The sequence below is a fragment of the Choloepus didactylus genome, chromosome 7 (genome assembly GCF_015220235.1).
Source record: "Choloepus didactylus isolate mChoDid1 chromosome 7, mChoDid1.pri, whole genome shotgun sequence".
Taxonomy (NCBI): domain Eukaryota; kingdom Metazoa; phylum Chordata; class Mammalia; order Pilosa; family Megalonychidae; genus Choloepus; species Choloepus didactylus.
The window spans coordinates 115,858,092-116,089,730 of NC_051313.1; the positions used below are offsets into that span (position 1 = coordinate 115,858,092).

Here is a 231,639-nt window from a genome sequence, read left to right on the forward strand (position 1 = left end):
CTCGGAAGGAACAAGTTTTTCTCTCTGAAGGAGATTCCCTAATTTCCCATTGTCTGGGAAACAAATGACCTGTGGTATAAGAAAAACAAGACAACAAAAGATTACATTATAAAATTAGAAATTTTTAAAAGCCAACACAAAAGAAAAATCACTTCCCCATGTTTGCTCACGTTTTGACCTCAGTACTGCCCAAACATGCAAACTTCTTCATTACTGTGTAAATAGTATTCAGTGTCCCTCACTAAAACCTCATGTTCTCTAAAATGTAGTGCCAAATATAGGCAGGGGGCAGGCGATAGCCATAGAGATGTTACCCTTTGATTCAGTAATTCGACTCCTAGGAATTTATCAACACAAGCAAAAAGCTGTGATCTAAGAAAGGGACCCTAAATGTCTACTAACTAAGGTTGGTTTAGCAATAATGGCACACCAGCGCTGTGGAGTTTGTAGCTTTTATAAACTTTAATAATGAACATTGCAAAAACATAAGAAAATGTTAATACTCTACATACACTAATATTTTGCTACTCAAAGTGAGATTCCTGTTCCAGCAGCCCATCACCCCAGAACGGATTGGAACTACAGCATCTGAGAGCCCCACCCCACCACCGAATCAGAATCAGCAGTTTAACAATATCCCTAAGTGATTCACATGCTCATTAAAGTTTGAGAAGCACGCTCTAATAAGGGTTCAGGTGGGGTGGGAGACGATGCTAATTTTTAATAATTTAAAAATACATATCCATGTGGTCAAGAATTGGGAGATATATTGCCAAAATAAAAATAGTTTAAATGGAGATAGTCCTTCCTACCCGACAAAGCCGCTGGCTTGATGTAGGTCCTCAAACACAGTGATTATCATCACTACTAATGTGGGGTTTTCTTTTTTTAAAAGATATATTCCTTAATGTTTTATTAAATCACATTTTGGAAACTTAAAAAACAATAAAGAAATTAATATCTTGTACATCCTTTTGAAGCAGACATTAATACTGGTTAGCTTACTGTGTTCTTTTTGCCTCAGCTATCAGGAAGCATAAAGCTAAATTTAATACTCAATACAGTAATTCTATTAGCCTAGCTCTCTGGAATATTTGTTTTCCTCTCTGTGGCTTTTTTCTATTTTATTAGGTTTTCTAGTATGTTTCTTACAAATCACTTAAAATTATTTCTGAAAGTAAGGATCCAAATGACAATTAATGACTTTTGAAAAGTCTGTTTTTTTGTTTGCAAGGCTCCACAAGGAGATGGATTTATGAAACTAGCCACCTGCCTTTTTTAAGTTATTTCTTTTAAAGATCCTTGTTCTTTTTCCACTTCTCAGACACAAGTAAATCTAAAGGCTCCCTGGTTGCCCCCGCCCCTCAGTAAAGGTCTCAGATGTCAAAGAGCCCCCCTGCCTCACACCCCCACCTCATGCCCCGCTCCTGGGATTGTTCTTCTCTCTTCTCTTCTGTAGGGGATATGCACTGCAGCCCCAACAGCCCAGCCCATGAGTCATTCCACCTTTGGATTCAATAAAGCAGCATGCAGACCACCCTCCAATAGAATTACCCACCAATACTTCAGCTGCTTCAGACTTCCTCTGTAATGGAAAAAGAGAGAACAGTATGTATTTACAACCAGGCCTTGTTTTTAAGATAATTTCCTGTACGCTGCTCCCCCCAAACCAGATCAGATTCCTCTTATTCCCTCTTACAAAAGCATGTACTTTTTTGTTCATAATGTTTATCAGCTTGTGATTCTATATTGCATGATTCTGAGATCATACCATTAACTACAATTTGGACTTCTTCATTCACCACTGTACTCCCGGTGCCTAAAGGTGTCTGGCCCATGGCTGGAGCACAGTAGCTGCTATTGATTGGGTAGAGGAATGATGTGAAAAGATGAAGGGCAAAGAGAGCTGATACTTTATTGATGACCTATAATGTGCAGACATTTTGTTAGTACACTACATTCATTATCTAATCCTCAGCACAATCCTTTTTTAATTGAGATATTTACATAATATAAAATTCACTCTTCTAAAGTGTACAAGTCACTGGTTTTCTTAGTATAGTCACTAGGTTGTGAAACCAACACCACTAATTCTAGAACATTTTCATCACCCCAAAAGGAAATCCTATATCTATTAGCAGTCACTCTCAGTTTTTCTCTCTTTCCCAGCCCCAGGCAACCACTAATCTGCTCTCCACCTCTGTGGATTTGCCTATTCTGAACATTTCATATAAATGAAACATATATGGCCTTTTTTGTCTGGCCTCTTAAGCACAATGTTTTCAAGGTTCATCCATTTGTAGCATGTATCAGTATTCATTCCTTTTTATGGCTGAATAATATAACATTGTACATATATCACATTTTGCTTAACTACTTGTCAGTTGGTAGACATTTGTGTTGTTTCCACCCTTTAGCTATTATAAATAATGCTTCTATGAACGTTTTCATACAAGATTTTGTGTAAACATATGTTTTCAGTTCTCTTGTATATATACCTAGAAGTGGATTTCTGGGTCATATAGTTATTTTATGTTTAAACATTTGAGGAAAGGCTGTTTTCCAAGGCAACTGCTCCATTTTATATTCTCTCCAATAGTGGGTATAGGTTCCAATTTCTTCACATCCATGCCAACTTTTGTTATTGTCTGTCTTTTTTTTTTTCTAGTCATCACAGTGGGTATAAAGTGGTATCTCATTTGGGATTTTGATTTGCATTTCCCTGATGGCTAACCATGTTGAAAATCTTCATATATTTATTGGCCATTTGTATATCCTCTTTGGAGAACTGAGTATTCAAAATCTTTACCCATTTTTTATTTGGGATATTAGTCTTTTTATCATTGAGTTGTAAGAGTTCTTGACAGGTTACTAGACCCTTATCCGATATATGATTTGCAAGTATTTTCTCCCATTCTGTGGTTGTCTTTTCACTTCATAGATGGTGTCTTCCAAAGCACAAAAAATACATAAATTAAACTTTGATGAACTTCCATGGTTGCTTATGCTCTAGGTGTCATAGCTAAGAAACCATTGCTTAACCCAGGGTCACAAAGACTTACATCTATGTTTTCTTCTAAGAGTTTTATATAGTTTTAGATCTTATATTGAGGTCTTTGATTCATTTTGAGTTAATTTTTGTATGAGGTGTGTGTGGTAGTTTGGAGCTGTTATGTACCCCAGAAAGGGCCATGTTGTTTTAATCCATTCTTGTTCATGCAGACCTATCGTAGGTGAGAGCTTTGATTAGATTATTTCAGTTAAGATGTGACCCACCTCATTCAAAGTGGGTCCTAATCCTCTTACTGGAATCTTTATAAGAGGATAAAACACATACAGAAGCTAAGAGATGAAACTGAGAGAAGCTCACAGAAAAAGCCTCAGAGAAGCTGAGAGACAAGGATGCATCCACAGAAGCTGAGAGAGGAAGCTACTGCCACCAGAAGCTGGAAGCAATGAAACTTGGAAGAGAAGGACAAGCAGATGATGCCATGTGCCTTGCTATCTGACAGATGAGCCTAAACTTGACAGTAACTGGTTTTCAGAGAAGGTATTGTCCTGTTGATGCCTTAATTGGGACATTTTTCACAGTTTTAGAGCTGTACATTTGTAAGCTAATAAATCCCCATTGTTAAAAGCTAGTCCATTTCTGGCATATTGCATTTCATCAGCTTTAACAAATCGAAACAGTGTGAGGTAAAAATCAAACTTCATTCTTTTGCACATGGCTATCTGGTTATTCTAGCACCATTTATTGTAAAGACTGTTCTTTCCCCATTGAATGGTCTTGGCACCATTGTTGGAAATCAACTGACCATAAATGCCTGGGTTTATTTGTAGACTCTCAATTCTATCCCATTAATCTATACTTCTGTCCTTATGACAGTATCATACAGTCTTGATTACTGTCATTTTGTTGTAAGTTTTGAAATCAGGAAGTGTGAGTGCTCTTTGTTCTTTTTTAAGAATGTTTTGGTTATTCTGGGTCCTTTGTATTTCCATTTGAGTTTTAGGATCAGCTTTTCAATTTCTGCAATAAAAGCCAGCTGAGACTTTGATGGGGATTGTGTTGAATCTGTAGATCAATTTGGAGAGTAATGCCATCATAACTATATTAAGTCTTCCAATCCATGAACACAGGATGTGATGCTTAGTTTTATGTGTCAGCTTGGCTAGGCTTTTGTGGTGGTTTGGAGCTTTATAACCCAGAAAAACCTATTCTTAAATTTAATCCATCCCTGTGGGTGTGAACCCATTGTAAGTAGGAAGGTTACTTCAGTTAAAGTGTGGCCCAACTCAGTCAGGATGAGTCTTAATTCTATTACTGGAGTCTTTTATAAGCAGAATAAAAGACAGGAGAGAAAGCCACAGGAAGCAAGAAGCTGAAGGTCAACGGAACATGGAAGAGAGAGGTGAGGTCAGGAGAAGCCACTACATGCATTGCTATGTGACAGAGGAGCCAAGGACCAAGGATCACCAGCAGCCAGCCCCAGAACACCAGTCTTTGGGAAGAAAGCATCACCTTGATGATGCCTTAATTTGGATTTCTCCTAACCTCTAAATCATGAGCTAATGAATTCCCATTGCTTAAGTCAACCCATTGCATGGTATTTGCTTTAACAGCCCAGGAAACTAAATCAGCTATAGAACCTAGTTATTTAATCAAACACTAATCTAGGTTTTGCTGTAAAGGTATTTTATATATGTGGTTAACATCTACAATCAACTAACTTTAAGTAAAGGAAATTACCCTTAATAATGTAGGTGGGCCTCATCCAATCAGTTTAAGGCCTTAAAAGCAAAATCTTAGGTTTCCTGGAGAAGAAATTCTGCCTCAAGATTACAGCATTAACTCCTGCCTGAGTTTCCAGTCAGCCACAATTGTGTGAGCCAATTCCTTAAAGTAAATCAAATATGTATATATGTATATATGCATATCTAGATATATATCTGTATCTTAGTTCTGGTTCTCTGGAGAATCCTGACTGATACATGGGATGTCTTTTCATTTATTTGGTTGTTCTTTAATTTCTTTCAACGATGTTTTGTAGTTTTCAATGTATAAGTCTTGCACTTCTTTTGTTAAACTTATTCCTAGGAATTTTATTCTTTTTTATGCTAGTAAATAGAAATACAATTTCTTCATTGTAGTATATAGAATATACTACATTGCTAGTATATAGAAATATAATTGATTTTTGTGTAATGATCTTGTATCCTGCAACCTTGCTGAACTCATTTATTAACTAAGTTTTTTAATGGAGTATTTAGGATTTTCCATCTACAAGGTCATGTCATCTGCAAACAGAGATAGTTTTACTTCTTTTACAAACTGAACTTCTTTTATTTCTTTTTCTTGCCTAATTGCCCTGACTTCCCTGACTATAGCCCTCAGTACAATGTTCAATAGAAGTGACAGAAATGAACATTCTTATCTTGTTCCTGTGCACAATTTTTTGAAGTAGGTATTTTTCACAAATGAGGAAAATATCTGCCTCCCACCCCTATGGAAATGAGGCTCAGATGAAAAAATTCAGGCTAAGAGAAGTTAAGAAATCTGTCCAAGGTCACACAGCCAGTTAATGATGGAGCTAAAATTTAAATCCTGCTCTCACTCCAAAGCCCATACTGATTCCCCCTGCCTCCTCTCCCCCTAAGGAGTGGATCAGCAATGGCTACTTGTGCAAGGCTTCCTGTCTGCTTTCATTGTCTCATTCCCACACAATAATGGGAGGTGGGCAGAGTGTGAATTGGTGCTCCCCTTTTACAGGAAAGAACACTGGGGCCTAAAGAAGTGAAGTCACTTGAGAGATCTGGGACTAAAACTCAGCTATCTTGACCCCAATCTTGTGCTTTGACAGAAGGAATAGAGTCCCTCATTGATTAGCTAGCTATTTACAAAACGGTTATAAGGGTGTTTCTGAAAAGGGAATAAATGAAAGGTATAAAACAGACCCTGTACAAAAGTAGAGGAACTAGACTGGAGAGAAAAAAGAAAAGACTGAAGACAAGGTGCATGGGATACAAAAGGGAAGGAAAAAGGAAGGAGAGAAAAGTGAATTTACATTTTGATTAGTAAAGAAAATGTCAAAGGAACAAGACCATCTCTTTATAAGAGCACTTTTAAGAGGATTTATGTGGATAAAGTTTCTTTTTAGCTAAAAGAATCCCTTCTGAAAAAGAAAAAATGCAAATGAATAATATAAAAATACTTTGTGAATGTCTCCATATAGATTTGAGGATGACCCTGCCTTAAGGGTGAGAGCTAAACTAAACACTTTCAGCAACTCCTGCTGAGCCCTCCAGGGAAAAACCTGGTTGGCAGATAGGATTTGGATGAGAGGGAAGTGAAACAGGATGTGCAGACTGATAATAGGAAAGCTGTCCTAACCCAAGAGAGCTCAGGTTCCAACCATCTGCACTCCAGAAGCTGTAACTTCTATTGCACCTGCACTGTTATTCTCAGCATATCCTAAGTGTTAACCTGCCTTTCTTCTCTTTCCCCCACAACTCATCTTCTCTTTGCTCCCTTGTTCCTCTCTCCACCTAGCAAACTCCCATGCTTACTTCAAAGCCCAGCCACAGTACCTCCTTCTAGGGTAGACCTAGAAGAGGAACTCCCACCTCCATCTGGCAGCTCCCAGTCAAGAGTCACTGTTGGGGGTTGGGGGCAGGTTACCATTTCCATCAGCCTTGTAGTCATCAGGAAGGAGCTTGTCCTGTCGATAGCCCAACACGAAGGCCAAGAAGGAGAGAATGAGGGCATCACCGATGCTGAGGATAGCCAGCATAAAGGCCCAGCGAATGGTGCAGTGGCCCAGTGTGTATTTCCCGGTCTGTTCCCCGCACATGCGCCGCACCTCGCTGGAGTCCCAACCATCTGGGTAGACCAGGCAGCCAATCATCAGGCCTGTGGCTGAGGGGGCAAGATGGGGTACAGATGGTGTCAGTCTGGGTGTGCCCATCCTACTATTTGCCCTCACACTGCTTTCATCTTTACTATTCCTTCTCCTGTGTTAATAGCTCTGAGAGGCACAAGGGGCAGTTCCTATCATCCTTTTTATAGAGTACAGGTAAGAAAACAGAGGCTCCAAGGGCCCAAGTGACTTGTCCCTGGGACCCAGCAGTCAGGGCAGAGGCATAAAGCTGAGCTGCTCTGCCCAGGGAAGGTTCTGCCACCATCGTACCAGGTGATCCTACTAGACGCTCAGCTGATCTTACCTCAAACCTGACATGCCTTCAAAGCCTTCCAAAATCTGGTCAAACAACTCTTCACTCCTAAGATGTACATTTGTCACATTTCGACACTTCTGAAATTGGACTGTCTCACACCCAGGGTAATAAGGGTAATAAGAAAGTGTAATAGAGCATTGGGTCATAGTGTGATTAGCACTGTTTTTCCTTTTATAGTACAAAAAATAACGGTGTGTCCTACAACTCAGGTATCTCAGATTTGCTGAACACAGGAGGCTTTCTAGCCCCATCTTGTGCTGCTTCCTTCATGAACCTTCCACTCAAAGCAAACAGGTCTCCTTCTCACGCTTACCCAGTACGGCACAGAGCAGTTGCCCACACTTTCCCAAATTTAAGAATCTCGTGGAATATTTGTTTAAAATGCTGATTACCAGGCATCTCCCATAGGAATTTAATTGCAGAAGGTCTGGGTTAGGGTTCAGGAATCTGTGTTTTTAGCAAGCATTCTTCCCAGTGATTCTCTCGATAGGAAAGACTGGGAAGCACTAGACCAGATTCCAAGTCCACTTGCCTGGATTCCAAGTCCAGCGCTCCATTAACTAGCTGTGTGACTCAGAGCAAGCTACTTAGAACGGTGCCTAGCACATACTTGAAGCTTCATAAGTGTTAGTTGCTATCATCCCATCCCATGCCTTCACTGACTTGGTCTTTACAACTAAAAATTCAGTTTCTGCATCCTCTACCTCTTCTCCCATCAAACAACCCTCCAACCAAACCATCTCTTAGCTTCACTAGGTTGAAGCCAGACAGGTAACATAATCCTGGGATGTGACAGGGGTGACCCAAAGCACAATCACCATGCAGGCAGGGAGTGCCTCCCCTTAACTGTGTCACTTTCTCTCCCCTGGTCCTCCTTCCACAGGCCGAGGGCCTCTTCAGTCCCAAGACTGTGCCCTACCCAGAGAAGAGCTTCACAGGACCCAATTATCTGCCCTGGGCTTGACTTGTTTTTGCAAGGAAGGTCAGTAGATCAAACAAATGCACAAAAAAAGTATAAAGATCAGGGTCCCATCTCACCACCTAAATGTATCAACCGTCTTGATTTTTATAGAGAAACTCATTTACATAGTTATTTTATTATAGATCATAAAATACTTCATGTATCACTTTTCTCTTTTGATCTTGTCAAAAGTTCTGAGAAGTAGGCCAGATATTAATATACCCATTTTACAGATTAGAACACTGAGGGCTTAGAGAAACTGAGTAACTTTCCCAGTCATCCAACTTGGGAAAGGCAAGACCTCATTTACTGACTCCAAAGTCCAATATCCCTACCCCCAGACTGTGACATCTCTCCAAAGGGCTGAATGTATTTAGTGGTGACATTTCAGTCTTAGAGACAAACTGAGAAGTGTTTCAGGAATTACTTAGGGTGAGGGAAAGGGACCCCTCCCAGAGCTCTTTGGTAAAACCTCTGTAGCCAGACTCTTCCCCACTTGGTGCGATACCAGCCCTCCAGTGCCTGGCATGGCCCTAGCTTAAAGGGGGCACCCCACAAAATCTCACCACATAGGTGAACGTGGAGTAGGCCCTACTTAAGTGTTTATTTAAAAAAGGAAAAGACTTCGTTTCCCTAATACTAAGCAGATCTTATATTACAGCTTTCTTTACTTTCACCTGTTTCCTGTAGGTATCTTTTATGAGTAGTGAATATCTATTATAACCCACCAAGAAATAGATGAAAACAGAATTTAGCAGTAATATTAAGTTTATCATAAAAGTAAATATTTATCTTATATGTATATCCATCCATAAGTTCATGGGGATTCATAGATTTAATGTTTACTGTGTTGACTATTTGTGAACAAGAACATCCATGGAAATGAGCCATTTTTAATATTTTGATGATTTGTAGCTTTCCCAACACACATGTTGAAATTCTGTTTGCTGGAAGACAGTGTATGGAAGCAGATCTCTTAGATAATGAATGAGCATTCACAAATCAATCTGGATTTTAATTTTCTGCTTGTCCTCATCTTACGACATTTAATAAAGGTGAGTTTTTGCAATTATGGGGGGAAAAAAAAGTAGGTGAGTGGAGAGTGGGGTCTGAAACGAAATGGCCAGTGTGAAATTCTTAGTGGTAGAGATGATCACAGGATTGTTAAGACCAGGATGTCTAATACTCTGCTTTATTAGTTAAATAATTAATTAATGTTTGTATTTGTTAGTTAAGCTATGCTGTAACCCTCCTCTGAGACTTCCAAACCCTCAGTAAAATTCTCTACACACTTGTATTGGTGATGTTTGGGAGAAAGCAAGGAAAAGAGCTATGTTATATGGTCAGGATGTCAGAGGACAGAAAAAAATATATAAGTGAGTGGAGAGGAAGCTGCCCTCTGGACTTTCCCTGCCCCACTGTCCCTCCCTTTGGCCTCTTTCCCCTTCCTCGGGATCTCCCTACCAGAACTCCAGAAAAGAGCCCAGGGCCTTGGACTTGGAAATAGGTTGTTACTGGAAGTGCCACAGCCTCTTGTGAGTGCCCCACCTTCCCATCCCCCCCGTGAGTGCTCCACCCTCACATCACCCCCCCCATGAGTGCTCCACCCTTCTATCCCCCACCATGAGTGCCCCACCCTCCCATCCCTCCCATCACCCCCATGAGTGCTGCTCCCTTCCTTCCCCCCTTCCCCCCTGTGAGTGCTCCCTCCACCCTTCCATCCATGGCCCCAGGATACAGCAGGGTCTACCCTACAGTGGAGTGGGGGTCTCAGGTCTCTAAGTAAAAGCTAGTGTAGTGTTCTCAGGCAAGTTTACCTATCCTTTCTGACTTCCATTCTCTCATCTGTAAAGTAGAGATAGTAATGCCTTTCTCATAGTAGGGTTATAAGGATATGTGTGATCATGTATAGAAAATGCTTACTGTGGGGTGTCTGGCACATGGTCAGTAGTCAGTTAATTTTAGTTGTTATTATTGGCTTTGAAGTACTGAAGTCAAATGGAAGTGACCTTGCTGGATGTGGTGGTTCACAAATACTCTAGGTACCTAGTAGGACTGCACTTCCCTGCCCTCCTACCATCTCTTGAAGTTAAGTAAGGCCATGAGACTCCCTTTGGCCAGTAAAATGGGAGCAGAAATGTGTGCCCTTCCAGGCCAGAGCATTCCACTCCCGGTGTGAGACTTTTGGAGCTCTCTTCCCTTCCACAATGTCAACGGCCCAACGGTGGCTGCTCCATCAGCCTAGGTCCCAGACAAAAACAGAGCAGAGCCCCCAAGTGACCCTCAAGAGGCGTGAGAAAAAATAAGCAATTATTTTAAGCCAGTCAGATCTGGGAGTTGTTTATTACTGCAGCGTCACCTCACCCTCACCCATTCTGACTGATAAAGTTGATTTTCATGTTTTTCACACTTACTGAGCACTATCCCGTGCCAGGCAATGTACAAGGTGTTTTCCATGTGTTATATCATTCCATCCTCACAAGAACCCTGTGAAAGGGGGTATGTTGCCACATTCTATGGATGAGGTTACCAAAGCTCAGATAAGACAAGCAACTTTCCCTACCTATGTTCCTGGGGATTAGGACTACATTCAGCCTACACCTGGCATCCAGAAGCTCAGTATTAAGTTGAGCCTCACACTGCCCCATTCATCAGACCTCTTTCCCTTTTCCCCTCCTTTACTTGCTCCCAAGCTTCTTGGCAATGTTAATCTAATCTTCAAATAGATGCATCTCCCAGATGCTGCCTATGAGGCACTCCTCCTCCTCCTCCTCCCTTCCCCAGCACTATAGAATGGAACATGACACCACCTGTGCCCTCCCCCAATATAAATGTTTCATGGAGTGGCACCCGGCCATCCATGCTATCAGTGACTCCAGCTCTGTGACCCAGATGGAGCCTGACTCAGATGGCCTGTTGGCCTCTCCCCCACCTAAGCCTTTCTGGGGTGCATGCTCAGCAATGCACCTGGCGGTAGGGAGGTCAGAGAACAGGGGAACAGGGAACACAGGCAGAATATGATTCTTGGCTGAGTCCTCTACCCACTCCCATAACCCCAATCCCTTGCCCTACCTCCTCCTCCATCCAAGTGCCTACCTCCACAGGCCCTCAGCCCACATTCCCATAACTCTCACTTCAGTAGTTTCCTGACTGTTCTGCTCACCTCCAGTCTTCTCCCTCATCCCTAACTGTCCTCCATTCAACTCCTTTCTAAAGCACAACCTAATCCAGATCTTCAGCTGCCTAGAAAGAAAAATTCAAATCCCTCAACCTGACTTACAAAGACTGTAGGACCTGTCTCTTTAGGACCTCACCCTCCCTACCCACTCAAAGCCTGCCCCAGCCTACCCAAAGAAAAGCAACTGAGAAATGCATTCATATGAATAGCCTGAGCCCCACATAGCCATACTGAATCAGAATCTCTAGGGGTATTTCTTTTTAAGGCTCAGCCAGGCTTAAGAGCCACTGGGTTAGTGATGTCCTATGTCACCCCTCCCAAGAGTAGTCACAGTTTAGAAGCATAACTCAGGAATGAGACAATCCTTAACCCAAAGCAGGGTCTCATTGATGGTGGAAACTCAGGAACTATGAAGCCTAGTTGGCAAATACATTTTTGGAGTGTGTGTAATGGGGGAAGACAGAGACAGTGTAGAGAATGAGGGAGAGATGGTTGTGTCTCCAGTATCCCATAACCCTTACATGGAGGAGAAGCTGGTAAGCATTCCAGGGTCCATTCTACTCTTCTTTGGCATGAAACTACTAAATCTTCCTCCCCTTTACAACCCTCTACCTTTCTCCCCACTGCCCATTCCAAGACTTGCCTCACTCCTGCCCCAACATCTTCTTCATCATAAAGAAAGTATGCAGAGGAGAGAAAGAAAGGGGGAGGGGGACAATTCTGAAGGCACATGAGTGACATAGGTGCAAGATTTGGAATCAAACACTCTGTCCCTCACTACCTGTGGCTCAAAAACAAGTTACTACCCACTTTTAGCCTCAGGAGCCTTATCAGTAAAATAGGAGAAATGCTAACTTTACTGGGTTGTGATAAGTCTCCTCCAGATGATATATGTGAAAGTATTTTGTAAATTGTTATACCCAAATGTGTGGCTCAATAAAAATGTCTCTGGAACACATCCAGTTTCTTGGGACCTGCTGCCTTAATTCTCCTTGATTCTCAGTTGCCAGCTGATTGTCTATAGCCTTGGCCAAGCCCATCCTCTCTCTCAGCCTCAGTTTCCTAATCTATGGTGGGGGTGGGGCAGCAGAACCTATAGCTTTTTGGGGTAACCTGCAGTTCTGACAGGGTCTCTAGTCTGTGTTTGCTTGTCTGGGATTCTGATTCCTGTTTCATTCCCTCTGCAAAAGATAATGCCACTTCTCATTCTAACCTTGATGCTAACATGATTTCACTTTTGTCTCCTGTTCCAGCACTGCTCCTGGACACCTCCTCAGCATGGACAGGTTGTATGCAGTCCTTAGGGTGAGGGAGAGACCAGGAGAGCAAGGGCTTCGGGACAAGGTCTTAGGCCACCTCTTCCTGGTCTCCAGAGGAAAGCAGGACCAGCTGGTCCAAGGACCAAGAAGCTGGCCTGTGCCAAGAGCAGGAAAGGTTTTACCTGTGGGCCTATCACACATAGTTTTAAAAGACTTAGGCAGCCCCAACCCCATCACAAAATATCGCTCCTATTTTGTGGAATCCTATAATCAGGGAACAAAGACAAAGCGGACTTTAATTGCAAGTTTCCAAAGGAGAGGTCACCCTCAGCATAACAGTAACACTCTGAAGTCAATGACTGACCTAGGAACATTGCCTGAAAGCAGTTTGGGGTGGGGGTGGGGGGAAGTGAGGGAAGAGATCTTCGAACCCTTAAAAGAGAGAGAACAAAAGCCCAGAAGTGGGAGGTGGGAACATCTAGACTAGCCTTGACTGGCTTCATTATTTTGCCTAGGGTTGGGTCCTATTCTCACGTGGCATACAATGGCAACAGCTTCCTTCCTTCCCCCTCCCAGAGCAGCAACAACCTCTGGTGGTGGTCTGGGAGTCAGGACTCCTGATTCCTTCTACCAACTAGCTGTGTGTTCCTGGGCAAGTCACTTCCGCTCTGTAAGATGAGGGGGGTTAACATTTTGATTTCTAAGGTCCTTATGGCTCAGCCATTCTAAGATTCTCTGCTTCTCAGAAGCTTCCTGAGTATGGGACCAAGAGCCTTCATAGAGGGTGGGATGACACAGCCTCAGCTGTGGCCTTATAATGGGTCCTTGCCTGCCCTCCCACCCATCTCTGCTCACCTGCAGCCAGCTGCATCCAAGCACAGATCTTGTAGACAGTAGCCGTGTTGCAGACAAAGAACAGGCTGAAGCAGATGATAGAACCAATGATGAGAAACATACCCAAGGCCACAAAGAACATGGCAGTCTTGAAGGCTCTGGAGGGAATAGAGGAGAAGTCCAGGGGGCCGCCCTTGCAGATGAGCTCGGAGGACAGAACGTTGCCCACGCAGTAGGAGAAAAGGCCGAAGTAGCCTGCCTGCGGTGTGTTGACACTGTCACCTATCCAGTAGGGCTGGATGAAGAGGGCCATGACCAGCACAGAGAAGCAGATGGTGAGTGTGCCCCACATCACACCCACGGCCCGTGAGTTCCGCACATAGTTGGTATGGTAGATCTTGGCTGCCTCCTGGGCAGGCAGTAACTTCACCATGGTGAGGCCAGGGGGTCCTGGGCTGGGGGCCTGTGGGCTGAAAGTCGGTTTTGCAGATGGAGGCCCAGAAGTGTGCTGCTCCTCAGCTGGGTTTGGGGAAGAGGATGAGATCAGGGCCTAAGGTGAGTGTCCCTCCAAGGAAGGGAGAAGTGACTTGGTAGGACAGGGAGGACAACCGTGGCCGCTTCAGGGGAAGCTTGTCCAGGTGCTCGTGTCCGCTCTATCTCGGCCTTTCTCTGGTTTCCTGTCTCCTCTCAGGCTTGCCAGAGTCTCTGGCCTGCTTTCCAGCTTACAGCTCCAGGGAGCTCCGCCCCCTTCGCCCGGGCCCGGCCCCTCCTTCCTCCCTCCTCGGAGAGCGCTCTTTCAGCACCGCGGCTAGCGCTCCGGGACTCCGAAGGGAGGGGGCGGGGCAGAGCAGCCGCTGTGTGGGGGAAGGGGCCGACGCGGCTCCGGGAGTCTCGTGAAGCCGGCTGACCCACCCACTGCACACCCCCCGCCACAAGAAACCAAGACCCTTCTTCATCCTCCTGAGCGGAGATGACAAGAATTGGGAGGATGTGGCTGCAGCTGTCACTTTAGTCCCTCTCAGTTCCAACCGCAAAACCGCTTCGCGGTGTGCCAGTTCCCATCCCATTGCAGCACTCCCTGGCTCCATCCTTCCTGGGACCAGCAAAATCTTTACTGATTCTGTCTTCTAGTCCCTGTTTTTTCGCCCCTATTATTCAGTTACAATGAGCCTACTATATGTTAAGCCCTATGTTGGAGGATATATTCCCTAAGAAAGAACCACAGAGATAAAAAGGAGAAGAACCCCACCCTCAAGGACAGATGTTTATTTATATATACAGTTGCAAAGTAGACTGAAAAGTGAGAAGAGAAACAGTTACAAAATGGAATAAAGAACGTTCCTTGTGAGCCTTCTGAGACCTTAACATCTGCTTTTTGCTCAATACAGGGTCTTTCTCCCCTTGCTTATGTTTTTGTTGCATATCTCTTTTTTCCCCTCTTTTTAAAATACATTTTCCCTTGATTTTATAGGTAAATACATGTTTAGTGTAGAGAACTAGGAAAATTCAAGAAAGTGTAGCTAAAAGAATAAAAATCATCATAACCCCACATCATGAGTAAAGGAGAGACAGGATCGTCTTCACATCTAATTTGGCTTCAGACAGACGTGGATTTGAGTCTTCCACTTATTAACTAAGTGACCATCCATGATAACCTTCCTGAGCCTCAGCTTTTCATAATAGGACTAATAATAGCACCTATTGTGTGAGGATTGGCAGAATGACATATGGAAAATGTTTAGCCCAATGCCTCCCATATAAAAGTGCTCAAAAATGTTAATTATTACTCCTACTGCTACTACTATTATTATTGCTATTACTACTATTATTATTATTGTTTACATTTTGGTATATTTCCCTCCTTTTGTGCATAATGCTTTACATAGTTGGACAATTATGTATATATAATTTTGCATCCAATTTTTTTCACTTAGCATTACACCATTAATATTTCCTCATATTACATTTTTTTCAAAAACATGATTTTAATGTTTGAGTAATGGTGCAGAGTATGTATAGTCCATACTTATTTAATCATTCCCCTATTTGGAAGCATTTTGGCAGTTCCCAGTTTTTCTCTATTAAAAATAATCCTGCCTTAAAAAAAAAAAGCCAAATCTGCCTTCAATATATTCATACCTTGTTTCCTCTATCTCTTGAATCTCTTCTTTGGTTTTCTGGCCAGGCTTCCCCCACCAGACTGGAAGTTCATCAAGAGCAAAGCCTGTGTCTCTACCATCGGACTGGGAGTTTTCTTAGAGCAGGTGCTGTATCTTTCCCCCATTCACAAAAGGCCCCAGACTGAGGCCAAGCTCTTATGGGCTGGTGGGCACCCCTTGGTTGGCCTGCCCAGCACACATTTCCCTGCCTCTGAGAGCAGCTTCCCCTGCTTCCTGAGGTTCTGGAAGAACAGCCAGTCCCAGGATACGCAGACCCCATCCAGCCAGGGCTGGACCGGTGACCCAAGTTAGGCCATCTGAGTTTCTCCCTGAGGAATCTGAATCTTGGGTGGATTGACATGAGGATAAAACAATTGCTTAGTTGGGCCATGGGAGAACCCTCAAGAGACCATGCATGAGCTCCTGCTACTGAGCCTGCTCTGCCTAAGACAGGTCACCCTCTTTCTCCTTCAGCTCTGTGGACCCAACCAGTATCCTTCCATTATATTCCATTTCTTTTGCTTTCAATTGCCAGAGTAGGTTATGGTTGTTGGCACAAACTGATCCAAGTATTGGCACCAGAAAGGGGATTTCAGGCCCAGTTTTCAAGAAAAGGGCTCTGAGACTCCCGTTTATGTTCAGGACTGGGAAAACAACAGCCCATGGTACACAGAAAAGAAACAGCTAATCAGGTTATCAGCTGTGAACACCAGGAACAATGCCTCTGAGAGTCAAGTTCTGGGGAACTGAGTGGATCTGGCCATAGGTAGACTTAAAGGGAATGAAGAACTCAGGAACACAGAGTAGGGTGATTGCTTATAATGGCATTAAATAATGTCAAGCAAGGCAAGCTAAAATGTCTAGATTATTGATTCAAGGAATAAAATGAATCGTAAGACCTTTTTGTGATATGGCTCTAAGAATCTTTTAAGGATTGTTGCCATAGAACCTAGAGTCAGTAAAATAAGATTCAGGATGTATGCAAGTGCTGAACTGCAAGGCCACAACCTCATCCCATGTTCCTGCATGGTTAAACCAGATCATCTCACAAGCTAGTTGAATCCTCACCTTGGCCCCATGACCCTTGAAGTAAAGGCTGATATCCTTAGAGGAATTAAGCTGAAGCCCCTGGTACTCCCACCCACTCCCCAAATAATAAATCAAAAGCAGTGTTTTTTACATAGGAGAGCTTTAGAAATTAATGTCACTATTAGTGACTTGAAAAATGTGGGGGGGGGGGGTCCTATCTCTAGTGGATTTTTGTCACATTGGTTTTGGTTTTGGCTGACCAGTACCCTAACCCATATTGAGGGGTACTACCTTGCTATGTGAGTCCTGGGTGGAGGCAGTGCCTGTTCTCTCACTCTGGAACTCCTTTCCCTGCCTGCTTCTGATGGCATGCTGGCACCTAAATGGAAGTGGATTGCTGTGGCATTACATCCCCAAACAGATGGCCCTGAAGACAGCAGGGAATTAAAATCCATATGGAGAGCAGAACTTTGAGGGCATTGACTATTTACTTACCCATCCTGTATGAAGAAAGGGTCTAAGAACACCATTGTGGGAGTAGCTAACAGGTCAGTCAGATGATGGGCAACTTGAGTGAAGTAAATTTGGAGGATTGATTAGGAGGTTGGGAAAAGGGGGATGTGGGTGGATCCTTGGGACAGGGGCATAGGACTCAGAATAATTGAGTCCTATGGGAATATTCTCCAGGGGGCCACTACTACAGAGGAGGCTTTTAACATCAGTTGGACAAGATGACTCAGTCTATGGATGCTAGCCAGCCTCCTTCCTCATCACCCTCACCTACACCCCATGCAGGCTCAATAGGCTCAGAGCAAGATGTCCATGGTAGAATGGTTGGAGATTATGCATGGCTCAACAATCTGAACTTCTTCCACCAAGCTGTCACAACCACAGCCACTACTAACTACCAACAATACCAACAAACCTTGATACACGCACACACCTGGTATGATGTCCATAACTCTCTAAACTCAATAAGAAAACAAATGACTCAACTAAAAATTGGGCAAAATATTTGAACAAACACTACACCAAAGAATATATATGGATGGCAAATAAGCACATGAAAAAATTTTCAACATAATAAGTCAGTAGGGAAATGAAAATTAAACCAAAATGAGATAGCACTACACACCTATTAGAAGGATAAATTTTTTATAAACTGACAATGCCAAGTGCTGGCAAGGATGTTGAACAACTGGAACTCTCATACATCACTAGTGGGAATGTATACTGGTTCAGCCAATTTGGAAAGCAGCTTTTTAAGACTGGCATAGGACCCAGCCATCACATGCCTAGGTATTTGCACCAGATAAATGAAAATTTACATCCATGAAAAACCTTTACACCAACGTGTGTAGCAGCTTTATTCATAATTGCCCAAAACTTTCTACAAATAAGCTAAATGTCCTTCAACTGGTTAATAGATAAACACACTGCAGTACATCCATACAATGAAATACTATTCTGTAACAGGAAGAAGCAAAATACTGATACCTGCACCAATGTGGATAAATCACAAATGCATTATGCTTGGTAAAAGAAGCCAGACCAAAAAAAAGCACACACTGTGTGATTTCATCTAGATGACAGTATGGAAACAGCAAAACTATAGGGAAGGAAAACAGGTTCCTAGAATCTGGTGGTGGAGTTGATTACAAAGGGGCAGTATGTGGGAAATTTTTTGAGTGGTGGAAGTATCCTGTATCTTAAATGTGGAATTTGTCAAAACTCATAGAACTATGCACTAAAAAAAAAAGTGAATTGTGCTGTGTGTCAATTATGCTATAATTTTAAAAAGAGGGATTACTTATATTGGTAAGGTGCCTAGTCCTGATGCTCAAGGGGAGATTGGATGCTGATACACAGAGGTGGCAGGAAGGAGTATCTATGGAACTCAGGAGATGCCTGGGGTGCCTCCTGTTACTGCCATGTCCAGTATAAAAAAATAATGGAAGGAAGAAAAAAAATTTATAGAAGACTGCAGCAACCCAACTCAGAGGCAGGACCACTGAGGGTCCAGATATCTCAGAAATAGAAGGTCTGAGAAATAGAAGATATCACATAAAGAACTCTGATTAGAGAAATGCTGGCTGAGGGCAAAGGGAACATGGGATGGGGGAAACAGGATGAAAATCATAAATACCACCTACAGCCAGGCGGCAGCTGCAGAAATGGGGACTCGAGTACCTACCTATACCTATATTTTCTTCCATACTTGTCTTGTATATGTATGTGTGCATGTGTGTGTATGTGTGTGTGTGTGTATTATTAACTTCTCTTTTCATTCTTTGATGGTGGCTAACTTTACGAATTAGCCCCTAAGCTGCAGAATGTTGAGATGGGATCTTGACCAAACTAGAGGAGAGGTGACTCATACAGAGATCCCGGACTTAGAGCTGGGCTGTGACTGGTGAAATGTTGGGCCATCTCCCTAGCGGAGGGGAAAGTGTGGTTTTGGTCTTGCAGGGGAATTTGTTAGACGGTTATATTGACGAGGAGTGGGGGTTATAAATATGGAGGAAGAGTTCATGTAAATGTTGACCAGCCAAAGGGGTGGACTGTGCTAAGAACACAGAGCACATAGTTCAACAACCATAATTAGGGCAGGACCAGAGGATGAGGAGGACAAGGAACGTCATCACAGCAACCATTGAGGGCCCAAAGATAAAGACCAGTGTGAAGATCCCTCCCCTACTGCCTTGAAGCCATATAAGCTTTACTGCACCTTAAATCCTATCTTAGCCAGAAGAATAGGGAGGTGGGAGGAACCCTAGAAGCTGAGCAACTAAAAAGAGATTGGCAACCTGAAAGACACTATATAAATCTTACCTCCTACCCCTCACCCTCACCTCTGACTTCCCAACAAGATGGAGACTGGATAGCCAGAAAAAAAAATTTTAATGACAATTATTGCAGACCCCAATTTGTAATTTGAACCTGCTTCTTGAGGAAGGAAGGTTATTTGTGGGCTAAGCATCCAAGAAAAGGGTATTTATTGTTTTTGTTTGCCCAGAATCTTTTCCCCCTCCTTTGGTAGCAAAACCCCACTCTGTATATTTGGAGAACCTCCCCTCCCCCCATTACATGAGGCTCAGGCAGAGTTGTTTACCTGCCTTTCCAGTCCAGGTCATGGGCATGGGCTGGAGAAGACACAAGCTATGTCAACCTAAGTCTCTCCATGGGGAATTTTAATCTTGAGCAGATTCTCTCTCTGCTCTGACCCCAGAGTTGTCTACACATCAGATCCTGATCCAGGACTATGGGCCCTTTCCCAGAATTGAGACATCTGTGGTTGTGGCTTAAGCAAAGATGAGGGGCTATAGGAATACAGGGGAGTTTCAGGTCCCATTGAGGCAGGAATGCAGCCAGTAATCGTGGGGGAAGAGGTGGAACCAGAACCTGGGAATCCATCAGGAATTCAGGGAGTACTTTCAGTACTCATTGAGTGGCTGATCCATTCTTCTTCCCCTCTGCAGACCAGTTTCTCTATTTCTTCATTAGCACATGATAACACTGCCTTCCAGAGCTTCCCCAGTTCCATGGTTCAGATCAGTCCAAAGGCTGGCTATTGGACACAAGACCATATCCCAGGAGACAGGAGTTGGGTGACAGCTCTGGTAAGACATCCATCCTTATCCAGTCAGTTGTGGTGGGGAGCAAATGTAGGCTCATTTACTAAAACAACTGCCAGAGGCTCACCCTTGTGCATCTGGGGCAGATCCTGGAAAAGTAAGACTGGGAGATACCAAGAAGAGTCCTCCACAATTCTAGATCTACAGCCCTTGTGTCCCAGCCCCACTCAGTGGGAGACATGACCCCACCCCCAACCCCCACCATCTCAGGTGGTAAGATTTGATCAGGGAGAATTCTGCTCTTTGTTTTTATAAACCGGGTACAGTGTGATGGTTTGAAGTTGTACCCCAGAAAAGATCATGTTCTTAAAGCTAATCCATTCCTGTGAGTGTAGACCTATTGTGGTTGGGACATTTGATTAGGTTATTTCAGTTGAGGCATGCCCCAGGTGGGTCTTAATCCTCTTACTGGAGTCTTTATAAGAAATGAAATTCAGACACAGAGAAGCTGTGAGAGAAATGCTAGAGAAACCAAAAAAGAAGCAGCCAGAAAAGCAGAGAGAGGACAGAGAAGCTGAAAGAGAAAGACACAGCTGAGAAAGAAAGCCACAGACAGAGAAGTCAGAAGCTGAAAGAAATGAAACTTCAGAGAGAAGGGAGAGACCAGTAGACCTGCCATGTGCCTGGCCACATGACAGGGGAGCTGAGGATCAGTGGTAGCCAGTCTTCAGGGAGAAAGCATCGTCTTAATGATGCCTTGAATTGAACGTTTTCATGGACTCAGAACTGTAAGCTTGTGAGTTAATAAATCCCCATTGTAAAAGCTAACCCATTTCTGGTATATTGCATTTAGCAAACTAAAACATACCAGTGAAGTACACACATCTTAAGTGTGTGTACATTATATACATACAGTGTATATACATACAGTGTATACATACAGTGAAGTACACACATCTTAAGTGCTGGCTAGATGGTTTTTCACATTTGTGTTGCCACCCACCCCAGATCAAGATTTAGAACTATTCCAACACTCCGGAAGTCTCCCTCACACCCCCACCCAGTCAAAACCCCTCCCAGGGGTAACCACTCTCCAGACTTTTATCACCATAAGGTAGTTTTGCCTGTTCTTGGATTTCATATAAATGGAACACACAGTCAGTATTCTTTTGTCTATAGCTTTTCTCACTCAACATTACATCTGTGAGACTGATCCATTTAATTGCATATAGTAATCAGAACTTAGTTCTTTTTTGAGGGGATACAAAATAATAATAATCATAAAACCTTTAGATTAGGAGAGGGAGATGGTTAAAACATGAGATTTTGGTGCAAAAAGTGCTTAATTTGTTGCCTACAGTTTGGAAGCATATACATGGTCAAAGTTCACTTTCATTTATAATGGAAAAACTCCAGTCTTTCTCCTCTAGGAAGTTGGCTGTGACCAGCTGGAAATAGAACTGATGCATTTTCACAGCTCCCTTCACAGATAGAAATAGCTCCTCCTGCTCTGTCCCCAGACCCCAGCCCCAGCCTCCCAGTCTTAACTTGTGAAAAGGGAATGGTAATTACTCTCCCTGCCTCACCTCATGGGAGCATTGGGGCAGTTGGAGGGGAGGGGGAAGAGGGGATCAGAATCAGCTCCTGGGGAAAAATGGTTTTAAATACTGAGTTCCATAAGACTAAGAGATGATGGTATTCCTTTACCAATGATATTTCCGTGTCTCAGGAACTAGATGGACTTCTCTCCTTTTGAGGATCTCCTGGCCGGTTCCTCTAGCTGCTCCCCTATATTCTACCCCCAGGTGTGAAGGGTGAGAGGAAGGGAGGGCTGTTAATGGGCTGGCACTAGTTCATGCCAGGCACTTCCATGGGAACTCCACAGACACTTACTCAATCCTGACCTTATAAAACAGGAGCCATCACCCCTCTTGGGTAGACAAGGAAACTGAGGCTCATGGAGATTACAAAATTTAGCCAGGCTATGGAACTAGTAAGTAGCAGTGCTGAGTTTTGAAGCCAACTCTGTCTGGACCAAAGCTGTGCTCCAGGCAACTTAATGTGGGGCCTCCCCAGTGGGCTGTGAAGTGGGTCCCCTCCCCGTAATCTGTAACCTGTGGGTCCCCCTCCCCCTTCAGTCTGTAAGGTAAAAACGTTGAGTAAGCAGCATTGAGCCACAAGGAGGAGGGAATGAAACTGTACCGTTTAAAGGAAGTGAAACTGCAGTTGTACGCGTCAGCCAAGCATAACCCTTTAACAATCAATACTGCACCAGTTCCAAGTGAAACTTTTTGTAACTCTTTAACAATGAATAATTGCACCAGTTCCAAGTGAAACTTTTTGTAAAATTTTTCTTAGCTAAACCTTGCTAAATTGTCTTTTGTAACCAATAGCTAACTGCCAACTCTGCTTCTGTTAAAATAGCTTGCTTGCGTTTCCAGGATATGGTTTCTGTCTATATAAGGCACCAGCACACACAGGCTGGGGCTGTTCACTGAATTCCCTGCACAGAGTAATGGTGAGCAGTCGCCGGCCGGCTGATAAAGGCTTTTTAAATTCTGATTGGCTGTCTCGAACTTTAACTCGCGGGCACCGTAACAGTCTGGAGTGGAGGCCTGGGGCACAGGGGCAGGGTATCTCTGGATGCAATTGTTACTGGAACTGGGTTTCCAGGTTCTTGGCCATGCCACAAGAAAGAATTGAAGGGCACAGTTCAGCAGAGTAAGCAGGCAAAAAATTTATTGAGAACACACGTGAGAGTGTTGCCAGAGCTCTTTTGTCACAGGATTCCCTGCTCTAGGCTTGATGTCTTGATGTGAGAAGGAATTCAAGGATGAGACAAGTAGGTATAAGGAAGTGAGAAGTTTTTTGAAGAGAAAAAAGTATGTGCTCAAATGTGTAAGTGCGGGTATGCTCAAGGGAGAGTCCTGCACCAGGCTGTTTGGCATAAGGGTTTTTATTAGATTAAACAAAGGGATGTGAGGTTAAAGACATTTGGCACATTGTGATTGGTTTGTACACATTTAAATTAGGGATTGTCAGTTGGCCTTTGAAGCCTCACCCCAAACTGGGTGAGGTTTGGGGATTGGAATTTTCCACTCCCTCCCCCTCTCCTCCATCTCTTGCTCTCCTAATAGTCTTTATGTTAAGCAACTCACTGCTTTTTGAGAATTATGGTTCATGACTTGTAGTTAAGTAATGTATTCTGTTTTGTTCAACTGCTTTTGGTTTCGGGAGAAATTTATTGTTATCTTTAGATGCCTCCACCTTGCACGGGCCCTGAAGGCACCTCAAGGTCTGCAAGATGTTTTCCTAAGTCTAACCTACCTCACAAGGACAGGTCTTCAGAGAAATCTGCGCTGTTCCCACACCTGAGCAAACTCAGGGCAGCTGCACCCTTCCCACCTCCAGCCGCTGCTCTCCAGAGCTCCCCATTCTCAGCTAGGACTATTGACTGCTCACACCCACATGTGGCCTTCACTAAATGGGTGAGTCTTTAATGTGACATTGCAGACACTAAGTAAGCAGGAAAGAAAATGGGGGTGGGAAGGGATCATTTGAGTAGGACCTTTTAAGTTCCCTGAAATCATTCCTGATGGCTGCCCCTCATTTGGGGAAGGGACACTTTTTGTGAGAACATACCCCTCCCTGGCCCAGGGTTGCAGAGTGGTCAGCTCCAGGGATCTGAGCCCTCCCTAGAATCCCACCAGGAGGCCTGGAAGGAAGGTTGAGGAATGGGGAGGGTGGGATGACTCCTCACCTGAGTTTGACATTGCCAGATACCTGGGTTTGAGTGGGGCCAAAGGCAGGAACTGAACAAGGGTGAGGCAAGAGACATGCCTAGGGCATGCAATGTGAGGAGGTGCTCCCTAGTCCCAGGCCAGCCCAGGAGCTCAGAGCACCCACGAGGATTAACAACAACAATAGCAGTTACCATTTACTTGCCACCTATATGTGCCAGGCCTTGTACTAAGCATTATTTACTGATAGATGAGAAACTAAACACAGAATAATTTAATAATTTGCCCAGCTAATAACTTGTACAGCTAGAAATGCTCCAGAGTCCACACTCTTAACCATGGTGCAATATTGTCAACCCTCCCCCCACCATATTACAAGAGGCCACCAGGTGTCTCTGTTCAGCTACCTTATCAGGAGCCCACACCTCCCCCTCTACCACGGTAGATTGTCTACAGCTGTGCCTCTGCTCACACAGGCCCTGCAGGACAAGGAAGGTGGTCACATGTGGACAGGGTCCCTTTTATAGCCCCATCACCCCAGCTGGCCCTGACTTCTCCATCTGACCTGCTGGCTGCTCCCCTGCACCCCCAGCTGTGCCAACTCATCATGGAGAAGTTCCTTGTCCTTCTGCTCATTGCCCTCGCGGTGGCCTACGCAGTTCCTGACCCTAGGGGAATCATAATCAACCTGGTAAGATCGTCTTCAGGGGAGGAGCCCTTTGAACCCCCAGGCGGGGATTTTTGAAGCATGGACCTTGACCTCTGATGTCCCCACCTGGGGTTGGCCCGGGGGCTGCCTCGTTCCCTGTCCTGCACCTCCTCCCTGGGCCCCTAAGACAGATCAACTCCTAGTGGAGTATGCTCAGGGCAGTGGTTCCATCTGGCTGTGAGGGAGCTTTATAAAAATCCAAAGTCCTGGGCTCCCACCCTGGAGAGCCTGACTCAGTAGGCTGAAAACTTCCCCGATGATTCTGACTTCAGAACAAGGGTGGGAGGTGGGGGAAGAAATGACTTAAATTTCACCTCTCCTAAGGGAATCAGACAGAACAATTCACTGCACACTCCTGGAAACACTATGAGCCACACACAGTTCTAAAAACCTGAAGAATATTTACTCATTAAATCCTCATAATGTGAGGTAGCTACTGTTATTGTCAACCCCTTTTTGAGATGGAGAGCTAACAGAGCACTCAAGCAACGTGCTCCAGGTCACACAGCTGGAAAGTGGTTGAGCTGGGAAAGTCCTTTGGGTCTCCAATTCAAAGATTCTTTGCTTGGGGCCATGCATGGGCTTGGAGGGCCCAAGATTGCCCTGAAATTATATGTAAACATCCAGGGGGAGGCAGGGTGTTTTCCTGGAAGATAGTCCTCAGTTTTCCCAGGCTCTTCAAAGGAGCAGGGGACCCAGAGAGGTTGGAGACCCTGTTCTTGGGCGGTGCGTGCACATTCCAGATGGGGATGCTGAGGTTCATGGTGGGACCGAGACTTGCCTGGAGTCACCTAATAGTGTAGCCAGTGCTAGAACCTGGGTGTCCTGATCTTTTGCTTCCCAGGCACAGCATTGTCTGCTTCTCACATGGATTGGGGGTGGGTAGAAAAGCCACCAGACCCAGGGGTTGGATTTCTTCACACAAGCCCCAGCCCACCCCCCCAGGGAGGCACTGTCAGTGGCAATGAGTGGCAGGGTGGGCTCTGGGTGGAGAGGGGACCAAGGGAAGGGGGTCGTGGGCTGACTGGCTGTCCCCCGCAGGAAGATGGTGAGCTTTGCCTGAACAGTGCACAGTGCAAGAGCCAGTGCTGCCACCGGTCAAGTGGGCTGAGCCTGGCCCGCTGCATGCCCAAGGCCAGTGAGAACAATGAGTGTTCTGCCAAGGTGGGTGCCAGGGGTGGGGCTGGGGGGGAGGGAGGGATAGCTCAGAGGAGGAGGGCCCCTGGGGCTTGGGGGTGGGGATCAGGGAGGATAGTCAGTCTGGGCATTGAATGTAGAGGGGTTTAGGAAAGAGACGGAAGTCGAGAGGCCTCGAAGCCCTTTTCCATCCCATCATCGCCCTTGACTCTCACAACTGACCATGAAACGGCGAGGGCAGGATTTGCTAGCCCCATTTTATGGATGGGTAAATAGAAGCTCTTCAGAGAAAACAAATTAGCAGAAACAGTAGAACCAGTGAGCCAGAGTCACAGAACCTAGGTCTCCCAGGTCCACAATGCCCCCTGGGGAGGGGTCAGGAGCACCATCTGAAAAGACAGTAAGACTAGCCTGCTGGTTCTCGGGCTCAGGCAGGGGGCAAGTGATGCCCAACGTAGCTGTCCACAGCCTGTGACTCCCTTGCTCCGTGTCTCTGCAGACGCTCTATGGCGTTTACTACAAGTGTCCTTGTGAGCGGGGTCTGACCTGTGATGTGGACAAGACTATCGTGGGCTCCATCACCAACACCAACTTTGGTATCTGCTATGATGTTGGACGCTCCAAGGAGTGAGACCACCCACCCACCACTTTACCCAGCCCAGCACACCCTGGGACACTCAGCCCAGGGCAACCTCTCTCCTCCCTCACCACCTCTCCCTGGTTGGTCACCCCCCTTGACCAGCACCTCTGTCTTCTGATTGGGTTCTTGGCAATTAAAGCCCCTCTTGCAAACCTTCCCCAGGCTCCTGTATGTTCTTGCTGGGTTAGTGTCTTCCTTGATGTTATATCAAGTCTCTGACCCACCAAGGCAGGCATCAGACATGCTAGAGGAAGAAGAGATGGGTCTGGGTCAGGGAGGAGGTGCTGGTCACTCTGGAGACTGGAGACAAGGTTGTGAAGCAGGTCCAGCTAGGCCGGGAAACCCTCCATTTCTGGAAGCAGTCAGACCTCCCTCGGATGTTCTCCTTGCACATCAAGTTCTTGACAGACAGACACACTTATACATCTCTGGTGGGGAGTTATAATGGCCCATATACTTTGCCCTGCATCAAAACTTACCAGTCTTCTGTCCTGAGCTCTTACCTCTTCACTGGGCCCAACTCTCAGCTATGACAGCAAGCTGACACACCCATTTGTTAAGAGGTTAATAATTGTTGTGGGTTTATATTGTGGTGGCAAATTCTCAATGATCCTAGGAGGGAGAATTTATTGTCCCCATTTTATAGATTAAAAAACTGAGGTTCAAAGAGGTGAAATAATTTGTCCATGTCACATAATTAGAAAAAAGTTGGCATGAAGCCCATCTATATCCCACCCCCTACTCTTTCTATGATATCCTGTTCTTTCCTACTTGTTCACACTAAGACAAATGGGTGGAAACTGCAGGGAATTTAATTTAGGCTTAAAATTAAGCCTGGAGTCATCAAATATGGATTGTCTTTTCAATACTGTGATCCCCATCACTGAGATGTACAAGCAGAGGCTCACTAACCCCTTGATGGAGATATTGGAGATGAGATTCCCACAAAAAAATGGGAGAGAGTAGATTAAATGAAATTTAGATGCCCTCCCAGCCCAAGGATTCTGTTGTTCTTTGATCAGTGAATCCTTAGAATAACCATAGGTTTATGAGTTTAGAACTGCATTCAACTAAAAATAACAGAAAACCCAAGTAATTATGGTTTAAACAGATGGGAGCACATATTTCTCATGAACCAAGAAGGCTAGAGATAGGAAGTCCTGGCATCTGCTTGGGGGCTGGCAGATCTGCAGTTCTGTGGACCTTCTGGTTGCCAACTGTCTGCAGCAACTCCTGACATCACATCTTCTCACATCTTTCTAAAGCAGGAAGCAGGGGGTGGAGGAAGGGAAGGATGGGGTGAAAGAGGCCAAGCATTTCTCCATGCATACCTTCTTCGTATCTTTCCCCAAAGCAAACTTCTCTTCATATCTCAATAGCTAGAACTGGGTCACCTGAGGGAGGGTGGAAAAGCAAGTACTTGGGAAAGGGGATGGGATTGCCATGACCGGCTTAGACTAGTTGTGATCCCTCTCCTGGGATTCAGTTAGCAAGGAAGGGAGGCAATGGTTATTGGGAGGCCAGTAACAGTGACACACATGTGTCAGTGCTCAACAAGAGGGACTTTCAATGCCTTAGCCCTGTCGGAGTCTCAGGCCCTGAGGGAGTAGGAGAGACATACTCCCTGGTGCCCAGATCCAGCCTTGGGGGAGATCTGCATTCATTCACTTTGTCATGTATCTACTGAGTGGCCAAGTGACCAGCACTGTGTTACAGGCTGTGGGGGGGGGGGGGCACAAGGAAAGATCCCTGATATCCAGGGTTGAGTAGGGAGTTGGGCTCTGCAGAGTCAAATGGCCGAGACCTCATTCCTCCTGTTCCCCTGTATTAAATACCTTTCCACTTGAAATACCTGGAGTGGTTCTTGTTTTACTACACTGAACCTGACTAATACAGTCTGCCTGGAGTTCCATTTTTATTGTTGTTGTTGTTTGAAAATGCCCTCCTCTTACCAGGCCTTAAGCTCAGAGAAGGCAACTTTTTCTAATTTACTCAAAGGTGACCTTTAGGCTGTAGCTTTAGCCACTGGTACCTTCTACCATAGTATCCTAATCCCAGGAGTGCACCATCTTGCTCTAACTTCTTTCTAGGTTATCTATAATATCTATAGATATTTAGCTATAGAGGCAGAGGTATTTGCAGCTTTGAGTCCATAAAAAATTCCTAATGCTGGACCCTATAGACCTGTGCTATCTAATGTGGCAGCTACTAGCCAGCTATATGTGACTATTGAGTACATGAAATGTGGCTCATCTGAATTGAGATAAGCATAAAACACAAACTCAATTCTTAAGACTTATTACCAAAAAAGGTAAAATACCTTAGAAGTAATTTTTGCATGTTGAAATAATATTTTGAAATATTATCAAAATCGATTCTACCTGTTTGTTTTTACTTTTTTTAATATGGCTATTAGAAAATTTTAAATTATATTTTATATATATGTAATCTCAAATTTTACTTTTAGTGGACAGGGTTGCTGTAGACTCCCGATTTTCATTGCTTTTCAGTGTCAGAGTCCTGTCTCCTTCCAGCAGAGCAGAAGCACAGTCAAAACGTAGCTCAAAATACCTTTTCCTACAAATTTCTCTAAATTCTGGCAGCAGTTGTCTCTCCCAGTGACCACTTTTCCCACAGGGGCAGCTGAATCTCTGGCCAGTTTAATCATATCAACAACATATCTTTTTTTCGCTTGCCTTTCTAACGTCTTAGGACATTGGTATCCATGAAGGCTGGGTTGTTTCCTTCCTAGGTGCTTCGTGGACTTTCTCCAAATGTGGGAGCTCATGAACACTTTGGGAGTCTGGGTGTCTGTCTGGTGCACCTGGTCAAGGACAGAGTATTCTCCCAGGGGATGGCTCCCACCCTGGGACCATAAGCCCGAAATTCTGGAGGACATGCTTGGCACAGGTCTGGGGGCCTAGTTGACCAGAGGTATGGCTGAGTATGGAAGCTTAGGTCCCAAATCTGAAATAGTGATCTCCAAAACGTAACCCGACTATACCAGGGCTGCCTTGAGGCCTGCCTCTGCTGAAGAGGCACCACAAGCGAACAGGCAAAGCAGCACCTTGTCTCGAAAAGCCTCACAACACACAGTAAAACTTCCTAAAATGGAGAGTCGGGCAAGATGGCGGCATAGAGAGGAGTGGAAGCTAAGTAGTCCCCCTGGAACAACTACAAAAAACCAGACACAACTAGTAAATAATCCAGAATAACTGCGGGGGGACAAACGAGACCATCCATTCATCATACACCAACCTGAATTGGGAGGAATGCCCAAGAACACGGCATAAAATCTGTAAGTAAAACCTGCGGAACCAGGTCGGGAGACCCCCTCCCCCATAGCCCGAGCTGCGGAGCCGCGTGGTGCCAGAGAGAAGCTCTCTCCCAGCAAGCGAATACAGCTCAGCTGAGCTCCAACCGGGGTTTTAAGTAGCGAGTGTGAACTGCTCACTACAGGTACACAGCCCCAAAAAACAGACAGAGGCTTTGGGTGACGACTGACCTGGGAGAGCAGGAGGGTCGCCTTGGACCGGGTCTGAAGGGGACTATCTGTTTCTTTTTTGGCTCAGTGGAGAAAGCCCCAGTCATTTTCAGTTTCCAGGGCTGTGAAGCAGAGAAGGGTGGAGACAGCACAAGCAGAGAGTGAGACCATTGAAATGCTAATGACCTCCACCTGGGGGGTCTGTCTTCTTTAGGAGGAAAGGGGTGGGGCCCTTTCCATTCAGAACCAGACCCCAGAGCCTGGGGGAACACGGCCATACCTCCTCACACCAGTCAAGAATTATAGGCTAACAGGCGTCACCTGCTGGGCAGAAAAGCACAGTGACCCGAGGCATCAAAGGGTGAAGCAATTTTCTAAGACACACCCTCAGGGAAACCAGATACTGAATATTTCTTCCCTCTGGGACCTGAGCCTGTTCTGGTCTGGGAAAACCTGATGTGGATAACCAAGGAAACCATGCCTAGACAACAGAAAATTACAACCTACACTAAGAAAAACAAAGTTATGGCCCAGTCAAAGGAACAAACGTACACTTCAACTGAGATACAGGAATTTAAACAACTAATGCTAAATCAATTCAAAAAGTTTAGAGAAGATATTGCAAAAGAGATAGAGGCTGTAAAGGAAGAACTGGACATGTATACAGCAGAAATCAAAAGTTCAAAAAACCTACTAGTAGAATCTATGGAAATGAAAGGCACAACACAAGAGATGAAAGACACAATGGAAACATACAACAGCAGATCTCAAGAGGCAGAAGAAAACACTCAGGAACTGGAGAACAAAACACCTGAAAGCCTACACGCAAAGGAGCAGATGGAGAAAAGAATGAAAAAATATGAGCAACGTCTCCGGAAACTCAAGGATGAAACAAAGTACAATAATGTACGTATCATTGGTGTCCCAGAAGGAGAAGAGAAGGGAAAGGGGGCAGAAGCAATAACAGAGGAAATAATTAATGAAAATTTCCCATCTCTTATGAAAGACATAAAATCACAGATCCAAGAAGCGCAGTGTACTCCAAACAGAAGAGATATGAAGAGGCCTACGCCAAGACACTTAATAATCAGATTATCAAATGTCAAAGACAAAGAGAGAATCCTGAAAGCAGCAAGAGAAAAGCAATCCATTACATACAAAGGAAGCTTAATAAGACTATGTGCGGATCTCTCAGCAGAAACCATGGAGGCAGGAAGGAAGTGGTGTGATGTATTTAAGATACTGAAAGAGAAAAACCACCAACCAAGAATCCTGTATCCAGCAAAGCTGTCCTTCAAATAGGAGGGAGAGCTCAAAATATTTTCTGACAAACAGACAATGAGAGACTTTGTGAACAAGACACCTGCCCTACAGGAAATACTAAAGGGAGCACTACAGGGTGATAGAAGACAGGAGTGTGTGGTTTGGAACACAATTTTGGGAGATGGTAGCACAACAATGTAAGTACACTGAACAAAGGTAACTATGAATACGGTTGAGAGAGAAAGATGGGGAGCATGTGAGACACCACAAGAAAGGAAGAAAGATAAAAACTGGGACTGTGTAACTTGGTGAAATCTAGAGTATTCAACAATTGTGATAAAATGTACAAATATGTTCTTTTATGAGGGAGAACAAGCAAATGTCAACCTTGCAAGGTGTTAAAAATGGGGAGGCATTGGGGGAGGGATGCAATCAGCATAAACTAGAGACTGTAACTAATAGAATCATTGTATTATGCTTCCTTTAATGTAACAAAGGTGATATACCAAGGTGAATGCAGATAAGAGGGGGGGATAGGGGAGGCATGTTAGACACTTGACATTGGTGGTATTGTCTGATTCTTTATTCTACTTTGATTTAAGGTTATTTTTCCTTTTGCTGTTTCCTAGCTGTCATTTTTTTTGTTTCCTCTTTCTTTTGCCTCTCTACCTTCTTTGACTCTCCCTCCTGCCTTGTGGAAGAAATGTAGATGCTCTTGCTTAGTATGAGCAGAATGTTCAATTAGGATGAACTTAAATGTTTGGAAATGAACAGGGGTGTTGGTGGCAAGATGTGAGACTAACTAACAGCGCCGAATGGTGTGTGAATGAGGTGGAAAGGGGAAGCTCAGAGTCATATATGTCACCAGAAGGAAAGTTGGAGGTCAAAAGACGGGAATGTATAAAACTGAATCCTATGGTGGGCAATGTCCATGATCAACTATACAAATACTAGAAATCACTTCATGAACCAGAACAAATGTATGACAATACAATTAGAAGTTAATAATAGAGGGGCATATAGGGAAGAACTATATCCCTATTACAAACTATATACTACAGTTAGTAGTATTTCAACATTTTTTCATAAACAGTAACAAACGTACTATATCAATACTAGGAGTCAACAATTGAGGGGGGTTGGTTAGGGATAGGGGAGGTTTAGAGTTTCCTTTTCTTTTTTTCTTTTTTCATCTTTCACTTTATTTCTTGTCTGGAGTAATGAAAAGTTTCTAAAAATTGAACAAAAATTAAGTGTGATGGATGCACAGCTGTATGAGGGTACCCAGGGGCAAGTGATTATACACTTTGGATCTTTGGATAATTGTATGGCATCTGAACAATCTCAATAAAAATGGAAAAAAAAAAAAAAAAAAAAAACTTCCTAAAATGCCTCTCAGCCCAGTGGCTCCCGTCCCCACACTGCACACTCTGTGCTCCAACCTCCTTTCCTCACTCTACCTAAACCCTCTATCACCTTGGCTCTCCTTTCTTTCTCAACCCTTTTTTTTCCTGCCTCAGAAGATTCAGATGCTTCATTTTCCAGCTGTGTGATCCTGGGCTATTTGCTCAATTCCTCACAGTTTCCTCACCTGCAAAAGAGGGGTGAGTGCTGAGCCCACATGGCTTGTTGTAATGATGAGATGAAATGTGCAAGGCTTCTAGAACTGCCCCTGGCATGGAGTAAGTGCTCCATAAACCCTGGCAATTCTTTACACTCATGTACGTGTTGTACACTTTCACATTTCTGAAATTTAAGGTCAGGGGAATGGAGAGATCAGACACAAGCTGGGCTTTGGGAGGGTGGATCATGAAGTGCACGGAAGCCCACAAGGGGTTTGGATGGAGGGGAGCCCACGTCTCCTCTGGGGAGCTTTCACTCATGCCCCAACTGGGGAAAGACCTCAAGCCCAAGAGAGCCCCTTCCTGCCTCCTCCCTCATCATTGCACCCCACCCTCCGCCCCCTCCAGCCCTGCCCAGCTTGGCCCCAGCTCTGAGCATCAAGGTGTTGAGAGACTGGATACACAAATGGACAATGACCAGGAAACCGACCCACCATCAGCAGTAATCAGAACAGAAAACCCTGGCTCTTTACCTGCAACAGTTGGTTCAGGAGCTGGCCACTCTCTATGGTAAACACAATCCCTGGAACAAATGACCCCAAATAGCCAGGACTTGATTGGTCACTGACAGCTTCCCTAATTTTTGCCCTAGCTTCCAACTAACTTAGGACCAACCAGAGAAAGCCAAATATCCTCCCCTAACCAATCACAGAGGACACCCCACTTTTTGCTAACAGCCTCCAGCTTCCCTATGCCAACAGCTTCCCATTAGGGCACACCCGAAGTCTTTCCAGCTTTTCCACTATAAAGCTTTCCCACTCCCCTGCCTGCCTTTGAGTCTCTGCCAACGGCAAGTGATGGTGCCTGACTCCCTTGATATAGCAAGTTCTGAATAAACAGGCTTTGTTCGCACTTCGGTATTCTTCCTTTATTCCCCGAGCATCACACATTGAAAGCTCTTTATTTCAATGGTGGTGCACTGGCCTGCCCACCCCCATCAAGTAGGCTCTGTGTGGGACAGCAGCAGGAACACGGAGTTCTGGGGGAGGTGGGTGGAGGGATGGAGGAGGAGGAGCCAAGGAAGAAGGAGCATTAGAAGAAAATTTTCTTAGCTGGCTTCTTTTCAATTTTCTTACACGGGCCACGAATGATTCTAAATATTTTCTGGTTCTTAGGAAATACACAAGTCAGGTTGGGCTGATAGGGGCCCTCCTTATACAGGCCAAGGAATGCCTGGGGAAGGATGGACTTGATCTTGACCTTGGGGACTGCCGGCCCCTCCATACTTAGAGGCGACCCTCACCCCCATCCCAGCCTGGCTCCAGGCCCGTCTTTGTGCACACAACAGAGGAGCCTGGGACAAAGGACCCCCACTCCCAGTTACTCAGAGCCCGGGCCTCTCAGGAATTCCTGCTACTACCTCCTCCAGGCTGACCCCATGATTGTTCGGTACCCGGTCAGCCCCACCCCTGGGATCACTTTGCCTGTCATTAACGTATCTGTCTGCCCTAAGTACATGAATGTGAACATGGGGCCCCCATTTCTTTTTAAATCCTTTCCTGGGCAATTCAAACCTCCCTTTCAGGCATACCCAGCTCAGATGCTGCCTCAGCACCCCTCAGGCCACAAAGAACCACAAAGAACTCCCGGGATTAGGAGGGGTGGTCTGAAGCCAGATCAGACCTACTAGCTGGTGCCCATTTAAGTGCTACTCGGGCCTGCATATTCCAGGGTCACCCACCTCTCAGATCTCATGTCCCCTCCCCTCCATACACACACCCTGCAGACACACTGGCCACTTCTGGGGCCCTGAATCCACCAAGCTCTTCTGGCCCGGGAGAATTTGCACCTGCTGGTCCCTCCCCCATAACTACTTGCCCTCAGATCTCTGCTTGGCTGCCATGCTCTCCCTGCCTCAGGCTGAATCCTTCCCAGACACCCATCACCTTCTGTTCTGTCTACAACTGTTATACTCTGAAATTATCTTTATCTTTTTTTTTTCTTAGATTGTCTCTCTCCCCTTGCTAGAACCTCAGCTCCAGGAGGACAGAGGATGTTTTGCTATTTTGCTCCTGGCTGGATTTCTTAGCCCCTGAGACTAAACTCCTTACACATAATAGGTGCTCAATGCATAATTGCTGAATAATGAGGATATTGTAATCCTCTATTCCTTGTCTCTCTCTGATCTCATCTCCTATTATTTCCCCTCTCCCTTACTCTTTGCTAATCCTTGAATATGCCCTCAGGGTTCTACCTCTAGACCTCTGCCCTGGCTGTTCCCTCCACTGGAATGTTCTCCCCATAGACAGATCCCCAGGCCTTGCTCACTCACCCCCTTTAGACCTGGCTTAAATCTCACTTTGGCAGCCAAGTCCTCCCAAGCACACTTTGTAACCTCTCCTTGCACCACGACTCCCTCAGCTCCTTATTTTCTTTTTCTCCAGATGCCTCTTGTCTGGGATCTATGTTTACTTCTTTGCCTGTGTACTGTCTGTCACCTACATGAAAATGTCGGCTTCACAAGGGTAAGGATTTCAGCCTGTCTTGCTCACAGCCCTGCCCCCAGCACCTAGAAAAATAATGTCCATATAGCAGGTGCTCAGTAGTATTTATCGAATGAATCACTGTTTGTCTCTATTACCAGATGTGGGCTTGAGGTGGGAGGTGCTGTGTCATACTCACCTCTGTGGCCACAGCACCAGGCACTGACTGCCTTTGGGTAGGGCCCAAGATGAGGGTGAGTTTTCTTTTTCCTCCCAGACATCCTCCACCCAACATTCCCTGCTGCCCCTGATTTCCGGCTCTCTCCCACACCAGCCTGTGTCCACTGCCCAGACAGTCCTTGGGATGGGGCAGGGGAGGTGACTGCACCCTCCAGGTTTCTGTTTATTTCCTGAGGAGGCAAACCCCGGATGAGGATGAAGGAAAGAAGGAGGGAGGGCCCAGTAGCAGCAGCAGCCCCACCCCATCATGGCCCAGAGGTGTCTTCTCTAAGGTCCGACTAAATATCTGGGACCTGTCATGGGATGAGGCTGGGGGGGGCAGTAAGTGATGAGGTGCCAATGCCCAGTCCCAAGGTGTCCAGGCTCCCAGCCCAAAGGGACAGAGGCACAAGCAATGGGGGTAAAAAGAAGTCTTCCAAGAACTGCTGCTGCATTCCGGACCATTTGCTTTGCCCATTTGCTGCTGGCAGAATAGCCTAGGCCCATGCACTTGGGTCCTGGCACTAGAAAGATCTGGGATTCAAATCCCGGCTCTGCTGCCTAGTGGCTGGGGAATCTTGGGCAGACTTCTGTGAAATGGGGTAATAGTATACCACACGGATGATGCAATGCTTAAATTAAATGACCCTTAATTATTTGAGTTTTGCATAGAATAAGCACCCAATTCGTATTTTTAGAATTAGAGTGTCTCAGAGTTAGAGGGATTTCAAAGATTCTCTTATCCAATTGTATATTACTGCTAATAAACAGCATTATGAGGTCTAGAGAAATTGTAAAACTTCCCCAAAGTCATAAAGATATTAAATAATAGAAGACCACACTCTGGCTTTCATCTGTCTACTCCTTTCTCCCCAGAGGCCTTCAGTTAGTAACTCCTTTTCTGGAGGAGAAAATCACTGTACCTGAATACATTTCTGTAGGCCTATTTGGCAAGCACAAGAACCGTGGGCCCAGAACACACAAGCTCTGAGTGGATTGTGGTTGCAGATAATCAGAACAAAAGCAAATGAGTCCTGGGAGCAGGAGTGGGTGGTAATCTGAAGGGCAGAACAAGAGACATTTTCATATCATCAGTCAAGACAGAACAGGTAATGCTGAGGTAACAAACTACCCAGAAATTGTAGAAGCGTAACACAACAGAAATGGATTTCCTCCCCATGCAGTCTGATGTGAGATGGGAATCTCTCCAGGGCAGCCATCCTCCATGCGGGGACTTAGTGACCCAGGCACCTCCCGTCCCCTGGTTCCCTCACCTCTCCACCCAGCCACGGCAAGGAGAGAGAAGTGGAGAACTTACATGTTTTGTGGTTGCCCCACAGAGGGTGAAATCAAAGCCCTACCCAAAAGTGATTTGAATATTGAGACTGATGAGGATATGAAAAGGTCTGTTACCTGTGTAATGGAACTTCCCATGGGGAGCAGAGGAGGCACAAGCAGGTCTAGGTGGCAAGAGAAAAAGGGGACTGGTGGCTTTGGCTTTTACTGTGATGGGGGGGCAGGGTAGGGTTCCTTCTGCAGGATGGGCTTTGCATGGCTTGAACTTCCCACTAGCATCAGGGGAGGGAACATGTGGATTTTCTTAGGGCTTATCTAGATGTGGGGCAAAAGGGGAGTGGTGGGGCTTGAAAGCTGTCATGGGTCAAACCAAAAATGGAGTCTTCCTCTTTATTATACAATCTGCCTTGGCCCAAAAGTTAAACACATCACTTCCACCTACAGCCACTAGCCAGAAATATTCCCACAGCCCAACCTATCTGCAGGAAAGCAGTCCTGGTTTTCAAGGAAGATGAAAACAAAACCAACTTGGTGAATTCATAGCATTGTCTCTGCCATATATTGGGAAAAAGTAAGAAAACTAAAGCAGTAGGGACCTTGCCTTAGAAATAAAACTTGTGAGAGGAGGGCTGAGAGCCCATGTTTGGGCAAAAGGCCATTAGAAGTAGAGCTAGGGCCCATAGGAATGACTGGGAAAAAATTTGGCTAAATTAAGGTGGCCAGAAGCTTCTGCCCTCTCAATATCCAGATTATTTCACATCGCTAAAATCTCCAAGTGAAAGCATTATGTGAATGTCCAGATGCAGAAAAGCAATGCCTCTGAATCTGCATATTAACTCTCATAAATAAAAAAAAACAACAAGGATTTAGTACATCAAGATACAAAGATACAGGAGAAAGAGCAAGTCCTGCTTTCCACGTGAGGCAAAGGATCTCTGATACTCCAATAATGTGAACTTGGGCAGGTCATATAGCTCCCTGAGCCTCAGTTTCCTCATCCACAAAATGGAACTGAGGGAAATGAGGCACTCAATGTACCAGGTCCCTTTCCCTCTACCGGCACGCGCATTTTTCCATTTACACCTCCCCACACACATTCTCACAAACACTCAATGACCTCCACTCTGTTCCCCTCCTAAAACATTCAGGTGCTCTCATTCAATCCCCCCCCCCCCCCACACACACCGGTCCACGAGAACCCCAACTCACACTCTCTGGGCACATTCCTCAACCCTGTCCCTCCACAGGGCTCACCCAGCCCAAGACTTGGCCCCTTCCTGGAACTGGCCTCCCCTCACCCACAGGCAGCCCCCCTGCTCCATCCCTTCCTGTATATCCAGCCCTGAGGCTGCCATGCCTCCAGACAGGGCCAAACCCCATGGGAAGCTCTTTCGTGCCTGCACGCTCCCCTTTCTTCCTTTCTCCCTTTCTCCCTTTCTCCCACCTCTAGGCTATGACAATCCCCACCAGGGCCCCTCTCCCAAGAAGTGCACACAGAGGCCAGAGCCAGGCAGTGACTTTAATGTTTCAGTTGCTGGGTTCAGAGCAGGGTGGGGTCACTGGTGCTGAGGGAGGGGCAGTAACCAGACTGGGTCCTCCTCTAAATTATATGGCACTGGCGGGAACACGACCGGTTCTTGGATGTGCAACCCAAGCCCCTTTGGCAAGGGCAGATGACGTTGGTGGCTCCCTTGGTCTGTGGGGAGGGAGTATGGGAGTCAGAAGTCACCAGGGGGCAGGGAGGAAGAGCCTTAAACTACTTAGGGAGCAGGGGCAAGAGCATAAGTGGCAGAGTGAGCCAGTGCTGGGGTCTGATCCCAGCTCTATAGCTTGTAACTGCATGACTGCTGACAAGCTGTTAGCCTCTGTGGCTCAATTTCCTCATCTGTCAAATGGGGATAGCACTAGTACCACCTCATGGGGTTATTATGAGGATTAAATGAGATAAAGTAAATCAAGTGCCCATAACAAAAAGACCCTCTGGCCACTTCAGCTGCAGGGTCAGGCCACAGTAGGAGTCGGGCTGTTTCCTTAAGGCACTGGCAGTTCTCCAGACAGGGATGTGGGGACTGGGCCCATCAGGCCAGATGAGAGAGATGAGAAGGAACATGATGTACTGTGTATTCTGCTCCCTGCATTTCCACCAGCTAATAACAATCACACTTGATTGAGCACCACTCATTGCCAGGAACATGTGCTCTTCCCAACAACGTGGTGTAACAGGTATTGTACCCCCATTTTACGGGTGAGGACACAAAGGCTCAGAGAAGTGAAAATGACCTGTCTGAGGTCACACAGACCAGGGATGGCAAAATCAGGATTTAAACTCAGCTCCAAATCCAAAGCTATTGTCCTGCCACCACAGTACCATGCTCCTCTCAAGAAATTAAGTCATTGTGACAGGGAAGTGAGGATTAGTAGAGGGAAGGAGGTCTTTTCCCACCTACCCTGCTTCTTAGGGTAGAGATATTTATTCATTCAACAAGCATTTGTCAAGCATCCACTGTGTGAGGGCACCAGGCTGGGGCAGGGGGCTCAAAGATGAATGTGATGCAGTCCCTGCCCTTGAAGAGCTCCCACCAGTGGGCCAAATCTGGGAGATAAATGCTCTGCTGAAGGCATTGGCCAAGGGTGTGGGAGCTCTGAGGAGGGAAGGCCTAACTGCCTTGGGGAAGGCTTCTCAGAGGAGGTGGCTGGAGCTGAGTCTTGCAGTTTGTATAGGAGTTTGCCAGGCAGAGAAGGCGGAAAAGCCACCATGGGTAGAAAGAACAGCATGTGCAAAAGGAGGGTAGACCTCCTTTTACTTCCCCCCCTCTACTTTCTGGAAGAGGCTTCCCCACCGCAGAGCCTCACCTGCAGCAAGCACGCCATGGCAACCTTGGCCTTGGGGGCACAGAAGGTGTTACCAGTGTCCAAGTCTACGAGGCAGCAGTCACTGCGGCACTCAGAGTGGTGGGAGCACTCGGCCCCATTGATCTGTGGGGACAGGCAGGATCTCCACCAGGCTGGGGACAACACCCGGGCTCTCTGCTCTCTGGCTGGAGAAGGGAGGGGAAGATTCCTGGCATTGCCAAAGCTCCCCCTGCCCAGGGGGGTCCAGGAGAAGAAGTCATGTCATAGTCACCCTTGCTTCCCATCCCCTCTGCAGCCAAGCTCCCTCCCCCGGACCCAACAAGGCTAAGGGGAGCAGGGGAGAGGAAGATGTGGGGGGTGGTTAGCACTTTCCCCTCTGCTTATCCTTTCTTGGAGAACCCCTCACCTCCGTGGGACGTAAAGATGCCTGTGTTTGGAGGGGTGCAAGTACTCCCAGATCACGCTTTAGTAGAGGGATGGGCAGAAAGAGGAAAGGAGGAAGGAAAGGAAGTGTGTGTGTGTGTGTGTGTGTGTGTGTGTGTGTCTGAGGGGGAGGGGTGTGGGAGAGGGGGAAACCAGAGCAGGTAGGGAGGGTTTGTCTGGGGGGCCTGAGAAAGCCTGGCGGTGGAGCTGGGTGGGTGCAGAGTGCGGCAGGGCCGAGGGTGCTGGTCACAAGGCCATTCTCTCCCCGCCCGAGGCCGCCTGGTAACTGTAAGGCAGGGCTTTGAGGTGTGTTTGGAGCCCCCCCCCCGCCCCCCACGCCTCCGGCCTGTGAACAAATCCCCAGTTAGGGGTGATTCTCTCCCCCATCCCATTCCTCCTCCAAACCCAACCGGCGTCCGGTGGCTAGCCCGCTTCTGCGCGGCCCGGGCGACCCCCTCTAACCCTCTATTTACAGCGTCATCCCGGAAACGCTCGTCGCTCACCTTCACCTTGGCGCGACACTGCGGGGCCGAGCCCCAGCCGGGGAGCAGGGCCCCCGCGAGGAGGACGAGAGCCGCGGCCATGCGCCGGGGCGGCGGCGGGCAGGCGGGTCTCCGGGGGGCGCCGCGGCCCGGCCCCTCCCCTGCCACGTGACCCGCCGCCCCCGGCCCGTCCCCCGCGCCAGGTGGAGGGCGAGGGAGGTGGCGCGCCCGGCCTGCAGCGTGCTGGCTCTGGAGGGAATCCCAAAACCAGGCCGAATCCCTTCCTGGCCCCCCGCGGCGGCTCCCGGAGCATCGGAAGGGACCGCGCGCGGAAAGGCGGCTCAGGTGAGACTCGGGTTCGAGCCCTGGACGTGCAGGATGGCCGGTTCCAGGTACCCTCAGCGCCGCCGTATGTATTACTTCTGAGTGAGCATTTTAAAGTGTAAAATAAAACTGTTTGGTTTAATTACACAAAACATGCGCTGCGACGAAAACAGCTTCCTTCTCGATATCCTAGCTTTCTGCCCTTGCTTTTTAGAGGTACAGCTCCCCCCCTCCCTCGTTAGTTTTTGGGCACTTCAGCCCTGTCCTCTGGCGCCTCTCAAACCCTCTTCAAGCCCCAGTCTCTTCATCTCCAAGAATCTGGAGGTGAGATAAGAGGGTCTCCGAGACCTACACTTCTTTTACTCCTAACGATTCTGTTAATTGTATAAGGATCTGTCTGAGAACTGTATGAACGTTAAGGAGCAGAGGAGCGGGTATGAGAGGGAAACCCCAAAGTGGGGGAAGGCTAAGGGAGCGCCGCGTGCGCCCAGCGGGGAACCTGCGGGAAGGGCGGCGCCTCAGCGTCCTAGTGTCCCAAGAGGCGGAAGGGAGCCTGACACTCCCCAGCACAGCTCCTCGTTCCTGCTGCTTTCTGGTGGCCTGGGGTTGTGGTTCCCAGGACATTGTTCTCAGCAAAACGAAAAAGTAAGGGCAATGCTTTTTTGTTGTTGTTCAACGTAAGTGTATTTAATTTCAAGGGCAAGTCTTTATTCTGAAATTATGTCTTTCCTACCTTTTTTTGGTGTTGAAAGGTGTTTTTTGAAACAATGGCAATAACACAATCATAGTTTTGGTTTTCTATGCTCTTACTTGGTCAATATATTAAATATGTAATGTACAAATATTTTATACACACACACATATTCTGCTAACCTCCTCCACCCCCACCCCCACCCCCTCCCCCAATTTTTGGAACTTTTATCACTGTAAAATCCAAAATAAAATTCTGGGAATACTGACCTAGTGGAAATCATCCACTACTCAATATATTCTGATGGAATTCTCAAAGTAATCGGGGAATGATGAACAAGTAGGTTCCCTAAAGAGTTCGAGATGCTGAGATAGATCAGCAAAGGCTTCCTAGAGAAGAGGGCGCCGCGGTGGGAAGTGTTTGGAAGTGCAGAGGAAGTGAGGAGGCACAGGGTCCTCCACAGGCGGCTCAGGACAGCCTGGACACCAGCCGGCTGGCCCCGGGGCAGGGGGTGGTGGTGGGGGAGGTGGTTGGGGTGTCCGGGGGTGGGGGGAGGCTAAGCCTTGAAGGGGGCTAGGCTTTGGGCAAGCAGGGACTCAAGGTCTTCCAAGCAGGAGGTTCAGAGTGAACAAGGGCTTGGAGGTGAGAGTGAGAAAAGAACATGGAAAGAACAATGAGGAAGGGATGTCATCTAGTGGAGAGATGCAGAGTGGAGACTCAGGGCAGTTAATATTCCAGGGGGGTAACCCCAGTTGAGGTGGCCCCTCGGTGGAAAGCTGGGCTAGTGGTGGCAGTACCTAGGGTCAGAAAAGGGGGTCCCCAGCCTGGGAAGCAGAGGTACAGGGTGAGGGCAGGGTTGCCCTGTTCTCTCTGTAAGGACTGTAGGGGTCTCCTGAAAGTGGGAGACACCCAATATGCTCTGAGGGAGGACAACCCATGCCAATCTCAGGCCACCCCCTTCTGCCCTCCCTACCCCAAACCAGGGGCAGGACTCAGAAGACACAGTTCTCATCTTATTTCCTCCCAGAAGAGGTTGGCCCTGGTAAGGGGGTGTGGGCTCAGCTGGGGAAGAAGACTGACCCAGAGGGAGGGAAAGCAGCTAGCACAGCCTCTTCCAGACATAGCCAGCCCTGAGACCCTGGGGCTTCCACCTGGCGGGCAGTCATTCCTGGCGGCCAGGTATGCTACCCCCTCTTGCCCTCCACCCATGGGAGTGGGTGGGACTTCTTAAGGTAGGTTAGCCTATGATAACAAGGGCCTTCCCCAGAGGGCCAGGGAAGGCTTCCTACAACCTCTGTGTTCTGGTGAAACATTCATGCAGGAGAGAGGTGCCCACAGGGCTCTGTGCAGCTTGTGGCACAGCAGAGGGGGATCCCGTGTCCTGGCACCCAGCCCACGGCCCACGCTGCCTAAGTGTAGGCTGCATGTGGACATTCACTGACTCTGTCAACCTGGAGTCTCTTCCTTCTCCCATCAGTGAGCCACTCAGCCATATTAGTACCCACTCGCTTTGGTAATGAGGCCCCTGTGCCCAACTCACGGAGCCGGGAGGTAATCTGGACCCCTTCAGCTGCAAATGAGAGGAACCCAAGCCAAACTAACTTACTATTTTTTTTGATTTACATTATTAAATTTAAAATTTTTTTTAATTTTTTTCCTTTTTTATTGTGGTAAAACATACATAACTTAAAATTACCATTTTTAACCATTTTTGAGTGTTCAGTTCAGTGGTATTAAGTACATTCACAATGCTCTATAACCATCACCACTATTTCCAGAACTTACTATCTGTGATGGTTAGGTTCATGTGACAACTTGGCCAGGTGATGGGGCCCGGGTGTCTGGTCAAGCAAGCACTGGCCTAACCATTACTGCAAGGACATTTGTGGCTGGTTAATAAACCAGAAGGCTGGTTTATTAAATCATCAGTCAATTGGCTGCAGCTGTGACTGATTACATCAACGGAGGGCATGTCTTTCACAATGAGAGAATTCAATCAGCTGTATTTAATCCAATCAGTTGAAGACTTTTAAGCAAGATGGATAGAGGACCTTCGCTTCTTCTTCCGCTTACTAGCAAAGCATTTCCTGAGGAGTTCATTGAGTTGCCAGTTCGCTGCCTGAGGAGTTCATTGAACACCTTCATTGGAGTTGCCAGTTTGCTGCCTGCCCTGCGGAATTTGGACTCGTGCATACCCATGGTTACGTGAGACACTTTTATAAAAATCTTATATTTATAGATATCTCTTGCTGATTCTGTTTCCCTAGAGAACCCTAATACACCATCCCAAACAGAAACTCTCTACCCATTCCCCCTTTCCCACCAGCCCCTTGTAAGCTCTGATCTACTTTATGTCTCTGTGGTAGTTTCCCAGCTGCTAAAACAAATACCATACAATGGGTTGGTTTAAACAATGGGAATTTATTGGCTCCTCGTTGTGAGGCTGGGAGAAGCAAGGTGAAGCTTTCTCCCTGTGGCATTCTGGGGCTGGTTGCCAGCGATCCCTGGTCCCTGGCTTTTCTGTCACATGGCGATGCACATGGTGCTGTCTTCTCCTTTCTCCTCTGGGTTCCATTGTCTTCCACCTTCTTCCTGTGGCTCCTTTTCTCTTGTTCCTCTTCAAGGAAACCTCCACATTCCAGGACCCTCAGTTGGCCACAGTTAAAACTGGGCAGGGGTCACAGGCATTAGAGGTCCCGCCCAGCATGTGGCATTGGGTACTTCCCACCTGTAAGTGGAAGGAGAGACCTGACCCAGACCTGGACCCTTGGAACAGCCCCTTGTTGTATTAGTTATCTATTGTTGCATAACAAATCACCCCAAAGCATAAGTTTCTGTGTCAGAAATCCAATCACAGCCTAGCTGGGTCATCTTCAGGGCCTCTGCCAAGGCTGCACCCAAGGTGTCAGTTGGGCCATGTTCATTCAAAGGCTCTGCTGAGAGTAGATTGGCTTCCAAGCACACACAAGTAGTTGTCAGCACATTTTGGCTCCTGACTGGCTGCTGGCCTGAGTCCTTGCCATGTGGGCCTCTCTGTAGGACAGCTCACAGCAGAGCAGCTTTATCAGCCTGAGCAAGCAAAAGGGCAAGAGAAAATACAAGCCAGATGGAAGTCATGGTCTCTTGCAACCTCATCTCAGAAGTGGCATTTCTTCACTTTGCCATAATCTATTAGTTAGAAGCAAGTCACTAGGTCCAGCTCACACTTGAGGGGAGTGAATAACTCTAGGGCATGTATACTGGGGGTGGGGATCTTTGGGGTCATGGTAAGAGGCTGCCTACCACACTTGCCACCTATTATTGTGGGAGATGTATAAAGGTTGCTGGCAAAAGGATTCTTATCCCATAAAAGTTAAATCAATCTCTCTCCTCTCCTTTTCTCTTTCTGTCTCTTCAGTCATAAGAGCAACTGTGAAGTTCTAAATACTTTGGGCTTAGAGAGCAGTTGGTGGTAACATTTGGGTTTAGAGAGAAGAGGCCTTGCATTAAGGTTGAAGACCAAGCAAGAGACTCCAGCCCAGTTTGCTTGAGATCCCCTGTTAGGGTCCTGCTGGAAGCCAAACAGTGGGGCTTTTTGTCTGTCTCTCATTTATCTCAGGGGTTCAGGCCAAATATCTGGCCAAATACCATCCACTGGCTCCTTTGCCCCCATCATACTCCTGTCATGGGAAACTGATTGGTTTCCATTTTAGTAAAGACCAAGTAGTTTCCCACCCTAGAAAGCCCCTCTCTTTTCCTTCCCTCCCCTCTGGAGACCCAATTCAAGCCCTTCCTCTTCTGTGACGCCTTCTCAGAATCAATCGAAAAGATAGGAAGAAATTTTCCTTGGAAATATAATTGCCTGAAGATAAAAGAAGTTTGCAGGAAACACACCAACTAGCTGGAAGGGAGACTGAGGGAAGTGATGGGGTGGCAACTATAGGTTATGAACTTTGTCTTATCCTTGGCAGTAGGTGTACAATTAGTCCTTGTCGATTGATGCCCCTATGTTGATTTTTAAATTTTCACACATTCTTTGACTCTCCTTCCTTCAAAAGGTGGAGACTAATCCCCCTTCCCTTGAATGTGGGCTGGGCTTAGTGACTCAATTCTAACCAACCGAATGTGGTGGAAGTGAAGATGTGTGAATTCTGAAGTTAGGTGAGAAACGGCATTGCAGCTTCTGCCCTCCCTGTCACATCTGCTGGTTGCCAACTCTCCTTTTAATACCATCATGTTCCTACCCTGAACAGGCTTTTCCTTCAAAGCTCTTAGAAGTGGTCAGATATAACTCACTGCAAAAAGAACAAGGTTTATAGGATACAAGGTTTAACTTGCCAAATAAGAAGTTCAGAAGTGCCGAAGTGCTGCAGGAAGTGCCAGAGGCTGGTATAGTTGAAGAAAGCTCTAGGCTGCAGTGGGACATGGTTGAGCTTTGATGGCACTATAGGACACAGTCAATGAAAAGGGCTTTCTAAGCAGGGGCAAGGTTACATCAAAAGCTTGGAAGCAATACCACACATGCTATGATTAGAATAATAGTGACTAACTTACTCCAGTTTGGCTGGAGCAGAGATTTGGCATAATAGACTAATGGCAGGTAAGATGGCCAGATTGTGAAGGGCCTTTAAATGCAAAACTAATTCATTTGGCTCTGTCATGTGAAACAGGGATCCAGTCATCATATTTTCAAGGATAACCAACCTAATTTCCCTGTAAGTACATCTGTACTTGTCAGATCATGTGAGTTAGTTTTGGGGCTAAGAAAAAGTTCACTAGGGCAATGGGGAACCTCTCGCTTTTGAAGACAGTACAACGCAGGAGTTTAATATTAGCCTGGTATATGTAAGGTTGGAAAGGATGGAGAACAGAAGTAGGAAAATTCTTGATATGGGGGTAAGGTAACAGCAGAGAAGATCTGGGTTTACATGAGATTTTCTGAACTGCTGGTTGCATGGGGTGGGGAGGATAATTTGAAGGTGATGCCTAATTCCTTTCTGTGACATGAGCAGACACACAAGGAGCTGACTGAGGGGTAGGCAGGATGATGGTGGTTTTTGACACAGTCAGCTGGGGTGGCCTCAGGGTGTCTAAGAAACAGGAAGGAACAGCCTCAAGCCTGAGCTTAGGTGAGAGACAAGAACTGTTGATTCAGATCTGGTCATGACTGTCCGCCCAGAGGTGACATGTCAAACTTTAGGAGATGGTGACATGGATGGCCTCTCTGTAGGAAATGACTCTGAATCAGCCCGTCCTCATCAACTCCCCATCACCACCACCAACAGTGATGATGGCCTGGGTCAGGGGTTCAGTGGGGACAGGTTTCCTTAAGTGGTTCAGTCCTAAACTGGCCTCTAAAAGCACTGAGATACTTCCCAGCTGCCACAGGTTCAGGATTAGGATCCATGGTCTACCCTTATGAGGCTTGGTCTAAAGGGGAGATGCCCTACACAAGGGGAGAGATGAAGGTGAAAGAAAAAGCACAAGACTGGGAGGCTCTAATACTATGATGTCCCAGACCAGTCATCTGACCTTGAGAAAGTCACTTTTTCTCTTTGGGTTTGTTTTCCCTTCATTAAAATGCCAGGATTGGCCATGGACTAGATAGCAGTTTTCAAATCTGTTTCCGAGGAAAACTGAGGCTCCATTACTGGCCAACATGACCTGCCTCCTAAATTGAGTAATAGCAGCTTCTGAATAGCTTCAATTTTAGGTTTTTCTCCCATAATGTTTTCTTAAACCATTAGCAGCCACTTCTGTTTGTCAGCAAGGAGCACATGGAAAACACAATGAACGAACAAGTGGGAAGTACAAATTAGTAAGGAAATCTGAAAATGGATGACTACATTTGGTTGGAAAGTCTTCTTATTTCAGCAGACTTCATGGTTATGGCTTTTTATTACTTTCACAAATGTTCTGGTTTCCAGTGGTATTCAGGGTGCTACATATAAGGCTCTGGGGACTCCCTAGTGCCTATAATCTGAAGAGGCTGGAAAAATATTAGAAGCATTGCTCTCTAAGGCCTTTTCCTGTGCTTATCTTTCATTTTCTCAGTAATTTCACAGCTCCTAGGAGTCAGTATTTGATAGACACCCTCTGTATACAGAGCACTGTGCTAAGGGGCTTACATTCATTGGCTCATATAATCCTCCCAACTGCTTCATGAGGCAGTGTAAATGGCTTGCCCAACGTCACAGGGCTACCAAGTGACAGAGCAGGGATTCAAATCTAGCAGTCTGATACCAGAGCTCTCACTCTTAACTAATATGCCTACTGTTCACTGTCATTAATACTGTTCAGCAAATACATTCAATTCTTCCTTGGACACATGGTAAGATTTAGCTTCCCTACCCCTTAGGCCAATGAAATATAACCAGAGGTGATAAGCATCATTTCTGGTTGGAACTTTAAGAACTGGTTATCACTCCCACATTCCTTTTTCTTCCCTAGTAATTGTAGAAACACAATGATGGAGCTTCTCTCAGCCTCAGTCCCTGAGTGATGATGATGTAGAACAGACACCTGTCCCTCCCCGCACCTGAACTGTGATGGACATACAGTGTGAATAAAATAAATGTTTGTCATTTTAAGCCACTGAGATTTGGGGGATTGTTTGTTACTGCAGCCTAGCCCAGCCCATCCTGACTAATCCAATGCTGTGCTGCCTCTTGTTGATAATATTAGCCCTCAGTCCTCAAACCTGCCCTCTCCCAACTCCCTGAAAGCATGGGATCCACATTCAAATTTGAAAAGCAGCAAGATTAGACAGAGTTTGTCCCCTCAAAGAGCATACATGGAAGTGGGGATGTGTTTTGGGAAACGTACCCTTGCTGTGCCATGCTCTGGGGCTGCGGTTATGCTAGATGAAATCTATCCTCTGCCCTGGAAGGCCCTGGACAGACACTGCCCGCCAAGCTTCTCTCCCATACTCATTTATTGGTTCTCCTTAATTTTATTCCCCATTAGTTATTAAAGTAGGAAGAACTGGGCTGGCAGGAGGAAGACCGGGCCCCCAAGTCCGGGGGCCACTGCAGGCTGACTATGACCTTGCAGGCCTGGATCTGCACCTCCTCCTCGGGGTGGATGACCAGGCTGAGCAGCCGGTCTGCCAGTCGCGACTCGTCCCCAAAGAGGGCTTCATGCAGAGACTGCTCGTTGTAATGCCATTTCACAGCGCGGTAGTGGGGCGAGTTCCGGCCCTCGCTCAGTCGCTCGGCAAACACCAGCACCTCAAACAGCAGACTCCCTGGCTGTGTGGACTGGAATAGGCACAGGAAGTTGGAGTGCACCTATGGTGGGGATGGAGACAGGGCAAGGATGAAATCCCAGGAAAGTGACAGGATGCAGCTCCCATGTTCTTATTCTTCCATCCACCCACTACCTCAATTCACCAACACACCTAAGTTTCAGAGTCAAAAAGAGAGGGATTGTTTTAGTTTTCCTTTAATTATCGTTCGCTACCATAATTGCATTGTTGTCATAAAGCATGAGTGACATAATAACATTGATTCTGGGAAATCTGTTGAGACATAAATTTAAGGCTTAGTATATAGTTAAATTTTTATGAATGCTTTATGTGTTCTTGAGAGGAATGTGCATGTAATAATGGTAGAGAGCAGGGTTCTAGATATGTCTAATGGCTCAAGCTTGTTTGTGTGCTATACTCTTATTAGTTTTAGATTTTTAATTACCAATTGCTGAAAGAGTAGTGAAAATCTCTCCCTATGGTGGTAGATTTATCAATTTCTTTCAAAGTTTTACCAAGTTTTGCCATACCTAATTTGAGGTTATGTTATTAGGTATATACAAGTTTCAGGCTGCTTTATCCTTCTGGTGAATTGAACCTCTGATTATTATGCAGTAACTCTTTCTATTCCTAATAATAACGCCTGATGAAATGTGAGCAGAAGTGGTGAGCAGCATTTCTGGTTGGAAATTTTAAGAGCCAATTATCTCTGCCACATTCCCTTTTTCTTTCCATCATTGTAGAAACACAAGAATGGAGCCCCTCAATCTCTGTCCCTGTGAGAGGATAATGGGGAGCAATTTCCCACAGCACACCCCCCCCCAGCTCATCTGTGATGTAGTTTAAGTTGCTTTTTCCTGGTCTCAAAATACCTACATTAGCTTTTGTTTTGTCACCTGAGTTTCAGAAAAACCCTCAGAGGAGAACCCCCTCCCAACAAGATGGGTTCTCATTCCACTGAGGGCAAGGAAGAAGGGACAGTTTTCAATGCATCTAGTTTAGAGGCAGGAGGAGACCATGTCTTCAGGGCTAAGTCTGTCTGGAGAATCCATGATTCTTCCTTCCCTGATACCTGCACCCTTCTTCAGTTCCTTTCTCACCTGGCAGTTGAGAATGTCATAGAGAAGGTCATTCTTCTGTGCCAGGTGGCTCAGCAGTCGTATGGCTTGCACCTGGATAGAGGAAAGAATAAAACACAGAGGACCGGCAAGTCTGGGCCTGAGCAGGGAAGACGCAAATCTCTGCTCCTCCTTCCAGATGCTGCTCCCAGGGCTAGCCAGGGGGGTAGAGCCTTGACCACGGTCCTTGGGCACCTGTGCCAGGATGTAGTCTGACTGCAGGATCTCCATCAGGGCTGGCATCACCCGTCGCAGCTGTGGGTGCACGAAGTCGGGCAGTGTGAGGTTGTTGAGGAGTCTGAGGCTGGCAATGTGCAGCTCCGAGTCCCAGATGGTAGAGATCAGTTCCAGCACCTTGATGGAGTGTTCCTGGGTGGAAGGAAGAGAAGGGTCTGCTCTTATGTGGTGATTGCCCACCGCCATCTCAGCCTCTGTGTTCATTCTCTGCTGCCCCCACCCATGACTCCAATAGACAATTCTAACTTGAACTCTCAACATCATTTGACCGAGTTAACCAAACCCCACCTCCTTCACTTGGATTCTCTTCCATAGACTTCTTTCCTGATTCTTCTGCCCAACCTCCCCTTCTCGATTACTACATCACTCCGTTAGTAATATCTAGACTCACAGTGTTAAATCCCATCCGTATGCTGATTACTCTCAAGCTTCCGTGTCCCTGAGCTCCAGACCCGTGTACTCAGCTGTCAGTTCACTTCTCTCCTTGAATCTCTAGTAGACTCTCAGAGTTAACACACTTTCCTCCACAAACCTGCTCCTTCCACAGACTTCCCTGGTTACACCTTCCTTCTGTTTGCTTAGGCCCAAAGCCTTGACTTTCTCTCACACCCCTTTTCCAATCCTTCAGGAAATCCTGTTGGCTCTACCTTCAAAACAGATCAACAATCAAGGCACTTCTCACCATGCCTCCTTCTACCACCCTGTCCCAAGCCACCACTGGAATTTCTCTTTGGATTTTCTGCCTCTTGTCTCCCTGCTTCCACCCTCGCCACCCACCTCCAATCTATTTTCAGTGCAGCAGACACATTAGACAGGTCACTCCTCTGCTCGAGAGCCCCATTTCATTTAGGGTAAAAGCCAAAGTCCTTACAGTGGCTTACCAGGTCCATGTACTCTACCCCCTCCACCGTGATTTCTTTGCCCTCATCTCCTTTCTCTCCTTTGCTCCTGTGGCTCCCACCACAATGGCCTCCTGCTATTCCTTGAACATGCCAGATATACATCTGTCTTAGGGTTTTTGTACAGCCTCTTCCCTCTGCTTGGAACACTCTCCCCTCAGATATTCATGGCTCACTCTCTTACTTTCTTCAAGATTTGCTTAAATGTCACCTTCTCCACAAGGCCTTCCCTAAACACCCCCTTTAAAACTGCAACACCACTCCCATCCCAGCCTTCCTTATCCCCCATTTTTATTTCTCCATAGTACTGTCACATGTCACACAGCTTTTTTTAAAATAACTTTTTATTTTGAATTAATTATAAAGTCACAAGAAGTTGCAAAAGATATTCCAGAGAAGTCTCATGTTTTCCCCAGTGGTTGCATCTTATATAATAATAATACAGTATCAAAACCAGGAAATTGATAATGGCACAATGTGTGTGTAGAGTTCTATGTAATTTATCATATATATAGATTCGTGTAACCTCCACTGCAAACAAGATACAGAACCATTCCATCACCACACAGATCTCCGCTTATAGTCACAGCAAGCCCTCCTCCCCATACCCTTCCTGACCCATGGCAACCGCTAATCTGTTTTCCATCTCTACAATTTTGTCATTTGGGGAATTTTATAGAAGTGGAATCATACAATATGACCTTTTGAGACACAAATGAACACACCACAGCTTGTTTAATCATTCACCTGTTGAGGGACATTTTGGTCATTTCCAGTTTTTGGCCACCAATAAAGCTGCTGTGAACACTCTGTATAGGTTTTTGTGCAGACATTAAGTTTTCATTTCTCCAGGATAAGTGCCTAGGAGTGCAATTGCTGGACTGTGTGGTGAGTGTACATTTAAAGATACTGCCAAACTATTTTCCACGGTGCCTGTACCATTTTACATTTCCACCAGCAGTGTATGAGAGATCAGCATTTGGGATTGTCACTTATTTCAGCTTTCTAATAGGTGTGTAGTGAGAACCCATGGTAGTCTTAATTTGCATGTCCCTAATGACTAGTGATGTTGGACATCTTTTCATGTGTTTAGTTGCCATTCATATATCTTTTTCAGTGAAATAACTCTTTGTCTTTTGCCATTTTCTAATTGGTCTGCTTGTTTTTTAATATTGAATTTTGAGAGTCCTTTACATAACTAAATATGAGTCCTTTGTCAGATATGTGGTTTGCAAAGATTTTCTCCTTGTCTGTTGCTTGTCTTTTCATCTCTTATCAGGGTCTTTCACAGAGCATACATTTCTCATTTTGATGAAGTTATCAATTTTACTTCTGTGGATTGTGCTTTTGGTGTCATGTCTACAAACTAGATCCCAAAGATTTTCTCCTTTAAAACTGCAGCACTGTCCCCCATCCCAGTTCTCCTAATCTCCCTTCATTTTATTTTTCTCCATAGCACCTGTCATATGTGTAACACACTATATATTTTACTTATTTGTTGCCTGCCTTGCCCTACTAGAATATAAGCTCCACCAGGACAGGGATCTTTTCTGTTCTGTTCACTGCTGTCCTACAGAATCTAGAATTGTACTTTGGCACATAGGTGTTCAGTGCACATTTGCTGAATGAATAAAGGGATCTTGGATTCTGGGAGGCAAGATGCTCGGGCCAAGAAGTATTACCAAAGGCAGATAACCTCAAAAGCTGTGTCTTTGTGAGAATCTGGGAGTGGGGGCCACAGTATTCCCATTGGGACCTTGCTTCTCCCTGCACCCACCCCAGACGTGAGGGACAGGTAGGAGTTAGCAAATCTGGGGCAGGGTTTCAGGTGGAGGGGACAGCAGATGCAGGGGCCAGGGAGTGGGAGAGCAGGAAACATCCCATGTAAGTGGGACTGGGGCAAGAAGTAGGTGAAGCTGAGAGCCTCGAGGAAGACCCAGCAGGGCTGACAGGATCTGATCCATCTGGAGGGATGGTCTGACTTGGGGAAGGGGGCTGAGCTCCATTTTGGACATACTGGGTTAGAATACCTCTGAGTCATCCAAATGACGTCATCTGGGTGCAGCTGGTCATGGATCTGGAGATGGAAGGAGCCCTAGGCTGCAGACAGCAGCCGGGGGAAGCACACAGAGATGGAAACTGAGACCAGGGGGTGGCTAAGAACAAGGGTCAGATCCTCAGGGTAGACATTGGGGAAAGAGGGAGCAGTGCTCAGGCCACTTGCATCAGAATTTCCAGGGTGGGACTGGGGGGGAGTTGTGAAAAACAAAGACTATATGAGTGGCCCTGAAATCTTCATGTGTATCTAGCTCTTCAGGTGATTTTGATATGCTAGAGAATCACTGTCTTAGAGAAATTCAGAGGGCCCAGAGATGAAGTAGAAGCAGCCAGCAAGTGGAGACCAGGAGACCTTTCTCCACCCCTTCCCTCCCCCAAAAAGAAATTTAATGGTAAAAATTTAAAAGCGTAAAAATCCCAGGTGTTGGTGAGTTTATGACACAACAGAAACACACACAGCTGGGAGGAGTGTAAATTGATATGACTCTTCTGGAAGAGCTGGAAAAACCTTTGACCCAGCCATTCTACTCCTGCAGCACAGTATAATAGAGGGAGCTGAAGCAGAATGCTCATGGCACACTGTGCATACAATCGGAAACTGGAAACAACTTAAATGCCTGCCAATGGGCAAGTGGATAAATAAAATGGCAGGATAGTCACGTAACAGAATACTACACTACAGTGAGAAAGAAGGAACTAGAACCACCCACATCAATAAGGATGAATCTTCCAATGTTGGGGGATGGGGGGAGGCAAATAGAGAACAATACAAACTGCACACATCCATGGGTATTAAGTTTAAAAACATCCCAAACTATATTTCACTTGTTGGTTTATTGCCTGCTTTGCCCTGTTGGAATATGCAGAGATCCAGGCATATATGGCAAAACTATAAAGAAAAAAAAGGGATTGATAACTAAATGCAGGGAAATAACTGCCTTTGTTGGGGAGGAGGAGGTTGGGGCTGAGGGGAATGTAGCTGGGGAGGGGGGTGTCTAACATTGACCATGTTCTATTCTTAGACTGGGTTGTGGGTATGTAGATTTTGTTTTATTGTTATTCTTTCTACCTTGCACATATGTTATACATTTTAATAGGTTTTTAATATTTTATTTATTTTTAATTTGTGAGAGACAGTTTGATAGAGGGAGATTTGGAGGTCAAGGGTGAGGTTTCTTTGCTCTGTTTTTTTAAGATGGGCACGATCAGAGCATGCTAAATGCTAATGGGAAGGGGACAGGAGAAGCCATACAAAACCAAAAGGATAACCATGGAGAGAAGCACTCAAGGAAGGGCATGGGTTCCAGGATAGGGACTAACAATGACCTCAGACAGGAATAAAGCCATCTGTTTTCATGGCATCAGCAGGAAAGGAGTAAAAGATGGGTGTGGAAACAGGTGAGCTGAGAGCTTAATGGTGGGAATTTGGGGGACTTGATGGCTGGCAGCTTATTTTTTTTCTATGTGGTGGTGGTAGAGGCACCAGTGGCCCAGCTACTAGTCTATGAGCAACACGGTGATGGGGACTTCCTGTGTTTGGGGTTCAGAGATATCCCTGGGGCCATAGCTCAGTTTCATCCTGAGGTTCAAAGGCTTTTAGGGCCCTGCTGGGAATCTGATCACCATTTTCCCACATATTTCCAAGGAAAAACTTATTTCTGGGTTCCAAGCCCAGACCCCAACAAACTTCTGGAAAATGACTCATTTAACCTATGTCCATTATACAGGACTCATGGACTATGGACATCCTGTGTGTTCCACCCCACCACTTGCCCTGGGCTCACCTGGATTATGAGCCTGAATTTTCTGATGCTGGAGAAAGCTTTAAGTGTGTTCAGAGCTTGGATTTTAACGCTGTTGTCCTTGTCATCCAGCATGGAGCTTACCAAGCTGATGTCATCAGCTGTACAAGCAGAGGCCTAGAGTGTGCAGGCAGAGACAGAACAAGTGGGAGAAGCGGGTGTCCTGGGCCCACTGCCCCTCATGTCACCAAGACCCCTCAGCACAACCCTCCCAACCATCAGCCAGAGAGATCCAGGTCCCAGGACGAAGGCTGGCCAGTCAAGGGGGCAGGGGATCAGCTGTGGCCCCCCAGGGGCCATGCTGGCTGGGAGGGACCTCCTGCTTCCCTTCCCTCACCTCAGCCTCCAACAAATACACACAGCGCGTGATACTGTGCAGGATCATGCTCTTGGTGTACTCATCCTGTTTGCATTCCAAAGAGTTGAGGAGCCTCCGGAGCTCGCCTGAGTCCCGCCCGTGCCGCTCTCGCTCGATTGCCAGGCCTAGACAGCCACCCCAACCCAATTCAGGCTGTGGACTCAGAGATGATCAAAGAATGGGGTTGGGGAGCAGGGGAGAGGGACTTGGGGACGAGGCTTGCTTGCCTTTTCTGAAAAGAAGCCTTGCCGTGTGCAGAACCACCATGTACAGGTGAACAGGGTGTGTACTGTACAAGGGCACCATATGTAATGCTTGATTGTTCGTAACATAGATACCATAGATTTGTATAAGTATGATAACTTCTGGTATTTGGCAGTAATATGTAGTGTTTCAACATAGTATATGGCAGTAATATCCCAACAAATAGCAGTAAGGAATCTTGCTTAAGAGGTTTCTTATTCTAATTTGCACATGGTACCATAGAATTAGTGGAGCTCTGGATACAAAGGCCCCCAATTTTCCCTTTGCTTAAAGTCTCAAGTTCCTGGGGCAGGGAAGGGATGGAGAGAGCTGCAGATGCCAAGTTTCCATGCAGTGGTGGTGCTGGGAGCTGGAGTGAATGTGCTACTTGGAGATCTGCCAGACATGTCCCGAGGATCCACTTGAGTATGATCAAGTGCTGACCTGGGGACCCTGAACTAGCATCTCTAGCAGGGTCTTGTCTAAGATGCTGCAGGGAGGGTTTGAGAAAGATGGGGAAGAGAAAGGGGAAGGATACAGGAACTTGCAGGAGTCATCTGGAGGCTTGGGAAGTTGGAGCCTCCTGGGGCAGAGCCCTCTCCCCAGGGCCCAGACACTCACGGGCGATGCAGATGGGCGAGGTGGTGCAGATGGGTGGCTGGCATTTTATGGCGGCCTTGATGGCCTTGTAGAGCAGGTAGATGGCCCCGGCACCGGTGGCCAGGCCCACTATACTTCTGCGGATGTCCAGTTGCTCCAGGCACTCGGGGATGCCCATACCCATGTCTTCAGCGCCACCTTATGGGCAGGAGGTAGGCCCGAGGCACCTGGTGAGGGGCATTCCGGAACCAGAACTTTCTGGCAGAGCCAGGAACCAGGGTACTGGAATCAGAACCTGGGCAACAAAGGGAATTGGGAAGATGATGGGATCTAGGGTGGAAAGTGGCAGTTGGGGAGAGGGGTCAGCCAGGGGCATTTGGAAGGAGGGAAGAAGGTTCAGCTGAGGAGGCTCTAAGAAATGAAGGCTTGGGGTGAAGAGGTAAAAAGGCTGGGGGAGGAGGGACCTCCGCTTCCCCTTTTCTTTGGGGTGCCAGGTTGGTTGGGGTCCCAGCAGGTGGCTTCAGTGGCTGCCTTCCCTCCATTAGAGGGCAGCAGAGGCCCATTTCTGGTATCCTTCCTGTTTTGAGGATTCAAATGTTCTTTTGTGAAAGGATGATGGTAATAGGTGCATTTTGAATGTTCTTAGGGAGCACAAATTAAAAGCTGGTAAGTCTGTAGGAATTTGGTTTCCATTTTTCTTGTTTGCTTTGTTTTGTTTTCCCGTCAAATCCAGCAATCTGGAATCACCAGCTGGAGAGAAACGTGAGATTCCATGTATACACAGCCTGCCCTGAGTTCCTTACCGGTTCTCACCAAGGCAAAAGGACAGGGGCTGCCCCCAGCACACACCTCTCTGCCATCTGGGCCAGCTTTTTACCTTAAAGGCTGATGTTTCCATTATGTTAGAGACTGTATTAGTGGATGAGAACGTGAGCTCTAGTCAGACTGCTGGGGTTCAAACACAGTTCAGTGGAGACTTAGTGATGTGATCTCTTGGTGCCTCAATTTCCCCACCTGTTAAATGGGAATAATAATAATAGCTACTTCATGGGGTTGTTTGTGAAGAGTAAGTGAAACACTGGAAACAGTGACCAGAGTACACACAGCTCAACAAACACTGGCTATATTAATTATTATTATAAGCAGTTTTCCCCTGGACACAAATGCTGGGCATGGGAAGGCAGTGAGCACACAGAAGGTCTGCTTCAATGCATCCCAGTATGAAACACATTTGTTGTCAGCCCCGTCCATCCACCCATTACCCCTCCTCTGATCTTCTCCAGCCTGATCAATCCCAACCCCCGAACCCATTTAACCTCCTTGAAGCCCCCACAAATACCTAAACCAAGAGTGCTGTCCCCCCACCCCTCCATTCCCATGAGCTGCTTTGTCCCTAAAAAACATCTTCCCACCTTTGAAACCCTATTGTTACCTCCTCATTCTCTTTACCAGCTTCCTGTCACTGGGCATTTCAGCTAATTAATCAGAGAAGCCCTTTACACTTAGTGGGTGCCTAAGTGTGCAAGACCTAGTGCTAGGCCATTATGGAACCCTAGAAGGGCCCAGCACATTTGGGCACGGGAGAGGCTAAGGAAAAAAATCAGCCTACTCTGTAATGAAGAGTCCGTTGCAATCGGATGGATTTGGAATCAAATCCCAGCAGTGTGGGGTGTGGAGAAATTCATAATCTGGATCTCAGTTTACTCATCCGGAATACGGGTCCATTAATACCTATCTACTACCTGGAAGTGCTGCTGTAAGGACGAATAAGAAGGCGTTGTAACTCTCAGAGCACAGGGGACGCTCAACTCGTGCGAGCTTCCCCCGCAGAAAGCCAGAAAGCAGAGGTGAAAGGCTGGGGGCCGCCGGGGCCGCGAAGTGGATCCCCACTCTTTGAGAATTCTCCTTCCCCGGCCAGCGCTTACCCTGGCCCAGGAACCAGCAACTAGATTGTAGGGCCTCCTGGTATCTCGTTACTCCGGCGAAGGCGTACACACCAGGACAAATCCCGTGAAAGCACGGGTTGCGGATGGGGGGCAACGCCCCCAGAGGCGGAGGGCGGCGCGGGGGCGCGGGCGGGCCCAGCCGCGCCTCTCCCCGCCCGAGGCCTCTCCTCATCTTGCACTCTCTCCTCGGCTCCCTCCTCCCCCTGCGCGCATCCGGCGGCGGGCACAGGATGTTCTTTCGCTCCCGTCCCCCGCCCCCGCTCTCACTTTCTCTTCCCTCCCTTCCCCCACGCCAGCCGCGCCCGGCTCCGGCACCTTGTTTAACTCCTGCTCTCCCGCGCTCCGCGGCGCCCCCTTAGGGTCCCCCCTTCCCGCCCACCCCCCAGAACGCGGAGCGAGCCGGTTAGCTGCCCGCAAGGGGCAGGGCAGGGCTCAGCGCTGGGCCCCTGGTTTTCGGGATCAACTGGCCCGTAGTGGGGTGAAGAAGTTGGAGAAGGGACGCAGGAACCCAGGACGGCATTCTCCGAACCCTCGGCCAGTTCACCCGGGAGATGGGGGCAAGAAGGAAGCCTGCACACGAGCGAGCTGTGCTCGGAGGCGGAAGTGGCCGGGGGGGGCGGTGGGGTCGACGACCCCAAACCTTATCGACCCGCAGGCTCGGATAAGAAGGGGCCCACGGCTCCAAGAGAGGATGGAGAGAGGCCACACCCTCATGCTGTCGTCACTGGTTCCAAGGCAACTCGGGGGCGGGAAAGCGGACCCGAGAAAGACAGACCTTAGAGAAAAGAGGCGGCCACGTGCAAAGAAACCCTGGTGGGGATGGGAGGGGCGGCGGGGGCGGGCATTTCAATTTTCTCCACTCATGGATGCTTCAAGAAACTGAGTCAGGGACACGTTTTGTTCGTTCGTTCATTCAACAAACATTGAGCTTTAAAGCTATACTTGGCGCCATGCTTAGGCAACGAGATAACGGCCGCGCTCAGTCCGAACCCCGCCCCCTCCGGTTATAGTGAGTGAGGTAGTGTGGCTGTGTCTCCCGGGTTAGGTCTATAGGACCTGCGTAATTATTAACAATGCCCCCTTTCTCGCTTAAAGGTGTCCCAGTATGGCCGAAGTTTAAGGGAGACCTTGTTCCCCAATCCAGGGAAGGCTTCGAGCATGGGGGAAGGGGTGTAGAAACAAGCAATTGTCTGCTCTCTGCCACAGACACTTTCCTGGCACTTTGTATTTCTCTAATCTTTGCCCCTCATTCTGCAAGGTGAGTTATTAATAGCTCCTTTACACATGCAGAAACTGGCTCAGAGAGGTGAAGAGACTTGCTCAAGGCCAAACAGCATTGGAACCAGGATCCAGACCCAGGTCTCTATGGCCTCCAAAGTCTGAGTGCTTCCTTCCCAAAAGAAATGAAATTATATAAAATGAGTAAAAGATACTGTTGCTGCCATAGAGAAGCTTAGAATTTATGGAAGGGAAGAGATGAAAATACTACAGGCCATAACTGAAGCAATAAATTATAGAAAAGATTGGAGGCAGCTTTCAAGATACAGAGGGAATTTGATGACAAAACACTCAAAGTGGGGTGTAAATGATCAGAAGTTTCCTGCAGGAGGTGGGCTTTGAGCTGGGTGATGAGGTGGTGATGGAGCCAGGATCACTGGGTGCTTGGCGGGTAGGAGATGCTAAAGAAGAGAGCAGTCTGGGGCATCAGACCAGGGTCCCAGAACTGGGTGGGCTGGAATCTCCCAAGGGAGAAAAGATCCCTCTGCAAACCCCAATGCCACTGGTTGCAACCACTCTCCTTACTGACCTTACTGCCTTCAACCCTCCTCTGTAGGTTTCCATCTCCTACAGGGACAGAGGCTCTCAGCAGGCAGCTGCACTCATTCCACTCTGCAGTCAAGGTCTTTGTGGTTGGTATTTGGTACAAACTCCCTGATGTTAACTCATGGACATACGATGAGTGACTCTGGGTCCCTTCACAGGGAGCACAGAGGTCAGCAGCTGGTACACCCAGCATGCTTGGTCAAGGAGTCTGAAGTTGATAACATACACAATAAAAGGTGTTTGAGATAGATTATTCCAGCAGCGCGAACAGAAGGAAGGAAATACCAGAGTCAGAAAGGACAGTGTGGCAGCTACTGTGGGAATTTGGGTCAAAGGTAGACTGTAAGAGGCTTAGAAAGGAAAGAGTGAAAGAGAAAAATAGCAAACATAATTAATCTTATAATCAATGCAACAAAGGGAAAGATCTTCAGAATTTGGTAACAGATTGGATACAGAATGGTGAAGGAAAGAAGGTAATTACATATTAATCCACTTTCTTGGTGAGTCTGGAGATCAGGAGGGCCAAAGGGGTCAATTGGTGGGAGGTAGTATGAGAGGAACTAGGATGAGTTCAGTCATTTCCAGGCCATTTGAGGGCAAGTGTCCTACAGGTGACTGGACTTAGAGAAGTCCAGAATTGCAGTGGGCTGCCTTGTGAGAGAGTGTCCCTGTCACTGTGGGTGTGCCAACAGCTTCAGAACAATCACTGACCTGGATGACATGGACAGATTAGAGTTCACGCGTCAGATAGATAACAGTGAAGGTGCCTCCTGATTGCGAGATTCAGTGAGTATTGGCTGGAAGTATGTGTGGGAAGGTGGTCCATGGCCCGTGTTGGCATTGATCGTCTCACGTTTGGCTACAGAGGGTGCCAGGGATGCCATCTGGTGAACCCAAGGGCATGAGGCCCAGGTGAGGCACTTCAGCAGCCTGGGTCCCTCTCCCAGTTCCAGCCTCCAAGGGCCTAAAGCCCAGGCCTGTGCTGACTGCCAGGGCCTTTCCTGGAACTCAGCAGAGGACGGAGCCCCTCCCTGCCTGCCCTGGCACTCTCCAGGCACATCATGTCCCCTGGGGCACCTTGTAGACACCCCAGAAGGCTGGGGTGTGGGACAGGTCCCCACCCCCCAGGAAGTGTGCTGCTCTTGGCTGCCATCTGAGCTCCCCACCCTGGCGTTGTCATCCTCACAATGGCCCCACCAGACCACAGGAGACAGCAGGCGCAGAGGAGGAAGGAGGTTTATGGGTGGGTGGCAGGATTCATGGGTCTTTGAGGTGGCTTTGGGTGGGAGGGTGGGTGAGGCTGAAAAGCAGGGTCTCAGGCTTCAAGGCACCTCCCCACCTGCTTCTCCGGCCCTCGGAGGAAATCTTCAGGGGCCTAGTGGTTTTGAGGGGAGGGGACAGGAAAAGACTGAACTTTGGGTCAGTTGAGGTCAGAGATGGGGGAGATTTTCTTGTCTTGTATCCCATTTCTCTCAGGCCCCTCTTCCTTCATTTCCCCCGCCTCTTCCCACCACCATCCCACAACAAATTCCTGTCCCTGTCTGCACCTACGTACACCTCCCACACCAAGCCCTCCAGAGGCGTCTTGGAGTGATGGGGCTTGGGGCAAACAGGACAAAAATACAAGCAGCTGTGTGCTCAGCCACACCTGTCGGGTGGGGTGAGGGGAGTGTCCCTCCCAGGTGGGCAGGGACACCTCTGCTCGGGCTGGGGGCCGCGAGACGCTTTAATGGGAGGGGGGCGGCGAGAAGGCAGAGCGACGTCCAAACGGGTCACGTGGAGGTCCCGCGCGCCTGTGCGCGGAGGCAGCGGCGAAGGGGCGGTGTGTCGTCCCCTCCCGCTCTAGGGAGCCGCGGAGCGACGGGACTCCGCTGACCGCAGGCTGCAAGAGCGGTTGATCTGGTGAGCGAGCACACCCACTTACCCGGCTGCTGAGTCAGGCTGTTCTCCGCGCTCGTCCGCCCGCCCGCCCGCCGGCTCGGGACATTGTGTTCCAGCCCCGGCGCGCTGGCACCGGGCCCAGGCGCTCACACCAGCCTCCTCGCCCTGTTTGTGCTAGCGGCTTGCGCTCGGCACGCAGCCTCCCCACCGCCGCAGCCCTGCGTGTATGCGCTCTGGGGCGGGGGCAAGGCGCGGAGACCCGGGACAGCCGGGGTGGGGAGCTGGCGCGCAGCCTTAGGGACGCGCGCCGGGCCAGGTGGTCGTGCAGCCCTTCCCGGCGCCAGCCTTAAAGCACCCAGGCCTAGCCATCCCCCATCTGACCCCTGGTTTGGGACCCCAGGCGCCTTTGGGGGCTGGATTAGCAGAGTTTTGGCGGCGGGGGCAGGTGTTGGTGGCAGTATGAGGGGAAGGGGCCACCCGGATTGCCGCCCAAGTCCCCCTAGCGCCCCGCCCGGTAGTCTGGAGTTGGGTAAGCGCCAGCCCCAGACTTGCCAGTCAAGTGATGGCAGCCCGTTTTTTGGGGGGTTGGGTGGAGGGAGCAATTTAAGCGATCCCCTGAGGGAGCCCCCCTCTTTTCTCATCCCCCTTCCCTGATCCTTCCTCCACAAAAGCCTGGAGCTCAGAGACTTCAAGGGATTCCCAGGGGCTCATAGACCAAGCCCAGCCTTTTTGGACAGCTTGGGAAACCCCTGGCAGGAGGCCAGCAGTGGGGAGAGCCAGGACTCAAGAGGGTGGGAGTCTGAGGTTAGGCTGGAGGAAGACGACCCCAAATTGCCCCAGGAGCTGACCTTTTCCCTTTGTCCAGCCCAAGCCCTGGTTTACTCAGAGTCACATTTTCTCTTTCCTCTCCTTCCTCAGAAAGACATCACTTTGTGGTGGTCCTGAAAGTTCTACAGCCTCCCAACCAAGCAGAGGACAAAAGATTTATCCACTGAACACTTACTATGTGGGAGACTCTGTGTTGAGTCCCTCTAAGAATGTCATTAAAAGCATAAGACAACTCCTAAGTCCTTTATTCTCCTTCCTTCCCCTCCACAGTTTGCCTAGGCCATTTCCCATGCCAGGTTCTCCATGTCTTCCCACCTCTCAAGCTCTAGCTTGTAGCACCTCTTTAGAACACCTCTGGCCAAATCCAATTTCTTCCCTTCTGAAAGCCCAGCATGCTTGGTAGATACCTTCCTCAGAGCTCTGCGTGTGGCCTGTCTCAGTGGCCTGTCTCATAGTCTAGCGATCTGTTTACTAATCCTGTTCTTCTAACCAGATTAGAAAATCCTTGAGGCAGAAACAAAAAAAAAAAGCCAGCTTCATCACTGAGGCCTCCCCTCCACCAATCCAGCTCATACCCCACTTGGCCCTGTAGTTGACGTCCAATAAATGTTGGGTGTATTGAAATGATTTCCTGTCCTTCGGGAGTTTGCAGACCAGTCAAAGAGACAAACACAGGGCGTATGAGGTTAAATAATAACCCAAGCCCGCAGGTGGTGAGTACCAAATGAGTGTAACAGCCCTAGGGTCTCAGAAGGAAGAAGGTAACATGGGAGAAAGATCCCACAAGGTTCCAGGCCTTGAGCTGTGGATGTGTAGAGAGGGAGAGGGGAGGAGTGACGGTGACCCGTTTTGATTGACAGCACTGCCCCACAAAACAGCCTCCATGCTAGGTGCGTTATGTGCATTATCTCTAATATTTAAGGGGAAGAAGGTAGGCTTCGGAGGGTTGGAGGGGAGAGTACACAAGTCAGGCCTGCCCAGAGCCAGCCAGAGCATGGAGGCAGTCTTGGATCTGGGCTCCACTCCCTCCGTCCTGGGGCACTGTCTGTTCCCTGGCCTGCCACTGCTACACCCAAGAGAGCACTGCCCAACTCTGGGTGCACTCTGGTCCCACCCTGGTGAACCACTGGCTGATGACCTTGGGCAAGGCACTTCCTTCCACACATCTCACCATCATTTGTACTTCCCTTGCAGCCCTTACATGTGTCTCTGAGATTCAGCTTCCAAAGTGATGCTCACCACCTCCCCTGATGTTACCTGGGCTGCTGTGGCTGCCTGTACCCCCCCACACACACACACCCATGCACACTCATTGCTCCTTCCCAGTCTGGAGCTGCTGAGAGGAACACTGAGTACAGAGCGTGATCAGGGATGGTAGGTTTCCTGTGGTTGCAAAAGGAACATCGGGACTTTCCCTGTGGTGCCTGAGCTGTGGGAGAAGTGAGGGAGGAGGAGGCAGGGCCAATCTTGCTTGAACCTCTCTCTCTTCCCACCCCTCCTCAATGCTCCCAGCTCTCAAAAAGGCTGGTACAGTTTGTTACGCTGGGGCCGGAATGTACCGTGTGTTTCATATGGCCTCTGTCCAGTCCTACACTGGCTGCTTTATATTTATACTTCCTTCTCCAGCGGTGGCATCCTGCTGTCAGTCACCCCCGCTCTCGTTTGCCCACCTCCCACCACCTGGGCTCCACCCACCATGAGTCAAGAAGTAAATCTCCTGCTCCCACAGCCCTTGTGCACTCAACTCTTACAGGAGGTGGTGGGGGTGGGGGTGTGTGCAGAGAGAGCCCTGGAGGAGGCAAGTTGGACTCCGGAAAGGTGACACCGCCAGCCCCCCTTTCTCTCCCATCTCCCAACACTGAAACTTGCCTCCAAGGCCATGGAGTCTCCAAACCAGATCTAACTGGACTCTCCAAACTGGGTCTGAAGTTTCCCTGGGACTTTCTTGCTACCCTCATTTCCTTCAGCACATCAGCAATATTCTAGACAAGTGAATCGAAGGCTCTATTTAAGTTGCCCCCCAAAAGCTTGGCAGACCTGGTAATCAGCAATCCTTCCCCATCAGTCACCTGGGCATAGGTCAGGGACCAGGTATTAGGAGATGCAAAATGGAATTTGACATTTGGTGACTTCTTAATGATTTTCTGAGTTGTGACTAGTTTTATCTCTTTGAGGTGGGCTTAGATATTCAGAGATCAATACATTTACTATCTGGCCTTCCTCTCCCAGGAGTGTATGATATTATTATTCACATTTATAGCTAATATTGATTGAGTGCCTAATGGGGCCAAGTGTTGGGCTCAGAGCTTTCTATATTTACACAAGCTCATTTATTCTTCACAACTCTGGGTGTGGGTGCTGTTGTTGGCCCCGTTGACATTTAAGGAAACTGAGGCTCAGAGAAGTGGCAGAGCTGGGATTCACTCTTAGGTCTGTCTGACATCAAAGTCTGCACATCCAAATGGCCTGCAAGATTGCTTAGATTATGTACCTGAACCATAAATCCTATAATCCTCAAGCCTCTGAGTCCTATTCTCTTCTCCCCTCAAATAATTCCAGGAACTCTGCCTTCAAGCCCAGGCATACCTTGAGGTGTGGTCTGACAGCCAGAAAACCATTTCCAGACCATTTGACAGACTAGAATCCGGAGGCTTGCAGGGCCCCAGAGGACACTTTCAGTGGTGGAGCTGGCACAGTCAGGCCTGCTGGTTGTGGACACTGCTGCCCCTCACCCCCTCACCCAGGAATAAACTTTGCCTTGTGGTATTGATTGGGCACTGGGATCAAAAAACCAGTGGCTGAACCTGCATTCAGGGCACTGAACTCAGGTCTGTCTGTGGCACCCAGTGACGTGGTGCCATGGGCCTAGGACCCATTCACACTAGGGCTTTGCAGGAAATCATTAGGTCAATCCCTGACATTGGGGCTTTTCACTTACGTATCATAACTCTATATGATCTTAACGTTCCTCTAAAGTAAGGGGAATAGGACCCACTTTCCTGATGCAAAAACCAAGGCAAGAGTGGCTAAGTTGCTAACCCAAAGGCAAGAAATCAGGTTTGTGTCTGTGATATCTGGGGTGCTATCTGTGGGATGTCACAGGGCCTGTCCTCAGCTCAGAGAGGAAGTTTCCCAAGGGTGTCCTCAAACCTGGTGATGTGTGGCCTTTCACCCAGCCCTATCACCCTAGTAAGGAACCATGGGCTCGTGCCACCCTTATCTACCCCGCGGAGGGTGAGGCAAGGGCCCCAGGCATCCTGTATTTAGACAGCCTGTCCTGGTCTCTGGCTTCCTGTCCTCTGTGGCTTTCACAGGCACATTTTGTCTTCTCTGAGTCTATTTCTTTCTTCCTCTTTTATCCTTCCTTCTCTCTTTCTCTCTCCTTGCTCACCAAGAGCTCTGTTTATATGCCTCCACTTTCTTTCTGTGTTTACTTTTTATTTTTGATTTTTGCATTTCCAATCTGGGAAGTTTCCCAAGGTCCTTTTTCTTCTTTCTTATACCTTCTTGTTTCTGAGGCAGCATCTTCCATTCCCCTCCAATCCCCACAATCAGCCAGTGTCAGATTGCTCAGGTTAATGCATTCCTTGGGCATTTAATGATCATCCACTGTGTGTACCAGGAATTATATTAATTCCTGGGAACACAGAGCCCAAAAGCTGTGGTTGAATGTTTATTAAGCATCCACTCTGTGTGCCATGCATTGTGCTTCATTTGGGGGACACAAAGCCTAAAAGTTGATTGCTGTCTTCAAGACCACTGAGCTACTCAGGAAGATGCACAAAAACAGATCATTATAATGCCCTGGGCCCGGTGGGTGCTCTGGGAAGTTGGAGACTGGGTGTGGTCAGAGCAGAGGAGTCAGGGAGGGCTCCTCCAAGGAGGTGAGTTTTCGAGTCTGAGAGGAGCAAGGGTGCAGCATGTTCCAGGTGGACGGAACAGTGTGTATAAAGGCACACAGGCCGGAAGCAGCCTCATGTTCTTCGGCGGGCACTTGGAATTGTTTGGTCTGGCTGGACATGGAGTGCAGGTTGGGGAACCCAGGGAGACAAAGCCAGAGGCAGGCAGGCCCAGCGGGTGCAGAACCTCGTGTTCCAGCAAAGAGGTTGACCTTTATCCTGCAGCAGCCGGAAGCCCAGGCAGCCTTGTGGCTCCCTGCAGCTGCAGGGCTGGGCCTGGGCTGGGGCCAAAGCCCTCTCCTGAGCCCCCATCAATCCACATTTACTGCCCTTTTGCTCAGTGAGGCCTGTGGGAGAGTCATACACTTAAATATAATGCTGTTTCCAAAGCATGGCCATTAATTCATTCATGAATATTTAGCCAGTTCTGATGTTTGCCAGGTGCTGCTCCAAGCACTGGGCACTGGGCACCGGAGATGCACTAAACCCTGCAGAAGTCCCAGCTTTCAAGGAATTTACATCCTTGGCAGTTGGGGAGGGAGACAAGTCATAAACAAATAAAATAAATTAGCAAGATAATTCCAGATTGTGCTAAGTGCTAAGAAGAAAATAAAATAGAGTGATGCAGTTGAGAGTGATGGGATGGGTTGGGTGGTCAGGGAAAGCCTCCCTGAGGAAGGCTGTATTTGAGCTGAGACCTGGATGACAAAAACAAGCCAGTCATGTGAACATCTGGGGCCTGCGGGTTCCAGGCCCAGGAAACCGCATGTGCAAAGGCCCCAGGGCAGGAATGAGTTTGGTGTTTTCCAGGAATGGAAAAAAAGTCTGTGTTCAAATGCATTACTCCCCAGCAACCCTATGTGAGGACTATTATACTCATTTTATAAAGATGGAAATGGAGACTTGGAATGATTAAGTTCCTTGGCCAAGATCTCCACTGGTAGTACAAATTTTGGCTCTAAAGTCACTGCTCTTTTTCCTAAGGATCAAGTACAGCAACATGTGTTCCAAATTATCTGGGACAGGTCCAACTTTCAGAATTGTCCCCTGGACAGGCATCCTGGGCATTCATGTACATGAGCTCATTTAGTCTTCCAAGTCATAGCTTCGAGCCCTGTCTCTGCCACGCAGGAGCTGTGGGACCCTGGACCAAGCACTTCACCATCGTAAGCCTTTGTTTCCTCATCTGTAAATAGAATAATAATTTCGGTTTCACAGTGTAGCTGGGAGGATTAAATGAGAGACCCTATGTAAGGGTCAGCCCAGCTCCCAGGGCATGGCATACATATGTTTGTATTGTTACCTTGGAAAACTGAGACCAACTGCAGAACGGCCCCGCCCCCAAGGAGTTTGTTATCCATTAGGGACTCAGGATGTGCACCGAACAGACCAGACGAAGAGAGACCAACAGTGCCAGGTCTCTGATGCATGAGACAGGCAGGGGAGCTGTGGGAGGACAGAGAGCAGGAGAGGGCTGCCAGGAGGGCCTCTTCCCTTCCTTTTACTCAGCCTTGCTCTGCTCACCCCGGGATCCCACGTTGACACATCTTGTACTTCCCGTTTCCAGGGAAATTCCTTACTGCTGGACCGCACCCGCTTTTGAGGACCTCTGGATCTCCTTGGGCAGAGCAGAAGCCAGACAGAGACTGGAACTGTGAAGTGACAATCCCCAGCCCTGTGTGTGCCAGGAGCCCCCAGGGGTAGGTGGCTGAGCTGCAGGAGGGCAGGGACCGCAAGGGAGATGGGGGTGGGGGCTGGTGTGGGCTGCAGGGACAGAGCACTTCTCAGAGGAGTTGGGGTCCCATGGAGTACGTGACTCCTGCCCCTCCAGCGTGCACACTCTGCTTAGCAGAACAGGGACTCCTCCCCACCCGTCCCCAGTCTTCCCAGGCCTCCTGCTGTGCTCCAGGCCCTGTCACCACCACATGTGCATCCACCCCTCCCCCCACCCACCATCTTCCAGGCACCCCTGAGAGGACCAGCTTCTGTGGGGAGCAGGGAGGGTGTACCACCAGGGTTCTCAGATCCCCAGCCACCCTCGCCCCCTGTCGCGGAGCTGCTTCTAGGTTTAAAGCAAAACACAATTCTGTCCTGTCTTTCCTGCTGTTCAGTGATAGCCTGGGGTTATTTTTAGCAAGGATGTAGAGGAGGCACATTTCTCCTTGACTTTCACTGGGACGCACCCCCACCCCCATCCCCACCCCCAGCCCCAGCCAAGACTCGCTTGGGGAGACCAGTGCGGAAACCCCCCACCCAGAAAGGGGAAACGGGTTTGTTTTCTGTTCCTCCAACTCACCAGAACAGGACTTGCAGTCAAGCTTAGGGTTGCACTGGTGGGAAATTTCTAGGTTCTGGAAGGCCGTGGCCCCACTCCATCCCTCGTCCCTGTGCCCCCAGAAATCTGGGAAGTAAGGGGAGCTGAAGTGAGTGTTGGGGCTCCAGGAGGACCTGTTTGGTTATAGCCAGACACTGTGGGAGCACCAGGCATTGTGGGTGGTGGTTAAATGAGCACTGGCTTTATAAGTCATTAAACTGGTCTATGTATTTTCTCATATGTGTGTGTTTTAGATGCTAGCAGTACTTTACTGAGGTATACTTTACATACAGCAAATAGCACCTCAAGGAATTTTTACAAATCTGCCCCTGTAAACCTCACTGGATCAAGGTTTTGAACCCTTTCAGCACCCCTAATTTCCCTCATGCCCCCCCAGTCAGTCCCCACCTCAGAGACCACCATGATTCTGATTTCTATCACTATAGATTAGTTTCATGTGTTGTTATTATTATTATTTACAGAGATTAAAAGAAATTCAGCAACTATCATAGGAGAGGGAAGAGGGAGATAAAATTTTTAACATGAAAAGGGGACCCCAAAAAAGGAGGGTTATTCAAACTTGAAAAAAACGAACGAATCACTGGCCTGGGAAACAAGAGGTTCTGGAGCCAGCCCAGCCCCTCAAGGTTGGAACGGGAGGGCTTGGGAAGCTTCTGGGAGCAGAGAGGCAGTGAGTGGGAAGAGGGGGAACGAGGGAGAGGGGCTGCCAGGCTCCTCCTGGGTCCCTCAGCCTCCATGTTCTGCTAAAGCTCTGTCCCTGTCCTCCCCTCACTGCAGTAGTTTTCAGTAAGGCCAAGGCTCCAAGGAGGGGCGCTCTCAAGGGCATCCGCCCAGGGACAGGGAGAAGTCAGGGCCCCTGCACAGTCAGGTTATTTATCTTTCCTGACTTCCCTTTCAAGGTCTTTGTGATTTGGAGCCTCCTTCACCCTTTGTCCTGCCTGTGGAGGGGAGAGGCTGAGGCTCTGTCAGCATGGACAGGAGTAAGGTTTATAGGAGAAAGGTCACGGAGCTCATCATTCCTTGGTTCAAAATATTTATTTTAGCATCCACAACGTGCTATAGCTTCTGTTAGTGCTGGGGATAGGAGGATGAATGCGACAAATTCTAGCTCACTATGGAGAATGGCATTCCAGGGTGAGGCGAGGCCCTTATCCCTCCTTCATGTTGGAGATGAGGGACCCAGAGAGGTCAAGTGATGTATTCAGAATCACACAGCTAGCTGCTGGCAGAGGGAGGCAAAGAATGAGGACCCCTGGCTCAACCCCTGGCTGGGATTATAATGCAAAGGAAACCAAATCAATAGCTCCCTTGCAGGCTTTCTGAGGTTGCAGAAAGAGCAGTGACCTGCCTGGAAATCAGGAGGCCTCATTTCTGCTTTTGCTCTCTCTGCATCTGGGTTTTTCTCCTATGGCCAGGGAAGGAGGCAGCCTCCAGAGGATCTCTGATGTACCATCTCGCTCTAACTTGCGCTGGTCCACCCTGCCTTTTCCTGCCTCCTTGCCTTTGCTCAGGTTGTTGATGCCACCTGGAAAGCCCCCCTTTCCCTCCCACGTCCTTCCTGATGTTCTCCCTGTCATTTGTGACCTAATTCAAAGGCTTTCTCCTCTCTGAGGCCTAAACAGTCCCGGGGGGGGGGGGGGGAGCTGTTTAGTGGTGTCTCCGAGGTCTCCGTTACCAGGTGGAGCACTGTGTCTCTGTGCCCCTCGCATCTAGGCCAGGGCCGGCCACGGTGAAGACACCTGTTTTGTCAGGCACTGTTGGGGGAACCAAAGTGAAATCTTGCTCCCACCCCACACTTCCATGGGCCCCTTTGGACCTTCAGAGGCTGGCCTCACCCCTCCTCAGATCCTCCAAGGGACTATGCCTTCCTGCAGGGCAGGCCAGCCCAGCCAGGCCAATGGGCTGTGGCACTTTCAGCAAAAGTTACAGCCCTGGAAGGTGATCTGAGGAAGGATGAGGAGGTCAGACAGGGCTTCAGTCAGAAGGCCAGCTGCCCCACCTCACCTGTCCCATCCACATTCACAACACCTGGGCAGAAATCCTCCTTCACAACAAACACCCGGCCCCCGCTCCCACACCCACATCCACACCCAAACCCACTCCTCCCCACCTGCCCATAAACAGGTACAAGTTTGCAAAAAGGTACCCCACTGCTCTCTCTGCTCCTCTGCCCCTCCCTGGGCAGGCACCATGCACATATGCACATTCATATATGTACGAGCATGCAAGATACACACAGAGACACACACGCTGCTGTCTATATGGGTGCACCGTGGGCACGCAAACACGCCTACATGCACATGTGCATGCACAGGGCATACATGTGGGCACATAGAGACCCATGCATGCACACAGGGATGCACATATACACATACACACTCACCTCCATGGTCTGGGGCTCCTTCTCCACCCCCAGTGCCCGGGATGAGCTGAGGATGGCTGCAGGGAAATGTGGAATGAGGAGAGACCTCAGTTGCTAGCTTCTGGCTACCTCAGGATTTATAGCAAACCAGGGTCTTTGTGTTAATTTTCCTTGCTGATGGCCCTTTGGGAAGCAGAGAAAGCCCCAAGAGCTATGGGTTCACTTCAGGACAGTATCCTGCTTGGGTGTCTGGTAGGAAAGGGGGTGGGTATGGATTCCATCACTTTTGTGAACAAATGTTTCCAAGGAGCCATCATTTGTGGGAGCCAGTAAATGTGAGACCTATCTCCCTTTGCTTTCGCTCTCTTGCTCCTCGCTCCATTTCATCTGCTGTCAACCCCATGTCCCCTTCCTGAGGGGAGGGGGGAGAGGCTTTGAAGAGGGGTCAGTCCCCAGGTTGATGTGGTGGCTCTGGAGCCACAGCAGGGATCTGGGCAGGCTAACCCCTCACCTGGAAGGGTAGTCTCTCTCCCGGCTCCTCCAACTCAGCATAACAGGAACCCAGAGACTGGCAAGGTGGAGGGGAGGGGATGTGACACAGTGATGAGATATAGAAGGCTGGCTAGGGAGCAAGCCTGGATTCCACTAAGCCCAATTCAGCTGCAGTCACTGAGCAAGAGCCACCGCGAGTGGTGCTAGAGTGGAGGATGGGCAGGGGAGGGCGAGGGGGCGGATACAGAAATGAGTAACACCTAGTAACTGTCTCCTGAGGGTGTGTACGTGTGCATGTGTGTCTCAGGAGGGGGCCTGGGGAAACATCACACAATCAGAACACCACCAGGCTGTGCAACTGAAATACAGCATGCCCCACACTGAAGCCATCACCTCTGCCCGCCCCTGCCTAGGGTGGGACAAATGTGCTGCCTGCCTGATCAGGCTGCTGTATTTCCTATTTTGGTTAATAACTCCACATGGTGACCCAAGGGCAGAAACTTGGGGGCCACCCCAGGTTCTGCTCTCTCCTACCCCATCCAGTCAGTCTCCATGTGCCCTGGGTTATCCTTTTCCTGTCCCTCCCATCCATGCCCTCCTCTCAGGCTTCATTTCCAGTGCCTTGGCATCTCTCACCACCTCCCACCCAGGGCTTCTAATCGGTGAAGGGCGGTCTCCCAGATTTATGCCACCCCCCACTCTCCATCCTCCACGCTGCTGCTGGAATGATCTGTCTCAAACCTGCAGCTGATCTGAAACTTAAAACCCTTCACTGGCTCCCCTTTACCATCAGCACAAAGGCCCAAATGCCCGCCTCGGCAGACGCAGCCATCCGGAGCATTCACGGCGTCTGCACAGCTCTCAGTTGGCCCTGACTGCACATTATGTTCCAGCCTCGTGGAATTACTCACAGTTCCCGCAACTCACCACGCTGGGGCACACCTCTGAGTCTGTGTACATGCTGTTCCTGTTGCCTGGAATGCCCTTCCCCTCCTTGACCTCCTCCTCTTCCCAGGCTTGGGCGTGGCCTCCTTGGTCCCAGCGCGTACCTTGCATGTCTCTTGGAGCATGTTTGAAGACAGTGCTGACAATGACAATAGGAAAGCCAACACGTGGGCATGTGCCAGGCACCGTTCTGGCCGCTTTACATATATATCAGCTCATTTAATCCTCATCACAACCTATTGTTATCATATAGAAGGGAAAACGGATACCCCAGAGTTTAAGTGACTTCCTTCCTTAAGGGGGCCTGCCTGGTGAGTGGCAGAGTGGGATTTAAACACAGGCATTTCAGCTGAAGAGTCTGTGCAGTTAATCGCTTTAAAATCACTGTTTTTTATTAGCCAACCTATATAGCTTTGGGCAACCAGCATCAGTTAGTGTCTGCTAAATGAATGACTGAATAAGCTCATTAAATATTAATGAATTTCTGTAAGATGTCTGCCTTGTCAAAGTAATTTTATTTTTATAGACCATAGAAAAGCTTAAGGAAAGTAGATCCTGAGAGTAAAATTCCATACATCATGTTTTCATCCTATCTTCTTACTTTTTAAATGGACTTTATATGGCTCTCCAAGCCCAAGTGTTTTCAAGTCAATGAAGGTCCGTGTCCCCAGGACCCTCTAAGGACCCCCACCCCTGGGCAGGTGTCAGCTCTGTACTGAGCAATCCCTGCGGTTATGTTCCCAGGGGGACAGACCTCAGGGGTGACCTAATGCAGAGTGAATTGTGCCTGATGATGAAAGAGCAAAACATCTCAGTGTATGGGCCAGTTAGAGTTGTTCCACCCAGGGATACCTGCGAGAGCTTCCTGCAAGAGGTGAGATTTGGGCTGAGTCTTGAAAGATTTTCATAATCCGAGAGAAGAGAGGAGGGCAAGGGAGTCCAGAGCGTATTTGGGCCCCAGGGTTTGGTGGTGGGGAGGGCAGGGCAGGAAGGCAGAAGAGAGAGGGAGAAAGAGAGAGGGAGAAAGAGAGAGAATATGATGGGATATGAGATGGGAGAAGCAAGTAACAGCTGCCTGTGGAGTGGCAGGGGCTGAAATTGCCTTCACTTCCACCCAGGGTGGCTGCACAGTTTTGAACAAGTGGCTGATTTTTCTCATGTTCTCTGCTACCCTGTGTGCAGATGGAGCATTTGAGCCTGGGAAAAGGCTCAAATGAGAATCCCCAGGGGAGGAGAGTCTGCTGATCCTCCAATCTAACTCGCTTGGCTCCCCACGCAATCCGCCAACTGCTTCAGCCTCCCTATGCCCACTTCCGATAGGTGCTGTGGCCGCTTGCTAGCTGCACAAGTCTCTTACTGTGCCTCAGTTTCCTCATCTGTCAAAGAGTGGTAGCATCTAGCTCATGAGGTCATTGTTGAAGATAAAATTAGTTTAGGCACTTAAAGCCACTGCAACATGGTTCAGCTTCCAATAAGCGCTTGGTAGACGTTAGTTAATATTGTCACTTCAACCAGAAGTCTTCATAATGCTGTAAAATTTCATCAGGTCATCCCTCTCTAGGCCTCTGCTGCCACCCCTTTCTGGCCCCAGGGTTCTTCCCACAAGGGCAGCTCCTGTTGACCTGAGTGACATCCACTCACTCTCCGTCCACCAACTGCTCTGAGTCAGTCACCCCTGATTTTTGCCTCTGCCTGTTTAGACTCACTATACTGATACAGGCTTCTTGGAATAAGATTAGTTTTGCTTTGTGCCCACAGGACCTGGGCAGGAAAGCAAAGCTGCGATAAAACCTGAGCAAATACTTTCTGGGAGTGCACAGGGCATATGGCCAGCTTCAGTTCCCGGGTGAGCCAGGTTCCTGACATTCGAGCTAAGTCCCTGGAGAGCAGGTACTTTGCCTCAGAGTCTCCCGGGGGCAGCCAGTTCACAGCTCTGCAGGTAGCCAGGCTGGGAAATACCTGTTGGTTGTTTGCTCCACAGGGTCAGAGCAGCTTCCTGCTATGCAGACAGCCCCACGGTCTCTCAGATCTGGGCTGGCATCAGTTACAAATATGGTGAAGGGTCAGGTGGAGATTGGATTGTCTTTTCCTAGCTCCAGGCCCCACTGGCTGCTCCTCAGCAAACTGTGAGGGCCTGATGACTGTCTTTGAACGACCAGGTTCCCTTCTTCCCCCACCACCTCCTGCCCTTCTTATCCACTCCTGGGGCTTTTTCCAAATACACCTCCTCTGTAAAAGCCTTCTCTTGGTCCCCTAAACCAGAGCTTCTCTTTTTCACTGGGTCTCAGGAATTTGACTGTGGTGTGTCTTGGTGAGATTTCTTTGTGTTTACCCTGCTTGGGGTAAACATGTTGTCAACCATTTTTTTCTCTGAAATGTCTTTAGTAGTCCTACATCCCAACAGGTGTGTCTCGGAGATAGTCTGCGCAGAACCACCTAGGGGTTTGCTGACAATGCCCCAGCTGAGTCAGAATCTCCAGGGAGCCAAGGAGTCAGTGTACCCAACAAGTTCCAGGTGAGTCTTAGGCCCACTGAATGGAGACCACTCGGCTGAGACGGGGCGTGCCTGGGCAGCAGGGCCTGGGTTTTCCTCCATCTGCCCACGGGGCCTGTTTGTTGAATGTGACCCTCAAGTGCAAGCAGTGTCTTTGTTCCTTGTCAGTAAGAGCTGTGCCATTTCCCTTCCCCAGGCTCCCAAAGCCCCATGCCAAAAGGATGGCACACGTACTCAAGAATTTCAGGCATTGGACAGCAGAGGAAAGTGATTCTTTGGGGGTTCTTAGGGGCTTCCCCAAATCCTACCAAGGAGGTCTCAAGGGAGGACACTCCTGCCTCCTTCACTGCCCCGGTTGCGCCTGTTCTCCATAAAATGGAGATAAATAGCTCTGTGATGTGGTTGGAGGTGACCCACTTAGTCTTGAAAGTTAGAAATTCTGCATGACTGGCTTAATTCATTTGGGGTGGGGAAGATTGGTGGTGAGAAATAATTATTTGCAAGCTACTTCCAAGATAATACAGAGAGAAGCAGAAGGATAATATATAAGACTAGTAAATGAGCACACACGTCATTTTCATGTTTTAGATCAATTTTATTGAGGCATAATTTATATACAATACAACATACCCATTTAAGTGGGCAGTTTGGTGAGTTTTGACAAAGTGTGTTTGCCTGTGTAACCACTATCACAATATAGATCATCTCCTGTGCTCCAAAAATTCCTGTGCTCCTTTTTTGCAACCAGTCTCCGCCTGGCCTGTGAGTCCCTCATCTGCCTTCTGTCCCCATGGATTAGATTTGTATTTCATAGGACTTTACATAAATGGAATCATACAGTAGGTGCTGTTTTGTGTCTGTCTTCTTTTGCTCAGCATAATGTTTTTGAGATTTGTCTGTGTTGTTGCACATGTATTAGATGTTTGTTCCTTTTTATTGCTGGTTATAATATAATATTATATTATAGTTTGTTTATGCATTCTCCTGTCAATTGACATTAGGGTGGTTTCTAGTTTGGGGCTAATGTGAAAAAATTGCTCTGAAAGTTGGTGTACAACTCTTTGTTTTGTGGACATTTGTTTTTATTGCTCTTGGCAGCAAATTTGCTGGGTTGTATGAAAATGTAGGTGTAACTTCAACAGAAACTGACAAACTGGGTTCCAAAGTGGCTGACTGTTCCACCAGCAGGATGGGAGTTCCAGTTGCTCCACACCTTTGACAGCACTTGGTATTGTCAGTCTTTTTAATTTTAGAATTTCTGGTTAGGCGTACAGTGGTCCCTCACTGAAGCATGCTCGTTTTATCCATCCACCAAGGCTTATATGATCTGGCTCTTGTCCACCTCTCCAATCTCTTCTGACCCACTCTCCCCACCCCATGCTCTTCCCCAGTCACTCTAAGCATCTCTCTGTTCCTCATGTGCTCCAGGCTCATTTTTTTTTTTTTTTAATGCTAATCCTCTCGACATTTCCATAACTGGCCCCTTCTCATCATTTAGGTCTTAGCACAAGGGTGGCCTCCTCAGAGATCTTCTTTCACCACCCTCTCTAACAGTGTCTCCAACTCTTAGATGTCTCTGTTTTTCCCTTTGTGGCAGTGAGCCTATCTGAAAGAATCTTGTTTGTCTACTTGTTGACTGTCTGCCCTATGAAACTATAATTTCTGTGACAAAAGCATCTTGTCTGTTCCATTCACAACAGTACCCAATAGATAATAGGTATTCAATATATATTGTTGGATGGATTTGATGGTTTAAAGTGCACATTCAATATATTGGTCTTTGGGGTCTTGGAAATTGAAGGGTATCCATATTAATAAAATGGAAATATTTAGAGCACAAATTATTTTCATGGTCTGGAGCTGATCCATTTGCATGTAAATATGCCTAGAAACCTAGAAATACAAAAGTAGAAGGAAGGTGTTTTAGATACCATAAAATAAGTTGGCTTTAAACAATGGGAATTTATTAGCTTACAGCTTGAGGTCATGAGAATGTTCAAATCAAGGCATCATGAAAGTGATGCTTTCTTCCTGAAGACTGGCTGCCGGCAATCCTTGCCCTCTGCCACAAGGCGAGGCACATGGTGGCATCTGCAGGTCTCTCTCTTCTCTTCTGGGTTTTGTTGCTTTCAGCTTCTTACTTCTGTGACTTTCTCTCTCTTTATTCATCCCATTTATAAAGGACTCCAGTAAGAGGATTAAGATCTACCCTGGGCCATGCCTTAAGGGAAGTAACCTAATCAAAAGGTCCTACTTAAACCCACAGGAATGGATTAGCTTTAAGCTTTAAGAACATGATTTTCTGGGGTACATGCAGTTCTAAACCCTCACAGAAGGGGAGACTCAACCTAGTTTCACCAAATTATTATTGTTTAGAAAGGTAAATCATTTTTATTATTAACTAGTTTTTAAATATTGATTTTTTTATTTAGCTTTGAATAAGTTAATATTTGCACATGGCAAAAAACTCTAACAGTATATCCTTCCAGAGAAGGCTATCAATATACAGATATAGATATACAGTCTATCTTCATTATTTGTGGATTCCATATTTGTGAATTCACATACTTACTGAAATTTATTTCTAACCCCAAAATCAATACTCATGGCACTTTCATGGACATTCACATAGACACACAAAATGGTGAAAAACTTGAGTTGTGTGACACATGTTCTCAGCTGAGGTCAAACAAGGAGGCACCCTTCCTTCTTGTTTCAGCTCTCATACTATGGACAAGTGCCGTTAGGTGGTGTATTTATTGACACATTTTCCACATTTTGTGCTTTTTGTTGGTTATTTTGCTGTTGAAAATGGTCCCCAAGAGTAGTGCTGAAGTGCTGTCTAGTGTTCTAAGTACAAGAAGGTTGTGATGTGCTTTACCGAGAAAATATGTATTGGATATACTTTGTTCAAGCATGAGTTATAGTGCTGTTGGTTATGAGTTCAATGTTGCTGAATCAACACCTTTTAAAATGTGCTCCAGTTACCTGCCCCCTATGTGATTTTTCATTAAACTTGCTTAAATTTATGTCCAGAGACTTTGTTTAAATGTTGCTCTGAAATGTTCCAAATGCGATGATACTGTTTCAAGAAAGGGTTAAGTGTGTGTGTTGGGGGAGGGTAGTCTCTAAAAGGCTGGTAAAACAAAGGACTTCCTAGGGAATCATTGAACAGAAATTTTATATGTGTTTAAATAGAAACGCAAGTAAAACAAGGTTAACCTAACTTTGTCTTTCCCTTAGGGGCAGTGGTTCAGTATTTGCTAATTCATTGTTTACAGTGATTTTATAGAACATAACTCCCAAATATGGGAATTGATTGTATCTATCTCATTTTTTCCTCAAAATAGTACCATACTGTGTGTGTTGCTCTGCATCTTGCTTTTTTCATTTAACGATTCATCTTGGAAATAATTTCACATCATTACATTAAGATTAGTGTCAGCTGTGACAGAAAATTAAAAATATCAGTGCCTTACAAAGTTAGACATTTATTTATCTCTCATTAATGAAGTCCAGATGTAAGTAGCCAGGCAATACTAGGACTCCAAAATCACCAGAAACCCAGTTCTTAAGTCTTTTATGATACCATCTTCAACATGGCACTTCTACTCATGCTCCAATATAGCTGCCCGAGCTCCTGCTATTACATCTGCATCCTAGCCAGCAGAAATAGAAAAGAAAAGAGAGAGAGATGCTTCCTCCTATTAAGTACACTTCCTATGACATTTCTGCTCACTTCCCATTTGCCAGAACATATGGGCACATCTAGCTGTAAGGAAAGCTGGGAAATGTATTCTTTTTCCAGGTAGCCAGGTACACAGGTCAACAATAGGGGGAAAAGAAGAGAATGGATTTCCAGGGACAACTAACAATCTCTGCTACTGTATACATGGATTTGCTTCATTTTAAAAAATGCTACAAAGAATTGCATTGTATGAAGGTACCATAATTTATTTAACTGGTCCCCAGCTGACAGGCCTTCAATTATTTATATTCATTATAAATGATGCTGCAATGAACTGTCTTTATAACTACCTAATCCTTTGCCATGTGTGGTAGTATTTCTATAGGATAATTTCCCAGAAGTGGAATTGCAGGGTGAAACACAGTGTCAGTTACAACCAAATTTCCTTCTGAGAGGTTCCATCAAATTTTGCACTTACCAATTGTGTCAGTTCAATGTATTATGTCCCCCAAAATGCCATTATTTTTGATGTAGTCTTGTGTGGGCAGACATATTAGTGTTGATTAGATTTTGGAACCCTTTGGGTGTTTCCATGGAGGTTTGATTCAATCAGCTGTGGACAAGATGTTTGGTTGGATAATTTCCAAGGAGGTGTTGCCCCACCCATTAAGGGTGGGTCTTAATTAAATTACTGGAGCACTATATAAGCTCATACAGAAGGAGCAAGCTTGCTACAGCCAAGCTTGAAGAAGGCACAGAAGCTGAGAGAGTAGCTGCAGATGAGAGACAGTTTGAAGACAGCCATTGAAAGCAGACTCTTGCTCTGGAGAAGCTAAGAGAGGACAAACACCCCAAGAGCAACTGAGAGTGACGTTTTGAAGAGGAGCTGTGGCCTAGAGAGGAATGTCCTGGGAGAAAGTCATTTTGAAATCAGAACTTGGAGCAGACGCCAGCCACGTGCCTTCCCAGCTAACAGAGGTTTTCCGGACGCCTTTGGCCATCCTCCAGTGAAGGTACCCGATGGTTGATACATTACCTTGCACATTTTGTGGCCTTAAGACTGTAACTGTGTAACCAAATAAACCCCGTTTATAAAAGCCAATCCATTTCTGGTGTTTTGCATTCTGGCAGCATTAGCAAACTAGAACACCGATGTTTTCCCACACCCTGATCAACCTAGGGTATGACAAAACTTTAGCCATCTTTTAAGGAGAAAAAAATGTTATCTATATCTGATAAGAAAGAAATGGTTTTGGTTTACATTTCTCTAATTACAAGTTAGGTTGAATACCTTTTCATATGCACCAGTGATTTAAATTACAAAAGTGAATCAGGAATCTGGTAAAACATTCAAACAATATAAAGAAGAATACAATAAAAACTATTCCTTCTTTCCCCACACATTCTTTCAGGTGTCCTCCTTAGGGGTACCCACTATTTCGTGTTTGTTATATATCTTTTCATAAATTTGCAATGGAGTTGATATCCTTTATACTGTTCTGTACTTTGCTTTTTTACCTATTATATTTTGTAAATCTGTCAGTGTAAGTTTATGGAGATAATATTGTATTCTTATAAATTGTCACCTATGTTGTATGGAAATACCATAATTTACTAAGACAATCCTCTGATGCTGCTGATTAAATTGTTTCCAGTTTTTTGCTGTTATAAATACTGCAGGGAACATTCTTACAGATCACCACTATCTATTTCCAAAACTTTTTCATCACCCCACACAGAAACTCTGTACCCATTAAGCAAAAACTCTCATTCCTCCCTCGCCTCCCAGCCCCTGGTAACCAGGAATGTACTTTCTGTCTCTATTAATTTGTTAATTCTAGATAGTTCATATAAGTGCAATCATAACATATTTGTCCTTTTGTGTCAATGTCATTTAATTAGTCTTTTGACTTTGTTTATGGTGTTTCATATTTTTAGTAAGCCAAATTTATCAGCCTTTTCCTCTATGGCCTCTTATGCCTTGCTTATGAAAGCCTTCCCCACTATAAGATTTTAAAAGTAAATGCATTATATAAAAGTATAATCTTCTTTTATATTATCTTTCATTTTTTATATTTAGATCCTTGATCCATCTGGGATATTTTTTATATTTTAAATTAGGTTAGGATCTAGGATATTTTCTTTTTCCAAATGGCTAATCAATTTTCCCAACATTATTTATCAAATGTTCAAATGTTTCTCCACTGCTCTCAAATGTCCATAGGTGGTTAGTGCTATTTCTATACTTTATATTATTTCATTGCTCTGCCTATCTTCTCATATGCCAGAACCAAACTGTTTTAGTAATAGTAGTTTTGTGTATATTTTAATATCTGGTGGGACTATATTGCTTGTCTTTATCAGAAGTTTCTTAGCAATTTTTACATGCTGATTTTTCCAAGTGAATTTTATAAACAGTTTGTCAAGGTCCCAAAAATCATATTGCTATTGGGATTGCAAACAATGTATAATTTTGCACTTTAGTCTACAAAAATAGACAATTGGGCAATTTCTAAACAAAGACCTGTAAGTACTATAAATCCCAAACACCATGATGACAAGCTATCAGCTGCCCTCCTCAGACTCTCCATGATCACAAAAACATCTTCTGGAATTGGAAGGTTGTTTCAGGGGTATATCCAGTCACCCAGATATGTTCTTAGTATTTTGAGAGATGGGGAAACTGTCTTTTCCCTTGATGTGTCACTAGATCCTCAGGAAGATCCCAAGTGAAAGCAGCAGGGGCTGCATTGGAGCTGAGCCCTTCAGGAAAGGAGGAAGACACAGCTTCAGATCTGGCCGTGGTTTCCTGGAAACCACAACGGACACAACAGGCCTCTCTGGGCTCCTTGGCCAGTGCTCTTTGGGGTCTAGACTCCAAGAGCCTGAAGGACCTTTCTAGGAGGCTCAACCCCTTCACTGTACAGGGATGGAAACTGAGGTACAGAGAGGGAAGGGGACTTTCTCAAGTTGATATAGCTTTTTCATGAAACATCAGGACCCAGAACCCAGGTGTATCGTTGAGGGCTCTGAGTTGCAAACAACAGAATCATTTCTGACAAGATTAAGCAGAAAAGGGACTTATTTCGGCTGTTAGGTAACTCAGAATCATTTGGGGGGGGGGGGCTGGAGAAATAGATTCCGGGGGCAATGCCTAAAGTCGTATCCCAGAGAAATATGTTAATTTCTGCTGAAGGTTGATGCCAAGAACTTGACTTTAGCACAACCACTTCTGCTTCCAGCACCAATGCCAAATTCTGCTTAAGGAACTTAACTTTATAATTCCTAAAAAGACACCTCTGCTGTCATTGTGATCACCAAAACCTGGAAATTTTTGCAGCCAGCTGTCCAGCAAAAAATGGAAGCCCCACCCTGTTCTTCACGTTATGCACTTCTGAATTGAAGTTTCCCTTGGATATGGTTTGGTAGAGCTAGGCCACATGCTTACATTCTAGCTGCAAGGAAGGTTAGTACTTTGAGTTCTCACTTCTAGATTACAGGGCAGGACTCGTAATAGGGGAATTTCCCGGTATAGAAAGGACATTCCAGATTTGGACTGATCTTCCTGTCAAAGACAACTACATATGCTAGAAAGATATACATATACCTTAAAAGCATTGAAAATCTAAATCTAGTAAGATAGTGAGGAAATACTGGACCAAAATACAGGAAAAGGGTTAAGAGTCCAGAGGGGTTAGAGTTGCCAGGTAATATACAGGACTCCCAGTTAAATTTGAATTTCAGATAAGCAACAAATAATTTTTTAGTATGTGTATGTCCCAAATATTACACAGCCATACTTATACTAATAAATTATTTGTTGCTTATCTGAAATTCAAATTCAAGTGGACAGCCTCTATTTTTATTTGCTAAATCTGATCACCGTATCAGAGAGGTGAGCCCAGCCCAGAGGTCTGCTTTGCCTGAGGACACTTGCCAATCTGAAAGAGGCAGCAGAGAGACTGAGCTGTGCTTTTGAATACCTCTTGAGACTAAGGTGACAAAATTGGATTATAGGCCTACCAAGGTTGCAACACACTCCTGGGGTCGACTGTTACTTTGATGGCCCCCAGTGAACCAGAGCTATGGGTATTACATCCTGTATGTTCTCAACTCCCAGCTAGCCCCGTGACCTGCTTTAACTGATAGAATGTGGCAGGAGGGATACTGTGCCAGTTCTAGGCCTGGGCCTTAAGAGGCCTGGCAACTTCCCCCGGCTCTGGAGCAAGCCAATTGCAATGTAAGAAGTGGACTACCCTGAGAACTGGGACCTCATTAAAGAACTGGTGATGTACCCAGGTGGATTTCAGAATTGTCACGGACCTGTGATTGCTATGTGCCTGCCATTTCTTCCTTTTTGAATGGGAGCGTCTATCATAGGTTTCCTTTCCCTGCCTCTTTGTTGGGTATGTGTCTCTTTAGTTTACAGGTCTTCAGATCAAGAGGAGCAGCCCTTAAGAAGCCTTGTGCACAAGTGGACCTGATTTAGATGGCGAAATTGTTTACTACAAGCTTGATCCTGGCATAGTAATGGGGTGAGAACTTGGGGTCTTAAAAGTTGTTGAGTGAATTTTGTATGTGGCAGGGAATGAACCATTAGAAGACAGAAGGCAGACTGTGGTAGATTGTCAGTGTCACCTTGGTGGCCCCAGGTGAACCATGCACCCGAGTATTCACACCATGGTTAATTCCCTCCTCTTGAATCTGGTCTGGACTGTGACCTGCTTTAACAAATGGAAGGCAATGGACGTGACGCTGTGCTGTTCCAGGTTTAAGCCTTAAGAAGACCTGGCATCTTCTGCATTTGCCCTTTGGGGGAAGCCAGGCACTGTCATGCTGTGAGAAATCCAACCTGGCCTTATGGAGAGACCATGGGGAGAAGACCTGAGTCTCACAGTCAGCATCCCAGGAGGGTCTCACTTTTCTTCCATGTGAGTAAGGCCACCTTGGAAGTGGATCCCTCAGCCCTGGTCAAGCTGCCCCTGTGATGCCATGTTACTGAGAAGAGACCAGCCATCCTAATGTGTTCTGTCCAAACTGCGGAATCGTGGGCAAATAAATACAGTAGCTGTTGTTTAAGCCGGGACACAGCAAACTATAGCCCCTGACTGACTGCCTATTTTTTTGTGTGTGTGTTTTTTAACAGCTTTATTGAAATAGAATTCACATATCATATAATTCACCCATTTAAAGTTAACAATTCAGTGGGTTTTAGTATATTGCCAGAGTTAGGCATCCATCACCACAGTCAATTTTAGAGTGTTTTCATCGCTTCAAAAAGAAACCCCATATTTTTCAGCTGTCACCCTCCCCATATTCCCATCCACCCCCTAGCCCCAAGTCATAACTATCTAATTTCTGTCTCTATAGATTTTCCTGTTCTGGGAAATTCATATAAATGTAATCATATAATATATTGTCTTTTGTGACTGGCTTCTTTCTCTTAGCATAATGTTTTCAAGGTTCATACATGTTCTAGCATGTATCAGTACTTCATTCCTTTTTATGGCTGAAATATTCCATTATATGTGTTCTAGTTTGCTAATGCTGCTGGAATGCAAAACACCAGAAATGGATTGGCTTTTATAAAAGGAGGTTTATTTGGTTATACAGTTACAGTCTTAAGGCCATAAAGTGTCCAAGGTAATGCATCAACAATCAGGTACCTTCACTGGAAGATGGCCAATGGCATCCAGAAAACCTCTGTTAGCTGGGAAGCTACATGGCTGGCTTCTGCTCCGAGTTCTGGTTTCAAAATGGCTCTCTCCCAGGATGTTCCTCTCCAGGCTTCAGCTCCTCAAAAATGTCACTCTTGAGGTGTTTGTCCTCTCTTAGCGTCTCTGGAGCAAAAGTCTGCTTTCAATGGCCATCTTCAAATTGTCTCTCCTCTGCAGCTCCTCTCTCAGCTTCTGTGCATTCTTCAAAGTGTCCCTCTTGGCTATAGCTCCTCTTCAAAATGTCACTCTCAGCTGCACTGCACTGAGTTCCTTCTGTTTGTCGGCTCATTTATATGGCTCCAGTGATTTAATTTAAACCCACCCTGAATAGGTGGGGTAACACCTCCATGGAAATTATCCAATCAGAGTCATCACCCACAGTTGGGTGGGGCACATCTCCATGGAAACACTCAAAGAATTACAATCTAATCAACACTGATACATCTGCCCACACAAGATTACATCAAAGATAATGATGTTTTGGGGGACATAATACATTCAAACCAGCACATTCCACCCCCTGGACCCCAAAATGGCATGATCTTTCTGTATACAAAATACATTCATCCCATCGCAATAGCACAAAAACTTAAATCATTTCAATAACAATAGTTAAGTACAATATCCCATTAAATCAGTTACAAGTGTGGTCTGTCCAAAAGCAAAATTCCCCTCTGACTGTGTACCTGTAAACTTAGAACAAGTTATGTGCTTCCAATATACAAAGGAGGGACAGTCATAGGATAAACCTTCCCATTGCCATAAGGAGAAACTGAAAGGAAAACAGGGTTCACAGGACCAAAACAGTTCCTAAAACCTGTCTGAGAGTCATTTACAGAACGACGTTGCATCCTTGGGGCTTGAGAGAGCGGGAGTCTAACCCTTCCTAAGGGCCTTTGCGGCAGGCCTTTTCTCTCCAAACGCTGTGGTGAGTGCTCCAACATATCCACACATTGGGGAGACCACCTTCTCGGCCCCACCCTCCTCAAACATCAGGGCAGGACCTGGATTCTCTTCCATCTCTGAGGCACACGCTTAACCCCTTCAGAACAGTGGGGTGGCAGCCAGATTCTCCCCAATTCCCTGGGAATGTGCTCCACCCTTTTTGGGGCCTGGGGTGGCAAAACTCTTCTGGAGCATAGAGGTGGAAGGCCCACCCTCGACCTCTGACTTCTGGGGCAAACTCACCCTTTCCATGGTGTCGGCCACTGCGCTCTCCCAGCCTGAGACCTCTTGACTCCAGACCTCAACGTCCATGGCTCTGTCTTTTAAGAAATTTTTCCTTCAATTTGTTCCTTGTCTCTCTCCTCCAGTCCCGACCGGCAGCGGCTCTGTTTATAAAGAGCTCGCAAAAATTCTGTTGACTTCGCACGAAGCACACAGGGTTCAGAGCTGTCAGACAATAGGACTTTCCACAAATCCTTTCTACTTAACTACTTCTCCAATCTTGGCTTGTACTGAAATGGTGGCTGGGCTCCATGTTTGGTTACATCCTCACATTGGGCTGTAGCTTCTGGGGTTTTATCCCCTGGAAGCCCAGAGTTTTTCAGGCCATCAGTTTCTGGTGTCTTTGAAACCAAGAGTTCATTTCTCAGCTTATCTCTGTCCTCTCGCATTTTACTATAAGCTGCAAGTAAAAGCCAGGCTACTTCTTCTGTATTTTGCTTGGAGATCTCATCAGCTAACTATTCCAGGTCGTCTCTTTCAAATTCTGCCTTCCATCCAATATCAGGACTCAATTTTGCCAAATTCTCTACTACTTTAAAACAAGGATCACCTTTCTTCCAGTTTACAACAACACATTCATCATTTCTGCTCAAGGCATCATCAGAAGTATCTTTAGAGTCCAAATTTCCACAAACAGTCTCTTCAGAGCAGTTTAGGCCTTTTCTATCAAGCTCCTCCAATTCTTCCAGAATCTTCCCCTTATCCATTTAAAAAGCCACTCCAACATGTTTGGTATTTGCAAACTCAGCAGCATCAGCACTCCACTCCTGGTACCAAAATCTGTTCTAGTTTGCTAATGCTGCTGGAATGCAAAACACCAGAAATGGATTGGCTTTTATAAAAGGGACCTTCACTTCTTCTTCAGCTAACCAGCGAAGTGTTTTCTGATGAATTCATTGACGTTGCCAGTTCGTTCCTGAGGAGTTCATTGAACATCTTCATTGGAGTTGCCAGTTTGCTGCCTGCCCTGCGAAATTTGGACTCGTGCATATCCAGAGATGCGTGAGACACTTAATAAAATCTTATATTTTTAGATATCTCTTGTTGATTCTGTTTCCCTAGAGAATCCTAACTAATACATGGTGTAAAAGCCCAACTTCATTCTTTTGCATGTGGCTATCCAATTGTCTTGGCACCATATGTTGAGAAGACTTTTCTTTTCCTTGTTGAAAATCAGTTGACAATAGATGTATGCGTTTATTGCTGAACTCTTAATACTATTCCATTTATTTTATTTTATTTTTTTATCTTCATTTTACTGAGATATATTCACATACCACACAGTCATACAAAACAAATCACACTTTCGATTGTTCACAGTACCATTACATAGTTGTACATTCATCACCTAAATCAATCCCTGACACCTTCATTAGCACACACACAAAAATAACAAGAATAATAATTAGAGTGAAAAAGAGCAATTGAAGTAAAAAAGAACACTGGGTACCTTTGTCTGTTTGTTTGTTTCCTTCCCCTATTTTTCTACTCATCCATCCATAAACTAGACAAAGTGGAGTGTGGTCCTTATGGCTTTCCCAATCCCATTGTCACCCCTCATAAGCTACATTTTTATACAACTGTCTTTGAGATTCATGGGTTCTGGGTTGTAGTTTGATAGTTTCAGGTATCCACCACCAGCTACCCCAATTCTTTAGAACCTAAAAAGGGTTGTCTAAATTGTGCGTAAGAGTGCCCACCAGAGTGACCTCTCGGCTCCTTTTGGACTCTCTCTGCCACTGAAGCTTATTTCATTTCCTTTCACATTCCCCTTTTGGTCAAGAAGATGTTCTCCGTCCCACGATGCCAGGTCTACATTCCTCCCCGGGAGTCATATTCCACGTTGCCAGGGAGATTCACTCCCCTGGGTGTCTGATCCCACGTAGGGGGGAGTATTCCATTTATTTTATACATCTATCCTTGTGTCAGTGTCACACTTACTTGATTACTATTGTTTTGTACTAAGTTTAAATTGGGAAGTGTGAGTTCTTCAGCTTTGTTCTTCTTTTCAAGGTTGTTTTGGCTATTCTGGGTCCATTCAGTTTTCTATGAATTTTAGAATCAGTCAATTTCTATAAAAAATCAACTGGAATTCTGATGGGAATTATGTTGAATCTGTAGATCAATTTGGGGAGTACTGCCATTTTAACAATGTTTAGTATTCTGATCCCTGTACATGGGATATTTTTCCAATTATTTAAGTCTTCTTTAATTTCTTTCAACAATGTTGTGTAGTTTTCAGAATATATCTGTGATGGTTTGAAGCTGTATGTACCCCAGAAAAGTATGTTCTTAGAGTTAATCCATTCCATGGGTAAGTAAGATCTTTTGGTGAGTAGGATCTTAAGTTGTGACACACCTTGTTCAGGGTGGGTCTTAATCCTCTTACTGGAGTCCTTTATAAGAGAATGAAATTCAGACAAAGAGAGAGAAAACCACAGAAGCAAGGGGGTGAAAACAATGAAACCTGGAAGAGAAGGGAGAAACCAGCAGACGCCACCATGTGTCTTGCCGTGGACAGAGAAGTCCAGGATCATTGGCAGCCGGTCTTTAGGAAGAAGGTATCGTCTTGATGATGCCTTGATTTGGACATTTTCATGGCCTCAGAACTGTAAGCTTATAAGCTAATACATTCCCTTTGCTAAAAGCCAACCCATTTATGGTATCTGTTTTTAGCAGCCTAGCAAACTAGAACAATACCTAACTTCTTCTGTTAGATTTATTACTAGGTATTTATTCTTTTGATGCTATTATAAATGGAATTGTTTTCTTAATTTCATTTTTGGATGTTTATTGAAAGTCTATAGAAATACAATTGATTTTTGAATATTTATCTTGTATCCTTAAACCTTGCTGAACTTGTTTGTTACTTCTAATAGTCTTTGTTGTTGTTATAGACTACAAAATCAACTTTTATTAGGTAGTTTTTATAATCCATGGAAGAAGTTGGGCTAGCCTGGTAATCTAGAATTTAGCTATGGAAAAAAAAAAGTGTTTATCTTATTTTATTTTCCTAGCTCAAAATAGGATCATGTTGATTGAGTTCTTTTCAAGTTCTTATGCAAGCTCTTTTCAATGTAATTTTCAAATGTGAAGTGAATGTTATAATAGCAAATGAAGACTGTCCATACTTTGAAATTATCTTTATCTCCTGTTGTGATTGGTGAGAATTGGGATTAATTCTTTGACTTACCCATGTTTCTAAAAAGTCTATTACTGAGATGATCATTTACTTTGAAAGAAAGCTAGTTATAAAAGAGGAAAAGTTAGCCATTCTTCAGAAAAAAATATAAACCTTTTATAAAATGTAAACTTATGTTATAGGAAGCTTCATGACTCCCTTTTGAGGTCTTATGCAGTATTTCAATGTAAGATTAAATTTTAAAACTACATAAACAGTAGTACTCATTACTGCTTTGGAAATTCCAGGGCACACAAGTGAATGGCCAAGTTTTCAGCCAGCAGACTTTCCATGTGGTGGCTATCATTGTTTTGTAGATAATTTAAAAGAAAAAACTAATTATTAAAAAAGTTCATATAAATAAGGCTCCAAATTTATGGCAGGGGGGTGGGAAGAGGTTTTTTGTTTGTTTGTTTGTTTTTGTTTGTTTTTAAAGGATCATTCCCATGATTTTTACTCCAGCTGCTTGGAGAAGAAAATGATTGATCATATTTTTTATTATTTTCTGGTTCTCTGACCCCTCCCTGCTTCTGTTTTTTAACTGCAAGCGTCATTCTCAGTTATTTTTTTTCAATTCAATTTTATTGAGATATATTCACATATCATGTGGTCATACAAAGCATACATTCGATTGTTCACAATACCATTATATAGTTGTGCATTCATCACCAAAATTAATTTTTGAACATTTTCATTACCACACACACAAAAATAATAAGAATAAAAATTAAAGTGAAAAAGAACAATTAGAATAAAAGAGAACACTGGGTACCTTTTTTTTTTTTGCCCCCATTTTTCTACCCATCCATCCATACAGTGGACAAAGGGGAGTGTGATCCACATGGGCTCTCCCAGTCACATTGTCACCCCTCATAAGCTACATTTTTATACAATCATCTTCAAGATTCAAGGATTCTGGGTTGTAGTTTGATAGTTTCAGGTATTTACTGCTAGCTATTCCAATTCATTAGAACCTAAAAAGGGTTGTCTATATTGTGCATAAGAGTGCCCACCAGAGTGACCTCTCGGCTCCTTTTGGAATCTCTCTGCCACTGAAGCTTATTTCATTTCATTTCACATCCCCCTTTTGGTCAAGAAGACGCTCTCCATCCCATGATGTTGGGTCTGGATTCCTCCCCATTCTCAGTTATTTTTGTAAACTATTTTCAGGTAAGACAGGACAAAAACTTTATGAAAAATAACCTCAGGAATAGATTTTCTGTAGAAGCTTTTCTTTTAAAAACTGATTTTCGGTAATAGACTAAAAGCAATTACAGGATTTGGGAATTTATAGGAATAATTTTAAGTCAAAAGTATTGTATATTTTAGCTAAACATTCCAGATTAGTGAATACACAAATAAAATGAAAATGAGGCCACTGAGTTCAGTATTCAAAATACTGTTAGAAAAAAATTTGAATATTAGCTTTCAAAGTAATTCTGATGTTTATATTTGAAACCATTTAATGTTTATGCATATTAATCATTGGTACTTTACTTGAAATAATTCACATTTTAAAAACTAGTTATTTATTACATTTTCCTTTCCTAGCAGTAGCCTCTAAATTTGCAGGTCCACCTCACACAATTCCTTAAAAGATCTCTCTTGGTTTGTAATGCCTGTTTTTGTTTGTTTGTTTATGTTTTTGTTTAAATTTCTCATTCCATATTTACTAATCGTTTCCTTCTCCCTCATATTAAGCCAAAATCTGCCTCTGAATGACTTTTTTAAAAAAATTCAGTTTTATTGAGATATATTTACATAGCATACAATCATCCATGATGTACAATCAGCTGTTCACAGTACCATCATATAGTTATGCATTCATCACCCCAATCTATTTTTGAGCATTTTCCTTACACCAGAAAGAATCAGAATAAGAATAAAAAATAAAAACAAAAAAAGAACATCCAAACCATCCCCCCCATCCCACCCTATTTTTCATTTAGTTTTTGTCCCCATTTTTCTACTCACCCATCCATACACTGGATAAAGGGAGTGCAATCCACAAGGTTTTCACCATCATGCTGTCACCCCTTGTAATCTACATTGTTATACAATTGTCTTCAAGAGTCAAGCCTACTGGGTTGGAGTTTGGTAGTTTCAGGTATTTACTTCTAGCTATTCCAATACATTAAAACCTAAAAAGCGTTATCTATATAATGAGTAAGAATGTCCACCAGAGTGACCTCTCAACTCCATTTGAAATCTCTCAGCCACTGAAGCTTTATTTCGTTTCATTTCGCATCTCCCTTTTGGTGTAATGCCTTTTTGAAACATACCTCTTTCCTTGAAGAAACGGATGTTTTTCAAAGCTCTAATTACTTCTGGTGGCCCTCTGATAAATTGCTTTAACCACTTTTGTGCCTCTTTTAGATCATTTCATCTGAAGACTGCAAGACTTCTTTGACCGTTCCAATTTTTTAAAGTTTCCTGAATCTAGTTTCAGGGCTTCACTTAACACTCTGAGAGCTTGCCTGCTGCTAATTATTTCAACCAGCTGGGTAGTGCCACCCCGGCTTGGTATTATGCTCATCTCCTATGAACTCCTCTCTGGAGTCATTAACCTGAAATCACAGGCTGTAGAAAATTCTGCTCTTCCACCAATACCCAAACTCAAATCAGTGCAACACTTATTAAAGAAAGCCTCGAAGATTTTAAGGTGTTTTCCATATGGCCATTCTATCCTCTGGCATTCCTAGTGCTTTCACAGCATTCAGATTGGATCCTGAGGACAAAGTTTTTTTGCCCTATGGACAATGATGCCTTCCCCCTCTGTCCAATTTTCCAATTCGATTGCTTTTTCCAAAAGTTGTAGCATTATATCACCTGAAAAAGCATTCTTTTTACTTGAATTGTTCAGAGTAAGGATGCCAGTGCCACTGTCTTCCTTCTGAAGGTAAATGGATCCACCAGTAAACTGCTGAGTTTTTTCCACTTCTTTCTCGTGGAAACCATGAGAGGTATTATAAAATGATGTAGCAATTTTGTCTTTACAAACAGAGATTTTCTCTTCAGAAGATTGTTGCCATTTCTAATTAGCAAAGGGCCTTGAAACTATTCAGAAGTTTTATTTGTGCATTGAAATCAAACCTCCCTATTCTTTTGAAAATTTTAATATTGATTATTTGTCCACATTCTCAAACATGTTTTACTCATCTTTTCCCACTTCCTGTTGGAGCATGAACCTAGGTTCTATATTACCGCTGCATACTGCTAATAGTTAAAGCCTCCTTCTCCTTAAAACTTCGGTCTGCAGCATGAGTACCTGCCTCCTATGCCCAGCAGGAGGCAAGCAGGCTGCAGAGCCAGGGTGGGTCGCTGTTGGAATTTGTATGAGGAAGCACAGAAGTCCCCTCCATAGGGACATTCTAGAATCCTGTCCTGTCCCTGAAGACACTAAAAGTGCAGCCTCCGTCACACAGCCCAGGAGGCTGCACCTCTAACAGATTTTTAATGGATTCCTTAGGATTTTCCCATACACAAGATCACGTCTTCTGCAAATAGTTCTATTTTTCCCTTTCCAATCTGAATGCCTTTTATTTATTTTTCTTGCCTAATTGCTATGGCTGGACTCTCTCATACAATGTTGAATAGAAGTGGCGAGAGTGTAATCCTTGACTTGTTCCTGATCTCAGGGGGAAAATATCCAGTCTTTCACCATTAAGGATGATGTTAGCAGTGGATTTTTCATATATGTCCTTTGTCAGGATGAAGATGGCTGCTTGTTTTTATAAATAAAGTTTTATTGGAACACAGTCATGCCATTTGCTTATGTATTGTCTTTGGCTGCTATGCATTATTATGACAGAAGTTGTGTAGTTGTGACAGAGACCAAATGGCCTGTAAGCCTAAAATATTTACTAAGTGGCCCTTTAGGAGAAGTCTGCTAACATCTATTTTAAGCCACTACATTTTGGGATAGTTTGCCATACAGCAATATACAATTAAAACAACTCCCAGGATTTTCGACTGGGACTCCAAAAGGCTGCACCACTGGGTAAGTGTGAACCCTAAATAAACAAACCCTCCCACAGACTATAGCCCAAACTGAGTAATCTGGGGTGGCTTAGACAGTTGGAAGCCTTGAAATTGGATTAAGGTGAACCCAGATTGCTAGTGACCCCAGATGCCTGGCAGAAGCAAATGGAAATCCTTTGCAGAGGAAGATAATAACATCATTGCCTCAAATGATTTTTCAAATACAATGTTCAAAAAATAACCAGATGCATGAAGAGACATCAAGGAAGAGTCGGCAGTAAAAACTGACAACAGAAACGGATCCATAAGGAATCCAGACTGGTATTATCAGACACAGACTGTAAAACAACCATACTTAACTATGTTTAAGGAGAGAAAAGCCAAGTTTGAAAATTGTAGCAGGTAACTAAAAGGTCTAAGAAGTGACATAGCAGATTTGAAAATGAATCAAATTGGAATTCTAGAACTAAAAATAGCATAACCAAATTTAAGAGCTCAATGGATGTGTTTAAGAGATTTGTTTTTAAAGTGAGTTGAAAAATAATCGGAAGACACTTATCCAAACAAAGCAGGGAAGAACGAAAGGCAGAAAACACAAAAGAAAGGGATGTTGTGGGAAGGTGTAATATGTTTTTCAGTTGGAGCCCCAGAAGGAAAGAAGAAAAGGGACAGAAACAATATTAAACAGGCAAGGACTGAGGATTTTCTTTTTTTTTTCTCATATATTTTTTAAAATTGTAGAATATAGCATATATACATAAAAGTGATAACTTGCCAAGTGCAATTTAACAAGTAGAGAGCAAATTTCAAAGAATATTATAGGTTACAATTCCACAGTTTCAGTTATTTCCTTATTATGAAATATATATATATAAAGGTAATATCTTTCAAAGTATGATTTAACAAGTAGATATATAGGAAATTTCCAGTTATTATTTCCAGTACCATAGTTTCAGTTATTTCCTTATTGTGAAATACAACATATGTACAAAAAGTTATAGCTTTCAAATTACAATTTAATAAGTAGCTATAGAACAAATTTCAAATGAGAATTTTCAAAACTGGTGAAAAGGTGTTCCAAAGATGACAGGCAGCCATGAAATGACAATGGTCCATTCCACAAGGTGATCTGGCTCTTAGGAAAATAAAACCATAGTATATCAAGCTGCCTTTGGAAGGATTCTGAAACCAACATGGAGGAAGCTCCATAGGAGCAGAATAGGGGTTGGGTGGTCTGAGTTTAAGACCACCTATTTCATAGCTGTGCCACCTGGAGAAAGTGGCCAAACTTCAGTCTTCTCAACTAGTAAATACTGGCCTACCCCACATTGCCATTGTGAGAATCAAATGATATAATGCATATGAGCAAACCTAGTGAATGCCCAGAGCTTCAAAATTGAGATGTGCTTTGAGCAGTAACAGACAGGGTCACTAACAGTGACAGAGGCACTACCAAGACCGGCTACATAATTTGCTGGGTCTGGTGCAAAATGAAAACATGGGGCCTCTTGTTGAAAAATGATTGAGTTTCAAGACGGCAACAGCAGACCATGAAACCAAGCACGGTGCCCTGCGAAGCGTGGATTCCCAGGCAACTGTCTAGGTCACACACCCGTGAAGCCAGCCCTGGTGACAGCCCTGCAAAGAATAGCTCTGTGTGTTAGGAAAGGGCTGCTCATCCCTCACCCAGGTTTCTGCAGCTCTAGACCATGTCATCTTTGAATTAATTCTGAAGGGCAGCACTGTTTAAGCAAAATGCAAGCACATGTGCTTCCAAATGCCTAAGAGTGTTAAGTGCAGCCAGGGGAGTGGTTTTCTGAGGGAGTGGGTGGGGCCAGCCGGGCTGCCATCAGAACTGTGGAACTGACTGTTCCCCACAGACTCTGGCCTAGGAAAAAAAAAAAAAAAGAGAAAGAAAAAAGGCTGCAGCTGTATCTACAGGGCCTGCTGTTGTTTGCTGCGGTGTGTTACAACACAGGCTGGCAGCCTCCCGGGCCTTTCTGTCTTCCTCCTGGAAGTGCCTGGTCCCGGAGCATGTGACGCAGCCACACGGCCCTGGAGATTGGTCCACAGGGCTCTTTGCTGTTTCCTCCACGACTAGGCTTTTCCAGGTCTATATGCTTTCTGCTCATGCTGTCCCCCCTTGCCTGGGAGTCTCTTTCCTGCCTCTCTCACACTCCTCTGTCTGTCAAACACCTACTCCATCTTTTAAGACTCAGCTCCAGACCTCAATGAAGACATCCCTGCTGCCCCCAGGGAAAGCTGTCTCCTCCCTCTTTGGGGCCCTCCACTGTGTTCTATGCAGACACGTCACAGCCCTGTAACATGAGGAGCACGGACATATTATGTGGATGTCACTATGTCCTAGGCTGAAACGCTCAAGAGCTGTGATAATGTCTTCTCACCTCTGTATACTCTGCACATAGCACTGTGCTTAATACTTACTATTAAGCATAGTAGATGCTTAATAAATTGGTGTTAGTAGGCAGGGTAGTTTTAATCAACATTTTCTTGCTGAATTAATGCATGAATAAATTGTCCCAGTGATTCTGCCCTGGTAGTTGGGAGAAGCTGGTAAGATGGGAAGCTGCTAAGTACTGAGGATAGCTAAATGACTAAGCGCCTTGCCCTTGCAGGTGGTTTCAGTGTTGGATCTACCATTTCTGCAGTTTCCACTTCTTGAAGGCGGGAACAACTACGATACTACCCAGCATGGCAGCTTTCATAAATATTGGATGCCCATCATGATATGGTGGAAAGAGGGCAGATTTGGGGCCAGGAGACATGGGTTCTAATCTGGCTATGGGACTTTAGGTTCCATAGGTGAATATCAGGTCCTATAGGTAACTAGTTTTGGGACTTTGGGTTTCTTTTTTCTCAAAAACGAGACAGTTGAGCTAGGCATTTCCTAAGACTCAGTTGCAGCTGCTGAATCCCTCTATAGGAGCCCCTCAAGTGACCATCTAATTGGAGGGGGTGGGCTGGTCTTGAAGTTGAGTTTGCTGAGCAGGCTTACACTTGGCGGGAGGGGAGAACGGCCGTTTTTAGGGCTTTTTCCTGTCCCAGCCCTGCTCAATGGTCTGGGATCTCATGTTTCAAAGGGGGAAAGCCAGGGAAAGTATGGTCGCCACAGTCACTAGGTCTCCAGAGGGAGTGCTGTGTGCTCAATTGGTTCTCAAGGTGGGATTTCCCCAGTCCGGGCACCTCCAGACAGAGCCAGCCTTGTCTGCCCTCTCCAACCTCAGGACAGAACCAGAGGCCAGATAACAGGGGCCGAGCTGTCAGAGAGACAATACTGACGTCTTGTTTAGGCATCGGCTCCTTTGGAAGTAAGGGGGAGTGTAAGGGGGTATCGGTAAGCTTCCTCCCTCCCTTCTCTCAGGCCCCCACAAAGGACAAGGGCCAGACACGTGGGCTGGGGTTGGGGAGGCGGAGGTTACATTAAGGCGGTGATGCAAATGAAAGGGCGTGGCCTTATTTGCATGGACGGCGCGCAGCCACCAATCCCAACACGCGGGGCTACAGCCCGCGCGCCTTTTGGGGGCGGACTGACAGCCCCGGGACCCTATGGAAGGCGGGTCCTGCGGCCGGCGGGAGCGGGACGGCGCCGGGCGCTGCCCCCGGGGTTTCGAGCCGGCTGGCGGGCACTACCAGTCTGGGGTGACTGTGTCCGGCGTGCAGGCGGCCTGCTGGGCGGGCTGAGGGGAGCTCAGCGCGCTGGTGCGGCGGAGGGAGACGGAGTCGACAAGCAACCGCGACGACAGGTACCGGCGCCATGGCTGCAGGGATGGGGCGGGCGGCCGCGGCGCCCCGGGAGTCGAATTCCCTCCTTTCCCTGTCCCGCCGCCTCGCCGCCCCCTCACGCGGCTCCCCTGCCCGGGAACGGCTCGTTCGGGCGAGCGGGGCCGGGGAAGCTTCGAGGTGAGCGCGCTGGAGGCCCCAGCCCCATTGCGGACCTCAAGGCGGCCCCGCGTGCCCCTCGTCGCCCACCACCCCCACCCTGGGCCTCAGCCCCTGCGTCCCCGCAGACCGCGGGGCCGGTGCTCCGTCCGTGAGGCTCGCTCGCCCGGCGCCCGCGGAGACGCTTGCCGGGTCCAGCCACGCTCCCCCTCGCGGAGGCGAGGCAGGTTGCGCCCGCTCGTCCTCACCGGGCTTTTGTTTCCCGCCCGGGCTGACAGGTCCCGGCTTCGGCCCCTGTCGGCGGCCCCCGACTCGCCCGAGGCCCAGGGGGCCTGTGACCACGGAGCGGCGCCGCGGCCGCTCGGAGGAGGCGGCGGGATCCTCGGAGAGCCGGGCGGAGAGTGAGTAGCAGCTGCGGCCGGCAGGGGAGAAACTTCGCCTTCGGAGCCAGGGGCGGCGGGAACATTCGATCCCGGGGTTGAGCAGTGCTCTGGGACGCGCGGCGGGCACGGTCGAGATTTCCTCACCTTGTTGCCCCGTGGAGGGTGAGGATAACGAGGTGTCCCTGCTGCTGTCCCCCTCGCTTTCGGTTTACGCTCTCTCGGGCGCTGCGAGTCCGATGTAGCCCACCTGATGGGTGTGAATGGGCGTTCACCACCTTCACCTGCGCCCTGGGAGAAGTGGCTGGAGACAGCATCCCTGCTCCACGGTGCCAGCGCAGCGCTGTTGTAACGAGTGATTTGTAGTATTCTAGTGTCAGACGAATGCTAATTAAAAGTTGTTTTAGGAGTCCTGATTTTACTCACTCCTGGGACAAACGCCTTCTCCCTTATTGATCATCTTTAAGTGTCTCTGCGAAAGTATGAGTCAAAACCAGTACTGAAAAAAAATCTCTTGAGGGTCAGAGTGTACATTGCCTTCTTTAGATTGACAAGCCCAGAGGAACGTTTTAATCTCTTTAAAAAGCGGGTTCTGCAGTTGTGCTGAAAGCATAGTTAAAGTAAGAGCTGTAAACGGAGAATGCAGAACCCTAGATATCTCTCAGAGTGATTCAGGACAGTGTGTACTGCGTTTGGCCGCCATTCAGTAAATTCTGCATGAAGCAGTTTGAGCTCGTGGATTTGGATTTACTTTATAGGAGTAGGTTTTCCAATGGAATAAGGCCTAGCATTGATTGGGCGCTTTTTTGGCCTCTCTGAGGGCAGGCTCCTATAGGATGTTTATTTTTATTGTCTTCTCATTTTGTTAAGGGCAAGGAAAAGGTTAAGGCATATTTTGGTTAAATATTTTTAAAAGTCTATGGGAGTTCCGTGTGCTACCCCTACCCCTCTTCGGGTTTTTACTTTAGAGAATTATAGTAACTCCTTCTTTTGGTTTGTGAATCAAAGCTCACGAACGGAGTTTCAAAATATTCTTGCTCTGAAGGAGAATTTTTATTCAATCATGCTTTCGCTTGTTTTCTTTTTGTCATTCTCCCCCCTAACCTCTACTTAACAATCTACAATTATGGCCCTGACCAATTTAGGACATCTATAGAAATATGTTTTTGAAATGTGCATTATTAATAACAGCCATCATTTGTGAGAAACACTTGATTTAGTTTATTCGATTTTTTTCTTCTAATTGTCTTTTTTGATACCAGTATTGGATATGATTTATACTTCAGAGATGTTAAGGTTAACTTTTTAAGACCAAAGTTGTTGATTTAGATTAATAATACTGCTTTGTTAGTCTCATTAAGTGGTAATTTTTCGTATTTACCTAATTAATTAATAACACCATTGAAAGGCAAGCTCTTTAACCAGCAGATAATTTTTGTCTATTCTCAAATATTTTATTTTCAAAAAATAAACAAAGATGATCTTTAAAATGTGTTATTTCTCTAAAACAACAGGTTTGTATGTTGTGAGATTTGTCTTCCAACATTTAACAAGTATGTTTCTGAATCTATAATTGTTTTACCTATGGGAATTAGGGGTGAATTTTCTTTTTTAAGACATGGTTTTAACTAGTTCAACATGAAAAACTTAAAATATTGGATTAGGCAACTACTTAAATCTTCAGTTTTCTATTTATTCCTGGATTGGAAAAGAGTACTTTTTGTTTGTTTGTTTGTTTTAGTTTCCTAACCTTCTGAGCTCAGAATGAATTAGTCCAGAGGGAAAGAACATTCTTTTCTATAGTCATAGAAGCTATTGCTATTAAAAGCTGAGTTTGTTTTTTGATGCTTAGTATGGGTAGATTGATTGAACAGTGACTTTTCCTAATGTAGAATGGGTTTTCTTCTATATAAATAATTATAAGGAATCTTAATAAGACTGGGGTTGTACTTGTTTTGAGTGATTTATATAATTGTTCTTTAAAGTATATAGGAATAGATTAGTTTAAATACTACTATGCATATTTAGAAGTTATAATCTTTAAGATGAGTGCTTAACTATAACACATATAAATTAAAGTTGTATTTCATAAATTTATTCAAACAAAAGCATATTTTAGGTAATTTAATATAAAAGTACCTCTTAATTAAAAGCCCATTTTAAAATCCTGTTTTTAGATATTTTAATTACTGATTTTTGTCCACTTTAACTTGTGGTAGACTGTATCATAAAATTATCAACTGCATTTCAGTTTCAAAATTAACATAAGTTGCATTCTCACATCTATACAATAAACATTTGTTTTTAAGTCCGTTACCCTCATGTGGCCCCTTTTGAGTTTGGGTGGGTGGATATTTAAAAATATTTACAACTACAGAAGAACCGGAGGACTTATATTAAAACAGCTAAGTTAGCAGATAAATTAATGTTACTGTTATAGACATTAATATTGCTTTATTTAACAGTAATATGCAAGTTGTACCTAGCATTAGGAATAGCCTCTATAAATTCTTAATGTAAGTTTTCACAATTTCTAAAGAAGAATTTATACATATTTTGGCACACTAATTCTGTAATTAGCATTACACATAAATTCTGTAATTATTTATGATGAAAAATTAAATATGTACATTCATAATTCTGAAACTATTTGAACTTTCAAACCTAGCCGATGAATAATTAGATTTTTCTTTTTCAGTATTTTATATTTCTGAATTTTGACAGTACATTTTTAGTGCATTTTAACTTCTGACATTATTTCCCCTGAAGTATAAGAAAATTAGATCTATGTGTATCAGAGGCTGGTTGGACAATGGAATGTAAATCATGTGACTATTGTTTAAAAAACAGTAACTGCTTAAGTGCGATTTAATTGGCAAGTAAAATATTTACTGTGAAAAAGGTTAGGATACATCTGCCAAATGAGATAGGTTAAAATAATTTCTAATACTTTGTCAGAAAAGAACTCCTAATTGATATACTGTTCCTACTCATTGGTTCATCAGTGCCCATTTCATATACTTATTTTTCTCTTTCCATTAGAGGTTAGGAAGAGAAATAATTAAAGGACTCATCATTTGTAAGATGGATTAGATTTCAGTGTTTTCATTTATCTACACCTCTCCACTGAAGTTATTCTGGACCCTTACTTTCACCTTGTATCTATATGTACCTTCTTGCTTTTCTTGTTTTTTTTTTTTTTTTTTTTTTTTTTAAATCAACTTCACTTTACAGTGTGACTTTCATATCCCTCTTTTCTCTGCTTCTCCTTGCTGCTAGCTTTTTAGCTGCCCTTCATTTCCCGTATCTCATTATGCTCCTAGAATTCATCAAATAGACCTTGAGCCCTAGCTCTCACTAATTTAAATTCAGACATCCCAGTACTAATTAGGATTAATGGGACCCTTCTCAATAGTATTGTAACTAGAGAGAGAATCTTGGGGTGGAGATGGGGGAGCCTGAAGGGAGAAGGAATGGCCTGGAAGAAATCTTCCAAGGATTATTTTGATTTTGCTCCTAAAATATCAATTAAAATCTTAAAGTTTTTATGATGGAGTGTCAGTGATATCAAAGTTCAGTCCTGAAATCTTCATGGACTGCTGAGTCTTAAGGGCAGCAGCTGTACCTCTAACTCTGAATCCTCCATATCCAGCAAAGTATAAGTTGAATTGAGTTGTTGTTAGGAGTGCTTCTTTCTTTGGGGTGTTTTGTGGTAGGCTGGGAGGCAGTGTACCATGGAGATTAAGATTATGGTATAGACTTTGAGGTAAGACTGTTGGGGTTTGAATCCCATCTCTACCACTTTGTGATATTGGACAAGATATTTAGTTTCTCAAAGCCTCAGTTTTCTCATTTCTAATATAAGGGAGGGGCATTTTCAGGTTTACCTTAAGGCTGTTGTGAAGACTGAATGGGACAGTGCACATAAAGCACTTAGCCCAGAGCTTGGTGTATAATGTGCCTTCCATAAATAGTAAATAATGTTATCACTTTATTAATACGCACTAATGTGTTCCAGATATTAGCTCTGGTAAGTTCTAAGTAGTATTATTACAGAAGAAATAAGACCCCGGTCTCAGGAAGGATAGTTGAACTCATACACAAAAGATAAATAACAACCTAAGGTCCTATGGTAAATGGCAAATTAATGGTTTCCTTACATGCTTAAGAGGCAGGAATGATTGCGCAGTGGACAAAAATTTCAGAAGGTGACAGGGCTTGACTTGAGGTTTGAAGGACCACTGTAGCAAGTAAGAGGAACAGATTCCTTGAGGTCAGACTGCCTGTGTGTTTGAATCCTGGCTCTGCTAGTTTGTAATCTTAAGCAAGATACTTAACCTCCCTCATAAGATGTTGAGAGAATTAAATGAATCAATACACTTACCAGCACTCATAATAGTGCCTCACATATGGTGAGAGCTTAAGTCATTACAAGTTGAGAGGAGGGAGATGCATTTCAGGTAGAGAGAACATGGAGTGATCCTGCAGGCGGGTACCCTAGGTGGGTTTGAAATGATGAGGCCAAATTGACTGGAGGGGATACCTATCGGAAAATAGTGGGTGATTATGTTGGGGCAGAAGTATGAATCATTAAGCCAGCAAGTATGACATCTCTTCCATAGGAATGGAGGGCGCTGAGGAGGATTTCTTGGGTTATTTGTGAAGAGCTCTACAACTCTGGCATTTCTGTCGTTCCTGGTTTCAATATAACTGAAACTTCTATTCAAATGAATTATGACAGTGAAGCTCCTGATCTTCTATCCTGAACCACTGTGCCTCTTTAATTTGTCCATTTATTCTGTAAATGTGTGTTTTGGCTTACTTTTTCTTTTTCCTCTCCTATTCCAGTTGTTTACATAATCTTTATTCCTTTTCTCCAAAGTTTAGTGGGTGTCTGCTACTGTTTTCTCCTCTGTCCTCAAAACCCCAGTCTAGATCCTAAGTCACAAAGCCATAAAGTAGAAAGAGCCAGAGAGGGAGAGGAAGGGAAGGAAATACCCTCCAGTCCAGCCATCTTGGTTTACAGATGAGGAAATTGAGGCCCAGTCGAAGTAAAAGGCATATGTGCTCAAGATCCACAGCCAACTAATGAGCAGGACTGCACCTGTCAGGGCTGTTTTTTGTTTTGTTCTGTTTTGTTTTTGGTGGTTGTTTTGATTTTTTGCTGTCCTCCCATCCAGTGTGATTCTCAGCCATCTGGGTGGGAATTAGAGGAGTACTATCAATAATGTTCCTGCGATAGCTATTAAACACCAAGATCAAAGATAATTGTGTTCTCAGGAATAATCTGGTAATAATTTACCCTTATTAATGACAAGCTCATGATTGCATTTTTTGTACAAGCATCACTATTCTTAATGTTGAAAACCAGGACTCCAAAATCTGCCATCAGAAGAAAAGGTTTCTTTCTTTCGTTTTTAGAGTTGTAAATTATAAATATAATAGTGCTGTAAACATAAATTGCATTCTCAAAAAACGTAGACTTTTGTTTCCATTAGGGTGGAACACAGGTTCTTTTATGGAGTGATTGGTGGAACAGTAAGGCATAAAAAGTTAGGAACCACTGCTCTTTCATCTCACAGCCCTCAGTCCCGTACATCTACCAGTGCAGTGGCGTCTAAGCTTACGGTGACTGTCTTCAGTCCTTTATATTTTAATATATGCCCCACATAATGGTGAGAACCTTACTTGAGCATAATTTTCTTCTACATTGTTTTCCTACCTAGGTGCAATGTGATAGAAAAAAATTTATATAAAATCTTCAGTTTAGTACCTGGTCACGCTAGTTGTTCATACTCCCTTCTCTTTGCGTGGAGTAGGTAGTTTTTTCTCATATATGAATTAATTTCAGTTCCGAATCCTCAATCTGCTATCACACCCCTTCCTTTTTCTTCCCTTGAAATGTATTGTTTTCAGTATTGCGAGGTGCCCTCCCAAAATTTTAAAAGTTTTCAGAGTATAAAATACTTTTTAGCATAATTTTATCTTGAAATCATTTTGCAGTTGGTGGTCTTTTCATGTTCTATATTCTTTTCCCATGATTAAAGAAAGAAAAAGTGGCATGATACATAAAGATGTCCCAGACCTCTGCAAACCCTACCACATTTGTGATTCAAAAAAGCAGCTTTCTGGCCTAGATTCATTTTTACTGAAATACTAATTTTTCCTTATAATTCTTAAACACTATGAAGTTGAATTGTATAATCCACAAATATCTATACAAAAAAATATTTCTTGTCCACAATGCCTTGTATCAAATCACTTATATTTCCCATGGTTTGGTTTCTTCTTCCTGTCTTCATTTTTTTCTAAAGGGAGAAGGGGATTTCTTTTTTTTTTTTTAATCTTCTGAGCTGTGATTTGTTTTGTATTTGGATGATAACCCTTTATAACAAATTTCATCTTCTAATTATGCTACTAAGGAGGAAGATAAATCCTTCAAAATTAGATTTTGGATGCTTTTTGAGTCTGAATTTGTGTTTCTCTGGTCTCTTTCCTCACTTAATAGAAAGGATTTTTTGTTTCTATTTTTTAAATGTTTTCTAATGTTGAATTCTTTTATTTTTGAAAAAAAATCTGTTTGCATATTTATGGGTGGTTGCTAGTTCTTCCTTCTAAATTTATAAAATAACAATTTTTTTTTGTTAACATCATTCTTAGAACGTTAAATTATTTGTCACGTCACTTCTGTAGGGACAAACCCTGTAATTCTCACACTTTGAGAAAAGGACAATTGATTTTTGTAACTTTCATTATATATCTTATTTGGCTACCTTATCCCTTCCATTTATTATCATTTTCTGGTTTTTATTTGTGGCTCCTAAAAATGAGGAGCTTTAATATTATATTATGCATTTTTATAGATTATGTCTCTGTTATAAAATGGGTTTATTTCTCTTTCCCACTTTTAATATGACTGTATTCTAGATTTTCTTTGTTTAACTCATGATATATTTTTGTTCAATTTTTGGCTAGCTTTGTCAGTTGGGTTGTAGTTTCTTTTCATCTTCATCTTATAATACCTCAGTTTTGTCTTCATTTAACAAACTGTTTTTGGCATTACCATACGCTTAACATTTTCATATATATATGTGTGCTTTTAATTTCTAAACAAGTGTGACTGAGTTTCCTTATTTTTTTTAAGGTTCCTAAACTATTTTAGTATTTGTTGGACTCTTAGACATATTGTCTATATATTGTATCTCAGGATGCTGATAACAGTATGTTATCATATACTGTTGTATATTTGTGAGTATATATATACACAAATATATACTTTGTGAGTTAATTTTTTTTTTTGCAAGTTACCTAGCTTTACCAGACCAATTTTGTTAGTAAACTAAAAACTTTTTAAAATCACTAACCCTCCTAATCCAGTGTCCCTAATTTAGTAGTTTAAGTTTGATCTTTGTATCATTTTATCATTTAGAAATGCCACTGGCTTTTCTAAACACGAATCATCAATTATGTGAATTCATTAATTTTAAAAGAGGAAAATAAAGATACATTTTATATAAATTGGATTAACAGATTATACAATGATGTCAGGATATAATCTTTTAAATGTTTATTTTCATTTACAATTTATGTTGATCTGTTCATTAAAAGGAGTTTGACAGTTTGTAATTAAATATAAAAAAGGTGAGGACAGTTAAAAATAAAGTCAGAAAATGAGCATTAGTTACACGAGAAATAATGGGGAGGATAAGGGAGAGTGAGAAGAAATTATACTAATAACCTGAGGCAAGATAGTTACTGTATTCGAACATTAAATTTAGCTCTGAGCTTCCTGGCAAGCAAGAGAAAAAAGAAAACAGGATGGGTTTCATAGTTATTGTCTGATTCAGGACATTTATCAGTTTTTCAAGAATGAGAAACTTTCTGAGCTTTAAGTTATAAAAGGAGTTTGTTCTGGGAATTCTTATATAAGGGACATAATTTATGTTTCTATTTTGTAAGTTATTAAATTCCTGCTGTTGCTGTCTTAGCTGCCATATACCATTTATGTACTCTGTGGTTATATTTGGTCATATTAAATTCACATCTGCTGTTGGCAAAAGTGGAAATACCATGGCTGGGGTGTGTTTATATATTGCCTCTAGAGTTGTAGCTATTGACGAACAGGAAACTGAAAGCTGAAAGTTCAGGAAATGTATTGTATTTAGACTGTGTGGAAAAAATATATATGACCCTTAACTGTTGAAATCCATGGTCATTTGGAAACTACAAAATTTTATGTATGTATTTAGAGAGGAACATTAAGGATGCTTATAACAATGTTGCCAGATGCTTAAATATGATAATAGATACAGTATGTGCATTGTAGGCCAGGAACATTGTGCAATGTTAGGGAAAAAATGCAACAGATTATTGTATGTGTTCAGCTATATTCTTTCAAGAAATAAAACAGCTGGCACATAAGTTGAATTCTTCAAGGATGTCTTATTTTCAGAGAATTACAGAGTTTAGTTCCAGAGAAGGGGTGATCCCTTGTTTTACAGGATTGCCCATTTCACTCTTAGGAAGTTCTGAAGGTTAAGTTTTATTTCCTTATGTTGAATTGAACTTTGTTTCCTTGCAATTTATTGTTCTATTCTATAGTTTTGGTGAAGAAGAAAATGATTAATTGGTCAAAATTATTTAAAAAGTTAAATGTGCTAAGGAATCTTCTTAGGTATGACATTGTAAGTGCCTTATATGATACTACCTGTAGAAGTCTTTATGAAGTTTAAAAATTTTTTTCTGTCAGGAGATGTGATTAATGTATATGCCTGGTAGATCTGCATTTTCTTATGTTATTTTAACAGGACATGATTTATGTGGATTAAACATTCTTATTCTTTGGGGCAAGCGTGAAGTTTTAAAAGCTTCTTAGAAATAGGAATTTTCAATATTGTATTTTTGTTGCTGTTTTATTGCTGTGTATCTTAACAAAAGAGGTAACTTGTGACTATTTCACTGCCAGTTTTGTGGTTTGAAATTATAGCTACGCAAAAACACTCTAGGGGCCACATTAAGTGAAAATTCTGTTTATTACAAAATTATTTTTTAGGTGTTTTAGCATATGTCAGTAATGGTAATCATTTTAATAGCCTCGTTAAAATTATACTCTTTTTAGGATTGATTTTGGTTTGGATCTTTTATGATCATGTGCTCACTCCTGAGCTGTTTTGTGGTGACCAGTGGGATAGAAAATGACAATTGACAAAAATTCAGACCAGGCCCACCCCAGGAGGTGGGGAGCAGTGGTCCCCAGAGGAAAGTCCCAGAATGCTGTTTCCAGGAGAAGGAGGAAGAGCTCTGAACTGACAAAAACAAACATTGCAACAAGGCCAGACCATAGAGAGCCTGGTATAGCAGGATAAGGAGTTGGGCTTTATCTCGTAGGTGAGCTCTTATTGCCATGGAGGGCTCTTTTTATGAATAACTTTTTACTTTCTTCTATTCTTATTATAGTACATGTGTATTAGTATATGTGTATAGTAGAAAATTTTAATAAATTATGTAAGTAGATGAAAATAAAAATTTTCTATAACCTGTTTTATTCCCCTCTTCATATATTCAGTTCATTTCCCTTAAACTTCATGTGACATCTAGGCCACTTCTTTATATTTGTTTGGTTGAAAGGGTGTTAAATTGCTCTTTCCACAAATTGTGCTTCTGATTTTTTAAATTAATTATGATGGAAATCGGGGTTAATAACTTTTAAAGCCTTTGTCCTTGTTTGATATGATTCTATTAATTAGTATCTATTTTATGGGAAAGCACAGGCATAATATAGACTTCACATAGTGTTAGAAAGAACACAGACCTGCAAGTAAGAGTGGTCTTATAGGGGAAAGAGGAAAAATGGAGACAAAAGTGCTTTCTCTCAGTTCTTTAATAGCAGGGACTAGGTCTTTCTTGTTCACTATTATGTCACTGTCATCAAGCACAGTGCCTGACACATAGTGAGTATTTCAAAATTCATTGTTGAATGAAGGGATAAGTTTTTCATTAAGTGTTTTTAGTATCTCATATTTCCTGCACTGTTGAAAATCAAAATCAGTTATATTCATCTAAGAGCCTTTACTGTACTCAGCCTTTTTTCTCTTTTATATATTAAAATGTGATAAACTTAATCACAGACACACACAAACAAAAAATGAAAAGCCCTTGTTTCTTCCCCTGAAACCCAAAATTTCTTACTTTTAGCTGGTATATTTCTTTCTGGATATTTTCTCTGCATTTACTAATGCATATGTTTTTTTTTTTTCCACACAAATATAATGATAATAATATATTTTCTTTTTTATAATTAGCCTTTTTTACCTTCATGCCATTCTTAAACATCTTTCCATATCAGTTCATATAGAACTTCTTTCTTTTTAACTGCTGCATAATATTACATGGTAAAGATATATAATACCAGTCCATTAAGGAAATTTCTGTTCCCAGCTTTTACTACTACAATAATATTGCATTTGCTATCCTCTGTATATATTTTTGCTTGCTTCTGTGAGATTATCTATAGATAACTTTCTGAAAGGGAATTGCTGGGCTAAAGAATAGTTGCACTTAGAATTTGTATGGGATATTGGCGAACTGACCCTTAAAAACATTGTACAAGTTTGTACTCCTATTAGAGATACAAGGTGTTCTTTTCTGATAACTGTATACACTTTCATTTTGTGAACTAAGTGTTCAATTTTTGAAAATTAATGCTTTTGATGGTAATTTGAGATGGTTAGAAGATGATAAATAATATACTCCTGTTGCCTGATGTAATTTGTTGAAGTCGAGTGGAAGATAATGGAATGTATTTTCTCCTGTACTGACCTATAGTTTACACTGTACTAATTAAGGTGTAAGAGATCAGGATGCTGCTTTTCTAGGTTTTTAATCTCTTTAGAAAGTTTAAGATAAACGTTTATTAGTGACAGTCTAAAAGGGTAGAAGGCCCTGAGTACTGTTTTGAAAAGTTCAGATTTGTTCTGCTGGGAAACTGTTTAAAGTCTTTGAATTGTGGAGTGATGTGGTGAATGTATTGTGTGAGAAGGATTTTCCTGGCAGTGTATAGAATGAGTGGAGTGAGTAGGCTGGAAGTGGGCAGATCTGTTGGAGGACTGTGGTAATCCGGGAAGGAAATGAAGAAAATTCAGACTATGGTGACAGCTATGGAGTTGGAAAGTAAGATAGTGGGAAACACAATGAGCAGTTGTATTCATTTATCCAAATTAATCAACATGTATCCAAGTCAATCAACTGGTTCTGTTGATTAAATGGAGAAAAATCATATTAAATTGAATTCCTAGGAGAATAGCTGGATAATATAGATAATGGAGTAAATAGAAAAGGGGTCAAGATTTGAAAGCTTGAATTTTCTTTAAAAATGTGTGGATGTAAAAGGGTCCTCAAGTACCTACAGCCAGGCAATCAGAGAGAGATCAAAGACTGGAGAAAAGGAGAAAGAAATTTGACGAGGTTTGGGAGTTTTCCCAGGACAGGTAGTAGTTGAAATTAAGAGTGGATGATGTCCATGTTGCCTGTGCCCACCCCCAGCCAGCGGTTCTCCGGGCACCCAACATCCAGCGAGATGCTCGGTGTGTGGACTGAGTGGTTGTGGGCAAAGTGATGGTGGCTGGGCTCACGCTGGGGCTGCTGCTTCTGGCGCTGCTCTTACCCATGCAGATTTATTCAAATCAAACAACTGTCATAAGGCTTTCAAGTAACTCCTTCCAGAACCTCAGCTGCCCCAAAGCAGCTGATGCTACCACCCTGGGAGGCACAGTGCCCTGCGGTGTACAGCCAGCCTCCTCGTGGTCTCGCTCCCCCCTTTACATCTCTGCCATTAAGAGACTCAGGTCAAGAAACATCTCTGCTTCCCCATCTTCTGAACCCAATCCAAATGGCACCTAAAGTCCGGCGTGGCACGGAGAAAAAAAACAGGTCTTCATCGAATTCTACTGGTTCCACATCTTACTGATGCAGAAAATGTTGAGAATCCCAACTTTGGCTGGTTTGAAGAACATGCAAAGAATTTGACTAGATGATGAATGCCAATATTAAATCTGTTAGAGTTTCATGTAGAAGATGAAGAGAGACATCCAAAACATCCAAATGAAGAGATGATTTCCTTAAGTAGCTTAAGAAATATGGATACTTAAAACTCTATCTTGAGAAACAAAAAGATTTTTTCTTATCTAGAGAGGAACAATGGGGTGTGGAATGGAGATTCAGTTTTCATTTGGTACATTAAATATATAGGGACATGAAATGATTAGGTAATATAAAAGCTTCCATGATTCTATTTATATGTATATCAGAAGAAACCTCTAGGTGTTATTGTAAATTCTCCATGTATTGTTTCATCAATACTTATTTAATGCTGATAAACTCTAGATAAAAATTTTACATTGTTAAGCTATCACCATTCTCTTGGGAGCTGAACTCTTATTTCTGAGACTTTGGATTTGACATTGTATTTGATGTTTTATGTAGTAATTCATATGTGCTAGTGCAATGATGTATTGGAATCTATCCCCCAAAGCAAGCATAATGAATAAATCTTGCTTATACACTTATGAAATCAAATGGTAGGCATTTGCCATCACATATCCATCTAAGAACAGCCCTAGGTTCATTTAGCTAAGATTCCAAAGAGTAGCAGTGCATTGACCTCAGCCAATTTCAAAATGCTGCTTTTTTGTTTCTGCATATGTTGGATACTTTTTTTTACAATTTAATAAATGATCTCTTTTGAAAGTAAAATTGACAGGTCTTGAAATTTAAGAGGCAAATGTGAAGGAGCCAAAAATAATGTAAATCCAGCATTTGGGAAGTAAAGACTAGAACCTATCCTGCATTAAATTCACAAACTTTTATATTCTTTCTGTAAATACTTTTTTCTTTCTTTCTTTTTTTTTTTTTTTTTAACTGTGTGAATCAGAATAGCCACATTTGGAACACTTTCTGTATCAGTTAATATTTTTGGATAGTTAGAACTTGGTCCTAAGCCTAAAGTCATCTTGATTCTGGAAAGTAAATCTTTTACAACTGCCTCAATGCACAGAAACCTTATTAAAAATAGACACCCCATGAAGTTTTTTGTTCACTTGGTTACACACCAATGCTTAGATGTTCCAGTATCTAATATGGCCACAGTAGTCTTGATAGCCAATAATTTTTTTCCATCTTTAGGAACCTACATGGGAACAATTAAATTAGCAAATCTCAAGCTATTGTGTGTATGAATGAACACTCCCTTTTGCTTCATATCTAAATGCTTTACATCTGTTTTGAATCATATATTGTGTTTGTGTATTTATGCTTTGATTCATAGTAACGTCTCATGGAATTGATTTGCATTGAACACAAACTGTAAAAAAAATGGCTGAAAGAACAAAAAAAAAGGAGTGCATGATGTCTAGTATGAAGTGGTTGCTCGTTGGGAAAAGCTGTTGTCTGAGAACTGTATTTTGAAAAGTAGTACTCATAAGAATGAGAGATGGGATGAAAGAATAACTAGGGAAAGAGGAAAAAAATTCAGAGAAAGGTTACTGAGATCTTACCTTCCTTCATTCTTTTACTCTGTATACAATAATGTATTTATTGGTGTTTTCCAGGTAGACACCATGTTCTTCCTTTGGCATGATACCTCAGAAAAGCTTGATGGTTATTTTAAAGATCGAGTTAAGTTTTATTCCTGAAATAGAATGTTATACATGAAAAAGGTATTGGAAAAATAGTTTTGGTATCGTATGCTATATTCTTTCTAGTTTCATGAAGTCCTTTCATCTTTGAATATCTGTGGGTATGAAACAAGAAAAAATAAGCTAATTGCTATTTTAGATGATAGTCCAGAATCCTTGTGTGTTTTAATTGATTACTTTAAAAATGTTTCCTGGCTTTTCAAACTCTGCTAGTAATAAATGATAATAATCCCTATATTTTTAGAAGAACATAGTGTGAGTTCAGAGTTTTTACTGTCTTAGTGCTTCTCAGCATGGAATCTGTTCACAGGAAATTATCTAGAATCAAAGTCAGGGACCTGTGAAACTACCAGAGAGACAGTATGTGAAGTGATGAGAGGGCAGGCTTGGGATTCATTCTCCTTGGCTCTGCGGTTCACTAGTGAGGCATCCATGGAAACAGTTTTTAACCACTCTGCCCCTTAGTTTCCCTGTCTGGAGATAGAATAATAGTTCCTATATCATAGGGTTATTGAGAGGCTCCATCATGGAGCTTACAATCTAGCCATGAGACACAGGCAATGTACAAGTAAATATTTGTGCCAGGGGGTAAATGGAGGAAAAAAAATAGTGGAACTGATTATGGTAGAGTTTCTTGCTCTTTTCTATCCAGTAGCAGGGAAGTCCTCTCTGTAAGGAAATATTTGAACAGAGAACTGAGGAAGTGAGGAAGCATGCTGTACTGCTATCTGGAGAGGAGTCCCGTATAGAAAGAACAAGTGCAAAAGCCCTGAGGAAGGGAGTGTGTTTGGCATGTTGGAGGGTACAGCAAGAAGGCTAGTGTAGCTAAAGCAGCATGAATGAGGGGAAGAGTGATGGGAAATAAAATCAGAGGTAGCCAGTGGCCAGAGTAAGCAGGACTGGGTTTTGCGAAGCCATGGAGGGTTTTGAACAGTCTGTGTGACCTGATTTGTTTTAAGAGGATCCCTCTGACTGCTGTGAAGAGTATAGACTGTAAGGGAGGCAGAGGCTGAAACAGGGAGCCAGGTAGGAGACTGTTGGCGTAATCCAGGTTTAATTAATACATTGAGTTATCTATAGTGTTAATTGGCATATTGCTCTCAGGGTTAGCTGCTACTGCTCCTGTCGCAGGGTTGTTATTTCATCTTCTTCATCATCATCATAAATATCACAGTCTAGTGGCTGGGTCTGGATTGGCACTGCAACTGGTCAGTAAACAAGACAGGTATTACACCTGATCCAAAAATACAGGCTGAATACAGAGTCAGTACGAGGAATAGCATAGTAACCGTTTTGAATCAACAGCGCAAGACTGAAAATCTGAATTCTTTTGTTATGCTTCTCTTTTCCACCTCTCAGTCTGCTGTTCCAGTGCTGCTCCCTTCAATGTTTGCATTCCCTGTCTTCATGTCCTTGTGATTTTTTTTCTTGCTCTGTATGCTCCTCCTTGATGATCTCATCCAAGTAGCAGGTAGGCTTCAGCTACCATCTATAAGCAGTTACCAAATCTATTTTTTTCAGACCAAATCTATTTTTTTATCTCAGACTTGATACAACTATACATACACACACTGAAGTCTGCTTTTCCTTTGTATGCTTGGGCATACTGAATGATGCCAAAAGCCATTTTGCTACCATGATTTAGGAATCATTCTAGAGACTTTCTTCCTTACCTTTCTCATTGTCTCCCATAGCTAAACCTTTAATATTTGATATTCTCTCCTAAATATTACTGCTGTGATTTTTCAGTCACAGTCAGGATTCTTTGGGTTGCAAGTGACAGAAACCCAACTGCCTCTAGCTTGGGCAAAAAAGGGAAATATATAGGATCACAAAATCCAAAGAATAGTGGAATAAACAAGCCTACTCTGGGTTTCAGAATGACTGGAATCAGGGACTTGGGTGCCACTAGGACACTCTGCCTTGTCTCTTACTTGCTTTTTTTTTGTGCAGCTTCATTACCTCTCACCACCTAACGAGTTCTTCATGTTTTACCCTTGCATCTTCTACCATTGCAGAAAGGACAACTTTCAGTTCCAGTTTGAGGAATATTGGAAGAACTCTGATTAGCCCGGCTTGAGCTAATTTTAATTTTGCCTTGATCATCCAACTAAGAGCTCTTAGAAGAAAAGGGTGGTTTCCAAACTAGTTAGAAGGAAGAGCAGTTCCCTGGAGAAGAGACTGTCAGACAAACAGTCCCTTAGATGTCCTCTCTACCTGTTGACTGGACTCCCTGTCTTAACGTCTCCTCTAACAGCTAGCACAGAGTCAAGCATTTAGTATTTGCCTGATAAATACTGAATAAATGGAAGCGTGTCTCTGAACTCTATATTGTTGGAGTGATTTTTTTTTTTTTTAAAGCCAGTCTCTCTCACTTTTATCCTTAAAAATGCTTCAGTTGCTCTCGAAGTGCAAATGCTTCATGCTGACACACAAGGTCCTTCATGGCCAGACCCTGGCCTTTTTTTTTTTTTTTTTTTTTTAAAGCAGCATCTGCCTCTTTCCCACATGAACCCTTCACTTTAGTCAAATTGGATTACATGTAGTTCCCTGCATAGGTCATGATGATTCATGTGTCTCTCTGTATGCTGTTTGCCCTGTGGGAAGTCCTCCCCCTCAGTTCACATGGTCACTGGCTCTGTTTTAGAAGATCCTTTTTGTGTTCCTAGAGCACCATGTACCTTGTTCTCTCACCATTCCCTCTCCCAGCCACTTTGTACTCAAGCCACATTGTCCTGGTATGTGCTGTGTTATTTTACTCAGCCTTCATTTCACTCTTGCCACACCTTTGCCAATTGAAATTATGCCCATCCTTTAAGAGCCAGTTCAAACATTGCCATCTTTCCCTTCCTTTGAACCCTTATAAATACTTTGTAGCTTCCTTATATCTAATCATAGTGTTATCTTGAGTTAAAATGTTTCTTTGCCTTACCCCACATAAAAACCTTAGCCTGACTCATTTTGGTTTCCTTTGTATCCCCCATTAAAGGAATTTGTACACATTTCATGTTTGTTAAGTGTTTATGTGTGTAGGAAGGGATCATTAGAAAGCTATTAGGTATCAAGCTGCTAAGGGCCAAAAGTGGCAAAAATGAACAATTAAAATGAGGTTGCCTATAAAACTAGCAAAACAAATTTGCTTATGATATAATGTTGATAGTGGCCTGGTTACCCTGGTTCTCTCATATATTTACTACTGGCATCAAAAATTAGCTCACCAACTTTGAAATGTGATTTGGCAAAATGTATTCAGATACATAATTGTTCATAGTTTTTGAACTGATTGTACCACTTCACAAAGAAGTTAAGAGACTTGCCCAAGGTCATAGACTGCTACATTGTAGAGGTGAGATTCACACTCAAGCAGACTCTTTTAAAAATCCACTCTCCTACGTGGAATATGACTCCCAGGGAGGAATGTAGACTCAGCATTGTGGGATGGAGAACATCTTCGTGACCAAAAGGGGGAAATGAAAGGAAATGAAATAAGCTTCAGTGGCAGAGAGATTTCAAAAGGAGCCGAGAGGTCACTCTGGTGGGCACTCTTATGCACAATATGGACAACCCTTTTTACGTTCTAATGAATTGGGATAGCTGGCAGTAAATACCTGAAACTATCAAACTACAACCCAGAACCCGTAAATCTTGAAGACGATTGTATAAAAATGTAGCTTATGAGGGGTAACAATGGGATTGGAAAAGCCATAAGGACCACACACCCCTTTGTCTAGTTTATGGATGGATGAGTAGAAAAATGGGGGAAGGAAACAAACAAACAAACAGACAAAGGCGCCCAGTGTTCTTTTTTACTTTAATTGCTCTTTTTCACTTTAATTATTATTCTTGTTATTTGTGTGTGTGTGTGGTAATAAAGGTGTCAGGGATTGATTTTGGTGATGAATGCACAACTGTGTAATGGTACTGTGAACAATTGAATGTATGATTTGTTTTGTATGACTGCATGGTATGTGAATATATCTCAATAAAATGAATATTAAAAAAGTGAAATGTACTATATGTGTAAAATACACTTATAATTAAAAAGACTAAAATAACTCATGAAATTTTTGTTTATTACATATTAAAACATTTCAATATATTGAATTAAACAAAGTGTTATTAAAATTAAAAAAAAAACCATACTCTCAATTGTATGATGTATAAAAAGCTTATGTGCAAAAATATTCATAGTAGTGTTATGTAGTGTGGATAAATTGGGAGCAATGTGTATCATGAATTATGGTCTATCCAATAGAATATTTTTTGTAACAGCTTTATTGAAATAAAATTCACATACCGTAATAGTCACCCCTTAAAATGTACAATTCATTAATTTCCAATGTTTCACAGTTGTGCAATCATCACCACAATCCAACTTAAGAACATTTTTATCACTGCCCCCCCGCCAAAAAGAAAAAAAGATACCCTGTGCCCATTAGCAGTCACTCCCTGTTTATCCCTATCCCCCAGCCCTAGATAACCACCAAACCACCAGTCTACTTTCTTTCCATGGATTTGCCTTTTCTGGACATTTTACATTAATGGAGTCATACAATATTTGGCCCTATGTAGCTGATATTTTAAAACTTTGTTTTTAAGGGTCATCTATGTTGTAGAATGTATTAGTACTTCACTTTTTTTATGGCTGAATAACCCATTGTATGGATTATTTTGTTCATCTATTCATCAGTTGATTGCCATTTGACTTCCTACTTTTAGCTATTATGAATAATGCTGCTCTGAACATTTGTGTACAAATTTTTTGTGGACCTGTGTTTTCATTTTTCTTGGGTATATACCTCAGAGTGGAATTACTGGGTTAAAAGGTAACTCTGTTTAACTTTTTGAGGAATTGCCAGACTGTTTTCCAAAGCTGTTATATCATTTTACATTCCTATCAGCAGTGTATGAGGTTTCCAGTTTCTCCACATCCTTGCCATACTTGTTATATATTTTAGATAAAAGTTCCTAATCAGATGATCTGCAAATATTTTTTCCCATTCTGTGGGGTGTCTTTACTTTCTTGATGGTACCGTTTCAAGCACAAACTTTTTTTTTTTTTTTAATTTTGAAGTTCATTTATCTGTTTTTTATTTTGTTGCTTGTGCTTTCAGTATTCCATTTAAGAAATCATTGCCAAATCCAAGGTCACAAAGATTCACACCTATGTTTTCTTCTAAAGGTTTTATAGTTTTAGCTCTTACAATTAGGCCTTTGATCTATTTTGAGTTAATTTTTGTATATGGTGTGAGGTAGGGGTCTAACCTCATTCTTTTGGCTGTGGATGTCTGTTTTTTTTCCAGCACCATTGGTTGAGAAAACTATTTTTTCCCCCATTGAATTGTCCTGGCACCCTTGTGGAAAATCAGTTAACCATAGATGTGTGGGTATGTTCTTGGACTCCCAGTTCTATTCTTTTGTTCTATATGTCTGTCCCTCTACCAGTACCACACTGTCTTGATTTACTGTTACTTTGTAGTAAGTTTTGAAATCAGGAAATGTGAGTTCTTTAACTTTGTACTTCTTTTCATATTGTTTTGGCTATTCTTCGTTCCTTGCATTTTCATATGAATTTCAGGGTCAGTTTATACATATCTGCAAAAAAAAAAAAAAAAAAAAGCCAGCTGGGATTTTGATAGGGATAGTGTTGAATCTGTAGATCAGTTTATGGGGCACACAATATAATGCAGCCATTTAAAAATTGTAGTAATGAAGGCAATAGTAACATTTAAAAATGTGTACAGTGATAAATTGGAAGAAGCAGAATATAAAGTGTGTAGACTATAATTGCAACTGTATGAAAATGTATATGAAAAAAGTTAAAAAAAGGATTCCTAAATTATAATACTAGGATTATTATGATTTTTCCTTTTTTTATTCTCAAATGTCCTGTAATGTATAACTATATTATATTTTTAATTTTAAAAATATAACTAAGTTTTGCTAATAGAATAATTTCTTAACTCTAGAGGCAACTTTTAGCTCTGTACATAAAAACCAGTGTTACCTAACTTTCCCAAAAGGGTGTGTGAAGGTAAGGAGCTGGGACATAAGGTTATGGTTAGAATGAGGCAGCCTGAGATTTAACCCTCAGCTCCTTGAATTCCTTTTCTCTCCAGTCAGCTTTGTTCACTTTCTTTTTGCCTTCTCACTGTTCATTAAGAGCCTCTGCTTTACTCCCTTAGTTAGCAATTTCCTTAGAACCTTTAGATGAAATTTTGGGAATCGGGCTGGTTTGTATAATTGCCAGTGATAAATGAACGATGGGTGGCAGAGTAACCTGAGGATAAGGAGCCAGATAATGTAGAGTCTGAGCCACAGAAAACACTTCAGTGGAAAGGGATTTGGGGAAGGCAGAGAAGAGGTCTCTCAAGCACAGCTCTTTACTGTCATCTCTGCTCCTGCTTATGCCCTATCAATTTCTTTGCACCTGTATATGTTGTTTTCCTATGAGATCACATCCTGTTTAAGGTCAGGGAATATTTTTGTGGAGGTCCCTGACTCCCCTAACCTTAGCCCCTACTACTTTTTGGAAGTCTCATAGTCCCTTAGTGGCTGGTATTCTACTGAAATGTATAGACAGGATAGTGACTGGTATAACCTGCAGATGGTGCTAGGGTTAGTTAAAAGTTTAAATAGGCACATAGAGAAGTGAGCTATGTAGCTCAATGGCAGACTACAGTTCTTGTGTTGTTGTTTGTAAGTACTACTGTGGAGTTTGTGTGTTCTAAATAGTCTTAGGAGTTTCTAGCTTAAATCAGTACTCAAATCTCAGTGTACTGAAATGTTTTCAAGATTTTGCATATAAAAGGTGGGCATTTGAGTTTTGTTCCAAAACAAAATCAAGATTTTAAGTCCTGCTTGCCAGAGACCATAAATACCAATGTCAACCACAAGCTGATTTTTGTATTACAACTTTGAGGTATAAGATGATTTCTGCTATTTCCATTGTATATTTTTCAGTTGGATTAATCAAAATAGGGGAAAAAATCCAATTTTTACCTCAGATTTTTTTACCGTGATATATTTAGTAATGGCCTTTTCGAAATGTAAATGTCACAATTTTTCATTCTTTCCTTGTAAAGTTTAAAATAACCATTTCTTGTGTAGATTAAGGGAAAAAATGAGTAGTTGCAATTATCCAGTCTTCTTTAAATACGTACAAAACAATAGTTTTGATTGCTATTTTAAAATAAAATACTTGCCATTTTAAGAGAGATTTATCATCAGTTACAGGCTTTGACTTTCATAGTATGATGGAAAAACTATACCCTTCAAATTTTAAACTGTCAAGCTTTGTTCTAACGATTCTTTATTTTACAAGGCACTTTTTCTCCCCTTTTGAACCTCCACAAATATCTGTTTTTCTACTACATGTCACCCTTTTTCTGGCTTAAAACTGTATTTAGGGGCTTATGTTTTTGGCCAAAATGGAGTAAGAGAGACCAGATTTACCCTCCTGACTATAACAACAACAACAACAAAAAAAAACAAAAACTAAACTAAAAGCAGACAAAATATATGAAACAACATCTTTCAGACACTGAACAGGCAGCACAGGACAGTGATCCCTGAGAGAGCAGAAGCAAACAAGATAGGAGACTTATAATTATACCAGTTCACTGACTGGGGAGAGTATCCAGGTTGCAGAGTAGGGAAGGAGAACCCAGATAGGGCTCAGCAATCTCTTTGAGTTGGAAATGAAGCTGGGGGTGATAAGATGGCTAGAGTTTGGAGAGGAGAAAGCTGCACAAGGAGAGCCCCCGAGATCCGTGGAGGATTTCACTTAAGTCTTTAGATTAGTACAAGTCAGTGCATATATTGTTATGAAACTACCCAAAGCCAGAGCAAGAGCCATCTAAAAGGATTAGAGGGAACAATCACTGATACTTACAGGATTGGGAATAGTTTGTATTCTCATCAGCCATAGTGGAAAAACCTCATAAGTTACAGGACTTAAGGTAGAGTACTCAGTGGGGATTGCCTCAGTAGTGGGCAAGTGTAGCCCTAGACTAAAGACTGATCTAGTCCTGCCTAACAAAGTTTAAAAGCAAGCCTCAAAAGAATCAAACTGTTTGCAAGTATCTTAATTGCAACCCAGAACAAAGCTCTACAGTATTTATAGGAATACAGAAATATCCAGCATGCACCAAGGCAAAATTCACAATGTTTGGCTTCCAATAAAAAATTACCAGATATACAGAGAAGCAGGAAAATACAGTCCACAGGGAGGAAAATCAATCAATAGAAACATCCAGAAATGACACAAATAATAGAATTAGTGGATAGAGGCATTTTAATATTTTAACAGTATTTTATCTATAGTTCGTATATTTAAGAAAGTAGAGGAAGGATTCAAAATGTTAAGTACAGGTATGGAAAATCTTAAAAAGATCCAAATTGAACTTCTGGAGGTGAAAACTACCAGTGTATGAGATGAAAAATATTCTGTATGGGACCAACAGGAAATTAGTGCAGAAGAAAATATTAGTAAACTTCAAGCCATCACAATATAGACTATTCAAAAGTAAACCCAGAGAGGGAAAAAGGACTGGGGGAAAAAGTAAACAGAGCATCAGTGAGCTGTGGAACAACTTAAAGTGGTCTAATAGGAATGTTACTGGAGACCCAAGGAGAGGAGTGGGGGTAGGGAATGGGTGGGGAGGAAAAAGTTTTAAAGAAATAATGGCCAAGTTCCTCAGTAAGTTAAACATAGAATTACCATATGGCCCAGCAGTTCCACCCCTAGGGATATACTCAAGAGAGATGAAAACATGTCCACACAGAAACTTGTATACCAAAGTTTATAGTAGCATTATTTTTTTATTTGTTATTGTTTTTATAGTAGCATTATTCTTAATAGCCAAAAGGTGGAAACCAATATCCATGAATGGGTGAATGGATAAACAAATTTGTGGTATATCCATACAATGAGTATTATTCAGCCATAAAAGGGACGAAGTACTGATACCTTCTATAACTTGGATTAACTTCAAAAACATTACATGAAGAGAAAGAAGCCAGACACAAATGGTCACATATTGTATGATTCCTTTAAATGATATATCCAGATTAGGCAAATCACATTGCTTAAAACAGTGATAGAGAATCTTAAAAGCAGCACAGTTAGGGGAAAAAGGAGAGACATGTTCCAAAATAATAAAGATAGGAATGGTGTGGATTTCTCATTGGAAACAATACAAATGAGAAGATAGTAGGGCAGTGTCTTCAAACTACTAAAATAAAAGAATTGTTCACCTACAATTCTACACCCAGCAAAAATATCTTTAAAAAATCAAGGTGAAATAAAGACTTTCAGATATATAAAAGCTGAAATAATTTATCATTAGCAGACCTGCACTACAAGAAATATTAAAGGAGGTCCTTCAGGCAGGAGGAAAATGATACCAGACGGCAATGTGTATCTGCACAAGGAAATAAAGAACACTGGAAATGGTAAATATGTATGTCACTGTAAACAACTTTTTCCTTATTTTTAATCTTTTTAGGAGATAATTATCTGTTAAAAGGAAAAATAATAACAATGTATTATAATGTTTATATCATATGTAGATGTAAAATGCATGACTACAAAAGCACAAAGATCAAAAGGGAGGAAATGGAAGCATACTTATAAGATTCTTATATAATATGTGAGGTGGGATGATATCACTTAAAGGTAGATAGAGCTATATACTAAATTAAAGCAACAACTAATAAAAAGGATTGCTGTTAATAAGCCAACAAAGGAGATAAAATAGAATTAAGAAATACTTTATCTGAAAATAGTCAGAGAAAGAATGAAAAGGGAACAAAGAACAATGGAAAAAATAGAAAACAAATAGCAAGATGGTATTTTTATACCAAACTAAAATCACAATACATATAAATGTTCTAAACACTCCAATTACAAGGCAGAGATTAGTAGATGTGCCAGTCTGGATGTATTATGTCCCCCAAAATGCCATTATCTTTGATGCAGTCTTGTGGGGACAGATGTATTAGTGTTGATTAGTTGGAACCTATTGATTGGGTGTTTCCATGGAGATGTGACTCAATCAACTATGGGCAAGACCTTTGATTGGATAATTTCCATGGAGGTGTTTCCCTGCTCATTCAGGGTGGGTGTTAATTGGATAACTGGAGTCATACAAAGGAGTTCACAGACAGCTCTTAGAGCAACTGAGAGTGACATTTTGAAGAAGAGCTGCAGCTTACAGAGACATTTTGAAGACAGCCATTGAAGGTTGATGCTTTGGAGAATGCCATTTTGAAACACATCCTGGGAGCTAGCAGACGTCAGCCACGTGCCTTTCTAGCTAACAGAAGTTTTCTGGATGCCAATGGCCTTTCTCTAGGGAAGGTAGCCTATTGTTAATGCCTTACCTTGGACACTTTATGGCCTTAAGACTGTAACTGTGTAACCAAATAAACCCCCTTTGTAAAAGCCAATCCCTTTCTGGTATTTTGCATAATGGCAGCATTAGCAAACTGCGACAGTAGATTTGATCAAAAAAGCAAGACCCAACAATATGCTGCCTACAAGGAACCTATTCATGTATAAAGAATAAAAATAGGCTAAGGTAAAAGTTTGGGAAAAGATACTTTATATTAACACTATTCAAAAGAAAGCTGAAATAGCTTTATTAATTTCAGACAAAATAGATTTTAGAGCAAATAATATCAGGAATAAAGAGCATCATTTCATAATGATAAAGGGGTCAGTTCCTCAAGTGGAATTAACAGTCCTGCATTTTAAGTGACTGAAATCATATCAAGTATGTCCTCTGACCAAGAGAGAATTAAATTAGAAACCAATAACAAAGATATGTTATTGGTTTTGATATATTATGTCCCCCACAAAGCCATGATCTTTTAATCCAATCTTGTGGGATATTTTGATTGGGTTGTTTCCATGGAGATGGGACTCACCCAACTGTAGGTGATAAGGCTGATTGAATTATTTCCATGGAGGTATGGCTCCACCCATTCAGCATGGGTCTTGATTAGTTTATTGGAGTCCTTTAAAAAGAGCCAGACCAGACCCAGAAGCTTGCTGACGTTGACTCTTAGAGATGCTTAGAGATTCGGACAGAAGGATGTTTGGAGATGCTTAGCTAAGAAATGCTAGCCCAGAGTTTGCTCTGGAGAAGCTAGGAGAGACAAGCCCAGAGACATTTTGGAGAATGCCATTTTGAAATGCAACCTGGGAGCAAGGAGACGTCAGCCATGTGCGTTCCCAGCTGACAGAGGTGTTCCAGAAGCCAGTAGCTGTTCTTCATTTAGTGAAGGTATCATCTTGTTGATGCCTTAGTTTGGACACTTTTATGGCCTTAGGACTGTAAATTTGTAGTCAAATAAACCCCCTTTATAAAAGCCAATCCGTTTCTGATATTTTGCACAATGGCAGCATCAGCAAACCAGAACAGTGGAGAATCCCCAAATATTTAAAACCAACACATTTTAAGAAATCATGGGTCAAAGAAAAAATCAAAAGTGAATTTAGAAAATATTTTATAGTGAATGAAAATGAAAACACAATATATCAAAATTTATGGGATGTAGCTAAAACAGTGCTACAGAGAAAAACTTACAGCACTAAATGCTTATGCAAATCAGTGTCCTCAGCTTTCACTTTAAGAAACTTATGTAGTTAAGAAACTAGAAAAAGAAGAGCAAATTAAGCCCAAAATAAGCAGAAAAACATTAGAGGAAGTCGATGAAAGCAAAAGTTGGTTGAGTGGGCGAATTCCTCAAAAGACACAAATTATTGAAGCTCACTCAATAAGGAATAGATCTCAAAGTATCAAAGTAGTTAAAAACCTTCCCACAAAGAAAACTGCAGACCAGACATCCTTGATGAGCTCTGTCAAACGTTTTAGGAAGTCATGCTACCAATTCTACACAAACACCTCCATAAAATTGATGAGGCGTGAATACTTAACTTATTCTACGAGAGTAGCATTACTCTGATACCAAAACCAGACAAATTTAATCCAACAATATATTAAAAAGATAAAATGCATCATGAGAAAATGGGGTTTATCCCAGGAATGCAAGGTTGGTTTAACTTTTGAAAGTCAATCAGTGTAATTCACCAAATTAGCAAAGTAAAAAGAAAAAACTATATGATTAACTAATATATGTAGAAAAACCATTTTACAAAATCCAACATCTATTGCTGATAAAAACTCAGCACAGTAGCAATAGAAGAGAACTTCCTTGATCTATTAAAGGGCACCTATGCAAAAGCAATAGTTGACGTCCTACTTAATGGTGAAATAAGAAATACTGTCTCTCTAAGATCAGGAACAAGGCAAGGATGTCCGCAATCACCCCTTCTATTCAACATTGAACTGGAGTTTTTAGCCAGCACAGTCAGAATAACAAAAAGAAATAAAAGGCATCCTGATTGGAAAGGAAGAATTAAGTAAAACTATCTTTATTCAGAGACAACATAATTGCCTATAATTTCTATGAAAATGCTATTAGAACAATTAAGGGAGCTTAGCAAAAGTTGCAGGATAAATGTAGAAGTCAATTTTATTTCTATTCACTAACAATGAACAACCAGAAGTTGAAATTTTAAAAGAATACCATTTATAATAGCATCAAAAATATAAAATACCTAAGGATAAATTTTGTAAAAGATATGCAAGATGTCTACACTAAAAACTATAAAATATTGCAGAGAGATTAAAGAAGACCTAAAAAAATACTGTGTTCAAGGATTGGAAGACTCAATATTGTTAAGATGTCATTTCTCGAGGATATAGATTCAGTGCAGTCCCAATCAAAATTCCAGCAGGCATGTTTGTAGAAATTGACAAGTGGATTTTAAAAATGCAAAGAAGCTAGAGTAGTCAAAACAATTTGTTCCAAACAGAATTGGAGGACAGTATCTGATTTCCAAGACTTGTTATAAAGCCACAGTGATTAAGACACTATGGTATGTCTATATTCCTGCAGACAAGTAGATCAATGGCATGGAAAAGAAGAGTCCAGAAAAATTCCTCCATGCATTTGGTCAGTTGATGCTAGAGTAAGATACAAAGGCAGTTCATCAGAAAAGAGGAGAGTCCTTTCAACACGTGGTGCTGGAACAATTTGATATCCATATACAAAAAAGTGAAACTCCATCCATACTCACACCATGAATAAAAATTAAAAATGGATCATAGAACTAAATGTAGGAGAACCTAAGATGGCAGCTAGGTGAGACAGGGCAAAATAACACCTCCGTGAAAAATACTAGATAAAAAACAGAAGGTGACCCAGAATACTGGCTTCAGCGATGTACCAGCTGGACAAGGTCTGCTAGAACCACAGGGGCAGTACACTTGGTGAAAACGGGAGTCTGCATTCTGAAATGAGTGAGTAAGACAGTTGAAAGAACTGCAGCCACGCTGCAGTGTGGGGAAGCCAGGGGTTGGCATTTGGAGATGGATTGGTTCTTTAAAAAAAAAAAAAAAAGGGAAAAACCCAGGAGCGGCTGCATTTGCGACGGTGAAAACTGCACAGTGGAAGCATGGCAGAAGCAGTCTGAGCCAGCCTCTTGGTGTCTGGAGTGGAGGATAGCCCGCTGCAGATTCCCTCAAGGCCAGGGGAGCGAAGGGGAGAGCCGGAAGGAGAAAGAAACCCCACTGCTTGCAGCCGCTCCCTGGCGGGCTGGAGACACTCCTGTCCGGGGCCGTGCCCACAGCTCAGAGCAGCACCAGTTGTCCCTGAGCTGGGAAGGAGGAACTGTGCGAGGAGAGGGGAGGGGTGGAGACGCCCTGTTCAGCCATCTTTGCATCAGGCTGAGAGCGACTCTGCATGGCCCAGCAGCCCGGGGCTTCCCTTGAGGGATGGCGCGCACTTGTGACGTATGATAGCCTTCCCTCAGCAGAGGTCCTGGAAGATCACAGCTGAGAAGGGGGGCCCGCTCAGAAAACCCAGGGACGCTATGTCAATGCCAGTGGTTTGTGGGTCAGCGTCAGAGAGGATCGGGGGCAGAACTGAAATGAAGGCTTAGACTCTTACAACAGCCTTGAATCTCCAGGAACACCTGAGAGGCTTGAATATTAAAGTTGCCCTGCCTCCCTAGCCACCCGGACACACGCCCCACATTCAGGGCGGACTGCTTCAGCAACACACCCAAATTAAGTTTACCAACTGAACCCCACAAGAATCATTTCCCCACACACCACAAGAACAAAGTTGAGAACTGACTAGAGGGGTATAGGTGACTCGCAGACACCATCTGCTTGTTAGTTAGAGAAACTGAATGCCACCAACTTGTATTTCTGAAAAATTAGATTGGTATTTTTTTTTTAACAACTTGAAAGAACCTTATCAAGCAAAGCAAATGCCAAGATGCCAAAAACAACAGAAAATCTTAATGCATATGATAAAACCAGATGATATGGAGAACGCAATCCCAAAGACCCAAATCAAAATATCAGAAGAGACACAGTACTTGGCACAATTAATCAAAGAACTACAATCGAGGAATGTAAACACGGCAAAGAACTACAATCGAGGAACAAAAACATGAAGAAGACCATGTAACAGGATATAAGGGACATAAAGAAGGCCCTAGAAGAGCATAAAGAAGACATTACAAGAGTAAATTAAAAAAAAAGATCTTATGGAAATGAAAGAAATTGTTGGCCAAATTAAAAAGACTCTGGATACTCATAATACAAGATTAGAGGAAGTTGAACAATGACTCAGTGTCCTAGAAGTCCACAGAACAGAAAATGAAAGAACAAAAGAAAGAATGGAGAAAAAAATAAAAAAAATCGAAATGGATCTCAGGGATATGAGAGATAAAATAAAACGTCCAAATTTAAGACTCATTGGTGTCCCAGAAGGAGAAGAGAAGGGTAAAGGTCTAGAAAGAGTATTCAAAGAAATTGTTGGGGAAAACTTCCCAAACCTTCTACACAATATAAATACACAAAGCATAAATGCCCAGCAAACTCCAAATAGAGTAAATCCAAATAAACCCACTCCAAGACATATTTTGATCAGACTGTCAAATACTGAAGAGAAGGAGCAAGTTCTGAAAGCAGCAAGAGAAAAGCAATTCACCACATACAAAGGAAACAACATAAGACTAAGTTGTGACTACTCAGCGGCCACCATGGAGGCGAGAAGGCAGTGGCATGACATATTTAAAATTCTGAGAGAGAAAAATTTCCAACCAAGAATACTTTATCCAGCAAAGCTCTCCTTCAGATTTGAGGGAGAGCTTAAATTTTTCACAAACAAATGCTGAGAGATTTTGCTAATAAAAGACCTGCCCTACTTCAGATACTAAAGGGAGCCCTACCAACAGAGAAACAAAGAAAGGAGGAAGATATAGAGAATTTTAACAGACGTATATAGAACTTTATATCCCAAATTACCAAGACACTCAAATAGTGATCATGGATCTTTGTCCAGAATGGACTAATATGCTGGGACATAAAACAAGCCTCAATAAATTAAAAAAAAAAAAAATTGAATATACTCAAAGCACATTCTCTGACCACAATGGAATACAAATAGAAGTCAATAACTTGTGAATTGTAACTCCACTATTTGCTTCCTACATGATGTAAAATACACAAACTCTAATGACAGATCAGTGGTTTTGAACTCAATGTAAAATATGTAAGTTTTGACAAGAACTATGTAAAGGTGGGGGAATGGAGGAGTATAGGAGCATAGTTTATGTGTCCTATTGAAGTTAAGTTGGTATCAAAGAAAAACAAGATTGTTATGGATTTAAGAGTTTAATTTTAAGCCCCACAGTAAACACAAAGAAATTATCAGAGAATATGACCATAGAGATGAAAAGTAGAGTATGGGTTAAGAGAAATGGGGGAAGGGGCAATGGGGAGTTAAGAAATGAGTGTAGGGTTGCTGTTTGAGGTGAAGGGAAATTTCTAGTAATGGATGGTGGGAAGGTGATAGCATTACAACATTCTAAATGTGATTAATCCCACTAATGGAAGGCTAGGGAGGGGGTAGAATGGGAAGATTTAGGCTGTATATATGTTTCCAGAATTGAGGGGGAAAAAAAAAAAAAAAAGACAGTCTAAATAGATGACAGTTGAATGCCAAGGATGACCCTGGATGGGATCTGAGGATGAAGGACAGGAGCTCAAAGGGACACAGTTGAGACATAGGGGGGAAAAAAAAGGAAATATAGAATGTATGCTTTGTATCAATGTTGAATCTCTAGTACTTCTTAGCTGCATTTAATGGGATTGCATAAAAGAATGTTCTTGTTCATGGGAATTGTATATGTGAATTACAGTGTTTGTTCAAAGATGTATGCAGCTAGCTCTCATATGTTCAGAAGACAGAGCAATAGATGATGGATGATAGATACGGAGGGAGGGAGGGAAAGAAATACTGGTGTGACAGCATGTTAAAGTTGATAGATTGGGGTATCAGGGGAGGGGGGTCAGGGTATGCTGGAGTTCTGTGTATGAGTTTGTATTGTTTTGCAACTGTTCCTATAACTTTGAATTTATTTCAAAAGAAAATAAAATTAAAAAAAAAAAAGAACTAAATGTAAAGCCCAAAACTATAAAATTTCTAAAAGAAAATCTTTGTGACATTGGATTTGGTTAAAGATTTCTTAGGTGTGACACCAAAAGCATGATTCATAAAAGAAAAGGTTAATAAATTGGGCTTCATCAATATTAAGAACTTCTGGTCCTCAAAAGACACTGTTGAGAAAATAAGAGGACAAGCCACAGACTGGAAGGAAATATTCACAAGTACGTATCTGATCAAAGACTTGTATTCAGAATATATAAGGAACTCTCAAAACTCAGTAATAAGAAAACAAACCACCCAGAAAAAAAAAAAAGACAAAAGACTTGAATGGGCACTTTACCAAAGAAGATTCATGGATGGCAAATAACATGAAAAAACGTTCAAGATTGTTAGTCGTTGGGGAAATGCAGATTAAAGCCACAGTGAGATACCATTGCACACGAGTTGGAAAGTCTAAAGTTAAAAAGACTGACAGGACTAAGTGTTGGTGAGAAGTAGAACATCTGAAACTCTCCTTCACTGCCAGTAGGAATGCAAAGTGTTGTAACCCCTTTAGAAAACAGTTTGGCGGTTCTTAAAAGAGTTAAAACATACTTACCATGTACCCAGCCATTCCGCTCCTAGGTATTTACTCTACAGAAAAGAATGCATTTAATCACATAATGATTTGTACACAAATATTAATAGCAGCTTTATTTGTAGCAGGCAAAAGTTAAACACAATCCAGCTGTCCATTAACAGGCAAATGGATAAACAATTTGTGGTATATTCATAGGAAGTAACAAACTATTGGTACATACATGCAAGAGCATGCTTGATTCCCAATATAATTATAAGTGAAAGAAACCAGGAAAACAGGAGGATATATTATATGATTCCAGAAAAACGGGCATATTAAGTGTTTCCATTTACATGAAATGTCCAGAATAGGCAAATTCATAGAGATAAAAATTAGAGTCATGGTGGTAGGGAACAGGTGATAAGGGCTGTAGGGAAGGTGATAGCTGAAGGTTATGGGGTTTCTTTTGAGGTGTTCTAAAATTGGTGATATTTGTTTTCATATCTGTGACTATACTAAAAACCATTGAATTGTTTACTTTAAATGGGTGAGTTATGACACGTGAATTATACCTCAACAAAGCTGTTTTTTAAAAAAGTAATCTACCACCGTGGCACAGGTAGACATTTAATTTTTCTATCAGAAACATGGACAAGTAATAAAAGCTCACTCCTATGATCTTTACCCTTACTAGAATGTAAGTTCCACAGAGGCAGAAATTGTTTTCTGTTTACTGCTGTATCTCCAGTGTGTAGTTAATTTCCCATAGCTCACTCCTGCTTTTTGTGTTGCTGACCCGGGCTTGGAGCTTCTCCAGACTCCCTTGGGAAAAGCTGTTCTTACAGTTGGTATTTGGAAGGCAATTTGCTCTGCTTTTTTCTCTCCTTTGGTCTGATGTCATCTGCTTTCTTAGCTTCCAGGAATTCCCCCAAATTTCTAGTTCAGCAGAGATACACCTTTTCTTGTTTTCCAGCTCAGTTAGAGCTTTACAAGTTAAAAAAAAAAAAATCTTTTTTTTTGTTATTTCAGTATCGTTGTGGGAAGACAGAGTTGATAACTTGTATTGCCTTTCAACCTTTTTGAGGTCAAATGGGGTAAAAACATAAGGGAAAATACTGTATTCAGGTTTTTTATTATCTACTAATATTTGGGTAGGGCTAGTTTTTTTTAGATTATTTTTTGTTTTAATATTCATATAACCCTTTGCCTCCTAGTTTTAGGAACAATAATAACTTACCCAAATTGTCAGAGACAAAGCTCATTGTAAATTTGGTCTATTAACTTTGCTTTCTTCAGTAATTATATGTACTGAGAAGAAAAGCATTGTGTGTATCTAAGAGATACAGTTAAAGGAGGTAATAATTTGTAGCTAAAAAGCAGAGGATCCATTTAGGATTTTCTTTCCTCTCTTGTCTTCATGATGAGACATATATGAGCCTTGGGTCTATGAAGAAATATTTTCAGTCACTGCTAGAGGCTTGACTCAGAATTTTCGGAGTGCACTGGAAATGGGGAAGGCATCCTCAATTAAGGGGAAAATAGAAGGGTTAAGGAGAAAGAAAGGAGAGAGAAGCTAAGTCTGGCTGACTATTCTGTTCATTTAATAATGTCTGCTCTCAAAAGAAGAAAAAATAAGTATAGGAGTATTTTTTTCATTTCCCCATTTCCCACTCCTTTGTAGAAGATTGAAGTTACCTTGGAGAAAGTAGGTGTTTGAATATAGTGTGCCATTTTATATAGATGTATAGTCTATTTTTATTTTATCTTGTTTTCTCTATGCACATATTTTTCTTTTATGTATGTATGTCTTGTCTACAAATAGATAACTTTTCCTGGCACTCCTGTGGTATTGAACTTGAATGCTTGAGAGGGGACTGGGATTCAGAGTAAGCGAGAGCTTTCCAGTCCATCCTTGCATGGATATTTTCAAAATGAAACTCCACTTACATTGCATTCAGTTACGAGCTCTTAAGCATATACCTCCTTCCTTGTGTTTTCTCTTTGTTTTGTGATTTAGTTATAGGAGGCTTTTGAAAGCCTGTATGGCCCAGACATCTGTGGTGCTTAGAAAGAATGCTGCTGTAACTTTCTGTGCTTCTAACAAAGTAGCCAGTTCCTGTAGTCTTTTTTTCTCATCTCTCTGAAAACTCTGTTAGACAGTGGGATAATCTGATGAAAGCTATTTATATTATAACAGATAATAACAATACAGTGAGGAATATACATAGGGAATTAGTGGCTATAGCTTTAGATTGACTTTCTCATTTGGGGACATCTGACCATTTGATTACATTAACTTAAGTTTTCAGTGCACTGTTGAGGAAAGCGTAAGCGTTTTCTCATTTTTCTGTTATGTCTCAGGTGTGTGCTGACTAGCACTTTGGAGAGTGCAGGCTTATCTGGTGTGTCCGTTCCAGGAGGGAACGGTGTGTCCTCTCTGATGAGCTGGGTGGCAGTTCCCTTTGGACAGTTTAGTACAGTCTGTTTTATCGTAGATTAATATCCATAGCTACATAGTGATTTTAAATCCAGAATAAACCTAGGGTAGGACAAAGAAGAAAAGGCTCTCATGAAAACGGAGGAACTTTCTCAGTGTGTCTTATAGATTTTTAGGAATTGTCTGTTATTGCCTTTCTCATGTAACACTAGATCATGGAAAAGTTTTTTTTTTTAACTTATTTGTTTTATTTATAAAAATCTATACCCCAAATAGTATAACTGGAATTAAGGGGAAATACTTGGAAAATTACATTTATTTCTCTGTTCTTCCAGTCATAACTGTTTTGAAGGCTCAAAAACATTTGTTTTATTGTTGTTTTGATCTTTGTGTTTTCATTACCCATGCTACCATCTTCATATGGACTCCATACTACTGATGACAGCCATCCTCTGAGATTACTAAGATTGCTTAAAGTACCAGAACCAAAAAACAAAGAGCAAGTTCCTGTATCAGATGGGGCCTATAAAGCTAGTGAGCCAACTTGTACAAGTTTCCTATTTATTTGAATTTAAGCAAGTTATTGTCCCCAAAGCAGCAGCGTTAGAACCAAAAAGAAATAGTTTTCTTGATTGACGATGTTTTCATTTAAAAATTAGCTGAACCCCAAATGATGAGCATTCAAGAGAAAGATATTGGCTTCAGATGTGTCAAGGTCATGCTTGCCCAGTGCTTTGTTTTTAATTTTTTGCAGCATTTGTGTATTCTGGTACACACTTACTCTCTCTGTCTCTGAAAAGTTTTGAAAATAAGTGCGACATCATGACATGTCATCCTTAAATTCATTAAGGTCTCCTAAGAACCAGAATATTATGCGACATAAAACTACTGTACCATATCATCCTCCAGAAAGCTTACATTATACAGTGATGTTGTACTCTGTTTTTCCAAATATTTCCAATTCTCTCCAAAATGTCCTTTATAACTTTTTGTCTCCCTGGTTTAGGATCTAGCCAAGAATCATACATTGCCTTTGATTATCATGTCTCTTTTGCCTCTTTTAATCTAGAACAGGCACTGTCTTTTTTTTTTTTTTTCCTTTTCTTTTATGGCATTGACATTTTGGGGGAGTCTGGGCTAGTTAGTTGTCTTATATAATATTCCATGCTCCGATTGCCTTTTCTTCTTGATTAGTTTCAAGTGGAAAATACCACATGGGTGGTGATGTATATTCCCCATTACATCACCTTAGGAGGCACAATAATATCAGTTTGTCTCGTTATTGGTGATGCGGGGTTTGGTTATTGATGCAGATCACTTGTCTTAGTTTCTCAGCTGCTGAAACACATGCCATATGATGGGTTTGGCTTAAACAAGAACTTTTTGACACATAGTTTTAAGACTAGGAGAAGTCCAAAATCGAGATATCGGCAAGGCGATGCTTTTTTCCTGAAGGTTGTGATGTACTGTGCTGGCTGCTGGCAGTCCTTGGGTTCCTGGGTTTTCTGTCACATGGCAATGCACATGGCAGCATCTTCTCCTTTCTCTTTCTGGTTCTGTTGGCTTCCAGCTTTTGACTCCTCTGGTGGCTTTCTTTCCTGTGTCCCAATTTCTTTTGCTTATAAAGACTTCAACTGTACTGGATTAAGGCCCACTCTCATTTACTTTGGGCACATCTTGACAGCATCTCCAAAGATCCCATTTACAAATGGGTTCACACCCACAGGACCAGGGTTTGGAACCTAAACATGCTTTTTGTGGGTGAGATGATTCAGTCCCCAATACTTGCTAAGGTGGTATTGGTCAGTTGCTTTATTGGAAAGGTCCTTCTTCCTTCTTTAACAAAAAGTAATCTATGGGGTGGTGCTTTGAAACTGTGTGGCTGTCCTGTTCCCTGATAAACTTTCACCTAGTGGTTTTAATTTGCTCAATGCTTTAAATTAGGATTTCTCTGAGGGTTTATTGATGGATGTTGGTGTATCTGTGAAGCCTCTGGAAATTTGTGTGTATGCTACATTTTCCCAGAAATACAAGCCATGATCCCTAAAAGAGTTAGAATAGAAGATCCTTTCCCTTTGTTGTTGAAATGCCTTCTACACATTCCTTATGCATCAGAGTAGTCTCTTATAAGCGGTGGGTTACTGGAAGCTGGAAACCAACCATGTTCATATAATTTTCCTGATTATCTAGCCCACTACCACATACAGCTAGGTACTTAATTTTTGTTGTTAGTTTGAGAACAATTTGTTCCGGCCTTTTGCTTATCCTGAGCCAAGCATTTGGATTTTTTGTGCTTTGTATAAATTGTCCTAGAAAATAAAATGAAGAGGCTTAGCCCCTGGTTTTTGGTGTTCTCTTGGAAGATTTTTGGGTGCAGCAAAGTTTGTTTTGTGTCTTTATTGACACAAGTAAAATTAGGTCAGTTGGAAGCATGTTAAAATGCTGTAATAATATGTTTTAGTTGTCAAATAATCAGTTGTGTCAATCAGACATTTTCACAAATGCAAAATAACTTTTTGTTTATGTAGATAAGAGAGCCCAGCAGGTGAATTTAGGGGGTATGTGGAATAGCTTTAGATATGGTTAATTCTTGGCTTTACATGTCCAACTAGGAGAGTAGTATGGCAGCCAGAGCTGGGGTATATTTTGTTTAGATTATTGGTAACATTTGTTTGCCTCCTAGTTGGATCACTGCCAATAACAATGAGATAACATTTGAATAGGGTACTTTTGTAAAATATGCATTATTATCCCATTTAATCCAGAAGATCACCCAGTGAATGTGGATATTATTTTATTTTTATCCTAATTACACAGAGAAAAAAGTCTTAGACTTTTTTGTTGTTGTTAAAGTAGCCAACATCAAACAGCTTGTAAGGAGCAGAGGAAGAATCCCCAAGTTTTTAATACTAAACTCCTTGTTCTTTTTTTTCTTACCAATTTAAAAAGTAGAGGCATTCTAGGGAATCTAAATATGAACAAAACATGACCCTTGTTCTCAAAGATCTTTTAAATCTAACAAGGGATAGTATATAAGGTGTGTCTACTTCTACTATTCTGCTATTTTGTAAAAAGCAGATTGAGAGTAGTGCAAAAAAAATACAGAAAAGGGCAAGACAACGTGCAGATATAGGATCAAGGTTGGGATCACAATGGAAATAGCATCTGAGAGGGAAGAAAGTTGGGGAAGAAGAAAGAGTGAACAAAGGTATGGAGATAGGAAGGCACAGGGCTTACTAAGGGGGAGGAATTGGTCTGGTTTGGCAAGAGCATAGATAGCTGCATGGAAAAAAGTAAAAGAAAGTAATGGAAGCTAGAACTCAGATAGGTTAGGGTCAGGTTGTGAGAAGTCTTAAATGCCTTGCAAGGGAAATACCTCATTCGGTAGGTATTTTGACCAGGAAATGAAAAATGTGTCCCTGTAGAAGACCCAGTAATAACGATGATAAATGCTTACATTTTTAGTTATGATTCTGTGCTAATCTCTCATTAATGCCTCATGGTAACCCTATGAACATTGTCCATACCCATTTTACAGGTGAGAAACTGAGGCTCAGAGAGATTAACTTTTCAAAGGTCAGCTGGAGCTAAGACTCAAGTCTGTCCAATTCCAAAACCTATTATATTTACCACCACTATATATTATTTCTTTTATCAGATCACCTGGTAAAATCTTAATTCTTTGGCAAGAATGTGGCTGTAGGAAAAGGATACTTTCAGAGTGTTGAAGGACTCCTTCTCACTGTATAATCATCTTCAAGAATATAATCACTGCCAATCCTGATTTTTGCTGCTCTCTAATTTGGGATAAAGCCGGATGGGATATTGAAGAGTTGGATGATGTTTTATTTACATGCCTGATAACATCAGTACTTTCTCTTAGCAGATGTTTTTGTTTTCATTTTCAGTGTCTAACCTTATTGGCCCAAAGTAAATTTTAGGTTGGGTAAAGCTCAGTTCCCGGGAGCATTTAAGGTACATAAAGAAGTGACATTTTTCCTAATTAAAATGTTTCTTCTCCACAGGTTTTCTACCTATAAAAGACAATGACTACTGACGAAGGTGCTAAGAACAATGGAGACAGCCCAGCAGCAGCTGTTGCTGAACGGGGAGAGGATATTACCTCTAACAAAGACAGAGGCGTATTAAAGGTGAGGATACAGGATGAATGGCATATAGGGAAAATTGCTGACTGGAGAGATTGTTTATGAGTATATCAGTGTCATATACTGAGAAAAGATTATCATTTCCTCTTTATAACCCTGAGATTGATTGATTGATTGATTGATTGATTTTTTTTTTTTTTTAAGTCTGCCTTAGGTGGAGCTAAAATCTGCCTCCCTGTTGCACAACATCCTCCATCCTGTCACACCACCATTTCTTTCTTTCTCTACCTCTCTATCTATCATCCATCATCTATTGCTCTGTCTTCTGAACGTATGAGAGCAGGCTGCACACATCCTTGAACAAACAATGTAATTCACATATACCTTTCCCATGAACAAGAACATTCTTTTATGCTTTCCCATTAAGCGCAGCTAAGAAGTTCAAGAAATTAACATTGATACAAACCCTACATTCTATATTTCCTTTTTTTTTTTTCCTTATGTCCCAATTGTGTCCCTTTGAGCGTCCTCTCCTCCATCCTCAGATCCCATCCAGGATCATCCTTGGCATTTAACTGTCATTACCTATTTAGACTCTTTTTTTTTTCACTTGTGGAAACATATATACAGCCTAAATCTTCCCATTCCACCTCCTCCCTAGCATTCCATTAGTGGGATTAATCACATTTAGAATGTTGTAATGCTATTACTTTCCCACCATCCATTACTAGAAATTTCCTTTCACCCCAAACAGAAACCCTACACTCATTTCTTAACTCCCCATTGCCCCTTCCCCCACTTCTTGTAACCCATACTCCACTTTTCATCTCTATGGTCATATTCTCTGATACTTTCTTTGTGTTTACCATGGGGCTTAAATTTAACCTCTTAAGTCTATTCCAATCTTGTTTTTCTTTGATACCAACTTAACTTCAATAGGACACATAAACTATGTTCCTATACTCCTCCATTCCCCCACCTTTATATAGTTCTTGTCAAAAATTACATATTTTACATTGAGTCCAAAACCACTGATTTATCATTACAGTATATGTATTTTAGATCCTGTAGGAAGTAAATAGTGGAGTTACAAATCAAAAATACAGTAGTATTGGTATTTATTTTTACCATGTGATATTTACTGGAAATCTTTATTTCTTCATGTGGTTTCAGTCAATTATTTAGTGTCCCTTCCTTTCAGCCTGCTCAGTTCCCTTTAGCATTTCTCATAGGACTGATCTACTGGTGATGAAGTCCTTCAGCTTTTGATTATCCAGGAATGTTTTCATCTCCCCCTCATTTCTAGCCTCCAGGTGTTTGTGAATTTTCTAAGTCTCTGATGGTTATTGACTTCTATTTGTATTCCATTGTGTTCAGAGACTGTGCATTGAATAAACTCACTTTTTTTTTTAAATTTATTGAGGCTTGTTTTATGTCTCAGCATATGGTCTATTCTGGAGAAAGATCTGTGATCACTAGAGAAGAATGTGTGTCCTGGTGATTTGGGATGTAATGTTCTGTATATATCTTAAAGTTCTCTCTCCCTCTCTCTCTCTCTCTCTCTCTCTCTCTCTCTCCTTTCTTTGTTTCTCTGTCGGTAGGGCTCCCTTTAGTATCTTTTTTTTTTTTTAAATCTTCATTTTATTGAGATATATTCACATACCACGCAGTCATACAAAACAAATCGTACATTCGATTGTTCACAGTACCATTACATAGTTGTACATTCATCACCTAAATCAATCCCTGACACCTTCATTAGCACACACACAAAAATAACAAGAATAATAATTAGAGTGAAAAAGAGCAATTGAAGTAAAAAAGAACACTGGGTACCTTTGTCTGTTTGTTTGTTTGTTTCCTTCCCCTATTTTTCTACTCATCCATCCATAAACTAGACAAAGTGGAGTGTGGTCCTTATGGCTTTCCCAATCCCATTGTCACCCCTCATAAGCTACATTTTTATACAACTGTCTTCGAGATTCATGGGTTCTGGGTTGTAGTTTGATAGTTTCAGGTATCCACCATCAGCTACCCCAATTCTTTGGAACCTAAAAAGGGTTGTCTAAAGTGTGCGTAAGAGTGCCCACCAGAGTGACCTCTCGGCTCCTTTTGGAATCTCTCTGCCACTGAAGCTTATTTCATTTCCTTTCACATCCCCCTTTTGGTCAAGAAGATGTTCTCCGTCCCACGATGCCGGGTCTACATTCCTCCCTGGGAGTCATATTCCACGTTGCCAGGGAGATTCACTCCCCTGGGTGTCTGATCCCACATAGGGGGGGAGGGCAGTGATTTCACCTTTCAAGTTGGCTTAGCTAGAGAGTCCTTTTAGTATCTGAAGTAGGGGAGGTCTTTTATTAGCATTTGTTTGTCTGTGAAAAATTTAAGCTCTCCCTCAAATTTGAAGGAGAGTTTTGCTGGATAAAGTATTCTTGGTTGGAAATTTTTCTCTCTCAGAATTTTAAATATGTCATGCCACTGCCTTCTCGCCTCCATGGTGGCCGCTGAGTAGTCACAGCTTAGTCTTCTGTTGTTTCCTTTGTATGTGGTGAGTTGCTTTTCTCTTGCTGCTTTCAGAACTTGCTCCTTCTCTTCAGTATTTGACAGTCTGATCAGAATATGTCTCGGAGTGGGTTTATTTGGATTTATTCTATTTAGAGTTTGCTGGGCATTTATGCTTTGTGTATTTATATTGTGTAGAAGGTATGGGAAGTTTTCCCCAACAATTTCTTTCAATACTCTTTCTAGACCTTTACCCTTCTGTTCTCCTTCTGGGACACCAATGAGTCTTAAATTTGGACGTTTTATTTTATCTATCGGATCCCTGAAATCCATTTCGATTTTTTCAGTTTTTTTCCCCATTCTTTCTTTTGTTCTTTCATTTTCTGTTCTGTGCTCCTTGAGGAGGCTGAGTTGTTGCTCAGCCTCCTCTAATCTTGTATTATGAGTATCCAGAGTCTTTTTAATTTGGCCTACAGTTTCTTTAATTTCCATAAGATCTTCTATTTTTTTTATTTACTCTTGCAGTATCTTCTTCATGCTCTTCTGGGGTTTTCTTTATGTCTTTTATATTCTGTGGCATGCTCTTCTTCAAGTCCTTTATATCCCGTGCCATGCTCTCATTGCCTGTCTGTAGTTCTTTGATTAATTGGGCCAAGAACTGTGTCTTTTGATCTTTTGATTTGAGTGTTTGGGTTCGGGTTCTCCATGTCATCTGGTTTTATCATATGCTTTAAGATTTTCTGTTGTTTTTAGCCTCTTGGCATTTGCTTTACTTGATCTTTAATTTGTTAGAATTGCACCTTGGTGACATACACTTTCTCTAACTAACCAGCAGATGGTGTCTGTGAGTCACTTATTCCCCTCAAGTCAGTTCTCCCCAACTTTGTGTTGTGTGGGGATCTGATTGTTGTGGGGTCCAGTTGGTGCACTTAATTTGGGTGTGTTGTCGGTGCTGTCTGCCCTCAATGAGGGTTGTGTGCCTGAGCGGCTAGGGAGGAAGGGCAGGTTTAATAATCAAACCTCCCAGGTGTTCCTGGAGATTTAAGTCTGTCCTCTGCTGCTGACCCCAAAGCCCTTGGTATTGGCGTAGGTTCCCTGGGATTTCCGAGCAGTTTCCCCCTCCCTGCTGTGCTTTTCCAGGACCTCTGCTGAGGGGAGGAGGGCCGTGCCACGTCACAAGTGAGCGCCGGCCTCCAGGGAAGCCCTGAGCCACCGGGCTGTGTAGGGGCATTCCCAGCCCGCTTCAAAGATGGTTGAATGGGACACATTAACTTCCCCCTTTCCGCACAGCTCCGCCCTCCCAGCTCCGGGACAATCAGCCGTGGGTGTATTCAAGGCCACTGTCCACGGCCGATATTGTGTCATATGAGCAGTGCTGCGGGAAAGACTCCCTGTCAGGCTGGGTTTCTTGGCTTGGCTCTGTGCTGTGTGTTCGGCCTCGGGCAGGAGTAGCCCCGCCTGCTGGGGAGATGGCTGCAAGTCGTGCTTTTTTTTTCTCTCTCTCTCTCTCTCCTTTTGGCTCCCCTTTGCTCCCCTGGACCTGAGATAGTCAGCAGTGGGTGTGGGAAGGGGTATCCTCCACCCAACACCGAGGTGTTAGTCCAGACCACTCCCGTCTTATCTGCAGCTGTTTCCGGGCTTCTTTTTTTTTTTTTTAAAACGCCAACCCACCGTTTCCCCACACTGCAGTGTGGCCGAGGGACTCGGCCAACTCACTCACTCGTTTCGGAATGCGGACTCCTGGTTTCACCAAACGCATGTTCCCTGTGTCTTTAGCAGACCTTGTCCGGCTGGTGCTACTCTGGAAGTGGTGTTCTGGGTCACTTTCTGGTTTTTTATCTAGTGTTTTCCATGGAGGTGATTTTTGCTCTGTCTCACCTAGCCGCCATCTTGCTGACTCTGGCCCATATATTTTTATTAGCTTGCTATATGCCAAGCCAAATTTTGGAGACTTGCAGCTATAGAATAAAAGCTTCATGCTATAGATTTGTATCGGGATATCTTGTGGAAAGCTTCTTAACATTGTAGCTATATGAATTACTCATCCCAAACTCCAGGATGCTTCTAGAGACAGTAGAAAGCCTGCAAATTGTCCCCAGCATCTTCCTCCTGCTATTTGAGTCCCTCTCTTTCACCTTTAGAGTGCCCACATTGAGAACACAATTCTCAAATTGCCTCAGAGTCTACGTTGTTTTAGGGATTAAATCTAATAACAAGAATTTTTAGGCTTTTAAGAAACATTTTGAGATAGGAAGCCCTTTAAATCAAATAATTGTCATTTATCTAGAGCCTCAGGTTTCATCTTGGGGCTTTTGGTTAAGAATAAGTAAGTTTCCTAACTATATGACCTTCGGCGCTTCAGTTAACCTCTCTGTGATTGTTTCCTCATTTGTAAAATTGAAATAATAATATCATCTACCTCCTAGAGTTATGTGGGTTATGTAAAGCAGTTAACACAGAACATGGCTATAGTAATTTCTCTTATTAACTATGATTTTTTTTTATAAATAGATCAAGACAGGTCTGAAAGTCAATAAATTACCCCAGGAAGATACAATTGGAGCTTCATTTTTTAAAGAAGCTTTTTTATTTTGAAATAATTTCAAACTTATAGGACATTTGCCGAAACAAAACCCATACAGAGAACTCCAACATACCACCCCCACCCCCAGATACCCAGAATCCACCAGTTTTAACATTTTGCCACATTTGATACATCATTCTATTTGCCTACCCATGTCTGTCAGTCTGTCTATTTATCTATCTGTTTTCTGATCATTTGGGAGTAGGTTGTATACATTGTGCTGTAATACTTCTTTGTACATTTCCTAAAAACAAGATTATTCACTTAAGTAACCACCTCCTTAAGTTCAGTTGTCGAGTTCAAGAAATTTAACATTGATGTAAAGCTTATAGTTTACATTCCAATTAATTCATATGTCCCAATGTCCTTTTGAGCCTTTTCTCCTCCGTTATTAGACCCCATCCGGGATCACTAATTGCATTTAATTGTCATTGTCTCTTTAGTAGCTCTTTTTTTTTTTTTTAATTGTGGGAATATATATGCAATATAAACTTTTCCAGCTCACCCACTCCCAAGCATGCTGTTTCCCAGTGGGATTAATCACATTAACAGTGTTGTGCTACCCCCACCACTATCCATTACCAGAACTCTTCCATCACTCCAAAAAGAAACCTTATACCCATTATGCATTAACTCTTCATCCTCCCCTCCCTGTACTCTACTTTCTGTCTTTAGAAGTTTGCATATTCTAGCTATGTCTTACAAGTTGAGTCACATAAGATCCATTCTTTGTGTCTGACTTATTTCACTCAACATGACATCTTTACCGTTCATTCATGTAGTAGCATGTATCAAAACTTCATTCATTCTCAAGGCTAATATTCCGTTGCATTATATACCAAATTTTGTTTATCCATTCATCTGCTGATGGGCATTTTGGGATGCTTCCATCTTTGGGCTATTGTGAATAAGGCTGCTGTGAACATTGGTGTACAAATATCCATCCAAGTCTGGAGCTAACATTTTTTAAATTAATTGAGACTATAGTGTATCCTCAAGGCATCTCCAGATTTAGGAACAAGTCCATTTGCTGGGGAAACCCTGAAGTGATACTATATCACTTGCTGATGTGGGTAGCTACCAGACTCCTGGCAGCCATTCACCCCATATGCCCAGTTAGTTGTTTTTATAATCCTAGAAATGTAGATTCTCTCCCTGTCATCTTGACAGTTGACCATAGGCTCTCAAATACTGCATGAAGTTCATGAAAATGACCACTTTTAGAATATTGTGTGACAAGATTAATTTTGTGAAACTTTTTTTTTTTAAGCCCTAGAAAAGCAGTAATGATTCTGTTCCTTTGAAAAATGGGCTCTTGTGCAAAGAAAGTTGTAGAATCTAAGTTCTCAGTGTTTTGTGGTAATAGGGGGGTGGGACAGGTTGGGGAGACACATCTTAAAGGAAAATTTAGGAGCAAATAACTGAATTCTTTATATAAAAGAATTTAGATCAAAATTCAGACCTTCCCCCAAAAAGATGTTAACCAGGATGTTTGCTACCATCCTCTGTTATACTAAAAGTGATCAATTTGGCATAGAGGAGTGATGAATAAATTACAACACTACACGCATGGATTTGATTTTCTTTTCCCAGAACTGACCGACTGCATTAGCAGCTTGCTTTGCCAAGAACAAAATAAATATACTGGATTTTATGATAACTAAATATTTTTCAGCTTGTAGCTTTTTTTTTTTTTTTTTTTGGCATTTCCTTTACTAGAAAACAAGAAGTTATTCAGTATAAAACTGAACAGTAGTACTGATCTTTTTTTTACAGATTGAATAGTCTTCAAATAATAGGAAGTTTAACCTGTTAAACCAGGAAATTAGACTTTCTGAAATTAAACTAAACTAATGGAATCCAGTTAAAAGCTAATGTTTTTAGCAAAAGAGGACAGTAAATAAAAGTTTACCTTTGAAACTTTGCTTTAGATTTAGACTTCTTTTTTAATATCTTTAAAAGCCCACCAATCTTTTTTTGACCTAATTCAGTTTATATATGGACCAGTTCTTAAGTTTGTGTTTTGAGAGATTTTAGTGTCAAAGTATGGGACATTAAACCAACGGCACAAGTCTTACTGATTAATTCTTGTGAGGGAATGAATAGTGTGATTAGCAATAAAACTAAACATAGCCTAAAAGATTCAGATTAGCAAGGGATGATTTTCTGACAGTGAGGGTTATTAAGAGAATTGAGAAGGAAGATTTTAGAAAGGACAGATAATAGTTTATTTGCAAATCTGCCTAAATGATGTGGAATGGACTGTCTGACTTTTTAATTCTCTGATGAGACATAAAAAGTCACACCTCCTTTTTCTTGATGTTTGTCTTTTTTAGATTGTCAAGAGAGTGGGGAATAACGAGGAAACACCAATGATTGGAGACAAAGTTTATGTTCATTACAAAGGAAAATTGTCAAATGGAAAGAAGTTTGATTCCAGTCATGATAGGAATGAACCATTTGTCTTTAGTCTTGGCAAAGGTAAGAAGGTATTGTTTGAGTTCTGTTTTGCTTACATTTATTACTATTTGTATTATATAGGCGCAGTGGATCCTGTCCTTGTCAGAAGTAAAGATATTTGAAAGCAGTATTTCTCAAAGTATGGATTGTATACTCCTAGTGGTCTCTGAGATCCTTTTAGGGGTTCATGATGTCAAAATTATTTTTATAATAATAGGAAGATGTGATTTGTCTTTTTACTATGTTGACATTTGCACTTATGGTACACAAGCTATAGTGGTTAATACTGCTAGCACAAATCAAGGCAGTGGCCCCAGACTATACAAGTAGTTATGGTATTCTTCACTGCTACTAATTTACTATTTACAAAAAAAAAAAGTTGCTTAAAATTGTCCTTAATAAAATTAGTAAAAATTAAGTTTTTAAAAATCACAATCCTTGATTTGTACATTTTGATATTTTTGACAGAAAAAGAAAAGCACACTTAAAGCATCTGTCCACTGTGATATGGTAGCTGTCTCAAGGAAACATACTTCCATACTTGTTTTAGTTGGGGGAACTGAGCTAGCAGAATTTTTCATGCAACATCATTTTTGCTTGTAAGAACAAGTAACAGATAAACTACGATTGTTCAGACTTCGGTATTTGGCAGATATTTTCTTAAAAATGAATGAAAATGAAGCCTGTTACTTCAAGAAATACAACTGATGTTGTTTGTTGCCATTGATAAAACTTGAGCTTTCAAGTGAAAATTGCAGTTTTCAAAAATTTGTATCCACCATTGTACCACTGTGAGCTGGACAGGTTCCCAAAACTTCAAAGACTTTTCTGATGAGATTAGTGGTAATATTAATAAACATGACTTTTAAATATTGTATAATGAAATTTGTCAACATTTGGAGGATCTGTATAACTCACTGAACCCATATTTTCCCCTTGACCAATGCAACATATTACAAAACCATGCATATGTAAAAGATCCACTCAGTGCAAGATTGGCCAATGGATTTTAATATAACATGGTATGAAAAGTTCATCGATACAGTTTCAAATTCCGTATTACAACTAACCTTTATGAAACTACCAGTCAAGTTTGATGTATTATCAGATGATTATATTCACAGTTATCTGAAAAAACTTTAAAAATATTCCTCCCTTTTCCAACTATATATCTTTGTGGTGCTGGATTTTTTTTTATATGCTTCAACCAAAATATTATATTGCAGCAGATTGAATTCAGAAGTATATACCAGAATCCAGTTTTCTATTAAGTCAGACATGAAAAAGATTTGTAAAAATGTAAAACAATGCTACTCTTAGCATATTTTTGGTGGAAGGTACAGTTGTTTTTTCATAAAAATAAATGCACATATAATGGGGTCATTGTCATTTAAAATGAATTAGTAAATAACTATTTTTTTATTTCTAACATGATAAATATTAATAGATATGTCATATAAACAAATGTTCTTTGGGATCCTCAATTTTTAAGTATGAAGGAGTTCTGAGGAGAAAAAAGATTGAGAACCAATGTTTTCAAGCTTTAAATGTTTTTTATTAATTTCTTTTTAAATGCTTTTAAATGTCTTCAGTTACTTTAGTGTTTTTTTAATCTTGTAAGAAGAATAACAGCATATATATCAGAGTGGGCTTTGTGAATCATGTGGCTTGTTCTAAGTTAGTGGCTGAATTATAATGTCTTTCTATTGTTGTCTGCCACTGATATAATAAGCAGTTCTAATTCATTCCCAGATTAAGTCTGGGAATAAAGAGATAATCCCCCTATCTACCACCATGGTTCACAGTTAACTTTAAATCTTTTCTTTTTCTTACTTGGCACCAAGTTGAATTGGCTAACTAAACATGGATCTGGGAATGGAAATGGCAAGTGAGAAATAAGGAGTTGGACTCTCTGCCTCTGCCCTTCTGCCTTCCTTGGTACCATAGTCACTTGCCTGTGGCAATGGCCTCTGCTTCCCATCCAGCTGTGCTCTTTCCAGGCTCTGGTGCTGGCTGTGCCACTGTTCTCTTTGCATCCATAGTGAGTTAATGGCTCATGTGAAATTAATCTTGTTTTTGAATAAGATAGCAATCAAAATTAAATACAGATTCTTTTTCTTCAGGTAGCAGATAATTATGACAGTTAATTTTTTTTTTCATTTTTGTTGATTAGGGATGTGACTATTAGTATCTATTATGTGGAGAATTATATAAGATAATGCACACCGTTGTTTAGCACTTAGTCTAACACATAGTAAGCACTCATGTTTATTACTGATGTTACAGTATTAGGATTACTTATAATCCTAATACTGTATATATATATTATAATGAATATCAAGAACTGTTTTATAGTGTTTTGGTTCTAACTCCCTCTATTTTCAATGTATGTACACAAATCTTTTGAAACATTGCTTTACCAGGAAAGCTCAAAATAGAAAAACAGATTATTACCACTATGGAATATGTTACAGAAATTAGAATGAACAGACAATGATTTCCTTCTTTGGGTTTTCTTAACTACATTTTTATTACATGTTCTGAATTCCTAGAATTGTATCCATACCCCATTTAAAAAGAAGTTGGAATGATTTCAAATATACTTTAGGATTTTCATATGTACTTTCGTTATAGTTCTGTTATCTTCCTCTTTCTTCTCCCCCAGCATATATAATCACTAAAATGGGGGAAGGAGATAGGTTTTGGGATGTAAGAATTATTTCTACCCTGTTCTTGTAAGTAAATCCAAGATCACTAAAGCTGTATCTCCTTCCCACCCCCATCCCACCCTAGAGAGGTCTGGTGATATCTGATAGAAAGCTGCTTCAGTGAAGTTGTTTCATTGCTCTTGGTATGTGACTTACATGGCTGGTAATTATTACGATAAAAATCCAATGTATTATATTCCTCCCCCAGGTTAGAGAAGTAAGAGAAACAAATAAGCCGATTGTTTTGTGTTCTTCACATATCTATACTTCCTTCTCACTACTGAGGTTAAACTGTAACGAAGCAAGTATCAGTGATCTGCCTTTACCATTAATATAACCCAGTATTATTTGTCTCATGATAATGAGACAGAAATTCCCATTAGTAAAAAATACCTGTTGATTTAGTCATCCATTAGCATAGGGGGGTAAAAGGGATAAAGTATGTGCTGAAAGATTAATAACTAATACTTTTTTTCATTGTTTGCAATGACAGGCTAAGGGCCTTACATGGATTATCTCATTTAATCTTCACACTAATCCCATGAGAGAGCTACAATTATCATTTCTTGTATTCTTTGTATAATTTATCAATAATATTTAGATGGCATTCATATTAACATTTATGTCTACACCTGTTTGAATTTTTTTATTGAGGTATTATTTACATATAATAGAATTCACCCATTTTAAGTGTACAGTTGGATGAATTTTGGTTTTTGCATATAGTTGTATAACTACCATTATGTTTCCTCACCCTAAAAAGATTTCTTATGCCCTTTTGCAGTCACTCTCTTCCCTGGACCTGTGGCCCCAATCACTAATCTGGTTTCTGTCACTGTAGTTTTTCCTTTTTTTAGAATTTCTTGTAAATGGAATCATATGTTGTTTCTGGTGTTCTGACTTCTTTCACTTAGCATAACGATATTGAGATCAATGCATGTTGAACTGCTGAGTAGTGTTCTACTATATGGAAATCCCACAATTTGTTCATCCATTCAAAAGTTGGACATTTGGGTTGTTTCCAGTTTGGGCCATTATGAATAATGTTGCTATGAACATTCACATACAAGTCTTTTGAGGGTATTTGTTTTCATTAATCTTGGGTAAATAAAATGCCTAGGAATGGACTTGCTGGTCATATAGTACATAATGTTTAACTTTATAAGATACTGCCATACTGTTTTCCAAAGTGGCTGTACCATTTTGCATTCCCCTCCGGCAATGCATGAGAGTGAGTTTTTCATATCCTCACTAACATTCAAGTGGTTAAGAAGTGTTATTTCATTATGGTTTGAGTTTGCATTTTTCTGATGACCAGTGATGTTGAGAGTCTCTCTTCTTGTGCTTAATGACCGTTTGTATGTTTTCTTTTGTGAAGAGTCTGCTTAAATCTTTTGCCTGCTTTTTAAAAAAATCGGTTGTTTGTCTTGGTGACAAGCATTTTGTCAGATATGTTTTGCAAGTCTGTTCTCCCAGACTCTGGCTTATCTTTTCATTTTCTTAATTGGTCTTTCAAGGAGCAAGAGGTCTTTATTTTTATGAAATCCACTTTATCAATTCTTTATTTTATGGCATGAGTTACCTTTTTTTTTTTTTGATTGTGTTGTTGTTGTTATTGTTGACATATGAGGAAACTAAGGTCCAGAGAGGTTAGTAATTTTACCCAAAATATACAGTAAGTGGCAGAGCTAGGATTAAAACTCAGGCAGTCTTTTACAAGTTAGGTTAGATTTGAAGGTTGAAAACACAGACCAAACAGGATACAAAAAACAAAGTAGCTAAATATATTTTTTATTCTCTGCCCAAATTACTTTGGGATGTGTCACTATTTCACTCTAACCTATACCAACCCACCGTATCTCACTTCCTATTCAGAGCTCCATGCAATCTTGGTATTTGAACAAACCGTCTGAGGAGTTAAACTGTTTAGAAAATATAGATCCTGCACCAAATAGACATGTCTTCCCTTGGTCTCACATGAAAGTTGAAGTTTTAAAACACAGTCAGTTTCAACCTTTACCCTTTGGCCTGGTTTGCCCTAGTCTTAACTGGATCTGCTTCATTCATATCACTAACTGAAGTCTGGGCTCTTTTTCAGCTTTTTTTTAAACAGTTGCTGTGTGCACTAATACTGACATTCATATCTGCCGAGCTCTAGCTCTGAGTTTCAGGTGTCTCAGAGATATGCATTGTTCCAGAGACCAATCAGGTCATACACTAAGGGATCAGCATCTCAAAGTTTAGAGATAGGCATTACAATTCAGGAATAAAGTTGACTGCTGTAAGAGCTTACAATCTAGGGACCATTACAATAATCAAGTCCACGTTAGGCTTTGTTCTAAGATTCAGTTCTGAGTTTACACATTGTAGTTAGTCCATATTGGCGAGGCATTATAGTGCCTGCCTTTATTTCTGGCGTACTTCGCTCAAATACTGTGTACAGGATCCATTCACCTTGTTGTATGTCTCACAGCTTCACTCCTTCTCGTAGTTGCTTAATATTCCATTGTGTGCATATGCCTCAGTTCACCATTCTGTTCCTCAGTCTATGTACCCTTAGGTCAGCTCCACCCACTGCAAATCATGATTGCTGCCTCCATGAACACCAGTTTGCAAATCTCCATTCATGTCTCTGCTCTCAGATCTTTAAATGACGTACCCCATAATGAGGTTACAGGACCTTATGGTCCCCACATACTTAACTTTTTGTGGAACCACCACAATGACCTTCAGAAAGGCTACACCATTCTACCTGCTCATCAACAGTAGATAGGTACATCCCTCTCACCATGTTTTCTCCAGCACTTTTACTCCTATATATATTTTTTCCTACAATTTTATAGCATTATATTCATATACCATACATTCATCCACAGTGCACAATCAGTTGTTCATGGTATCATCATAAAGTTGTACATTTATCACCACAATCAGCACTTGAACATATTGATTAGTACAAGAAAAATTGTTTTTTTTTCTTTTTAACAATAATAAAAAATGATAAAAAGAAAAATAACGTGTCATACAATACAATAGTAAGGATAGAAAATAACACCACTACCAAGAATCCCATATTCCTCCCTTGTATCAGAAGTTGGAGTTTTAAAACAGAGTCAAAAATCGTCCTTTACCCTTTGGCCTGATTTGCCTTAGTCCTAACTGGATCTGCTTCGTTCATATCTCTAATTGAAGTCTGTACTCTTTTTCAGTTTTTTTAACAGTTGCTGTATGCAATTATACTGACATTCATAGCTGCCCGAGCTCTAGCTCTGAGTATCAGGTCTCACACAGTTACCCAAAGTTCCAGAGACCGACCAGGTTATACACAAAGATCAGCATCTCAGGATTTGGAGATAGCCATTACAATTCAGGAATAGATGTGACTGCTGTAAGAGATTACAATCTAGGGACCATTACAAAAAGTGTTCCCCTGATAAGCTGTGCTCTAAAATTCAGTTCTCAAGAGTTTACACATTGTAGTTGGTCCATATTGGTGAGGCATTATAATGTGTCTTTTCATTTCTGGCATACTTCACTGTAAATGCTGTCCACTGGATCTGTTCACCTAGTTGCATGTCTCACAGCTTCACTCCTTCTCGCAGTTGCTCAATATTCCATTGTATGCATACACCACAGTTCACCATTCTGTTCATCAGTCAGTGCACCCTTAGGCCACCTCCACCCATTGCACATCGTGAATACTGCCTCCATAAACACCAGTGAGCAAATGTTCATTCATGTCCCTGCCCTCAGATCTTCCAACTATATACTCCATAATGAGGTTGCAGGACCTTATGGCACCCACATACTTAGCTTCTTGTGGAACCACCACACTGTCCTCCAGAAAGGCTACACCATTCTGCCTCCCCACCTACAGTAAATAGCTACATCCCTCTCTCCATGTTTTCTCCTGCACTTTTATCCCTATTTATATTTTTTCCTACACTTTTATAGACGTATATTCACAATACCATACAGTCATCCACAGTATACAATCAGTTGTCCACAGTATCATCATATATTTGTGCATTCATCACCACAGTCAGCACTTGAACATACTCATTACTACAAAAAAAATTTTTTGTTAAAAAATAATAAAAAAGATAACTTAAAAAATGCCATACAATACAATATAGTAATAAGGTCGGACAACACCACCACTACCAAGAATTCCATTTCCCTCCATTATATCCCCCTCTCATACACATTGAGCTTTGGTATATTACCTTTGTTACACTCAATGGAAGCATATTAACAATGTTACTGTCAACCAGAGACTTCAGTTTGCTTTGATTATATTTTTTCTCCAATACCATCCCTTTTTCCACACTTTGCAAGGTTGACATTTATTTGTTCTCCCATATGTAAAAACATTTTTATATTTTTATATTTGGTCACAATCATTGACCACTCTAGTTTTCACGAGTTACACAGTCCCAGACTTTATCATCTATCTTTACTTCTGGTGCCATACATGCCCCTAGCCCTCCTCTTTCAGCTTTACTCACAGACATATTTATTCAGTATACTTACAATATTGTACTACCATCAAACACTATTATGCTATCCATTTCTGGATCTATACAATTAATCCTGCTGAAGGAGTATAGAATGTTCAACATCGAATGCCCGATCTCTACCCTCTATCTCCTGATAACCTGTGTTATCAGCTTTTAACTCTCAATGTTTGCTTATTAATGTTAGTTCATATTAGTGAGACCATACAGTATTTGTCTTTTTGTTTCTGGCTAACTTTGCTCAAGATAATGTCCTCAAGGTTCATCTATGTTATTAAATGTTCCATGACTTTCTTCTGTCGTACAGCTGCATAATATTCCATCATGTGTCTATGCCAGTTTGTTTATCCACTCATCCATTAATGGACATTTGGGCTGTTTCCGTCTCTTGGCAATTGTGAATAATGCTGCTATAAATATTGGTTTACAAATGTCCATTCATGTCTTAGCTTTCAGTTCCTCTGAGTATATACCTAGTAATGGAATTGCTGGATCATATAGCAAATCTGTACTTAGCTTCCTGAGGAACCACTACACTGCCTTCCAGAGTGGCTGCACCAATCTACATTCCCACCAACAGTGAATAAGTGTGCCTCTTTCTCCACATCCTCTCCAGCACTTGTAATTTTCTGTTTTTTGGAAAATGGCCATTCTGATAGGTGTGAGATGATATCTCATTGTGGTTTTGATTTGCGTTTCCCTAATATCCAGTGAACTTGGGCATTTTTTCATATGTTTTTGAGCCATTTTTTATTTCCTCTTCAGAAAAGTGTCTGTCCATGTCTTTTGCCCATGTTTTAATTGGGTTGTTTGTCTTTCTGTTGTTGAGGTGTCGGATCCCTTTAGATATTTGGAATTTTAAACCCTTATCTGATATGTGGTTTACAAATATTGTCTCCCATTGTGTAGGCTGCCTTTTTACTTTTCTAACGAATTCCTTTGACATACAAGTGTTTAAATTTTTTTTTTATTAAATTCAGTTTTATTGAAATACATTCACACACCATACAATCATCCATGGTATACAATCCACTGTCCACAGTATGATAACATAGTTATGCGTTCATCACCACAATCTATCTCTGAACATTTTCCTTACATCAGAAAGAACCAGAACAAGAATAAAAAATAAAAGTGAAAAAAGAACACCCAAATCATCCCCCCATCCACCCCATTTGTCCTTTAGTTTTTATCCCCATTCCTCCACTCATCCATACACTAGATAAAGGGGGTGTGATCCACAAGGTCTTCGCAATCACACTGTCACCCCTTGTAATCTACATTATTATATAATTGTCTTCAGGAGTCCAGACTGCTGGGTTGGAGTTTGGTAGTTTCAGGTATTTACTTCTAGCTATTCCAATACATTAAAACCTAAGAGGTGTTATCTATATAGTGCATAAGAATGTCCACCAGAGTGACCTCTCGACTCCATTTGAAATCTCTCAGCCACTGAAACTATTTTGTCTCATTTTGCATCCCCCTTTTGGTCAAGAAGATACTCTCAGTCCCATGATGCCGGGTCCACATTCATCCCCGGGAGTCATATTCTGCATTGATAGGGAGATTTACAACCCTGGGAGTCGGGTCCCACGTAGGGGGGAGGGCAGCAAGTTCACCTGTCGAGATGGCTCAGTTAAAGAGAGAGAGGGCCACATATGAGCAACAAAGAGGTACTCAGGGGGAGACTCTTAGGCACAATTACATGCAAGTTTAGACTCTCCTTTGCAGTAACGAGCTTCATAAGGGCAAGTCCCATGATCGAGGGCTCAGCACATCAAACCGCCAGTCCCAATGTTTGTGACAGCATCAGCACCAGTCCAGGTGAGGATGTCCAACACATCCGTACCTTCCCCCAGATCCTCAGGGCTGGGGAGGGGGAGGCTGTAAATATATTTTTTATTATCTGCCCAAATTACTCTGGGATGTGTCACTATTTCACTCCAGCCTATATTAACAAGTGTTTAATTTTGAGGCGATACCATTTATCTATTGGTTATTTGGTTGCTTGCACTTTGGGTGTAAGGTCTAGGAAACTACCTCCTATCACAAGTTCTTTAAGATATTTCCCTATATTTTCTTCTAAGAGTCTTATGGTCTTAAAGCTAATGTTTAGGTCTTTGATGCATTTCAAGTTAATTTTCGTATAAGGTGTGAGATAAGAGTCTTCTTTTTTTCTTTTGGAAATGGATATCCAGTTCTCCAGACACCATTTATTGAAGAGGCTGCTATGTCCCAGTTGCTTTGGCTTGACTGCCTTATCAAAAATCCATAGATACGAGGGTCTATTTATGAACACTCAATTTGATTCCATTGGTTGGTATAGCTGTCCTTATGCCAGCACCATGCTTTTTTGACCACTGTAACTTTGTAATATGTTTCAAAGTCAAGTAATAGGTAGTGTGAGACCTCCCAGTTTGTTCCTCTTTGTCAAGATGTTTTTGGCTATTCGGGGCACCTTGCCCTTCCAGATAAATTTGGTCATTGGTTTTTCTATTTCTGCAAAGTAAGTTGTTGGGCTTAAATATATTCTTAACATCTGATTCTTTTACATGTGGTTTATGAGCATGCAGGATTTGGAAAGAAGTCTTTTTTTTAAAATGCAATTTTATTGTGATATATTCACATACCACAAATTCATATAAAATATACAATCAGTGTCTCACAGTATCATCACATAGTTGTGCATTCATCACCCAATCAATTTTAGAATGTTTTCATTATTCCAAAAATAAAAATAAAGAATAAAAATTTAAAAGAACATCCAAAAAATCCCATACCCCTTATCCCCCCTTATTGTTGACTCCTAGAATTAGTGCGGTACATTTGTTATTGTTAATGAAAGATTAAGATATTACTGTTAACTATATTCCATAATTTTCATTTTTTTCCCATATACCATTCTATTAACTCTTTGTAAAAGTGCCATACATTTGTTCTGGTTCAAGAAAGAATTTATTTGTATTTGTAGTGTTAATCACAGTCATCATCCACCACAAAGTTCACTGTGTTATACATTCCCATATTTAACCTCTAGCTTTCCTTCTGGTGATATACATGACTCTAAACTACCCCTTTCAACCACATTCACGTACAATTCAGCACTATTAATTATACTCACAATAACGTGCTACCATTACCTCTATTCGTTTCTAAACGTTTTAAGTTCAACCTAGTTAAAATTCTGCTATTAAGCAACCACTCCCCATTCCTTGTTCTAGCCTCATTCTACCTCCTTATAACCTATATTCTAGATTTTATGGCTGTGAATTTACATATTATAATTAATTCATATTATCACAATATTTGTCCTTTTGTGTCTGACTTATTTCATTCAGCATAATGTCCTCAAGTTTCATCCATGTTGTCATGCGCTTCAGGACTAGAAAAACGTCTTTTAAACCAAAATATTGTAGGTTTTCTAACACTCCCCAAATATGTGAGCCAGAAAGGCAGCAAACTTGAAGAAAGTACTGTGGCTTTAGCTGATACTTTGCAATAGGGGAAAATGCTTTCACTCTCCATAGCAAAGAGGAGATGAGGGAGAAGCAGATTTAGGCCGGAGTTGAGACTGGAATTGGGGAAGCTAAGCAAATTTTTAATTCCATTTGAGTTAGATATTTACAGCATGACTGCATTGTTTTATTGAGTACAATATTGTGGTGGTATGATTCTTTGGGAAATAGAAAATAGGCAAGATCTGATCCGTGCCTTCAAGTATTTAACAGTTTAGCCCAGCAGTGTTGATCACGTAGGTGGTTCCAGGCCAGATCATGCCACCATACTCATTTTCCTTAGCTGTTTTTAAAATTGTAAGCCATGGGCATGGGGATAGATTATCCTGTGATCGGTTCTGTTAGTAATTAAATAGGAAAATGGCCAAAAAAAAAAAAAAAAGAATGTAAATTAAGACATGAATACTTTAAAAGAATCCTAAAATATAAATTTATTTGTTTAATTCATGATCAGATACTTTTGGTGTAGGGAGTGGATGATTTTTGGAGCCCTTTTAGAACCCATTTAAAAATGAGAACAAATTAGACATTTAAGAGAAAAAAATGTACAGGAAAAAAATAATTTGCTATAGTACAAAAAAATAAGATGTCACTATTATCAGTGTCATGTGATTTTCTTTTGTTTTTAAATACAAAATAGTAGCACAATATACATATAGTTAAAATGGAGATCAGAAGTTGGTACTAAGTGCTGGAAACCCTTCAATGAAAGCAAAGCAGAAGTGGATCAGATGTGTTGGTTTTTTTTTTTATTTAATAAATTTTATTTTGAAATAAATTCAAACTTACAGGAACAGTTGCAAAAACAGTACAAACCCCATACATAGAACTCCATCATACCCCGACCCCCCTCCTTTGATACCCCGATCCACCACCTTTAACATCCTGTCACACCACCCTCCCTCTCTCCCTCCCTCCCTTCCTCCTTCTCTATCTATCATCCATCATCTATTGCTCTGTTCTCTGAACATATGAGAGCAAGCTGCATGTATCTTTGAACAAACAATGTAATTCACATATATACCTTTCCCATGGATAAGAACATTCTTTTATGCAATCTCATTAAGCACAGCTAAGAAGTTCAAGAAATTCAACATTGATATAAAGCTTACATTCTATATTGCCTTTTTTTCTCTTGTGTCCCAGATGTGTTTTTAATTATCTGAAGCTTATTAGTGTTTAACCTTACATTTAAGTGTTTGTCACTTTTTATATTTTTAAAGAAAAACTTTAAAAGTGTGCTATATAGGATTTTTAAAAATCAGAAAAAGTACATAACATATACTCTACAGATGGAAGGAAAAAGTATAGTGCATTGCTTTTTACTGGGATTTGTATACTTTCAAACTTTTTCAATTTCCTACAGTTAGGTTGTGTATAAAAAAAACATTTAAACTTAGGGATAGCTTCATTATACATTTGTATAAATATATATGTGTATTTTAGATACCGTTACAAGTAGAATAGACTCCTGAAATTGATAAATTCTCTTCAAACTAGTAAAATTGAAGTCCGAATCAGCTGTAAGAATAAATTGCATTTATATACTCTTGATGGATTATACCTAAGATTCCGTAGATCAGATATCCTAAAGATCAAGAATCTTAAAAATGTTAATGCTCTTTGACCCAATAATTCAACTTCTAGGAATTTAACCTCAGGGAATATGGTAGAGGTTTGCTTAACCAATTCCAGATGAACAGGCTTGCCACTGTGTTTGTAAACTTACTGAGCCGTGCCCCTGGTCTGCTCTGCAGTGTGGTCCCACCTGTTGAGTGGGCCTTGTCAGTGACCTCCAGCTGAGGACCACCAGGAACATATCTGTTGTTGAACAAATTGGGTTATTATTTATTGCAGCAAGGAGAGTGCACATCACAGGGAACCATGGAGTGCCTCAATAAGAATGTTAGAAAGGATTTATTATGGGGTTTAAGCTTGTTTGGTGATATTGAAGAGTTTAAGGAAGTGGTACTTTGCTTTGGATTGGATGCTGTCAAAATGTGGGGTGATTCTGTGTTTTAATATCTCTTACCTAGGAGGAGGGTGGACAAGAGTGAGACTAAAGCTGACTGCCAGAGAAGCAGCAGCCGCTCATTATAGCCAGGAGAGGGGGGTGTTTGATATATTCTCAGTTGCATAGTGACCTTATTTTGTCTGCAATGAGACAAAATTTTGAAGTTCTTGTTTTGTCTCACTTTTTCATGGTCTCAGAGTGCTTGTCTGATGTTGATGTTTTGTGAGTTTCTGTCCAACAGGAGAATAACATGGCCTAGCCATGAGCACAGGCCAGCTTCAAACCTCACTGTGGCCTAGCTATAAATGCCTTAGCAGTTTCTAGATGTCAGGCCTGTTTTCTCCTTTCTCAAACTCTCACAGGTTGAAATCTGTAAAACTGCAAAACATTTTGTCATTAATTTTATTAATTTTATTAGATATTATGTAAAACACTGAAATGAATGTAAAAAGAAAGAGGACATTTCTCTGAAAACTAGGGGAAAGTTTTGGAAAAACTTAAGATGAATTGCTAAAAGCATTTGTAAAATGGCTTTTGAATTAGGGGTGGGTAAAATGTAGGTGAAGTAGTCCATTCAGAATACATTTTTACCAGAAGGATTCTACATGCTGATTGCTTAACAAGTGTCTTGTGGCTCTTGCTCTACTTTAAAGAAACCCACAGTGTAAATTGTAAATGATAAATCATGAGTGTGATTTATATTATAAAAATGACATGGAACTTATCAGGAGCCACACGCAAAAAAAGGCCTTAACCTTCTAACGCAAGCTTAGTGAATTAATATGCTTTTATATGTTTTAATTTTAAAAAGTGTTTAAGAAATGTATATATATATATTTTAATGATTCCTCACTTAGAGCAATTTTTTTGATTAACCTACCAACCATGGTACTGATTCTGTCAGCTAAGAGACTTTTACTGTACCAAGAAATTGACATAATGATTCAGATGCAAAGTTTTTGATTGAAACTTTGTAATAGTAAAAAAAAAAACAAAAACAACTTCAATGGTTGTTAATGGGGAATGATGAAATTATGGTATATTCATAAGATGGAATAGTGTATAGTCATGTTTTTAGGTGTTATTTATTAAGAAAAATTGTTCACATAATTTCCAATATAAAGAGCAGGCCACAAAACCAAATAAAATATGATACCCATTTTATATGTTTACAAAACAAAGCAAGCAAATAAACTGTACATATGGAATTTTGGAGATTTTTTACTGTATTCTCTATGCTTTTTTATATGTTCCAAGTATTCCATAATGAGTATGTAATACTTTTTAAAATCAGGGGAAAATGTTTTTAAGAAAGAGTTCCAGGGTTGGTGATTTTAGAAATATTCGTAGCTGTGTGTTCGTAGCCATGTGGCTCTTTGCTCAGTGCATTATATTCAGTATCTGAAACTGGGCAAAAGAGAACCTTTAATTTCCCAAACGAGAAGAAAAGCGGAGGTATAAGGCATGATCTGTTTATCCTGGGGCTCGTATGGGTTTAGTTGACAACCCGATGTTTCAAGCTTCTACAGTCTAGTATAGATATCATCTGTGAATTAGCTTTTTTTTAAAATTCAGTTTTATTGAGATAGATTCACTTACCATGCAGTCATACATTCAATTGTTCACAAAAGCTTTCTTGGAGGTTTTAGCGATGTGGAGTAATCTGGATATTGAGAGGGCAGAAGCTTCTGGCCACCTTAGCCAAAATTTTTCCCAGTCATTCCTATGGGCCCTAGCTCTACTTCTTTTTTTTTTTTAATTCATTTTTGAAATTCATTTTTATTGAGATATATTCACATACCATTCAGTCATACAAAGTGTACATTCAGTTCACAGTACCATTATATAGTTGTGCGTTTATTACCAAAATTAATTTTTGAACATTTTCATTACCACACACACAAAAATAATAAGAATTAAAGTGAAAAAGAACAATTGAAGTAAAAAAGAACACTTGGGTGCTTTTTTTTTTTTTTTTTTGGCCCCCATTTTTCTACTCATCCATCCATACGCTGGATAAAGAGGAGTGTCCATATGGCTTTCCCGATCACATTGTCACCCCTCAGCTAAATTTTTATACAGTCATCTTCAAGGTTCAAGGGTTCTGGGTTGTAGTTTGATAGTTTCAGGTATTTACTGCTAGCTTGTGAATTAGCTTTTGCTGACTGTCCCCCTCTCTACCCTAAGGCAGGATTATTCACTCCCTCTTCTGTGCTTCTTGTTACTGTTTTAGTGCTCATCACACATTGTTTAAAAACACACGCACACACACACACGCATGTGTCTTTTCCTTCAACTAGCCACTCTACACTGTATGATCCTTAGAAGGAAAGAGGGAACAATCACTTCTGTATTTTTACCACAGAGCCTTGCTGCTCAGTAATTGGCTAAATGTCTCGCAAAAACGTTTAGTATACCCCCATATTTGATTTCCTAGCTGCTAAAACAAATACAGTGGTTTGGCTTAAACAATGAGAATTTATTGGCTCGCAGTTTTGAGGCTAGAAGTCCAACCTCAAGGTGTCAACAAGGCAATGCTTTCTCCCAGAAGACTATGGCCTTCCTTTGGCTGCCAGCAATCCTTGATCCTTGGCTTTTCTGTCACATGGCAATGCACATGGTGGCATCTTCTCCTTTCTCTGCTGGGTTCTGCTGACTTCCAGCTTCAGGCTGCTCCCTGTGGCTTCTCTCTGTCTGATATTCGTCCTGCTTATAAAGGACTTCAGTAATCTGGATTAAAGCCCAACCTGATGTAGTTGGGCCACACCTTAACTGAAGTACCATCTTGAAGAAATCTTATTTACAGTGGGTTTATACCCAAAAAAATGTGTACCAAGACCAAGAATATGTTCAAACTGGGATACACAAGTCAATCTACATCACCCAATAATATAAAGATTTTCTGAAAACTTATGTTTTTGCATTTGCCTTAAAATATCAGAGTTGATAGTAAAAAAAAAAAAAAAATTGTTCTCGAATGGCCCACATTAAAACAGCAGAGTCTTTGAAGAATATCATTGACGGGAAAGCCGCCTATCAATAACAGACTTTGATTTTTCTCCTGGTGATTCCAGACTGTTTCACAGTAGAACCATGTGTGGTGAGAATATAAATTGGTATGGACGTTTTGAAAGGGCAGTTGGGCAAAATCTATCAAATTTAAAATGCATATCACCTTTACACTTCTAGGAATTTACCTTCCTAGTATTACTTGCACAGGTAGGCAAAATATATAGACAGGTATACTTGTTGGAGTACTGTTAGTAATATGTTTCTCAGTAGGGAATTGATTGGAATATTATGCAGCCAGTAAAAAGGAAGAAGATCTATTGATGATGATGATAGGTGACATTAATTGAATGCATATTATATGGCAGGCACTGCACCATGTGTTATCTAATAATTCTTACAACTCAATATGGCAGGTATGATTTTTGTCTCTGTTTTTCAGATGAGAAAATGGAGGCACAGAGGTTAAATAACTTGCTCAGGGTCACACAGCTAGTAAGGAGCAGACCTAGTATTCACATCCACACAGTTTGAGGTTAGAACAGGTTACGATTTTTTCTTTTTCTTTTTCTTTTTTACTCTTTATTTTGACATACTTTCAAATTTACGTGATATTTGTAAAAATAATACAGACCCCATACAGAAAACTCAACATACACCTACCCATCCCCCAGATACACAGATCCGTCAGTTTTAACATTTTGCCACATTTGCGTTATCATTCTGTGAACCCGTCTATCTATCTTTCTGTCTATATATCAGTCTGTTTTCTGAATGCTTGAGTGTAGGTTGTATACATCACTTTCCTTGAACACTTAATGCTGCCGTGTACATTTCCAAAGAACAAGGATATTCACGTGTGTAACCACCTAAAGTGCAGTTATTAAGTTTAAGAAATTTAACATTGTTATAAATATTACAGTCCATTTTCCAATTTACTCATAAATTCCAATATCCCTTTGAGTGTTTTTCTTCCCTTGCTAGATCCCATCCAGTATCATGGATTACATTTATTTGTCATTGTCTCTTTAATTGCTCTTCTTTTCTTTTTTTTTAAATTGTGGAAACATGGAAATATATATACAACCTAAACTTTCCCATCTCAGCCACACTCAAGCATACCATTCAATGGAATTAATCATATTCATAATATTGCAGTACCCTCACCACCTTCCATTACTAAAACTTTCCCATCTTCCTGAAGACAAACACTAACTCCCCGTTGTGCCTACCCTTGGCCCCTGACAACCTATATTCTATCTCTATGAGCTTGCCTATTCTCCAGTGTTTTCTTTGTAGTTACCATGGGGCTTAAATTTAACATCTTAAGTCTACAACAATCTTGTTTGCTTTGATACCAACTTAACTTCAATAGTATACTCAAACTGTGTTCCTATACCCTTCCGTCCCCTACCTTTATGTAGTTCTTGCCACAAATTACATGTTTATACATTAAGTCCAAAACTGCTGATTTATTACATTTTATGTAATTGCCTTTTAGATCCTGTAAGAAGTAGAGAGTAGAGATACAAACCAAAAAGGCGGTAGTACTGGCATTTATATTTACTCTCATTAGAGTACTCTCTAATGTCATTACTCTCATTAGATATATTTATTTCTTCATGTCGCTTCAATCTATTGTCCTTTCCTTTCAACTTACAGAACTCCCTTTAGCATCTCTTGTGGTGCAGGTCCAGTGGTAACGAACTTGCTCAGCTTTTGTTTATAGGGGAATGTCTTGATGTCTCCCTCATTTTGGAAGCAGTTTTGCCAGATACAAAATTCTTGGTTGGCAGTTTTTTATTTTCAGTACCTGGAATGTGTCATCCCATTGCCTTCTTGCCTGCATGGTTTCTCATGAGAAATTGGAACTTAATTTTATTAAGGCTCCCTTGTATGACATCTGTCATGTGGCTTTGAGAATCCTCTCTATCTTTGGCATTTGACGGTTTGATTAGAATATGCTGCGGTATGGGTCCATTTCACTGAGTGTCTTGGATGGATCTATTTATGTCTTTTGTTAAAGTTGAGAAGTTTTCAGCCATTATTTCTTTGAATATTCTCTCTGCCCCTTTTTCTCTTCTCCTTCTGGGATTCCCTCAGTGAATATATTGGTTCATTTGATGGTGTCCCATGGGTTCCTCAGGTTGTGTTCATTTTTTTTCCATTCTTTCTTCCATCTGCTCAGACTGAATGATTTCAGTTGTTTTATTTTCAGGTTCTCTGAATCTTTCTTCTGCCAGCTCCAATCTGCTGTTGAACCCCTTTAGGGAATTTTTACTGTGATCTTCGCCTCTGTTTCGTTCCTTTTTATAACTTCCATCTCTGTACTGATATTCTTTCATTTTCTTGATTTCCTTCAGTTCTTTGTCCATGTCATCCTTGAGCTCTTTGAGCAGATTTTGGACCATTTTTAAAGAGTCTTTGTCTGGTATGTCCTGGGTCTGGTCCTCCTCATTGATGGTTTTTAATGCTTTAATCTTCTCCTTTTCCTGGGCCATCACTTCCTATTTCTTTGCATGATTTGTAACCTTTTGTTGAAACCTGGACAGTGTGATACTTTAATATGTTATCACTTGATTTTAGACTCGGGAGCCTCTGTTCCTTAAGCTGGTATCCAGCTAGTGTTATTACAGAGCATTCCTTGAATGTGAGATGCCAGGAGCCAACAAAAAAAAAAAAAAAAAAAGAAAAAAGAAAACGCCTTTCTTTCCCAGTCTTTGCAGATTAATGTGTAGGAGTGCTGTCCTTCGGGGCTTATCCATACAGTGAGTTGAGTGAATAGCCCCAGGCCAAACCCTGGGGGACTCCCTGGTCCTTTCTGCATGTGTGTCTTGTTTAGGACCATGTGTGTGGACCTGGGAATTCCCCCATTTACACAGTTCAGAATGCCCCCTCTTCCCTAGGAAACAGTTTCCTCATGGTCCTGGACATTGTACTGTATGTTGTACAGCTGGCAATCCCCTGCCCCAGGCAGCCACTTGACTCTGTCCCACAGCATTTTATGGGAGAGCTTGGTGAACTGCTTTGTCCACACAAGGCAAGTCTGGTATGGTGAGTCCCTCAGACCACCACCAGACAGCTTGGGCCAGACACCCATGCACCCAAAATGTGCGCACGGGTTCCCTGCACTGGGAGCGTGGGCCAGCTTCACAGTGTCGGTGAGGGGTGAGGCAGGAGGCCAGCCAGGGCTCCCGAGGTGCTACTGCTTTTAAGTGGCCTTTTTCTTCAATCAGCTCCTGCCCTGTTATTGCAGTGTTTTAACTGTTTTCTGGAGCTTTGAGAAAGATGTTCCTGCCAGTTCTTGCTGGTTGTTAAAAGCGTCTGTGGGGCTGTGGACACAGCCCTGAAGCCTCTCACTCTGCTGTCTTGATCTGGGCAGGGCCTGCAGGCTACACTTTTAACCTCTAAGCTGCAAACCTCCTTTCTACTGATGTGGAAAGGTGATCAAGGTATGTATTAAATGAAAAATGTATTTCAGAACAGAGCGTATAGGGTATTGTCATTTCTGTCTTAAATTAAAAGAAAAAAAGTGCCAGCACATACTGGAAGGAACACAAGAAACCTAATAGTGGTTTCTTCTTACAGAGGGGATGGATGACTTTTTACCTCTCAACTTTATACACTTCTCTCTTGTTTGTGTTTTTTTTTTAATTCAATTTTATTGATATATTCACATACCATGCAGTCATACGAAGTGTACAATCGATTGTTCACAGTACCATTATATAGTTGTACATTATCACCAAAATTAATTTTTGAACATTTTCATTACCACACACACAAAAATAATGAGAATAAAAATTAAAGTGAAAACGAACAAATAAAGTAAAAAAGAATACTGGGTGCCTTTTTTTTTTTTTTTGCCCCCATTTTTCTACTCACCCATCCATACACTGGGTAAAGGGGAATGTGGTCCGTATGGCTTTCCCAATCACATTGTCACCCCTCATAAGCTACATTTTTTACACAATCATCTTCAAGATTCAAGGGTTCTGGGTTGTAGTTTGATAGTTTCAGGTATTTACTGCTAGCTATTCCAATTCATTAGAACCTAAAAAGGGTTGTCTATATTGTGCATAAGAGTGCCCACCCGAGTGACCTCTCTGCTCCTTTTGGAATCTCTCTGCCCCCGAAGCTTATTTCATTTCCTTTCACATCCCCCTTTTGGTCAAGAAGATGTTCTCCATTCCACGATGCTGGGTCTAGATTCCTCCCCGGGAGTCATATTCCACGTTGCCAGGGAGATTTACTCCCCTGGGTGTCAGATCTCACATGGGGGGAGGGCAGTGATTTCACCTACCTAGTTGGCTTAGCTAGACAGAGAGGGTCACATCTGAGCAACAAAGAGGCATTCAGGAGAAGACTCGTAGGCATAATTACAGGCAGGCCTAGCCTCTCCTTTGCAGCAACAGTCTTCCCAAGGGCAAGTCCCATAGTAGAGGGCTCAGCCCATCAAACTGACCATCAGTCCCCTATGTCTGTGAGCACATCAGTAATCATCGAGGTGGGGAAGCCCAACACCCCTGCATTCTCCACCAGCTCCTCAGGGAGAGCTCTGCATTTTTTTTCATTGTTTTTGTTTTGTTTTGTTTTTAAATTAACTTTTTTAAAAAAATTAACTATTAACTATATCAAAAAATTAAAAAAAAAAAAAAAAACATTTCAGAGAAACCATAACAAGGCAGAAGGAAAAGACAACTAACCTAAAATAACTACTTTACTTCCAACGTGTTTCTACTCTACCCCAAGAAAATAACCCAATATAGCAACATTTCTGTGAACTGGTTCCTACCCTACCCACCAGAAATTAACAAACCATAGTCATTCCTGGGCATTCCCTGAACGTTAAATTTCCCCATGATAGCTTATTTGTTCTTTTTTTTTTTTTTTTTTTTTTTTTTTTTTTAAGGCAGAATTAAATTTTATTTCACATTGATACAAACCGTGAAAAAGATTTACATTTTCCCACACTACAGCAAAACTTTTCAATGGAATAAGGTATCTTGACCATAAATAAGATGTTTATTTGTATAACTGAATATAACTTTATATTCTTCAAAATAAAAGACAATGTGTTTGTAAATGATTGTTTAAAAGTTTTAAATCCAGACATAAACATATGGCTTAATTATTAACATTCTATATTGTACACTGCCAAATTATTTCCTTTATCAATTAGCACCCATTTATACTGATGCAATTCCATCGTTTTATCAGTTGGAATAAAACCCCAAAACTAGCAATTCAAAATACCAAGCATACACTTCAATTAAATATTAAACTGTGTGGTAATTATACCATATGTATCAAGTTCTGACTACCCTTTATTACCCAGAAATTTGTTTTCAAATAATTTTACAGTAATCTGAAAATACTGACTATATAAAATCAAAGGATTGCTATTTTTATGTTTGCACAAAAACTAAAATATCATTTGATTAAAGTCAAAATTTCAAAGATGTTCACTGGCAGATAAAAACCAAAGCAAAATTTTCTGATGGATTCTAATTTTCCACAGTAGCTGGTTTCAAACATGTACAAAGTAAGTAAAATTAAACTCTATACTACAAGGAGAATCATCTTAGATCAAATCACCTTAGAAATTACAATTTTTAAGATCAAGTCTTAAAATTTCAGAACATAGTAAAGTATGATCTAATCATTCTTCCATTTGATTACAGAAAATTAAAACCACAGAATCATTCTGTTCCCTGAACTAAAGATTCTAATAACTGAGTAAGTCTAAATTTGGACTAAAAAACAGTTAAAGAAATAAGTAGCACAGAAGTTTTAAGTGATGTCTGGTTTCATTATAAGTATAAATACATCATAAATACCATATGTCTGTGATTCAGAATGTCAAATTACAGCATTTATTAACATCTGATGTCTATGGCAGGGAAGCAATACTTGGTCTCCTATGAAGGATAATAAAGGCAGAACACATGCCTTTTCTAGAAAGGAGAAAGAGTATTAAATGGAAATGATAAGAAAAAAAGTCTGGTCCCCCAAATAAAAGGGCATTAATTGAGGAGAGCAATATTACTCTTTCATTAACACTTAAAAGTATTATCCCTATTATTAGGAATTATATAATACCATCTCATTTTGTACTATCATTTTGATGTATATCAATACCACCTTATTTTGTATTACAATTATTATGTATATATGAATACATACATAAAAATACAGCCACTGTGTGGTGACTAGGCAGTTTGGGAATAAATCCATAGTCTAAGTCATGATGCACTTAAATCATTTATATCTTAATTACTCATTTAAACCTGAACAAATTTTCTCTAAGCATACTAATAACTTCCAAATGATGTAATGAATATTCTGGTTGCAGTATTTTATTATTTTTCTGAATTACATTTGGGAAAAAGAAGCCAGCTGCTTCACCTATTTTAATACTAGTATTACTCTGGGATCACAATATACAGATACATGAAAAGAAACTTAAAAGAACATACATTTCCCATGAGGAGACATTTAGTTTGTGTCACTGGTACGTATTTGCAAAACATTCTAACACTGCAAACAAGAGGTTTCAGGATTGGGCACATTTTAAAAGTTTCTACTCTACTACAGTGATGCTGGTGTACTTCTACCCAAGGCCTCTTAGTGATGTCAATCAACTGACGGTAGGACTTTATCAATGAATTGCTTGATATCCATCATTTCCTGGTGACATGAACTGTGCATCAAGCCCCCATAGGTTTTGAAGGCTACATTGGCTGGATTTACCAATGTTTTTAGCTTTTCAGTAGTAACGGAACCAAACATTAGGGGGACTAAGGGGTCACAATCTCCATGACACTGGAGGATAGATATGTCTTTATTAGTGCCAGTGATAGGACCCTGTGGAAATGAATCCCGAAGTGGAAGCCAGCAACTGAGTGCAATGACACCTGCCAGTTTCTGCTGCGTGGTAAGAGCAGTATATAAAGATAAAGCTCCTCCCTGGGAAAATCCTCCCAAAATAATCCTGTTAGAAGGAATTCCATTCTTCACTTCTTGGTCTATCAAAGATTTGACATTTTCTGCCGCCTGCTTGATTCCAGGTTCATCTTCCTGTGAACCAGGTGAAAGCCCAATAATATCAAACCAAGAAGGCATAGTCATATTCATATTTAATGTTACAGGCATAACTGGCGCATGCGGGCAGATGTATTTGATATGTGAACTTCTGATACCTGCAAAGGCTTCTGCCCATCCATGCCCTGTGTCTCCCAATCCGTGAAGAAAAATAACCGCCGCGGTGGCCTTGCGGGCGGCGGGCACGATGGCGGGCAGCGGGGCTGACATGTTATTGCCGCACATGCACGGCTCGGCGGCCGCGGTCGGAAACGGAAGCTTATTTGTTCTTATTGGGTTATCGTTCCCCCTTCATTAATTGCTTTCTATCACTAGTTCCCCTCCTTTCTACATTATAAACCATTTATTTTACATTTTTCAATGTTCGCATTAGTGGTAGCATATAATATTTCCCTTTTTGTGCCTGGCTTATTTCATTCAGCATTATGTCTTCAAGTTTCATCCATGTTGTCATATGTTTCAAGACATTGTTCCTTCTTATAGCCGTGTAGTATTCCATTGTGTGTATATGCCACATTTTATTTATCCACTCATCTGTTGAAGGACATTTGGGTTGTTTCCATCTCCTGGCAGTTGTGAATAATGCTGCTATGAACATTGGCATGCAAATATCTGTTTCTGTCACTGCTTTCAGTTCTTTGGGAGAAGTGCAATTGCTGGATCGAAGGGTAACTCTATGTCTAGTTTTCTGAGGAACTGCCAGACTGACTTCCAGAGTGGCTGAACCATTATACAGTCCCACCAACAATGAATAAGAGTTCCAGTTTCTCCACATCCTCTCCAGCATTTGTGGTTTCCTGTTTGTTTTATGGCAGCCATTCTAATTAGTGTGAGATGGTATCTTGTTGTGGTCTTAATTTGCATCTCTCTAATAGCTAGTGAAGCTGAACATTTTTTCATGTGTTTCTTGGCCATTTATATTTCCTCTTCAGAGAACTGTCTTTTCATATCTTTTGCCCATTTTATAATTGGGCTGTCTGTACTATTGTCATTGAGTCGTAGGATTTCTTTATATATACAAGATATCAGTCTTTTGTCAGATACATGGTTTTGAAAATTTTTTTCCCATTGAGTTGGCTGCCTCTTCACCTTTTTGACAAATTCCTTTGAGGTACAGAAACTTCTAAGCTTGAGGAGTTCCTGTTTGTCTATTTTTTCTTTTGTTGCTTGTGCTTTGGGTGTAAAGTCTAGGAAGTAGCTGTCTAACACAAGGTCTTGAAGATGTTTCCCTACATTATCTTCTAGGAGTTTTATGGTACTGTCTTTTATGTTGAGATCTTTGATCCACTTTGAGTTAATTTTTGTGTAGGGTGTGAGGTAGGGGTCGTCTTTCATTCTTTTGGATATGGATATCCAACTCTCCCATCCCCATTTGTTGAAAAGACTGCTGTGTCCAGTTCAGTAGCCACTGAGGGCCTTATCAAAGATCAGTTGGCCATAGATCTGGAGGTCTATCTCCGAATCCTCAGTTTAATTCCATTGATCAATATGTCTGTCTCTGTGCCAGTACCATGCTGTTTTGACTACTGTAGCTTTAGAATAGGCTTCAAGGTCACAGAGTATAAGTCGTCCACTTCGTTTTTCTTTTTTAGAGTGTTTTTAGCCATTTTCTGTTTCCAAATAAATTTGATAAGTAGCTTTTCCAAGTCTGCAAAGTAGGTTGTTGGAATTTTGATTGGGATTGCATTGAATCTGTAGATGAGTTTGGGAAGAATTGATATCTTAATGACATTTAGCCTTCCTATCCATGAACATAGAATATTTTTCCATCTTTTAAGGTCCCTTTCTATTTCTTTTGGTAGAGTTATGTAGTTTTCTTTGTATAGGTCTTTTACATCTTTGGTTAAGTTTATTCCTAGGTACTTGATGTTTTTAGTTGCTATTGAAAATGGTTTCTTTTTCTTGAGTGTCTCTTCACTTTTTCATTTCTAGCGTATAGAAACATTACTGACATGCATTAATCTTGTATCCTGCAACTTTGCTAAATTTGTTTATTAGCTCTAGTAGCTGTGTTGTCGATTTCTCAGGGTTTTCCAGGTAAAAGATCATATCATCTGCAAATGACAGTTTTACTTCTTCCTTTCCAATTTGGATGCCTTTTATATCTTTGTCTTGCTGGATTGCCCTGGCGAGCACTTCTAGCACAATGTCGAATAACAGTGGTGACAGCGGGCATCCTTGTCTTGTTCCTGATCTTGGAAGGCTTTCAGTCTCTCACCATTGAGTGCTATGCTGGCTGTGGGTTTTTCCTATATGCTCTTTATCACATTAAGGAAGTTTCCTTCAATTCCTATCTTTTGAAGTGTTTTTATCAAAAAGGGACATTGGATTTTTGTCGAATGCTTTTTCAGCATCTATTGAGATGATCATTTGATTTTTCTCTTTTGATTGTTAATGTGTTGTAATACATTGATTTTCTTACGTTGAGCCACCCTTGCATGCCTGGAATGAACCCCACTTGGTCACGGTGTATGATTTTTTTAATGTGTCTTTGGATTCGATTTGCAAGTATTTTGTGAGAATTTTTGCATCTATATTCATTAGGGTGATTGGCCTGTAGTTTTCCTTTTTTGTAGCATCTTTGCATGGTTTTTGTATTAGATTGATGTTAGCTTCATAAAATGTGTTAGGTGGTATTCCATTTTCTTCGATGTTTTGAAAGAGTTTGAGTAAGATTGATGTCAGTTCCTTTTGGAAAGTTTGGTAGAATTACCCTTTGAAGCCATCTGGCCCTGGGCATTTATTTGTGGGAAGTTTTTTGATTACTGATTGGATCTCTTTGCTTGTGATTGGTTGGTTGAGGTCTTCTCTTCCTTCTCTGATCAGTCTAGGTTGTTCATATGTTTCCAGGAAATTGTCCATTTCCTCTACATTATCCAGTTTGTTGGCATACAGTTGTTCATAGTATCCTCTTATAATTTTTTTAATTTCTTCAGGATCTGCAGTAATGTCACCTTTCTCATTCATTATTTTGTTTATATGGGTCTTCTGTCTTTTATTTTGTTAGTCTAGCTAGGGGCTTGTCAGTCTTGTTGATCTTCTCAAAGAACCAACTTTTGGTGTTATTTATTCTATTTTTTTTTTTTTTTTGTTCTCTATGTCATTTATTTCTGCTTTATTCCTTGTTATTTCTTTTCTTCTACTTGGTGTAGGATTGGTTTGTTGTTAATTTTCTAGCTTCTTCAGTTGATCCATTAGTTCTTTGATTTTAGCTCTTTCTTCCTTTTTGATGTATGTGTTTAGTGCTATAAATTTCCCCGTCAGTACCCTTTTGCTACATCCCATAGATTTTGATATATTGTGTTCTCATTTTCATTTCTCTATATATTTAGCAATTTCTCTTGCTATTTCTTCTTTAACCCACTGGTTTTTTAGGAGCTTGTTGTTTAACCTCTAGGTATTTGTGAATTTTCTAAGTCTGATGGTTATTGACTTCTAATTGTATTCCATTGTGGTCAGAGAATGTGCTTTTAATAATTTCAATTTTTTAAAAATTTATTGAGGCTTGTTTTATGCCCCAGCATATGATCTATTCTGGAGAAAGTTCCATAAGCACTAGAGAAGAGTGTATATCCTGGTGTTTTGGGATGTAATGTTCTATATATGTCTGTTAAATCCAATTCATTTATCAGATTGTTAGGTTTTCAGTTTCCTTACTGGTCTTCTGTCTGGTTGATCTATCTATAGGAGAGAGTGATGTGTTGAAATCTCCCACAATTATTACGGAAACATCAGTTGCTTCCTTTAGTTTTGCCAGTGTTTGTCTCAGGTATTTTGTGGCACCTTGATTGGGTGCTGTGCTGGTTTGAATGTAGTATGTCCCTCAGAAAAAGCCATATTCTTTGATGCAGTCTTGTGGGGCAGACGTTTTGGTGCCGATTAGATTTGCATGGAAATGTGCCCCACCCAACTGTAGGTGATAACTCTGAGATATTTCCAAGGAGGTGTGGCCCCACCCATTCAGGGTGGGCCTTGATCAATGGAGCCATATAAATGAGCTGATGGGCAGAAGGAACTCAGTGCAGCTGTGAGGGACATTTTGAAGAGGATCTACAGCCAAGAGGGACACTTTGAAGAAAGCACAGGAGCTGCAGATGAGAGACAGTTTGAAGATGCCCGTTGAAAGCAGACTCTCTGGAGAAGCGAAGAGAGGACAAATACCCCAGGTGCAACTAAGAGTGACATTTTTGAGGAACTGCAGCCTAGAGAGGAACATCCTGGGAGAAAGCCATTTTGAAACCCAGAACTTTGGAGCAGACGCCAGCCGCGTGCCATCCCAGCTAACAGAGGTTTTCCAGACATCATTGGCCATCCTTCAGTGAAGGTACCCGATTGTTGATGTGTTACCTTGGACACTTTATGGCCTTAAGACTGTAACTTTGTAACCAAATAAACCCCCTTTATAAAAGCCAATCCATTTCTGGTGTTTTGCATTCCGGCAGCATTAGCAAACTAGAACAGGTGCATAAACATTTATGATTGTTATTTCTTCTTGTTGAACTGCCCGTTTTATTAGTATGTAGTGGCCTTCTTTGTCTCTCATAACATCCTTGCATTTAAAGTCTGTTTTATCTGAGATCAATATTGCTACTCCTGCTTTTGGCTGTAGCTTGCATGAAATATTTTTTCCCATCCTTTCACTTTCAATTTCTTTGTGTTCCTGTGTCCAAGATGGGTCTCTTGTATGGAATATTATTGATGGTTCATATATTTTGATCCATTCTCCCAATCTATATCTTTTAATTGGGGAGTTTAATCCATTTACATTTAACGTTATTACTGTGTAGGCATTTGTTGAATCAGGCATCCTATCCTTTGGTTTATGTTTGTCAGATATATTTTTTCCCTCTCTCTCTTAATGCCCTTTAACATACCCATATTGAAACTCTTTAGCACTGAACTTTTCTCCATATCTCTCTCTCCTTTCTTTGTTTCTCTGTCAGTAGGGCTCCTTTAGTATCTCAAGTAGGGCAGATCTCTTCCTAGCAAATTCTCTCAGCATTTGTTTGTCTGTGAAAAATTTAAGTTCTCCCTCAAATTTGAAGGAGAGCTTTGCTGGATAAAAATTCTTGGTTGGCAACTTTTCTCTCTCAGAATTTTAAATATGTCATGCCACTGCCTTCTCACCTCCATGGTGGCTGCTGAGTAGTCACTACTTAGTCTTATGCTGTTTCCTTTGTAAGTGGTGAATTGCTTTTCTCTTGCTGCTTTCAGAACTTGCTCCTTGTCTTCAGTATTTGAGAGTCTGATCAGAATATGTCTCTGAGTGAGTTTATTTGGATTTATTCTATTTGGAGTTCACTGGGCATTTATGATTTGGGTATTTATGTTGTTTAGAAGGTTTGGGAAGTTTTCCTCAACAGTTTCTTTGAATACTCTTCCTAGTCCTTTACCCTTCTCTTCCCCTTCTGGAACACCAATGACTCTTAAATTTGGATGTTTTATTTTATCTGTCATATCCCTGAGGTCCATTTAGATTTTTTCAATTTTTTTCCCCATTCTTTCTTTTGTTATTTCATTTTCTGTTCTGTCGTCCTCGAGGTCACTGATTTTCTGTTCAGCTTCCTCTAGTCTTGTACTATGAGTATCCAGAATCTTTTTACTTTGGTTGACAGTTTCTTTTATTTCCATAAGTTCGTCTGTTTTTGTAGTTACTCTTGCAATTTCTTCTTTATGCTCTTCTAGGGTCTTCTTGATGTCCTTTATATCCTGTGCCATGCTCTCGTAAGTTTATCTTTAGTTCTTTGATTAATTGCTCCAAGTACTGTGTCTCCTCTGATCTTTTGATTTGGGTGTTTCGGTTTGGGTTATCCATATTGTCTGGTTTTTTCATATGCTTAAAAATTTTCTATTGTCTTTGGCCTCTTGGCATTTGCTTAACTGGATAGGGTTCTTTTAGGATATGTAGACTGATTCAAACACTTATCTCTAATTTATCAGATCTACAGCTTGGTAGAGTACACTTCTCTAACCAGCAGATGGCGTCCATGAGTCACCTATTCCCCTCAAGCCAGTTCTCCCCAACTTTGTCTTTGTGGTGAGTGGGAGTCTGAGTATTGTGGGGTCCAGTTGGTGCACCAAGTTTGTGTGTATAGTTGATGCTGCCTGCCCTGAATGTTGGGCGTGTGTCTGAGTGGTTAGGGAGGGAGGGCGGCTTTAATAATGAAATCTCCCAGGTGTTCCTGGAGATTTAAAGCTGTTGCAAGAGTCTAATCCTTCAGTTCGGTCTAGCCACAGTTTATCTCTTCCACTGACCCACAAGTCCTTGGTGTTGGCATATGGTCCCTGCTACCTGCGAGTGGGTCCCTCTTCCAAGCTGTGCCCTCCCAGGGCCTCTGCTGAGGGAAGACTGTGCTATGTCACAGGTGAGTTCCATCCCTCAAAGGAAGTTCTGGGCCGCAGGGCCATGTATGGACATTCCCAGACTACTGAAAGGATGGCTGAATGGGACATGTTAATTTCCTCCTTTTCACACAACTCCACCTTCCCAGCTCTGGGACAATTAGCTGCGGGTATGCGAAAGTCTGTCGTCCACGCCAGATATTGTGGTGTGTGTGCATGTTGCTGGAAATATTTCCTATCACACTGGGTTGTTTGGGGCAGCTCTGGGCTGTGCCACAGGCGCCAGACAGGAGCATTCCCAGCCCACCGGGAAGATGGGTGTAAGGGGATGCCCCCCTTTTCTTGGGAAGTTATGGTATTTAGTGAGTTTTCTCAGCCACTAGACTTACTGCTTTGTCTCTCAGAGCTATCTTAGCTCTGCTCTTGCCTGGGCCCAAATTGCAAGTCTTTGACGCTTTATGTAATGGGCTTCTTAGAGTAATTGTTTGAGAAAAAGAGAAAAAGATTAAAAAAAAAAAAAAAGTAAAGGGAAAGAAGGGCCCTCCTTGCAGATGTAATAGGCTATTGAAATGCTAAGAGACAAGGAGATTAGGGCCATTAAGGAACAATCAAGAAAGCAGAAAAACTGGCTGGCTCTTTAGATAAGGGTCCTTGCCCTCTGGATTTGCATATGTGCCTGATTCTGTTTGACCCCTGCCCTTATCCATTTTATGTTCACGGGAACTCCAAAAAGTCTCTGTTTTTATTTTTGGGTTTTTTTGTGTATGTGTTTTTTTTTGTTTTGTTTTGTTTTTGCTGTTTTTGCCATTCCTATCTCCTCTCTGCCAGGCTGACTGCTCCCAGATTCTCAGGTATCTGGTCTCAGTCTATCTATGTTTGGAATTTTTGATCCGCAGTCTGAGTTTTCAGTCAGAGCTGCAACTATAGTTCTGCCTCCTGGTTCCCAGCACCGATGTCCCCTCTTCCCACAGGACTATGCCTAGCAGGGAGGGGCACAGGTCCCCTGGCCGTGAGAACTTACAGATTTTGCTGATGTCAGCTGTTCCACGTGTTCGTGAGTGTAGTATGAAGTATGCCCAAAGTCAAAATGCTCTGCGGTGTCCAGTCCACACGGTTCCTGGCTTTCTACCTGCTGCCCTAGAGGAGTAACTAAAACCTGCACTTCACCACTCTGCTGTCTTGCCCCACCTCCTAGTTTGTGTTTTAAATAGTATGCATGCATTACTTATTTAAACTTTTAAGTAAAATAAGTATAGTTGATATTTTGAAAAATAGTAATTTTTTATGAAGACTGAGCTGAAGTCATCACCTTCAAATGCTTATCTATCCCTATTTACATGGCTTTGCTGGGGGTTTCTTTATGACTGTGTTCTCTCAACAGCTCTCTCCCAATCTAAACAACATCTGTCTTCAAAATTCAATTTTGCTTACTTGATCCCACTTTAAATACTTCAGCTTTTCACTGGCATAGCACCTCAAGTTTGTAATACATCCCTTTAAATTGCACATTTTCTATTGTTTCCTGAAGGATTTGAGACTGCTTACATATGATACACATAATAGGAACTGTAAAAATTACTATTATACCATGTGGGCAAATGTAGTTCTGCAAATATAGTAAATTTAATTTTAGCTTCCGGGAAGTAGGACAAAACCTAAAACACTTTTGAGTTCTGCAGTTTTGTGATTAGACAAAAAAAGACCTGTTTTCTTAAAAAAAATTTTTTTCCTGATACTAAATTTTGAGAACAATTTGTTTTATGACCCCATTTATGCAATGTATATATTTTCCTGTCATTTCTTGTTTTTTGGTTTTGCCTGCCCAGCTAAACTGTAGGCTTCCTTAGGACAAATTCCATTTTCTTTATTGTTTTTGTTCTGTCTCTGTACTTATTATGATTGAAATTATGAATTAAGCAACAACTGCAAGCCAGCCACATTTCGTGGATTATGTTACTGCTACTTTTCAAACTGTTAATCTTGAGAAGCTGTAGGAAGTGATACTACTTTCATCCTCCTTAGCAGAAAATCTTCTCTGATACCCCTCAAAAGAATCATAATATATTTGTTTTAGTTTCCTAGGCTGCTCATATCATGAAATGGGTCAGGTTAAACAATGGGAATTTATTTGCTCACAATTCAAGGCTGGGAAAAAGTCCCAAGTAAAGGCATCACCAAGGTGATACTTTCTCCGCAAAGACTGAGGCATTCTGGTGTTGGCTTCTGGTGTTCTTGGTCCTCGGTTTCTCTGTCACATGGCAATGCACATGGCAGCCTCTCCTGGCCTCTCCCTTCTCTTCTGGGTTCTCTTGATATTCAGCTTCTGGCTGTTCCCTCTGGCTTTCTTTCTGTCTGAGTTTCATTCTACTTCTAAAGGACTATAGTAATAAGATTAAAACCCATCCTGATTGAGTTGGGCCGCACCTTAACCTACATAACCTCATCAAAAGGTCCTATTGCAATGGGTTCACTCCCACAGGGATGGATTAAATTTAAGAGCATGTTTTTCTGGGGGTACATACACCTTCAAACCACCACAATGTTTTTTTGTGTGTAGCTTTTGCTGAGTTCTGTCATTTTGTAGCCCATAGTTACTAGTTGAGTATATAGTGTGAGGAACTGGAAATTTGTTTGAACTTCTGTTTTATGAAAAGTTGAATCTTTTTAAGTATGGCCTATAACTTTCAACTACCTTTTCCTTTCTTTTAGGTCAGGTTATCAAGGCATGGGACATTGGAGTGGCTACCATGCAGAAAGGAGAGATCTGCCACTTACTTTGTAAACCAGAATATGCATATGGCTCGGCTGGCAGTGTTCCCAAAATTCCCTCAAATGCAACGCTGTTTTTTGAGGCAAGTGTGTGCTGTGATGTTCCCTTGTCAGCATCTGCCCTACTACATTGCTGGCTTTGAAGAAACAAGCAGTGAAACAGGAGCTAAGTTTGCTATTGAGAATCAGATCCAACTTATTTATTTTGGATCCTGAGTTCTTGAATTGTTTCCCACAAACCAAAGGGGTATGTGCCAGTGCTTTCTTAGAAACATGTCTCTGGCACAAAAAGGTCATAGTCAAATAAACAAAAGATACAAGACTTAGAAATAAAGGTCCTTGCCAGTGGTGTGAGTATGCCATATGCAAAACTGACCAGAAGACAAGATGGAAATGTTGGAGATGATACTGAAATGTGCCCATACCAAAGTTTATAACTGTCACACAACTCACGTCTTCATTTGAAGTGGTAGATGGTAATGATATATTATTCATCCTGTGTTGAATTATACACATTTGGCAAAACCTGATTTAAAAATTAAGGGGGAAAATGTCTGGACCAACCTAAGGCAAAATACACCTTTAGCTGATTATAGGTCTGACTCATAGGATTCATTCTTACATTTCAAGAAGGGTACTGCATGAATCTGGAGTAGAAGTGTAATGGCCTCAGGTTCAGACAAAAAAGTTCTGTGTCAGCACCTTGTAGCTCTTGCCTTTTGCCTTCAAAATAGTTCCCCAGTATTTCCTGCTTGTCTTTGCACTGCAGCCCTGCAGGATTTAGTCCTAGACATTTATTACTACTTTAAGGTTCTTTTCAGGTACTGAAAAATGCAGTGCTCTTTTTTCCCCTACTTTTCCAATAACTAAGATTGATAGATAATTTAAAAAAAAATGAAGTCTTTTTATTTGTAACATGAAAGGAGAATTGAATTGCCCTTGCCTTAATCCATATTAGGTCTCTTTGTTTGGTCTTCTCTCAGCCAAATCACTTTTTCCTTTCTAGATTGAACTCCTTGATTTCAAAGGAGAGGATTTATTTGAAGATGGAGGCATTATCCGGAGAATCAAACGGAAGGGAGAAGGATACTCAAATCCAAATGAAGGAGCAACAGTAGAAAGTAGGTGTTGCTATGAGAAGGAACTAGTCCTTATAAATTACATGTAGATGAAATAGAGATTTTTAAAAAATTCTTTTTATTGATATAAACGCTGAGTATATTTCAAGAATAAGTTTTAGATTCAGTATTTATTTAATGAGTCATTTCATTTGGTAAATATTAATTCAGCATGTATGTGCCAGGCGCTGTACCAAGTTCTCACTTAAAAATGAATCAAAGAGATCCATTCCCTGAAGGAATTCTCAGACTCCCAGGGTGTGCCAACAACTGTAATAGTTACCTTATATATATATATGCATGCATTTTTCATAAAAACCTCATGAAGTAAGATTTATTATCCCTAGGTGAGAAAAATGAACTTCAGGGAAGTTATATAACTTGCCCTAGATTACAGAGTTACTAAGGAGAGCAATAGATTATAATCCCCTCCAGGACTCTCAAACTTCACTGGCTGTCATCAAAAAAAGGATTTACTCAGTTTGTCATTTGAATAAAATCAAAATTAGATAGTATTCATTCTATTCTGTATCAGGAGGGATGCCTGCATTCAAATCTTGCTTTCTGTTTACTGAGTAACCTAAACCTATTCCATTTCTTCATTTGCTAGGTGGGAGTAACGACACCTCTGAGAACTAGGGGGACTAGTTATTCTTCCTCCCAGAGTGCTTGGGAGTGTATACTCCTGGTCACTTTATATTTCAGTCAACATGCATGCATTTACCCCAGTATAGAATGAGTGCTCAGAAACTTGTCTTATCTTTATGTTTCCATCACCACTTACAGTGCATAACACATATTTCCATCCATTAATGATTTTTGTGCATAATTGTAATTGCTGTGGTATTTGCCTAAATGATAATTTATCTATTTCCATTGTTCCTTAAACATTTATTAATTGGAATTCTGTAAGGGAGAGCTGTTCATTCTCCATTTATTTATTCAGTTATTTAGTTTTCAGTAAAGATCCATGGGTATTTTTTATTCTGTAAGTTATTATTCATTATTGTTCTTAGTTACTTTGCTGCTCAAATTGTCCCAGACCTGGCTATGGGAACAGACTGGCTCTTATGTCCTTGCAACATGCCCCCATTGTTTTTTGTGTGTGTTTTAAAAATCTTTTATTTTGAAATACATTCAAACTTACAAGACAGCTACAAAAATAGTGTAGACACTCTACAGAGAACTCCAACATACCCGCATCCCCTCAGATACCCAGATCCATGGGTTTTAACATTTTTTCACATTTTTATTGACCCCTGACATTTCTCTTACCAGAGATCTTTATTTCTCCATGTGGCTTTCATTTATTTTCTATTGTTCTTTCCTTTCAACTTTTCCAGAACTCTCTTTAGCATCTCTTGGTAGGACGGGTCTACTGGTGATGAACTCTCTCAGCTTTTGTTTAGCTGGGAATGTCTTGATCTCTCCCACAGGTTTTTTTGTTTGTTTGTTTGTTTAAGCATTCTTTATTGTGAAATATAACATATTATATAGAAAAGTGACAAATTTCAAAACACAGTTTAACAGGTAGCTATAGAGCAAATTTCAAAAGTACAGTATGAGTTAGAATTCCACAATTTCAGGTATTTCCTTCTGGCTATTCTGATACACTAGAAACTAAAAAGAAGTATCTATATAGTGATTCAGTAGTCATAATCATTTGTTAAATCCTAATTTCTGTTACAACTCCTCAGTCTCATTTGATCATTTTCTCAGTCTTCGGAGATATTTGGGCAATGACCATTCTAACGTCTTCATGTTGAGAAGGGGTATCGACATTATGGGGTAGGTGAATGCAATGGTTGTTGTTCTTCTCCCTTATTTTTTAAAGACAGTTTTGCCAGGAATTCTTGGTTGGCAGTTTTTTTGTTTTCAGCACCTTTAATATGTCATCCTACTGCCTTCTTGCCTCCATGGTTTCTCATGAGAAATTGGAACTTAATTTTATTGAAGCTCCCTTGTGTGACACATTGCTTTTCTCTTGTGGCTTTCAGAATCCTCTCTTTATCTTTGACAGTCAACAGTTTGATTATAATATGCTGCTGTATGGGTCTATTCATTGAGTGTCTTGGATGGATCTGTTTATGTCTTTTGTTAAAGTTGAGAAATTTTCAGCTGTTATTTCTTTGAATATTCTCTCTGCCCCTTTTTCTCTTCTCCTGGGATTCCCACAATGAATATATTGGTACATTTGATGGTATCCCATGGTTTCCTCAGGTTCTGTTCACTTTTTTTCCTTCTTTGTTTTGCTCCTCAGAATGGATGATCTTAGTTGTTTTACTTTCAAATTCTCTGAATCTTTCTTCTGCCAGCTCCAATCTGCTGTTGAACCCCTTTAGGGAATTTTTACTGTGGTCTTCACCTCTGTTTGGTTCCTTTTTAAACCAACTTCCATCTCTGTACTAATATTCTTTCATTTTCCTGTTTTCCTTTAGTTCTTTGTCCATGTCATCTTTGAGCATATTTTGGACCATTTTCAAAAGAGTCTTTGTCTGGTATGTCCCAGGTCTGATCTTCTTCATTGATGAATTTTAATGCTTTAATCTTCTGCTTTTCCTGGGCCATCACTTCCTGTTCCTTTGTATGATTTGTAACCTTTTGTTGAAACTTGGACACTGTGATACTTGAATATGTTATCACTTGAATTTAGACTCTGGGGCTTCTATTCCTTAAGCTAATATCCAGCTATTGTTATTATAGAGCATTCCTTGAATGCCAGGAACCAACAAAAAAAAAAGAAAAAAGAAAAAAGAAAACACCTTTCTTTCTCAATCTTAGCACATTGATGTGTAGGAGTGCTGTCCTTCAGGGCTTATCCATACAGTGAGTTGAGTGAATAGCCCCAGGCCAAACCCTAGGGGCCTCCCTGGTCCTCTCTGCACATGCATCTTGTCTAGGGCCATGTGTGTGGCCCTGGGATTTCCCCCATTTACATAGTTCAGAATGTCCCCTCTTTCCTAGGAAACAGTTTCCTCATAGTCCTAGATGTTGTGCTGTATGTCGTACAGCCAGCAATCCTCTGCCACAGGCAGCCACTTGACTGTGCGACTATGCCGGTTTGAAATTGTTATGGACTCCAGAAGACCCATGATCTTTTAATCCAATCTTGTTGAGTGGAACCTTTTGATTGAGTGTTTCCATAGAGATGTGACCCACCCAACTGTGCGTGATACCTTTTATTAGATCATTTCCATGGAGGTGTGCACCCTGCCCATTCAGTGTGGGTCTTGATTAATTCACTAGAATACTTAAGAGAGAAGCTAAGAGCTGACACAGACACTTGCTGACACTTGGAGACACTTGGAGATGCAGACAGAAGGACATTTGGAGATGCTAAGCTAAGAGATGAAGCCCAGAGTTTGCCCCAGAGAAGCTAAGAGAGGATCCCCAGGTGCTTAGAGAGAAACACCCTGGGAAAAAAGAAGCAAGGATGCAGAGGAGCTGAAAGAGGGCAATGAAGATAGGAGTCCAGAGACATCTTGGAGAAAGCCATTTTGAAACACAACCTGGGAGCAGAGGACAGCAGACACCAGCTCTGTGCCTTCCCAGCTGACAGAGGTGTTCTAGACACCATCGGCCGTTCTTCATTGAAGGCATCCTCTTGTTAATGCCTTATTATGGACACTTATTTTAGAACTGTAAATTTATAACCTAATAAATCCCCTTTATAAAAGCCAAGCCATTTCTGGTATTTTGTGTAACAGCAGCTCTAGCAAAGCAGAACAGCTACCGTCTACACACAAGGCAAGTCTGGGATGATGAATGCCTCAGACCACCACCAGACAGTTTGGGCCAGACACCCATGCACACTAGGAGTGTGGGCCAGCTCCACAAGTGTCAGTGAGGGGTGAGGGAGGGGCCACCCAGGGCACCCGAGATGCTCCTTTTAAGTGGCCTTTTTCTTCAGTCAGCTCCTGCCCTGTTATTGCAGTGTTGTAACTGTTTTCTTGAGGTTTGAGAAAGGTATTTCTGCCAGCTCTTATTGGTTGTTAAAAGCTTCTTGGGGTTGTGGGCAGAGCCCTGAAGCCTCACACTCTGCTGTCTTGATCAGGGTGGAGCCTGCCCCCTCTGTTTACTTCCTTACTTTATGGCACCACAAGATGTCCCATGTTCATCTTAAAATTCCCACACCCCAGTCTCGAAGGAACCATTTAACCTAGGAGCCCTGATTCCTTTTATTGGAGAATGGTATTTAGAAACCAACATCTGGGTGCTAGGTGTATTCATGCTGTGGGATGTGATTGCTTCTAGACCTTTTAGGGGACAGAGCTAAGAAATATATGTAAGTCATCATGCATAAACACGTACGTATTTCTATATCAGTCTGTACAAATAATAAAAACCACAAGTTCGTACTAACACTTCCACTTCCAATCCAACACCACAGGTTCGGGTCTAACCTTCTCCTTTTGCTCATTTGAGACTCCTTGCTCCTACAATGAGAAATCCAGTTCTTAGCATCTACAATATATTTACTTATTTGTTCAACCTAGTATATACATAAAGTAGTTTCAGAATTGCTAACATACCCCTGTGAAACACCCCTTATGAAATACTTCCTATGTAGGAAGTATTTGTGTACAGTTCTTTTTGTTATTAGCCTTATAGCATACAGTCACAGCATGGTTTTCCAACTGAAGTATCTTCCTGTTTCCCTGTAGTGTGATTATGTTATTCATGTAATACAGTTAGGGTTCATTTGTTACTGTTTGTATTCCATTTGGTGATCTTCCCTCATTCTGGTTGATTTTAATTATTTATTTGTTTTTTATGTAGGTGAAACATGACTATTATTCTAAACTATACAAAGAGATATGCTTGTAGTGTTATCCTCCCCTCATCCTTACTACCTTCATTTCTATTCTGTTGCTACCTATCCCCTGTAGGTAACCAATCTCATTTGTTTTCTGGTTTATTCTTCCTGTATTTCTATTTTAGAACTGTGATCAGATACATGTTCCCCACCCCCTGTGTCACCTTTATTATTGTGTAAAGGGTGGCGTGATATAGACAGAATGTTTTTGACATATTTGATCTTTTATATAGTTTTATTTGTATATTTATTTATTTTGTTTCCAAATATATTAAGAAAGAGCAATGACTGATCTTTTGTCTTACCTTCTTAGAAGTACTTTGCTGGAAATTGAGAAAATGGTTTATTTATTTTTTTCTTCCAAAAGCCCTTTCTTGTCTTCTGGAACAAATCAATTTTATAAAAATCTTTTAAAATTTTCCATTTCCAAGGTTAAGTTGTCCTTCTTTCCCTCTGAAACAAGTTAGCTATGTTGAAGGAGGATGTGCTTTAAAGGTAGTCTCTGTAAGAAGCCAAGATCATCTTGTTCTTTTTGAAATCTCTTTACCAATTTGCCTTCCTCTGTGGTATCACCCAGTACACTTAGATTCAAAACGATGTATAAAATCCTACAACTACTGCCAGCCTGATAGTGAAAGAGAACAGTAATACACTGAGCACTCATTACAGCCTATCATTATATATCCATAGGAATTACTAAATTTCTGTCACTTCTTTGTAAAGGTTCAGTGAAGTAGTGGGGGAAAAACAGGCTTTGGAAATGACAGACTTGAGTTTTGAATTTTAGGATCACTACCTGATATTTTTATGATTTTAAACAAATTCCTTAGCAATGAGCATCTAGTTTTCTCATCTGTAAAATGGGCATAATAATAACAAGGATGTTGTGAGAGTTGAAGAAAGGAGCCAGTACATGGTTGACATTTCATATCCTTTTCTTCCCCTCTATGTTGTGTTTATAGAACTTGCTTTTCTTCCCTCAAGTGGATTTAAGGAAAGAAATCTTTCATTCCTCACTTGTTCATATATTCTACATCCAAACCATCAGCATATCTTTCTGGCTTTACCAAGGTCGACTTACAACCTGTAGTTAATTTGTCTTTGTCTTTAATAACAATCTTCAAATTAATTATTTATCTTCTTAATAGTGATCATACCTAAACCACATGTCTCCAGGTTAATTTGTGTTTTTTGTTTGTTTGCTTGTTTTTTCAGAAGTATAACATTATGGGCTGGATCAAAAGGCTTACTGTATTGTGATCTTTTGCTTCCTTTTCTTTTTTTTTTTTTTTTTTTAATCATCATTTTATTGAGATATATTCACATACCACGCAGTCATACAAAACAAATTGTACTTTCGATTGTTTACAGTACCATTACATAGTTGTACATTCATCACCTAAATCAATCCCTGACGCCTTCATTAGCACACAAACAAAAATAACAAGAATAATAATTAGAGTGAAAAAGAGCAATTGAAGTAAAAAAGAACACTGGGTACCTTTGTCTGTTTGTTTCCTTCCCCTACTTTTCTACTCATCCATCCATAAACTAGACAAAGTGGAGTTTGGTCCTTATGGCTTTCCCAATCCCATTGTCACCCCTCATAAACTACATTTTTATACAACTGTCTTCGAGATTCATGGGTTCTGGGTTGTAGTTTGATAGTTTCAGGTATCCACCACCAGCTACCCCAATTCTTTAGAACCTAAAAAGGGTTGTCTAAAGTGTGCGTAAGAGTGCCCACCAGAGTGATCTCTCGGCTCGTTTTGGAATCTCTCTGCCACTGAAGCTTATTTCATTTCCTTTCACTTCCCCCTTTTGGTCAAGAAGATGTTCTCCATCCCACGATGCCGGGTCTACATTCCTCCCCGGGAGTCATATTCCACGTTGCCAGGGAGATTCACTCCCCTGGGTGTCTGATCCCACGTAGGGGGGAGGGCAGTGATTTCACCTTTCAAGTTGGCTTAGCCAGAGAGAGGGCCACATCTGAGCAACAAAGAGGCATTCAGGAGGAGACTCTTAGGCACAAATATAGGGAAGCCTAGCCTCTCCTTTGCAGCAACCGTCTTCCCAAGGGTAAAACTTATGGTAGAGGGCTCAACCCATCAAACCACCAGTCCCCTATGTCTGTGGTCATGTTAGCAACCATGGAGGTGGGGTAGGCGAATACCCCTGCATTCTCCACAGGCTCCTCAAGGGGGCACTACATCTTTTTTTTTTTTCCTTGTTTTTCTTTTTTTTTTTTTTTTTTAACTTTCCCTTCTTTTTTAAATCAACTGTATGAAAAAAAAAGTTAAAAAGAAAACAAACATACAATAAAAGAACATTTCAAAGAGACCATAACAAGGGAGTAAGAAAAAGACAACTAACCTGAGATAACTGCTTAACTTCCAACATGTTCCTACTTTACCCCAAGAAAGTTACATAATATAGCAACATTTCTGTGAACTTGTTCCTACTATATCCATCAGAAATTAACAGACCATCGTCATTTCTGGGCATCCCCAGAACGTTAAATAGCTTATCTGTTCTTCTTGGATTATTGTTCCCCCTTCCTTAATTGCTCTCTACTGCTAGTTCCCCTACATTCTACATTATAAACCATTTGTTTTACATTTTTCAAAGTTCACATTAGTGGTAGCATATAATATTTCTCTTTTTGTGCCTGGCTTATTTCGCTCAGCATTATGTCTTCAAGGTTCATCCATGTTGCCATATGTTTCACCAGATCGTTCCTTCTTACTGCCGCGTAGTATTCCATCGTGTGTATATACCACATTTTATTTATCCACTCATCTGTTGAAGGACATTTGGGTTGTTTCCATCTCTTGGCAATTGTGAATAATGCTGCTATGAACATTGGCGTGCAGATATCTGTTCGTGTCACTGCTTTCCGATCTTCCGGGTATATACCGAGAAGTGCAATCGCTGGATCGAATGGTAGCTCTATATCTAGTTTTCTAAGGAACTGCCAGACTGACTTCCAGAGTGGCTGAACCATTATACAGTCCCACCAACAATGAATAAGAGTTCCAATTTCTCCACATCCCCTCCAGCATTTGTAGTTTCCTGTTTGTTTAATGGCAGCCATTCTAACCGGTGTTAGATGGTATCTCATCGTGGTCTTAATTTGCATCTCTCTAATAGCTAGTGAAGCTGAACATTTTTTCATGTGTTTCTTGGCCATTTGTATTTCCTCTTCAGAGAACTGTCTTTTCATATCTTTTGCCCATTTTATAATTGGGCTGTCTGTACTATTGTCATTGAGTTGTAGGATTCCTTTGTATATGCAAGATATCAGTCTTTTGTCAGATACATGGTTTCCAAAAATTTTTTCCCATTGAGTTGGCTGCCTCTTTACCTTTTTGAGAAATTCCTTTGAGGTGCAGAAACTTCTAAGCTTGAGGAGTTCCCATTTATCTATTTTCTCTTTTGTTGCTTGTGCTTTGGTTGTAAAGTCTAGGAAGTGGCCGCCTAATGCAAGGTCTTGAAGATGTTTTCCTACATTATCTTCTAGGAGTTTTATGGTACTTTCTTTTATATTGAGATCTTTGGTCCATTTTGAGTTAATTTTTGTGTAGGGGGTGAGGTAGGGGTCCTCTTTCATTCTTTTGGATATGGATATCCAACTCTCCCAGCCCCATTTGTTGAAAAGACCATTATGGCTCAGTTCAGTGACTTTGGGGGCCTTATCAAAGATCACTCGGCCATAGATCTGAGGGTCTATCTCTGAATTCTCAATTCGATTCCATTGATCTATATGTCTATCTTTGTGCCAGTACCATGCTGTTTTGGCAACTGTGGCTTTATAATAAGCTTCAAAGTCAGGGAGTGTAAGTCCTCCCACTTCGTTTTTCTTTTTTAGAGTGTCTTTAGCAATTCGAGGCATCTTCCCTTTCCAAATAAATTTGATAACTAGCTTTTCCAAGTCTGCAAAGTAGGTTGTTGGAATTTTGATTGGGATTGCATTGAATCTGTAGATGAGTTTGGGTAGAATTGACATCTTAATGACATTTAGCCTTCCTATCCATGAACATGGAATACTTTTCCATCTTTTAAGGTCCCCTTCTATTTCTTTTAGTAGAGTTATGTAGTTTTCTTTGTATAGGTCTTTTACATCTTTGGTTAAGTTGATTCCTAGGTACTTGATTTTTTTAGTTGCTATTGAAAATGGTATCTTTTTCTTGAGTGTCTCTTCAGTTTGTTCATTTCTAGCATATAGAAACATGACTGACTTATGTGCATTAATCTTGTATCCCGCTACTTTGCTAAATTTGTTTATTAGCTCTAGCAGCTGTATCGTCGATTTCTCAGGGTTTTCTAGATATAAGATCATATCATCTGCAAACAATGACAGTTTTACTTCTTCTTTTCCAATTTGGATGCCTTTTATTTCTTTGTCTTGCCGGATTGCCCTGGCTAGCACTTCCAGCACAATGTTGAATAACAGTGGTGACAGCGGGCATCCTTGTCTTGTTCCTGACCTTAGAGGGAAGGCTTTCAGTCTCTCACCATTGAGTACTATGCTGGCTGTGGGTTTTTCATATATGCTCTTTATCATGTTGAGGGAGTTTCCTTCAATTCCTACCTTTTGAAGTGTTTTTATCAAAAAGGGATGTTGGATTTTGTCAAATGCTTTTTCAGCATCTATTGAGATGATCAATTGATTTTTCCCTTTTGACTTGTTAATGTGTTGTAATACATTGATTGTTTTTCTTATGTTGAACCATCCTTGCATGCCTGGAATGAACCCCACTTGGTCATGGTGTATGATTTTTTTAATGTGTCTTTGGATTCGATTTGCAAGTATTTTGTTGAGGATTTTTGCATCTATATTCATTAGGGAGATTGCCGGTAGTTTTCCTTTTTTGTAGCATCTTTGCCTGGTTTTGGTATTAGATTGATGTTAGCTTCATAAAATGAGTTAGGTAGGGTTCCATTTTCTTCAATGTTTTGAAAGAGTTTGAGTAAGATTGGTGTCAGTTCTTTCTGGAAGGTTTGGTAGAATTCCCCTGTGAAGCCATCTGGCCCTGGGCATTTATTTGTGGGAAGATTTTTGATGACTGATTGGATCTCTTTGCTTGTGATGGGTTGGTTGAGGTCTTCTATTTCTTCTCTGGTCAGTCTAGGTTGTTCATATGTTTCCAGGAAATTGTCCATTTCTTCTACATTATCCAGTTTGTTGCCATACAATTGTTCATAATATCCTCTTATAATTTTTTTAATTTCTTCAGGATCTGCAGTTATGTCACCTTTTTCATTCATTATTTTGTTTATATGGGTCTTCTCTCTTTTTGATTTTGTCAGTCTAGCTAGGGGCTTGTCAATCTTGTTGATCTTCTCAAAGAACCAACTTTTGGTGATATTTATCCTCTCTATTGTTTTTTTGTTCTCTATGTCATTTATTTCTGCTTTAATCCTTGTTATTTCTTTTCTTCTACTTGGTTTAGGATTGGTTTGCTGTTCATTTTCTGGCTTCTTCAGTTGATACATTAGTTCTTTGATTTTGGCTCTTTCTTCCTTTTTAATATATGCGTTTAGTGCTATAAATTTCCCCCTTAGCACTGCTTTTGCTGCATCCCATAGGTTTTGGTATGTTGTGTTCTCATTTTCATTCGTCTCTATATATTTAGCAATTTCTCTTGCTATTTCTTCTTTAACCCACTGATTGTTTAGGAGTGTGTTGTTTAACCTCCAGGTATTTGTGAATTTTCTAAGTCTCTGATGGTTATTGACTTCTAATTGTATTCCATTGTGGTCAGAGAATGTGCTTTGAATAATTTCAATCTTTTTAAATTTATTGAGGCTTGTTTTATGTCCCAGCATATGATCTATTCTGGAGAAAGTTCCATGAGCACTAGAAAAGTATGTGTATCCTGGTGATTTGGGATGTAATGTCCTGTATATGTCTGTTAAATCTAATTCATTTATCAGATTGTTTAGGTTTTCAATTTCCTTATTGGTCTTCTGTCTGGTTGATCTATCTATAGGAGAGAGTGATGTGTTGAAGTCTCCCACAATTATTGTGGAAACATCAATTGCTTCCTTCAGTTTTGCCAGTGTTTCTCTCATGTATTTTGTGGCACCTTGATTGGGTGCATAGACATTTACGATTGTTATTTCTTCTTGCTGAATTGCCCCTTTTATTAGTATGTAGTGGCCTTCTTTGTCTCTCAAAACATCCCTGCATTTGAAGTCTATTTTATCTGAGATTAATATTGCTACACCTGCTTTCTTTTGGCTGTGGCTTGCGTGAAATATTTTTTTCCATTCTTTCACTTTCAGTTTCTTTGTGTCCCTGTGTCTAAGATGAGTCTCTTGTATGCAACATATTGATGGTTCATTTTTTTTGATCCATTCTGCGAATCTATATCTTTTAATTGGGGAGTTTAATCCATTTACATTCAACGTTAAAACCGTGAAGGCATTTCTTGAATCGGCCATCTTATCCTTTGGTTTATGTTTGCCATATTTTTCCCTCTCTCCATTAATATCCTTTATTGTACCCATACCGAATCTCTTTAGTACTGAACCTTTCTCCAAGTCTCTCTGTCCTGTCTTTGTTTCTCTGTCTGTAGGGCTCCCTTTAGTATCTCCAGTAGGGCAGGTCTCTTGTTAGCAAATTCTCTCAGCATTTGTTTGTCTGTGAAAAATTTAAGCTCTCCCTCAAATTTGAAGGAGAGCTTTGCTGGATAAAGTATTCTTGGCTGGAAATTTTTCTCACTCAGAATTTTAAATATATCGTGCCACTGCCTTCTGGCCTCCATGGTGGCTGCTGAGTAGTCACTACTTAGTCTTATGCTGTTTCCTTTGTATGTGGTGAATTGCTTTTCTCTTGCTGCTTTCAGAACTTGCTCCTTCTCTTCTGTGTTTGACAGTGTGATCAGTATATGTCTCGGAGTGGGTTTATTTGGATTTATTCTATTTGGAGTTCGCTGAGCATTTATGATTTGTGTATTTATGTTGTTTTGAAGATTTGGGAAGTTTTCCCCAACAATTTCTTTGAATACTCTTCCTAGACCTTTATCCTTTTCTTCCCCTTCTGGGACACCAATGAGTCTTATATTTGGACATTTCATATTATCTATCATATCCCTGAGGTCCATTTCGATTTTTTCAATTTTTTTCCCCATTCTTTCTTTTATGCTTTCATTTTCCATTCTGTCATCTTCCAGGTCACTGATTCGTTGTTCAACTTCCTCTAGTCTTGTACTATGAGTGTCCAGAATCTTTTTAATTTGGTCAACAGTTTCTTTAATTTCCATAAGATCATCCATTTTTTTATTTAGTCTTGCAATGTCTTCTTTATGCTCTTCTAGAGTCTTCTTGATTTCCTTCATATCCCGTACTATGGTCTCATTGTTCATCTTTAGTTCTTTGAGTAGCTGCTCTAGGTGCTGTGTCTCTTCTGGTCTTTTGATTTGGGTGCTTGGGCTTGGGTTATCCATATCGTCTGGTTTTTTCATATGCTTTATAATTTTCTGTTGTTTTTGGCCTCGTGGCATTTGCTGAACTTGATAGGGTTCTTTTAGGGTTTGTAGACCTATTGAAGTCCTTATCTCTAATTTATCAGATCTACAGCTTCGTGGAGTACACTTTCTCTAACTAACCAGCAGGTGGCGTCCACGAGCCACCTGTTCTCCACAAGCCAGATCTCCCCTGCTTAGCCTTTTTTTTGGTGAGTGGGGGAGTGAGTCTTGTGGGGCCCAATTGGTGTACCAGGCTTGCGTGTGTAGTTGGTGTTGCCTGCCCTGTATGTGGGGCGTGTTTCTGGGCAGTCGGGGAGGAGGGGTGGCCCTAACAATCAAATCTCCCTGGTGATCCTAGAGTTTTAAAGCTGCTGCAATAGTCTAATCCTTCAGTTCAGTCCTGCCACAGTTTGTCTCTGCCACTGACCCACAAGTCTTTGGTATTGGCGTATGGCTCCTGAGACTTGCAAGTGGGCCCCTCTTCCAGGCCGTGCACCCCGGGTCCTCTGTTGAGGGATGACTGTGCTATGTCACAGGTGAGTGCCGTCCCCCCAGGGCAGTTCTGGGCTGCTGGGCTGTGTAGGGAGGCTCCCAGTCTGCTGAAATTATGGCTGCATGGGGCTTTGTTAATTCACACTGCTCCACCTTCCCAGCTCTGGGACAGTCAGCTGAGGTTGCAGGGAAGGCTAATGTCCACGCCCAGTTTTGTGGTGTGTGCCTGTTATTTGAAGCACTTCCGTCACACTGGGTTGTCTGGGGCAGCTCTGGGCTATGGGGCTGGCGATGGGCTGGAGTGTTTCCTGTCCACCAGGATGGTGGCTGTGAGCGGACACCCCCCTTTTCTTGGGAAGTTGTGGTGTTTAGTGAATTTTCTCAGCCACTGGATTATTGCCTTTTGTCTCAGAACTCTCTTAGTTCTGCTCTTGACTTGACGTGCCCAAATTGCAATTCTTTGAAGCTTTCTGTATTGGGCTTCTTAGAGTAATTGTTTTAGAAAAAGAAAAAAGGATTTAAAAAAAAAAAAAAAAAAAAAGGGCCCTCCTCAGAGATCTAATGGGTTATTGAAATGCTAATAGACAAAGCAACCAGGGCCATTAAGGAAAGGTCCACAGGGCAGAGAGATCAGCTTTTCTTCGGGATTTGCATATGCGCCTCAAGGCCTGAGCTCCGCCCTTCCCCTTTCTGTGTTCACCAGAACTCCAAAAATCCTCTGCTTTTATTTTGGAGTTTTTCGTGTTATTTTTTTTTTTCTATGCCTGTCTCCTCTCTGCTGGGCTGGCAGCTCTCAGATTCTCTGTTGTCTGGTCTCAGTCTATCTATGGTTGGAATTTGAATCAGTAGAATGAGTTTCCGAGAAGGGCTACCACTGCAGTTCTCCCTTCTCCTTCCCGGAGCTGGCAGCCCCTCCTCCCACGGGACTGAGCCTGGCAGGGAGGGGTGCGGGTCCCCTGGCCGCAAAAACTTACAGATTTCGCTGATCTCAGCAGTTCGACATTTTCATGAGTGTTGTATGAAGTATGCCCAAAGACAGATTGCTCTGTGGTGTCCAGTCCACGCAGTTCCTGGCTTTTTACCTACTTTCCTGGAGGAGTAACTAAAACTTACAGCTCACCAGTCTGCCATCTTCTTTTGCTTCCTTTTCATAATTTATTTGCCTCTATGTGGAAGAGAGAACTTAGGTTAGTTTGACAGGATTTATTCCTTCAGAAAAAATTTTGATTTTAATTCTCTATATCAGGATCCTAATGTTTCCAAATCAATGTTTAGATTTTTTTGCAGTGTGCATTTTCACTTCACCAATTAAGGTGACCATCTTGTAATTTTTATTCAGTGTTGTCCTTTTTCCATTAAAAAAATTCACGGTGTTCTAAGGTACTCTAATTGATGTTGTTATAATGACTTATTCTTAAGTCATCATACTTTTGTTTAATTGCCAGTAAAAGCTACATAATTACATGTAAGATTTACTTTCTTAGAGGATCCAATCTAACTGACATAAGGCTCTACCAGTTTCTTTTTCCCAAAATCCATGTCTCCCATAGCTTCAGTAATTGGAGTAGGCACATCAAAATGTCATTGCTATGTGGCTCTCTTGCCTCGTAGTGCTTTCAGCCTAATTGAATACAGAAAATGCAAACAATTGGCCATATTTTCAAAGGTGAAAATTTCAAGAGTGATCTGCAGGTTTAAGTTGTTGGAGTACCTCCCTTCCCTCTCATCACTGGAATGATAGGTGAAAAAAATGTGTAATTTTAAAAAGAGGAAGAAATCCATAGTAGTGCTAGAAAATAGAGTGTAAGAATTTGATCAGAAATTATGAAGAATTTCTGGAATACATAAAGTAGATGAAATTGGACTGATGGAAACTAAAGTCAGGAAATCCAACCCAAAACAGGTGTAGAATAGACCTCTGCAGAGGTACATACTGTTCTTCTCATCAAGCTGGGGCAGAACTCCAAGCTCACAGTCAGCTGGTGCAAGGGAGCCAAAGTAGGCTATGGGGCAATCTTCAGGGTTGTTATAAAACAGCGTAGAACAGCTGGGCCAGTAAACTTCTAGTGCAGTTCTTAACTTTGGCTGCATTTAGACTCACCTGGGGAGATTTTTAAAATCCTGAGGACTGAGCCTCAGCCCAGACTAGTTAAATAATAATCTCAAAGGATGGAACTGCAAACATGGTACTTTTTTAAACTCCCAGGTAATTCTAATTTGTAGCAGGGATTGAGCAATATTACTCTAAGGTCTAGGCCTGTGACTTTTGCCCCCAGGTTAAAGCAGTAAGGTCAAGTTTCTAAAATAAAATAACGATCTGCTTCAAAAGACTCAAAGTATTGGCATGGGTATTAGGGCTAGAGAATTTAGAACCTAAAGCATCTTTGAATGTCTAAAACAGATTTGGAGGGAAGAAAAATAAAAGAGGTAAAAGGCAGCTTTGCATAGCAGTAAATATTCACAAGTGTTCTGTTCCCAAAATAAAACCTTTTCATACATCTGCAGTGGGGAAGGGTGGCTCCAGCCTTCCTGTGCACATCATGCTCAGAACATAATAAGTACTTAATAAATATTTGTGGAATCTTCACCCATGGAAACCCACCATTAACCCATCCATTTAGAAAAGACGTGCCATGGAAACACATCCAAATGCTTAGAAAACCTGTACCAGATAACTATAATCATTTGGTCATTCTGAATCCTTCCTTTATAGTGTGATCAGACAAATACTATGAAAAAGAAGCACTAAGGTAGACTGAGAGAAGAAATAGAAGGGAACTTTAAAAATAAATTACCATCTTCAGAAACATTTAACAGGATATTAAAATTCATAAGCCAAAAAAAAAAAAAAGCTTTTGTGAAAAAGCAAAAGAAAACAAGAAAGTTTCTGGAAGTTAAGAACATGATTATCAAAATTGAAACTCAGGGAAAGGGTTGAAAAGCAAAATGGACAGTCCCTGAAATCTGGATTGGTGAATCTGAAAGATAGTCAATGATATCTCAGAACATAGAGCAAAACAACAGAGATGAAAGAAAAATTAGGAGACATGGATGATAAATCAAGGAGAGATGGTATGCAAAACATGTAATAGAAGAAAATTTCCTAGGAAGGAAGAAGAGTCTTAAAATTGAAAGAGCCAGTTGACGATGGCAAACGGGAATGAATGGTTTTTCACTTAGGTACAAACCTGGTGAAATTTCTGAATTCCAAAGCTAAAAAAGAAAATCTGAACTCTTCCAGAGAGAAACAAGCTGTGTGCAAAGCAATGCATATCAGAATGATAAGTCTCTTCTCATCTTTGACACTAAATACTAAAAGACAATGCTCTGAATACTTTCTATAGCTATATGTAGTTTGAATCTAGAATTCTATACTCTGAAAAAATAATCTAAGGATGAAAACAAAAGCAACATTTTTGAATATGCAGTCTTATATCCTTTCTGAAAAGCAAACTGGAGAATATTCTAAAGCATTCACAAAAATAATGCCAAGATGTGAAGACTCAAGGCATAAGAAACAATAGTCAGCAAAGAAATAATTTCCATAATATGACATTGAAATTGAATATATTTATTTTGAAAGATTCCTAAAATGGTACAGCAGTAATGTTAAAGGTAATATTTTTTATTTAGAGGAGGATTGTGGCAAGATGGCAGAGTTGAAGCTCCAGGTGTCAGCCCCGCCACCAAAAGAATTACTGAACTGGCAGGAACTGTCTGAATCAACTACTTTGAAACTCTGGAGTGTAGTGGACTACTGTGCAGCATCCAGAGAAGAGCTGAAGGAAGAAGCTTGTAAACTTCCATAATATCATTGATGAATTACATCCCATGTACAGTGGCTACTACCCCCGTCCCCCAGTGGTGTGGCAGCCCACAGTGGGGACTGCAGCCCGGGCATCTGGTACAGCTTGCTGGTGCCAAGGTGGGCTATAAAGACTTAGTTCCCCAAGATCTTTGGTATGGGGAGTTGGGGTTTGTATAGTCAGATCTCTAATCACTGCTTTTGATCAGCTACTTCAGATTACCAGGGGCCCAGCTCTGAGGGTAGCCATTGTTCCAAACCCTCTTGGGCAAAAATGGCAGAGGAGTCTTAAGGAGGCAGTACCCTTTTCTTTTCCTCTTTTCTCTTTGCATTTCTCAACGGGAGGAAAAATGGTTTGGAAAAGTAACAAATTGACAGCTCCAGCCCTCAAACAACAACAACAGAAAAAAACAAAGAACAACATTTAGCACTCTGAGAAGAATGGGAAAATTTATAATACTCAGAATGTCCAGTTCTCAACAAAAAAATTACAAAACACACAAACAGGAAAGTATGGCCCATTCACAGGAAAAAGGATGCCAGAAACCATCCCTGAGGAAGTTCATACGTTATTCATACATTAATGAAAGACTTTAAATAAACTGTCTTACATATGTTTATGAGCTAAAGGAATGCAAGGGAATTGGATATACATATACAAAGAACCAAAGGATATTAGGAAGATGTTGTCTGAACAAGATAAAAAGATGGAAATCATAAAAAGGAACCAAGGAAATTTTGGAGCCGCTAAGTATAGTTATTGAGATTAAAACTTCATTGGACAGATTCAGCAGCAGATTTGAATAGTCAGAAGAAAGGATCAGCAAACTTGAAGACAATTGAAATTATCCAGTGTGAGGAGCAGGAAGCAAAAAGAACAGAGCCTAAGGGACCTGTGGGACACCATCAAGTGTACCAATATATGTATCATTGGAGTCCCAGAAAGACGAGAGAGAGAGAACAGAGTAGAAAAAGTATTTGAAGAAATAATGGCCAAAAACACCCAAAATCTGACAAAAGACATGAATATACATATTCAGGAACCTTAATGAACTCTAAGTAGGGCAGACTGTAAGAGATGTACATCAAGAGTCATTATAATAAAATTGTCAAAGTCCAAAGACAGAGAGCATTTTGAAAGCAGCAAGAGAGAAGCAACTTGTCAAATACAAGGGATCCCCAATAATATTGATAGTGGATTCTCATCAGAATCCATGGAGGCCAGAAGATAGTGGGATAACATTTTTAAAGTCCTTAAAAAAAAAACTCTCAGCCAAGAATTCTGCATTCCTAAAATTATCCTTTAAAAATGAGAAATTAAGACATTTACAGATAAACAAAAGCTAAAAGAGTGCATTACCCCTAAAACCTGCCCTATAAGTAATGTTAAATAGAGTCCTTCAGGCTGAAATAAAAGGAAACTAGACAGTAACTTAAAACCAGAGAAGAAATGAAGAACATTGGTAAAGAAAATTACATAGGTAAGTATAAAATTCTCTATCATTTTACTTTTGGTTTGTAACTGCTGGCCCTAGCCCCATATGACTTAATAGGCAAATATGTAAAATAGCATTTTAAATATTTGATAACAGGCATATAATATATGAAGATGTAATCTGAGATAATAAGAGTATAAAGGGGACAGAAAAGAGATACAGGAGTGAAGAGTTTGTATGCTACTGAAACTAAGTTGGTACTAGTGAAACTAGGTTAGTAGTTTAAGACGTCATTCTGATTACAAAAGTAACCACTTGGAAAATAATTTAAAAATATATAGAGAAAAGGAAAGAAGAGAAAAGCAACTTAACACATAAAAAGGCAGTAATGGAGTAATTGCAATGAATTTTTAGATTTTACACCTAAAGCCCAAGCAACAATAAAAGTAGCTAAAATAGACTTCATCAAAATTTAAAGCTTTTGTGCATCAAAGGACATTGTCAAGAAGAGCAAAAGGCAATATACAGAATGGGAGAAAATAGTTGGAAACCATATATCTTCATAGGGTTTAATGTCCAGAATATATAAAGAACCCCTATAACTCAACCATAAAAAGATAATCAAATTTTAAAATGACCCCAGGATTTGAATAGAACATTCTTCCAAGGAACATATTCAAATGTCCAATAAGTATATGAAAAGATGCTCAACATCATTAGCCATTAGAGAAACTCAAATTAAAACTACACTGAGATACCACCTCATACCCACTAGGATGGCTGTTAACAAAAAAACTGAAAATAACACACTGGCAAGGATGCAGAGAAATAGGAACCCTCGTGCATTGTTGGTGGCAATGTAAAATAGTGCAGCTACTGTGGAAAACAGTTTGGTGGTTCCTCAGAAAGTTAAATATAGAATTACCATATGACCCAGCAATTTCACACCTAAATATATACCTAAAAGAATTGAAAGCAGAGACTCAGACAAATATTTTTATACCAGTGTTCATTACAGCATTATTCATAATAGCAAAACAGTGGAAACAACCCAAGTGTTCATCAATGGATGAGTGGAAAAACTGTGGTATAACCATACAATGGAATACTATTCAGCTGTAAAAAGAAGTGAAGAGCTGGTACATGTTGCAACATGGATGAACCTTGAAGGCATGTTGAGTAAAATAAGCCAGAACAACAGGACAAATATTGTCTGATTTCTCCTATATAAAATATTTAGAATAAGCAAATTCATAGAGACAGAAGGTAGAGGTGAGGGGAGGAGGGAAATGGAGAGTTATTTGAGTATGAGTTTTGGTTTTGGATGATGAAAATAGTCTGGAAATAGAGGTAAAAATTACACAGTATTCTCAATGTACTTAATGTTAAAGAATTGTCCCCTTTAAACTGCTTTTTCTGTTATGTATATTTTACCATAATTTAAAATAAATTATTTTTAAAAGTAATATTAATAATTTAATAGTCTAGATCTACATTCCTGGTCATTTTAACAAAATGTGGTAGGGGTATGAAACGGAGTGAGTAAGCAAATTGTCTAAAATTATTTTATTACAGGAGAGATTATGCTGATTAACTCTTGGCATTGCTAAAAATATGTCTTTAAATAATAAATTTTATTAGAAATTTAATGGAAGGTACTGACAAGCATGTAGCACTTCTAAACCACCTGATGGGTCAGAAAATAAAGGAACAAGAAAAACTTAATCAATCCAGCAAAAGTCATAGAGAAAAAATAACAAGAAAATATTGTATATAAAACCTAAAATAAGACTTGAGGAATAAAACCAGTCACATCGACGATAACAAAAAAAAAATGTGGATGGGATAAAATCACTTACTTTAAAGGCAAAAATTAGGTTAAAACAATAAAATCGAACTATGTGCTCTTTATAAATGAAACCAAAACCAAAGTGGTTCCAAAAATTGAAAATAGAGGAAAGATTTCAAGTATGCTTATGTTGAGATCTGATAGAACCATAAGGTTTGTTTTGTTTTTTGTTTTTTTTTTCCAGTGAGTTTGTTTTACACATGCTTTCGAATTATTTGTGAATGTCCTGGCAAATAAGTCCAGGAAGAGAGAGACAATTCTTGAAACCATTTTATTATGTGTTACAACACAGTGATATAGTGTGACATTTGGTCTAAGATGGACACACATGTTTATTCTTCCAAATATCTTGGCTTCATATAGCTTCTTTCTTTTAAGACAGTATCTTCAGATCTTCAGGTGAAGTAAAATCTTGGTAGAGGATAGTCTTTTTGTTGCAAAATAAAACAGCCAATGTAGCACTTTAGAATAGTATATAAAAAAACAAAAGCTTCATACTGGTAAAGAATCGGAATTGCCTCCTGGAATAGGAGGACTAATAGATTAAAAAGGGAAAATTTCTATAAATTAGTGAAAATCACTACCCTTTTCCTTAATGCCCTGTTTTCAGATTAGTTATTGAATAAATATTTACTTTCTGGCCTTGAACTGTGTGGTGGACACTGAGGTTCAAAAAACATATGACATTGATTGCCTTTGTCCACTAGGAGTTTATTCATATTTTGACAGCTCTCTCTGCAAAGCCATTAATTATTTTTTTATACAGAGTTCGAAATCGTGTTTCATCGGGTCTAACTTACCACTTATTGCAGGAAAATAATCAATGAGTTCAACTCTTTATATCCGCACTTAACACAATTTTTTTCACATGGTAGACACACAGACATATGAATGAATGAATGTCAGGTATTGGGCCAAATGCTTTTTAATTTAGTATCTAATTTACTCCTCTCAAAAATTATGAGTTAGCTAGTATTGTTTTCCCCCTTTTAAAGTGGCAATAAAGTGGCAGAATGACTGGAACCCAGGTCTGACTAAAGTCCACACTCTGTGCTAAGCTGGTGTTCAGAGAAGAGTAGTGAGGGTTTGTGTTGGTGTAGAATTTATTGCTAGGCATATGCTTTCTGTCTAGAATAAAGAATATAAGCTATTTGCATAAATGTTAGTCTATTCAAGAATAGAATATGTTCCATGTCTGCCCTCAGTTGGCATCTGCCCCTCAGTTCCATACACAATCCTACAGTGGTGTTTGTTCATCTCAAAGAGAACAAAATGGGTACAGTGGAGGAAGGGAGGCAGATTTGGGGGGAATTTGACTGCCATGCCTGATGGGAGCCATTTCTTTTCTAATCAGTCTCTGCTGTTTTAGAAATTCATCTGTGTTTCCTCATTTTCCTTTTCAGGGGGTTACTGAATCCTACTCTCTATTGGATACCCTGGCTTATTAGGCAGGAGACACAGGCAGAAAGGGAGATTCATTTGGCATGAATGAGGCAGCAGAGAAAACCTTTGTCGAGTGGGAGTAACCTGTTACAACCTGGTTTTCTCTGGCCAAGTGACCAGTCTTGTCTGGTAGTAATGCCATTACAACATTCCCATTCAAATCCCATGACCCAGTAATTGTTTTGGAAATGAATGCAAAGCTATTAGACACTAACTACTATAATTAGAAAAGGAAAAAACAGACACTTACCAGAGCTAACGTCTTTAGGCTGGAGCTTTGACAGCACTTTTTTTTTAAAGTTATGGAGCCTCTTTCTCAGTTTTGCTTCCTAAAACACAAATTGTACAGTTTTTGGGTTCTTGCATTCCAGTTTTTGTTACTGCTATGCACTGTCTTTCCTTTTTCCCCCTATTTTAATCGGAGTACAAATTGCTGTCAGCACATTGAGTTCATGTGCCAGCCACATTCAGAACAGGGTGTTCTGTGCTCTTCAAAACAAAATTGCTCTAGGGCAGTAAGAGAACAATAAGTCAGAGCTCCAGTTTAAGTGATGTTTTGCCGGCAGACCGTCCTCACTTGATGTGGTTACACTCAGATTGTGCAGCTAAGCTTGGTAATTTGGTTTGGTTTGACTTTGTGGGGTTGAGGCCTCCCCCCACCCTTGAGTTATATAGACTTTAAGGAGAGAAGCCTCCCCCCACCCTTGAGTTATATAGACTTAAAGGAGAGAAAATGCTGTCTCTTTTTAATTTGTTTATTTCTTTCTTTACCAAAAACGCCCTAAGTAGAAGCATCCTGTGTGCACTTTTATTGTCTTTGGGCACGTCATAGATCATTTACTTCCTGTAAATCACATTGGTTCGGATTAGCAACAGACCTCCTGAGCCCTAGAGGCCATGCTCCCAGTGAGTCATGATGGATATTATTAAATATTTATTAAGTGAGGATTTGCATTAAGAGATGCAAGGTCAGAAGCAACTGCAGGTCTTCCATGGTTTTCTTTGGTAGTAATTGTTGAAACAGTATAAAAGGGATAACTAGATTCAGAGGAACGAGGCATATCTGCATCTGTCACTACTGTGAGGGTTTCTTACTGTGGCAGTCGGCAGGTGTTTCTGTGGCTCCATCGGTGTTTCTGTGGCTCCATCGTGGTGTGTGAGTTCTTGTCAGTCTTGTAGAACTTGTCATGCCAGTGTTACAAGTTTAGAAACCGGTTAACAGAGCAATAGCCTTTGCTCTTTGTAGATGTAAAGAAACAGTGAGCTGTGTACACTCTGAAGCTATGATGCTGCCTCTTGCTTTGATATTCCAGATATTGTCAGTATTAAAAGGTGATTTTTATATATACATATAAACTGATATACATATATATATGTATATGTATATGTCCTTATGTTTGTATAGATGTATGTGTGTGTATCAGGTTAAGATTTTACAATACTGTAAGTAGTGCTTGTTGAGGTCCAATGTGGAAGAGTTCGATTTACCAGAAAAAAGATTAGTCCATATCTAAGATAGTATTTATAAGAGCTATTGCAAAATTTTACCTTCCCATTAGGTGGTCTCAACCATTGGTTCTGTCATTTTTTTGTTTCTCTCAGAGAGATCAGCTGCCGTGGATGCTTTATTTTCTTAATTATGCCTTCATTATAGTTTGACTTGAACCTTTTTTTTTTTTTGCTTGTTCACTTGCTTCACTTATCTTTACCAGTATGTTTATTACTAGGCAATCTTTTTTTTTAATATGATGGGTTATCACATCCAAAAAACACTTCTGAAATTATTTATGTATGATTTTAATATCAAGTACATGCATTAAGCCATAAACCAGCTTTAGGAAACTGACAAACAAGCAGGAATACGTTTCAGAGTCTCTGGATTTCCTGTTTTGAAAACACATTCAAACTTGATCAACCAAAAGCCACAATGAATGTACTGATAGTTTCCTCCCCACTAAATGTACTCTCCTTTAGGGAGGAAGATGATACTTCTAACATAAACCTCAGCCAAAAAGATCTTTTAACTATTTATGAACTACTAGGATAATAAATGCCCTTGAGATGTGTTTCACATTGTGTGGGCTGAAATTCATTTTGCTCAGCAAATCTTTTTTCATGAAAAGTATCATCCATTAGTCTAAATCAAATTCTTGGGCAGTTTTTAAAATATTTAGGAACACAAACTTTTCAGAATTCACAACCCCTTTAGAAACATCAGCTTTGACTCTAGTAAAAAGATCTTAAGCCTTAAACTCCCTGGAGAATTTCTCTAGTATGTGTGTATTTGAAAATAATAGTCAAATTTATTTTTAAAATATTTTCTGATTTAGGAAAACTTTAAATTGCTACAAATTAATTAATTTTTATTCCCTCTAGAACATTCCAGAAATGAGTGTAACAGGGAATCATCTGCATTTATGAGCATAGGATATAGAACAAAATGCCTTTATACTAGCCACACCCTGTGGTCCAGTCTAGCTCCAGCCCTTGTTTGGAAGGGCTGACTCCTCCTGAGTCAGACCCACTCTAGTTTGGCCAAAGCTTCCGAGCCACCATCCTAAGTCTGTGATGGGTATAAAACAGGATGGTATTAATCCTAATAAATTGGAAAAGGGCAGAGAACTTCAAAGCATAAATTAAATGTCCAGGTGACATTTTGGTCCGTGGTGTCTACACTACCGCTGTTTACTCGTCATAATTTCTCTCATTCCCCCAGCCTTGGCTAAAGGAAATCTGATCAAATGATTAACTGCAGGAATGAGTGTTGAAGCTCTTTTCTGGCCTATATTGAGAGTTATATTACTTACTGGGTCATAGAAACATAGAATTTTAGAGCTGTAAGGGACCTTTGAAATCATATATCTCAAAAGTAGAGTGGGTTGGAATTGAATTTGTATTTTCAAAACAATAATTGTCTTATTGGACATGGAAGGAATATAAGAGAAGTGACTTTTAGTCTGTAAAGCAAGCTATTGATCTAAAGTAAATCAATGAGTCTTTGAAAAGAGGTATTTTAGGAAATCTTTAAACTTGAATCTAAGACAGTATATTACAAGAGTAGGATAAAGTATTTTCTTATACAGAAAATTATAATACTGCTTGGTGGCTGTTGTGCTACTGTACAACCCTCTATTTTTATTGAGTCAAAGACCTAAATAAACAGGAATTATTCGGGATTGAATTATGTCTCCCACAAAAGTCATATTCAGATTCCAACCCCTGGTCCTGTGGATGTGAATCTGTTTATAAATAGGACCTTTGAAGATGTTATCAGTTAAGGTGTGGCCAGACTGAATGAGGGTGGGCTTTAATCCAACATGGCTGAAGTCCTTATGCGGAAAGGAAATTGAACACAGAAGGAGAGAAGCCAGAAGCTTGAAACTAAAACTGTTTTTGTTACCAGAAAGTGGGGTATTGCTTTGGAATTGTGAAATGGTAGAGACTGGAAGAATTGTGAGGAGTCAAAAATGAGTGAGAGCTGTAGAGAAAGTTTGTGTCATCTTAGGGAATACATAATTCATCATGAACAGAATGATGGTTGAAATATGGGCATTACCTCCCCCCTACGTGGGATCAGACACCCAGGGAAGTGAATCTCCCTGGCAACGTGGAATATGACTCCCAGGGAGGAATGTAGACCTGGCACCGTGGGACGGAGAACATCTTCTTGACCAAAAGGGGGATGTGAAAGGAAATGAAATAAGCTTCAGTGGCAGAGAGATTCCAAAAGGAGCCGAGAGGTCACTCTGGTGGGCACTCTTATGCACACTTTAGACAACCCTTTTTAGGTTCTAAAGAATTGGGGTAGCTGGTGGTGGATACCTGAAACTATCAAACTACAACCCAGAACCCATGAATCTCGAAGACAGTTGTATAAAAATGTAGCTTATGAGGGGTGACAATGGGATTGGGAAAGCCATAAGGACCAAACACCACTTTGTCTAGTTTATGGATGGATGTGTAGAAAAGTAGGGGAAGGAAACAAACAGACAAAGGTACCCAGTGTTCTTTTTTACTTCAATTGCTCTTTTTCACTCTAATTATTATTCTTGTTATTTTTGTGTGTGTGCTAATGAAGGTGTCAGGGATTGATTTAGGTGATGAATGTACAACTATGTAATGGTACTGTAAACAATCGAAAGTACAATTTGTTTTGTATGACTGCGTGGTATGTGAATATATCTCAATAAAATGATGATTAAAAAAAAAAAAAAAAAAAAAAAAAAAAAAAAAAGAAATATGGGCATTAAAGGACGTCCAGAGAGGCCTAAGAAATGATGTCTGTGCACTGGTGTTCTAGTTTGCTAATGCTGCCAGAATGCAAAACACCAGAGATCAACTGGCTTTTATAAAAGGGGGTTTATTTGGTTACACAGTTACATTCGTAAGGCCATAAAGTGTCCAAGCAATCGGGTACCTTCACTGAAGGATGGCCAGTGGTGTCCGGAAAACCTCTGTTAGCTGGAACGGCACGTGGCTGGTGTCTGCTCCAAAGTTCTGGTTTCAAAATGGCTTTCTCCCAGGACGTTCCTCTCTAGGCTGCAGTTCCTCGAAAATGTCACTCTTAGTTGCTCTTGGAGTGTTTTTCCTCTCTTATCTTCCCTGGAGCAAGTCTGCTTTCAACAGCCGTCCTCAAACTCTCTCTCATCTGTGGCTCCTGTGCATTCCTTCAGAGTCCCTCTTGACTGTGGCTCTTCTTCAAAACATCACTCACAGCTGCACTGAGTTCCCTCTGCCTGTCAGCTCATTTATATGGCTCCACTGATCAAGGCCTATGCCTCCATGGAAGTATCTCATCAGAGTTGTCATCTACAGTTGGGTGGGGCACATTTCCATGCAAACAACCTAATCCAAACGTTCCAACTTAATCCCCACTAATATGTCTGCCCTACAAGATTGCATCAAAGAATATGGCTTTTTCTGGGGGACATAATACATTCAAACCGGCACAACTGGAAATTGGAAAAAGGTTATCCTTGTTATAAAGTGGCAGAGAACTTGATGAAATTGAGTTCTGATGTCAGGTGGAAGGCAGAATTTGAAAGCAATGTACTTGCATATTTAACTGAGGAGATTTTCAAGCTAAATGTAGAAGGTGCAGCCTTGTTTCTTCTTGCAGCTTATAGTGAAATGAGAAGAGGAAAGAGATAAACTGAGGATTGCACTCTTAAACACAAGGAAACCAGCAATTAATAATTTGAAAATTTGCAGCCTAAGCAGATGGTGTGCTCTGAGACTAGGGCCAGAAGCAGCTCCATCAGGGACCTCCCTGAGCTTCTAGGAAGCAAGTCTCCAGAGAACGGGGTTACCTGTGAGGATTTAACTGAACAATCCTTTGCTAAAAAAGTTGTGCTTGAACCTGGGTCCAGTCAGCCATTTCAGTGCAAGTCAGGATTAGAAATACAGTTATCCTGGAAGGATCTGTGGAAAATTCTAATGTCTGTTGGTTTGGATTCACTTGAACTGCATGCAAAGCTGACAAGTTTTCTACAGAATTTGCATGAGCAGAACCACTGCCAGCCTGGACAGAAGGGGAAAGAGAAGGAACGAAATGAAGGAAGAATGAATTCATAGGCAGAACATTGTAAGCAAAGGTCTGGACTGAAGAGATCTCAGGCAAGAGAATGGGCCCACCCATGTGTGTGGAAAAGTCACGACCACCCCTGCACCCTGCACTTAGAAGGGGCAGGCCTTGCACCCATTGTTCCTGCTACCCCAGTGGTAAGAGATGGTAGGATCTGTGCCCTGGCAGTCATGGGGAGCCTGGCCACCATTCTGATGCTTGGAGAGGGTGGGGCCTACTCCCAAGTGTTCAGGGAGAGTTTGGCCACTGCAGTTGTTTGGAAGAGGTGGGGGCTGTGGCTCCATCAGATCCAGGGGACAAAGCATCTTGCAACAGGAAATTCTCAAACCTTGAAATACTATGGAGTTTGCCCTGCCGAATTTTGGACTTCTTTGGGACTCATGACCCTGCTTTCCTTCCAATTTGTTCCTTCTGGAGTGGGAATGTTTATCCTGTGCTGTCCACCACTGTATATTGGAAGCAGATAACTTGTTTTCTAGGTTTCATGGGTTCATCAGATAGAGGAATTTTGCCCTTGGATAGACCACACCCATAATTAATTTTGATGAGACCCGGTACTTTGCATTGTTACTGAAATGACTTAAAGCTTTTGGGTTGTTGTGATGGAATGAATGTATTTTTGCATGTAGGAAGACCATGTCTTTTTGGGTTTCAGAGGGTGGACTATTGGGGATTGAATGATATCCCCTACAAAAGGCATGTTCAGGTCCCCACCACTGGTCCTCTGGGTATGAACACACTTGTAAATAGGACTTTTGAAGATGTTACTAGATAAATTGTGGTGAGACTGAATGAGAGTGGGCCTTAATCCAATATGACTGAAGTTCTTAAAAGCAGAGGAAATTGGACACAAAAGGAGAGAAGCCACGGGAGAAGTCAGAAGCTGGAAGTCAACAGAACCCAGAAGAGAAAGGAGAAGATGTTACCACGTGAATTGCCATGTTGACAGAAAAGCCAAGAACCCTAAGACTGCTGGCCAACCAGAAGATACCAACCCCAGGAAGAAGCTAGTCTTCTAGCCTCTGAAACCATGAGCCAATAAATTCCTGCTGTTAAGCCAACCCATTGTTCAGTATTTGTTTTAATAGCTAGGAAACTAAAACGGGAATAAACATCCTTAATATTAAAAGTATCTGGAGAGTTTCAAAGAGTGATTTATCGAAGAAAAAGAATCTTAAGTGATAAAGGAACATATCCATGTGCATTTGTCCTATTTTGTCTTGAAATAAGATAAAAGCCCCTTATCTAATATGAAATTACCCTGGGAATAAGCTAAGTGAATTTGGGTAGAATGGAAATTAGGCCCCAAGAAATTGTTTTCCTCACTTAACATTTCAGAGGAGGCTATTAAGTAATTGGGTTTGTGAAGTTATAGCAGGCTATTGATTCCTTCACACTTTACATTTAAGAGATACAGCTAAGTTCATTATTGATGATGTTGCCTTTGGATTTTCCACTTTTATTCAAATATACTTTTGAATAAGATTAGGACTTTTTTTTTTTTATCTTCATTTTATTGAGATATATTCATATACCACGCAGTCATACAAAACAAATCGTACTTTTGATTGTTCACAGTACCATTACATAGTTGTACATTCATCACCAAAATCAATCCCTGACACCTTCGTTAGCACACACACAAAAATAACAAGAATAATAGTTAGAGTGAAAAAGAGCAATTGAAGTAAAAAAGAACACTGGGTACCTTTGTCTGTTTGTTTGTTTCCTTCCCCTATTTTTCTACTCATCCATCCATAAACTAGACAAAGTGGAGTGTGGTCCTTATGGCTTTCCCAATCCCATTGTCACCCCTCATAAGCTACATTTTTATACAACTGTCTTCGAGATTCATGGGTTCTGGGTTGTAGTTTGATAGTTTCAGGTATCCACCACCAGCTACCCCAATTCTTCAGAACCTAAAAAGGGTTGTCTAAAGTGTGCGTAAGAGTGCCCACCAGAGTGACCTCTCGGCTCCTTTTGGAATCTCTCTGCTACTGAAGCTTATTTCATTTCCTTTCACATCTCCCTTTTGGTCAAGAAGATGTTCTCTGTCCCACGATGCCAGGTCTGCATTCCTCCCCGGGAGTCATATTCCACGTTGCCAGGGAGATTCACTCCCCTGGGTGTCTGATCCCACGTAGGGGGGAGGGCAGTGATTTCACCTTTCAAGTTGGCTTAGCCAGAGAGCGAGGGCCACATCTGAGCAACAAAGAGGCATTCGGGAGGAGGCTCTTAGGCACAACCATAGGGAGGCCTAGCCTCTCCTTTGCAGCAACCGTCTTCCCAAGGGTAAAACCTATGGTAGAGGGCTCAACCCATCAAACCACTAGTCCCCTATGTCTGTGGTCATGTTAGCAACCATCAAGGTGGGGTAGGCCAATACCCCTGCATTCTCCACAGGCTCCTCAAGGGGGCACTACATCTTTTTTTTCCTTGTTTTTCTTCTTTTTTTTTTTTAACTTTCCCTTTTTTTTTTTTTTTTAATCTTCATTTTATTGAGATATATTCACATACCACGCAGTCATACAAAACAAATCGTACTTTCGATTGTTTACAGTACCATTACATAGTGGTACATTCATCACCCAAATCAATCCCTGACACAAGATTAGGACTTTTAAAGAAAAAAGAGCTTGTGCATTCAGTTAACCTTTTTATAGTATTGTGCAAATAGTCACTCAGTTGTTTTCTTTGACTCAAGCATCTGAAGCCAAGATGCAGATTTAAGCCATCATATACTTGATATTAAATGTGTGATCCTTTGATAATTACCTATTAAATAATTTAGTATTTCTTGACCTCTTATCATAGGCCAAAAACCCATGTCACTTTGTAGGCTTACACTAAGTCTACATTTCCAGTTTGTTTCATTACCCATTAAGCTATCTTAGTGATACAGTCATCAGTAATTATAAGTCTGAACTTAAAAAAGAAAGAAATATGGTTGTTCATAAACTGTCAGAATGGGGCAGACTCAGCTTTGACGAGGTATGCTGAGTATGTCTCTTGAGGAAATGAGAAAGGGAACATGCTATGGCTGCACTGCCATCCACTTATGCATCACTTCACTGAGCAAGCCAGGTCTGGGGCACCTTTTGTTGACTCTCCTGTCTCTCCCTCAGTCCACCTGGAAGGTCGCTGTGGCGAACGGATGTTTGATTGCAGAGATGTGGTATTCATCGTTGGTGAAGGAGAAGACCACGACATTCCAATTGGAATCGATAAAGCGCTGGAGAAAATGCAGCGGGAAGAGCAATGTGTTTTATATCTTGGACCACGGTAAGCAGCATACCTGTTCCTGTTCCATACTTGGTGAAATCGTCTCAACTATGGAAACATGCTTACTTTTTCAGCACTTGGTATTTTCAGGGATGTTAATGCCAGTAGTGGAAACAATTAATTAAACCAGGCTACAATTAGTCATCAAGTGAATTAATGAGCCTTACAATTTCACAAAGGTTGCAAACTGTGAGCACTTTTAGTTGATTGATGTGTGGTAAGGATAGGACTGACAGGTAAATTTTGCTTTTTTGTCTGTTTGTTTTGCCTTCTGTATTGCCAAGACAGGCAGCTATTGGCCCTTCTTTTGTAGTTCTCTTGCCCTCTCTTCACTTTGCTGAAAATTAGGAAATAAGTAGAAAAAAATGTGGGTATCGAGAGAAGAAGCATTTGGATGATTTACTACCACTTGAATTTGTGCCACCTGTTCTTTATATAAAGTCCCTGAAAATAGTCCTGGATCTAAAGGCAACAGAGATGACTCATTTCTGCCTAAATTTTTCCCATCATAAGGACTTCCATTAGCACTTCCAAGTTTACAACTATCAGACATTAACAATCTTTTTTATGAAAACATGTTTGGTATTATTTTTATACCTAAAATTACACCATGAATCCAACCAACCTTCTATCATGAGAGAAAGTAGGGTGTTTTGATTGATTGTATAAAAGTGCTTCTGCTTGTCTAGTATAGCCTCCCTCTGGCTCCATGATGGATTTCAGTCAGGATTTAAGTCTCCAAGAATCTTGAAGACTACACTTGCCATTAGGTAATACTGTGCCTTTTGTACAATCTTTTGCCTTTGTGTAGACTCTGTAGTAACCCAGTGCATATTTACCTTTGCCCTAACACTAGAACCATAGTTGGTATTTCTCAGGTGATATTTTAGCCATACCCACTTAAAAATCCTTCCAAATTGCTCTACCTTGAACTTTTTAAAGGTTTCACTGAGGCACCTTTTATTATAATACCTTCTTTTTCTCTGCCCCATTTCTTTTTCCACTCATATATCCCCACTTAAGTGTGTCTTATTAACACATATATTTGAAGTTCACTCTTAAGTTAACCTATTTTTCTTTCTATAAGGAACTTTTTTTATCAAGTAGCACAGGGTATACTGTCTCCTCCATATCCAAAAAATCTCTATGATTCTAGTCTAGCATTCCAAAATTATAGTAATTCTAACCTCATATAAAGAGAGTGGTATCTGTATGTCTAATGTATGTTTTCAGACTTAATCACCTGGAGGATAAATTCTGTATACATTGTGAGTTTTTAATATATGAGTCATTATATTAAATCTAGTGACAAGGCAATGGTGGGGGCAAGCGTAGTGATAAAGGGAAACAGAAATTGTCCTGTTGCCTCTATTTTTTCCTTATATTTATCAATACAAATAGTTCCTTGCAAATTTAAATTGTTAGTTGTATCAGTAGTGGTTAAAGAGTCAAAACTTACTATGCAACTGATCAGCTGGTATATTTTGGCAAGGCAACTCTCCTAAGTCTCAATTTCCCCTTCTGGAAAATGGGGGTGACAGTATCTACTTCGTGAAGTTGTAGAGGACTAAATGAGATCATGCACGTGCACATTTAACAAAGGGCCTGGAACATTTAAGCCCTCAGTATATTAGCTATTATTGCTGTTGTGATGACATTCTCTTTCTCTTCCATTTACCCTTAGACCACAAGAAGAAGGAATTTCTGTTTTAACATACAGTAGATTTTTCAGATCTTTCTTGGGACATCCTCAATCATAAAAGTAGTCAACAAGTTTTCATAAATTTCTAGGTATAAATGTTTTTTCATATGGTTTGTGGAAATAATTTAGCCTAGATAAAAAGGAATGTTATTTTCTATTTAAGGTGTTTAATGTGTTGAGAAGGTATGTAAAGTGCATACGCTGTGATATGAGACTGTCCACATGTGCAATGCGTAACATTACACACATATGCCAAAAATCCCTACACATCAAGCATGTTCTAAGTGCATGCAACGAATTTGCTTATCTTATTCAGACTCCGTCTTACCATAGAGCATTGCTTTTTAGCCTGTTTGTAAATATGGCTGTTGTGAATACATGCTTTGTAATAGTATTAGAGTCATCTTTATTTCTTTCTCCAAAAGATTTGCAAGGCACACCTCCCTTTGACTCTTATAGACAGAATGTTTTCGTAACACAAAATTCATAAAACATTTCCAAAAGCAGCCAAAATTACAAAGAACCCATTTTCTCTTTTCTCATCAAGACAATATCATCCGTTTACAGTGTTGTTTTAATTACTGTGACTGATTAATCTTTTTCACTTTAGGTAAAGTATGGCTAGTTCTAACTTTCCTCATCTTCGTTTTCCTTATTTCTGCCTTGTACCTACTCAAAAAAAAAAGAAAAACAACAACAACAAAAACAGGCTACCAAGAGCCCCAGTATCTAATTATGAGGCAGTGTGGATAAAAAAAACTAAACAATTTTCTGGGGACATACAAGGTCTGAATTTAAATCCTAGCTGTGCCACTGCCTGTTTCTATGACTCTCAGGAAGCACTTCTCTCTGAGCCTCCATTTCTACATCTCTAAAAAGGGATTAATTGGTAAGAACTTATGGTACAGGTTCTTCCTGTGTGCACATAAAGGCCTAAGGGTCATTAATCGTCATTATTCCTATCTCTGATGTCAGGAGGCAGCTATTAATTCAAGGACATTAATAGTGAATTCCTTTTTGTTGCTTTAGCCCAGCTTGTTTTTAGGTTAAATCCCAGAATTCCATTTGTGGCAATTTATTTTTCAGTCAGATGAATTTGTGTGCCCTGGGTCCTTATGATCTAGCGTAAGTCAGACAATTTTCTGTATCACATGAAGTCAGGTTTGATGCTCCCAGAACTTACGTGAGCTTATGTCTACCTAGGATGATATGCTCCACATACATCTTGACCTTGACCAAATCTCTTCATTTTCAACCAGGAGAGATAGTAGAAGCAGTGTTGGCCCTGTTGACATACGGGCTGGATAATTCTTTGAGGTAGGGGGCTGTCCTGTGCATTGTAGGATGGTTAGCAGCATCCCTGGCCTCTACCCACTACATTCTAGTAGCACCCTCCTGGTAGCTATGACAACCCAAAATATCTTTAGACATTTCCAAAAGATCCCTGGGAGGAGGGGTGACAGAATCGTTCCAGTTGAGAACTACTGGTTCTAAGGAAGTGCCAGGTCATCTGTTGCATTTCTGTCTGCTTAGCACAGGGCTCTGAATATAACATGCTCTCAGTAAGTAAATGCTTAATAAGAACTCACCTTAGCTCCCAATAGTTAAGGAAGGAAAGTTCTGTATTTGCCAGATGGGCAGAAACAAAATAATATATCTATAGACCTAAGAGCCCCAAGTAGAAAACCAGTAACCACTTCCAAAAGTTGGCCATTGGCAATTGTCTTCTTTTATTTCCTTACTGAAGATACACTTTGTCCTGCTATTAAAACCACCACACTCCATTCCTACAAGCTCTCATTGTATCTCTCTGCCTTTCGCTTCCATTTTCTTGCATAAAAGTAGAGGTGGGTGAGTAAGCATGATCTTGGAAAATTCAGGCAGGGGGTAAAGAAAGTAGTGCAAGCAACAAAATATGAGTGTTCGTGTTCCCATTCTAGTCCTTTGGCCCCAGAGAAAATTGGAGATACTAGTATCAACCTGGTTATGACGTCTTTCAGTCCATACCCTGAAAATCTGAAAAAAAGGAAGACAGTATGTCCTAAGTTTTTTGTAATACCATTTCATGTATTAAAGAGTAGTTTGGTTTGAAACAGACAGGAACAGAATATATTCCAGTGAATACCTTAGTATATTCTGCGCATTGTTCTAGATGCTGGTAAAACATCATTAAACAAGATTAACAAAGCTCTGCTAGAATTTGTCAGACATCTTAAACAAATTTATATATCTTCAGTTTTTTTATTAAGTAAATTTTGGTTAAAAGGTTTAGGGTTTTACAATGTGATAGCTATGGAGCTAATACAAGTATTTCTCTTATTAAGGTGTTACAGCTTACTGTTATTTTTTTATTATATACTTGTAATATCATTGAACATATTTTCAAAATTTCCTGATGTATGAGCCTTCCTCCCCCCATTTATCTGACTGGCAGTGGTACCACTGGAAGGTGTCAGCCCTCAGTGGCTATGTCCTTCTCTGTCCTTCCCACTGATAAAGCTTAGGGGAAAAAATACTAATATCCAAATAATGCCTGCTTTATAAAAAGAACTAGATTCAAAATCAAGCAGAAAAAAAGGCAGTGACATTTAAAATCATATTAAGCAAGCTGTCCCAAGGAGCACAGGTGTTACATTACATGTGAATGTGAAGGAGAAAAGAAAACTAAATTGAGCTTGGATTTCTAAAAAAATCACAGCAGTGATACTATATCTTCTGATCAACATCTGGTTTGTCTTCAGGGTCTCTGATATGTGTAGCTTGCAAATGATAGGTCTATGCTAATGTGATGCCTTAGAATACTGAAGCCAGTGCCTGGAAATATACCAATTCTTGTAAAGTTTTATTTTTTACTCTCCATTTCAGATATGGTTTTGGAGAGTCAGGGAAGCCTAAATTTGGCATTGAACCTAATGCTGAGCTTATATATGAAGTTATACTTAAGAGCTTCGAAAAGGTGAGAAAATACCAACTTCTCTGAAATCATAGATTTCTTCTCCGTCTACTTCCTATAAATCAGTATCTTACATTACTGGGTCGTGTAGACTGACGGTGATTGTTTGTATGGTATGCTTTTCATTATTGAGTTTGTCTCTTGTGTCTGCCACTGCTACTCGAGTATGGGACAACTGGCACAGCACAGCTGATATACAGCTAAGGAGTTCAGTGTTCTTATTTTGTTCCTGTGTGTCAGCCTTTTTTTTTAAAAAAACTTTTTTGGGTAGAATCCAAGACTTGTTCCCTTATTTGTTCCTAGACTTGTTCTTTTTGTACGTTTTTACTCTAGGTTGAGGACAAAAAAGTTCACGTTCTGCCAAGCAGCTCCTTGGGGGAGTGGGATGCAGTTTTCAGGGCTGAACAGCTTGTACCCTTCACAGGAGTCACAAAGAGACCTTTACGGTGGCCCCAAGTTATTATCCAATGTGCAAGGCCTCACGGGCCACCAGTCTCTGTGTCAAGGAACACAAGAGACAAACCTGCTAGCCTTATGCCTTTTCTTTCCATACCTGTCCAAATGGAGAAGAGGGTTTGTTACAACCAATAACTTGGGCTCCAGAAACATGCTGCCTCCTTGAGCAGAGTTCCATCCCAGGCCTGCCTCTGGAGGCTCCCAGCTTAGGTGTAAGTGGACAAGCACAAAGCATGTGCCTGAGCTGGGTGTGCTGTCATCTTAGGCCAAATCTCCCTGCATCTCCCAAGTCCCACCCTTCCAGACCTCCTTCATGACATTGTATTCCTTTTTCTTTCCCTCACCTTGCTTACCTCCATATTCTGTAAATTAAGCTTTTGACTGGAAATGTGACCATTTAGATTTAGACCCAGAAAGGGAATCCTTGTCCTGTGGGCCTATACTTTGAGCTAAGAAAGTGAGGGGAGGACTGTTCTGGGATTCCTCCCCAAAGATGATATTCCTGATTCACCCCTCACACTTCATGTTCCTCAGAACAAACACATGCCCTTGTCTGACCGTTGCTTGCTATCAAGTAACCTCTTCTGACAGCCTGCTAGCTCAGCTTTGATTTTCCAATGCTGTTTTCATGGCATGTAGTTTTTGTGTGTTTTTTTTTGTAAGGAGAGAGAAAAGAATCTTTAGCGTATGGTTATTTAGACTTTTGGCTTCCCTGTTTACGTTTACATACAGTCACCCCCCTGCCCCTTCCCAGGCATGGCCCAGAGGACAGCACTTCTTTTGGAGCATTCTCACTTTGGTACACCACTGTGGGCCTGCTTGCTGTTGTCGCGCCAAGGGTATATCCCATGTGACACTGCTTGGTATGTTTGAAACCATGTGAAGGGTGTGTGATGTTGGGGCAATGAGATTTAATTCTCCATCTTGTAGTATAAAGAATATATTTATACCCTAGAAAAATTGAGGCCAATTTAAAAATGCAAAGGGCCCTTGCTGCTAGATTTTTTAAATCATTGAGCTAAATGTTAGGAAGCAACATAGGGTTGACAGGAAAACTAATACTAACCCTCTCCTCATTCTTTTAAAAAGAAAATAAAAAGCTATGACACCAGGAATATACCACTAATTGTCTTTTGAATAGAAAGAATTTTACACTACCCACTTAAACTTCATAATTTGTATGCAATGAATAGTATTGACCATGCCCATTGTCACTTTTCCTAAAGGAGCCAAGATTTTTCTTTTGACTCTTCCTGATCCTTTTAAATTCATCTGATGGTGCAGAAAGTGCAGTTGCCTCTGTATTCATTATCTATAATGGTAGAAAGTAATGTTACACATAATATAGACATGCACATGATCATGAAATAATTTATTTATGGCCCTAAGTGATATTTTTGCACCAGCTTTTCCCTCCCAATTATGTTTTATTTTAATTTCTCCAAGTATATGTCTATAAGTTGATACAATTTGGAGATAAAATTAGGATATCTGGTTGTTTTGAAGTGGGGAGACAAGTACATGACCTGGAATTTTGAAAATATTGTATGAATATACAATGGTGACTTAAGTATAATAGTGTCCCCATTTTACAGTTGAAAACCTGAGGCTTGAGAAAAAAACACTTGCTAAAATTATATCAGCACTTTAGTGGAGAGGTTTGCAGGAGGGAATAAGGGGTCTTAGCTTTCATTGTGTGGCCTCACCTTAGAATTCTAAGGATAGTGCTCAACAGGTCATGTTCCTTACTGTGTTTTTACCTGCTTCTATGGGCAGTATGGGTCAAACTTCAGCTTTGTCATCACGGAAAATGAGTTCCTGAAACAATAACAAGAGCACTAATCCCTAGCAGTGAATTGGCAGGGGCACACAATTTTAAAAGCCAGCCTGTTTTGAGGTGTGGGTTATCCTTTAGAAGTAGCTGCTGTTTGTTCTTTTTTTTTTTTTTTTTTTTTTTTTTTTTTTTTTTTTTTTTAATCATCATTTTATTGAGATATATTCACATACCACGCAGTCATACAAAACAAATTGTACTTTCGATTGTTTACAGTACCATTACATAGTTGTACATTCATCACCTAAATTCAATCCCTGACACCTTCATTAGCACACACAGAAAAATAACAAGAATAATAATTAGAGTGAAAAAGAGCAATTGAAGTAAAAAAGAACACTAGGTACCTTTGTCTGTTTGTTTGCTTCCCCTACTTTTCTACACATCCATCCATAAACTAGACAAAGTGGAGTTTGGTCCTTATGGCATTCCCAATCCCACTGTCACCCCTCATAAGCTACATTTTTATACAACTGTCTTCGAGATTCATGGGTTCTGGGTTGTAGTTTAATAGTTTCAGGTATCCACCACCAGCTACCCCAATTCTTTAGAACCTAAAAAAGGTTGTCTAAAGTGTGCGTAAGAGTGCCCACCAGAGTGATCTCTCGGCTCGTTTTGGAATCTCTCTGCCACTGAAGCTTATTTCATTTCCTTTCACATCCCCCTTTTGGTCAAGAAGATGTTCTCCATCCCACGATGCCGGGTCTACATTCCTCCCCGGGAGTCATATTCCACGTTGCCAGGGAGATTCACTTCCCTGGGTGTCTGATCCCATGTAGGGGGGAGGGCAGTGATTTCACCTTTCAAGTTGGCTTAGCCAGAGAGAGAGGGCCACATCTGAGCAACAAAGAGGCATTCAGGAGGAGACTCTTAGGCACAAATTGCTGTTTGTTCTTAAGGGCATCAACTGATGCCTTTCCTTTTCTGTTCATTTAACCATTGTCACAAATTTACACATAGGCCAAAGAATCCTGGGAGATGGATACCAAAGAAAAATTGGAGCAGGCTGCCATTGTCAAAGAGAAGGGAACCGTATACTTCAAGGTGTGTGAGTCCTGTACAGTCCTTTCCTTCTCACAGAATTTACTTAAGTGTCAGTGAACTGTGCTGATATTCCCTACTCTGAATCCTATCCACCCCTTCTTGGTAAGAATAAGCCTAAATTTTTACAAGTCTGTCATTTCAGTATAAGAAATGGTGGGAAAGAATGAGTTAATATGACCAAAAACAATACAAATACCTCTTTTATATATTCTAATTCAGATTATAACCTTCCATTAAAGGCAGGCCAGGTTTGGCTGGCTCACCCACCACCTTATCCCTCCAGGCCAGGAGCATCTTGCTTGGTACATAGTTGGCACTTAAGTGTTTGTGGAATGAATGAATAGAATGATTGTTAGCAAGTAATAGAATTCATGAGGGTAGGTTTCACATCATTTTCCTTTCCACTGTTTTGGTGAAGTCACTGAGGTACATGACAAAAGGAAAGAGAATATGCACAGATTTCAAAAGAAGCTGACAGGAGGAGAGGATTAATTTCTTCTAATGGTCAAGATGATCTCTGTCACACTTGTTCTTGTGAGAAATCTTCAGAAATTCATGAATAATATTCATCTCAGATTGCTTCTCTGAGCAGTCTGTTATAAGACATGCTATTGAGTTTATGGCCTGTTTTAGAGTGAGGGGAGGTGATATAACCTAAATGAAACAAACTAGAGAATTATGTAAGACTGTTTAATCAGCACAAAATTAACACAGCTAAAGAGCAACATATATGGTTAATTTTTTTAAAACTTTGATTTGAAATCCATAATTGGCTCATGAAATCTATTTAGTGGAAGTATACTACATTATGTAGTAAGGATAAATTTTGTTTCAGAAAACTTTTGCTTGATTGTGTGTGAGTGGGTACTGCATCATAATTTCAAACATTTCTTACTATGGGTTGTGATAAAACAAGTTTGAAATCTGTTGTCATAGATAACATATATTTATGTGTATATTTGTTTACAATTATTTATTTTAGATAAAATAATGTGTGGATCACTAGAAAGAACTGGGGTATGGTGGAATGATCCCAATTTGGGAAAACTGGTCTCTGACTTCTAAAGTGATTCAAAGTCATTAAAGGTCCAACAAAGTTATTTTTTCATGTGAAAAATGAATGAGTTAGACTAGATGATCTGCAGGTTTCTTTCCAGGCCTAAATTTTTGTGAGTTTCTAAACTCTCAAAAACAAGTTTGATTTTTTTTCTAATTCTTGTTGAGATATATCAGACACTTTTAAACAATTCAACTAAGATTATTCCAAATGGGTTATTTGTATACCCCAATACACCAAAATGAAAAGAAAACTTTCTGTAAAATTCCTTAAGACCATAGATCCTGAACTGTTTCCTGTATTCCTGGGGGTATGTACAAGTCCTTAACTGTATTTTATATATTTCCAAAACCTGCTAATTAGAATATTAACAGTTTGAGGGGTTCAAGGCTTTTGGCATTTGACTAGAATTATATCAACTCAAAGTAATAAAACAGCTCAGCTATTCAGAAGCGCTAATTGGTTGCTGATGCCACAAATTTGGGGAACATTATTGGTAATGAAATAATGTCATGAAGCCATGTGTCTTATAACTATGCCCTAGATATATACAGAGAGGTGGTCAAAATTAGGTGATTAGTAGCAGAAAACAGTGCTTAAGTGTCTGTATGATTACTTGATTGCTTTTGTGATTTGTGTATTTCATAATACTATAAACCTCCTTAAGTTACTGATCTGTGGAAAAAATCTGGATTAGCAGTCACACATATGGAACAAATTATTTTTAATATGCATTTGCTAGACAAAATCTTTCAAAACATTAGTCCATTGGAGAAGAATTAATGAAAGGTTCAAAACCCCTGCCCTAAGACTTTTCTTCCAGAATATCTCTGAGCATTTCATACTACTAAAAACTTCCCTGGAGGCACCTTCGTGATTATAGGTAAAAGATCTCAGCTGCGATCCTCGTTTTAGCTGCAAGACTTGTCAAAATGGTTGGTGGATAGTTCCCTGTACACTTTCTCTTTCCAAATTTCAGGGCAGGCTTCAGTCTGCCACACTGCCCTCCTGGGCCTCAGTCTCTCCAGGGTATTGACATGACAGATCATACAGATGCACAGAGTGCAGGTGAGTGGTGAGAGCAGATGCGGGGAGGGATTAAAAAGCTGTGTTTCATGCCACCTGCACATTGGCGCTCCAGTGCCACTGACCTGTCAGTTTGGTTTATGCCTAATTGGGTAAATCTCTCCACTGAGTAGTATTGAATTGTACTCAGCTTTTAAATGGGAATGATTTTGCTCTTCATGTTATAAAAATCCTCATTACAACCTCTGAACACTAACGAGGAGAAAGATAGGAGAGGGCTCTCTTTATTTGGCTCTGAAAATAATTATTAAGTACAGATAAGAACATATTATGCCAGGCATTTTACAAGCCACACCGATGTGATTTTTGCCCTCATAGCTGACAGTATCTTGCAGGGCAAGAGCATCACGCCTAGTTAGCAGTTCTTTTTTCTGACTTGGAGGCTGAGTGGTAAGAAGTCTGAGGACACTGTAGAGCTTTCCTCCGTGTTATGGGGTTCTTGCGCCCCCTTGTGCTCCTCTTGAGAAGAAAACATTCAGTTCTTATCCCTACAGCATGCTACATTTATAGCTGTATAAGCTAAGTTTATCACCGTTTTCAGACAAACCAGACTGCTATGTTTTGACCACTCTTGCTGAAGCTAGGTAATGAGATTTAGACACACGTTATCTATGACTGCATAGTCTGTTTTTTTTTTAAAAAAAAAAAACACTCCTATGAACGTAGTCCGCCATGCTTTTTTCCCCTCCCTTCTTCATCTTTTTAGTTTAGGGTTTCTCAACCTCTGCCCTATTGAAATTCAGGGCCGGATAATTCCTTGTGGGGGGCTGTACTGAGCATTGTAGGATATTTACCAGCATCCTGGCCTTTACCCACTAGATGCCAGTAGCATCCCCTAAGTTGTGACAGCCAAAAATGCCTCCAACATTGCAAAATGTCCCTTGGTGGGGGCACAAAAGCTACCCCATTGAGAACTGCTGTTTTAGTACATCAGAAGCAGGAATACTACAGAACAAGGACTTTTGCTCATCGGAAATTGTGTTCTAAGTAAAAGAATATATATGTGAAAAAGCTTTCAAAAAGTTGAACTGCCCTACCATAATGAAACTATTATGACGTCTTTTTTTTTTTTTTTTCTCTTTTAGAACCATAGTATTCTACCAATCTCATTATTCAGAACCTTCTGAAGTGATAAGGTCTGGGTCCTTGTCCTCCCTGGCTCCTCTTTTCTTTTACTATAACCATATATTAGAAGATAACCAGGAAACTTAATGTGTATTTTGAAACTAGGCATGAGGGGGAAATGCTTGTCACCACCTAATCTTAAATGAAATGACTCTTTTATTTCTACCCACATCTCCATTTTTGTTCCCAATGTTAGAAAAAAATGTCTTATTTGCTTTGATGCCATAATTATATTCCTTTGACCTTAATATTTATTCAGCAAAACCTTATTAAGGGACAGTTTGTGCTAAACCCTGGATATGTCAAAAGGGATAGGACATGCTCCCTGTCCTCAAATAGCTCATGACCCAGTAGGAGCAAAGGCAGCGGCAGTGAAAATGTCAAACCCTGAAATTGGTGAGGGCTTTATTCTTGTTTTTGTACTGCCCAAAAAAGGAGTGGTGGGCGTAAGGCCATGACAAAATATAATCTTGTTTCCTCAAGAATCTAGACATTTATTGTGAAAGGACCTGGTGTCATGTTCCTATAACCAACATGTATTATGAATTTCTGAGGCAAGGAGGAAAACAGCTTTCAATTTAACACCCTTCTCCTTCATAACATCTCAGAATCCTTTTGCACTGTCTTCCTTCAGCAGGACTGGGGAGCTCAGTGGTCTACAATTGCCTTGTGTAAGAGGGATGTTCAAGAGGCTGTAGTAAAGCCTTCACTCCACCCAGGCCCTCTAGGGGGAGCAGGCCTACCCCAGCTGTTCCGGTTTGCTAATGATGCCATTATGCAAAATACCAGAAATAGATTGGCTTTTATAAAGGGGGTTATTTGGTTAAAAATTTAGTCCTAAGGCCATAAAAGTGTCAAAACTAAGGCATCAACTGGGACATCTCTGTGAGCTGGAAAGGCACATGGCTGGCATCTGCTGGTCCTTTGCTCCTGGGTTGCTTTGCTTTCAGCTTCTGATTCCAGTGAGTGTGATCCCAGTGGCTTTCACTCTAAGTGTCTGGAGTCCTCTCTTAGCTTCTCCGGGACAAATTCTGGGCTTCATCTCTTAGCGTAGCATCTCCAAATGTCAGCAAGCATCTAGGTCTGTGTTGGCTCTTAGCTTCTCTCTTAAATACTCCAGTGAACTAATTAGCACCCACCCTGAATGGGAAAAGTCACACCTCCATGGAAATAATCTAATCAAAAGTTCCACACTAATTAACAGACTAATCAGTCTGCCCCCACAAGATTGCATTAAAGAACATGGCTTTGGGTGGGGGGCCACATAATATATCCAAACTGGCACACTGTCCTCATCACTAGAAAACCAGTGTCAGGGCTTCCTTCCTCCAGGCAGACCCCATTCCTTCTGCCAGCCACTTGAAGTTGTTTATAACAGTACAGTCTCTTGGCCCTGGCTCCCTCAAGTGGTCTGTAACTGCTCTGTGATTCTTCTTTTACTCAGTTATCTGGTGAGGATGGGGGCATAGATGGGGAGATCTAAGTCTACCTCAAGAGGTAGTCACTGCTTTGACAGTGGTAAATCCTATTGGTGGGGTCTTAGCACTGCTCACTGGTCAAACACTGGATTTAATGTCCTAATGAGTCTGGCTGCTCTTCTGCCACCTGGTAGGATATATCATCTGTTTTTTGAGCTTAAAATCACCTCCTATAAGGGACATCCCTCACCTGTACTCTGATTTTATTTGTGTATTTACCAACTAGCTTTCCTTTCTTTCATTCATGTTAAAATGGCAGGAAATACATCATCTCACCCCCCAAATTTCTTGTACCTAGCATATATAGTTAATTCCTGTGGTCATTCACTGTTAAAATTCTACCAGTCAGGTAAGAGAGCAAAACTATGATTAGGAGAAAGATATGTCTCAGTTAACTGACTGACACCTATGTGACTTACATTCTTTTATAGTCATTATCTGTGTTGGATGCTGCTTGTTCTGATTTGCTAATGCTGCCGTTATGCAAAATACCGGAAATGGATTGGCTTTTTTGAAGGGGATGTATTAGGTTACAAATTTACAGTTCTAAGGCTACAAAAGTGTCCAAACTAAGGCATCAACAAGAGGCTACCTTCACTGAAGAGAGGCCAATGGCATCCAGAACACCTCTGTCAGCTGGGAAGGCATGTGGCTGACATCCGCTGGTCCTTTGCTCTCGGGTTGGGTTGCGTTTCAAAATGGCTTTCTCCAAAATGTCTCTGGGCTTCTCTCTCTCTCAGCGTCTCTCAGCTGTCTGCCTGGGTCTCTTGAGGGCATTTTTCTCTAAGCACGTGGAGGTCATCTCTTAGCTTAGCATCTCCAAATGTCCTTCTGTCTGTATCTCCCAGCATCAGCATCTGTATCTGTATCAGCTCTTGAATGCTCTTAAGTACTCCAGTGAACTAATCAAGAATCCTGAATGGGAGGGCCACACCTCCATGGAAATTATCCAATCAAAAGTCTCACCTACATTGGGTGAGCCACCCTACAGGATTGGGTTAAAAGATCATGGCTCTTTTGGGATCCATAACAGTTTCAAACTGGTACACTGCTATTCAATTATTTACATTCCCATTATCTCTGGTTTAGATCAGGAGTTGGCCAACTACAGCCTGTGGGCCAAATCTGGCCTACAGCCTGTTTTTGTAAATAAAGTTTTACTGGAACACAATCACACCCATTCGCTTATGTATGGTCTGTGACTGCTTTTAAGCTGCAAACAGCATGGTTGAGTAGTTGCAACTGAGTCTTGGCCCAAAGCCTAAAATATTTATTATCTGCTGCTTTTAGAAAAAAATTTGCCAACCCAGTTTAGATAACTAAGGTTTGCTGGGTTGGGGACAGGCACTTGCCAGAATATAGTAACTACTAAGCAGTGCTGGATCTTAGGAGAAAAGAGAAATTATGCACGAATTACCATTCATAGAAAAATAATTTCACCTTCAAGTAAACTAGTGACAGAGTTTAGTTCTCCATCGTTTTGAAAGGCTGATAAATAAGCCTTGACGTCTTCCCCTGAAAGAGCTGCCCCTTCTGAAAAGGATGAAATGGTAAATGCTGGAAAGCAGTTTTCTGTGGCACACTGTCTGTCTAGCCACCTCCTGGAAACAGAAAGAAATAATCACATACCATGGAATAAGGGTGTGGGTTTTTTTTGTTGTTGTTTTGAAGGTTTGGTTTTCTGAGAGAGGACTGTGACACATTTCTTTTGTAACCCCTACAAAGCCTAGCACAAGAAATAATTACTACTTTTTTTCTCCTAGGGAGGCAAGTACATGCAGGCAGTGATTCAGTATGGGAAGATAGTGTCCTGGCTAGAGATGGAATATGGTTTATCAGAAAAGGAATCAAAAGCTTCTGAATCATTTCTGCTTGCTGCCTTTCTGAACCTGGCCATGTGCTACTTGAAGCTTAGAGAATACACCAAAGCTGTCGAGTGCTGTGATAAGGTAAAGAGTGAGTGCATGCATGGACTTCAGATGTTCCACATCTTTCTCTCCATCCCTGTACTTTGCCTTCCTTTGCTGCTTCTCAGCCAAGGACTAGAGGGTTTTGTTTTGTTTTGTTTTTTGTTTTTTTTTGCTTTATTTGTATGTTTGGGATTGTTTCTCAGTATGAATTGGGAAATTAAAAAGATTGATTAGTGACACTTTTCTGATACCTAGACTATTTATAATGGCCCATTATGAACAAAAATTTTGATAAAATTAATTTTCACCCATGACCTTCCTTAAACCTATAGCACTTGCTATCAAATTGGACATATAGCCCCTTGAGGTTCAATTATATAATAGTCTGCAACTGCTCCTTAAAGGACATATACAGGTCACTTTTTATTACAGTCATATTTATTCACTGATTAAGAATACACATCAGTGATTTGAAAGGCCCACCAAGCATCAGCAGCCCTTTCCCCTCTTCCATTTGAATTGTTATTGGTCCTAAGTACTTCAGAGCTCCATGACAATGCTTTACCATATGTACTCTTCTGGTATTGATATACACCAGCTGATGCTGACTGTTGTTAGATCAGGTCTTTGATCTCAGAGTGAGCAGGGTATATTACATTACATGTAAAGGCTATTGTATATGTCATAAAGGGGTAAGGAGAACAGGAAGCAATTCTGTTTCTTGAATTCTTTGTAAGATTATTTTTGAGTTTTGGAGATCAATATTTTTCCTATCATGTCTATTCTAAAAACTTGCCTGAGAAAGGGATATTATTGTTAGATGTTTAAATTTTGTGCTTCTTTATATTACTTCTAAAATTTTTTAAAAAATTATTCAAGATTCAGACATTACCTAGATATACGTAAAGTTCCCATTGACCTTCTATCCCAATATCAAAGTCATTCATTTCACACACATTCCTTCTGTTTTTGCCGTGCATAGGGTAACATGTGTGTATATGTATTTTAAATGAGAAGATAGATATTTAGACATAATAGTTTTATAAAACAAGGATGTCTTTCTGCATCTGATCAGTCCATATAGCTCTCCCTCATTCTTTTTAAGAGCTACTGAATATCTATTGTACTTATCTATCATAGTTTAATATAAACAACCACTTTTGGTAGATTTCCATGGTTTTGATATTACAAATATACAACATACCAAGAATCTGTTTCTGAATACCTTGTTCTGTTCTACTGACCTGTTTGTTCATGTACTAGTGGCCAAACTTAATTTCAGTAGTTTTATAGTATATTTCTTTCCTCTAGTAGGACAAGTCATTTTCCTTTTTTTTTTTTTTTTTTTCTTTTCCCAAGTTTTCTCAGCCATTCTTGGGCATTTACTTATGAACTTCTCAAGAGCCTCCTCTTGAACCCCCTTTGTATCTTTATTGAAATTGCATGAAATACAGAAAAGTAATTTGGGGAGTTAATTGCATTTTGATAATTATCTTGGGCACCATCTTTGAACCACCTTGGCTAAAGAGTTGTTTACTGAATTTCTTGTCTCATCAAAATTCCAAGTGAGAAGGGTTCCATTCATACTTTCTAAAATATAGACCATCTTTTCATAGGCCCTTGGACTGGACAGTACCAATGAGAAGGGCTTGTACAGGAGGGGTGAAGCCCAGCTGCTCATGAATGAGTTTGAGTCAGCCAAGGGTGACTTTGAGAAAGTGTTGGAAGTGAATCCCCAGAATAAGGCTGCAAGACTGCAGATCTCCATGTGCCAGAAAAAGGCTAAGGAGCACAACGAGAGGGACCGCAGGATATATGCCAACATGTTCAAGAAGTTTGCAGAGCAGGATGCAAAGGTATGCATAGAACCCACTTGCCATCAGGTAGATCAATAACTGACCTTTCCCCTTTGATTTTTGTTCTAAGGAGGTTACGCATAGGGCAAAGGGACAGGTAAACAACCCTAGAGACACAAGATAGGGAAAATGATTTCTGATCTGGATCCAGAAGTTGAAGAGGGCTCTTCCACTCACCAAGGGTGCACATAGTTGTAAAGCTCTGGCATGTCCATGTAAAAGATGAGGAAAATAAATTCCCTTGAGAAGTGCTGTCTTAGTTTGCCAACGCTGCTATGACAAATACTACCAAATGGGGTCGCTTAAACAATGGTAATTTGTCTCATGGTTTTGGAGGCTAGAAGTCCAAAGTCTACTGGCCATGCTTTCTCCCCGAGTCTGCTGTGTTCTGGTACCAGCTTCCATGATCCTTGTTGTTCCTGATTTGCATGTTTGTTTCCATCACATGGTCTCCTCCTGTGGCTTTCTCTGGCTTCTGGCCTCTACTGACTGACTGCTTCCAAATTTTCTCTTTTTATAAAGCCTCCAGTCATACAAATTAAGGCCCACTGAATTCAGTTTTGCCTCATCTAAAAAGGACCCAAAGATCCTATTCACAGATGAGTCCACACCTTGACTAACATCTTCAAAGGTCCTACTTACAAATGGATTCACACCCACAGGAATGCAAATTAAGACTTGAACATCAGTCCCCAAAACAGAGGAAGACCACAAAGTCTCTTAAAAGGGGGGGGGGGGGGGAGATTTTGTCATAAATCCTTGTTGAAGCTTTTGACTTTCCCAGGAAATGGGCTGTTACGGGGCAGCTCACCTGACAAATGTGAAAGGAGAGGTCTGTCTAGAGAGAGAGGCCAGCCTCCCCTCACCGCATAGTTGGACCCTGCTCCCGAATGCATCCTCCTCTCCCTGGGCCCCTTTATCACCTGGGATGATCATTAAACACTTGTTCCATGTGGCAGGCTAAACATTTTTTTTTTAATTGTGTTAACACATATACCATATATCATTCTGAGCTAAAAGAGGAAAGCTCCCCCCATAATTGTTGGTAGCACAGCCCTGGCTTACTCAAATGAGCAAACCTAAATAAAGTCAGAGCAACTTGATGAACAGTTTGGAGGAGCCAAGAATTAATTGAACATTTCACTTCTTTTGTCTCTTCTTGATTTCTTATTCCTTCTTCAGGAAGAGGCCAGTAAAGCAATGGGCAAGAAAACTGTAGGAGTCACCAATGAAAAAGAATCAGAAAGTCAAGCAATGGAGGAAGAGAAACCTGAAGACCGCGTATGACACCACGCAAAGGAGGGCAGAGAGTCCTAATGAACTCGACCCCCTCCTCACCGGGCTTTCACCCAACTCAGGACTAAACAGTGTTTAATGTAAAGTCTGTTATAGTATATGTGATTCTGGAAGCAAATGGAAAAAACCAGTAGCTCACCCCAAAAAAACACCACCCTGCTGCTGCCCAGTACACTCATCAAGAGGGTGGCATGGGACCACTCCAGGTGGGACAAAACAAAGAAATGACTATTGGTATGGCAAGATGAACCAACAGCTTAAGTCCAGTTCATTTCAGTTTGTGTCAATTTTCAGTATCCAATTCAGGGTCCCTTGAGATAATCCTAACAAGTTGGGATGTCTGTTCTGTTTCTCATTTGACTGCATTTAATTGAACTTTAAAAGTACTGCAGAAACCTGAGAAAACTGTTTAATGAATTTCTCCTTTCCTACAGTTGAGTGGGGAAGGAAAAGGAAGGGATGCATTTTGCATTTTAAATGACTAAAGTGCTACCAATGCAACCTGTTGCATTTTTAACCAACAGAATCCACAGTAGAGGGGGCTGCATCCCCTCAGGTACACAGTAGCGTCACAGACTTGAAAGCCAGAACCTCAGAGGTCACCTGCTTGCTGACTTGGCCTCTGCCCACACTCCCTGTCCGAGCAGCCTCCTTGTGAGGATGGCTTCCGCCATGCCCAGCTTGTCCCTGGAGGAGGAATCAGTCATTCCTGAAGGGCCCTTCAGCAATGGTAATGAGCAGACAAGAGTTTTGGGATTAGCTTTCCCTGTTTGGGTTGATGAAATGTGAACATAGCAATCAGAATTGTGCTTTTTCCTCCTCTGTTCCTTCTAGGAAATAATATTGAGTACAGTACTGCCTCCTAGCATCACTACTGTTCAGTTTCTTATCTCCACTCTAATCCTTGCTGTTAAGAATTTAAGACTTACCTGGAGTGGATTTATTTACATGGCCATTTAGGATTGATGCAGCTTTGTCTTCTTTTTTTAAATGACTGGCTCATAAACATATAGATGCTGGTTTATGGACTTCATTTACACCCCTATCATGCAAACAATTTTTAATTTTTTACTACTAATTTCCTTAATTTTTAAAAACAAAATCTCTGAGGTTGAAAAAAAAAAAAAAAAAAGTAGTTCCTTTTCGACTTTAAGCTTTCTTTTCCTATGCAGAGAGCTTCTTTTTTCTGGTGTGTGTTGTGAAAGAGAATTGAAAACAGCTTCCCATGCAGGTACATCTAGTCTAAATCCCCAGTACTTGGGCATTGAATTAGGGTAAGTCTTAAATACGTTCAGGTAGCTGAATTTTAGTCCTTGCGGGTACATGAGATTGAGCATGGCTTTACATTCTGACAGTCTGAGAATTGCTCCTAGGAGTGTACTTGGCAGCCCAAGAAACCTTTATTCACTTAAACCTGGGCCATCTCACGTTTCTAAATCTTAAAGCAACACTGGCAGTTATATTTTAGATTAGTTTTTGTTTTTATGGCTTTTTAGTAAAACACTTTCATTGTTAGGTTAAGATCCACCTCAAAACCTAAAAATGAAGTTGTTTCCTTTTGTACCAGTTTTCTTCTCCCTGGAACAAATGGAATTATATTGTGAGTTTTCTCCTTTAATGATAACTAAAACCGTTCCTAATTTCACATTTGCTCTTTTGTCTTTTTTCCATGAAATCTTTCTTTTAAAACCCCCAATCTCACATAAGAAATAAAAGTAAAAAATGATTTTGCTTATTTGCTTAACATTTTGGTATTTATAGCTCTGTTGACTAGAGCATGATTCCAGTTAGGCCAGGATTGAGATTTGATCTCCAAAAAGACCAGTTAGCTTTTGTAGATAACAAAAAATCTTTTCCAAAAATCAGAATATCCCACCTGTCTCCCAAGTGTATGTTGTGGGTCACAAGGGAGAAGAGGCAGGAATTGGGGGTGTGAGTGGAAGTGGTTCTGAGCTAATGCTTACAAGGTGCCCATCACCATGCAAAGGAAGAAAATTCATATTCTTGTATCAAAGTCTTAAACAATTTGTGTAGAAATCAACAGGTGTCTTTGAACCATCTTAAAGACTGCATATGCAGTGGTAAGTCAGCATATGAAAACTTCAAAACAATTTATTTTTTAAAAATCATAATCTGGATATACTTCTGTGTCCCCTAAGTAAATTTTAAAGAAAAAGTGATTTCCCATGGTTCTTTGTTTTGCTCAAATAGTCTTCAAGGAAGATTATTTTAGTTGGAAAATTATGATGGGACCAAATTGAAAATGAGACTTCAGGAAAAACTGGCAAGGAAAAACTGGCAAGGGATAATATCTTCATACTCTGGGCTCTAATATATAACCTGAAATCATCTTTGGGGTAAAAGCAGTGGAATTATTCGTTTTGGTTAAAATGAACCAACTGATCAGGAAAATAAAAAAGTTTTGTTTTTTCACTCATCAGTGGATATTCACCTTTTTAACTGATTTAAAGGTAGGTTCACTTTGAGAAATGAAGAAATCTGTGCCCTTTGCTAAATATGTAAATTAGCATATAAGTAAGTATACCTGGGGTGGTACTCTGTGTTGAGCATGCTTTTCTTCTTTGTTAAGTAGCATAATTCATTTGCTATGACTCTATACATGCTCTGAAGGCCTAAGGAGATGATGTCACATATACCCTGAATCCTAATTCACACTCCACAAGAAAGGTAGTCAGTGCTGGGAAAGAGGGGCACTGTCCTCAGTGTTACCCCTGAAATCTACAGACAGATCAATATAGGTTCAAGACACCCTGTGTTCCTTCTGAATTCCTTGTCTCATCTCTTAGTTTGCAAAAGCTGCTGAAATGCAATATACTAGAAGTGGGCTGGCTTTTTTTTTTTTTTTTTTTTTTTTTTTTTGACTATCAAGCAAAGTAGTTTATTGTTTCATACACCAGTTAAAGACCAAGGACACAGTGTTGTTAAAACACCCCCTTTCTCAACCCTACTATAAAAACATAACAGAACACAACAGAACACAACAAAATATCACAGTTCAGGCTGAGCTAGGAACAAAAAGTGGCTCCGACAAAAACAAGAAACACAAGACACAACATCTTCACACCTTTGTATAAAAATTGCCGTGGCCCCAAGAGAAAGCGGTCACGGCTGTGTCAGCAGGAGACCACGAACCCAGGGCATCAGGAGGTTCAAGACAGTTGCCACTTCAGGCTACATCTTCTGAGCTCTGCTGCAGGAACTGGGGATGCTGAGGGCCTGGGCTGGGTTCCTTGTCCCACTTTGGAAGTTCAGGTCATTGGGCTGGATGTGCTTTGGGTTGAAGAAGATGCCACAGGGCTCCTTCCTCTCCAGAGAGAGAGAGATGCAGAAAGAGGGCAGGGGGCCTCTTGACAGCCCCCCACACCCAAGGTTGAGAAGCCAGTCTAGAGATCTTCCCTCTCTGGAGAGAGGGCCCTCCATCGGTCAGAGTTCATGGCTCAAGGGAGCCAGCAGGTCCGCACTCACATGGCATAAAGCCCCACAGCAACTGTTGCCACCAGAAAGCTGAGTGTAAGGACCCATGGGATGAGCGGAGCCCGGGAGAGAATGTTCGGCTGGGGCTTCCCTCTGGGAGTCTCCGTAGGAGAGGAGTCTTGCACCCTGCCGTCTCCCCGCCTGCGAAGCCCTGGTGCCTTTGAGGGGCTCTGTTTCTCGGCGTCCTGGGTCAGTAGCTCCTGCAACTCCTCAAACAGCTGGATGTTGAGCAGGAATGCGGTCTTGGCCTCTTCGATCACCCTCTGTCTGACCTCAGGGGTCATCTCCAGTGAGTTCATGCGGGAGCGGTAGAGCTGCTTGAACTTGGTGGCACTTTCGATGTTGGGGAAGTTGAAGAAAGCCAGGCCCTCGCCGGAGCTGGGCAAGTCCAGGGCCTTCTGAGCAATCTTCCTGAGGACCTGGCCTCCTGACAGGTCGCCCAGGTAGCGGGTGTAGGCGTGGGCCACCAGCAGCTCGGGCTCCAGGCGCCCCACCTCGTGGAGCCGCCTCACGTAGCGCCGTGTGGCCTGCGTGTAGGGGATGACCTCCTGCCAGCGGGGCCCATACCAGAAGGCCATGTCCTGCTCCAGGGCAGCCCTGCGATGCAGCTCCTCGGGGAAGTAGAGAGGGGCGTAGACTGGGTTCTCCTTGTTGCGCTCAATCTCCTCCTCCAGGGCCACGTAGATGTGGTACAGGGAGGCCATCACCAGCTTAAAGCCCTCTGGGGATACCTGGCCCTTCTGAAAGTTTTTCATGAACTCGGCATTCTCCGCCTGGGTGTGCACCTCCTTGGTGGCTTCCTTCAGGGCCTCTGATAAATCCTGGGGCATGCTGTCGGGCTGCGGGCGCTCCATCGGGCCGGTGGCGCTCGGGTCGCTCGGTGCTGGCTGCAGGGACGCGTCCCGAGACATGCGGAGGCAGGGAGCTGTGTCCGGGCTGGCTTTTAACAATGGGAATATATTAGTTTACAAGCTTACAGTTCTGAGGCTGTGAAAATGTCCAAATCAAGGCAATATCATGACGATACCTTCTTCCTGAAGACTGGCTGCCGGCAATCCTGGACTCCTGTCAGATGGCAAGGCACGTGGTGGCATCTGCTGGGCTCTCCCTTCTCTTCTGGGTTTCATTGCTTCTGGCTTCTGTGGCTTCCTTTCTGTTTCTGTGCTTTCTTGCTCAGCTTCTGTGTTTTTGTATCTGAATTTCATCCTCTTATGAAGAACTCCAGTAAGAGGATTAAGACCCACCCTGAATGAGGTGGGTCACATCTTAAATTAAGATCCTACTCACCAAAAGATCCTATTTACAATGGATCCACATCCACAGGAATGGATTAACTTTAAGAACATACTTTTCTGGGGTACATAAAGCCTTCAAACCATCATATATCCCTTCCCCATTGCTGTTAAATTATTTGGGAATGAAATAATTTCCTTTGTTTGCATGTGTTCCCCACCCCACCCCACCCCACCCCACCCAAAACAAATAACACTTACACTCGGGATCTTGAGGAGGAGCTAAAGAAAGTTTTCCTGCTGTAAATTTGTGATCTCAGCCTGCACAACCTCAGCATGAGGAGTATCAGTGAAGAGCTTTGTTCATACTTACTTGGTCTTTTTAGCAGCACTTTGAACTCCCCTTTTTAGTGTGGTGGTTTTAGAACCTCATATTCTCTGACGCAACCCTGGGAAACTGTCACCAGCATTGGTGACAAAATGCATTGAATTTCATCTGGTTAGTCAAAATCCCAGAACTCAGAACTCTCCAACTCAGCTGGTATTTTTTCCAACTGGCTACTTATGCATTTGAACAGCAGTGACTGAAAAAGTGCACATGAAAGGACACTAATAGTTTAAAAAAAGTTTCTTGGGACCTTCATTGTTACCCTTCAGATTTTTCTCCCACATAATCTGACAGGATTTTTAAGGAAGGTAGGGGCCGGGTATGAAGAGAAGGAACAATAATTTTGACACTGCTATCTGTATTTCTCTCTTGGACTGTCATTGCATATAATTTATGTGTGACCCTAATAATACAGTGCAAAGAAAGGAACATTGCTGACTGTAACTCCCAGGAAGACCTTGGCCAACATCCCGTGACAGCTGACTGCTACCTATGGATGGGACAACCCACACATAGCCCATAACGCAGAGGTTCTCTGTCTTCTAGAGGTGAGAGGAGGACCCAGAAAGGTGAAATGACCAGCCCACAGTCATCTGGGTATCCTGATATCCTTATACAACAATTCCAAAATAGTGCTTTTTCTAGTCTGAGGCATGATTCTCTTGGTATATGGCATAAAATGTCATTAGTTCCTTAAAATCCCCTAACCATGGCCCCATGTTCTACTTTGAAACAAAGCTTTACTTCTTAAAGCATGCTGTGGGTTAAGGAAATTCTGTGTTTGGGATCTTTTCAGAACCTCTTCTGTATTTATTAGATCTCCACTCACCGCCTTGGAATCCTGATTGGAGCAAGAAAAGAGGAAAAATTTTCCTTTGCACTCTACAAATTTTGACTGGACACTTAAATACCCATGCTTAAAGAGACACCACTTTTTAACACAATAAACTCAAGGACAAATAGTAAAATTGTCAATGATTTCTGCTATAAGGCCAGGCACTGACAATGATAGGGCAGGTAACAGCTGCTAAGAATAGTGCAGAGGCTCTCCTTAAAGCTTCTGACACAGGAGATGAGGTGGGGAGAACAAGTAGAGATCAGCATCTGGAGATGCAATGACTAATTCTAGTTGCTCTAATCCTATGTACTGAATGAGCTGATGACTGTACCATATGCATTCACAACTCCTAAAATTCCAACCATCAAAAAACTTAAACTCTCAGATAAACGATAGCCCTCTATAGATAACTAAGTCTTCCTAAAGACGATTCCAGCCTGAATATGTCGAGTAGTTGATAAAATCACATGGCCCTCCCCCACATGCATTCCTTTACTGGTCACTGCCTCCATCTAGGACAAAGGAAATGCTCCCTGCCTTTCCTGTCAAGGCCAACCCATCTTTATCTCCCTGGCCCTTTCCATTCCTGTTTCCTTGAGATGTGGAGGCCAGAACCACACAGTATTCTAGCTATCCCTGAGCCTGGTTTTGTGTCAGATTCCTTTCCAGGTGATGAACCAGTGACAACTTGACTTCTGGGGGACTGTAACCATAAAATGGGCCCATGACCTTAGGCCACATTGATCCTAAATCTATCTTTGGGTCACAACCAATAACCCAAATGAACTAGGCCCTGTTCCTTGTGCTGCAGAGACTGAGGCAAAGGACATGGCCCCTGGTACTTGAACAAGGCACACAGATGCCTGTGCTATTGCAGAGCATCTTTCATCTGCTACGGATACCGGCAAAACTTGAGGAACAGAGCAGGAAATTGCATTCTGCCTCTCCAGCTTCCCCACTCATTCAGAGCCCTTGGTGGTGGCACAGTCCCACCAGGACCCAGCCCTTGGCCAGGGACAACACAGCTGTTGTCCGGACCTGCTGCACTCTACGTGCCCTGCTGCAACACTGCCTCCAGCCAGTCCCCGTTCCCCCTCCACGTTCCTTTCCTGGGAGCTGGGCTGCAAAAATTGCCCTGATGTAGATACCCTCCCAACTCTCCACACCACTCTGGGCTACACCAGTCCTCTTGTTTGGGCTCATCCTGGGTGGCTTCTGGTGGCAGAATCTTAATCTCTTCCTTGGAGTGGTGCCTTTTACAAGGGACTCCAGGCAGAAGTCTGGGGAGCAGGCAGTAACCATGCCTTTAGGTCTCTTTTTCAGTTATCTTTCTACTGGTCTGTAGGTACAAAAAAGCAGAAGCTTCCTTTATTTACAAGGTCACAGGACAGATGTGCCATGCCTCATTTTGTTTACTGCATGACCACTAGAAAGCATTGAGTTTTAGGGAAATATGGTTTTCATCTGTCTTAATTAGAACTAGAGCTACTCCCCCTTAGAGGCAAATCATTTCCTGCTGTCTTGGGGGAGAACCCCACCCCCTTTCTCCCAACACGCCTACCCTACAGAGAAAGCTGCTCTGTTTGAATGGGTTGTAGAATGTTTCTTCTCTCTCTCAATCTCCCTCTCCCGCCTCCTCACTGTCTCCCTCCCTTTCACTCCCTCTCTCCCTCCCTCATCTCATAAACAGTCACTCGCAGTGTAAGTCACTGTACGGGTTTCTAAACTTGCTCTGAACCTAGCTATGTCCTTTGACAAGAGGCAGTTTGTAAATATGAGTGCACAGTGAGGCTTTGCACCTTTAGTTGTTATCAAACATGACATTAAACAAACACCCTGACTATGCAACCTTCGGGCTGTGATTCTTGGCCTCAAAGCCAAGTTCCTGAGGGTTGAACTTGGTCAGATGATGTCCAAGGGCAGACTTCCTGTGGATAGTGCCACGTACCTCGTGGTGCAATCCTGTGGCCCCAGCTCCATACAGCTCTCCCACAGAAGGTCTTCATCAGGATGTATTAGCTGGAGGACCCAAAGATATTGCCCAAGGTTTCTGACATGGTGACGAGAACACTGGATTAGGTCCAGCTTTGTGTTGGCAGGAAGTGATCCCGATCAAGCCACTTCCTCCTCCTTAGGACCTCAGTTTCTGCACCTGCAAAACAATAAGAGTGAACATTGATTAAGCTCACATTGTATGCTCAGGACCAAGCTGAGGCACGGTGCTCGTTCAAACCCATAGTCTTTAAATATTTGCTAAACATTTGTTTCAGGGGGTGGGAGTAGAGCAGGGAGAAACTCATTTCCTGTTATTAAAAGTTACATATAGAAATAGACTCCCTAATTCACTTCTCCTGGCCACCGTGGAATCAATGCTGTGAACAAGCGTTTTTTTTGACAAAGTCTTTCCCAGTTTCCTGGAATTCTTTTTCTCTCTTTAGTTTGTGTTTCTGATTTTGCAAACTAGATAACTTCTTGGGAGACATATTAAAGGACTTAGCATTTCGATAATGAAATGAATCACTCCTTTCCAGTAAACAGCACAAGGCCAAGCATTACTCAGTCTCACAATTTCAGCCGAGTGACCC

General features: G+C 41.5%; 7 protein-coding genes, 2 long non-coding RNA genes and 1 pseudogene across 27 annotated transcripts; 3 read left to right on the plus strand and 7 right to left on the minus strand.

Annotated features, from left to right (window-relative positions):
* Window positions 1–1,433: 1,433 nt before the first annotated feature.
* LHFPL5 (LHFPL tetraspan subfamily member 5) lies at window positions 1,434–40,627 on the minus strand. 3 transcript variants are annotated; one of them, XM_037842677.1, is made up of 4 exons: window positions 40,541–40,627; window positions 13,487–13,984; window positions 6,568–6,916; window positions 1,434–1,585 (listed from the first exon to the last, which is right to left on the minus strand). In XM_037842677.1, the coding sequence occupies exons 2-3, from the start codon at window positions 13,896–13,898 to the stop codon at window positions 6,645–6,647; spliced, it is 684 nt and encodes a 227-aa protein (XP_037698605.1). In that variant the 5' UTR covers window positions 13,899–13,984; window positions 40,541–40,627; the 3' UTR covers window positions 1,434–1,585; window positions 6,568–6,644. The 3 variants fall into 3 exon arrangements, with proteins under 3 accessions (XP_037698605.1, XP_037698607.1, XP_037698606.1); XM_037842679.1 differs by lacking the exon at window positions 40,541–40,627 and having other exon boundaries at window positions 13,589–14,158; XM_037842678.1 differs by lacking the exon at window positions 40,541–40,627 and having other exon boundaries at window positions 6,680–6,916; window positions 13,487–14,158.
* On the plus strand, window positions 13,781–26,589 carry CLPS (colipase). The gene is made up of 5 exons (XM_037842680.1): window positions 13,781–13,800; window positions 23,486–23,716; window positions 24,445–24,659; window positions 25,719–25,841; window positions 26,314–26,589. The coding sequence occupies exons 2-5, from the start codon at window positions 23,713–23,715 to the stop codon at window positions 26,443–26,445; spliced, it is 474 nt and encodes a 157-aa protein (XP_037698608.1). The 5' UTR covers window positions 13,781–13,800; window positions 23,486–23,712; the 3' UTR covers window positions 26,446–26,589.
* CLPSL2 (colipase like 2) lies at window positions 38,275–40,648 on the minus strand. The gene is made up of 3 exons (XM_037842681.1): window positions 40,541–40,648; window positions 39,615–39,737; window positions 38,275–38,457 (listed from the first exon to the last, which is right to left on the minus strand). Exons 1-3 carry the CDS (start codon window positions 40,619–40,621, stop codon window positions 38,362–38,364), a joined length of 300 nt encoding a protein of 99 aa, XP_037698609.1. The 5' UTR covers window positions 40,622–40,648; the 3' UTR covers window positions 38,275–38,361.
* A 6,712-nt stretch (window positions 40,649–47,360) lies between these two features.
* Window positions 47,361–62,085, minus strand: ARMC12 (armadillo repeat containing 12). Of its 11 annotated transcripts, none has more exons than XM_037842671.1 (7): window positions 58,000–58,212; window positions 57,684–57,828; window positions 56,096–57,088; window positions 55,211–55,356; window positions 54,856–54,990; window positions 49,860–50,246; window positions 47,361–48,802 (listed from the first exon to the last, which is right to left on the minus strand). In XM_037842671.1, exons 3-7 carry the CDS (start codon window positions 56,256–56,258, stop codon window positions 48,476–48,478), a joined length of 1,158 nt encoding a protein of 385 aa, XP_037698599.1. In that variant the 5' UTR covers window positions 56,259–57,088; window positions 57,684–57,828; window positions 58,000–58,212; the 3' UTR covers window positions 47,361–48,475. The 11 variants fall into 11 exon arrangements, with proteins under 11 accessions (XP_037698599.1, XP_037698601.1, XP_037698594.1 ...); XM_037842673.1 differs by having other exon boundaries at window positions 56,096–56,369; window positions 56,952–57,088; window positions 57,684–58,212; XM_037842666.1 differs by having other exon boundaries at window positions 56,096–56,824; window positions 56,952–57,088; window positions 57,684–58,212.
* LOC119539281 lies at window positions 60,295–84,074 on the plus strand. 3 transcript variants are annotated; one of them, XR_005217822.1, is made up of 4 exons: window positions 60,487–60,630; window positions 68,020–68,152; window positions 74,991–75,101; window positions 83,191–84,074. It is a non-coding gene; the product is annotated as an uncharacterized LOC119539281 (long non-coding RNA). The 3 variants fall into 3 exon arrangements; XR_005217821.1 differs by lacking the exons at window positions 60,487–60,630; window positions 83,191–84,074 and adding an exon at window positions 60,295–60,317 and having other exon boundaries at window positions 74,991–77,081; XR_005217820.1 differs by lacking the exon at window positions 83,191–84,074 and having other exon boundaries at window positions 74,991–77,081.
* Window positions 69,812–72,711, minus strand: LOC119539282. 3 transcript variants are annotated; one of them, XR_005217825.1, is made up of 3 exons: window positions 72,569–72,711; window positions 71,171–71,226; window positions 69,812–70,006 (listed from the first exon to the last, which is right to left on the minus strand). It is a non-coding gene; the product is annotated as an uncharacterized LOC119539282 (long non-coding RNA). The 3 variants fall into 3 exon arrangements; XR_005217824.1 differs by lacking the exon at window positions 72,569–72,711 and adding an exon at window positions 71,661–71,822; XR_005217823.1 differs by lacking the exon at window positions 72,569–72,711 and adding an exon at window positions 71,661–71,822 and having other exon boundaries at window positions 69,812–70,009.
* A 7,056-nt stretch (window positions 84,075–91,130) lies between the features above and the next one.
* On the minus strand, window positions 91,131–95,006 carry LOC119540704 (annotated as a pseudogene).
* Window positions 95,007–96,435: 1,429 nt separating this feature from the next.
* FKBP5 (FKBP prolyl isomerase 5) lies at window positions 96,436–225,534 on the plus strand. Of its 3 annotated transcripts, XM_037842903.1 has the most exons (12): window positions 96,437–96,638; window positions 97,053–97,175; window positions 134,403–134,528; window positions 141,906–142,050; window positions 173,948–174,090; window positions 175,014–175,128; window positions 205,148–205,304; window positions 209,872–209,962; window positions 213,210–213,293; window positions 219,803–219,988; window positions 221,566–221,805; window positions 222,988–225,534. In XM_037842903.1, exons 3-12 carry the CDS (start codon window positions 134,424–134,426, stop codon window positions 223,090–223,092), a joined length of 1,371 nt encoding a protein of 456 aa, XP_037698831.1. In that variant the 5' UTR covers window positions 96,437–96,638; window positions 97,053–97,175; window positions 134,403–134,423; the 3' UTR covers window positions 223,093–225,534. The 3 variants fall into 3 exon arrangements, with proteins under 3 accessions (XP_037698833.1, XP_037698831.1, XP_037698832.1); XM_037842905.1 differs by lacking the exon at window positions 213,210–213,293 and having other exon boundaries at window positions 96,436–96,638; XM_037842904.1 differs by lacking the exon at window positions 97,053–97,175 and having other exon boundaries at window positions 96,438–96,638.
* Window positions 162,797–165,160, minus strand: LOC119539380 (acyl-protein thioesterase 1-like). Its single transcript, XM_037842906.1, has one exon. The coding sequence runs from the start codon at window positions 165,119–165,121 to the stop codon at window positions 164,429–164,431; it is 693 nt and encodes a 230-aa protein (XP_037698834.1). The 5' UTR covers window positions 165,122–165,160; the 3' UTR covers window positions 162,797–164,428.
* Window positions 225,535–225,984: 450 nt separating the features above from the next.
* On the minus strand, window positions 225,985–227,515 carry LOC119539789 (heme oxygenase 1-like). Its single transcript, XM_037843571.1, has one exon. The coding sequence runs from the start codon at window positions 227,505–227,507 to the stop codon at window positions 226,584–226,586; it is 924 nt and encodes a 307-aa protein (XP_037699499.1). The 5' UTR covers window positions 227,508–227,515; the 3' UTR covers window positions 225,985–226,583.
* Window positions 227,516–231,639: the final 4,124 nt, after the last annotated feature.

Coding starts and splice junctions, on each gene's coding strand:
- CLPSL2 (XM_037842681.1), bottom strand. CDS start 40,621: ATGGCCGCGGCTCTCGTCCTCCTCGCGGGGGCCCTGCTCCCCGGCTGG. Junction 39,738..40,540: donor AGTGTCGCGCCAAGGTGAAG/GTGAGCGACGAG, acceptor CTGTCCCCACAG/ATCAATGGGGCCGAGTGCTC. Junction 38,458..39,614: donor CCATGGCGTGCTTGCTGCAG/GTGAGGCTCTGC, acceptor CCCTCCCCACAG/ACCAAGGGAGCCACCAACGT.
- LHFPL5 (XM_037842677.1), bottom strand. CDS start 13,898: ATGGTGAAGTTACTGCCTGCCCAGGAGGCAGCCAAGATCTACCATACC. Junction 6,917..13,486: donor TTGGATGCAGCTGGCTGCAG/GTGAGCAGAGAT, acceptor TTGCCCCCTCAG/CCACAGGCCTGATGATTGGC.
- LOC119539380 (XM_037842906.1), bottom strand. CDS start 165,121: ATGTGCGGCAATAACATGTCAGCCCCGCTGCCCGCCATCGTGCCCGCC.
- CLPS (XM_037842680.1), top strand. Junction 24,660..25,718: donor GGGGAATCATAATCAACCTG/GTAAGATCGTCT, acceptor TGTCCCCCGCAG/GAAGATGGTGAGCTTTGCCT. Junction 25,842..26,313: donor ACAATGAGTGTTCTGCCAAG/GTGGGTGCCAGG, acceptor GTGTCTCTGCAG/ACGCTCTATGGCGTTTACTA.
- FKBP5 (XM_037842903.1), top strand. CDS start 134,424: ATGACTACTGACGAAGGTGCTAAGAACAATGGAGACAGCCCAGCAGCA. Junction 142,051..173,947: donor TGTCTTTAGTCTTGGCAAAG/GTAAGAAGGTAT, acceptor CCTTTCTTTTAG/GTCAGGTTATCAAGGCATGG. Junction 213,294..219,802: donor AGGGAACCGTATACTTCAAG/GTGTGTGAGTCC, acceptor TTTTTCTCCTAG/GGAGGCAAGTACATGCAGGC.
- ARMC12 (XM_037842674.1), bottom strand. CDS start 56,258: ATGGGTATGGGCATCCCCGAGTGCCTGGAGCAACTGGACATCCGCAGA. Junction 54,991..55,210: donor TGTATTTGTTGGAGGCTGAG/GTGAGGGAAGGG, acceptor TGCACACTCTAG/GCCTCTGCTTGTACAGCTGA. Junction 50,247..54,855: donor AATTCAGGCTCATAATCCAG/GTGAGCCCAGGG, acceptor CCTTCCACCCAG/GAACACTCCATCAAGGTGCT.
- LOC119539789 (XM_037843571.1), bottom strand. CDS start 227,507: ATGTCTCGGGACGCGTCCCTGCAGCCAGCACCGAGCGACCCGAGCGCC.